This window comes from Balaenoptera acutorostrata, chromosome 14 (assembly GCF_949987535.1).
Source record: "Balaenoptera acutorostrata chromosome 14, mBalAcu1.1, whole genome shotgun sequence".
Taxonomy (NCBI): Eukaryota; Metazoa; Chordata; class Mammalia; order Artiodactyla; family Balaenopteridae; genus Balaenoptera; species Balaenoptera acutorostrata.
The window spans coordinates 51477700-51696614 of record NC_080077.1 but is presented as its reverse complement, the minus strand read 5'-3'; the positions used below and the strand labels follow the sequence as shown (position 1 = coordinate 51696614).

General features: G+C 36.5%; 3 protein-coding genes and 1 non-coding gene across 9 annotated transcripts; 3 read left to right on the top strand and 1 right to left on the bottom strand.

Annotated features, from left to right (window-relative positions):
• Window positions 1–1109: 1109 nt before the first annotated feature.
• Window positions 1110–118025, bottom strand: SESN1 (sestrin 1). Of its 3 annotated transcripts, none has more exons than XM_057527777.1 (10): window positions 117356–118025; window positions 15943–16008; window positions 14912–15112; window positions 14100–14282; window positions 11959–12201; window positions 9433–9580; window positions 6735–6847; window positions 4383–4573; window positions 2972–3116; window positions 1110–2293 (listed from the first exon to the last, which is right to left on the bottom strand). In XM_057527777.1, the coding sequence occupies exons 1-10, from the start codon at window positions 117632–117634 to the stop codon at window positions 2207–2209; spliced, it is 1656 nt and encodes a 551-aa protein (XP_057383760.1). In that variant the 5' UTR covers window positions 117635–118025; the 3' UTR covers window positions 1110–2206. The 3 variants fall into 3 exon arrangements, with proteins under 3 accessions (XP_057383760.1, XP_057383762.1, XP_057383761.1); XM_057527779.1 differs by lacking the exon at window positions 117356–118025 and adding an exon at window positions 22817–23052; XM_057527778.1 differs by lacking the exon at window positions 15943–16008.
• On the top strand, window positions 42845–42960 carry LOC114238996 (U12 minor spliceosomal RNA). The gene has a single exon (XR_003624210.1). It is a non-coding gene; the product is annotated as a U12 minor spliceosomal RNA (small nuclear RNA).
• Window positions 118026–118915: 890 nt separating the features above from the next.
• Window positions 118916–218577, top strand: CEP57L1 (centrosomal protein 57 like 1). 4 transcript variants are annotated; one of them, XR_003624182.2, is made up of 12 exons: window positions 118916–119103; window positions 152791–153011; window positions 154559–154738; window positions 155896–156017; window positions 163456–163572; window positions 164546–164623; window positions 165114–165200; window positions 169752–169829; window positions 169945–170186; window positions 171208–171352; window positions 172267–172385; window positions 173515–173649. XR_003624182.2 is itself a non-coding variant. In XM_007190666.2 (11 exons), exons 2-11 carry the CDS (start codon window positions 152849–152851, stop codon window positions 173731–173733), a joined length of 1431 nt encoding a protein of 476 aa, XP_007190728.2. In that variant the 5' UTR covers window positions 118917–119103; window positions 152791–152848; the 3' UTR covers window positions 173734–173938. The 4 variants fall into 4 exon arrangements, 3 of the variants coding, with proteins under 3 accessions (XP_057384081.1, XP_028024520.2, XP_007190728.2); XM_007190666.2 differs by lacking the exon at window positions 172267–172385 and having other exon boundaries at window positions 118917–119103; window positions 173515–173938; XM_057528098.1 differs by lacking the exons at window positions 171208–171352; window positions 172267–172385; window positions 173515–173649 and adding an exon at window positions 218295–218577.
• On the top strand, window positions 174518–218282 carry LOC102999776 (putative uncharacterized protein C6orf183). Its single transcript, XM_007190665.2, has 8 exons — window positions 174518–175142; window positions 178419–178547; window positions 203536–203699; window positions 206616–206688; window positions 207083–207193; window positions 214994–215188; window positions 216264–216417; window positions 217705–218282. The coding sequence occupies exons 3-8, from the start codon at window positions 203554–203556 to the stop codon at window positions 217917–217919; spliced, it is 894 nt and encodes a 297-aa protein (XP_007190727.2). The 5' UTR covers window positions 174518–175142; window positions 178419–178547; window positions 203536–203553; the 3' UTR covers window positions 217920–218282.
• Window positions 218578–218915: the final 338 nt, after the last annotated feature.

Here is a 218915-nt window from a genome sequence, read left to right as displayed (position 1 = left end):
AAATTGAATCTTGGAAACCTCAACCAGAAATCTATTCATGATTATTTAAGAAAAAAAATTCCTCTTGTGGGGGAGAGTTTTGGTATTCCATAGTGTATTCTATTTTACCATCCCCAATTATTTTGGAAACTATTAGTTTCAAAGATTATAGTGACATTAGAAATCCTATTGTTTAGTTTTGAGAAAACATTGAGTAATAAGAAACACCTGTTAAATGGGAGGTACTGAAACATCAACTTTGTATCACAGGCATGCCTTTATTACTTTAGGTATAAGCACACTTTTTTACTCATTAAAATTTCGAATCGTGATTTGTAAGTAGTTTATAAGCTTCAGTGAAAGAAGATAATGAATTCAGTTTATCTTGTTTTGTGATCATCCTACTACTGATTAGAACCTCTATGAGAAATTTTGTATTTTCAAGAGCAAGTGCAAAGAACAAAGAGCAGCAGCAGAATGAGTAAACATTTAACTAAATCCAGTGCAACTTTACTTGTTGGATTCACCTGTATTGCTATGATGAAAAAACCCAGCAGCAGACAGAAAAGGGCAGAGGCATGACGCAACTTCAGTGGGTAAGACCATTTGTATATTATTGTAAGCTGACTAGAAATGGGCTTATATATTTCTTTAAATATATTGAAGATAATTTTTATCTAAGGTGATAGCCTTATCTTCTCAGTAGGGTGTACAGCTGTGAAGGTAAGTACATCACCTCCATTCAAAACTGTGCCTCCCATCCCATACTATAAATTTATAGGCACTAGATGGAGCTCAATAAATGTTTCGATGAGTAAGAGAGTTATTACGACAGCTTTGATTAAATTTCGAGCTATTTCTAATTGTTTGACAGTGTCATTTTTTGTTCTGTAGTGGCTCCCTAATTAGCCACCTCAGTTCAAAATGGACAAGGCATGGGGCTGTACCAGTTATTTCCAAAATAAAACTTCTTAATATCTTTCAAAGTGACTTCAAGAGTGCCATTTAATAGTCTCTCATCTGATTACAGAATTATTTAAGTGTGATGGCTAATGAAAAAGTCAAAAGAAACAGAATAGTTACCGATTGTGAAGTCATGACTTTTTAAGAGACTGAGACAGCAAAAAAAATTGGAGAAAAATTATTCTTTATTGAAAAATACCAATAATACTGACAGACTTCAAAAGCAATTCACGCCTCCAGAATACCAAGTACTTAATACATTTTTTTCAACCCTGTTTGCATTTCAAACAAACAAAGCTAGCATTTTTGTAAATCAAATTTGATAACCTGACTAAATATATTTTCCAGCTTTATTATTTAAGGAGCTGTACAACCTCTGAAGTGGGGACCATGAGGTGGGCAGGAGCAGAGGGGCAGAATGCACCTGGGACTGCGCAGCAGTCTACAGCAATATTTCTCATAACTTTGGTGCTGGAAACAAAAATACTGTACAAGACAGCTGCCCTCCAGTGTCAGAGAATCTTGGGAAACAGCATATTAAAAGGTAGCCAGCTTTTCTTATAATTTACACACTTTCATTTAAGATTGCTTTTTGAAGAAAATCTTTAAGAATGCCACTGTAATTTAATATCATCCAATAACTCTGAATTAAAAAACTATATGAAAGAAATGAGCTGTTACCATCATAATGGTCTTTGCCGAGCTGTGAGTAATTTTAGATGCAAAAAAAATTAACACATATGCAAGTTTAATTTGAAACCACAAAAATTATGTATGTAGGCTCAGATAGTAGCAGTGTTCACTTTATTACTAATAGCTTAACTGGAACAGCCACTCTATTCATTCCACCAGCAGGAATAGCAGCACCAATATCTAAAATTCTTTATGTATCAGTATAAAAGCTTACATCATTATCAAAGTCCCATTCTTTGCATGCTCCAATTGTTATTTTTTTAACATAAAAGCAACAGGATTTTGAGAGTTACTATTTGCTGTATTAAAAGTTATACAGCATCTTGTACTGTCAAAAAGCAAAATACTGTGAACAGCAGCCCTTCTTCACAGCTCTAAACTTGAAGCTGCCAAGCACTCACTGCTTGTGCCAGCAGTGGCATTTCCACAGTAAAATAGCAGAAACTAAAGGAATCATGGCACAATGGATTTCTGAATTCTTTTATCTACCATTGGTCCTGGGGCTTAGTACCTTCCCCTTGTAGGACTATATATCTGCTGATCGTTCATCTTCTTTAATGGAGAAAAGGCATCAGGTCATATAGCGGGTAATGGCTCTCAGAGCATAAAGGAGTTCTGCTTGCATCCTAGCTTCTATAAGAAGCAGATTAACATGAACCTGAATATAAAACACATTATCATTTAAGATAGGGTTCAATGAGGATATATGTATACATATAACTGATTCACTTTCTTATACAGCAGAAACTAACACAACATTGTAAAGCAATTATACTCCAATAAAGATGCAAAAAAAAAAAGAGAGGGTTATAAGCATTACAATCAGTTTCAGTGCATCTAATAAACACCAGAAATGTTTTCTGTGTGCCACTGAATAACATCAGTTTCTCAAAACAAAAGCTGTCTGAGCTGTTACCATCATAATGGTCTTTGCTGAGCTGTGAGGACCAGCTTTTTTGGATGGATAGATGTTTTGAGCTTATATTTATATTCGATCACATCTCTTCTTGAAGGTTTGTCTCTTCTTGAAGGTTTGTTAGAATAACAACTTCCCCGCCAAATCATCATTCACAAACAAACACCCTCTTCTTTCTCCTAAGCAGTTACAGTGATGCCAGCACTTTGAGGAGAGGCCAGCACACCTGTTCTCCCTGTCTTTATTCTTTTACTTTAAACCATAATGAGGTTCCCCCTTCCAAGGGGTATCTGAGACAGCTGATCTGGAATGTTCTTCTCTGGGTCGGTAGAGGTGATAGAAGGGGTTTGAGACCCATTAGATTAGGTGAAGGAGAATAAGGATCACTGCTAAGTTAGAGTAAACACAATAGGTACTTACCTTCTCAGAGTGCTTGAACTGCCTCCAGAAGCTATCATACATTCTTTTGGTAACCTTTTCAGGAGTGCAAACAACAGTTTTGATATAAACTTTAAAGCTACGATCCAATAGCTGGTTAATTTCACCATAGTCATAGTCATCATATCTGTTAAAAGACAATATGAGAATTACTATATTTTTGATGTATAGTCTGTTTTCTTCTTATGGAAATACAGACATCAATAGTAAATGCTGTATTATTTCCCCCTCTTTGTGTAGGTAGCTGTCCCCCAAAATGACAGCTTTACAATGTTTCATTGGGGGTGGATGAATGAGTATACAGGGGTAAGAAACAGAGAAGTTAGATGAACAAAAAAATTGCCAGTGCCCAAGCAACAGTATATATTTACAATCATGAATAAGCAACCACACTGAGGAACAAATTCTGGAAACAAAGTTTGAGTATTGCTGATATTAAGAAATTAACAAATTAATCAGACAATAATACTTATTGATACTATTACATGATATACAAATTATAATCTATTTGTGTAAATAAATATTTTTTCTTATGTTTCCAGGAGTTCTTGGGGTCAGATGAGAAAAAAGGGGGGAGAGGTGTCTGAGAGGAAAGAATCAGTGTCTACACTTAGGAAAGGCTAAGCCAAGATGGTCGTAGGCACCAATGTCTCCTCTGCCCCACTGGCAGATAGTTCCTAGAACTGAAGTCTCCTATTTGGTTTTTAGTAGAAAAGGAAGAAAGCTCTTGTAAAGCGGGTCCTATATAACCATTCAGGAGTCTAAAGTCATAGCCTGGCTACTGATAAAGTGAAGAAGCAAGAGAAAGTCTGACTTTACAGCTAAAATAATCAGAAAGTACCACAGCATGGTTGTTTGTGTATGTTAGAAGGTGGTTTATGATGGCTGTGTTTCCTATATAGCATAATAAATGGGGCTGAATACCTAACAAACAGGATATGAAAGTTTTGTATTTTGATGAAGTGTATCATGGGAGTAGGTACTCTTTAGAAGGGTACTGTAAGAGTTCTAAGTTCCATGAAGGTAGAAGTATGAGGGTGTCAGGAGATAAAAGATGATACAAAGGGAAAAGATACCATAAATGTTCAGAGACAAACTTTGCCTCTTCCTCTATGCTCTTGGACCAGCTTGCTTGCTCTCCTCTTCCCTGGAGGCATCTGTTATTTACTCTTGTCAGCATTCCTAACTCTCCCTCCTGCTTAGCTAGGCAAGAGAAAACACACCAAGCTGCAAAAAATCAAGTTTTTGAAGCACAAAATGCATAAAAATAAGCTATTGGGGAGGGGATGGTTTTGAGTATGTTAATGTATGTCTGTGCATATGTGTTCCAAACACCTGAATAATTTAGGCTAAAGGAAAATACCTCTTCATAAACATAAGAAAACAGACTGACCTTATTCCAAACATGCAGTGAATATAGTTCCAAATAGCCCGTCTTAGCATTGAGGTATCAACATCTTTGTGCATTGCCATTGTATTATAAGTAAGATTGTAAGCAATGTGAAATTTTTCATCGATCAACTGTCCTACATCTGGATAAAGACGATTTACCAAAGAATAACCATGGTCTTCCCAACAATAGTCCTAAATACAGAGAACAGAACAAATGTGAATAATCAAAATGTGGCCAACTATAGTTCTATGTCTGTCGCTCTTCGGTGCAGTGAAAGTACTGGCAGCTGAAATCCACTGCCTTTCTAGTACATCCCTAGCTCTCAGTTTCACTTGCATTCCAGTTTGATGTTTTCAATTTCTATACTGCAACATGCAAAAGTTACGTTTTGTAACTCAGCGAGTTTAAAAACCAGTGGAATCTCTTCCCCTTACACACAGCTCACCCATATTCAGCTTTCTCTCAGTTTCCCCCGTCAGCCTCCAGAGATGACCCATCTTGGGAGGCCACTCTCCTTTTCTATTGCTGCAGGCATTCAAATGGTCCTCAAACTTTGTAAATTTTTAATTCAAGGTATCCATCATTCATTCTTTTTCCTCCTACCCACCTCTGATTCTCAGCCCTATTAATTGTGTCTCCTAATTAGTTTTCCCAAATTAAAGTCTCCCTGCTTCCTTTCTTTCCATCTCAAGCAAAACTTAATAAGCCCCCACTTCAATGTTACTCCCATATTTATTTTCCTAAAACACCTCTTTGATATTATGCCATCACTATGGTCAAAACCTACAAATCTGATCATCACCTACAAATCTGATCAATTTTAAACTACCTTCCCACTAATCCTCTGCTTGAAGGTCTTAGCAGCCCAGTCAGTTTATGATCCCTTCCCTCAACCTATGCTCAGTTATTACCTAGTCTCCTCTGCTTACAATGCCCATGGTTTTAAACCATTCAAATCTCTCAAATCCTAATCTCCCTCCATAAAATTTTCCAGTCCACATGATCTCAATTGTAATCTATTATATTTCATGACACAACTTCACTATCAAGTAAAATATTCTATAATTCTTTCCTTGTGCCTAATTCTGTCTCCTTAAACAATATGTTAGTTCCTTGAGCAAAGAAAAAAAAAAATCTCATAGTTCTCAAATACTTTCATAATTCTGGTAAAAGAGTTATAATAGCCCCTGCACAATAATTGGGTAAGTTGGGAATATCAACTCATCTGAATTATATATTTACCTATCTAAATTAAATATATAACAGACTGTTTAAGAAAAACATTTACACTACAGTATGTTTCTACTGATGGATTGGAAGCAGTCTTACAAAACTACAGCACAGAATAGATAAATGTTTGCTAATTGATGATTCTCAACTTTTATTCTGGAACTAGAAGATACAGCAATTGTTACCCCTGAGATATACTTGCAAAGCACTTAGCACAGTGCCTCCTGCCAAAGGGAAAACAGAGAAGGAGCCTGGTATCCTGGAGGACGACGAGGTCCCTAAGTTTCCATGGGCTCAGTATATACAGAATTGTACTGGGAAGTTTTACTGTGTATTTCAAAGTTAACGATTATGGAGCTAAACAAACTGGGTCTACCAACAATAATTCTACTCCCTACCCCAGTAACTTTTATTCTAAGAGATGGGTGCTAAGTAATTTTGGAATAAGATTTATTTATGTGAATCCTCTTTAAGGTTTAAATTTGAAAGCTTTAAAAATTCTCATTGCTTCAAATGACATTCAGTTCATATTTTAAAGGGAATTAGGTTATTGTAATCATGGTTTATTTTCTATGGTATCTGTAAGAACTCACCCAAATTAAAAAGAAAACAAAAAATCCGCTTTCCCTGTAAGTCCTAATTTAAGCAAATTTTTCACTCTTTCTCATCCTCTTTCCCTCCACCCACACACACATAATGCCTGAGATGCTGTGAAGACATTTCTCTTGTCACTCAGGCCTGGTGCATATCAGGGCAGAAATCACCTCACTTTAACACTGGGGCTCAGTAAAACAATGCTATAAATGCAAGCTAGGTTCAAACACAACTATTATTTATTGTTTAGTTATAGTAGGAACTTTAACTGGGTTTCTGCATACCATCTCTGGGAACCTAACCACTATTGTAATTTTGCTTTATGGGTGAATGTGTTTTGAATTCTGAGCAACTGATTTATGAACTTTAACAATATAATAAACATACCTAAGGGAATTACGTGTACGTAGAAAAGTTATTTTTCTCTGCATCGCTTTCTGTTCTCAAATCCAGATGGCTCTTTCTTATTTTAAGTCAGACTGAGATATTTCTAATCAAGCATGTACATACAACAAGTTGTCATTTTACCTGGACTCGAAATGTTGGGACGTGCATTCCATGTCTAGAGAAATCCTTATAGCCATAACTAGTATCCTCAAAGTGACGAGATACATCTCTTGCTGGTGTAACTTCTTCATCATCTGAAATAATTTTTTTAAAAAAACCACTGAAAGCCTTTCAAAAACAGGATGCTAGTTAAAATTCATTTTACCTATAACAAGTAAAAACAGGATTACCCTTTCTCTGACACTGAGTAACCAATATCAACTAAAATAAAGTCTTAAAACTATAAGAAATAGCCTACTTACTAGTAAATGGAATATAATAAAAGTAGATTCTCTGTTATTAAAAAAATACTCATGGTTGAATTTTCTATGCTTTTCATTCCTCTCTTTCACGGATCCTCTCTCCCTCTGTGTCCCCACTGTAGTTTATAGATACTAGGTTCTACTGAAAAGTATGTACTCCAAGTATGAACACCCTTTTGAATAATCTTTATGGTGATAACAAATATAAACTTTAAACTTTATGCTCTAAACTTTAGCACTTGGACTATTTTTAACTTTAGCACTTGGAATATTTTTAATATCACACAATATATAAAATGATCTCTTTAACAGCTCGAAGGTCCTAGAAACAATTCTAAAATGATGAATAAAGGGAAGAGGTTCTGTGCGTCATTGTTTTTACAATGTTTCCTGCACTGCTCTAAGCCTTTTCAGATTATCTTCATGTTTAGGAGTCGATGAGATTATAGTTTCAAGTAAATAAAATCAAAGACTTCTCCTCAAGCTAACATCCAACCTCCATTTATACAAATTTGATTTTTTCTTTGCTATTAAGAAACTTGCTTTTAACATATACTCTTTGTCCCACTCTATTATTGTCAAAATACACTGACACACTTTATTAACTTTTTTCCTTTAAATTATCTGGTTTACATATTAAATCCTATAGCCTACATTTGATAAAGGCCAAACATAAAGGATTTACGTTGTTTTTAGTTATCTAATAAGTAGCTCCTTTTCACAAATCATAGAATTTTAAAGCTGGAAGCAATCTCAGGCCTTTATGAATGCAATTTCCTCATTTTAAAGAAGAGGGGGCTTCCCTGGTGGCGCAGTGGTTGAGAATCTGCCTGCTAATGCAGGGGACACAGGTTCGAGCCCTGGTCTGGGAAGATCCCACATGCCGCAGAGCAACTAGGCCCATGAGCCACACCGCTGAGCCTGCGCGTCTGGAGCCTGTGCTCCGCAACAAGAGAGGCCACGATAGTGAGAGGCCCGCGCACCGCGATGAAGAGTGGCCCCCGCTCACCGCAACTAGAGAAAGCCCTCGCACAGAAACGAAGACCCAACACAGCCAAAAATAAATAAATAAGTTAAAAAAAAAAAAGATAGGAAAAAAAAAAGAAGAGGAAGAAAAGCACCCAATGTTAAATGACTTCACAAAGTTTATTAGCAGTGATTGTAGTATTAGAACCCAAATCGAATGTCCTCGCTCTTAGTCTAGTGCTGTTTTCACTATAACTTCCTTTTCTAGAAGTAGGACTACCTATGCAATAACCTTTCTAAAAGGAAAGACATATTTGGATTAAACTTAAAAGCTTTTGCACAGCAAAGATAACCCACAGAATGGGAGAAAATATTTGCAAACGAAGCAACTGACAAAGAATCTCCAAAATATACAAACAGCTCATGCAGCTCAGTATCAAAAAAACAACCCAATCCAAAAATGGGCAGAAGATCTAAATAGATTTCTCCAAAGAAGGCATACAGATGGCCAAAAAGCACATGAAAAGATGCTGAACATCACTAATTATTAGAGAAATGCAAATCAAAACTACAATGAGATAGCACCTCTCACTGGTCAGAATGGCCATCATCAAAAAATCTCAAACAGTAAATGCTACAGCTGTTGCTGGGAATGTAAATTGGTTCAGCCACTATGGAGAAGAGTATGGAGGTTCCTTAAAAAACTAAAAATAGAGTTACCATCTGATCCAGCAATCCTACTCCTGGGCATATATATGGAGAAAACCATAATTTGAAAATACATGCACCCCAATGTTCATTACAGCAGTATTTACAATAGCCAAGATATGGAAGCAACCTAAATGTCCATCAATAGAGGAGTGGATAAAGAAGATGTGGTACATATATACAGTGGAATGTTACTCAGCCATAAAATGGAACAAAATAATGTCATTTGCCACAACATGAATGGACCTGGAGATTATCATGTTAAGTGAAGTTAAGTCAGACAGAGAAAGACAAATATCATATGTAACCGCCTACATGTAGACTCTAAAAAAAGTGGTACAAATGAACTTATTTACAAAACAGAAATAGAGTCACAGATGTAGAAAACAAATCTATGGTTACTGGGGGGAAAAGGGGGGAGGGATAAACTGGGAGATTGGAATTGACATATACACACTACTATATACAAAACAGATAACTAATAAGGACCTACTGTATGGCACAGGGAACTCTACTCAATACTCTGTCATGATCTATATGAGAAAAGAATCTGAAAAAAAAGTGGATATATGTATATGTATAACAGATTCACTTTGCTGTACACTTGAAACATACAACATTGTAAATCAACTATATTCCAATAAAAAAGGATACTTTTATTTAAATTCTCTTAAATTAAAAAATTGGGCTTTTATTTTTGGACACAATAGACATTTTATTGACTATGTAATCGTTGATTTTACCTGAAGAGAAGACAAACATGCTCTCTCTTTTTTCTATTTCAAAACGTGAAGCCATCTCTTCCTGACTTGCCTCTTCTTCATCTCGACATTCCTGTAACTGCTTCATCTTTTCCATGAGGGCTTCGACCTCAAAGAAGGAATCACTTACCTGAAAAGAAAGTGCAATTAAGGTTACATATGTCAGACACGGAATGAAATTTTTGAATTTTATTAAGTCTGTTTCATAAGAATTTGCATCTTAATACAATATAAGAAAAGTAGATCTTCTTATAACTTTAATGCACATGAATGAATCAAAAACAATTATTTTGGCCTATTATATATACAGATATTTAAATTTTAAAATATAAGAGAAAAATGATTTTAAGAACACATTCTAATGTTTTACCTTTTATTACTAAAATTAGTAATATCATTACTATCAATGCTAAATTTTAAAAATTAAAATTTAACACTAGTCAATTTAAAACAACTGAATATTTAAGAGTTAAACTTTTATTTGCTCAGTTAAATAAGGTACACAAAGTATAAGTGGTTTTGCATCAACTGTGTACACTGGGCATGTTGTCAATAGACAGGCATATCTCAGGTATATTGTGGGTTCAGTTCCACACCACTGCAACAAAGTGAGTCATGAATTTTTTGGTTTTCCAGTGCATATAAAAAGTTATGTTTAGGGACTTCCCTGGTGGCACAGTGGTTAAGAATCTGCCTGCCAATGCAGGGGACACGGGTTCGAGCCCTGGTCTGGGAAGATCCCACAAGCTGTGGAGCAACTAAGCCCGTGCGCCACAACAACTGAGCCTCTGCTCTAGAGCCCACGAGCCACAACTGCTGAGCCAGCATGCCACAACTACTGAAGCCCGCGCGCCTAGAACCCATGCTCCGCAACAAGAGAAGCCACCTCAACGAGAAGCCCACGCACTGCAACCAAGAGTAGCCCCCGCTCGCTGCAACTAGAGAAAGCCCACGAGCAGCAACGAAGACCCAATGCAGCCAAAAGTACACTATACTGTACTGTACATTATACTGTATACTGTACTGTACTATACTGTCCGCTATACTGTTTATAGTGTAGTCTATTAAGTGTGCAATAGCATTATGTCTAAAAAAAACAAGGTACATACCTTAATTTAAAAATATTTATTGCTAAAAAATGCTCAACACCTGGGAACAGGGAGCTTATCTACTAGGAAAGTTTTTAAAAATTCGATTATTTCACTATTATCTCATTTAATAGAGCGATAACTAGGAACAGTACTTTTTCTTTAGCCTTGTACTAAATCAAAGGTGGGGAAGGACAACAATCCAACTCTAAGCATCCTAGCAACTCATGTACTCTCCCTTAGACCATCTCATAACCTTTAAGCTTTGATAAATAATCAGTGGCCATATGCAGGCCTCTAACAACAATCCAGATAGCTCAACAGAGGGTGGAACTGATGGTCTTGGGCCTTGCCAGCACAGCACAGTGATCAACCTTGGGAACATGATTTTCCCTCCTGTGCTAATCTCACCATATGTAAATGCTACCTCTTATTTAGTACCTGATAAATGCCAAGCACTGTACTAGGCCTTTTACCTCTTTACAGACATTTCATTTAAACTTTACAATAACCTTGTGTTTGACCTGTATTTAGAAATGAAAGAATGGAGGCTCAGAGAGGTTAGATAACTCGCCCACGGTCAAATATATGTTAACAGTCAAATACACGTTAAAGTCAAATATATAAATTCAACCTGTCCAAATCTGTTTAAAAGTAATAATACAACTGAGAAAATCTGTGCAAAGTATTCAGAAGGCTGTAATGTTGTTTCTGTGATTTCAATTTGGAAATATAAACCCTTTGCTCTTTCACTACAGCTAAAGAATGCAGAGGGAATTTTGACTCATTATATATAGAATTAAAATTTGCTTATAGAAAATTCAACTCATTCTGATCTGTTTCAAAGGAATAACATAACTGAGAAAATATAAAAGCCAGAGAAGAGAAGGAATAGAGGTAAAAGCATTTTAATAAATTTATATTCACTTTTACATATATTTGTGAGAAGTTAAAACATGAAGAAGTATTTTAAAAGGAGAAATTCCAGATCAAGGCTGATTAAATCTTCTAAAAAATAATTAAGAAGACAGCCTGTTTCTTCTGTGCAAAACGATGTGATCAGCATCAGGAAGTTTCTACCACCAGGTTCCACTGTTCTCAGTCTCCCCTCATCTCACTCAGTAGCCGTTCAATACCAGATGGCTCTGATGGGGCACATTGTTGGTGGCTTCTGATCCTAAAAGTATTCAAATGTAACCTCCTAGAGGGTCTTATAATTTTGTATGTCCCTTAGCATCAGACTAGTGCTGAGCATTTGGAGGCAGTCAATAAATACTTGCTGAATGAACAGGTATGGGGGCCTAATATCTTTTTGGACTTAACAGGGTAGATTTTCTTAAAAGCCAAATGAAAAAATAATATAACAGCAATTACTGTGATTACTCTTATGATGATCCTATAATAAATAATAGATACTTACCGAAACATTTCCTGCTGAGTTGACCTGCATCTCATCCACACTGTGATTGCCATTTGTAATGTCACAGATGCAGTAGTTACTGACAGAAGGAGGTCTGAATGTGTGGCCACCATCACAATGAATTTCTGGACTGATTCCACAGCCAAATGTGAACGAGGCAAGAGAATGATAGTGTGTAAGTAGAACTACTGCATGTACCAGTTCTGCAAGGGACCAGCTGTGCTCTTCAGCTTTTAGAAGTCCCTTGGGGGAAAAAAACGAGAACATATTTTTATACTGGGGTATGGTATTGATGAAAGAATACAGTTCATCTTGGTATTTAACCTATTGAAAACAGGATTAGTTACTATATAAAACTTAGGATAAAATTACAATTTGAGGCATGTAGAACCCAGAATTCACTAATTTAATTTTTATAAATATGTATTCACAAATAGAGCTTAACATAATCTGATAACGACACATTTGTTATTATTTTGACTTTCTGAAATCCTGATTTAAAAATGTAGAATACATTTTGTTTAAAAGCAGTTGCCATATTTCAGATGATGAATTATGAATGCATTAACCATGTTGTTAGTGCAGTCTCAAACCAAATGTAATGAATTTGTGTTTAAAGTAGAAGCTACTGTGTAAAATACGCCTGTTTTTCTTTATTATCAGGCCTCCTCAAGGAATTTTTAAAAAGTGGTTTGAACAACTTGACTCTGAATATTCTTAAATCATCAAATTATATTTATTTTAAAAATTATGCTCAAGGTAAAGCCTACAGTTCTTCAAAGTCTTACAAATCTGTGTCCACTCTGCTTCATTATCTATTTTATAATATTGTGTAATTTTATATTACTAGACAATATAACAGACATTGCATTAATCATATTCAAATTTTGTATCTCCTTGATAATAAGATGCTTCAATTACATAAAAGAATCTAAAATATTCTAGGGAATTCCCTGGAGGTTCAGTGGTTAGGTCTCTGCACTTCCACTGCAGGGGGCATGGGTTCCATCCCTGGTCAGGAAACTTAAGATCCCACAAGCCTTGAGGCATGGCCAATAAATAAATAAATAAATATTCTAAAAAGAGAGAAAGACAACACCAAAAATATATTGTATTTTTAAGAATTTCTACTGCATGGTAGATTCTTTTAGAGAATGTCCATCTACTTTTATTCTATTATCTTTATTAATAAATAGAACCAGACGAAACTAGTTTAAAATGGTATTTTACAAAGATAACAAAACAAGATGCCACTTTACATCTATCAGAATGGCTAAAATCCAGAACACCGATAACAACAAATGCTGACAAGGATGTGGAGCAACAGGAATGCTCATCCATTGCTCATGGGAACACAAACTGGTATAGCCACTTTGGATGACAGTTTCTTACAAAGCTAAACACAAGCTTATCATACGATCCAGCAGTCACACTCCTAGTTATTTACCCAACTGAGTTGAAAACTTATGTCCACCAAAAAGCCTGCATGTGAATGTTTGTAGAAGCTTTATTCATAATTGCCAAAAACTGGAAGTAACCAAGATGTCCTTCAATAGATGAATGGATAAACTGTGGTACATCCATACATGTATTTTTCAGCAATAAAAGATGAGCTATAAAGCCATGAAAAGCCATGGAGAAACCTTAAATGTATATTGACAAATAAGCTAGTCTGAAAGGGCTATATACTGTGTGATTCCAACTATATGACAGTCTGGAAAAGGTAAAACCATAAAGACTGTAAAAAAGAGCAGCAGTTTCAGGGGGAAGGGGAGAGAGATGAATAGGGGGTGCATAGGAGATTTTGAGAGAAGTGAAACTATTCTGTATGATACCATAATTGGTGGATAACACGACATTATGCAGTTGTCAAAACCCATAGAACTGTACAACACAAAGAGTGAATCCCAATGTAAATTAGACATTATTAATTCATCAGTTACAGCAAATGTACTATACTAATACTAGATGTTAGTAATAGAGAAACTATGTGTGTGGGGGGGGCGGGGTGGATGGTTGACAGGAGTAGAATATGGGAACTCTACTTTCTGTGCCATTTTTCTGTAAACCTAAAACTGCTCTAAAAATTAGTCTAATTTTTTTTTTTTTTTAATGACACCCTAGATATATTCTCTACTTACCTCAATATGTTCTTTGGTAATAAGCCAAGGTCTATGGGCTAACACTTTGTTAAGTTCTCCTAAATTCTGTAGTTTTTGAGGAGCATTCTCTAAACCATTAAGCCACTTGGGGTCTCCACCAACATGAAGGAAATCATTTACATGGAGATTCACTAAGTAGGAGCACTGATGTCTTGCTGCAGCCTTAAGAGAAAACAAAAAGATTATTCTAATTACTCATATTAAAATCTTGAACAACTACAAATCTTTTTCTTTACAATAAGCAAAACAGCTAATTAAGTTTTTGATTAGTAAGTTTTCAAATTTTCCATATACTACAGAAATGAAGTTTTCATATAAACATTTAAAAATTCATACACTATAGAAAGCACCTCAAAAATATCCCAAGAACAAATAAAATATCTGATCAAAATATCTGAACTTTAGAAAAATTTTATACTTACTGTCAGAACCTCAGATTAAGAAGAAACTTCAATTAAGGTGCCAACCATAAAACAATGGAATATTATTTATAAATTGAACGTGAGTACCACCACTTATGTCAATCTGAACTATCAGTGAAATAATCTTGTGTTCTACTTTATTCTCGTATTTAATAGAAAATGGTTCTCAACAGAGTGTAAATACATATTTCTTTTTCTGTTATATTTGACAGCATACTTATTTAGAAAGAGGAAAAATAGATACTATCTAACAGGAATCCAATTAGAAGTTAGAATATAAGGATTTATTCCTGTGTTTGAAGCATTAACTATCTCTTAAAAAGATTAATAAAGCAGGCAGAAAGAATTTTTCACTGAATGTTTACAAACCATTATTCCAATGTAGTGCCGATAATGTAGGGGTAATGGCCCATCCATTTGCAGTAGGTAGTGTTGAGTTTTTAAGAAACTTTCTAAATATTGTGGGTGAAAAACCATCACTAAGGTAATATTATCCAAACGACCCAAAGCAGCAAAAGAATCTGCAAATAAAGTATGCATCTGTGCGTCTTCACTCCCCACTTGAAGAATCTGTATGAAAGAGAGGAAAACCATGGTTTCAGAAATTGTAAGTCAGTGTAAAAGAAAGAAAATACGCAGGGGGAGGGGAAAAAAAAGGAATATGCATGCACTGCACTCTTAAGTGTCACCTAGAAGCAGATTAAATTTGGCTTAAGAAAGAGAGGTTATAATTCTACAAATTTAACTCAACTGGTTGCAAGATAGCAGAATAAAGAGTCACATATCATGTAGCAGGGGAAAAACAACAAAGGCCAAACATTAAAGGCCATCTAGATAGGCTGCTTGCAGACTTGACCAGAATCCAGACATCCAGATCTAAATCCAGAATCCAGATTTAGATTATCAAATTTGCGGAGCTTGCAAACAGACACTAATGCCTTTCCTTTTAACAACACCTACTCTCCCTGAATTTACAGAGAACCAAAAGTAACTAACAGTAAACAATCCCTGTGAAAACAAAGTATAGGAGCATTTACATATTTAGAATTAAAGATCCAATCTAGCATTGATACCAGCCTGTGGAGTTGGCCAAGACCAAGTAACTCGGCTTATGGGCACACCTAAACAACATCTAAATATAAGCAGGTGGCATATCATTGGTCAAAAACAAGTCTTGCCTTTGCTTGATTAAATATGGGTGTTAGAAAAGCATCATGAAATACTAGAAATCAACATGACTATAACAGCTTTTTAATCCCACATATTCATTGCCAAAACATGATGATTAACTTGTGTAAAGCATATTGTTGACCAACAGTTGTTCAGATGCGAAGATGTGGGTCATGAAAGCTTTTCCTTAGAAGCATACAGTTCACTATGTACTTTCACAAACAACATACCTCCTTTTCTGGGATGAATCTGCTTGGTCCGTGTCCTAGTGGTCGAGGAATTCTAATTCCAAGTTCCTAGAAAAGAAAACTACACCATCTCAGGCCTCCAGCAGTAAACAACATGAACTGAGGCCACAGGAATGGGAGAGAAAAACAGCCAGTTGAACAGAGACTGGCTTGTTCTGTTGTTTTTTTTTCATGGCCATATATATATACCAGATCCTCTGTTTGCATTACATAGCTGACAACAGTTTATAATACAACTCTGACTAAAAACAATAAAACCTGTTTCACTAAAACCAGAGTTTTGCATAAAGTACTTGGCAGAAAGTCTAGAACAGAAAGTTCAGCACATAGCAGCCAACCCTGTGGATTGTCAGTGATACAAAATAAGACCAATGTGCTTGTACATCCAAAACCCAACCAACCAAAATATCAATCCCTGTGCATCTTGTCAGGAAATGAAAAAGCCATAACCTCTACCTAGATGTCTTAAACTGAAGTATAATTATTACTACATCTATAATAACACTTCACAAGAACAGAAATACTATGAAAAATAAAAAAGCTATTTAAATCCACAAAAGAGAAAGTAGTGCAGGGCATTTCTCTGTGGTTGAGTAAAACAATTTTAGAGAAATTAATTTTGTTTGTGAGTTTTCCTTAAATTTTTAACTTATAGGATCTCATCAACTTTGCTTATATTTTAGAGGAGCTCAACTAATTAAAAAATAAATGGTTTTCTGCCTTTTGACATAGTGAACCTAGAATTCTATACTTTATGTGACAGTGTAGTGTGGTTAACAAAAACTGACAATCTACTGTTAGGCTTCCATCTTTTCCCTCAATACAGTGTGCTAATAGAAACAAAACCAAAATGTAATTCAGACTTTTTTTTTTCTTTTTGAGGCTCATGTCCTATCACTCTAGTCTCTAAACAAAAAACCCCCTCCTTCTTTAACAACTAAATATTAACCCTTGCTTATATAATTACATACAAATATTATTTCTACCCTCTCTCTACTGCTTCCAAAAGTCCTTCATGATATAAACCAGATGCTTTCCTTTTAAAGGAAAAAAAGGGGGGAGGGGGCAGTCAGAGAAGAACATGTGGCAGCAATTCAAGAAATCTGGTCCAAGTGAATGAAAACCTTTTGAGCAGAATGGATTTTTAAAAATTAAGCAGTCAGGACAAAATTGAAGAGAATCTTAATTAGGAGAACTCAAGATTCAGATTCAAAGTAGGCTGGATTTGCCAACTAAATCTAAAATTTTATATATGTTTCAAATAATCTTGTATTGGAGGTCAGTGATTTCTTACTCAGATAATTCCACACTTATACTGAAGATAGTAATGTCTAATAACCATGCCCCTCATTAGAGGAGGCACTAAATTCACTGGCCCGGCCGTGTATGTGTCTCAATTTTAATATCCTATAATAAATGCAAGGAAAAAACCCACATTCCTGCTATTCAACACATCATCTTGGCACAAATGCAGCCATTTATATAAAATGATGACTCTACTAGCCTTTCTAACTGATTTAATTACATACATTTCTAACAAAATATACTGGGCAAGACTTTAAGGCTAAAAATCAATACTTACCCCTTCTCAGTTCTTTACTATCTTATTTAAACAAAATGCATTTTAGCAAACACCCCATTTCAGGGGTTTATTATTCATTTTCTACCTAAGAGACACTATTCTTGTGACTTTAGTATACAAAAGGTGGCATTTCAAAGGAGGAGAAATGGATTATTCAACAAATGATTTTGGTACAACTGGAGAGCCACTCAGAAAAAAGTGAAATTGGCGGCTTAAATCATACTTTACTCCACAATAAATCAGATATAAGTGTAAAAAACAAAAATAAAAAACATTACAGTATTAGAAGAAAATACCTGTGGACTTAGGTCTAAGAATGCCACAAAACCAGGAAATCATAAAATATAAGATTGATAAATTTGATGACATAAAAATAAAGACTTTCACATGGGAAAAATAAACACATAAAGTCAAAAGCAAACAGAAAACTTGGAAATATATTAGCAACTCATATAGCAAAGGGCTAAATTTTTTTAATACATAAAGACAAATCACTAAGAAAACCCCCAACAACCTCACAGAAAAATGAACAAAGGACATGGACAGTTCAAAGAAAATGAAATATAAATGGCTGAAAAAATGATCAACCCTCACAATCAAACAACTGCCATTTAAGTACACTGAGATACAATTTTTCACCTAAAATACTGCTTAAGATCAAAAAGTTTGATGATAGGCTGTGTTGAAGAGGGGGTGGAGAAATAGCCATTCATTGCTTATACTTTTCTGATGGGAGTGTTTTGAAGTGTGAGGAAAAAATATCAAGAAACATATAAGGAGTATAAATTACTACAACTTCTAGGAGGGCAATTTGAAATACTGATCAAAATTTTAAAGTTACATACCCTAATCAATAATTCCATTGTAAACATTACCCTATACTCACATTTCTTAAATGTCATGTGTAAAAGTATAATCACTGCAATATTGTTTCTAGTAGTACAAGATATAAAGCAACCTAAGTGCTCATCAATAGACGACTGTTTCAATCAAGTTTAGTATGACCATAGACTAGCATAGCATGAAGTCCTCACAAAGAATGAAGCAGTTCTATATATATACATTGTATATATATTGTATACATTGTATTGTATACAGTGTATAATACATATATATTATGTTACTATTTGTAAGGAAAGGGAAAAAAAATTACCAATTCCATTTCTAGGACTTTATCCTACAAATACATTAGCAGCATGTGGATTGTGTATGTGTGTGTGTTTATTTTTTTAAAAATAAGACCAGATTCCTAGCACAAGGGCCTCAAAACAAAGAGGTTGAAGTATATTGTTTTGGTTTTATTTCTATACCAAATAGATAGTTTATATATCAAACTGTTACAAAACAATAGCTTTACAATTCCAAGAAAGTGACTATCAATGTTTCAGAAATGGAATATTTTCCTAGGCATGCCAAAGGTCTTTCCCAATGGTCCTTTCTAATTCTCAAGTCTTTGAAAGTCCATCCCTGTAGCCAAATTTAGTGGCCATACTGGTATCACTGTCTCCCCTCTTCCTTGCCTTCAAAGGTCAAACCTTTCTTTCCCAGTTCCTTTAGAATAGATTCTTTTATGTATTTTATGAAAAATCATGTGTTTTAAAACAGGATGTTAAGAAAAAGCAAACATTCTTAGGAATGGATTATAAACCTATTATGCTAAGAACCTCTTACTGTTAAGATCACATTCATTCCTTGGTGAGGTACCAGTCTAACAAAGCAGGGGACAGAATAGAAAAACTGAAGAAAGGAAAGGAATGGAAAGGAGTATCTGATATTTAAGACTCCAATTTCATTATTTTACTTATGGCTAGTTCTAGGTAAAATAGAATTTTATGAACTCTGAAATTGCATCCCAATTTATCCTAATCCAGATACTGTCAGGAAGCAGGTCATTGATTCCATCTAGCCTCCCACTGCACACAAACTGAGCTCTAACTTCTGGGAAAAGGAAACAGGTGACAATTATCTTGAAAACAGCCAGGAAGTCTGGTTCTAGAGTTGGTGTCTTTAATTAATTACTCTCAAAAGAGCCTCTTTAAGAGCTTTTGAGAGACTTCCCTGGTGGCGCAGTGGTTAAGAATCTGCCTCCCAATGCAGGGGACACGGGTTCGAGCCCTGGTCTGGGACGATCCCCGCAGAGCAACTAAGCCCATGCGCCACAAGTACTCAGCCTGCACTCTACAGCCTGCAAGCCACAACTACTGAGCCCGCGTGCTGCAACTACTGAAGCCCGCGCACCTAGAGCCCGTGCTCTGCAATGAGAAGCCACCACAATGAGAAGCCCACGCACCGCAACCAAGAGTAGCCCCTGCTCTCCGCAACCAGAGAAAGCCCGTGCACAGCAACGAAGACCCAACGCAGCCAAAAGTAAATAAATAAGTAAATAAATTTTTTTAAAAAGAGCTTTTGATACTTAAAGGTCCTTTTAGATAGCATTATTATTATACAATAGTATTCTTGGTTTCTAAAGGGTTAAAAGTTTCAATTTTCTGGAAAACTCACTTTTGAAACACTTCTTTTCCTAGTCACATGACAAATTAGTTGCTACCCTATTTTCTTGCAAGTATTGATTAAAAAGAAAAAAAAAAGGCACTGCAGGTCTTCAATGGTGTGATCGTAAGCCAAACTAAGTGCATTTCATAACGTCCTAAGGGTTCCTTCAATTGTGCCTTCATATGTACCTGTAAGAAACTGAATTACAGACTTTGAACAAATTTTGGCCAATCTAGATTCAAGGAGGCAGAACTTGCCAACGGCAAATGGCCTTGTTGTGAAGCAGATGTAAATGCTAACCACAACACAAACCTCACAGGCTCTTGGTGAAGGTGTGGCTGGGAAATCTAACATGGGAACTAACAGTCTTCTCCTCTCAACAATCCTCCTAATCAGCATCTTTGAAGACATAGCAACAGCCTCTGCCATCACAACACTGCTGCAGATCTCTGACGTGATATCTGTTTCCTCTCCAGTGTGTACTAACACACTAATTTTCACAGTATGAAAATTCTCAGCAAATGCTGACAGTACCACAGAATGACTAATGTATGCAATGTATCACTGTATGAATCTGTGTTTATGAATTTACTGTTCTAATCAGATTTTTCAAATTTGTCAGATACACTTATGAATCCATAAGAATACCTTTAACCAAAAAAATGAACAGTTTGCCACAAGTGCGAAATGAGAGCGTTTGTTGGCTTACAGCGTCTATCCACTTGCAAAACTAGTTGAAAAGTAAAAATAATCAGATCACTTGAATCATTTTATTTTTTCTCACTGCACTTGGTACATTATTAAACTGTCTAGATGTCTTAATACTGATAATCACAATAATATTAATTCTGATTTTTAAAAAAATTACATAAGTTCTTTTTGAAACACATTTCAACAAGGCAAAAATATGCTGTGTAAAAAGTAAAAGTTCCCATCCCACTCTTCCTTGTTTATGAGAATCATTGCCTATAGCTGAGTGCTAGCCTTTTGACATTTGAAATTTTTATATAGAAATGAAGAAATCTAGAAGCATTATAAAGAAGACTTCCTATTATAACAACATGTACTAGTGCTTCTTGTAAAATTGTCATTAACTCTTTTATAGGGAATTTAGAAATACTCAGAGTTCAGGTACCTCTTTTTCCAGTGTCTGGTCTTCTATGAAATACATTATAGAAAAATAAAAACTCACTGACTTCAAAGTACAGGCTTTATAAGGCTGACTTAGGCCATATGTGTGCCCTATACTTTAGTCAGGAGTTCCATTCCTGGAAAGGGTTTAATTTAAAGGCACCGTGGAAGCTTGCTATTTGATAGAGTTGTGTTATTAATTCTTTTGTAAAGTGAATAGTTTTCCTATAAAGCACTACTTCCTAATTTATCTTCCCACATGTTGGAGGTTTTAAAAATGAAATACAACTATACAAAGGTTCCTGGTGTCCCGAACACAATCCCATAGGCTCTGTAATCAATGTGCAAGCTATTGATATAATGTATCTCTATCTTCCAGTTGACATGGCTATATTTAGAAATTCTAGATCTGGGCAAAAACCAGGATTCTGCACACAAATACCACCAGAAATAACAGATTCAAGCACAATGATTGAGGCTCACTTCTGAAAATGAGAACAGATCTGTTACGGCCCGCAAACAGAAACTGTAAATTCTATTTCAACACTTTCACACTCTTTTCTATGGTAAAGTTTCAAAGCAACAGTTATGAGACTTTTTTTAGGTTGTTGTATTATCTGGAAACAAGGAGCACATTATGTATCCATGAATGCTAAAATCTAGAAAAAGCATTTGGTGTTCTACAACCTTCACGAGAAAGTGTCTTCATTTAAGTTTATATGAATATATGTAGTATATCATAGTGTAGACTCCATTTACAAAATATATATATACATATAAATACTGAGTCATTTTAGTGGGCAATACAGTAGAGAAATTACCTCGTATTTACATTTCTTTAAGTCAATACTTAAAACATTCTGATTTCAATTTTAATTACGATTTCTCTACTTTCTCCCTTGCCACCTTTTGAATTAAAGCCTTTTAAAGTTTCAAATTTGAGTTAAAGGTATATTAGTAACTCTCAGATGGTGCCCTATTTGCAGCCACTTAGGAAAAATACAAAATGTTACAATTAAATAGCTCTTTCTGAAGGCCAATTCAGACACAAAAAGGGATAGTTTAATAAACAAGAGTAAACGCTGTGCATAACGTCATTGAGCTGGCAGAACATACTTATTCTAGGCAACATCATCTTTTAACTGACCGAAATATATTTGTTTCTTTTTCTTTCTTTTTTAAAGTAGGAGGCGAAGAGAGTGAGGGTCCCCGAATAATGTGTTTTGACAAGACGCTGAGGGGGAAAAAAATCCACAGGCTGTTCTACCGTGAGACTAGAGTTTGTTAGGTTTCTTCTGGCTTGTGGAGACTTGTACAGAAGACAACGTTATTTACGTTTCGGAGACTTCCATTTAAATGACCGAGGCAGCTGTCCCTCCCAGCCGCAGCATTTTCTGCCCGGGGACGACTCGCGGTGGCAAACGCCCCCCCCCCCACTGGCCGCCCCTTCACCTGAGGGGCGCGGGCCAGCCTGCGACGCCCCGCCGGGCAGGGCGGCCGTCCGGGCGGTAGCTCCAGGGGCGCCCTCCCCGGGGAGCGTTCTCCGAAGCTGTTAGGGTGCGAGGGCGGGGAAGCGACGCGACCTCCGTGCAGCCCAAGCAGTTGGCCGGGTGCCCGCCCGCCCACTCGCCCGGTCCCTTGCCCTGGTACCTCGTCCTGGCCGCGGCTCCCGCCACACTGCTTGCAGCCCAACAGCTCCGAGACGGCCAGCGAGGCCGTATACGCCTCGTTCGCGGCTGTGGCCAGGCGCATATCGGCGCGGGGACAGCTGCAGACGCGCAGGGGAGCCGCGGCGGCGCGGAGGAGGCGAGAGCTGGACGGGCTGCCAGTCTGCCTCTGAGCTATAGCGCCTCAGTCGACGCTGACGGCTGAGGCAGTGCGGGGCGGGATGGGGCAAACAAACAAGACATGCGGCCCCGCCCCCGCCGTCACTCCGCCGAGTCGGCAGCCGAGCGCGCCAATGGGGGCCCGCAGCGCCGCGGCACCCCGCCCCCTTGGCGCTGAGGAGCGGGCGCTGGCGGGGAGCGGGTGCTGGCGGGGGGGCGGGCTACGCGGCCGGGCGAGAAACAACCTCTAGGGAACGAACTCCCGCGAGGAGCTAATCCTCGGGTCGGAATGGGCTCGGTCCGCCGGGAGGTGTGCGTGCACTGCGGCTGGAAGATGCAGCGCAAGCCGGTGGGTTTCAGTTGAAAGGCAAATTGTCCCTGTCCCAGTATTGGCAGCCGAAAGCTTGCCCTCCCTCCACCCGCTCGGGTCCACTTACCTAGAGCCAAACAGCAACCCACCTCTAGGCTGACCCCGACACCACCAGGAGGAATAAAATTCGCTTCACATTTTATGAACTTTTGAAATTTCCCTTTCTTTTCAATAATGCCCAAACAGCGCTGACTGGGCCGCAGAATGCAGAAACAAGTAGGGGACCATGACCCATATTCAATGTAAAATTATTTTGGGTAAGCTATGTATAAACTATAAATATCACTCTCCTACACAGATAAGCCTTGGTAGCAGATCTCTAAATTTTTTTCTTGCCAAGTATATTCGAAAGCTTTAAAATTTGTTTCCTCATAAGCGCCCTAGGTTCTAAAGAAAGAATCTCTCTCTGAAACCTGATGAGGAACGTGAGAAAACAGGTCATAAAGGAACACAAATAACTGACATTGTTGGATCTGGAACACAAATCTCTCAAGTCCTGTGTCAACACTATTTCCTTACAGGGCTCCATTAACTTCTTTTTAAAAAATTAACTCCTAAATTAGGTCTCTTTTTTTGCATGTTTGCCCCGTATTTTCAAAGGCTTACATGCTCAGGTTAAAAAAAAAAAAAAAGTTGGAACATTCTGATAGAAGGAAACAAGCAGAGTTTAAGTCAATAAATACTGACAGACACAGAACCAGGGCTCATAAATGAAAATAAGTTTCAGTCTTAGGAGTGAGGTTACAATGTCTCAGAGAAAACTGAGTTACTCTTTGAGCTCTTAAACTGTCACATTTTAAAAGTAGCAGGTTAAAAATGGTTACTTTTTATTTATCTTCTCCAGATAAATAAAATGATGTTATATGTTCTCATACACTGCTTTTATAAATTGCTAAAGCACCCAAAATATTTTTACTGGTCAAGAAAAGCAATTTGAGGTTAATATTGACATAGAAGAAAAGGTTACAGAGACGTCCAAGCTCTCTTCCTCTGAGCACAGCCACAAAAACAGTCTAATCTGATGCCCACTCAGCCACAAACACACAGGCAAAAATAAACCCAGTAAACCATCCAATTTGCAGCAATATGACATACCCTCCAAGATAAACTGGTTGTAGATGAATAACGTGGAAACATAAATGGACTTGATGTAGGGGTTGTGAGCTATAGAGTTACTTAATGAGGGAAGTATGTGAAAAATAATGACTGGCTCTAGAAGAGTTGAGCTGTGATTTTATTTTCTGGAAGGAATAAAATAGTGGGGGTTAGCTGTCTAGTAGGGCATAACCTTGTCTGTAACATTAAAATTATATCATTTACAAAATGGAGAATGTTTACCTTTCTATTTTCTAATGAGAGGCAAGGGAAAAGCATGCATTTAGCTAATGCAAAAATGGTTTAAATGCAAATTAGAACTGCAAACTGTGTATACACATGTGTATATATACATATATGTGTATATATGTGTGTGTATGTATACATATATATGTTCATGTTTGATACTTTGTGCTTAATATTTATTGAAGAAACATATGTTGAAAATGAATAGGAAGCTCCAATTAGGATCTCTTTCTTTCTTTCTTTCTCTTCCTTCCTTCCTTCCTTTCCTTCTTTCTTTCTTTCTTTTCTCTCTCTCCCTCCCTCCCTCCTTCTTCTTTGAAAGTTTCAGTTTATTTATTTTGATGCTGCCTTACATAAAAAGAAAAATAATTTTAATAATTTCTAATTCAGTCCTTACTGAGACCCTTTCAAGCCATTAAATGTCAAGGTTCCTTTATGGTTTCTATAAAGACTGACTTAAGGTCTTCAAAGAGTACTGATTTTTGCTCTTTTTGATAGAGCAGTAACTGTGAATTAGTCACTCTCTTCTCTAACATAAAAAGGCTGCCTCCAAATAAATCTATTAACCAAGAATTCCAACAATTGTATTGACCTGCAAATATCACTGTGTAGATCTCACTTCTGGAAATGCTTTGTTCCAAATCATTTAATAAAAAGTTTGTATTTTCCAAAGATTTCACTACTTGAGTAGGCCAGATGTCCTGAAGGTGCTTCTCCTAATGAACCCCAGTGCTAAGCATGTAGTAAACCTCCTGAGCACCGATTAGTAATTGGGAAGGACTACGTTTTTTGATATTTACCACAGGCTATCATTATAGGCCAGCAGCTATTTACAAAATCTGCTATTTAAACATTTCCTTTCAACATTTTTTTCTTCGATGAAGAATCCTGACATCTAATCCAAGAAGTAAGAGTAAATCTGAAATATTTCCTTTCCTCTAAAAATGTTTTGGGAATTCCCTGGTGGTCTAGTGGTCAGGACTCCGAGCTTTCACTGCCAAGGGTGTGGGTTCAATATCTGGTCGGGGAACTAAGCTCCCACAAGCCATGAGGCACAGCCAAATAAATAAATATAAAAATAAAAATGTTTTGGTAAACCTACTCAAACTGTATCAAAGTGAGGTTTTTGCATTTGTCATTAGCAGGAATGGTCTCAACTCTTAATTTTCTCAAGAACAAGATGTTACACCCATGTAAAAGAGTGGTGTCAAATGACTTGATCTGAGCAGAGAACTTATGTGGCATTAGAGAGTCCAGACTTGGTGTGGTGGTTCAAGATAGGCTTCCAGAAGGAAGAGATATCTGAGCTAGGGGCTTAGAGGATTAGTAGAGAGGCCTTGGCAAGAAAATCGGGGGAGTGTTTGGGAGAGTAAAGACAAAGAGTTCTAAGCAAAGAAACCAGCATGTGCAAAAGCCCACAGGCAGGGGAGAGACTGAGAGTGGTAGTCTGTTAGGAAGGAAGTTCACTGGGGTCTAGAGCACAGGGTATGGAGAGTAATGGATGAAGTTTAGGTAAAACATAAACAGTAAGGAGGGACCTTGTTTAAGATTCATTAAGGACAATAAATTTCATTCTTAAGAGTAATGTGGAGTTACTAAAAGTTTTAAAGAGTAGAATGACATCAAATTTGCATTTCAGCTAAGGTTTAGGCAAAACTAGAGGCAGGAAGATGAGCTAGGAAGGCTGTTGAGGCAATTCTGTCAAGGCAAGAGGGTGATGTGAAGAACAATGGAAATGAAACAAAGTGTAGGGATGAAGGTGGATTTGTCTCTCCAACATGATAATAAGTTTCTTGAGAAAGGAAATGATGCCTCATACTTTTGTTTTTGAAATTTAGGAGATAAATCTCAACTTACATGCTCTCCTGACCAAGTGGCTTCCCTAAATCCATTAGACTTTAAAAAATACAGTCACCTAATGAAAAAGAATATGTATATTTTAATAGAAAGAATACTAATCAGGCCAAAACATATAATCACACTTTCATGGACCACATATTAAACCTTGAATTTTCTCATTAACTAAAGGAATTAAAGTACTATAGATTTGTAGATCTATTCTTTAGAAATTATATTTAATAACTGGTTAGATACACATAGCCATGATTTTAGCCATTAAACCAAAGAACTCCTTTAAGAGGGGGAGTGGGATTTGTTAGATTTATGGGGTTTAAGCATTCTTGAAAAAAATGCCATATTGTCATTTAAAACATTTTTACTTGGAATGAATGCTGGTTTTTAAGATTACTTCTGCTTACTAATTTTGTCAAGATTTTTCTCCTCTAGCTTATTATCTTCCTGTTTTTTTATATATAGCTTGCCTGCTAAGCACTTTTTTCCTTTCAACATCATGTTTTGGGTATGTTGAGATCCTACTAGTACTGAACGTTAATTTTATATTCTCTTATTTGGCCTCTACTTTTTTCACTTCTTCAATTTAATTTTTAGAATTATATTACTTATAAAGAAGCAAGAATGTTGACAAATCTTTGCTATCTTTTGCTCCTTTAGGGTTTCTTCTTTTAGAAATGCACAGTTTTAAATTTCTACATAGGGTTTTAGAAACATAGACCATCGCTCATATCTGTAAACAAGTAGTATTCCAAATAGTATCAGTGGTTTTAAATTAGAAAATCACTTTCCCTCAAAGAATAAGCATGTTAAATCATGGTCAGGTTTTCCAGGCTAATGGTAAGACCAACATATCAGACACTAAGAACTTTACACTTACAAGGCAGATACAATTATTTCTATTTTACAAATTTGTAAAACAGAAACTCATAAAATATTGGTAACTTGTCCAAGGTTGTAAAAGTAGTCAAATGCAGACTGAGATTAGAACCTAGGTCTGAATCCAAAGCAGCAGAAGCTGGGCTGCTTCTTTTAATGAATATTTTAAAAATGTCAATAATGGTATGTTAGCTTAAGTTCTTGATTCTGATGGCAAGAAAAGAGGGCAGGAAGAAAGAAAAATTTATCTCCCTTGCTCATACTTAGGGTGAGATCTGGTTTTAAAAAACAGAAAAGAAAAAAGAAATCATGGAATGAGTGGTCTTGGTCTTTGAGAGCTTCTCTCCTCTATTTCTCTACCCCTGTCATTCCTCTCAGTGTCTCCCCAGACCTTTGGTAACTTCATGCTACCCAAAGCTCCCGCAATAAAGTTTACCCAACTTCCTACCTGCTCCTCACATTACCCCTATTCTTCTTAGAATAACTGGTAGGTATTAGGAAGAAAACAGGCTTCTTATACTAACTCACACTTATTATATGAGGGACTGACATCTCATACTAATTTATTTATTTATTTATTTAGTCTGTCTCAATAGAATGTAAGCTCCATAAAATCAGAATGTTTGTCTTTTTTGTTCACTGCTGTATTTCTGATATCTTAGTGCCCAGCACACAGTAGACCCTCAATAAGAATGTACTGAATGAGTGAACTCCACAGAGATGTTTCCATTAAAAAAAAAAAAAAGAAGCTTAACTCAACTGAAAACTTAATAATGAATTTCAAGTTCAATATTCATACAATAAAAGATTTGGGCCATCTAGACAAACACTTTTGGAGGCTTTGGGGTCACTGTTTAGGCAGGCAGGCAGGCTCTGCTTGGGAATCAGCTTGTCCTTTCCAGCTCTGCCAAGCAAATTCTGTTTTTCATAGTCTCTTCCCATCTTCTCCTTTGGAACCCCAGATATTCCCAAGCTCCTTTGATTTTTCTGTTCCTGTTTTCCTGCACTACCAAGATAGTGGCTACGTAGGTTTGGGCAATGGTACATATGGCTCACTTGTTAAGTCAGGCAGGTACTTACAAGTCAGACACTGCCTGTATACATACCATAGTTTGACAAATTCATGAACATTCTGTAACCAAGTCTGGCTTTAAACATCCTGAGGCTTCTCTAAAGTGAAGTGACCGTAAAGTAAGTGTTGAGATATCAAAGTTAAGTGGGAGAATTCATTCATTACAACTTTTAGAGGCTAATTACTTTTCAGCATTGTTGTTGAAGTAAATAAGAAGGAATGGATTTAATCTGGAATAGGATGAGGTTCAAGAAAAAGATGAGTGTAGTGGGAAACTGAGAGTTAGGTCTTTATCCCATATGTTCTTGGGAGTTACTGAAGGTTTTAAAGAAGGACAAAAAGGAAATACCAACTCAAAAAAAAAAAAACCAAAAAGGTAATGGAAGATACTTAACGTAGGACATGGTCAAGTAGAAAATATTTCTCAGGCTGTGCATATATACTGTATTGTATTTAAAATAGTTTTTGAACATAGGCAGAACACTCTATGACATAAATCACAGCAAGATCCTTTTTGACCCACCTCCTAGAGTAATGGAAATAAAAACAAAAATAAACAAATGGGACCTAATGAAACTTAAAACTTTTGCACAGCAAAGGAAACCATAAACAAGACCGAGAGACAACCCTCAGAATGGGAGAAAGTATTTGCAAATGAAGCAACTGACAAAGGATTAATCTCCAAAATATACAAGAAGCTCATGCAGCTCAATATCAAAAAAACAAACAACCCAATCCAAAAATGAGTAGAAGACCTAAATAGACATTTCTCCAAAGAAGATATACAGATTGCCAACAAACACATGAAAGGATGCTCAACATCACTAATCATTAGAGAAATGCAAATCAAAACCACAATGAGGTATCACCTCACACCAGTCAGAATGGGCATCATCAAAAAATCTACAAACAATAAATGCTGGAGAGGGTATGGAGAAAAGGGAACCCTCTTGCACTGTTGGTGGGAATGTAAAATGATACAGCCACTATGGAGAACAGTATGGAGATTCCTTAAGAAACTAAAAATAGAACTACCATATGACCCAGCAATCCCACTACTGGGCATATACCCTGAGAAAATCATAATTCAAAAAGAGTCATGTACCACAATGTTCACTGCAGCACTATTTACAATACCCAGGACATGGAAGCAACCTAAATGTCCATCGACAGATGAATAGATAAAGAAGATGCAGCACATATATAGAATGGAACATTACTCAACCATAAAAAGAAATGAAATTGAGTTATTTGTAGTGAGGTGGATGGACCTAGAGTCTGTCATACAAAGTGAAGTAAGTCAGAAAAACAAATACCATATGCTAACACATATATATGGAATCTAAAAAAAATAAAATAAAGATGTTAAAATAAAATGGTTCTGATGAACCTAGTGGCAGGACAGGAATAAAGATGCAGACGTAGAGAGTGGACTTGAGGACACGGGGGTGGGGGGAGAGGGGAAGCTGGGACAAAGTGAGAGAGTAGCATTGACATATGTACACTACCAAATGTAAAATATATAGCTAGTGGGAAGCAGCCGCATAGCACAGGAAGATCAGCTCAGTGCTTTGTGACCACCTAGAGGGGTGGGATAGGGAGGATGGGAGAGAGGCTCAAGAGGGAGGGGATATGGGGATATATGTATACATATAGCTGATTCACTTTGTTACACAGCAGAAACTAACACAACAATGTAAAGCAGTTATACTCCAATAAAGATGTAAAAAAAAAAAATAGTTTTTGAGGAGCTGGATTTCATCTGTACCTAAAAACATACGTGAAAATGCTTTTTAAATTCTCAAAATGCTTCTGTTTGTGGGCACAAGGCAATAACTGGTTTTAATATGTAACCTATAATTTTAAGTCCAAGGAATATATTGGTCTGGCATAATATAAAAAATTATCTTCTCAAAATAGATTAAAATCAAACCTAATATCTTCAACTTATCCTGAGCCCACAGACTTTATGGAACTGAATTCTCAAGTGTTTACTTCCTTTATAAAACTGAATTTACCCATAGTTAAAATGTTTAGGCTAAATGCATATTAGTAAGTCATTTGCTTAATCACTTCTGAATTTTGAATGTTTTATTCATACTAGAGATAATCTTAATTCAAAGAAACAAAATCCTAATGACAATATTCTAAAATCTTTTAATCAAGTTATTTTTTGTTTATAACAGCTATCCTGACCTCCCTATCCATGCCCCTCGCCATGATTAGTACTACCAAGCTGTGAATAGAGTTCAACAATATGTGCTTTTCTAACAGCTCAAAGAACCCCCCACTCAGTTCCTTTGTGATAATCTTTAGTTGTAGGTCCTTTAATCCTTTAAACCACCTTCTTTCTTTGCCTCCTTCTGAGATCTCTTGTTTTTCAAGAGGGTATTAAGTTGTAGATCCTTAACCTCGTCACAAAGTACAAGGCCACATCTACAAACTACTTGCATATTACTAAGCATTTTAGAAATTAAATGCCATTCACTGGATTTTCTCATCTGTTCTTCTGCCCTCCAAAATCCTCACTGCACCTCTGTGGGCCATTTTCCCCTTTGCCCAAAGGATGTGGGTACATTCAGGGCACGGTAGTTCAACAAATATATTTATTTTCACTTACCACTACTATCTCTCTATTTAGCTAAGAATACTCAAAAAAAGAATGCAACTTTAAAAATTATGTTTTTTTTTACATGAGGTTAAGTTTGAACAGAATTCAAGATCATTTCACTTGTAGTAATAGAAAATCTGATTTTCCTAATTTTTGGCAAATAATTGAGAAACACTAAAATAGGATTTTATTCAGATATTACAAGTTGGAGAAGGTAGTATTCTTTTTTAACTTGTTATATCTCTAATTTAAAAAGTATGTTTTTAAATATCTGTTAACTTTATAACAGATAAAGCTGATTGGATAAAGTGAGTTTAGATATGAAGCCAAAGGGGTTTATAAGACCCTGCCCAAAGTGAAAAAAAAAAAAAAGTATGTTTTGGCATAGGTTTATGTATGGATGTCAGTGCTATTATTTTACCAATTAACAGAAATCTTAATAATACGTAAACACTTCAGTCATTCATTATTTATAAATATTTACTGAATGCCAATTATATGCACTTAATTTCTTAAATCCTATGAACAAGGAGAAACATCTTAATTTGAGATTGGACATCTATTTTATTTAGACTTAAATCTCTCACATAAGTCATACAGATTGGCAAATAGCTTGGGATTCTGTCAGGGATCATTAAATAGGGAGTCATCTACTTTAACGTCCAACTCTGAGAAAAAAACCAAAACAACAAACAAATAAGAAAACAAAAACAAAACCCCAGAAGGTATGGCAATCTCTTAACAACCCTTCTAGTTTTAGTCCCCTCAAATTTAAAATGAAGGGCAAATGAACTTCATGGTCTCTCATACTTTACTTCAGCTCTAAAGTTCTATTCTGTTATTATAATTCCTGATTTTATCAAGAATTAATATGCTTTACGCTAACCAGAACCTGGCTTCCTCCTACACCAGGCTTCTTTGTACATTACCAGTGATTTCAGAATTGTATTTCTTACAAGTACTTTAGAGATATTATGAAATATTATATTTGAGCTTTCTTTTTCAAGGTAACCTACAAACATCTATAAACAGTAAATGCATTGGAAACCACCAAAATAATAATTTGGATACTGGAGTAAATAAAGCTTCTTCCATCATCTCTGTGAGTATATGTTTGAACATTCTTGTAAATTTGTCAGTGGCAAGGAAGGGTATAGTTTGTGTGTTCTGGCCTTCTAAAAAACTCATGCCTGCCTGCATCTGCTTGAGTAAAACTATAGTAGTGAGTGGGCTGCTACAGCATGTAGGTACTTTGCTGTGTCAATCCAGATTTCTCTGATATTATGAATACAAGAAAATACAGAAATACTGTAACTATAATCCATAACCCCTTTATTTCAAATTTGTTTAAAACATAACATAACCTCATTGTTCTCACTAATTGGCTTGATAAATAATTTAACTTTACTTATTTGAACTTTAAAGAGATCACTTATTAATAAAACACCAGTTTTAGATATTGTATATAAATCAGAATTCTGGTAATACTGTTTCACTAAAGACTATGTGGACAAAAAAAAAAAAAAATCAGTAACACATCTGAATATCACTGTTTTATATACATGCCACATCTCCTGATCTGTACACTAGAACTCCCAGTAGGTTTGGAGAATCAATGCTAGTCTGTAGCTCCCTATGTTGTTCATCCAAGGCTTGAGTCAGGCTTTAAGGCTCAGAGAATGTTCCCAGGATTTCTGCTGGTTCTAAAAGAGTGCCGGGGAAATCTAGTTCAAAGTCTTATTCCCATCAATGCCAAATAGAGCCTTAAAGAAAAGGCTCTTGGAATCACAACAGTTCAATTATGGTTTACTGAATTACAAACCAAACTTGGCTTCCAGTAGAACTTTTATTTAGGCTGTCCCGGATTTGGTCTATAACTGAAAGGACTGTCAATCCTTCTAGCCTTTCTCCAGAAAACATGAATAAAGTCAGTCCCATCCTTCAGTGACATACATGCCAATATGATCAATAATAGCTTTTATCCTAAAACACAAAAAGTTGACCTAATAAATTCTTCAGTGATGCACTTTGGAATTGTTATTAACAATAAGGATATCCAAATAATCTTTTGTGTTTGTAATAGGCAGGTCTTTAAATAATGTATTTGCTCTTTACAATTAGAACGTGCTTTAAATGTCAGAAAATTCAACTTTCAAGTATTCAACCAGATTAAAAAAAGAACCACCGTACTCTAATTTGTGCATTACAAATGTACAATTAAAATCTTAAAACCTTAAAATACTGCACACTAAATTTACAAATTGATGGGTTAAAAAAAATCTAAACTTCAAAAGATAGCAGAAAAAAGTATGTGGATCGGAGAAAGAGCAAAGCAGAGTCAAAAGCAGCGCAGGATACAGTTCAAATAGGTCACATTCAACTTTTGACTTTCCCAAAGAACAAAAAAACAAGCTTAGCAACAGTTTTCAGCCAATCAGAAAGCAGACAAACAGGTAAGGACTCAACCGATCCAGATACCAATGAAGTCCAACCTTCAGTGTTTTTTTTGTTGTTGTTGTTTTTTGCTTTTTTTAAAAAAATTATATAGTGTCAGAGCAGAACACAAGTTATAAAACAGGATAGACTGTCCTGGGTTAAAGAAAGATAAAATCTCTTCACCAACCCTTAACAAAATATATCAGATTTTAGTAATGTAGTGATAATTTTGTTTACATCCTTATTGTGCCAGATCCTGTATAAAGTTATCTTTAAAATATTTGTGTATTTGTAATAATATATAGAATTTTGTGGGAAATTTTCTTTCTTGTCTGTGCATAGAGGATAAGGGTAGGAAGATGTATAAGATTCTTTTCTTCTTAAATTCCTTAATACTCAATTTCTAAAATTCACGGGGGATTGGTGGGGGGGACCCAATAAGAAAATGCTACAGTGCAAATCCAAAAATGTAAATATGATTAAAAACAACCACATACAAATACAGCCTTCAAAACAATCAAGCAAACAACAAATTGTACAGTGCCATTCTATGTAATTTTTCCTCCTTATTTCTATCACTCAATACATATTCTTGAGAGAAGAAAGTTTTCTGAGGATTTAGAAGGGATTTTCAAAGAGTTACAGATTTCATCATTGTAATGTTTAGTGCAAACCTCAGTATTTGCTCAAATTGACAGTGTTACTTGCAATAGAGACACAAAAACACTGTGAAACAATAGTTAATAATTTTCTTCATTCTGCTTTTGGCTTGCCAAATTTATAAAGTATTCTAAAGCAGTTTCTAATATTTTCTGTAAAAATCTTCAAGAACCACCTTTTGTTTTTTTCTTCAAGTACTGCTTAAATCATTTGCTAGTTTTAGTTCCCTAAAAAAAAAATTACTTTAAGTAGATCAGCTTGACTTGCCATATCATCAATTATGTACTGAACTTACCATGCACTAAAAAACATAAGAGATTTGCTACTGATACTGTAGGGTGCTGTCAAAAATGTATACATGTATACTTCCTCTCAATATTTCATTGTATTCTATACATCCCTAGGAAGGTAGGGGGAAATTAAACAAATATTTGGAGACTAACTCTAGGTTTTATTTATTGGCGATATCCTTACTTCATCCTTTTCCTCTGTCCTCAAATGTCACAGATAACTAAGCTATGCTGTATCAAGAAAAAAAAGTATTTTCAATACATCATTTGGGAAAGAGACACTCTACATCAAGCTCGTATTTTCCTCGGGCTCTGAAGCCTTAATAATTTAAAACAGTATCCATCCAAATATTAATGAAAGTTTCATCAATTACTTAACACTTATATATCTATACACCAAGGATTGGTTGTATACGTTTCTGTTAAATTCATAAACCTCTATATGTATGGATATATTGGGCCTATTTATTCAATATTCATTCAACCAATATTAATTAGGCATCTACTATCAGCCAGGCATTTTTTTTCTTCCCAGTCTACCTTCTTTAAAAATAATATCCATACCTTCTTCCTTTCTCCAACTTCTTATAATTTCCTTATAAGATCCACCTACTGTAGTCTTTTCGCTCCTAAAGGGACACTTGGACTGAGAAATGCCTTAAACTGCAAAGGCAAAAAGGTACAAAGGGCTTGGAAAGCAGGATTCTGTGTTATGCAAAACATCTGATTGTTATTGTAGCACTTAGGTAACTGACTGCCGGTTGATGGAGAGCTTCAAAACCAGTAACTCAGATTTTTAGTCTAAGATTTGATTTGATTTTTAGACTAAGATTTGAAGTAGATAGATGCTACAATTCATGGTTGCAGATTTAGTAATATTAACAGCATAGCTAACACATATTTTAGTTAGTATGTGCCAGGTACTGTTCTAAATGCTTTACATGTTTTAACTCTTAACCCTTATAATAACCCTATAGGTAGATGCTATCTTCATTTCAGAAATGGGAAACTGTGAGACAGAGAGGTTAAATACCTAAGGTCACATAGCAAGGGGCTTGAGCAAAGGTTAGAACTTAAGCCTGTCTGACTCCAAAGGCATGTTCTTTCTACTATACCATGATGTTGTCTGATAGTTTCCTTTCCACTGTTAATATTTCAGTGATTGTATGTCCATTAGGAAAGTGGCCAAGGGACCATGAACTTTTCTCTTCATCTCTCCCTATCTTCCCCTGTACTATTTTCCCTAAATCTCTTTTGTATAATTGACTGTTCACCCCACCCTCTGTGACCACCCAAGTCATTAGAACATCATCCCTTTCTGGGAAATCGAGACTGACTCCCCACTGAGCCTACTGCCAGAATAAGAATGCTCCATAACATCTAGAAAACATTATAACATTTTATGTAAAAGGGCAAAATGAAAACATAAATGAAGACAAATTGGCACACAATGATTAAAGTCACTTTAATAGACTTAAAACATAAGAAAATATGGTAATTTTTCTTAGTGGTTAAATACTGTATTGCCTACTCAAAAAAAAAAAAAAATAGAATTCAGAGTGATTTGGTAGGATTAAATCTAATGATTATCTACACACACACCCCTTAAAAATGTTTTCTTCCACATTTGAAAATCAGTAATTTTGGACAAAATAGGTGATTATTATAGACTATTTATATAGTAATATCTCATTATACCTGAATTGACTCGTTTGACAATCTCAAGAAAAGAATCTAAAACAAGTAAGAAAAAAAAAAAGTAAAATAGATGGCACAGAGTATATATACCAAAGAATATGTACTGTACTCAGAGGAAAACCTTTGGTTTACCTCTCTTAGACACAATTTACTTTTATTTTGTATAAAATTACAAAAAGCTTGTTTATTTAGTTTCTAAGTCCACAGTAATTTAGAAGGAAGTAGGGACTACTACTGTTTAAACTGACAGAGAAAGAATGATAGTCAACCATTTGATCACAAGGGAAGAGTCAGAAAAATTCTAAAAAGCAGAAATAAGAACTTGGACAGTACAGTAGTAGGCCATTTACTAAAAGTGTACGTTTTTTTTTAAGATTTTTTTTTTTATGTGGACCATTTTTAAAGTCTTTATTGGGTTTGTTACAATATTGCTTCTGTTTTATGTTTTGGTTTCTTGGCCGTGAGGCATGTGGGATTTTAGCTCCCAAATCAGGGATCAAACCTGCACCCCCTGCATTGGAAGGTGTAGTCTTAATCACTGGACCGCCAGGGAAGTCCCCTAAAAGTGTACTTTGATGTAAGCCTTAAGGAGCTCTGACAGCACCACTCTCTGACAGATTAGGGTAATAGCTAACCTCCATAATAAAGATTCTTACTCATGTTGTAAAAAACACCTACAAATATTTCTATAAGAAATATAATTTAAAAGGTATGGCGAAACTGGCAAAGTAACAGCAATCCTCATAAGTCAAAAATGACCAATAGGAGGAATCCAAGGAGGTAGGGATTACTGATGCTGGTGGCTATGAATCCCCAGTAACCTAGAGCAGCAGCATAGGGAACAGATGACAAAGCCTAGGACTTGGGAAACTGGGGGGTGCCAAACCCCAAAAGGCTAAACTATCATTGAAAGCATTAACTAGGAAAAACACCCCATCTACAAAAGGAGGTAAAAAATTTGCCTGTTTCAACTTTTGTTCTTGGTAGAAGGGGTAAAACCTCCTCTGAAAATTTATAAGCACAAAGTGGCTCACATATGAGGAGCTGGGGCCTTAAATCCCTTTACCTACCAGGTCTTAAAAGAAACAATCAAAAAAACAAGGCAAGGATTCAGTTAAAGTGGTTTGGTTATGTCCCCCAGGCTCCAGTCAGAAATATAGATTATCTCTGAAGGAGATAAAATTCTGATGAATATGAGCTTACAATAATAAGACATACCTTGAAAAAAAGCACCATTAGTGAGGTCTGAAGAAACAATAATCACCTAAGACCTGCAAGACTTCAGGTGTTAGAATTATAGATGCAGAATACCAGTTTAATATGTTTCTTAAATTTTTAAAGGAAATTGAAAGTATGGATGAGGAACAAGAAACCATCAAAAAATAACCAGATTTAAAAATGAATCGAATACAGACTTTATAATAATTGAAACAAAATTCAATGGATAAACACTGTATTCAGCATAGATGAGGAGAAAATTATTAATAAACTAGAAAGTAAATCTGAAGAAACAATCCAGAATGTAGCACATAATACAAAGAGATGGAAAATATGAAAGAAGAAATAAAAAACATGGAGGATCGAATAGAAGGTCTAATATATATCTAATTGGAGTTCTCGAAGGAGAAAGGCAATATTCTAAGAGATGATGGTTGAGAATTTTCCAGAACTGATTAAAGACATCAATCCTCATTTCCAGGAAGCACAATGAATCCCATACAGAATAACTGAAAGGAAATATATACCTTGACATAGAGTAAAACTGAAAAATTCCAAGACAAAGGGAAGATCTTAAAGGTTATCTAAGAGAAAAGTCAGATTACCTACAAAGGAAAAACTAAACTGACAGTCTAATTTTTAACAATGGAAGCCAGAAGATCGGGGAATAATATCTTTGAAGCACTGAGAGAAAATGGCCTTTCTTGAATTATACTAATATATGAAACTATCTTTTAAGAAAGTGAATGCAAGAAACACATTTTAAGAGAGAAAAAATAAGAGTCTACACAAATATATCCTCACTGAAGTAGCTTCAGTTCAGGAAGAAGCAAAATGATCCCAGTAAGGAAGTGGAAAAAATGCTACATGTCAACAAAGAAAAGGTTCTTTGTACTTAAGATTTTCAATTCATGTGTAAAATTCTCACCTAAGTAGGATAGTACATTCCCTAAGGATCTTAGATAGGTTTGTATTGAATATATGTTTCCATTTTATTTGCTTAGAGTGGAATGGCCAGCTCATATAAAAAGCATAGGTTTAACTTTCTAAGGAACTGCCAAACTGTTTTCCATAGTGGTTGAACCATTTTTACATTACTGCCAGCAGTGTATGAGAGTTCCAGTGGCTTTACATCTTCACCAACTCTTAGCATAGTCAGTATTTTTCATTTCAGTCAATCTAATGGAAGTAGTGCAGCGGTTCTTAACTGAGGGTGATTTTGCCCTGTTAGAGGACATTTGACAATGTCTGGATACATTTTTGGTTTTCACAACTGGTAGGTAGGTCAGTTGCCACTGACACGTACCTGGTATGCTAGGGATTCTGCCAAACATCCTAAAACACACAGGGCAGCCCCTCACAACAAAGAAATACTTGGTCCAAAATGTCAAGTGCTGAAATTGAGAAGCCCTTGTGTAGTAATAATGCATTGTGGTTTTAATTTGCATATCTTGGATAACTATCGATATTAAACATTTTTTTAATGTGCTTATTGGTCATTTATATATCTTCATTCATGAAGTGACAGTTCAAATCTTTTGTTAATTTTTTTTTTAATTGGGCTGGTTGCCTTCTTGCTACTGAGTTGAAAGTGTTCTTTATTCTGAATACAAGACTTTGTCTGATATATGTGTTGCAAATATTTTCTTCTAGTCTATGTCTTGTTTTGATGATTTTCTGCTACATTAACTCCATACAGCAAAAAATAAAGTCATCTTTCTTCCAGAGACGAGAGCAGGTGGATATTGAAGACAGGGTTAAATAACAGTTTTTCTTTTGGTATCCTTGGCTCATAAAAAAGCACTTCTTAAAAAGCAATATTAGTTGATGCCACATGGAAAACTGGGCAGCACATACCATAGAGACAAAGAGAATCTAATACTTAAAAATGATTCCCCCAATCCTAGGACCTGGCACAGAACAAAGACTGGGCCATGTAAGTAGTGTGTTGAACAAAGAGATACTTTTAAAAAGTCCCCAAACTACAGTTATTTGTATCAGAAAATAATAACACCACCCAAAACATGCCAAAAAATCTGCAGAAGAAGAAATGAAAAAATGGTACTGGAATCACACAGTGGTGCCTATTGGTGACGTGAGAGAAGGTATCTTTGAACTGGGTTTGAAGATTACCTTGAAAAATGTACATTAACTGTCTCATGTACATTTAGAGTCTAAACTGTTCACTTGATAATCGTCTAAAATTCTTACAGTTTCAAGACTACTCTGAAATAGAGATTTAGTGTATGAAAATGATGATTTTTAGGATACTTTCTATCCTCTGCTTAAGAAAATTATTTATTATAGAACATTTGCAATAATGTAAGCAGTAAATGGGGAACCAAAGTAGCAAAAATGGTCCTGAGTTCTATAAGGAATTTCAGAGAGCTACTATTTCTAAAGATTATATAGAGCTCCGTGTCCTAGATTTTTTCCCTAGCTGTTGATGACTAAAGACACCATTAGGAACAATGGAAACCATGGTTTAAAACACAGTAATTGTACCGAAAAGGTGGTCTCCAGACTAAATGCACTTGATTCATGGCAATTTTACTTCTCAGAACAATTCTTATGAGTAGCAGGGATGATTTTGCTTTATTAAATATTTTTCTTGAGTGTGAATTATTGCCTAAAATGCCATGAATACTGAATTTTAAATGTTGCCATTTTTTCTACCACTTCCCCTCCCCCGTAAACACTCCTTTTTCCCAATAACAAGCAGATTTGTCTACTCTCTGCTTTTCTTAGTAAGGAAAGAAATGTTCATTATTTTCCTATATAAATTTGCATTCAATTAAAGTCTATTTTCCTGAGCTTCTTCAACCCCCTCAGTAAAGTTCTTAGATACAGTCAAAGACTGACAGATAATGTAAGTTCTTAGATAGTAAGGTAACCAACAACAGTATGTTGGGTCCCTTCTTTCCCCCTAGTACAAGTGGTAGGTAATAATTAATAAAATGGCCTTTTAACTTGGCCATAGCTTTCCCTGACACTTGGGATTAGAGGCATGTGTCGGCTTCCTCTGATTCCCCATTCTTTGGTCCTGCAATAGCATAAACAAGATCCCTAGCCCTCGAACTCTCAGAATCTGAGCTTTAAAACCTGACAAGTCACTGACAGGACCCCCTGATCTGAGAATCTGGTCTAAGGAGAGGTATAAAAATAAAAAATAAGAAGAATGGGTTCTGGAGAAGCAGGGATATCAGAAAAACTACTTAGGACTATGAATGCCCACAAAGGCCTGAGCAGTGCTCTATGTCCAGAGTATTCATGTAAAGGTGTAGATGCTAAGTAATTGTTTCCTATGCATGCAGAGTATGCTAGGAGAAAAAGACAGTGGGAGATTTCTTCAGTGTATCAATAAATTAGGCAACTGGACTTTTTCATGTCTCAAAATACTATTTTCTCGGCTGCCTAAAATGATTTCATCCATAAGTTTGAGGACAGGGCAGAAACAGATGAAACAGAGGAAGAATAAAAATGGCCAGGACCTGGATTAGAGAGAAATATGTCACAAAGGAAAAATAACTGTCTGAAATTCTCAAGATCCTAAGGTCTTGGAAGGAACCATAAAATCTCACATTATATAATGAATATAACTCTATGTAACTGTGGAACAAAATGAAAATGTATATAGAGTTTTACAGTCCACAAATTTCCCATGGAGTGACTGCCATTTCTCACAACCACCTTGTGAGATGGATCTCATTATTCCTGTACTAAGAAGAAACTGGCCAACCTTTAAGTGGCAGAGGTAGAGTCAGATGCAGGTCTGTCTGACTTCAGGTCCAATGTCCTTTCCTTTCCCCTACTCAACAGTTTAAAATGCAGCTTCCGAGCCCGCCCTCAGGGAGCTTACAATCCAGTTGATGATAAAAGACTCAGAAACAATGAGGACAACACTAGGCAATGTGTAATTCTGTGTTAAATTACATGCTACAAACTGAAAATATGCAGCAATGGAGAGTCAGTAAAGGCTTGAAAGATGGGTAGAGGGGAATGGCACAGGGGAGAGAACAAGCTTGATGAACTCTAGAGACTGAAAGGAAATTGTCTTGTCCCTGGCAAGGGATATGAGTTAGTAAGCAGTGGGAAATAAGTTAGGGTCAGTTTTAGGGAGCCTACAAAGCCAGCGAAAGAGGAGACTAGAGAAAGAAAAAGGCAATAATGGAGCCCTAAAAGCTTTCTGAGTAGTGATATAAAGTGGTGAAAGTGGTGACTTTCACAAGTGTACAAGATGAGCCCAGGCAAAGGAAACCTGAGTACATCTAAGGAAGAGGTAGTGAGACTAACTATTCCCCTCCTCTTCAGCCTCACGACTTTATCTAACTTCACAGTCTACCCACAGGGATCATTCCTGGACTTGTGCACACGCTCTTCCCTCTGACCACAATTCTGTTCCCTCTAATCCAGGCCCACTTCTCACTGTCAGTCTGAAGTTAAAAGTCATTGCCTTGGAGAAGCCTTCCCTGTCCTCCACGCCCACTGAGCACAGTAAATATCTCCCTTATATACTTCCCTGTTAAAGCACTTATCTCTCTGCACTGTAATTCCTAGTGGGCTAGCCAGTCTCTCTTATTAAACTGAAAGCTCCAAAGGTAAGAAATGACCCATCTTGTCCCGCACTGAATCCCTTGGTACATAATGGGTGAATCAGAGGAAGTAAGGAGGGGTATAAGATCAGGAAACAGATTTAGGGCTACTTTCCCTAAGATTATATGAACAGGTAAGAAGACAGATACATGTATAGCCATGCTTAAATAAGGAAGAATGTAATGTGGAAGATAGCCTCAATGTCAGTGAAAGAGATATTCCAAGCCTTCTTTCCTTCTATCTATCCAAAACCCCTTAATGAAGGAGAGGGTTGGATCAGGGTCATGACAAAGGTAGGAAGAAGATATACTTTTTATAACCACTGCTTGAGGATAATAGGCTGTAATTTTTTTAAACCACATTTTGGCCTTAAAGGGAGCGAAGAATTTAAGAACTTTCATTTAACAACTCTCTACAGGGAACACAATGCTTTGCAAGAACCCACACAGGATATTTCAGAGCACACTAAGACGAAAGAAACATAATTCCAGCCCTAAGAAGCTTTATAATCCAATAAAGAACCACACACAGTGGAATTATGTTAAAGGTATAAGCAGTGCTATGGCTTCAGATGAGGGGAAGAAGTCAAGAGATCATAAAAAACGTGTCAAGCAGGGAAATGAGGTGACTGAGCTTTGATTTTAGAAGATCAGGAGAAACTTCTAGGATGGTCTGAGTTGTGGGGAGAAGCTAAGGGGAGGTAGACTTTAAGACAGTGTAATGGTCTAGTTAAGGGGTAACTGGATGTATGCCAGAGTGATGAGAGTAGAAATAGAATGCAAGAGACATATTCTGTAAAGTCAAGAAGGCAGAATCTTAAAAATTGATTACGAATGCCTTAAACTTATGAGTAAGGAAAATAATGAGTTGAGGTGATACCTGAATCCTCACTGCTAATGTGAGACGAATTTTTGAGTGGGTAAAGGTTGCTCCTAAGGTGACCTCCCCGCCAAAAAAATTGATTATGAATTAGAAGAAAATTTATTTCCCAAGAAGCCTTTTGCTTCTTTCCACTTTGTACCTCAACAAATACTGTATAAGGCAAAGGTGGTGTTGTCAAAGATGGTTTTGATGAGATGCTTATGGATAAGATAGTGAGGTTGCTTTTATTTGTGACTGTTCACTTACAGACAGATGCCTCCAGCTGTTTTTATTCCATAATGTCCCTCTGAAATTATCTTTAGAGCTTAAAGTAGTATGATTAAGTGAAAAGAATCAGTACTCAAAATGAGAAGATCTTTTTCTATGTAGATACAAGGTAACAATCAGATAGATTATACCATTAAACATTTATAAAGAAGAAGCAGTAAAGTATAATGACTAGAAGCATTGGCATTAGAGTCCAACAACCCTGGGTTCCAAGGAAAAATTAAATCTCTTTTAGCCTTGATGTCCTCACCTGTATAATGCGAATGATAATATAGTGACCTTAGAAGGCCAGAGGATTACATGAAATCACACACAGTGACTGGAATAATAAGTGGTCAGTAACTATTAGCTCTGAGAGCTACACAGTAAGAGCTACAATACATCAAACCAGCAGTCCTGTCTTATTTAAAACATAAATTAAATAACTCTTTAGCACAGCATTTGTGAAATACTCAAATTTTACTCATCCTTTTGGTGTTTGGGGCTTGAACAATGTGCATTTAAGATTAAAATTATTAGGTATCAATGTACTTTTTAAAATTTAGTATTTGTAATGCTGTTTCTTCTAATTACAATGTTTACTAAGTATCTGCAAATAATTTAATATCAAGCACAACCTAGCCTTAACGATTTTACACATTAAAAGAGAATCTATATTTTAAAAACAATACTGTGTTTTCTATAATAATTCTTTGTATACCTTTTATTATTGATATTTTTCCAAGAAAATCCATTGGTCAATGTGGTAGAGATGGCTAGTTGTCCCTAGTGCCGATTCTCTGCTTCTTCTATGGTTAATAAAACCCCAAATCTTTAGTTGGGTATATTGCCACTCAGAGAAAAGACAAATTATCCAGCTCTCCTTGCATCTAGGTGTGACCAAGTTGGTAAACTTTGGCCAATGTGATTATAAAGGGTAATGGAGTGTGCATAATAAATGTCACTAAAGTGAGGAAGCATATGCTTATTCTCCTAGTAAATTTTTCCTCTGTCTGGAATGTGGATGTGATTCTGGAGCTGCAGTGGCCATCCTGGATATCTGTCTTAGAGATGAAGCCACATCTTGAGGCTGCTGGAAAAACACAGAAGGGATTTGGGCACCTGATGATTACATGGAGCTTCTGAATCAGTCCTGGACTGCCTTCATTTACATGAGAAAGAAAGAAACTGTCCTGTGTAAGAATTATTATTTTTTTTTTAAGAATTCTTATATTGCATTTTCTGAACTGGCAGCCTAATGTAATCCAATCCTAAAAAATACAGACAAAAAGAAAGCCAAAATTTAAGCTCACTTGTTTTCTTAGTAAGTTTGTTCTCAACTTATACATGCCTGGTCTTTTTATGTCCCCTTTCTTCTTATTCCTACTGTAAACTCCTGGACGCCTGCAGACATTACCTTTGATTCATTTCTATGGTGTTAAGGGAGGGAGGGAGAGGGGGTGAGTTCATTCAGCTGCTCCACCACTACCACAGTTATATTCCTAACCTATTCTTTAGTCTACCCCCACCCACTCTAGAGTCTATTTTGCTCTTCATCCTAGAATTTCAACTCCATAAAAGAACTGTCCTCAAAAACACCATTTATTTGTTCATTACCCACTCAACATATTTTGAGTGCCTACTGTATTCTGTTAGTTGATGAATAAAACAGACCCTGACTTCAGACAGCTAAGTCAGGCAATATTTTAAAATGCAGATTGAACTGTGTTCTATTATTTATGTACTACAACTCTATGGTCCCAAATTTTACTAAAGGATCAAAGTGAAAGTAAGTGAACGTAAAAGATTGGGAAAAAACAGATATATGGAGAGGGAGCAGGAAATAAGGAGGTGTGGAGGAGGACTCTCAGGGACAAAGGCAAGATGTAACCGTATAGCAAAGGAAGAAGGAGGGAGAAGGGAAAGGAACACACATTCAATAAATTTTACTGGGCTTCATACATCCTTAAAACCTCTTTCATGTGTTAGTGATTAATAGGGACAAGCTTATTGTTAAACTTCTGGAACCCTTAGAGCATAGCAACCACCCTCATTATTATATCTGCTGTTTGCATTGCTAGAAGCAAAGACCTTCACAAACCCTCAGAAAGCTCCCCACTATTCCTTCCCAATCCCAGTGCCTATTTAGAACTTCTACCCCTTCTCACCTCTAACTGGAACCTTCTTCTACCAGTGTCGCCTGAGGGAAGAGGTGATTCAGTAGAATGGGGAGGGAGTGTTGTTGAAATCCCCAATCAAAATTTAGGTTTAATTTTCTCATACAAACACTGCTAAAATAGAATATAAACATCATTTGTGCTTTACTGTTTGGCAATAGAGCAGTAAAAATTGGCTTTATGGGTTGTCTTTAGGATTTGCCAGAGTGAGAAAATAAGTTCTAAGTTTTAAATAATTAATACGAATTTTAACTTCGGAGTGTCGTCCCACTGTGAAACATAGAAAACCTGAAAATCATTCTTTGCCTAAAATATAAAGATGGTACTATTGCTGGACACACGGCTCCAGAAGAATGAAAAAACAAAAACAAAACACCCAAACAACTCAGCTACTGATGTCGGGATTTTGGTGCTTTTTGTTGTTGTTGTTTTTATCTTAGGTGAGGGAACATGTATTTATTAAATACTACTAAACCAGTCTGTGACATTTAGTTCTTAATACTCTACAATACGACATTATGAAAAAATTTTTTCTTAGATTGTGGTTTTAACACTTCACAAGTAGTTTCTTTTCCTGTTAACTTTTCAGACAACTCTGCTTAAGCTTGAGCTAAATACCTGGAGGAAGTGCTACCACAATTTTAGCTTTCTTGTTTCCAGTTGAGCAGTATTATTCTCAGTATTTCTCCATTAGGAAAGTATCATATGTTTACTTTCTAGCCTAATAAAATTGCTTTAACCTAATAAAAATTTTTGTAGTATATAAAAATTAATATGAAATAATTATGGTAAAATAAACAGTTATAAATCTGAAACAGAGAAAAACAGGAACACTGTCCCACCAGTACTAGCAAAAAGGCTTATAGGATGCTTAAAAACTTTCTTTGGCTTTTGTTTAGCACCTGAGTCAGGAAACTCAGGGTCCCTTGTCTTTTTCTACAGGGTCCCTGTCCATAACATGCAGCCAAAACATAACACTTGTTATATTCCTGATACAGCATAAAAAAGCAAGAAAACATTCTAAGTAGTAAAGACAGTCTTTTCCTCCCCCATGGACCATAAGTCTAGAAAAACAAGTTACCTCATTTATGAACCATGCTATTTAAGACTCTGTGATGCAACAATATTGCACTACTATTTTCTATAAAAATGTATTCTTCCAATTAAAATCTTAGCTCAAATGTTGGCCAGCAAAGTCCTAAAAATCTAGTTTTTTTCCCTCTTATTCTATCAAATTGGATTTAGGGAACAGAAAAAAGTATGTTTTTATTTCACACAGTAAACATCATTAGGCCCTAGAAACTATAAATCTCTACTAATTGGTATCTTTGCATAGCAGTAGTTATGGCAACCTTAATTCATGGGGATGACTTTGAAGTACTGCAAGATATTAAAATCCCCTCTGATTAAACAACGCAATTATATATTCAGCATCTAGTCCACATCTGATATAATAATCACAGATTTCAGAGCTAAAATAATTATAAAATAAACTGAGTGAAGCTAGAATTGCAATTTGGAGAGTGTCTAAATACAAATACTTTCATTCTATAAATGAAAAAATTGAGAACCAGAGGTGAAATACAGTTTTAATGTTGATGTATTTATCATATTATAGTTTTGAGAAACTTGGAAATCTGTGTGTAAAATCAGGGCTGGTCTTAGGATTTGATAGAGTAAATGGCTGCTTACTTGGTGTAATTTTAGAAGTGCTATTACCAAAAAAAAAACACATAAAAATGTGTCACCCAAATTTTCCCTCAGAAATGGAAATAGTAAAATGATACCTAGTTGTCTTTCTTTTACATATTTAGTTGAGGTTTAATAATGCCTATAATTCTATAAGCAGATTAATTCCATTATTTTCTGTTAAAATGCAAATATAAAACTCATATAAAAGAAAAAACTCACACTATATAATGGATTCAAACCTTACATAGGCATGTAAGGTGAAAATCATGTAGATAAAATTATCCTTGAAAATCTCTTTTGAAGGTACCAGACTGAAGACAGATAGTCCACTTCTTAATAAGTCCAAAGCAGACATTTTGTCCCTCAGTATTAGAGCTGATGACTGTTTATTTGGTTCAACACCAGTTGGAGTCATTGGCTTGTGTTCAGGAGGCTTGTATAAAAAAGCCTTGTGTAAAAAAAAAAAAAAGTCTTTTAACACTTGAAATACGCTCAGAATGGTGAGACGCTCACTCTATGAGAAGTGAGCAGGAACTCAGACCAATGGAGAACATAGCAGATTTCTGTTTCTTATTTTACACTCACTCAGGGGCATATGCTCATTGAGTGTAATGTTAGGCAGAATTGCCTATGATATTTATATTAAAAATACATTCTGCCTCACACTGAAAATTCTTTTGATGAACAAGAATAGTTACATTTGCATAAGTTAAATGTATGAGTGATGTAATTCCACTGTAGGGGTCAGTTCTTTCCTTAAGACCAGGTTTTGATGGCCTATTAGGGCAGTAGAGAAAAGAACAGGTTCTGTGTCTGTGAACAAGGAAAGATCCCATGGAGGGTGGGGAAAGACCATGGTCAAAGATAAATTTTGCCTACTGCACAAATTTGTTTAGAGTATAGATACGCATATGCTGCATAAAACCTTTAAGTTGAAATACCCTACTAACCATAATATCCCACATTCTCAAACATGACAGATAACTGAGAATTTACTATAATTTCCCTTCACCTGTGCAAATAGTAACTATTAGTGTGAAAGTATCATCTTTATATTTTACTGTTTTCAGTTCAAGATGAGGCCCAATTTTAAAAAGTTAACTTGGAGGGGAGAACATCAAATTCGTAAAACACAGTGTTGTCTTGTGGCTTTTCTACTAAGTACTGCCAGCAAGTGCCGGCTTCTTTATCTAGCTAAGCACTGCTAAAGTGTCTAAAGTGGGAGGGGTCATAGTCCTATCACTAGTAGTAAAAATCCTAAGTTACTAAATTATATAGAGACAATTTACATGTACAGAGTCTAAACTCGTTGATCCAAATAGCAAAATGAAGTTGACAGAAATGGGAACAAGTATTTTCATGAATTTACAAACTAAGTTTCTATTAAGAGTTCTTTTGGCTACAAATTCAGTTTTTCAAGAAATTTGTTGATAGTCCTCTTTCTCCTAACTAGAGTATTGTTCATGTAAAAAATACATTAGTCAAGTGAATTATTGTGGCCTCAAATCTGAAAAGGAAACAGGGATGGGAGGGGGGAGAAAGCACATTGAGGGGGGTTATTTCGTGGCCACACACTGCACCATGGCTGTGGCTGGAATTTCACAAATGTGTATGTACCACCAGCCCAGTGGAGTTCTTTGGGAGAATACAGATGGCTGAGCTCACTTAGGAACCATGATTGGGAAAACAGCTAACTGGAAATACATGGCCAATTGATACGAGGTGTTATCTTTAGCATGAAAACCCCAGTTATGGGAAGAGAGATTATTATTTGAATTGCTAGTCTTCAGCTATAGCACTAATGAAAACTATTTAAGGAACAACAACAACAACAACAGCAACTCCCCCTTTCACAAAAGAAATAATTTAAGTTGGCAGGTCTCTTATTTATATGATATCAACTTTTTATTATATTTAAATATACTTCTTTAATTGATGAGGCACAAAAGTATCAAACTGAAGGTTTTTTGGGGTGGTGATGGGAACTGAGAAAGGACAAAAGGGTTGAGTTTAATTAATGTTCAGACTTCTGATTTCTCTGTCAACTTAGTTGTTAAATGTGGGAAAGTTATTACGAATTTATCATTTTGGTAGTGCTACGCTATTCTTCATGTAAACATTTGTCCAAGGACTCTTGAGGCAACTCCAGAAAATTACATCAGGTGTTTTGCTACAATGATTAAATTAAAACAAGAGTCCTTGGTATCACTTCCTTGATTTTATTTTAGCTTCTTAAAAACAAGTGAAATGTTAACCATCTATATGACAAACTAGTTTTTTTTAAACAACATATTCTCAGTTTGCAGAGTATTCATCATTTTAAATTGAAACATAAAAATAGCAGACAACATTTCACCATTTCTTCTCTCCAAGGACAACCCAGCATTTACCTGTACAAGTACTTGTGCCACTAACAAGTAACTAATGAGCCAAAGGAGGGATTTTGAGGGCAATGAAGAAGTGGTAGAAGTTTCTATAACATAAGGAATCAAGGTTCAATCACAAAAATTCCTCATGTCATGGGAAAACAACAGGGCCCATGATTAATATGTGAATAATATAGAATATTTTAATGATGTAGCACTGATTAGTTCAGAATTGATTGCTTAACTAAGAATCCTGGGATCTCTTCTCTCTTAAACCATGTCATAATCCTTGAACTATTTAAAAATTTCATAACAAAATATTCCAACACAGCATTGAGAAATTATCTTTTAAATGACAGCAGTAAAAAAAACAAAAGGCAGTAGACCTGGTGTATAAATTAATCAAATTAAAACAATCTAGCAGATAATTTTCTAAGCTTCTAATATCCTTATGCAAACCATTTAGGACACTGATGATGAATGTATGAATGTTTAGATAGGTAAATACATAAATATTTCTAGTTTTGGCTTAAGTACCACTGAAAAATGAGAAGATTTCTGCTGCATAAGATATATTTTATTAAACGTACATTTATAGTAGATAGTACTTCTACCACAAATTATATAATTGCAAGTATGTGAACTCAATATGCCTGTGTCTTCCTACTATAAAAAATTGAAACAATATAAACACTATAAATTAAGACCTATTTGGAAAGAATTTTTTCTAACAATGTTTTATTTTAAAAAACCTAACAATGTTTTAGATCAATTATTATAGATGAGAAATATAAAAGCCTGGTCTCTGTAGCCAAAGGACCAGGAAAAGGAGAGCCTAGTAAGACAGAACATTTTTCAGCAATAACCACTCTACTTCAGGAAACCACCACCACCAGCACCACCACCACCACAATAACAAAACTGTGGCCCTATTCTCACCCATGCCAGCAAAGGCTAAGTGGGGAGACTAGACTCCCACCCTTGCCCAGATGTAACAAGGTACCCTAAACTCCCTGCCAGGGTAGTGCCAGAGAAGGCCCAGTAGAGCTGGGATGTTTATCCCCACTGGGCAATAGTGCTTCTCACACCCCATGACTGGCAATGTTAGTGACAGAGACCATGTGGAGAGCCTGGACATCCACTCACGCCAGAATAAGCATTCCTCCTTCCCTGTTAGGGTGGTGTCAGAGGAGGCCTAGGGGAGAGTCAGGACTTTCAACATAGCCCTGTAGTAATGGGGCCACTTCCAACTTGTGGTGTCATGGGAGCAGTAACAAGGCACTCCCACTCCTTGCAATCAGGAAGGTGCCTTTGGAGACCTGATGGAGGGCTGGAACATGCACCCCTTCCCAGAAATAACATAGAATTCCCCTCATCCCTCTGCTTGAGTGTTGACGGAGGCCAAATGGGGAACCTGGATTTCTATCTCCACCTTGCAGGGAAGGCAGTGCTTGTTCCTCTCCCTACTGGAGAAGTTTTAGATAAAACCAACTAAAACAGAATACTAAAATAAGATCCAGAATTTCATTACATAATACCCCAAATGTACAGGTTTTAATTGAATATTATTTGTCATACCAAGGACCATGAAGATCTTAAATGGAATAAAAAAAGACAATCAATAAATGTCAATACTAGATGAAAAAGTCATTAGAATTGTTTTAAAGAAGCCATCCTAAAAAGTCTTCAACAGCAATTTAAAACACTTGAAACAAATTAAATATATAAAGTCTCAGCTGAGAAACAGAAGTTATGAAGAAAAGCCATGAAATGGAAATTTAGGGCTGAAAAATATAATAACTGAAATACAAAACTCAATGGATCAACTCAACAGCAAAATGGAGTGGACAGAGGAATCAGTGAACTAGAAGACAGAACAATGAAATTACACAATCCACACAACAGAGAGAAAATAGACTGACAAAAATACAGCCTCAGAGGCCTGTGGATCTATAACAAAAATCTAACATTTGTGTTATTGGAATCTCAGAAGGAAAGAGCAAAGACAGCAGGACTGAAAAGGCAATTGAAGAAATAATGGCTAAAAACTTCCCAAATTTGGCAAAAGATATAACCCTACAAATTAAGGAAGCTGAGTGAACTCCAAACAGAATGAAACCAACATTAAGACACATCACAGTCACTTCTGAAAAATAAAGACAAAGAAAAGCAGCAAGAGAGAAATGACACTTTACCTACAGGGAAAAACAATTTGAAGGACAACAGATCTCTCATCAGAAACCATAGAGACAAGAAGGAAGTTGCACAACATTTTTCAAGTGCGGAAAGAAAAAACTGTCAACCCAGAATTCTATATCCAGTGAAAGTATCCATCAAGAATGAAGGGGGAAACCAAGATATTCTCAGATAAAAGGAAACAAATGATAACACCAGTACACTGTAATAAGTTATGTATATAAAATGTCATATGTAGAGCAAACACTAAAAGATCTGTACTAAGAGATACACTCAAAAAAAAAAAAACAACCTATAGATAAATCAAAATAGAATTCTAAAAAAATTCAACAAACCCAAACAAAGGCAGCAAAAAGGAAATAAAAATGAACAACAAAGGGAACAAACAGAAAACAGAAAATAAAATGGCAGGTGTAAGCGCTAACATATAACATGGATACAAACCCATACATAACATAATTATATTAAATGTAAATGGTCTAATATTCCAATGAAAAGACAGAGATCAGCAGAGTGGATTTAGAAACATGACCCAACTGTATGCTGTCTACAAGACACTCACTTGAATTATAACAACATAGGCAGGTTGAAAGTAGGATAGAAAAAGATGTATCATGCAAACATCAATCAAAATACAGCAAGAAGTTCTGTGGCTGGATGGTGGTGATAGCCAACAATGTGAAGGTACTTAATGTTACTGAACTGTACACCTGAAAATGTTTAAGATGGCAAATTTTATATGTATTTTACATTCCCCCCCCCACAAAACAGGAATGTCTATATTAACATAAGGTAGAGTAGACTTCAGAGCAAAGAAAATCACCAGAGACAGAGACATTATATCACAATAAAAGGATCGATCCAACAAGAAGATATAGTAATCAAATGTGCATGCGCTAAAGAGACATGCAAAATATTATATATGAAGCAAAACGTGATAGAACTAGAAGGAAAAATAGGCAAATCCACATTATAGTTGGAGATCAACATCTCTCTCTCAACAAATGATAGAACTAGAGAGAAAATCAGCAAAGATGTAGAAGAAACTCAACAATGCCATCAAACAACAGAATCTATATTTGTAGAACATTCCACCCAACAGTAGAATACACATTCTTTTCATATGTCCAGGACTACAAACCAAAATTGATCATATTATGGCTATAAAACAAACCTCCACAAATTTAAAAGAACTGAAATAAAAGGGTGTCCTCTGATCACAATAAAATCAAACTAGAAATAAATAACATAAAGATAACAGGAAAATGGAAGCTTGTAAACTAAACAAACACACTTAGAAATAATTCATAGGTAAAAGAGAACATATCAAGGGATTTTTAAATAGATTGAACTGAAAGAAATAGAAAATACAACATACCAAAATTTGTGAGACACAGCTAAAGCAGTAGTGTGAGGAAAATTTATAACACTGCACACATACATAAGGAAAGAGGAAATTTTCAAATAGATAATTTAAGTTCCTACCTCAAGAACCTGGAGAAAGAAGATCAGTATAAACTGAGAAGCAAGCAGAAGAAAAGGAGCAAGAGGGGAAAATATGGAGACAGTACAAAGATCAATGGTTGCCAGAGATTTGGAAGAAGAGGGCAAAATTGGATAGGTGAAACACATGAATTTTTTTAGGTGATAAAATTATTCTGTATGATATTCCATGTTAGATATATGACATTATGCATTTGTGAAAACCCAAAGAACTTATGGAGCAAAAAGTAAAACAATGAACACAAATTTTTAAAAATCGTCTAGAGGGTTGGGGCGTTGGGTCCCAGGAAGGAATGCAGACTATGACAAGAGAATCTAACTTAAATTACAAATGTATGAAACAACCTCACTAAAGTGGGTAAAGGAAAAATTTGCTGATCTTAGTAACTTCGAAAATGAGTAGAGTCTATAAAACTAAAGCAAAAGGAATTGTATGTAAGCACTGCACTGTCGTTGCTGAAGTTGTTTTCCACATGGGTATGGGTCAACAATTCTATACGGCTATACATATATACTAAAATTGAATGATTAAGTAAATGGATTGTGGATGATGTGAGCCAGATTTCCCACTGGAGGGGAATTTACAGATAAGGGGAGAAATCTAGAATGATCCATGTGGTAATGGATTAGAGTTAGAAATATCACTACAAACTCATGTTTAGCTTAATATAGAGATGGTTATATACAGACATATTTACAGATGCATATACACAGGTTAGTATACACATATATATTTCCTTACTCTGTCTGCTAAGAGGGCCTAAAAGCAATTAATGACACCCTAGTAGCAACAGGCACACCTTGCTGATGTCTCTCTGGTCATTTTGACAGTCTAAAGCTCATTCTTAAGTAGATTCTATAGGAAGTGATCACAGGAAATAGATTCTCTGAGCTGGTACATTTTGAAAAGTTTGTTTACACTTGAAAGTTAGAAAATCCTTGTCTCATACTTTCTTTCCTGGAGTATATAAAATATGCTGCTCTATTTTCTTTTGGTATTGCTATTGAAAAGTCTAATGATAATCTAATTTTCCCCTTATAAGTTAATATCACTATGCTTTGGTAATAATGGCCATTCTGGGTTAATATTCTTAGGCACACAGTGTATTATTTCAATATATAGTTTCTTTCTTTTTAATTTCAGGAAAGTTTTCTTGAATTGTAATTTTTAGTATTCATTTTGTTCCCTTCCTCTGATTTCTTTTTCAGTGGCTTTTATTATCTATATGTTGGCTCTTCTCTGTCTATCCTTAATATCTGTCACCTCTCAAAAATCCTTTAAAATTTTTTCCTCATCTCTTTCCTATTTTTAAAGTTTCCTTCCTTATTTTTCACCTTCTATTTCTCTTATGGTATTATTTACTTGGGCTTACGTTCCTTCCAGTTTAATGCATTTCTTGAAATGATTTTTTCTTTACTTCTAATTTTTTGCAGAGTTACATTACCTCACTTCTGAGTTTTTCTAATTCTTATTTTTGTTGTTCTTTCATTTATTAATTGTTTTCCTTTTGTTTTAAATAGTAGGTTACAATATTTGACTAATCTTTCAAGCATGCTTTCATTGTCTGTAGAGATACTATTCAGCTCCTTATTCTCTATTATAACTTTGTATATTGTTCATTTTTATGTGAAATAAGCTTTCTTGAAATTTTTGAATGAGACAGGACAGATTTTCTAACTTCACAGAATTCCCTTTTCTGTTGTTTTTGAGTAGTTTTCAAAACTGTGACAGCTTGCATTCTGCAATTTTTGGGGGCTCCATTCTCCTCTCCCACAGACTTTCTTTTCTTTTCATCTCTGTTGTCCCTATTCTGCACAATTTTTATTCTACTGTTTCTCAATATGGGACCTTGTCTTAGAAAGAAGTCACAGAAAGGTTGGTTTTAAGAGTTCATAAAAGCTGTACTGCTCCAGTCTCCTTAGTTTTTCTTACAGTGGATCTCGCACTCACCTACTTTTGGAATGAGCAAAATTCCTCCCAATTTCAGCTACTGTTTGCAAATTGGCCTGCCATATTTTCCATATCTGTTGGCTATTTCAGGGTTTTCCTCTTCTCGGGTCTATCAGACACTGCCCCTTGGCTGCCTTCTACCTCCAGCCCAGGCATTTTCACCATACAGGTCTTGTCTTACTTTACTTCTTCCACAATTGACAATGTTGACCAATCCTTTTCTGAAATCTCCCCTCCCTTGTTTTTGGGATAATACCCTCTTTCAGGTTCCATCCTCTATTTCTGGCCACTCAATATCAATCTCTTAATGATTCTTCTTCCACTGCTGATTTCTTATAAATAGGTGTTCTCCAATGTTCCATCCATCCTCAACCCTCTTCTTACTGTATATTTTGTCTCTGGGTGATCTCACTCTTGGCATAATTTCAACAATGAACACTGATCAAGGCTGTAATTACATCTCACCTTTTCTCCTAAATTTGAGGCCCATTTATCCAGCTACCTAATATATTTCACCTTGATATCCTACAGCCATCTCAAATCCAACACATTAAAAGCCAAACTCATCACCTTCTCCCAACCCATCCCACTGCACTACCTACCATCTCTTATATTCTATCCTCTGTCTCCAAAATGGGCCTCACCATACATCCAGTTTCCGATGCAGAAACCTGCAAGTCCTTGCATAGGCTGCTCTGACTCCTTTACTAATCTCTTGCAAAGTTCTGAATATTACACATCCTAAAAACTGTCAAATCTATCCCCTTACCCTCAACCCCAACCCCATCAATTTGGTTACTGTCCATTTCTTTTCTTAATTACAGCAACAGCCTCGTCTCTGTCTCATTGTTTGTGCCACCTTCCAGCCTATTCTCCATACTGGAAAAGTCTTTCTAAATTGCAGGTCTGATGATGTTATAATCCTTCATAGGTTTCCCTTTAACTTTCAGAATGAAATCCAGATTCTTCACATGGCATACAATTCCCTTCTGAATCTCTCCAATCATACTGAGTTCAGCTTACTGAGTTCGACTCAAACATGATAACTCTCATGACTCTGTGCTTTTGCACATGCTAATCTCTCTGACTACAGCACCTTATCTCCTACCTCTTCAACCGGGTGCTCCTCAGTCAGGCTTCAGGAGCCAGTTGAGGCTATGATCTTCTACAGAGCCTTCCCTGACCATTCCCTATCTGTGTCCCCTCATTTTCAATCATCCAAAACCTCCTCTACTACCCCACATACTTCTGGAGTCAAGCACATGTTCACACCACAATAAAACCTCAGGCTTTGCCCCTTTTAGTCATTTTCCTGGATAAGTTGACCTTCCTTCAGAGCACTTGCCACTATTTATTGCAACTGCCTTTCACCTGTTCATCTCCCCCATGTGTCTGTGAACTCCCTGAGAGTGAAGCCTTTGCCTTCTCTGTTTCCCTAGTGCACAGAGTAAATACTCAATAAATGTTAAATAAACAATGTAACATGAGGCATGATGTAGAAGAACTCTAAATGAAAATGAGAATTTGATTTTGAGTCTGTATGGATTGAAGAAAGTGTGACCCATCCTTTGCTCTAAAAGAAAAAACAGTGCCTCAACATTCAATAATTCACCCACTGTGGAACATAAGTAAAAAATGTTATATTTACAAGATTTTAAAAATCTGAGGCAATACTTAAGCTCTCAAAATTCACTGAGACCACGACAAGAAGAATGTCCTTCATAAATGGGCCCCCCTAAATCTTTTGTCTTCCAAGATCACAGAGGCTTAAATAAACATTCAGCTGCCCCTAAATGGCCCTGCTTATAGGTAGTGTAGGAGTTTACCACAGATATTCCTCCACTTACTTTGCCTATTCGACTTTAGATCTGCACCATCAATATTGCTCCAGTGGATTTAGTCAACAAAGCAGTGGAACTACTTCTAAAGGACAGCTGTTAAAATGTAGTGACTATCAAAGAAATAAGGCTACATGCTCTGAAAAGGCAGCTACCTTTTCTAGCCTTTCCCTTTAACACCACGTTTATAAGATCAGATAGGAAGGGTCTCTCAAAATTTTCCACAGAGGCATTTCTAATCTTTGAGGGGAGAGAACTCCTTCCACAGTGGATAAACTGGTGAACAGCCCAAGAGTAGCTGGCCCAAAGCCAGACAATTATTTATACCAAACTTTGTATCTTAATCCCTAATATAGCCATGCTTATTTTTAACCTAAAATAATGTTTTAAATTACTTACCAGTTAAATTACCTATCTCTTACTAAGACCTGTCCCCCCTGTAAACTCCACTCCATTTTAATAAATTCCAGGGAGATATGTTGCATTTATTCTAGGTGGGAAAGATGATATGCAGATTTCACTACAAGCTGCAACAGAAATATCATACTGGAGAGGATGGTACAGCTGACATAGGACTGGAAGTGGCACAATTCCAAGCACATGTTAGATGAGAGCACTTCATCTGGGAGAAACTTAAAGTAATAATTTAAATGTTCATGAGGCAAGATATGTTCCAATTTAAAACACTAAGCAATAGTCCCATCAGTGAAAAGGAAATCAACTTCTAAGTGTACCAAAAGGGCTGTAGGGCAAACAAGAGGAAAATTTGCATCTGTTGAGGTACAAATAGGAGTAGTCCATAAGAGGGGAATTAATTATTATTAATGGCAAACCCTGTAAATACAAAATAAAGCCAAAATCACTGGTCACATAATTCAAAATTTACATGCAATAAAGGCAAGGCAATGGGCTCAAGTCATGACCTGTCAAATATTTACTCCACTGACATACAACCACATATCCCAGGCTGTAATAATATTCCAATTTGTGAAGTTGAGAACTATAAAAAGTGAGGGGTGAGTAGTTAAAACATTTTAACTGTTTACTTCTTTCTCTCCTCCACTAAACAAGAAGTCTCTTGAGGACAGGGGCTGGGACATAGTATTTCTATCCCGTTTGCTTAGCACCCTTCTTTGCACAGAGCTGGCTTTCAACAAACATCTGTAGAATGCATGAATGAATGAATACGTGAATAATAGCCATAACCTATGCAAAACTTGGAAAACATCTTGGCACATCAGAGCAGAAAAAGACGGTATCAAAAAAGGAGGAGGGAATTCCCTGGTGGCGCAGTGGTTAAGAATCTGCCTGCCAAAGAGGGGGACACGGGTTCGAACCCTGGTCCGGGAAGATCCCACATGCCACGGAGCAACTAAGCCCATGCACCACAACTACTGAGCCTGTGCTCTAGAGTCTGTGAGCCACAACTAGTGAGCCTGCACGTCTAGAGCCTGTGCTCCACAAGAAGAGAAACCTGCACACCACAACAAAGAGTGGCCCCCACTCACTGCAGCTAGAGAAAGCCTGCACGCAGCAACGAAGACCCAACGCAGCCAAAAATAAATAAATAAATTTATTTAAAAAAATAAAGAACCCCCTCTTTTTTTAAAAAAAGAAAAGGGAGTGGATATTTATGATTTATATTAATATGTTACATACTAATATTTATTAATATATAATATTTGAAGTCAATTACATATTATATTAACACATATTTTAATAATGTAGAACTGAAAGGAAGTTAACTTACATAAGAACTTTTAAATTTTTTTCAAGAAGAAAATTGCATCATAACAATTAAATGTCTAAACAAACATAAAGGGGAGAAAATCTCAAGATGGCGGAGTAGAAGGAAGTGAGCTCACTCCTTCTTATGAAAACACCAAAATCACAACTAACTGCTGAACAACCACTGACAAAAAAATTGCTGGAACCTACCAAAAATGATACCCTACATCCAAAGACAAAGAAGAAGCCACAATGAGACAGCAGGAGTGGCACAATCACGACAAAATCAAATCCCATACATGCTGGGTGGTTGACCCACAAACTGGAAAATAATTATACCACAGAAGTTCTCCCACAGGAGTGAAAGTCCTGAGCCCCATGTCAGACTTCCCAGCCTGGGGGTCTGGCAAGGGGGAGGAGCCCCCAGAGAATCCAGCTTTGAAGGCCAGTGCAGTTTGATCACAAAAATTCCACAGGACTGGGGCAAACAGAAACTCCACTTTTGGAAGGTGCACACAGGTCCTGTGTGCACCAGGACCAGGGTAAAAGGCAATTACCTCATAAGAGACTGGGCCAGACCTACCTGCTAGTATTGGAGGGTCTCTTGCAGAGGCGGGGGGAGGCTGTGGCTCACTGCAGGGACAAAGACACTGGCAGCTGCAGTTCTGGGGAATACTCATTGATGTGAGACCTCCTGGAGGCCGCCATTTTCTCCCCAAGACCTAGCCCCACCCAACAGCATGTAGGCTCCACTGCTGGGATGCCTTGGGTGAAACAACCCACAGGGTGGGAACACAGCCCCACCTATCAGCAGACAGACTGCTTAAAGTCTTCCTGAGCACTGCCCTGCCCACCAGAGGGACAAGACCCAGCTCAACCCACCAGTGGGCAGGAACCAGTCCCTCCCACCAGAAAGCCTTCACAAACCTCTTAGACAGCCTCATCCATGAGAGGGCAGACAGCAGAAGCAAGAAGAACTACAATCCTGCAGCCTGCGGAACAGAAACCACAACCACAGATTGTTAGAAAAAAAGAGATGGTAGAGGAATATGTCCCAGATGAAGAAACAAGATAAAACCCCAGAGAACAACTAAGTGAAGTGGAAATAGGCAATCTACTGGAAAAAGAATTCACAGTAATAATAGTGAAGATGATCCAAGATCTCGGAAAAAGAATGGAGACACAGATCGAGAAGACACAAGAAATGTTTAACAAAGACCTAGAAGAACTAAAGAACAGACAAACAGAGATGAAAAGCCTATTCCATGCAAATAGAAATCAAAAGAAAGCTGGGGTAGCAATACTTGTATCAGACAAAATAGACTTTAAAATACTGTTTTGAGACAACGAAGGACACTACATAGTGATCAAGGGATCAATCCAAGAAGAAGATATAACAATTGTAAATATATATGAACCCAACATAGGAGCACCTCAATATATAAGGCAATAACAGCCGTAAAAGGGGAAATGGACAGTAACACAATAATAGTGGGGGGCTTAAACACCCCACTTACATCAATGGAAAGATCGTCCAGACAGAAAATCAGTAAACACAAAGCTTAAATGACACATTATACCAGATGGACTTAACTGATATTTATACTGCATTCCATCAGAAAGCAGCAGAATACACATTCTTTTCAAGTGCACATGGAACATTCTCCAGGATAGATCACATACTGGGCCACAAAGCAAGCCTCGGTCAATTTAAGAAAATTGAAATCATATCAAGCAGACTTTCCTGGTGGCACAGTGGTTAAGAATACGCCTGCCAATGCAGGGGACATGGGTTCAAGCCCTGGCCTGGGAAGATCCCACATGCCGCGGAGCAACTAAGCCTGTGCGCCGTAACTACTGAGCCTGTGCTCTAGAGCCCACGAGCCACAACTAATGAAGCCTGTGTGCCTAGAGCCCATGTTCCGCAACAAGAGAAGCCACCACAATGAGAAGCCTGCACAGCACAATGAAGAGTAGCCGCTGCTCGCCACAACTAGAGAAAGCCTGCACACAGCAACAAAGACCCAATGCAGCCAAAAGTTTAAAAATTAATTAATTTAAAAAAATCATATCAAGCATTTTTCCAACGATAACACTATGATATTAGAAATCAACTACAAGAAAAAAACTGTAAAAAACACAAACATGTGGAGGCTAAACAATACGCTACTAAACAACCAATGGATCACTGAAGAAATCAAAGAGGAAATAAAAAAAATACCTAGAGACAAATGAAAATGAAAACATGATGATCCAAAACCTATGGGATGCAGCAAAAGCAGGTCTAAGAGGGAAATTTATAGCAATACAATCTTACCTCAGGAAACAAGAAAAATCACAAATAAACAACCTAACCTCACACCTAAAACAGCTATAGAAAGAAAAAACAAAACCCAAAATTAATAGAAGGAAAGAAATCATAAAGATTACAGCAGAAATAAATAAATAGAAACAAACAAACAAACAATAGAAAAGATCAATGAAACTAAAAACTGGTTCTTTGAAAAGACAGATAAAATTGATAAGCCTTTAGCCAGACTCATCAAGAGAAAAAGGGAGAGAACTCAAATCAATCAAATTAGAAATGGAAAAAGGAGAAGTTACAATGGACACCACAGAAATGCAAAGGATCATAAGAAACTACTACAAGCAACTATATGCCAATAAAATGGACAACCTGGAAGAAATGGACAAATTCTTAGAAAGGTACAATCTCCCAAGACTGAACCAGGAAGAAATAGAAAATATGAAAAGACCAATCACAAGTGATGAAATTGAAACTGTGATTTAAAAACTCCCAACAAACAAAAGTGCAGGACCAGATGGCTTCACTGGCGAATTCTATCAAATATTTAGAGAAGAGTTAACACCTATCCTTCTGAAACTATTCCAAAAAATTGCAGAGAAAGGAATACTCCCAAACTCATTCTATGAGGCCACCATCACCCTGATACCAAAACCAGACAAAGATACCACAAAAAAGGAAAATTACAGGCCAATATCACTGATGAACACATACACAAAAATCCTCAACAAAATATTAGCAATCCAAATCCAACAATACATTAAAAGGATCATACACCATGATCATGTGGGATTTATCCCAGGAATGCAAGGATTTTTCAATATCTGCAAATCAATTAGTATGATACAGCACATCAACAAACTGAAGAATAAAAACCATATGATCATCTCAATAAATGCAGAAAAAGCTTTTGACAAAATTCAATGATAAAAACTCTCCAGAAAGTCAGCATAGAGGGAACATACCTCAACATAATAAAGACCATATATAACAAACCTGCAACTAACATCATACTCAACGGTCCAAAGCTGAAAGCATTTCCTGTAAGATCAGGAACAAGGCAAGGATGTCTACTCTCACCACTTTTATTCAGCATACTTTTGGAAGTCCTAGCCATGGCAATCAGAGAAGAAAAAGAAATAAAAGGAATCTACATTGGAAAAGAAGAAATAAAACTGTCACTATTTACATATGACAGGCTACTATACATAGAAAATCCTAAATATGCTACCAGAAAACTACTAGAGCTCATCAATGAATTTGGTAAAGTTGCAGGATACAAAATTAATACACAGAAATCTGCTGCATTTCTATACACTAACAACAAAAGATCAGAAAGAGAAATTAAAGAAACAACCCCATTTACCATAGCATCAAAAAGGATAAAATACCTAGGAATAAACCTACCTAAGGATACAAAAGACCTGTACTCCAAAAACTATAAGATGCTGATGAAAGAAATCGAAGATGACACAAACAGATGGGAAGACAAACCATGCTCCTGGACTCGAAGAATCAATATTATCAAAATGACTATACTACCCAAGGCAATCTACAGATTCAGTGCAATCCCTATCAAATTATCAATGGCATTTTTTCACAGAACTAGAACAAAAAAAATCTCAAAATTTGTATGGAGACACAAAAAACCCTGAATAGCCAAAGCAATCTTGAGAAAAAAAAAAAAAAACCAACAAAACGGAGCTGGAGGAACCAGGCTCCCTGCCTTCAGACTATACTACAAAGCTACAGTCATCAAAACTGTACACGGTATTGGCACAAAAACAGACACATACCTCAATGGAACAGGATAGAAAGCCCAGAAATAAACCCACACACCTATGGCAATTAATCTACGACAAAAGGGGCAAGACTATACAATGGAGGAAAGACAGTCTCTTCAATAAATAGTGCTGGGAAAACTGGACAGCTACACGTAAAAGAATGAAATTAGAACACTCCCTAACACCACACACAAAAATAAACTCAAAATGGATTAAAGACCTAAATGTAAGACTGGATACTATAAAATTCTTAGAGGAAAACATAGGCAGAACACTCTCTGACATAAAACACAGCAATATCCTTTTCAATCCATCTCCTAGGGTAATGGAAATAAAAACTAAAATAAACAAATAGGAAGCAATTAAGCTTAAAAACTTTTGCACAGCAAAGGAAAGTATAAACAAAATGAAAAGACAACCTGCAGAATGGGAGAAAATATTTGCAAACGATGCAACTGACAAGGGATCAGACTCCAAAATTTACAAACAGCTCATGCAGCTCAATATGAAAAAAACAAACAACCCAATCAAAAAATGGGCAGAAGACCTAAATGGATATTTCTCCAAAGAAGACATACAGATGGCCAAGAGGCACATGAAAAGACGCTCAACATCGCTAATTATTAGAGAAATGCAAATCAAAACTACAATGAGGTATCACCTCACACCAGTCCAAATGGCCATCATCAAAAAATCTACAAACAATACATGCTGGAGAGGGTGTGGAGGAATGGGAACCCTCCTACACTGTTGGTAGGAATGTAAATTGGTTCAGCCACTATGGAGAACACTATGGAGGTTCCTTAAAAAACTAAAAATAGGGCTTCCCTGGTGGCGCAGTGGTTGAGAATCTGCCTGCTAATGCAGGGGACACGGGTTCGAGCCCTGGTCTGGGAAGATCCCACATGCCACGGAGCAGCTGGGCCCGTGAGCCACAACTACTGAGCCTGCGCGTCTGGAGCCTGTGCCCCGCAACGGGAGGGGCCGCGATAGTGAAAGGCCCGCGCACCGCGATGAAGAGCGGTCCCCGCACCGCGATGAAGAGTGGCCCCCACTTGCCGCAACTAGAGAAAGCCCTCGCACGAACCGAAGACCCAACACAGCCAAAAATAAATAAATAAATAAATAAAGTAGCTATACAATTATTAAAAAAAAAAAAAAAAAAAAAACTAAAAATAGAGCTACCATATGACCCAGCAATCCCACTCCTGGGCATATATCCAGAGAAAAACATGGTTAAAAAGGACACATGCACCCCTATGTTGATTGCAGTGCTGTTTACAATAGCCAAGACATGGAAGCCACCTAAATGTCCATCAACAGATGAATGGATAAAGAAGATGTGGTATGTATATACAACAGAATATTGCTCAGCCATTAAAAAGAATGAAATAATGCCATTTGTAGCAACATGGATGGACCTGGAGATTATCACACTTCATTAAGTGAAGTCAGACAGAGAAAGACAAGTATCATATGATATCAATTATATGGGAAATCTAAAAAAGAAAATGATACCAATGAACTTATTTACAAAACAGAAACAGACTCACAGAGTTAGAGAATGAACGTATGGTTACCATGGGGAAAGGACGGGGCGGGGACAGATTGGGACTTTGGGAGTGACATGTACACATTGTTACATTTAAAATAGATAACCAACAAGGACCTACATCTGGCCCAGGGAACACTGCTCAATATTCTGTAATAACCTCAATAGAAAAGAATTTGAAAAAGAATAGATACATGTATATGTATAAGTGAATCACTTTGCTGTACACCTGAAACACAACATTGTTAATCAACTATACTCCAATTAAAAAAAAACAAACAAACAAACCTGTGAATACTCACAGAACAGTACATAAATAAAACTACATGTCTGACTTTGGTTTGAAACCAAGGTAACAGCTTTAGAAGAAATTTTAAAATGATGATTCATAAATAAAAGTGTTGTAAAACACAACAAATAAAAACAAGAATAAAGGAAAGGTAGTAAGTATAGGAACAACTGATTTTTAGAACTCTGGGACTTCCCTGGTGGCACAGAGGTTAAGAATCCGCCTGCAAAGGCAGGGGACACGGGTTCGAGCCCTGGTCTGGGAAGATCCCACATTCCGCGGAGCAACTAAGCCCGTGCGCCACAACTACTGAAGCTCGCGTGCCTAGAGCCTGTGCTCCGCAACAAGAGAAGCCACCGCAATGAGAAGCCCGCACACCGCAACGAAGAGTAGCACCCCCTCACCGCAGCTAGAGAAAGCCCGTGCACAGCAACAAAGACTCAACGCAGCCAAAAATAAAATAAATAAATAAACTAAATAAATAAATAAAATAAAACTCTGTATATATGAAGTAAAAATATTGGCCAATTCAGTGATAAAGCCTAACTGGTTATCAGGCATCTGACTTAACTACTCTTTCAATTTTCAGCAGGTTTTGTGGCATGTCACAACCTTGTTCTAATCACATGATAGAGATAGCCAGTGGAAAGAAGAAACTTTGAATCTAAACGTGTCCAAATAGAGTAATAACTGACCCAACTGGGAGCCGCTCTAGGACTGACCAACTGTGCTATTAGCTGAGGTAGTGTCTGTCTGCAACAGCACCTTAGGTAGCAGTGAATATATCCCCAGCCTAGAAAAGACACATGAATTTTTTTTTTTAATCATTTAAAAAAAAGTCATTTTCATTTCAATTATAATGAGTCACAGATTTACCATCTTGCTAACAAATAGAGACAGTATGGCAAGTCTTTAAATATTAAAAAGCAGATTTAAATTGCAAGAGGAATACAGTTCGTTGGAATGGTCTAAAATATTGAGGAAATTCACTTCCTAAGAGAAGCAGACAAATACCAAAGCAGTCTCCAACTTTCAAATAACCAGTCTTTACAAGTGGGCAAGCAGCAGTAGTTCCCTCCCGTCTCCAAATCACAACTTAACACAACCCTTAACCAAGGTTTCTAAGCCTAAGGGCAAATGCTCTGTTTTCCAGTTTGGCCATAAGAAGAGCAACTTTCCAAGAGAGCTCTCTTTTTTTAAATATTTATTTATTTATTTTTGGCCACGTTGGGTCTTAGTTGCGGCACGTGGGATCTTTCGTTGCAGCATGTGGGCTTCTCTCTAGTTGTGGTGTGAGGGTTTAGCTGCCATGTGGCATGTGGGATCTTAGTTCCCCGCCCAGGGATCGATCTGCGTCCCCTGCATTGGAAGGCGGATTCTTAACCACTGGACCACCCGGGAAGTACCCAAGAGAGCTATATTCTTTTAGTAAGCATGTGAAATTAATAAAATACTGGTGTCAACAAATAATCACTCACCACTAGCCTCCCTTCTTTTCCAAACCCTGCTTCCAGTCTCTGGATCCCAGTCTGGTAAGGAAAGGCAAGAAGCAAAAACACAGCTTCTACTGCCTAGATAGGGGAGATATAGTCCTCAAAACATACATTTCCATAGGAATAATATTATAAGTGGTAGTTTGTTATGGTAAAAATTGTTCAATTACTATAACTTTTCAAGTAAGAATGGGCTGAACACTTTACTTGTGTGAGCTGATCCTTGAAGCTAACCACCAAGTATTAATACTACCTATACAAAGAAATATAAGTTGAGTCCTAAACAACTGATTTATAAACTAACTCCTGTTAAGAAACAGAGGAACTCATTTCAGAGATTAGTTTCACAATGGTTTAAAATTCTTTTGGATCAGTAGCTTTAAAATTGGTTTTATGAAATTGTAGGGTTTCATGCAGTTTCAAAGAGAACCAAAATATTTTATTACAAAGATTTACTAGTTTTTTACTTACTGAACACTTGAACTGAGTCAGACTATAATGGTGCTACTTTAGTGATAATACAACAAATCAGCTATTTTTAACATTAAGAGAGTTAGATAAACTGCAACACTCTATATTAATGAGTAACACTATGTGAATTGACTCTTTGAAAGAGAAAATGTAACCCTTTAAGGAATGTTTAAATTGGGTCACTCTTATCACCTTTACACTGGACTACTATTATGTCAAAGATAGGATTCCAAGGTATGAAAAACATTAGAAGGGTTGAAGAATTGCGAAGAGTTTAGAAATTGCATTTACTGGTTTTCTTTTTTTCTGTAACTGAATACAGGACGAAAATGATAAATCACTAATGAGACATCAATAGTTTTTAGGAAAGATGTGAAAAAGGAGTTTCAAACCAAAGCCACACAGGAAGCTGCAATATATCAGAATGGAAATTCCACAAAGACAAGGATTTTTGCTTATTCTATTATAGCCTCATCTCCTTGGCTTAGAACAGTGCTTGGCACTTAGCACCTGCTCAATAAATACTTGTTGAATAAATGAGTGAATGAAAAGTATTCCTCTATACATTTCAGAAATATTTAAGAAAGTTTTAAAGATAACTCTTGTTAATGTAAAACTAAGTTTTGCTGTAAGAAAGTAGAAAATCATCTGTATCTATAAATATAAATGTGAAATGATTAAAATTGATCACAATTCTACCACTCAGAGAAAGCTGCTGCTAACATACTGATTAAATTTACTTTCAATTCTTTTTCTTATGTATATTTTTAGAGTTGAGATCAAACATTACTTAAACTAGTCTATCTAGCCTTCATTGTACATTTACATTTTTAGTGTAAGCCTTTTCCAATGTTGAAAACAAGGGTCTTCTTTAATAATACTTTTTAAATGTTATATTCAAACATTTAAAAAGACTTGAAAACATCTTTTAGTGACAAATAAGTTTTATGCAAAGTACTGGTACTAGCTTATTCTCTAGTCATTGGTATTGATTTTGTGATTTATAGGCTTAAAGGCAAGAGTATCCTACAGGAAACATTACCATCAAGTATGCTGTTTTGAGAGGAGACAGGATATACCTCTAGTTCATTCATTTGTTCATCTACTCAACAAATATTTATTATTGGCTTACTATGGGCTAAGAATACAGTGAGCAAAACTAGAGTTACTGCTCCCATAGGGCTTATAAACTAGAGCTTATAATCTCTGCAGCTAGTCAAGGGAGACAGACTAATTGACCAATCAACAAATGAATTTAAATCACAATGGTGGTAAACTATGCTAGGAATAAGAGGTATGTAGTCATATGTCTCTACCTAATAGTGAAGGAGTTGGCCTAGACTGTTTGGTAATGTGTGTGTATGTATCAGGAATTGGGAGTAGGAGGTGTGTTGGGAATAATTTTATCTACATTTATTGAGTACTTCATTCAATGTTAATCAGTCCCTGGACTGGGTACTTTACATGGCTTATTCTCATTTTCTCATTTAATAATCATAGTACCTTATCCATCAATAATTTCCCATTTTACAGATAAAGAAATTGAGTCTCAGAGAGAAGTCAAATAACTTAACTTAAGATTATATAGGTAGTAAAGAATGAGCTGGGAGGGGAACCCGGACAATAAGGCAGCAGAGAGAGCCTGGAGTCATATGGGACATCCCACTTCCCAGCATAATTAACATTTATGTTGACATATAAAGGATTAGTAGGTGTTAATAAAGCATGAAGGGAGGGAGAACAGGGAAGAATATTCCATGCAGACTGAAAGGCATGAGAAAGGCTCTGAGATAGCAGGGACCTCAGTGAATCAAAGAGGGAACAACAATAACAAAGCCAGTGAACTAAGCAGGAACACAGGGTATGAGGGGAAACACAGAGATGAGCTGGAAGAATAGGCAGGACCCAGGCAGTAAAAGCCCTCATAGGCCACATTAAGGATGTTGGCTTCAATCCTAAATGCTATGAAAAGGCACAAGACACTTTTACTCCTTTTATTTGAAATTCAAAAACTTAAGGGTAAGAAAATTCACAAAGGCTGGATTTAATGAAGCAAGGAATAGAAGGACAAATATCTGCTCAGTTTTGAAAATATTTTCTGGGACCTATCATATCTGTATCAGTAAGTCTGAATACTTGAGGAACCAAAGTAGGCTTTTAAATACCTTTTAAAATAAACTCAAATGTAGATAAGTTCAAAAGAGGTTTGTATTTTTCCTTCTGGGTCTGATGTACAACTACAGAAGAGGATTATATAAAGAGAGAGGACTAGAAAATGGTCTGGGCTAGGTCGTAACAGGTGTGGGTCAATCAGCTGATATTTAATACAGAGGCATGTGGAGGCCCCAGGTCTGAACTAGAAGCAGGGAATGTTGACATAGACTTCAGACTTAATAGTAGTCAAGAAATGATGGTATCCGAGTTATGAAAATGGAAACAAACATACCATTGAGAATAAGCTGGAAAAACCTGGGCTTCATCAGGCTGTGGGAGGTAAGAGTAAAGGGAAAGATTATAGTAAAAGGTATTTCCAAGATACAGTCTTAAAACATCCTCCCTATATGCCAACAATCTTAATATAACAAGACTGTATGTCATGTAGAAACTATGTTATTTTCAATTAATTTGACCCTTGGATAATAAATCTTTTGTAATCTCCATTAACATGTAGATTAGTTGCTATATTCATTTATGCAGTCCTTTGGATCCCACAGGTTCAGAATGCTTTGACTGCATCTTCTCAATTTTTATTATGACAATAATAATCAATTTCATCTAGAATATACTTTCTGAAGCAACCGAAGTCTATGATCAATTATCTATATAGTATAGTTACATTTTACCCAATTTTTTTCAATTTTCAGTTTCCTGAAATTATTTTCATTGAAATAAATTCTTTGCCCATAAATTTTACAGTGAAGATTTGATTCATCCAACAGATTTTTACCCATATCAAATTTTATCATCCATATAAAATTTGATCAGTTATAGGATCTATCATTGTGAGTTGTCTTTTGTGACCATTATTTTTACCAAGTCTTATTCTCTCAAGTATGATGAGAAAATTTGATTTGCTTTTCTTTTATTGATAAACTTACTTTGTACAGTTTTAGTCCTTTTCATCTTTATTTTGGGATTATTTCTTATCCCAATTTTCCCCTTGTCAACCTTTCCATTTTTAATGTTACCAGCAAGATGTTTTTTTCTTAGGTTTTTTTTTTTTTTTTGGGGGGGGGGGGCAGGGGGCAATGTCTGGCTAAAATTCTCTGAACAGAGTTCTAAGTTACTGTCAATTTAATTTTCTGTTGATTATTCATATCAATGATGAACCACAAATTCACCTAAATAAAGACTAACTCTGGGAGTTTTGCTTATGAAATAAAATTTAAATGTCATAGATCTTAAGAATATAAAAGAATAATTTGACTAACAAAAACAGGAGGTAAGGGGAAGGGAGAAACAATAAGTTCATTAATTTTCTCAGTTTAATAGAAGAGAGTACAGTCTAAAGTTCAAACATGATTTTAAAATATTTTTATATCTGATTTTTATGAGCCTTTAAAAAAACAGTTAAAGCATTCCATTAGAGATCAATTGTGAAGAAATATTATTTTTGTTCTAAGTGAAATTACTGAAAAGATGAAAAATTATGTTACATAAATTTACATGTGGTGTATCCTGACTTATATGAGGATTATCATTTTTTAAAACTGCCAATATAGTAGGCAAGAAAATAATCACTTCAAAAATGTCTTCTATTATTATGAATTTGAACCTTTTTTGCACATTTGTTGGCAGTTTTTTAATTTTTCTATTTTTGTCTTTTGCTTTTTCTTATTGATTTTAAGAGCTTTTAATACACTAAGAATATTAACTTTTTTCATACATGATGCAACTTTTGTTTCCAATTTCTGGTTTATATTTTAATTTTATGGGATTTTTGATGTATCTAATTTTTATGCAATCAAAACTATCTTCTGTTAAATGTTTCTTCCCTTGCTTTAAAAGACCTTTCCTAACTTGGGGTTGAATAAAATATCAGTTACATTTGTTCGTGTGAGATAGGTTCAAACTCCACTACTTTCCCCAAGAAGTTGAACAGTTGTTCCAGCACAGTTATGGAAACAAGCCCCCTCTCCCAGTGGGATATATTTTCAGTGTTCTAGGTACCGATCCTCACCTCTACCTGCCAGTGGCTATGTGGTGTCCCTTCCTCTTCAGTCTATTTTCTGCAGAGAGAAACCGCTCCCTTTCTGGTCTCTGGGTAAAACAGCATAGGATAACTCTGGTCCTAACCTCCCTTTAATTTATGTTTGGCATCCAACTTCCTCCACCTTCCGCTCCAGTCCTTCTTGGGTCCCGAGGTTAAGTTCAGATTCTACTCCCATGTTTTCAAGTTGTAGGGCATTTTTCAGATATGTAATTTGGTATTAACTGCTGAAAGAATATATAAAAATCAAATATGGTTATTTCAATCAACAATATGGTTCCCCCAAATTTAGTAATCAATAGAAAGGAAAAGCTCACCAAGCGAAACAGTGCTTGGCAGAGATTATTTCAAATTTTCCAAAAATTTTATAAGTTACTAATCTAATTGCATATGCTATATGATAAGCCCTCAATAAATGTTTGTTGTAGGGAAACATTTATCTTTTTAGATGTCTGAAAATATAGACGTTGGGAATAGTTTCAAATTTCAGAATTTTTACTGTCAGAATATTTTGTTCAGACAAATACAGAAGAACACAAAGGAGAAAATAACTTAAAATTTCCTCAAAATAAACTTTCTTATGATTCATAATTAAGTAAACTTCTGATATTTTCTGGTAGCTAGACACCAGTAAGAGCCTTATTTCTGTAACAGTTAGAGGAGTCACTATATTAAAAAGAAATTCTTGAAGTTCTGTAGCTATGTATGTATGGTGATGGATGTTAACTAGATGTATTATGGTGATCATTTTGCAATATATGCAAATTTCCAATCATTACATTGTATACCTGAAACTAACATAATGTAGCATGTTAATTATACCTCAATAAAAAGTTTTTAAAAAATGTTCAGGGCTCCACTTATTCACACTTTTATTGATTAAATCTCCTAGAAAGCTAACTGTTAATTCTAAGAATAGGCAATACAAGCAAATTAAAAGTAGTTGTAGTCTTTAAATGCCCTGGTAGTGGCAGACAACGGACATTAGGCCAGCCCAAATTCCATTTCTCACCTGCTTCTCCCCTGGCTGCCTCTACAACAGAGGCTCTAAGAACTAAACACTTGATTTCCCAGCCTTCCTTGAGAGGTGATGTTACACAGTTCTGGCCAGTGAGACACAAACAGATGTCTGTTAGCACTGCCTCTATCTTTTTTTTCTTTCTCTTTTTAAAATTTTATTTATTTTTTTATACAGCAGGTTCTTATTAGTTATCTATTTTATTTTATTTTATTTTATTTTATTTTTTTTTTTTTTTAAAGGATTTTCTTATTTATTTATTTATTTATTTATTTATTTTTGGCTGTGTTGGGTCTTCGGTTCGTGCGAGGGCTTTCTCCAGTTGCGGCAAGCGGGGGCCACTCTTCATCGCGGTGCGGGGACCACTCTTCATCGCGGTGCGCGGGCCTTTCTCTATCGCGGCCCCTCCCGTCACGGGGCACAGGCTCCAGACGCGCAGGCTCAGCAATTGTGGCTCACGGGCCCAGCTGCTCCGCGGCATGTGGGATCTTCCCAGACCAGGGCTCGAACCCGTGTCCCCTGCATTAGCAGGCAGACTCTCAACCACTGCGCCACCAGGGAAGCCCTATTTTATTGATATTAGTGTATATATGTCAATCCCAATCTCCCCATTCATCCCACCACCAACCACCCCCTCACCCCGGCCACTTTCCCCCCTTGGTGACCATAAATTTGTTCTCTGTATCTGTGTCTCTATTTCTGCCCTGCAAACTGGTTCATCTGTACCATTTTTCTAGGTTCCACATATATGCATTAATATACTTGTTTTTCTCTTTCTGACTTACATCACTCTGTATGATAGTCTCTAGATCCATCCATGTCTCTAGAAATGACCCAATTTCTTTCCTTTTTATGGCTGAGTAATATTCCATTTATATATGTACCACACCTTCTTTATCTATTCGTCTGTCAATGGGCATTTAGGTTGCTTCCATGACCTGGCTATTGTAAATAGTGCTGCAATAAACACTGGGGTGCATGTGTCTTTTTGAATTATGGTTTTCTCTGGGTATATGCCCAGTAGTGGGATTGCTGGGTCATATGGTAATTCTATTTTTAGTTTTTTAAGGCACCTCCATACTGTTCGCCATAGTGGCTGTATCAATTTACATTCCCACCAACAGTGCAAGAGGGTTCCCTTTTCTCCACACCCTCTCCAGCATTTGTTGTTTGTAGATTTTCTGATGATGCCCATTCTAACTGGTGTGAGGTGATACCTCATTGTAGTTTTCATTTGCATTTCTCTAATAATTAGTGATGTTGAGCAGCTTTTCATGTGCCTCTTGGCCATCTGTATGTCTTCTTAGGAGAAATGTCTATTTAGGTCTTCTGCCCATTTTTTAATTGGGTTGTTTGTTTTTTTAATATTGAGCTGCATGAGCTGTTTATATATTTTGGATATTAATCCTTTGTCTGTAGATTCATTTGCAAATATTTTCTCCCATTCTGAGGGTTGTCTTTTTGTCTTTTTTGTAATTTCCTTTGCTGTGCAAAAGCTTTTAAGTTTCATTAGGTTCCATCTGTTTATTTTTGTTTTTATTTCTATTACTCTAGGAGGTGGATCAAAAAAGATCTTGCTGTGATTTATGTCAAAGAGTGTTCTTCCTATGTTTTCCTCTAAGAGTTTTATAGTGTCCAGTCTTATATTTAGGTCTCTAATCCATTTTGAGTTTATTTTTGTGTATGATGTTAGGGAGTGTTCTAATTTGATTCTTTTACATGTAGCTGTCCAGTTTTCCCAGCACCACTTATTGAAGAGACTGTCTTTTCTCCATTGTATATCCTTGCCTCCTTTGTCATAGATTAGGTGACCACAGGTGATTGGGTTTATCTCTGGGCTTTCTATCCTGTTCCACTGATTAATATTTCTGTTTTTGTGCCAGTACCATATTGTCTTGATTACTGTAGCTTTGTAGTATAGTCTGAAGTCAGGGAGTCTGATTCCTCCAGCTCCGTTTTTTTACCTCAAGACTGCTTTGGCTACTCAGGGTCTTTTGTGTCTCCATACAAATTAAAATTTTTTTTTGTTCTAGTTCTGTAAAACATGCCATTGGTAGTTTGATAGGGATTGCACTGAATCTGTAGATTGCTTTGGGTAGTATAGTCATTTTCACACTATTGATTCTTCCAATCCAAGAACATGGTGTATCTCTCCATCTGTTTGTATCATCTTTGATTTCTTTCATCAGTGTCTTATAGTTTTCTGAGTACAGGTCTTTTGTCTCCCTAGGTAGGTTTATTCCTAGGTATTTTATTCTTTTTGTTGCAATGGTAAATGGGAGTGTTTCCTTAATTTCTCGTTCTGATCTTTCGTTCTTAGTGTATAGGAATGCAAAAGATTTCTGTGCATTAATTGTGTATCCTGCTACTTTACCAAATTCATTGATTAGCTCTAGTAGTTTTCTGGTGGAATCTTTAGGAGTCTCTATGTATAGTATCATTTCATCTGCAAACAGTGACAGTTTTACTTCTTCATTTCCAATTTATATTCCTTTTATTTCTTTTTCTTCTCTGATTGTCATGGCTAGGACTTCCAAAACTATGTTGAATGATAGTGGCAAGAGTGGACATCCTTGTCTTGTTCCTGGTCTTAGGGCAAATGGTTTCAGTTTTTCACCACTGAGAATGATTTTTGCTGTGGGTTTGTTGTATATGCCTTTATTATGCTGAGGTAGGTCCCTTCTGTGCCCACTTTCTGGAGAGTTTTTATCATAAATGGGTGTTGAATTTTGTCAAAAGCTTTTTCTGTATCTATTGAGATGATCACATGGCTTTTATTCATCAATTTGTTAATATGGTGTATCACACTGATTGATTTGCGTATATTGAAGAATCCTTACATCCCTGGGATAAATCCCACTTGATCATGGTGTATGATTCTTTTAATGTGTTGTTGGATAATGTTTGCTAGTATTTTGTTGAGGATTTTTGCATCTATATTCATGAGTGATATTGGTCTGTAATTTTCTTTTTTTGTAGTGTCTTTGTCTGGTTTTGGTATCAGGGTGATGGTGGCCTCATAGAATGAGTTTGGGAGTGTTCCTTCCTCTGCAATTTGTTGGAAAGAGTTTGAGAAGGATGGGTATTAGCTCTTCTCTAAATGTTTGATAGAATTCACCCGTGAAGCCATCTGGTCCTGGGCTTTTGTTTGTTGGAAGATTTTTAATCAGTTTCAATTTCATTACTTGTGATTGGTCTGTTCATATTTTCTATTTCTTCCTGCTTCAGTCTTGGAAGCTTATATCTTTCTAAGAATTTGTCCATTTCTTCCAGGTTGTCTATTTTTTTGGCACAGAGTTGCTTTTAGTAGTCTCTTATGATGCTTTGTATTTCTGCGGTGTCTGTTGTAAACTCTCCTTTTTCATTTATAATTTTATTGATTTGAGTCCACTCCCTCAGTCTAGCAAAAGGTTTACCAATTTTGTTTACCTTCTCAAAGAATCAGCTTTTAGTTTTATTGATCTTTGCTATTGTTTTCTTTGTTTCTATTTCATTTATTTCTGCTCTGATCTTTATGATTTCTTTCCTTCTACTAACTTTGGGTTTTGTTTGTTCTTCTTCCTCTAGTTCCTTTAGGTGTAAGGTTAGATTGTTTATTTGAGATTTTTCTTGTTTCTTGAGGTAGGCTTGTATTGCTATAAACTTCCCTCTTAGAACTGCTCTCGCTGCATCCCATAGGTTTTGAATCATCGTGTTTTCATTGTAATTTGTCTCTAGGTATGATTTCCTCTTTGATTTCTTCAGTGATCTCTTGGTTATTTAGTAACATATTGTTTAGCCTCCATGTGTTGTGTTTTTTAACATTTTTTTCCCTGTAATCGATTTCTAATCTCATAGCGTTGTGGTCGGAAAAGATGCTTGATATGATTTCAATTTTCTTAAATTTACCAAGGCTTGATTTGTGACCCAAGATGTGATCAATCCTGGAGAATGTTACATGTGCAGTTGAGAAGAAAGAGTAATCTGCTGTTTTTGGATGGAATGTCCTATAAATATCTAATAATCTATCTGGTCTATTGTGTCATTTAAAGCTTGTGTTTCCTTATTAATTTTCTGTCTGGATGATCTGTCCATTGGTGTAAGCGAGGTGTTAAAGTCTCCCATATTATTGTGTTACTGTCGATTTCCTCTTTTATAGCTGTTAGCAGTTGCCTTATGTATTGAGGTGCTCCTATGTTGGGTGCATATATATTTATAATTGTTATATCTTCTTCTCAGATTGATCCCTTGACCATTATGTAGTGTCCTTCCTTGTCTCTTGTAACATTCCTTATTTTAAAGTCTATTTTATCTGATATGAGTATTGCTACTCCAGTTTTCTTTTGATTTCCATTTGCATGGAATATCACAGCAGTCTGTATGTGTCCCTAGGTCTGAAGTGGGTCTCTTGTAGACAACATATATATGGGTCTTGTTTTTGTATCCATTCAGCGAGCCTGTGTCTTTTGGTTGGAGCATTTAATCCATTCATGTTTAAGGTAATTATCAATATGTACGTTCCTATTACCATTTTCTTAATTGTTATGGCTTTGTTTTTGTAGGTCCTTTTCTTCTCTTGTGTTTCCTCCCACTTAGAGAAGTTCCTTTAGCATTTGTTGTAGAGCTGGTTTGGTGGTGCTGAATTCTCTTAGTTTTTGCTTGTCTGTAAAGCTTCTGATTTCTCCGTCGAATCTGAATGAGATCCTTGCTGGGTAGAGTAACCTTGGTTTTAGGTTCTTCCCATTCATCACTTTGAATATATCGTGCCACTCCCTTCTGGCTTGTAGAGTTTCTGCTGAGAAATCAGCTGTTAACCTTACGGGAGTTCCTTTGTACGTTATTTGTCGTTTTTCCCTTGTTGCTTTCAATAATTTTTCTTTGTCTTTAATTTTTGTCAATTTGATTACTATGTGTCTTGGCGTGTTTCTCCTTAGGTTTATCCTGCCTGGGACTCTCTGTGCTTCCTGGACTTGGGTGGCTATTTCCTTTCCCATGTTAGGTAAGTTTTTGACTATAAACTCTTCAAATATTTTCTTGGGTCCTTTCTCTCTCTCTTCTCCTTCTGGGGCCCCTGTAATGCGAATGTTGTTGTGTTTAATGTTGTCCCAGAGGTCTCTTAGGCTGTCTTCATTTCTTTTCATTCTTTTTTCTTTATTCTGTTCCGTGGCAGTGAATTCCACCATTCTGTCTTCCAGGTCACTTATCCGTTCTTCTGCCTCAGTTATTCTGCTATTGATTCCTTCTAGTGTAGTTTTCATTTCAGTTATTGTATTGTTCATCTCTGTTTGTTTGTTCTTTAATTCCTCTAGGTGTTTGTTTTTTAATTCTTCTAGGTCTTTGTTAAACATTTCTTGCACCTTCTCGATCTTTGCCTCCATTCTTTTTCCGACGTCCTGGATCACCTTCACTATCATTATTCTGAATTCTTTTTCTGGAAGGTTGCCTATCTCCACCTCATTTAGTTGTTTTTCTGGGGTTTTATCTTGTTCTTTCATCTGGTACAAAGTCCTCTGCCTTTTCATTTTGTCTTTCTGTGAATGTGGTTTTCCTTCCACGGCCTGCAGAATTATAGTTCTTCTTGCTTCTGCCTCTTTTCTTTCTTATTGACAGGAACATATTTGTGATGTGTAATAGGCAGCCTCCAAGATGGCCCCAGTGATCCCAGCTTCCAGTTATTCACACCTTTGTGTAGTTCCCTCCCATTCCGTATCAGGGTGTGTGACCAACAGAATATGGCAGAAGTGATGATACCCCATTTCCAAGATGAGGTTATAAAAGACTACTCCCCTTCCCTTTTGGACCATTTGCCCTGGGGGGAGCCCACTGCCATGTCAAAAGCAGCCCTATGGAGAGGTCCATGTGGTAAGGAATTGAAGCCTCCTGCCAATAGGCATGTGAGTTAGGTTGGAAGCATATCTCCAGCTCAGCCAAGCCTTAGTTGGACTATAGTCCCAGCTGTTATCTTGACTGCAACCTCATGAGAGGCCCTGAGCCAGAACCTCCCAGCTAAACCACTCTCAATTCTCAACCCTCACAAACTGTATGAGATAAAAAAATGTTCATTGTTTTAAGATACGTTTTGGGGTAATTTGTTATGTGACAATAGATAAAAAATACAGTGATGCCTGAAAGTATGATAGTCATTTGGTGACCCTGAGGGTGAGAACCACATTCTAAGGATGGTAGAGGGTCATTATTAATATAGTTAAGTATCAGCATCAGCTCTGAACTACTTCAATTAAGATTTCTTATGGAGGAAGACCTCCATCTGTGTAAGCCACATGGTAAAGTTTTCTGTTATCTGCAGCCAAACACATTCCTAAGTGACACACTCAACAGTTCCCAAAACCCAATTACAGTTTTCAAAGAGAGGTTCCTTTTATTCAAAGTTCTGACTCTGCTCAGAAGTTCATACTTCTCCTATCTTCTGTAACCCAGGTGTTCATTCCCTCATCCAGAAAAAATACCCAGGCTGAACTGCAGGTACTCCTAGTATCTAAAGGCAATGGTTAGAATTATCCTCTTCATTTAGGAAGCAATTACAATTCTTTAAGTAGCATGCCTACTAATCTTAAAATAAATCCCCTTTGATGTATCCTTTTTAAAGATCCATTCAGCTACACCCCAAAACACAGAGAATTCAGGAATAGATTCTAAACAGCTGGATTATACAATCCATAGGAAAACCGGTTTCTCTTAGGATGCTCTGCTTTATCACATGGATTCTAGGAACACGTTTCAGCCAAAGAGCAGGGACTGGCTATCTCTACCCTGAATGAAGTACAGAAAACATGAGGCTTAAGCAAAAAAAAAACTCTTCTAAAACCTCCACGTTCCCCCTTCTAAATGTCTCTCTCTAGATGCCAAAAGATGCCAAAACTGTAACACGTAACAGAAGGAAAGTTTCACTTGGCACAGAAGTAAAAGTAACTTAGATCCAGTGACCTTGCTTTGTTTTTTCTTTCCAAGTGTACAATTGCTCAGAGATAGAGGCAACACAGCCCCAGAAGAGGAAGAAAAATTACAGGAAATCCTGATCCACACTTATCCAAAAGTATCAAACAATCTAGGCAACTGGTATTCACTCATATGATACTTTTTAAGTTGTCAGCAATTCTTGGCAAATATAAGAATAGAAAATAACTTCAGCAACTCTGAACTCTAAAAGGCTTAGCATTTTCATGGGTCTCTTGCCCTTAAAAAAGGTGAGGCAGGGGAAGGACCTAAGAAAGGAAATTTAGCCAGAAAAGAAACCTTCTGTACTAAGAAATAACATGATCCAAGATACCAGGAATACTATATTTGAGGAAACACCATATTTAATATAGAGTTTTCCAAAATTTATGCAACTTCACATATATAAATTTGTAGATAATAACTTCTAAATATTTAACCAACCCAAGGAAGCCATTTCTTAAAATTTAATTTTAAGAAAATTTCATTTTGGACAGAGGATTAACCAAGATAGCGGAGTAGAAGGACGTGCTCTCACTCCCTCTTGCGACAGCACCAGAATCACAACTGGCTGCTGGACAATCATTAACAGGATGACCCTGGACTTCACCAAGGAGGATACCCCACGTCCAAGGACAGAGGAGAAGCCACAGTGAGATGGTAGGAGGGGCGCAATCAGAGTAAAATCAAATCCCGTAACTGCTGGGTGGGTGACTCACAGACTGGCGAACACTTATACCACAGAAGTCCACCCACTGGAGTGAAGGTTCTGAGCCCCACCTCAGGCTTCCCAACCTGGGGGTCCGGCAACGGGAGGAGGAATTCCTAGAGAATCAGACTTTGAAGCCTAGTGGGAATAGATTGCAGGACTTTGACAGGACTGGGGGAAACAGAGACCCCACTCTTGGAGGACACACACAAAGTAATGTGTGCATCGGGACCCAGGGGAAGGAGCAGTGACCCTGGGGGAGACTGAACCAGACCTACCTGCTGGTGTTGGGGGGTCTCCTGCAGAGGCGGGTGGTGGCTCTGTTTCACCGTGGGGATAAGGACACTGGCAGCAGAGGTTCTGGGAAGTTCTCCTTGGCGTGAGCCCTCCCAGAGTCTGCCATTAACCCCACCAAAGAGCACGGGTAGGCTCCAGTGTTGGGTTGCCTCAGGCAAAACAACCAACAGGGAGGGAACCCAGCCCCACCCATCAACAATCAAGTGGATTACGGTTTTACTGAGCTCTGACCGCCACAGCAACAGGGAGGGAACCCAGCCCCACCCATCAACAGTCAAGTGGATTAAGGTTTTACTGAGCTCTGACCACCACAGCAACAGTCAGCTCTACCCACCACCAGATCCTCCCATCGAGCCTCTTAGATAGCCTTAACCACCAGAGGGCAGACAGCAGAAGCAAGAAAAACTACAATCCTGCAGCCTGTGGACCAAAAACCACAGTTACAGAAAGATAGAGAAGATGAAAAGGCAGAGGGCTATGTACCAGATGAAGGAACAAGAAAAAAACCCAGAAAAACAACTAAATGAAGTGGACATAGGCAACCTTCCAGAAAAAGAATTCAGAATAATGATAGTGAAGATGATCCAGGACCTCGGAATAAGAATGGAGGCAAAGATTGAGAAGATGCAAGAAATGATTAACAAAGACCTAGAAGAATTAAAGAACAAACAAACAGAGATGACCAATACAATAACTGAAATGAAAACTACACTAGAAGGAATCAATAGCAGAATAACTGAGGCAGAAGAACGGATAAGTGACCTGGAAGACAGAATGGTGGAATTCACTGCTGCGGAACAGACTAAAGAAAAAAGAATGAAAAGAAATGAAGACAGCCTAAGAGACCTCTGGGACAACATTAAACGCAACAACATTCGCATTATAGGGGTCCCAGAAGGAGAAGAGAGAGAGAAAGGACCAGAGAAAAGATTATAGTCGAAAACTTCCCTAACATGGGAAAGGAAATAGCCACCCAAGTCCAGGAAGCGCAGAGAGTCCCATACAGAATAAACCCAAGGAGAAACACGTCGAGACACATAGTAATCAAAATGGCAAAAATTAAAGACAAAGAAAAATTACTGAAAGCAGCAAGGGAAAAACGACAAATAACATACAAGGGAACTCCCATAAGGTTAACAGCTGATTTCTCAGCAGAAACTCTGCAAGCCAGAAGGGAGTGGCATGATATACTTAAAGTGATGAAAGGGAAGAACCTACAACCAAGATTACTCTACCCGGCAAGGATCTCATTTAGATTTGATGGAGAAATCAAAAGCTTTACAGACAAGCAAAAGCTAAGAGAATTCAGCACCACCAAACCAGCTCTACAACAAATGCTAAAGGAACTTCTCTAAGTGGGAAACACAAGAGAAGAAAAGGACCTACAAAAACAAACCCAAAACAATTAAGAAAATGGTCATAGGAACATACATATCGATAATTACCTTAAACGTGAATGGATTAAATGCCCCAACCAAAAGACATAGACTGGCTGAATGGATACAAAAACAAGACCCATATATATGCTGTCTACAAGAGACCCACTTTAGACCTAGGGACACATACAGACTGAAAGTGAGGGGATGGAAAAAGATATTCCATGCAAATGGAAATCAAAAGAAAGCTGAAGTAGCTATACTCATATCAGATAAAATAGACTTTAAAATAAAGAATGTTACAAGAGACAAGGAAGGACACTACATAATGATCCAGGGATCAATCCAAGAAGAAGATATAACAATTATAAATATATATGCACCCAACATAGGAGCACCTCAATACATAAGGCAAATGCTAACAGCTATAAAAGAGGAAATCGACAGTAACACAATAATAGTGGGGGACTTTAACACCTCACTTACACCAATGGACAGATCATCCAAAATGAAAATAAATAAGGAAACAGAAGCTTTAAATGACACAATAGACCAGATAGATTTAATTGATATATATAGGACATTCCATCCAAAAACAGCAGATTACACGTTCTTCTCAAGTGCGCACGGAACATTCTCCAGGATAGATCACATCTTGGGTCACAAAAAAAGCCTCAGTAAATTTAAGAAAATTGAAATCATATCAAGCATCTTTTCCGACCACAACGCTATGAGATTAGAAATCGATTACAGGGAAAAAAATGTTAAAAAACACAACACATGGAGGCTAAACAATATGTTACTAAATAACCAAGAGATCACTGAAGAAATCAAAGAGGAAATCAAAAAAGACCTAGAGACAAATGACAATGAAAACACGACGACCCAAAACCTATGGGATGCAGCAAAAGCAGTTCTAAGAGGGAAGTTTATAGCTATACAAGCCTACCTCAAGAAACAAGAAAAATCTCAAGTAAACAATCTAACCTTACACCTAAAGCAACTAGAGAAAGAAGAACAAACAAAACCCAAAGTTAGCAGAAGGAAAGAAATCATAAAGATCAGAGCAGAAATAAATGAAATAGAAACAAAGAAAACAATAGCAAAGATCAATAAAACTAAAAGTTGGTTCTTTGAGAAGATAAACAAAATTGATAAGCCATTAGTCAGACTCATCAAGAAAAAGAGGGAGAGGACTCAAATCAATAAAATCAGAAATGAAAAAGGAGAAGTTACAACAGACACTGCAGAAATACAAAGCATCCTAAGAGACTACTACAAGCAACTTTATGCCAATAAAATGGACAACCTGGAAGAAATGGACAAATTCTTAGAAAGGTATAACCTTCCAAGACTGAACCAGGAAGAAACAGAAAATATGAACAGACCAATCACAAGTAATGAAATTGAAACTGTGATTAAAAATCTTCCAACAAACAAAAGCCCAGGACCAGATGGCTTCACGGGTGAATTCTATCAAACATTTAGAGACGAGCTAACACCCATCCTTCTCAAACTCTTCCAAAAAATTGCAGAGAAAGGAATACTCCCAAACTCATTCTATGAGGCCACCATCACCCTGATACCAAAACCAGACAAAGACACTACAAAAAAAGAAAATTACAGACCAATATCACTCATGAATATAGATGCAAAAATCCTCAACAAAATACTAGCAAACAGAATCCAACAACACATTGAAAGGATCATACACCACGATCAAGTGGGACTTATCCCAGGGATGCAAGGATTCTTCAATATACGCAAATCAATCAATGTGATACACCATATTAACAAATTGAAGAATAAAAACCATATGATCATCTCAATAGATGCAGAAAAAGCTTTTGACAAAATTCAACACCCATTTATGATAAAAACTCTCCAGAAAGTGGGCATAGAGGGAACCTACCTCAACATAATAAAGGCCATATATGACAAACCCACAGCAAACATCATTCTCAATGGTGAAAAACTGAAAGCATTTCCTCTAAGATCAGGAACGAGACAAGGATGTCCACTCTCACCACTATTATTCAACATAGTTCTGGAAGTCCTAGCCACGGCAATCAGAGAAGAAAAAGAAATAAAAGGAATACAAATTGGAAAAGAAGAAGTAAAACTGTCACTGTTTGCGGATGACATGATACTATACATAGAGAATCCTAAAACTGCCACCAGAAAACTGCTAGAGCTAATTAATGAGTATGGTAAAGTTGCAGGATACAAAATTAATGCACAGAAATCTCTTGCATTCCTATACACTAATGATGAAAAATCTGAAAGAGAAATTATGGAAACACTCCCATTTACCATTGCAACAAAAAGAATAAAATACCTAGGAATAAACCTACCTAGGGAGACAAAAGACCTGTATGCAGAAAACTATAAGACACTGATGAAAGAAATTAAAGATGATACCAACAGATGGAGAGATATACCATGTTCTTGGATTGGAAGAATCAACATTGTGAAAATGAGTATACTACCCAAAGCAATCTACAGATTCAATGCAATCCCTATCAAATTACCAATGGCATTTTTTACGGAGCTAGAACAAATCATCTTAAAATTTGTATGGAGACACAAAAGACCCCGAATAGCCAAAGCAGTCTTGAGGGAAAAAAATGGAGCTGGAGGAATCAGACTCCCTGACTTCAGACTATACTACAAAGCTACAGTAATCAAGACAATATGGTACTGGCACAAAAACAGAAACATAGATCAATGGAACAAGATAGAAAGCCCAGAGGTAAACCCACGCACCTATGGTCAACTAATCTATGACAAAGGAGGCAAAGATATACAATGGAGAAAAGACAGTCTCTTCAATAAGTGGTGCTGGGAAAACTGGACAGCTACATGTAAAAGAATGAAATTAGAATACTTCCTAACACCATACACAAAAATAAACTCAAAATGGATTAGAGACCTAAATATAAGACTGGACACTATAAAACTCTTAGAGGAAAACATAGGAAGAACACTCTTTGACATAAATCACAGCAAGATCTTTTTTGATCCACCTCCTAGAGTAATGGAAATAAAAACAAAAATAAACAAGTGGGACCTAATGAAACTTAAAAGCTTTTGCACAGCAAAGGAAACCATAAAGAAGACGAAAAGACAACCCTCAGAATGGGAGAAAATATTTGCAAATGAATCAACGGACAAAGGATTAATGTCCAAAATATATAAACAGCTCATTCAGCTCAATATTAAAGAAACAAACACCCCAATCCAAAAATGGGCAGAAGACCTAAATAGACATTTCTCCAAAGAAGACATACAGACGGCCACGAAGCACATGAAAAGATGCTCAACATCACTAATTATTAGAGAAATGCAAATCAAAACTACAATGAGGTATCACCTCACTCCTGTTAGAATGGGCATCATCAGAAAATCTACAAACAACAAATGCTGGAGAGGGTGTGGAGAAAAGGGAAACCTCTTGCACTGTTGGTGGGAATGTAAATTGATACAGCTACTATGGAGAACAATATGGAGGTGCCTTAAAAAACTAAAAATAGAATTACCATATGACCCAGCAATCCCACTACTGGGCATATACCCAGAGAAAACCGTAATTCAAAAAGACACATGCACCCGAATGTTCATTGCAGCACTATTTACAATAGCCAGGTCATGGAAGCAACCTAAATGCCCATCAACAGACGAATGGATAAAGAAGTTGTGGTACATATATACAATGGAATATTACTCAGCCATAAAAAGGAACGAAATTGAGTCATTTGTTGAGACGTGGATGGATCTAGAGACTGTCATACAGAGTGAAGTAAGTCAGAAAGAGAAAAACAAATATCGTATATTAATGCATGTATGTGGAACCTAGAAAAATGGTACAGATGAGCCAGTTTGCAGGGCAGAAATTGAGACACAGATGTAGAGAATGGACATATGGACACCAAGGGGGGAAAACTGCGGTGGGGTGGGGATGGTGGTGTGCTGAATTGGGCGATTGGGATTGACATGTATACACTGATGTGTATAAAATTGATGCCTAATAAGAATCTGCAGTATAAAAAAACAAACAAAACAACTAATACTAAACTTTCATTGGGTTATTTGTATGGAAATATGTTAATATAAATGTTTCAGACATTACATGAAATTTCTAAAAATCTTATATGTTCTGGTATAATGTTATAAGTAATAATCCTAGTTATTACTTTAAAATGTATATCTCAGAAATAACTAATTTTCTTATCAACTGCATTATTATGAACTTTCATCAAATCTTTAACCGTGGTCATTTTTAAGTCTTTTGTCATTTACAGACAGTTCTGGGTGTACTCTGATGATTTTGCAAATATGTTCCTATAAAAGGGTTTCACCTTCAAGAAATTCATGGAAAAGACTCTGACAAGTACAGGTTTCTGGTAACTGTACTGCTGAACTGAATGAATAAGCATTTTCAGAACTCTAATGAAAAACTGATGAACTCATAAAAGTGCTAACAAAAGATCAAGATAAAAAAAAATTAATTACATGGGACTGAGTGAACTGATGAGGATGAGTATAATTTTTGTGACTTTCTGTCTGAATTAAAAAAAAAAAAATCCCACAAGGACTCAGAGGCAAAGAATATACAAATCAATTTTCACTGCAAAGTAAAGGAGTTGTTACAGTGGAGGATTACTGGACTGAATGTCAATATTATGACATAGTATGAGTGTGTTTCATGTTTGGTAATTGCAATCATTGTTGCTTTTGTTGTGGTCATCCATGTACAATGCTTGGTGTCAGTCTATTTATCTCTTGTAAAAATAAAATACAGTGTGTGTGTGTGAAAAAAAAAAAAAAAAAAGAATGACAGTGTAGCTATAGCTCATCATAAGCAGTGGGAACGCGGTGAATGAGTCCAAAAGACCAGTTTGCCAGTTCTAAAACGTCATATAAGTGAAACTTAGAGTGTATATGTATACTCTATATATTTGTATAAGGCTTCTTTAACTTGTATTTCATCCATGCTGTTGCATGTATCTGCAGGTGTTTGTTGCTGATGGACATTTGGGTTGTTTCCAGGTTTTGGTCATTATGAATAGAGCTGCTGCGAACATTCTTGTATAAGAGTTGTGAGGGCTTCCCTGGTGGCGCAGTGGTTGAGAATCTGCCTGCTAATGCAGGGGACACGGGTTCGAGCCCTGGTCTGGGAAGATCCCACATGCCACGGAGCAGCTGGGCCCGTGAGCCACAATTGCTGAGCCTGCGCGTCTGGAGCCTGTGCCCCGCGACGGGAGGGGCCGCGATAGAGAAAGGCCCGCGCACCGCGATGAAGAGTGGCCCCCGCTTGCCGCAACTGGAGAAAGCCCTCGCACGAACCGAAGACCCAACACAGCCAAAAATAAATAAATAAATAAATAAAATCAAGTAAAAACTTTAAAAAAAAAAAAGTTGTGAGATTTTTAGTCCACTGTTTTTCCCACCTCACTGCAGTGCAGAGGCAAGAATATGCTCTGTGTTGCACAGAAGTTTAAATAAACAAGCAAAGAACAGTTCAATACCAAAAAAAAAAAAAAAAAAGAAAATTTCATTTTAACTTTGAGATGTAAAAAACATTCCAGGATCTTTGAAGCCAGCTGAAGTATACTCCTAGATTCTAATAGGATTAGTCAAGTAAAGTAGGCACAAAATGGTGTTTCATAGTTGCTATTCCAATGATCAGTAGATCTGCCTATAATGTTCATTCAATTGCATATGTTCAGAACTAATACAACATGAACTGATTCCTTGATTTTAAAACATGGTCATTTCTACAACAGCTACATGTTAAAAAGCAGAACAGGCTGGCAAAATTTGAAATACTAGTTCCCATTCCACAAAGACCCACACAGCACTCCTTATATTATACTTAGAGAAGCTATCCTATTTATGCATAATTTTGCTTTTGATCTGTAGAATCTAGGATTAAATTCAGTTCTAATTTTCATTCTCACCTATGCTGCCCCCACCAACCCTGCCAATAATTGATAATGATAAATTATTATAAAAAATTCCTTATGATAATTTTCCTGAGACTTTTCTTCAATTTGACTTTTCTTCCATTCACAGGAAGACAGGTCTAGACCATAACAATGAAAGTGAACTCCACCAGAGGCAAGACAATATGAGTAAGCTTGGGGCTTCCCCTTTGCTACACCATGGTACTCTTTGACCTACTTTGGTTTTCTACAAGTCACCCCTTTAGTTCTGAGCCTGAAAGCACCAAAGCTAGGCTCTGTTAAGCATCGTGCATTAATAAATGATAACAACACACATACACATTTATATTAAGGAGTAAATATCACCTAATCTGTGAAAAAAGACACCACTAAATAAAACATTAACAAAGGACAATTTTTTGAGGTTAGTTCCCCCCTCCCCCCGAATACATTCTAAAACACTTAAAAGGAGACTTTTAAGGGAAGTATTATAAGAAATGTTGTAATAGCGTTTTCATACTAACACTTCATGTGTGCATTGCTGATCCATAGTCTTTTGTTAAAAGAGCCTGTTTATAAAACTTCACAATTTCTTAGTTCCTGGACCAGGGATTGAACCCGGGCCCTTGGCAGTGAAAGTTTGGAGTCCTAACCACTAGACTGCCAGGGAATTCTCAAAACTTCACAATTTCTAATTGGAGTGAGAGAGGTCTGACCTACCAAGTCTTTCTTCCTATGGGAGAAGATGCATTCTGCTTTTTCCATGGATTAGTTCAGTACTGTGGAGTTTTAGAAAGATTTTAGAAAAGTGTCATGTGAAAATAAACAGCAATGACAGTGAACTAATCTCTTTTAAAGGGAAAATCCCTGAAAGGCAAAGACAATTCCCTCCTTCATTTACCTTTTTAGGTCAGAAAAAGTAGGCCATTAATGACTATAATTAGTACAGTATCTGTCAGATACTCCATTCTACTTTAACTACATACAATAGAATACTTTAATCCTGTTTAAATTATGATTAAATGAGATCAGTACTAACTGTGTCATGGAGCCATTTAGTAAGTCTCAGAAAATTTGTTACTGGAAGGTAGCAATTTTTCCCCCAAGACAAGTGACCAAGATAATCAGGAATAATCACATGTTTTTCCTTCCCTCTTCATTAAATTTATGCCAGGCACTTTTCAATGTCTCAAGAGGGAAAGCATACACTATTCTTTCTAACTTCCCCTCCCAATCTTTCCATCAGGATAGGCTGACTTCAAATCAAATAAATTTAAATGGTTAATTCAATAAATGTGCATGAGCCTTGATTTAATTTGTGATTAAAACTGTTACAATAACAGAAAGTTAACATTTTCTCTGAAAACACATTCGACTCAAATATCTTGTAAATATTATTCACAACTCAGATGTATATCTGATTTTAAAATGTGCATAATATAAAATAAAAGCAACAATAAATTTTTTCTAATTTAAAGTTCACTTAGGAAAAAAGAACAATGAGCTAACTAACACAGAGACTTGTGAACCACATCTGATGCCACAGATTAAACCTAAATAATTGAAAGGCATGTTATATAAGGAAAGAAACAGCCTTGAACAAAAAACTGTTTTTTCCAATAAATTTAAAGTGTTAGAACTTTTTATTTATGTATAACATAAAAATGAAAAATTCTAAGATTCTGAACATTTTCAATTATAAATATAAATGTATTAATTATTTTAAACAAAAATTAAATGGACATATCAGAATTTATTTCCCCTAAATATCTTGGGCTATGTAGTAAACTTGATTTTACCTTCCTCTTTTAAATGAATTAATCTAACAAATATTTATTTAGCTTTTACTGTGTGCCTACCAAGTGACAGAAATAAATGATGAGAAAAACCTGGCAGGGCCTCTACCTACATGAAGCCTCACTCTAGTGGAGGACACACATTAACCCAAGAATGATCTAAATGTAATAAAGTATGTGCCCTGAGGAATAATGAGAGAGAATGGATTTAGTAAGGGAAGTCTGAGAACGCTTAGCCGAGGAAGTTGCAACTGAGTGAGATCTGAAAGATGACTAAAAGGAGTTTATTAGGGCAAAAAAGAGAGAGGAGAAGCTCTGTCAAGGGAGAGGGAAAGGCACATATAAAGGCTTTCTAGTAAGAGTAAGCAGTCAGAGCATAGTGCACTTGAAAAAGGAACTGCAGACAGCCTGTGAGCCTGGGCCATGAAGAGCAAGGAAGAGCACACTGCAAGATAAGGCTGCAGAGGTCAGCAACTGCCCGACCATAGACAGCCTTATAGGGAGGGTGACTATTCACCCTGGTTTACTCCTGTTGACCTGTCATGATCCATCTTCTCATGATGTCCCAGTTTCGATGATAAATTATGTGAGGCCATATATAGAATTTTGCCCTTGACCAAAACACCATCAGAAATCATTATAAGAATTTTAAAGTTGTGTGTGTGTGAGACAGACATAGAAAAATAGCAGTATTATAACATGAATTTAAACATGAAGGTAAATATACAATTGCTAGAGATCCCTTCACCTGCAAAGTCTGAAATGCACTTCACAGTTGGTCTCAGGGAGAACAAGACAACTGAAATGGTACCAAATCAATGAGCAATAAAACCGTTCCACAGAGAGAAACAGCTCTTGGGTGCTTGGTCACTGCTCTGTTTGAGTCCCAGTTCCCAGTTGCCCTACAGAGGTTGAGGGGGCTTCTGGCCTGAAGAGGGGGTCAGGTACATGTCTGTCAGTCAGCTGGGTGGGGGGTGTCATAGATCCATATCTATATATTTTGTCAGGATAGGCCCAGGAGCAACAGTTTAAAGACAAACAAGTTGGGGGAGCAGGGGAGAGAATGCAGAAAAGAGAAAGCCCTGTGTGGGGAAAGGCCAGCAGGCTGCAGGAAGTAGACCAATGATTTGCCCCAAATTCCCCATGGGCCTTACCCAGTGGGCAGTTCAATGACAATGATGGATGGGAGGGGATGAAGAGGATGTGGAAATGTTCATGAAGGAGATGAGAACAATCAAGAGAAAGTTTAGGGAACTGCTACTGAGGAACTGCCTATGCATCCTCACTATCGTGACATTTGCCTAACCTTTGAATGCTGAGGTCTCTGAGATTAATACTGTGACCACTGCTGTTTTCCCTTTGCACTTTTCTGGTGTACCTTTGCTGATTTAACCTTTTGATGATACCTTTATCAGGTGAGTCTTGTGTTACATCTTCTAATCTGATTATCTTTTCACCAGTCTATAAATTCCTCAGCAGGGGAGCTTTATACATTTGCGTAGAAAGATGTTCATTGTATATTGTGAAGTTTGTAAAGCATTTTATGGAGGGGGGAAAAAAGAAACTTTCACAAGTCATCTGGTATCTAAAAATACCTGAAAATAGCTATACTTTTAAAGAGGAAAAAAACCTTGAAAAATTTAGGCTTTCTTCTATTTTACCCTAACTTTCAGCCTTTTACTTTACTCATATCAACGTTAAATAGGTGAAATAAAATTGAGCCATGTGCATAATTTTGGATCCAAAGAATTAACTGAAATTCACGACATGGAAATTAACAATGAATGGTCAATCATGATGAAATAGTCTTAGGATCTTAGTGAACTAATATTTAGCCTTGTCACTAAACTGGCTTGATATTTGCCAACCTTTAGCATTCCTCCCCCACCCCCTTTTTTCCTATAGACTATGAACATTCCAAATAATCAAACAGCTATACCCTTATGTTCTTGAATTATATGCTTAGAGTCAATAAACCTAAAGGTGACTGAGGCACTATATCAGGCTATAATGGGAGGTAGTATACTTGACCCCAAAGCCTCATGGATTCAGCTATGTAGATAATACTCTGCCCCATGATGTACTAATTGATGTCAAAATAGAAAGTGATTTAAGGACAGTATGTAGTACTTGAGAACAAAAGGCAAGATCTGAAAGCCACAAGTTATCATGAATCACCAAATCAAAACATGGGTCATAATCAGCTGGTTTTTTAACGAGCTTAGAGAATATCAACTATTAGAAAGAGAGAAAGAGAGAAAGAGAAAGGAAAGAAAAGGAAAAGCAAAGCAAAGCAAAGAGAAAACCACAGCGAGTACATCAAGTGTAAACAAATCTACATCACTGAAAATATAATGTTGTCAAAATCTGTGTGTTCATAAACTAATAACACTCAATGTTCTCTACTTATGTAAGAGGCAAAACAACAACAAACAGGCCTCTCTTTTATACTTTCTACACCTAACTATCAGTCTGCAAACCTTCAGATCACTAAATACACTGTGACAATTTAAAAAGTTACCAATAATAGTACTGTGTGCTCTTATCATTTTTTCATTAACTGTAATATATAGGTTACCTTTCACATAGAAATTGTGTTATCTGAATAAGACACATGAAATATTAATAATAATTAGGGGTAGTTATTTACCCTAATATTTACCCCAATCACTTCTCCTGCTATCGGACCAACTTCCTGAGCTGCCAAACTTGAAATTTTGCACTTATTTTTAATATCTCTCCCCCCTCAGTCCCCAAATTTAATGGAGTATTAACCCTTTTAAATTCCCTTTTCCTATTCTCTCTCATTTTCACATCTATTACATTAACTTTCATAAGCTTTTATTTTCCCTAACGATATAGGCATATTTGAGAATCATTATTATTATCAGTGCTCTTACAGGTTTATTAAAAAATATAGGTTTCCCCTAATGCTGTTATTTATTATGTTGCCTCTCAGCTTTTTAAGAATAAATGTTGTTATTTAGTTTCTCCTTTTCCTATTTCCATTAACTCATTCAATTTTCATAGACCTGTTTCTTTTTTTTTATTTTTATTTTTATTATTATTATTTTTTTGACCTGTTTCTTTTTATTATTCAATTTTAAAATAAACAGTAATCTATTATGCTTTAAGTAACTAAAATATAAACTCAGTTTTTAAAATCATTTAATTGACCCTCTCACACATTCCCTTCTATATGATCATGAGACAAGGGGAGGAAATTCTGAAGCAGAGTTGTTCTTTCTAAAGTAGCTTCGACGGTAGTATAGATGACTAGAGGATTTTAAAAAAAGAAAAAAAGAAAAAAAAAAGATTATTGGGCTTAACAGGGACAAGGCTACAAGCCAAAAAATAAAATACATATGTACTCAGGTGTAGAAAAGGTTCTGAATCACACATTTGTCTTTCAGACATTTGTGGACAGAGTGATAGTAATATTCTCAGTGTCACAAAATACTGTCCATTTATCAAAGACAGAAAAATAACAAAACTTAAAAATATATTTTCTTTAAAATATAGTAATACCTTTTTCCTATTATAATACAAAATACTATCTATAATTACAGTCTAAAGCCAAGACATTGAAGGTTTTTTACAAAGAACTCCTTTTAGTCTAATGTAGGGTAAGAGCCTAAAGAAGCTAAGAATGAGATTGTCCCCTCAAAATCTGAAAGAGATATCTTTTAAATGGATAAAAGAATTACCAATATATACAGAGTAGAAGGTAAACTTATGAAACTAAGATAATACTCTAGAAATTCTGGTATTGCATGCAAATTAATTCTCTCTAATACTCATGTTGACAGGTAATACTTTGTTAGATACCATATCTTGATTTTTGGCTTAATAATATATCAGTAGGCTAATAATAAGAAGACACAAACCTACAATCTCTATTCATATCTCTTTCTCCCTAGATCCTTTGCTGTAGCTTCCTAATGAAGGGAAAAGCAAGCACAAGCCTGTTCAGGAAGCATAGATCAGTTACTACAGGTTTTTGTTGTTGTTGTTTGGGGTTTTTTTGTTTGTTTTTGTTTTGAGGAGAGGGTAGAGGTTTACTATTTCTCTTTCTCCCCTGTAGTGAGGATAAGAGAGTCATGTGAAACCCTCTGGGATAGGATGAAAAAGAAAATAGGTAGGACTCATATGTGGGTCTATTCTATTTCCCTTAGGAAAATTAGACCAATTTGGTAACTAAGATCTGGACATGTATCAGAGCACTGAGATTATCCGATGGCATTTAAACTTAATAAAAAATTAAGCCAAAGAAGTGAACTAGATAGTCTTCTATTTTCAGGAAAGTGTGACATGAAGAAAATGATTTTATCCTGGAGGGGACTCTGAAACAGCCACTAATGAAAACAATGATGGCAAAGTGCTTAAATAACCCAGCAGCAGAGTGGAAACCCAAGAAATTTAACAAATAGTTATCTATTTTTAGGAAAAAAAAAAAAAAGCTAAGGGGATTTCTAGGAAGATGATGGAATAAATGCTCATTCCTAGAAAATCTATCACAGAACAACCGAACTATCAGAATCATTGAAAAGCAGACCCAAAACCTAACAAGATAAAATTAAGAATATCATACAACTCAAATTGGTTAACTTAAGTCTAAGGAACAAGTATTAAAAACTACCCAAGGGGAAGAAAGGTTGCAAGGGGTCCAAGCCACCTAAAATGGTGAAGGTTCTTAAACCACTTAAATATCCAATAGATATAAATGAACCCTATTTTAAAGGATAAAAGAATAATGACTGCCCTCAGAAGGAACACATTACAGTAGTGAAAGACAGTGTTAAAAGTTTTAGAGAGTCCATGCAGAGAAAAATTGATTTGTTTGGGTCAAGAGTCAATGAAGACCTGCAGTACAGCAAACATAAACCACATATGAAGTAGTAAAGAGATACCAGAACACAAAACAAACATTCAGATCTGGGAAACAAAACAAAACAAACATAAAAAGCTATTATCATCTCATTACCTCCTTGGATGTGGTTATTCTGGTGCAATATTAACAAAATCAATTGTTCCCTTAGATAGGTTCATTTAAAATATATTCTATTTAAACCTTCATTCTAATACCATTTAATTTAGTTGCTTTTCTGATGAATAAAAGATCATATAACCGCAAGAGCCTGCAGTCTGGATGTCCCACTGTCCTGCAGCCCTTATTATTCAACAAAATAACTTGAATCTCAATGTCTTCCCAGCCATACAACTTCCCCTCCCCATCCACAGAGATTTAGTTTATCTGGGCACAAAGCAATTGTGTCACCTTCACTGTGGACTCCTCCACAATGTAACACACTTCCTTGAGCTCTCATGGCACTCCCCCTGCACAGTGCCCACTCTACCATCAACCTCCAAAACATCACTAATATGCAGTCACTGAGTGTAAAAGTCTTGTATGGACTGAGAAAATCTCCTAAAACTGGTTGCTAAATATGATCGTTCTCCAAATGCAAAGAAAATAAGAATGAATGTAAACACTTCAAAGGGACCCATTTCATTGGCAGACCCTCATTCCAATAGCTATATGCCAATCTTATCCTCCCTCTCCCCAGACTTTTCTCTTTCATCTCTCTTCCCTTGTTTCTGAATCCTCGAATCTTGAAAAAGAACTCTCCCCCCATCACAACTGCTCTCATCTTGACTATTCACCCAATTTATTTTTGCTGCTACCTTCTACCAGATCAGTCCAAAGTACTACTCTTTTCACAGCCCCAATCCACCCATCAAGATGTCTTCCTAAACAGCATGAAATAGATATAGTATGTCATGTATTCTCTATTTACCTCTCCAAATTGTCTCTCTGACCTATTCTACCTTGTTTTGTGCTTCAAAATGCTCACCTCTATGGACTGTATCACTGGGGTTCCCTTGCCATCTGGCTTATAATTACACTCTTCCAATAGGAGGGACTAACAGATTGAAAGGCAGGGGAAGAAGGTCAGGGTATTTATTCCTCCACTTACCTCCCTGCCAGGCTGAGGGCTAGCAGTGAGTATATTCCTCTACTGAAGGCCACAGTTCCTGTAAGGCTGGCAGCCTTCTCCTATAGCTGTAAAAGTCATCATGTTCCAGTAACTTCTCTGAAACCTTGTCTCTTGAAGTTTATAGCTGTTACTAGTCCAACATGCTTATCATCTTGTTGGTTTCCCTTAACTCTGCCCACACTTTCATTAAATTCTCTTCAGGCACCCCATCTGAGTGCGCCATCCATTTCCTGCCAGAATCCTGGCTGATTCAGCAGGGAGGGAAAGAAACTAATTAAAAATTATATTGGCATCCTTAGAGAGATTACAGAGAATAAAATACTCATAATACAAGAATTGGTTGTTCTGAGAAAGGAACAATCAGAGAATAAGAAAGAGTTCTTGAAAACTGAAAACATGACTGCTGAATAAACACATCAATAGAAGCACTGAATAACAGAACCAGGCCGAAGAGCAAATGTGTAATTTGGAGGACAAACTTCAGGGAACTCTCCAAAGTGCAGAATAAAAAGGACAAAAAAGAAAAGAAAAGAAAAGAAAAGAAAGGACATATGGGAAAAGGTTAAGATGGAGCTCCAATACTTATCTAACAGTTGGTCAAAAAGGACAGATATAACAGAGGTAATGGAGGAAAAGAAATAATATAAGAATAATTTGAGATTCAAATCTTTATATTGAAAGGCCCCAAGTGCAATGGATTATTAATAAAAGGTAGGTAGAGACACACACTCTAACATATACTAACAACATTTCAAAACTCTAAGGATGAATAGAAACATCTTAAGCTCCCAGAATGTCCTTGTTCTTAGGAGATATATGATAAAATATTTAGGGGTGAAGTGTTTGTAACTTTCAAGAAGTTCAGCAAAAGGAGAGAAAAAAATTAGAGAACGCCATTGTGGCAAAATGTTAACATGTGAATCTAGGTGAAGAGTATGTGGTATTTACTGTATTATTCTTTGAAGTGTTCAAGAGATTAAAAAAAAAAAAAGTTGGAGAAAAAAGAAAAGGCTCCCAGAGAGAGGTAAAATAAAACAAACAAAAAAAGGTTTCATTAAAAAAGAATGAGACTCAGACCGGCATAAGACTTCTCATTATAAACACTAGATGCTAAAAAATGATGGAACAATGTCTTCACAGTTCTGAGAAAATGATTTTAATCTAGAATTCTAATGAACTATAATAAAACCTGAGGGCAAAGTAAAAACACAAATATTCAAGGGCCAGAAGGCTTACCCCCCACACAATGTTTAAGAAAAGAATAATAATACTGAGTTTATGCAATCTAAGCAAAATAGCAGTGAAATACCTAAATGGAAAACTAGTTGAAACTGTATCTTCATTACTATCATGCTAGTCCAAACATTATATCAATTATTGCTGAAACACTGCAATAGCTTTTTTTTTTTTTTTTTTAAAGTTTTACTTGATTTTATTTATTTATTTATTTATTTTTGGCTGTGTTGGGTCTTCGGTTCATGCGAGGGCTTTCTCCAGTTGCGGCAAGCGGGGGCCACTCTTCATCGCGGTGCGGGGACCGCTCTTCATTGCGGTGCGCGGGCCTCTCTCTATCGCGGCCCCTCCCGTCGCGGGGCACAGGCTCCAGACGCGCAGGCTCAGCAATTGTGGCTCACGGGCCCAGCTGCTCCGTGGCATGTGGGATCTTCCCAGACCAGGGCTCGAACCCGTGTCCCCTGCATTAGCAGGCAGATTCTCAACCACTGCGCCACCAGGGAAGCCCCTGCAATAGCTTTTTAATTGGTTTTCATGCTCCCCTTGTTGTACCCATCCTATCCTTTCCCACACAGAAGCCCATGTAATTTTATTATAGTTTAATATTCTATTTTATTTATTTTTTAATGTAGGTAATACATTCACATTGAAAAATACATTCACATGATTTGAAAATAAAAGGTAAAAAAAGGCATTGCATTTCTAAGACCCAGACAATGGGGTCCCTGCACTTTAGAGGGCCTGTTTTAGGCCTCTTTCAGGTGCACCCCTCAAATAGGGGAAGAGTACACAGAGCCAAGGACATATTCATCCAGACCATGCTCTAGGTACTTGAACCCTGGGACTCTCTGCCCAGATGGGCTAAGCCCTCTTCCAGGGCTCATGGTTGTCCATCTTTGGCTGAACACAGGGCCCATCAGGACACCTCTAGGCCCAAGGAGTGGGCAAGTGGTAGCTGTATGTGGGTGTACAGAGAGTCCTGATGTGAGGGCAGGTGTCCAGCCTTCATGGTATAAGTCTGAGAGTGGGGTTGGGGTAGGAGGACAGGGTGGACAGGCCACATGCTGGCCATATCAGAGTGAATCTGGATAACAGTATACTGCAAAAAGCATCAGTCCCATCTTTGTCCCCAGCTAAATGGTTTCCCTTCCCAAAGACAACCACTGTTTCTGACCCAAGAGTGATCATTTTAAATAACAAATCTGATAATGTAATCTCCACCCTAAAATTTAGTGGTTCTCCATTACTGTTGGGATAAAATCCAAAATCCTTAAAATGGCCAACATGGTGCTTCTCAAACTATAATGTGCATTAGAGTCACTTGGGGATTCAAGTCTGGTTCAGTAGGACTGGGGTGAGGCCTGAGATTCTGCATTTCTAACAACTTCCTAGGTGACACAGATGCTGCTGGTCTGTACGCCACAGTAGAGAGGGCCTAATGAGACTAATATTCCTTTTGAAGCTATAATTTCAGCTATCCCAGTTAGGGAAAGAGACTTTCGTCCTGGTATACCTACCTCATTTTGAAGCTGCAGCTGATACAGGCAGATGGGAACATGGACAGAAATGGCCAATTAGTAATAGTAGCTAATGTTTATTCATTCATTCAACAAATATTTATTGGACATCTGTTTGTATGTGCTACCACTGGCTTAGGGAGCCTGGCAGTGAACAAGAAAAAGTCTCCATCTTCATGGAGCTTACAACCTAGTAGGGCAGATAGAATCAACAAGTAAGTAAGTTAGTAACAATGTTAGGTAGTGTTTGGGGCTAAGAAGAAAAATAAATCAAGATAAGGAGCTAGAAGGTAAGAAGACTTGTTATTTTAGACAACTGAGTCATATACACAGATTTAATGTTTTTTGCCGTACTAAGTACTAAGGTAGGCACTATGCTGAGTACCTTAAAGAGATAAAGGTGCTATTATCTCACTGATATGAGGCGTATTGTCTTATTTTGTGGGTAATAAAACTGAAGTTTAGAGATGTTAAGTACCTTGTCCAAGGTTAAACAACTAGGAGAACCAGGATATGGATCCTGACAGTATGGCTATTTCCAACTTCTATATTAATGAACTTTTGTTGAGGAAAAACACAACCCCCAAATCTCAGTGGCTTGCAAGTATGTATTTCTTGCTTCTGTCATACAAGGGCTGGAGCTCTGCTGTGCTCAGCTGAGCTCCCCGCATCTTAATATTCTTGAAACAAGACTTAAACTTCTAACCTCTAAACTGAGGTGTTGGCCTGCCAGTTTATTACAAACATCAAGTACCAATACCACCAGATATACCACAAGAGGATCACTAGACCAAGAGGGAAAAGCTAACATTAAATCAACAAAATTTTCCCTCTGTTGGTTTAAAACTCCCAAATTTCAATCACTTCAACTTTTTTCTAAAGTTTAAGAAAAGTAAGTTTAATATGCAGTAGCTCAGTTTTAGCAGTGGTTCTTAATCTTTTGGGGTTATAATCTCTTTGAAAATCTGATAAAACTTGGGCTCTCTCTCAAGAAATAACGCTCATCAATCTACACAATTTTGCATTCAATCTAAGGGGCAAACAGGTCCCTAGAAAAGCCAAAATCCTCAATTTGAGAACAGTTAAATTGTAGCATCTGCCAAAATAAATCTCTTCTCTGAAAACTTCCTTCCACTCCCTGGTGAACAACAGTGATTCTCTTTTACTAATTATTTCATTTAACTAAAAGATACCTAACTCTGATTATTAGCAATCAAAAACATAGTTTTGTAATCTAAGACAGCTCTGCAGCAAAAAAGAACAGGGGCCAAGCTAGCTATTAAGAACTAACTATTTCAGCTTCCCTGAAGGCAAGTTTTACTTATCAATTATCTGTGTATGAATTAGTCATCAATATTTTTATTCTATGGTGGCTGGTTTTCCGTCTATACTCAGTGGCTTACAAGTATGTTGTTGAATACAACTCTGGTCCTTCAGAAATACAAATATAATTGTAAATTATCCTAAGTCATATAAAACCTTTTTTTAGAGGAAGATAAATTTGCCCACTCCTCCCCCAGATCATGAAACTTTCATAGTGTATTATTGACCTTACTCTATTTTCTTTATAAACACAGTACTACTAAAATGTAAAACCAAACAGTGGAGCAAGCAGGACAAGTTGTTAACTTTTGATACTTGATGCCCCATGTTTCATTATACCAACAACTGAACCACAACCTGATTAAGCTCTCATCAATACAACATACCCAAATTATTACGTGGCAATACAAACAGTTTAAAGTAAATAGAGCTATAAGGATGCTTAAATATACACTGAAACAAGGCCAGCCTGTGTCTGTGACTTGATCACCATTATCTTGAAATAGAGCTAATACTATGATAGTTGTCCACAGAATCATTTTCAAAAAGGGATTTTATTTAGTCAGTGTTTTTTCAATAAAAAATGGCAATAATATGTGAATTGAACAGATCTAGGGACAATATAAACAAACAGGTAAATTTATATTATTTGCTTTCAGCAGAAGCAATAATAAAATATTCTTTCATTTTGAGAGGCAGTATAGTGTTGAGATGAATAGAACAAACTTCAGAGGTGAACTTCAGGTGAACAGGGGCAAGTTAGATAACCTCTCTGTGCCTCAGCTTCTTCTTATGAAATGGATGAGTTAATGGATGACTCCAAGTACAGAACTTAGAATGGCATCTGAAGAAAAAGTCCAAGCACTAGAATGTAAGCTGTATGAGGGTAGTGATTTTTACCTCTTTTGGCCACTGATGTATGTAGTGCCTAGAACAGTGCCTAAAGATAGCAGGTGCTCAATAAATATTTGTGGAATGAGTGACTGATATCACTATTATCAACATGGTGATTTCTGGATAGATGTAAAAAACCGAACCATTTAAGCTCAGCTACTTAAATTTGGAAACTTTCCTTTTCTTCCCATACGTCCTCCCTCTAAAACAAAAGGGAAACATAAGCATTCTTAAGTTGTACATCCAACTCTTCTAAGGCCCACAGCACCAAAATATGAGCGATAAACCAGATTTCAGTTGAGCAAGAGTGCCATCTAGTGCTCATAAAAGCTACAACAAGCTGAGAATTCGGAGTAGATTTTCATAGTGTGAAGACAAAAAAACCCTACAAATGCAAAATTCGTTAGGAAAAAATCTGCTCTATCAACAGCTAAAGTCTTTGAAAGAAAAGTATTTCTACAGAAAATTAAAGAATTAAAGCTTTTAAAGTTAGTATATACCATATTAGAAGAAACATTTTAGAGAGTATGCTCAAGATCTACTTACCATAAAGGTCATCCTGCTATGAATAAAGTGGTGCATTGAGCTTATTTTCTTTGCAATGGCATGTGTTTTCTGGTCTTATTAGAAGAAACAGAAGTATCCATTACAAAAATTTTGGAAAAATATAGAAAAGTATAAACCACAGCCCAGAGGTAACCACTGTTAGCATTTGGAGTACATATATATATTTATCCTTGATTTAAAATATACATGGGGAAAATATTTTAATTTTCATCAAATATTTGGCCAAGATATTAAAAATGAAATATGAGAAAATGATAAATGACCTTTTTAAACTAAAATTAAGAGCTTTCCCTACAATCAAAAAAACCCTAGGGGCTTCCCTGGTGGCGCAGTGGTTGAGAATGTGCCTGCCAATGCAGGGGACACGGGTTCGAGCCCTGGTCTGGGAAGATCCCACATGCCGCGAAGCAACTGGGCCCGTGAGCCACAATTACTGAGCCTGCGCATCTGGAGCCTGTGCTCCGCAACGGGAGAGGCCGCGGTAGTGAGAGGCCCGCGCACCGCGATGAAGAGTGGCCCCCGCTTGCCACAACTAGAGAAAGCCCTTGCACAGAAACAAAGACCCAACACAGCCATAAATAAATAAAAATTAAAAAAAAAAAACCCCTAGCCTCAACATTGTATTCAGTGGGGTAAAATTTTTTTTTAATTGCTATCAGTTATGTAATCATTTTGGCCTGGTTTTGCAATAGCCAAAATTTATAAGGACTGGGCTTATAAAATGAAAAAAGATAAATTATTTCATCTGTTCTCTTTTAGATATCACTAAATTGATAGTATACCAATTTGAATTTGGGAGATTTGAATTAAAAATTTGGGTTTGCAATAATGTTTAATCTTGTTATTCAATTTGAGAATGCTCATAAAAGTTTTTGGCTTTATTTTTAATTCCTCTTCCCCTCAAATCACTGACACAGCCGAGATTTGATTCACAGCTCATTACATAATCATTAAATGATGAAAAGAAAGCTGTCTGCCACTTCCTACCTTTTGGACAAATGCTGTTTTTACATTTAGTACAACGAATGGGAAGCAGGGAATTTCCTAGGATCACACAGGAATAATAGGGTCAGAAGAGTCATGGGGGAAGATGGAGGGAAAAAAGACCAAAGAAGCTTCTGCCATTTATTTTGGCAGAAGCTGCTAGAGGGAGGTGGGCGGGCCTCTCCAACTGACCCTTGGTGGCCTCCAATCAGTGACGCAGCAGGGCCCTGGGGAGGGCAACTACTGGCCAGGCTGGGGTGAGGCTCCTTTATCTGGAGACTGGTTGCAAGGCTGGGAAGGGGGGCAGAGCCTGGGCTCATACTGTCATTTGCTGGACTGCACTCTCTTCCAGACATTAATTAGGTTCCTGGGCATATAACCTAAATCACAACTCTCTTCATAGTAGGCAGGGAGGCCCATTCTTCCCAGCACCTAGTTTCAGGACATAAGCTGTTGGGGTAGGCTGCTTTAAAATGGCTCCCAAGGATCCCTGCCCTATCTTCTGGTACTCACTCTCATTGTGTTATATTCTTCTAATGAACAGACTAAGGCAGAACTGATGGCATGTCTCATCCAACATTTGGTTATAAAAGACTGACTTCTGTCATGCTAGCATTCTTTTGCTGGTATCTTGTCTCTGTCTCTTCTCAGGTGCTCTCTCTGAAGAAGCAAGTGGAGAGGCTCACATGGCAAGAAACAGCAAGAGCTGCCAGTCAACTACCAGAAAGGAACTGAAGTTCTCAATCCAACAGCTCTCAAGGAACTGAATCCTTCCAACAACCGTGTGAACTTCAAAACACATTCTTCCCCACTTGAGCCTTCAGATGAGACCACAGCCCTGGATGACACATTAACTGCAGGCTCGTGGGAGACCCTGAAGCAGAGGTCCTAGCTAAACTACAGCCAGATTCCTGACCCACAGAAATTGTGAGATAATAAATGTGTATTGCTTTAAGCCACCAAATTTGTTATGAAGCAACAGATAACTAATTCAGTTGTTAAACAAAGAAAAGCTGCTTGAGCCCACTTGAGAGGCCATACCCTGAGAATCTCTGTCACTGGCTTTTGGCAGCCTCCCCAGTCACCACCAAGGCCTGGACCCTTCTTGTACCCCTGGCACAGCTGGGCACTTCTTTTGTGAGTTTACAGGTTAGGTTCTCCTCAGTTCACCTGCATGGTCTCTCTCTCCCACCCAAGGGCTTTTGTACCTTCAACATCTGAAATAAATAATAAAACATCTGAGCAAACTTCCTAGCTCCATGCTTCAGCGACCAGACCAATTTGGAATCTAAGTGCATGTGTGGTTTCTAAGATAAGCCACCCATCCTGACTATGTATTATTAGTTTTATTGCTTTTTGGAGTTTACTATTTACCAACTGGTATGAAAATACTTTAGTATTTTAACAAGTATTGCTGTGCCAGTGCATAATGACTGAACATCAACCCTAGTTTATGCTGTAAAGTTAATTCATCAGACAATATTCAAGATCTTAGTTCTATTTCCTTTTAATGAGTTTTTAAATACAATTTATGTAATTTTTGCAACTTCTTTTAGCCAGCTTAATCTTTAAATTATGATGGTATTACCACATGGAAACTGCAAAGCTAGAGTTGTTTTATTTATAATGCCCAACAGTATAGTGAGAAGGAGCTCTGACAAAAGTCACAGTTACATGTTCATACATGCACTGACAGACAGCAAAAGGAAAAAAAGGGGGGAGGCCACAAAAAAGGAAACAAAAATGAGGCCAAAACTTAGTCTGCAGGAAAGAACAACAGAGCATTAGTTACAGCCAGTAATAAGAGGTTTGGTTTGGGCATGTTGGGGATAGAAGCAGTGTGTACTTATATAAACAAACAGATAAGCTAAGAAGAAAAGTTAATTATTACATTAAAAGTTATTTGCTCCACTAAGCTATCTTTATTACCCAACCCATTCTGATCTTTCCTCGCTCTGAATTATTGTAACACTCTATATGTCGTTTAATTTTTCCACATTGATTTTAAGTCATCTTCCAATATAAAAATAATATGTGCTCACGAACAAAACCAAAAAGACTATAGGAAAACAGATTGGTGCTTAAGGACGTAGAGTCAGACATGCTTCCTAACTCTCAGTATTCACTACTTGAGTTAAGCTGCTTAATCTTTGTTTCCTCATCTATAAAATGTAAAACTCACGTCACAGAATGGTTGTAGGTATAAAACTAGATATTGCAGTAAAATGGGCCTTCAAAGGAAGTGCACAGGTAGTTTGTAAAAATTCTTCCAAAATGTGAATGTAAATGTCAAATATAAAAAGGCAAAATATAGCAAGAATTGAGTTTTGCAGATCTGGTCTGACACAGGTAGTGTCACCAGCAGTTGCACCACCTTTAGGAGCACTGAGGACCAAGGAAAGCAGTACCCAAGCAGGCTGGCAAGTGCTTCTTCTCAACGAGAGAGCCTAGCTTTTGAGACGTTCATGTTTCCTTTGCTAAATAAATTAGAAACTTAATCTAATTTCAGAGTGAGTGGGTGTATTCATATTTGTATATTTGTTTTGTTTTGGGAAGATAGCTTCCTCAAAACCTGTAACCCACGTGAAATCTTGCAATGTTATATGTCAAATGCTTATAACAAAGCCTGGCATATGGTGAGCACTCAATAAAATTAAGTATTTATTAATGATTATTATTATGAAAAGAAAAATTTAAATCTCCAATAATCCCACCTTTAAAAGAGAACCAGGGTTTTGGTACTATTTTGGTACAAGCAGGTTTCCTGACATTTTCCCCTCTCTATAAAAAATATATATATTTGGCCTACTATTTTAAAAGTTGCTTTTCCACTTAAATATATAATTTTTTTCTTTTCTTATACATTTTAAAACAACTTTCAATAATTATGTAATAGTCCTTTATACAGATGCACCATAACTTAATTAACTAATAATTTCGTTATTGGATATTTAGATTACCAACTTATATATAATAATATAAACACATTTATATCATAAATAACACTACAGAGATTATCATCATACATAAATCTTTTTTCAGATGAGTTCTTAGATGTGGAATTACTATGTACATACACTCCCACTAACAGTTGCACTATTGTCAACGTACTACCACAAAATTTAACATTTTTAGTGAAAGTCTTGATTTGTTCTTAATTGCTTTTCTCTAAATCATCGCAAAACTCTTAACGGTAGTGGTTGTTTTCAACTTCTTTTTATATTTCTCACAGTGCCATAACAGTGTTAGGCACAAAGAAAGATTTTAAATGAATTCTTACTTTAAAAAAGTATTCCCATTCCAGCCTTAGATAGAGAGGGAGGTCAGCTAGAGGTATAGTGGGGTTCAGGAAAGAAAACAATAACCCTGTTATTATTTTAAGAAAGGAAAAAGAACTATAATTTAGTTTCATTCCAACCAATAAAAAGCATTTAACACAAATATGTAGTACTAAAATGACAGAATATTTATCTCAAGGTTTGACTCTTCACATTTTACTACAAAATTACTTCCAAGTTCAAAGAAGGAGCCATTGAAGACCAGTATAAATTGGAATTAGACACCTCTTAATCAGAACAATTACCACTAAGGATTTATTTATAATAATAAAATGCACTAAAGGGAACAAAAAATAATAATAAAATAAAATGAAGATTAAAATACTCATTGCTTGGTGGAAGAGCCAAACACAACTCTAGCTTGGAGTGAAATTTTTGTTTAGAAATTTACTTTTATATTTATACGTTAAAATGAAAAAAGAAAGAAAAGGGCTTGCCAGACACCCATACCCCAATACTTAGTACAGGCCCAATCATGCAAGATTTGTTTAAATCTTCAGCATCTAAATAAGATGAATTAAACTTTTAATGCAGTATTTAGGGAAAAAAAGCAAATGTAATCATTTGTTAGTAGTTTGTTAGTAGTTGTCACTAATGAAAGAAGTATAATATTTAGATTTTCCATCTTCTTTGACAAGGTTTATTTCCATAATTATTATTTTCATCATGCTACACTAGATTTTTAGTGTACATGTCATAGATACCAAACCTGACCTAACAAATGGTATGCAAAAGTATACAAAATGGCACTTACTATTATGAGTTTGAAAATATTTTGTGCTTAACAGTATAGTTATAATGGGGTTTACAATTAGAAAATATCAGTGAAATATTTTAAAATCTAATTTATAACATATAGGCAACAAAGTTGACAATGTCTAAACAATTATGTTAGTTTAACACAGTTCAAATTGGGTAATTTCTTAAAATTGTTTTATAACTTTAGTTCGTAATTTAAGAAACCAAGATTAAAATGTTCCAATTTGGTCAGATAAATGTTGAACTATGGAAAGGACAAGAAAAAAATACCTTTTACACTATTTAAACATAATCCTTTATGATCCTATGATAATTTTCCAAATAACTAAATAAAAGAATCCAAAGACTTTAAAGTATGCACGGGAAACATACAAATGGAAAAATGATTTCTATAAGAGCTCAAAGTAATGATATAATCTGGGCTTGACTTCTTAAAAAGACAATAGAAGCCCCTTTTCTTTTTAGCTGTAAACAACTTGCTGTATGACATGTAACGCAATACAATATTTTGGGAAATTTCAAACATTTATAATCCACGAGAAAAATACTCAACACTCCTACACTATTTTTTTTAAGCCCACAATAGTGCAGTCTTTCAGCTACAAAGCCAGAAGCCAGTTATAAAACCAGTACTTTTCCGCTAGAGTTACTTGTGGGGCGGGGAAGGGGATGTTCAGCACTGCAAACGTTAGGGTCTAAAATAAGATCATTGCAAGGAGTTACTACAGCACTCACACTGCCAGCACTGTCATGGCAACAATGAACTAGCTAGGAGAATGCTCTTTTAACATTCAAAGCTAATCTTGAGTCTATTACTCATGGAAATATACCAAATTTTCTTTTAGGCAGTTCACTAAAGAAATCATCTTACTTGGTAATCTCTTAATGTAAAGATAAGCCTTTTATATATCATATTTCCAAGATCACAGACTAGCACCTTCTTGCAATCAGCTGAAATTTATAATGACAACATAATGAAAATTATATGCCACAGTGAAACACAAAGATTCAATAGAGTTCAAATGCAATTTCAAGATGGGTCAGGGTTTAAATAAGAATTTGATATGCAATTTAATAACACCTGAGAATGTGGTTTCTCCTAGAAACCAAAGTTTTACATTTCATCCTGAAGGAAAAATAATTTGGAAAAGAAAGTAATATATATTTTCATAAATAGGGAAGATATTAAATTTTTATTCAGATAATGCAGTATAATGATGAAAAGCATGGACTCTGGAGTCTCACAGCCTGGGTTTGAAACCTGGCTCCTTTTCTTACTGAGCTATGATACCTTGGGCAAGTTATTTAACCTATCTGAGCCTTGATTTTTTTTCCTGATGCATAAAATGGGGATAATAATACCTACTCTTACAGTGTTGTGGTGAAGATTAAATGAAAAGGGTTAAGAATATATGAAAAGGGTTAAGAACTAGGTTTCGCATACAGAATGCCTATTCTTATTACATTCAAAAATACACGTTCTACGAAACTAGAAAGATTAAGAGACTGCTGAAAATGACTTAAGATAACTTTGTCCCAGTGTGTGGCAGATTATAAGCGGGGCAGGCATGGGAGCTCAGGAGGAGCCCCAAAGACACCTGCCATGCCCAATGAAGCAAATTCAAGAAATCAAACATGATACAAAATCTCTTCAAGCCCTGTTACTTCTGGGGTATCTTCTGGGCAATGTAATCTTTGCTTAGTTACTTTGTTCTTAAAATCATATCGAGCAGTCTAGGCCAGGCCAGTTACCTGGCCAGAGTGAAAGGACTGTTTGGGGGACTTTCTGCTTAATATGTCAAGCTCCCACTGGGGGAAGCAGTGTAGGAACATTGATAGTGCAGCTTTAATCTCCTCAGTAGACCGTCAAGGCAAGCAGTCTCTGTAGCAAATTTGCCTGAAGTATCAGACATGAATTGACTAGGCACAGAGGATTCAGTTGCTTACTGACAGCACTGGCATATAAGTCATCATTTGCTTTTCTACATTTTATACCCCTGAAGATACATTGGAAAGTCAGATGTTCCTAAGTGGAATAACAGACGAGCATTGTATCAGGGGAGGAATCCGGTTCGCAGAGTGCTAAAACAACGTTTATAAAACCCTTATTTTGGTTCCTAGAGGTGCTATTTCCTCTAGGATGCTATTCCCTAGGGCCAAGGGACCTAGAAAGGAGGTGAAAACTTTCCCAGCTGCCCAGAGACTTGGGGTACCCTAAAGAGCATATGGTGCCAGAGGGCTCAACTTCCCATCTCCTCTCCCCCAATTGCACTGTGAGGGCAGAACAGAATACTAATAGTTAATATTCACTGAGTGCTAACTGAGTTACAGTAAACATTGCACATGTTACCTCATTTAATCCTCACAACTCTGTGAGGGAACTGAGGCTTAAGCGGGTTATATAACTTGCCCAAGGTCACAAAGCTTGGCAGAGTAGGACTTAGAGCCAGGTCTGACTGACTCTAAAGCCTATGGTTTGAGCATTCTCCTTTATTGCTGTCCAGGTATTAAAGCACAGGCCTTGGCAATGGACCTCTCCATGTACACTTGACCCCTGGATGACACATGCAACTGCCTGCCTGCAACCCCTCCCTACTGGTGCCACGCTGACATAACTAGAATGGTGCTGAACTCCAAGGAGGGGATGGATGCTACAGATCTGCCATCACCCACGAGGCAAAATTCTGGGTAAGTCCACCACTTACCCTGAGGCAGTGGTTGGTTAGAAGCATCCTTTGGTAAAGTTGGACATAGCATTAATATGCTAATATATTAAAATTTACTGTACAAAAGGCAATTAGGGGTGTAAATACATGTGGATACAAAGGGTGGGATATATGAAAGTCAATTATAAATCAATACATAAAAATCCTAAACTCTAAACAGAAAAATCCTAAAGTAATGCCAGTTTGGAGTTTGACTCATTAGCTAAGAGACCTAGATCAAGTTCATCATCAGCTTCTTTATTATCACCAATATTCATCACTATCATCACCAATATTTACTGAGCACTTACTGTGTATCAGGCCCACTTCTACATACTTTACTGTTCACTTAATTCTCAAAACTACCCTGTGAGAGTGGTATTATTATTATCCTCATATTACAGCAAGTAAACAGTCTCAAGAAGTTTATTCATAATTAAATTTGTACAGTATATCAAAGTTTACAAAATGCTTTACCAATATGATCTCCTTTAATTTTTATAATCACATCACAAGGCAGATATTAAAATTATGTCAATTCACAGATGAGGAAACAGACTACAGAGGTTAATTTATTCATGGCTGGTAAAGAAAATCCAAGATCTTTAAACCCTTCTGAAGTAATATCTCTAGTCAATGTGAGACTGTGTATATTTAAAATAGATGGTTAGAAAGAAAAAAAAAATCAAGGAAAAGCAAAAGCTTCTTTTGTTTTTAAAGTAGAATAATGATTAAAATTAAGAGAAGCTTACAGCCTTTCCTTTGATATGTCAAAAGATAGATAAGCACAGCGCTTGGCATATAGTAGGTACACAGTAAATACCTCATGAATGAAATGAGAAGAAATATTCACTGCGTCCAGTGGTAAAATCTATACTGCCTTAATAAAATTTCAATTATTTCTTATGCTCAGAATCTCTGTCATCAAGAAAACTGAATAAATATAGATTAATATTTTATAATTTAAGACTGCCAATGTATACATGACTTGTTACATGAAAAAATAGACACACCTTAATTTGGTGAGGTGTAATCACTATCAGTGACTTTGAGAGATCTTATTTTGTGAGAAAACCCGTCTCCCTATCATTTAAATCACTTTTTACTTTTGAAAGGCTTCTCTAAATATGTCCTTCAGTACCACTGATCATATCACTCTACCACTATTTTGCAAGGCTTGGCCTTTATCACATGATCGGAAGAATTTCTTACTGTGTTCAGGCTATGAATAGCATTTGAAAAATTACTCAGTTATAATTATAGACAGCTAACACCTGCCAACTTGCTAGAAAATGAAATCATGTCAAGTTTAAAGACGACTGTGCAATGCTTGTCAAACAGTGAAGTGTCAAAACAGCAAATGCCCATTTTTAGTGGGGTAAACTAAGATTCTAATTAGACTTTACATAGAATTGACAAATTATCCTAGCTATTTAAGAAAGCATATGTATATGTATGTATGTGTATATTTTATATACATATATAAAATATATATGTATATATTATATATATATAAAATCTTGTCAATTTAAACAATTTTTAAGTTAAAACATTAATACTATTCATTTAATGAATATGTATATATGAAAGTTGATTTGGGTAATATAACTAACAAAACTCACATCATAAATTTTATTTTCCTTTAGTATGGTTTAAAAGCTTAGGAAGTTGTTTGAAGGTAACTTTATAATATAAGTAATATTTTAGAAATTTATGAAGACCTTTCCCTTTTAAAATTAAAAATAGAGTAAGATTTAAAGAAGGCATAAAACTAAAAGTATCTCATTTTTCTAAGGTAATTCCATATTTCATTGCAATCTTATTAGATTTTTCTATAAGGAATTATGGAAAAGAGATAAGAACATGAGAAGACATAATTCTTGTGTTGCCAAATTTCACGAGTCTTTTTCATGTAAACTGAAACATGTCACAAATGATGACAGTCTACTAGCAGTATACAGGCTTTCAACAATAAAAATGCCTATTGCGAAAATCCAATAAATGGTCCTAACAGCTATCCTACAAGAACTCCCTAAGTATTTCCAGTGAAAAAGCATTCTTTTAAAAAACAAGCATCTTTTTTTTTTTGAGCAATATTTTTTTTAACATCTTTATTGGAGTATAATATCTTTACAGTGTTGTGTTAGTTTCTGCTGTATAACAAAGTGAATCAGCTATATGTATACATATATCCCCATATCTCCTCCCTCTTGCATCTCCCTCCCACCCTCCCTATCCCACCCCTCTAGGTGGTCACTAAGCACTGAGCTGATCTCCCTGTGCTATGCGGCTGCTTCCCACTAGCTATCTGTTTTACATTTGGTAGTGTATATATGTCCATGCCACTCTCTCACTCTGTCCAGCTTACCCTTCCCCCTCCCTGTGTCCTCAAGTCCTTCTCTATGTCTGCGTCTTTATTCCTGTCCTGCCCCTAGGTTCTTCAGAACCATTTTTTTTTAAATTCCATATATGTGTTTAGCATACGGTATTTGTTTTTCTCTTTCTGACTTACTTCATTCTGTATGACAGACTCTAGGTCCATCCACCTCACTACAAATAACTCAATTTTGTAAAAAACAAGCATCTTTTGAAAGACTTTTTTTCTATACACAAATGTCATGGTAAATGTATCTTTACTGACATTAGTTTAACTTGGTGTAGTAACCAACAGGAAAAAAAGCAAAGCATAAAATAATGTTCCCATAGTGTGACTTAAACTTCCAGTCTGCCCGTTGCCCCTAGTAATACCATCATCAAATATTCTGAAGAACCCTCAGATGCCCCTGAGTTTACTGTGCCAGCGTAACTGAAGTAGTAGGTCATATCATCAAGGTCAATTAAGGTCTTTCTCTCTTAATGTAATAAATGTGATCTACAAAAGCTGGGTCAAAGTAAATCCTATTTTCTATTGACTTCAATTAAAAAGTAAATATTTTATCATGGTGTGAAAAAAATAGACTGATTTGAGAAACTGTGACAAAGAAGAGATTATAATTGGTGGCGAGGCTTGCTTGGTGCTGATATACATCCAGCATAACTTTCATCCTTTTATGCAATTTAAGTACTACCTTCCCTCCACCAGCATCTCCCCTGTCCTTCCACAAATTCTAAAATTTCCCCATGCCTCTGGTTCCTCCAGTACATGCTAATTTGCTACTCATAAACACTGTCTGTTTTTAGATATGAAATTATTTATGATTAAGACATAACACCAAATAGGGCCCTGTTGTTTCAAAGTTCTAAGTGATTAATAATCCTTCATCAAACCGAAGATTCTACAGCTACCTTCTGTCACATCAAAGTTTCAACAAATCCTTAAGTTGGCTGTTTATTATCTACTCAATTGGTTAAAAGATATCCTGCAAATTTCTAATGGCTTACAAAAGGAAAATAAATATAACCCTAAAACAAAGAGAACAGCACATCTATTTTCAAATTCTTTTACTCCAAGAATGATCTGTGTAGCACTTTAAGGGCACACAGTATTAAAAACAAGAAAATAATTCTAATTAAGCTAAACTATTGTTTCAGGGAGTCCTCCTGACATAAACAACCCATGACCTTAAATTGAAATCTAATAGGCAAGTGTTTAACATCCCATTTCCCTACAAAACACTACATCCCATTTATAAACAAAAATAATACTAGAAAAATATTTTAAAAATTGATCATTCTGGTTTTTTATTTGTTTGTTTCCATGCTAGAGACCATTTGGGGCACTGTAACAGGAATAAAACATTTGAAATCTGAAAACTTAAAAAAAAAAGAGTATCTGTGTTAGTTTCAATCTTTCTTAAAAGTCAGAACAAAGGAAGAGGACACTGAGGGTAGATAGTGTAGATATGATTCATCCTGTAAGCCAGTGAGTAAAAAGAACATAGGCTCTCTACTTTGTTTTCAAACCATTTAGAAAAAAAAAAAAGTTAAAGATTTGCCTTCAATTTCTCTACATTCTTCTTCCAAAGAAGCCCTGACAACCTGAGGGTAAATAGTATTCTCCTCTGAGCTCAAAAGCAAAGAAAGAAAGTGGTCAAAGATAGGAATAAGAGGAAGCACTGAGGAGAGAAGCAAGCCAGGAGGCTTTCTGAGGGAAAGGGACTGAGTTCTCAGTGTATCAATAAAATAAGGAAGGCCAAAAAACAGTGGATATGGAAGAGAGAAGCTCAGTGTAAACACTGAAGGAGGACTTTCATATTTGCTGTGATACCTAAGAGTCAGCAGTGAATGTTTGAGATGGACTATCTTAAATTTTTGTCTTTGACTAGACATGGCAGTAAAATAGAAATAAAAACAAAACAATCATCTTAAAAGGCCAAATCTGCTTCTAGAATGTTCCGAATCTGTTATATTTTATAGCATCATTATAAATTAGTTACATTTCCAACCTAATAGAATCTAAATTATAACTAGACTAAAGCAATATATTATCTAGTTAGATATGAGTTTCATTGGCAGCCTCTGACTAAACCTGTCTTCTGTCCCTCTTCTTCCTCACCAACAGAAATCTTTGTTCACATGATGGGGGCTCTCCTGGCTCTTAGGGGCTGAATGTGGATTAATCCAAACGAAAAATAGAAATGCCCAATTTCCTTGCCAGTTACTGGCTTAGTAAAGGGCATGTGACACTGGTCAACAGAAACTGAGAAGAAGTCTGCTGGAGGGTTTCTGGGGAAAGCTTTTCTTCCCTGATAGAGGCATGGGAAAAAACGCTTTTCCTCTTAGCTGCAAATGGTCAATGACTGCACATGGTGCCTGGAGAACAAAAAGATAAAAGGCAAAAAGGTAACGTAGTTCAGCTAATGAATCAATCTTTCAGGCTTGAAATGGCCTAACCTCCAGACTCATTATGCGAACAATAGGAGGTTTACTAACCTCTTATTGTTAAACCTACAAACTATATATTACCCAATGGATACCAACTAGATACTCCAACTGCAACTCTACAACTATAAATGTACACCATACCCAACAACTAAAGTTTCATTTCTCCCTGGGGGGTAACAATCACTTCACTAAATGAAAAGTCTCCTCCATCCCACTTAAGATAAATACTTCCTTACTTGGTCTAAGTTTTCTACCTTAAGCCAAGTTACTTTCAGATAGTGTTAATTGCTGACAGGCATATAAGAAAATTTGTTTTCCTTTGTCATGGTATAGAAATGAAAAGGATCAAATGACTACTCTTAGAAACATACTTGGCTATTTTGGATACTCCTCATAATGTTTCGATGAATATACACATACTCAACATTTTCCCCCTTAATTACATGTATCATAAAGACAACAGTCACCAGTGGACTATAATAGTATATTGGGCCACTCCATTCATTTGCTTAGGGAATCAAGCATATCCAAAAGGTATTATGGGTGTAAACAAACAAACAAACAGCACAACTAAAACCTCCTATGAGAACAGAAGACCTTCCTCTAAAACAGGGAACAAATCTAATTGATCTTCCAGTCCTAACTATAGTGCCTGGCACAGAATAGTTCTCAAAAATGTGTTGAACAGAGTTAAGTATGCTGACTTGAAATCAATAAATTGCGAACAGGAATACAAACAGAGAATGCTATCTCTCAATGTGCCAATTTTTTACATGTTTAGCCATTCTGAGTTGAATCCATCCTACCACCACCCTACCATCTCTCCCTGACCATACTCCTCTGAGCTGACCTATAGCAATTAAGGGCCCCTTCAGGAACAGCTGCAAGAATTGCAAATGCAGTTCAGCTTTTGCTGCTTACTAGTGAATAACAGAAGGCATTACGGAGCACTACATTATTTTGTTTCCCTTGTGAGGCTGGTGCTCGAGTGTGAGAAGTGAGGCTGCAGCGTTAAGTGGACGCCAGATGATGCTGGACATTAAGTAACATACTTAAGTTTAGATTCTATCCTAAAGGATTTTAGGGAGGAGAGAAACATGGTCAGCTTCTTATTTTAGATAAATAGCTCTGCAATTATGTGGAGGATAGATATAAAGGTGGTTGAGAAAAGTGAGAGATAACAATGTCAGGAGTAGAACAGTGGTGGCAGGGGCAGAAATCCTTTTAAGAGCTATTTCTAATCAGATTTATCATAGGCAACTTAATCTCAACATGTCTAAAACAGAACTCATCATTCCCCTAAAGTGACCCTCTACCACTCTTTTGTCTCCTGAAATGACTTAACTATTCACCAAGGAGTTCAAGCTAGAAACTTTAGAGCCATCCTTGATTTTATTTTCCTCATCTCCCATATCCAATTAAATATATACCCCATGGTTTCTAACTCCTAGCTATCTCCCAAATCTATTCACGTTTTTCCACTTTGCCCACTACATCTTACTCCACCATTTTTGCTTTGGACTAGTGAACAACCTCCTAACTGTTGCACATTCACTCTCGACCCCTGAAATCCATTCTTCAAATTGCTTCCAAAGTGATGCTTCTAATACACCATGTATCATGTCACCATCTTGCTCAACACCCCTCAGTGGCTTCCCATTGTTCCTAGGATAAAGTCTACAACTCCTAACATGGCCCACAAGATCCTCTGTTCTCTGGATCCTGCCTAGAAACAGAATTCCTAACTTTATGGGTGTTTCTTATGTGCTAGGCACTGTGCTATGCTTTGTAAGCATTATTTCATTTTATTCTCATTGTGAGGCAGGAACTATTAGCATCATCCTCATTCTGCAGGTGAGAAAACTGAGTCAAGGAGAGATTATGTAATTTACCTAAGGCTGTAGAGTTCAGGTCTGACTCCAGAGCATGTACTTAAACTTTCACACTCTTCTCAAACTGTATGCTCCAACCACACTGCCTTACTTTCCACTCCTAAATTCACCTGCTCTCTCTTACCATGAGGCCTTCACACACACTATTCCCTATATATGGAATGTCCCCCTCACAAATCTCATTTTTGCCTGGATAATATCTATTCATTTCTGCTTAAATGCCATCTCTTCAGGGAAGTCTTCCTTTACTATCTAAAATTATATTGTTTATTTGTTTATGGTCTGTCTCCCTTCAGTAGAATGTCAAAATTGTTACCACTGATTCTCAGTTCTTAGAATGGCATTCAGCAGGGGTTCAAGTAACATTTGTTGAATGAAGGCATGAATGAATGATGTAGGGATGAAAACTCCCTAATCTAGTAACTTCATCTATTCAGACTAAGAAACAGTATTTATTTAGTAGCTTCCCGGTCCCAGTCAATACTCTTGAGAACTTGCAGCCCTCCTGGGGGAGACAGACACATAAACATGTGATTATAGCCCAATATAAGTAAAGTGCCTGTTAGAATTGTAGCTGGAATAATGTGCAATAGATGCAGAGATGAGAAAGAAGGCACAAATTGATGGGAAACCTTCACAGTAGAGATTCTTGAATCCTTTTGCAGGATGAATGAGTCTTGAAATACATATCACATAGTCCATGTATTTCTTTTATGAAAGGGGAGAGCAGCATCCATTACATATGGGGCACTTTACATCGCATTTATAATACTTTATATTATTTATTATAGTAATACACCTCTGTATTATTATTCCCATTTTATAGATGTGGAAATCCAAGCTTAAGAGAGGTCAAGTAAGTTAACTCGTTCAAGGGTATGCAGTATATTAATAAAGGAGGAGAACCTGAGCCCAGGTCTGACACCAGTACCACTTTACTTACCATTATGTTAGTCCTTTGACCCTGTACTCCCCAGAGCCTAATTACTTCTGTTTTCAATCTAACTCTTAACAAAATTGGTTATCTGGTTTCCCATTCTAATATAAAAAAAAGTACTAAAATAAAAGATTCAGGAAGAGACTGAAGTGAAGTATACAAACAGTAAGGGAAGGAACAGAAAGACTATAAAAATTGAACACACAAATTCGAACAAAATGGATCATACAGTCCTATATATACATTCCACCCTCAGCTGTACAACAGTATGTACTTGATGTGCATAATGATGACCCCATTATGAAAAAAACGGTTGTTGTAGTCACTACACTAAGAGATAGAGAAATAACTTTTGATGCTTAAAGAGGTAAACTTCAAGTACTAGGATAATTCCTCTCTAGTAACTCTGGATAAATATAAATTGTAACTATTGTTTCCACAGTGTTTGTGAGAAGAAATATCCCGAGATCTTAGAGTCTTCATTTTATACACATTATTATTTTTCTGTTGCTTTAAACTGAATTCAAACCAGAATAGAAAAACTGTTCATCTTAGCTTACATATATACCCAAGTAAATTATAAATTTAAAAAACTTCTCATACTATGACTTTGAACACATGTGGATTGAGTAATTTAGACTGATAAGCCTAAAGACCATTTCTGACAATTCTTAATATCTAAACATCTTTCCCTTAAAAAAAAACTTTCTAATAAATCTTCTAATAAAACAACATAAATTGAATATGTACAAACAGGAGGAAAACTATAACATCCTTTATCCTTTGCACTCACAACTTAAATAGGTATGCATGTAAAAAAGAAAAGAATCAAACAACTTAGGCAAACACAGAGAAAGCTAGTTAAGTAACTGACCATAACAGTCTACCATTCACTCAACCTGGATCCAATTTTTCAATCTGCAGATGTCAGCTCCTTTATAACATGGGCTTTTATTATTTTATATAATTCTTTCAGAAAAAAAAGGTTGCATTTAGGGAACAGATTCTCGGTTTTTTTGCTTTGTTTTTAAGAACAAGAGGAAATTGTTTCACCAGTTATCTCGAACAAGCTGACCAGGAAACATTTAATATCTTTATCAATTTAGAGGGTTTTAAACGTGAAACTTTCCACAGAGAACACTGTTTGTAGCAATGTGAAAAGCATACTGGCTACACTTCCCAACAACACATAAAAATGAATATAAGGAAAAGTAAGTATTTATTTGTAATTAACTGTAATTTTCACATATTTTGCCCAGGAGGAATGCATTTCTTTTTAAATTTTTTTTTATACAGCAGGTTTTTATTAGTTATCTATTTTATACATATTAGTGTATATATGTCAATCCCAATCTCCCAATGGAGGAATGATGCATTTCTGCTAAAACTCTCTAGAAAGACAATACTTGTTTAGTTGTATTTGAAAATTACTTTTACTTTAGTTCACCTTGTCCAATTTTAACCCCAAATTCAATGTTTTACAAAACAGTCTAAATTTAAGATGTTGAGTGGTTCAAATTATAACAACCTATTTGAAGCAAATACAAAGTGAATATCTGCAAGTAAAACTTCACATTACTAGATAAACAGTTGTACTTAAAATGCTATTTCTTACCTGGACGCTCTTCAGAATAAACTCACTTTTCTCTCTTACATCTTTAAAGGGACACCTCTTAGAAAGCATAAGCAGATGAGCAAGAAGCTTATTCAACCCATCCAAAGAAACAGCATTTGAAAGGCCGTCTGCTGGACGATAAGGTGTCTCTTTCACCAAACGAAGACACTCGGTTTTTCTCACAATGATCTGCCTAATGTTTTCCAGTGCTGTCTCTCTAGTAGTTGAATCTCTACTGCACAGTCCATCCCATCTCACTTCATTCTCTCCTTCAGCCATGACAATTGGAGTTTTTTCTTTGCTGTCTTCAGTTACCTTTCAGCATGTCCCCCAAAGCACTTTGCATTTTTAAAAACGAGAAATGTAAGAATAAAATCAGAGAACTCGAATCGTCATGAAAACATACGTCTGGGTGACATTTGGAGCCAGAAGTGTCTTCGATCTACAAGATAGAGCTCGCCCTCTCCTTCTGCCCGGAGGGGCAGTCTTCTGGTCAGAGACTGGCAAAAAAAGTTGGAAAGTTGAAACCTTACAGCGCTGGCTTTGCTGGACAGGCAGTGTCGGGAAAGTGTTCTCCTCCGTCTCTCGGGGTCAGCGGATATCCTCACGTTGTGGAGCTGTCAAACCCGTACTCTGCCCAAAAAGGCTGGTAACAGCTGAACGCTCACCAGCCATTCGGTGTTTTTTGTCTGTGCAGCAACGGTGTTCTCTGGAGCGTTCCCACCCCGCCCCTCCTCCGGCACCAGTCCCCGCCTTCCGCAGCTCCTCCCTCACGGCCGGGCGCTGGCTGGGAAGGCTTGCAGAGCCCTGGCTTGCTGGCCCGGGCGGCCAGACACCCTGGCGCTCCCGGGGGGGCGGCAGCCTCGTGCAGCCGCTGTCTCGGTGGCGGCGTTGGGGGAAAGCGTCTCCGGCCTGCCGGTTCCGGACTCCCCGGGCAGACGCCGCTTCTTTTCCAATCCTTGCGTCCTCGCCCACCGCCCGCCAGGCCAGACAGGCACAGGGCGGCCCCGCAATCCCCGAGCGCGGGGCTGGGCCGCGAAGCTGGTGGAGCGGCTGGGCCCGCGGCGCAGAACCCGCCCCTTCGCCCAGCCCCATCGGTGGGGCTCGGCCCAGAGGGCGGGAGCGGGGAGGGAAGATGGGGTCCTCATCCCCAGCCCCTCCCCTTTCTCCGCCCGGCACAAACGAGGAGCCGCCCCTGCCCCTGCGCCCTGTTCCCCGCCCAAGCAGACGCGACCCGCGGAGGCAAAGCCATTGGAAAAAACCCCGCCCTCCCACAGGCTACCTCCAGACCCCAAGTCCGCGCGCGGCCGCCAACCGCTACCGGCCGTTACGCTTGCGTGACGGCGGGCAGCGCGCATGCGCCTTAAAAGGCAGTTAATCTGCGCCGGGGGGCGTTTTCTGTGCTCTGAGGTTTGGATTCTTTGGCCTGAACAAGGGGAAAGGAAAATAAGGGACAGCTGAAGTACACAAGCACGGCAGAGAGTGTAGCACAGACGTACACCTGGAAGTTCTTGAATCTAAATTTAAGGTCAGCCTAAAAATAGAAACGGTCTCTTTATTACGCCAAACCCAGGTTTAAGAAGGCAGAGCGTACTCGCATTGACTTCTGGGAAGTATAGTTTTGGTGCCCCCGGCGCGTTCTGTTTGCGACAGAAACTACAGCCCCCGTGAGCCACTGCGGCGTTGCCTGTGGCGGCCTGCGAGCCAACGGTTAGCGTTGACGGAGATTGACTGAGAGCGTCGGTTTGGTGAGCACTGTGGGCTTGGTTTCCACTTTTCCTTTGACAGGATTTTTCCTTCCTTCATTTCCTCTGGGATTTTAGAAACCAAGCCATCTAGGGCTGTATGCTTAGTCCAGGGACTTCTGTTAGTAATCTACGTGGGAAGGACTAGTCCGGGTGCCCAATCCCGAGGGCGCGTTGAGGCGAGAATTTGGGAATGGTTGCTATCGTGAGGGTCGGAGGGTGCAGCATAAGGCCAGGCAAGGAGCATGCTGTGGAAACGGGTGCTCCGCGCTGCTGCCTCTGCTTCCGCTCTCTCGAGTGGGCTCGCGCGGGATGGATTAGGTACCCCTGTGCAATTGCACCTTTGTTTGCCATTGCACAGGGGTGTGGTTTATTTGCTCAGTCAAATGTCACCCCAAGCCAGGCTTTCAAAGAGAGTTGTCAAATCCATTTTGTATGAGACTAAAGGAGAAAGAATCCCCGGTATTCCTAAATATGAATTTTTGCAGGCTTTAAGGATACCATATGAAAAAAGACATATAAAAATCTCCAAAATTTAGTATTTTTTAAAGATTAAATCATTTGTTTACAAATTACTGTTTGATTTTAAAAAGTCATTCCTCTTGAGGAAAGTCGACGTTTGAAGTGTTGTCAATGGACTGAAAACCAAATTAGATTTTAATCCTTCACGTTGCAGAATAGATGTGTTTCTTAAAACTTAGCCTTGTTAGGTACTAAGTATACAACAGTGGAAAAGACTTATCTAGTTAAACTAATGGTTAAACATACTACACAGTACACACATTAAACATACAGTACTATATCATTGGGATGGCTAGAAAGAAGATCACTTAACCCAGTCTTGGGAAGTCAGGGAATTCTTCATCTCAGGGAAAGAGGGCCAAAAGAACAGTATATGGTGAGGCCCTGAGTGAGAGAGAGAAGATAATTTCAGGAAACTGCAATAAGCCAAAATCATACATATTTTGAGAGGGATCGCTTTTTGTGTATTGATGTACTTTGAAGCAGCAAAGAGAAAGGTACTGTGAATTTTCCAGATAGTTTCTGAAAGTCATCTATCCTTGAACAGATTTATAGTTCCGATGAATTGGTTTAATTTGGAAAGCCTTTGACATTCTAATGTTACTGGTTTAAATCAGAATTTTAAAAAAATGAGAACTTCTTATGAGTATGATTTCAAAAACCAAAAAAGCCATTCCTTTTTTTTTCTTTTTGAGGGGCTCATCCTCCTTTGTCCAGCCCACAAAGGGTAGGGTAGTTTCTTAAGTCCGAGTCTCCTTTTTGCTGTGTAATTGAATATGATCTCATTCATAGCCATGGTTTTGCCACCACTTATGACTCTTAAATGTATAGCTCCATCCAGCTTCACCTTTCAGCTTTCTTATATACATCTCCTTGATATTTCTTGGATATTTCAAAAGTACCTCAAACTCAACATGCCTAAAACCAAATGCATGGTTATCACCTGTGAATCTGATTGTTTTCCAGTGTTCCCTACTTCACTTTAGGGCACTACCATCCACTTACGATGAAAATTTGAAACCTAAGCATTATTATTTTTTTTTAAAAATACATTTATTGTTTTTGGCTGCGTTGGGTCTTCGTCGCTGCACGTGGGCTTTCTCTAGTTGCAGTGAGCGGGGGGCTACTCTTTGTCGAGATGCGCGGGCTTCTCATTGCAGTGGCTTCTCTTGTTGCGGAGCACGGGCTCTAAGGCACGCGGGCTTCAGTAGTTGTGGCTCTCAGGCTCTAGAGCGCAGGCTCAGTAGTTGTGGTGCACGGGTTTAGTTGCTCTGCGGCATGTGGGATCTTCCCGGACCAGGGCTCGAACCCGTGTCTTTCTTAATGTCCTTCATACCGCTGTATCCAAATTATTATTAAGCCTTATCAATTTTATCTCCCAAATATCCCTCAAATCCATCCTTTTCCGTGCATTTACATAAGCACAGTCTTTTCTAAACTGCCATAATCTCTTGCCAAGACCATTGCAATAGTGATTATTCACTCTGGCCTTTCTCCATTAGTTCTCCACACAGTAGCCAGAATAACTGTTTCAAAATTCAGATTTCTCTTAAAACCATTTAGTGATGTCCTGCCTTAATCTTAAAGGCAAAATTTCTTTTTAAAGCCTAATGTCATTTGGTCCCTTTCCACCTTTCCAGCCTCACTTAGTGTACCAGTCTCCACCTATCTGTGCTTCAGCCATACAGATCTTTCTTCAGTCACTGGTTCTCATATTCCTTTTTATCCATTTGTTCACTCAACAAATATCTGTTGAGTGCCTACTATATAACAGGACATTGAGGTTATACTACTGAGCACAATGTACAAAAGTCCCTACTCTCATAATCTTACATTCTACTAAGGAGAGATAGACAATAAATATGTGACATGTATAGTAAATGAAGACAAATGCAGTGGAGAAAAATAAGAACCAACTCAGAAGGGGGATGGAGAGTGCCAGGTTTTGGGGGGCAAGGTTCACTTTTAAATAAGGTGGTCAGAGAAGACCTAATCAAGAAGGGGACATTTGAGGGGATCTGAAGTAGGAGGAGGAGTAAGTCATGCAGATGCCTGGAGGAAGAACGTTTCTGTGAAGAGAACAGCCAGTGCAAAGGCCTGTTAATTTGTCAAATTAAACATTTGACAAATAGCAGTGTGGCAGGAGAGGAGAATAACATGAGGTCACAGAGGATGGAGGTCATGTAGGTGATTGAAAGAACTTTGACTTTTTTGATTGAGATAGGAAGCCATTGGAAGGTTTTGAGCAGATGGGTTGCATGATCTGACTTTTTAAATTGATTGCTTCTTTTAAATTGGGTTGATCATGGACCATGGAGAAGCAAGCGTAGAAGCAGAGACACTAAATAGGAAGGTAAGGTAATAGTCAAGGTGAAAGATGGTAGTGGTAGTGGGCCAGGGTGATAGCAGTGGAGGCAGTGGGAAGAGGCCAGAGTCTGGGTATATTACGAAAGTATAGCCAACAGGTTTGCTGACAGATTGGATATGAGGTGTGAGAGTAAAAGAGTCAAAGATGATTACAAGTTTTTAGCTTGAGCAACTAGGAGGGAATTACCATTCAGTGTCATGAGAAAGTCTCCAGATTTCTGTGTTGGGGTAGCAGGGTAAATCAGGAGTTTAGTTTGGCCGTGTTACGTTTGAGATGCCTCTAAGACATTACAGTAGAGGTGTGGAGCAGGCAGTTCGATGAATGAGTCCAGAGATGAGGGTAAAGATCTGCCTATAGATAAAATTTTAAGTTTCACAGTAGTGTTTTGATAGTAGATAAACACTGAGAATAGCTGGTATCACAAAAAGAGGCACTCCATGGAGTTTGGGTCGATTTGGATTTATCTGCAACTATGCAGGATTCGCCAGTGAACCGAGAGAAAAACCTAGAGTGTGGCGTCCTAGAAGCCAAGTGAAAGTGGTTGAGGAGGAAGGAATGCTAAGTTATGTTAAATGCCACTCTAGGTCAAGTGAGATGAGGATAGCTGATCACTGCATACAGTAACGTGGAGTTCATTAAGAATCTTGAGAGCAGTTTCAGTGCGGTAAAGGGTAGAAAAGCCAGAAGGGTGTTTTATTTGAGAGAATAGGAGAAGAGCTAGAGACAGTGAGTATGGTACTGTTTTCTTTATCCAGACTGTTCTAGCCTAGTCTTTGACTCCTGTTCCTGTAGATCTTAGCTGAAATATCACTTTCTGAGAGAAGTTTACCTGATCTGATTAAATGCCCCTATTGCATACTCTTATTGTGCTGTATACTTTACTTGCTAATAAGTTACAAATGTAGTTTTACGATTGTCGGTGTGATAATTTGACTTAAGTGTATCTGCTTCTAAAGCTTAAGCAGGCCAGAGCAGCAGCTGTGCCAATTTTTGCACATCATCTCCAGCTCCGAGTACAGTGTCTGACAGTTAGAATGAACTTAATAAATATTTGATGAAAGAATGAATGGAAGAAAAATGTAATGTCAATTTTCAAAGGTGTTGCATATTTACCTGTTGTTTACAAAAACACAAGATAATGGATGGAGGAGGGTATTTTATAATGAAAACATTTTAGAAAATTAGTCTTAAAAGAGAACAAAACTGGGACTTCCCTGGTGGTCCAGTGAGTAAGACTGCGCTCCCAATGCGGGTGGCCCGGGTTTGATCCCTTGTCGGAGAACTAGATCCCACATGCATGCCGCAACTAAGAGTCCTCATGCCGCAACTAAAAGATTCCCCCATGCTGCAACTAAAGATCCCGCATGCCACAACTAAAGCTCCCGCATGCCACAACGAAGATCCTGTGTGCCTCAACTAAGACTCGGCACAGCCTAAATAAATAAACAATTTTTTTTAAAAAAAAGACAGCAAAACTTTTATTGCTAGTGAGTTGTAGTGCTCACCCTCATGAAATTGGATTTGCTGATATCTTTACCATGTTCCTGCATGTCTCATCCTGTTATAAGATAGTTGCGTATATTTACGTAGAGTATAAAGTAGAGGATATCCTCTACTTTATACTCTACGTAAATATACGCGACTATCCTCTACATTCATTTATGCTTTAAATGAATAGTGCTCTAGTCAAGGAAAAAGCTGACTGGCTGGTCTCCAACAAGAGGGCTTCACTATGAAAGTCATTGATGAATTAACTGTAAGAAAAAGAGGGCTGCTAAGTCTTGTGCACTTACAAACACAATCTTGCTACGTGCACCAGAGTTTGTGAGACACACACACACACACACACACTTGACTGATGAATTTATCAGGATGCCAGTTTATTGATATACTTTGAGATATTTGTCAAGTTGATAGCATACTGATTCTCTGACTAAGGGGTTTTCTGTGTAGGAAGATTATATGAGAAATCACCAGGTTGCTTAGGAGCTTGGAATCACAACAAAAGAAATTAAATGTATGTTGTGGTCACTTAATAACATTAAGCTCTGAGAACCTCTACAGTAGAGCTTAAATTGCCTCCAGTTTTTGCCCCTCTGAGTTACTTTTTCTATTCCTGACAGCTCTTCTTTTTGATGAAAACATTCTGTCTTTAAATATGTTAAAACATTTATATTGTAGCCTAGTCTCTGGTGTTAGAGCCATTCTGTCTCTATAAGCTAACTTTGCATATATCTGCTCTGGTCCATTATGTACTGATTTATAGTTTAGCCTTCTGAAGGTAATATTATTTCTAAATTTTTGTAGGCCCCACATATCATAGGGGTGTACATTGATGTTAAGCTCAACAATGAGGTCTGAGCTAGAGATGTATTATAACTATCAGCCTATTAGAGTATTTTGTTTTATTTTGCTTTTAACTTACCATGTTTATGTGCTTACTGCGGTTCAGGCAGTCTGTTAAATGCTTTGCACTTATATTATTTGGCCCTTACATAGCTAAAAAAAAAAAAAAAAATGCTAGAGTTGATCCAAAGCTTACTCTTAACCATTATGTTAGTGTTATACTATAACCATGGGAGCAAATACAGTTGGCTATGGTGAGGATGCAGAATAAGAGCCACGGTAGTCTGAAACTGACCAGAGAAGGAAGGGAATAACCAGGAAATGGGCAACCAGGGTTGAAAATTTCAAGAAGGAATGACTAGTCAATATGCAGAATGCTACCAACATGTCTAGAAGGCTAAAGTTACTGAATGGTTTGACAGTAAATAGTCTCTGTTACCCTATAATATATGCATCTGGTGTATATTCCCATATTAATATTGAATTACTATGCTGTATTGAGATAAAGATTGATTGACTTGGGTTGGCCTAGGGTAAAACCATGCTGCTCCTTGAAGATAGGAGAGTCTCTCCTAAAGGGCTGGCATTTCTCTTGTTCACCTCTACGAAAAATGTAGGTTCCAGATCAGGAAACGACAACTTGAATAAAAGGATTTAAGTAAGTGGGGATAGGTAACTCTGGATCCTTCTGGGTTCTCTTTCTTAGGTTTAGTCTTTAAGGAGGGGATATGGTAAGCATGGATTCTTGGGTGGTGGGTGCTAAAATAGTGCTCACCAGTTGAGGGTAGATCAGGAACTATGATAGAACAGGGCCTAAAAGCCTCAGAGAGAAAATCCTAACTTTTTTTTTATTTTTTATTTTTTATTTTTATTTTTTTAGATTGATTGATTGATTGATTGATTGATTGGGTCTTCGTTTCTGTGCGAGGGCCCTCCCCAGATGCGGCAAGCGGGGGCCACTCCTCATCGCGGTGCGCGGGCCTCCCACCGTCGCGGCCTCTCCCGTTGCGGAGCACAGGCTCCAGACGCGCAGGCTCAGTAGCCGCGGCTCACGGGCCCAGCCGCTCCGCGGCACGCGGGATCCCCCCAGACCAGGGCCCGAACCCGTGCCCCCTGCACTGGCAGGCAGACCCCCAACCACTGCGCCACCAGGGAAGCCCCCCTAACTTTTAAGATTCACTGCCTGGTTACTTTTTTGGTGTCTGTTCTTTCTTCTCTTTTATTATCTTCTGGCTTTGGTAAATTCTTATTTAAATATTATAATTTTATCTTTGCTGTATCAAGATATATAAGGGAAAGAGTCATAATCATAGATCTAACAAGGCTCTAGCATTATAAGGGGAGCAACACCCTTCTCCCAGTGAGGCCAGTGAGGAGGGACAGCGATAATGAGATCTCCAAGGGGAAAGTGAATATTAAGGACAAGAACTGGAGCTTGTAGATTTAACTCATAAGTTCCTCTTCTGCATGTAGAGATTCTTCTTCCACTGTCAACCTCAGAGGATCTGAGTTTTATTTATTAAAGAAGGCAGTGCCATTTTCCTATCAGAAAATGACCTTTTCCAGTGCACTTACAGGGGAATGGAGGAATTATATTTGCATTCATTTGTCCAGTATTTATTGAAAACCTAATATGCACAAGCTCTATGATTGGCACTAATTATACAGCAGCATAATTAAGAAGCTGCCGTTAGGAACTGCCCTTAAGCATACAATCTGCATGGAATATAGACTATTCTTTGAAGAAGTTTGGCTGAACAGGGAGGGATAGAGATAGGGTAGTAGCTGAAGGACTGTGTAAGTGATGATGAGAGAAGGGTGATGTTTAGCAGGCCGACTCAATGGGATTTAGTGACTGGATCATGGAGATAAAAAAAGGAAATGCCTGGGGGACTACTATCCAGATGGTAAAGAGTAACTCCTTCCATTAATCAGAGTAGGGAATATATTAGGAAGACCAGTCTTGGATGGAAAGATACTGAGTCCAGGTTTGCACATGTTAATCATCTTGTTTGAGGGACTTATGAGTCATTCAGGTGAACAATGACCAGTACTGCTTATGAACACCTTCTGTACTTGAAACCCTAACTGTACTTTGTGAGATGTAGCTATAGATTCAAATAGTGAGAAGAGCATGGACCTTGGAGTCACAGTATCTTGGGTTTGAATCCCAACTTTACTTCTTACTGGCAGTGTGAATTTGGCCAGTTGTTTAACCTCACTAACTTTGAATGTGGGAGATGAAATAGCCTTAGTTTTCTTACCTGTAAAGGGAGGATAGTACCTGCCTTCCCAGGGCTGTTGTGAAGATTTAATGAGATAATGTAAAGTTTTAGATTAGCAATTGGCACTCAAGAAACAGTATCATAAATCACAGCAAGATCCTTTTTGACCCACCTCCTAGAGAAATGGAAATAAAAACAAAAAAAACAAATGGGAGCTAATAAAACTTAAAAGCTTTTGCACAGCAAAGGAAACCATAAACAAGATGAAAGACAACCTTCAGAGTGGGAGAAAATATTTGCAAATGAAGCAACTGACAAAGGATTAATCTCCAAAATATACAAGCAGCTCATGCAGCTCAATATCAAAAAAACAAACAACCCAATCCAAAAATGGGCAGAAGACCTAAATAGACATTTTTCCAAAGATATACAGTTTGCCAACAAACACATGAAAGGATGCTCAACATCGCTAATCATTAGAGAAATGCAAATCAAAACTATAATGAGGTATCAACTCACACCAGTCAGAATGGCCATCATCAAAAAATCTACAAACAATAAATGCTGAAGAGGGTGTGGAGAAAAGGGAACCCTCTTGCACTGTTGGTGGGAATGTAAATTGATACAGCTACTATGGAGAACAGTATGGCGGTTCCTTAAAAACCTGAAAATAGAACTACCATATGACCCAGCAATCCCACTACTGGGCATATACCCTGAGAAAACCATAATTCAAAAAGAGTCATGTACCACAATGTTCATTGCAGCTCTATTTACAATAGCCAGGACATGGAAGCAACCTAAGTGTCCATCGACAGATGAATGGATAAAGAAGATGTGGCACATATATACAATGGAATATTACTCAGCCATAAAAAGAAACGAAATTGAGTTATTTGTAGTGAGGTGGATGAACCTAGATAGAATCTGTCGTACAAAGTGAAGTAAGTCAGAAAGAGAAAAACAAATACTGTACGTTAATACATATATATGGAATCTAAAAAACAAAATGGTTCTGAAGTACCTAGGGGGCAGGACAGGAATAAAGATGCACACGTAGAGAATGGACTTGAGGACACAGGGAGGGGGAAGGGTAAGCTGGGATGAAGTGAGAGAGTGGCATGGACATATATACACTACCAAATGTAAAATAGGTAGCTAGTGGGAAGCAGCTGCATAGCACAGGGAGATCAGCTCCGGTGCTTTGTGACCACCTAGAGGGGTGGGAGAGGGAGGGTGGGAGGGAGATGCAAGAGGGAAAGGATATGGGGATATAAGTATACATATAGCTGATTCACTTTGTTATACAGCAGAAACTAACACAACAATGTAAAGCAATTATACTCCAATAAAGATGTAATAAAAAATAAAACTGAAAGAGACAGTATCATCAAAATGATCTTTATGTAAAATAATACTTGTTCTTCAACTTGATTGATATTAATGAAATATTTATAAAGTGCTTTGTGGTTGAACTGAAAAGTGTTATTTTGTATAATGCTACTATTGTTGGCATTCTCTAAGATTTTATAATGAGATCCTTGAGTTATATTTCATTTTTCCCAAATTTACAACTTAGCTTTAATAATATTTTGCATTTTAAGCTTCTTAATTGGGGAAAGTTGCCATAAATAAAAATATAGCAATTATGATTTTTTTTCATAAAACAGAAAAATGAGAGATTACTATATTTCTGAGCAAGGACTCCATGTCCAGCTTTGTTATAGAAATTTTTAAAAACACCATATTTCATCTGTAACATATCTATATGATATAAAAAATGTAAAGAATGTATATTTCAAGAAAATATAATTACCAATCACATAAAATTTTATCTAATGTGATGCAGTTTTATACTGTTTAATTCAGAGCTCTTAATTTTATAATGTCTACCTTATTTTTCCAGCAGCAAATAAAGTAAATAGATATTATGGAATTTAGAAGAACTTCTCCAGGTCGGTAAAACTGAGTGGTTCTTTTTTTTATTGTTGAGTTGTAGGAGTTCTTTGTATATCTTGGACACAAGTTCTTTATCAGATATGTTTTTTGCAAATACTTTCTCCTAGTCTGTGGCTTGTCTTTTCATTCTCTTGCCAGTGTCTTTTGCAAAGCAGAAGTTTTAAATTTTAATAGAGACAAACTTGTCAGTTTTTCTTTCATGGGTTGTGCTTTTGGTATCCTAAAAGTCATTGCCAAACTCAAGGTCACCTAGATTTTCTTCTATGTTATCTTCTAGAAGTTTTATAGTTTTGTGTTTTATGTTACAGGTTTATGATCCGTTTTGAGTTAGGGTCTTTTTGGTGAAAGGTATAAGATCTGTACCTAGATTCATTTATATGTTTATTAAGAAAGTTTCTCCTGGATCTGAAATTATTAATTACTTTGATCAATAATATTAAAAGGTGACAGAAACTTTAAAAAAACAAATAATATACTGAATATTCACAACTATATAAGTTTTGTTCTTCAAAACTGTTCCTTGAGCGAGAGGCTTGAAATCAGCCCAAAGATGGGACCAGGGAGAGCTTTATCTGAAACACATCAGGAGACTGGACTAACAGCTCCATTTTAGTGCTGCTCTACTGTTATCTATCGTTAACATGTGCAGTTGGCTGAGTGCTGTGTGTGCAAATTGTTTGGGGAGACTTCCTACAATTAGGAATATTTTACTTCAATTAAAACACCCTGTTATTTGTTCACATTGCCATTTCTTTGCTATTTTGCCTAGTCATACAGGCTTGCAAAAATCCACCTGTGGTTTCTCTCCAATAGTTTCACTCTTTTATACTGTGAAACACTGAAGCCATCTGAACCTTAAATATCTCCCTATATTTTGACTGACTTCAATTTTGTTTTTAAAGGAAATTTTCCTAATTATGAATAGGTTTGTAACCTATTTAGTAACATGAATAGGTTTGCCTTGAAATACTTGGTTTTTCTTACTTTGGCTTTTTGGAAAATAGTTTATCAACCAATTGTTTATTATATGTGTACCTTGGTGTTTATGTGTTGCCCAGATGAATCATAAAGGCTTTTAAATGTTGAATCTTTAGATTTTATTTTTAAGGTGTCTGTAACAAAATTGATTTGAATTATGTTCTTTTCAGCCTTAAAACACCTACTTTCTGAAACACTGTCATACATACTGTTCTCAGAAAAGAATTCTTTTTCTTTTTTGTGTGTTATTTTGCTTCTATCTTTCAAGAATAAATGAATGAACCACTTAAATCAGATTTACTCTTTTAATATTTTCTCCAGTTCCTCTGTCTTTGATGTTACCAGATTTACTATAATATGCTTTGAATGTCTAAATCTCCAGTATTTCTGGCATACTTTAATAGATTAAACAATTTATTGTTTTTTAAAAACATCTATATTCATTTTGCCCTTATTTAAATATTTGTGAGCCGACTCACTATATGTATATGTGTGTGTGTATATATATGTACATACACAATTTATGACATGTACATATATATGTGTGTATATATATATATACACACACACACATATATATACACACAATTTATGACAAATTTTATAGACCAATCTCACTGCTGGCTTCATTCTTTTTTTTCCTACTCTTGTTTTCCTTATCCACATATTTTATGTGAATATATACATATATAGAGGTAAGGTATTAAAATTTTGTGTCATTGTGTCATTTAAAAACTTTAAATATTTCAAACAAAAAGAAAAATAAGAATAATATAATAAAACCCTTTTACCTACTTCTTGGAATGGATAAATTGTTAACATTTTGCTTCATTTGCTTGCTTGCTTCATTTATTTAATTATAAAATCTAATATTTTTATTGAAGTATAGTTGATATACAATGTTATGTAAGTTACAGGTGTACAATATAATGATTCACAATTTTTAAAGGTTAAACTCCATTGATAACTATTATAAAATATTGGCTATATTCCCCATGTTGTACAATATATCCTTCTAGCTTTTTTTTTTTTTTTTTTTTTTTTGGGCTGCGTTGGGTCTTCGTTGCTGCGCACGGGCTTTCTCTAGTTGCAGCGAGCGGGGGCTACTCTTCGTTGCGGTGTGCGGGCTTCTTATTGTGGTGGCTTCTCTTGTAGCAGAGCATGGGCTCTAGGCATGCGGGCTTCAGTAGTTGTGGCACGTAGGCTCAGCAGTGTGGCTTGCAGGCTCAGTAGTTGTGGCGCATGGGCTTAGTTGCTCTGTGGCATGTGGGATCTTCCTGGACCAGGGCTCGAACCCGTGTCCCCTGCATTGGCAGGTGGATTCTTAACCACTCCACCACCAGGGAAGTCCCTTTCTAGCTTATTTTATACATAATAGCTTGTACCTCTTAATCCTCTATCCCTATATTGCCCCTCCCCCTTCCCTCTCCCCACTGGTGACCACTAGTTTGTTCTCTATATCTGTGAGTCTGTTTCTTTTTTCTTATATTCACTAGTTTGTTGTATTTTTTAGATTTCACATATAAGTGATATCATACAGTATATGTTTTTCTCTTGGGGTACATGTATCTTTTTGGATTAGTGTTTTTGTTTTTGTTTTCAGATATATACCCAGGAGTGGCATTGCTGGGTCATATGGTAGTTCTGTTTTTAGTTTTTTGAGACACGTCCATACCATTTTCCATAGTGGTTACACCAATTTACATTCCTATGAACAGTGTACAAGGGTTCCCTTTTCTCCACATCCTCACCAACACTTGTTTTTTGTGTTCTTTTTGATGATAGCCATTCTGACAGGTGTGAGGTGATATCTCATTGTGGTTTTGATTTGCATTTCCCTGATGATTAGTGATGCTGAGCATCTTCCTCTTTGGAAAAATGTCTGTTCATTTCTTCTGCCCATTTTTTAGTGGGGTTGTTTGTTTGATGTTGAGCTGTATGAGCTATTTATATATGTTGGATGTTAACCCCTTATTGGTCATATCATTTGCAAATATTTTCTCCCTTTCAGTAGGTTGTCTTTTTGTTTAGTCAGTGGTTTCCTTTGCTATGCAAAAGCTTTTAAGTTTAATTAGGTCCCAATGTTTATTTTTTGCTTTTATTTCCTTTGCTTTAGGAGACAGATCAGAAAAAAAAATATTGCTGCGATTTATGTCAAAGAGTGTTCTGCCTCTGTGTTCCTCTAGCAGTTTTATGGTTTCCAGTCTTACATTTAGGTCTTTAAACCATTTTGAGTTTATTTTTGTATATGGTGTTATAGAATGTTCTAATTTAATTCTTTTATTATGGAAGGAAAAATTACGTGTGTGGTGGAAGTGCACTTGGCAATGTAATATATTGTCTTTGTGTTGAAAAAAATTTTACAAAACAGACATCTTACGATATATCATTGTATAACTTGCTTTTTTCACTCAATGATATATTTTCAAAGCTTATCCGTGTAGCTAAGTGTAGATTTAGTTTTTGAATTTTAGCTGCTCTATGGTGTTTCATTGTATGAATATGACAATTTACTCATTTCCCTGTTACTATATATTTAGATTATTTTTTCATTTTTTTCTATTGCAAGCAAGGCTACAATGAACATCACTATACATATCTCCAAATTAACATGTGCCGTTTTCTCTAGGGTTCATTCATAAGTACTAAGAAGTGGAATTGCTGAGTTATAGAGTATATACAGCATCAGAACTTTCAAATTGTCTTCCAGAATTTTACATCAGTTTACCCTCCCACCAGCAGTTCGTGAAAATTTTCATCTCCCCACATCCTTGTTATATATTGACAGGTTTTCTTGCCAATCTAATGGGTATGAAATAATTTTTCATTGTTGTTTTAACTTGTGTTTTCCTGGTTACATTTCCTGAAGTTGAGTACCTTTTTGGCTTTTAGCTATTCATATTTTCTCATCTATTAACCACCGTTAATATCTTTTGTCCCTTTGTTAATTGAGCTGTTTGTTTTTTTCTTAATGATTTGTAGAATAGGAGTTGTTTCTGTAATTCAGATACTAATCTTTTATCTGTTATATATGTTCCTTTTCAAAAAAACTTTGTCAGTGGTGTCTTTTGTTGCATAGAAGTTTTAATTTTAGTACAGTTTTTAATCCCTTTTCCTTTTCCTTGTTGTAAATTGTCTTGTTTGTTACAAAATCTTTCTTATCCAAAGTCTGAAACATATTCTATATTTTCTTCTAAAACAGTTCTGGTTTGTTGTTTACATGTAGGTGTTCAGTCCAGCTAGAATTTATTTTTGTCTTTGGCATGGAGTGGAGATATATGTTTATTTTTTACAATATGGGTAGTATGTTATCTCAGCACAAATTGTGACTGGTTAATCCTTTCCCCATGAAAATGCCCTCTTTTTCATAATACCAAATTCCTATATGTACCAGAGTCAGGTTCTGGACTCTTTTCTTTTTTTTTTTTTTTTTTTAAACTTATTTGACTTTTATACATTTTGGGGGGGAATTATTTATTTATTTATTTATGGCTGTGTTGGGTCTTCGTTTCTGTGCGAGGGCTTTCTCTAGTTGCGGCAAGTGTGGGCCACTCTTCATCGCGGTGCGCGGGCCTCTCACTATCGCGGCCTCTCTTGTTGCGGAGCACAGGCTCCAGACACGCAGGCTCAGTAGTTGTGGCTCACGGGCCTAGTTGCTCCGCGGCATGTGGGATCTTCCCAGACCAGGGCTCGAACCCGCGTCCCCTGCACTGGCAGGCAGACTCTCAACCACTGCGCCACCAGGGAAGCCCCCTGGACTCTTTTCTGTTCATCAGTCTGTTTGTCTCTCCTTATGCCACTGCTTTGATTACTAAAACTCTGTAGTAAGTTTAAGGACTTACAAATTTTTATTTGGCATTATCCCTATGTTTCTCAACTCAAGATTTATGGCAAAAGCTTAAGTAACATTTCAACATGTTTGTAAATTTGCTTCCCTTTTATTAGAATTTTAGAAATGGATGAAAACTTCAAGATTACTTAAGTCAACCCTTTTATTTTATATAGAGAGAAAGTTGTAGAGAAGTTAAGCTACTAATTAGGATGAGGTCACAGAACTAGTTAGAACTCGATATTATTGCCACCATACCAGCAAATCCAAATGTAATGCCTCATCAGTAAGTAGCAGTGCTTTGGAGGAGTCTCTGACCCCAGGTATTTAATGTTCCTCACTTTTCTCATTTTGTTTGAACCTAATTGTATTTCCTTATATTCTTCTGTTCAAAAAAGAATAGATAATGGCTGTGAGACTTCTCTTGTGATATGTTCTTTTTTTTTAGACTTTATTCATTTAGAACATATAAGAGACAAATTCTGTTTCTTGCTCTAAAATAATTTTATGCCAGTTGTTTGAATTCTGTTACTCAATTTTACTGTCTCTTCTATGAACCCTACTTATTTCATGAGTTGTGTTAATGAGAAAAATTATAGTATCTACCAAATAATTTGGTTATATCATGATTCTGTCAGGTACTTTTGAAGGTACACTACAATTTTGGGGTACCATTTAGTCAGATATACCAGAGTAGTTATTTACTGAATCAAGTGAATTTAAATGCATGAACACTGCAATCTTTAACCCTTTTTTTATAGGATAGTCTCTTTACTCCTCTTCCTTTACTCTCCTCCACTGGAAATATGAATTTCAATGTATGCAATACGGATGCTTTAGATAATTTTCTCTTTATTTCTGTTACCAGTTGTTATTTTGTTATCAGTTACTTATCTCATGATATTTTGATAACTGTCTTCCGTGTAGAGCTGCTTTGAAGATTCTGTATATAGACATTACCTGAAGTCTGTTCTGTGGAATGCTGATTTCTCAGGAGGACCCCCAAAAAAGTTTTCTGTTGCAAATAAGTTTGGGAGATGCATGCTCTATCTCTGTTTTGAAAAATTCAAAATGATAGTAGAACGTTAAATATACTGATAAAATTTGCTGGTGAAGAAGTTGGTTAATGTTGTTTTACTAATTTCCCCAAATTCGTTTAATTTTATTTGCCTGGAAATCTATTTAATTTATGGAGTAACTCCAATTAATATCCTATAAAACTAGTATTCTGTAGGACACATTTTGATAAATACTGTATAAACCATAGTGAGTTGTAGATCTATAATCTTTAAATATTTAGAATAATAAGTATATTTCCTTCTTTTTATTTCTTAAGTCACATTATCTTTATAATTTTTCTTCCTTTACAGCGTGGCTCATCCCCTGTCACCCAATCATTCCCGTCCCCCAAGCCAAATGTTTTTATTCATTTAGCTGATCTTTATTGAGCCCCTAGAGAGCACATGCTAAAAATACAGAGATGAATAAGGTGACATTCTGGCCTTGAAGACCTAACACACTGATTTAATAGAGCAGGGGAGCCACCTATAGGGGATAGCCCCTCACATCTTTGTGCAGCTGTAGAGATCCATGATCAGCACTTCGCATTTACTCATTTTGTAGCATGAGAAAAATGTTCTCAATGTATGGTTTTATGAAGACTTTATTCATTGAATTTAAGATACCAGAGATTGTAAGGCACAGCATTACTTTATGTACCACAGTGAAAGAAAAAAATGTTGCCAAATATAATTTAAAGTTGAATCCGGATTTCAGAGAAGTAGAATGTATGCATTACATATACTAATAAATGTTTGTTAACTCTTAGCCTTAGATGTGTTTCTTTTTATGTATTTCTACATTAATTGAATCAAGTGCAGCAAATGCTTATTGAATGACTATCATTTAATAAGGCCAGTGGATAATAGAATAATGAATAAGATATGGTCTCTGCTCTTAAGGAACTACAGAGGAAGGCAGATGTGTCCAGACCTTGCTAAAATAAAACTAAGTTTCTTAAAGCAATTTAATTAAATCACACAAACTATAATTAACAAATAAGTTAAAGCTAATGCTAAATTGACAGTTGATGGCTTTGTAAAAGTTAAAAATATTATAGATTGGAGAAATAGTCTCAGGACATGGTGAGAATTGTGAACTTTAGGACTTCGTCTCAGTCTAAGCAAAGCTCCAGTAATGTCTTAATTTAAAATAGCTCCAGGTGATCAGCTCGGTGCTTTGTGACCAGCTAGAAGGGTGGGATAGGGAGAGTGGGAGGGAGACGAAAGAGGGAGGAGATATGGGGATATATGTATATGTATAACTGATTCACTTTGTTATAAAGCAGAAACTAACCATTGTAAAGCAATTATACTCCAATAAAAATGTTAAAAAATAAAATAAAATAAAAAATAAAATAGCCCCAGGCAATTTGACAGTATGTATCAGAAGCATCAAAACTGTCTTTAACTTAATACTATATCCTGTATCCTAATAAAAAAAATTCATAATTTACATAAATATTTATCTACTGCCACTAAAAAAAACCTATACTTTAAAAGAATATTTAATGATACAAGAAAATGTTTATCATATATTGTTAAGTAGAAAGGCAATTTACATAAACATTGTATGATACAATCCTAACTTTGGTTAAAATAATAAAGGATTGACTTAATAGATAACAAAGTATTAATAATACCTTAACAATCTTAGATTGCTAGAGTTTATAGTGATTGTTATTTTCTTCTGTCATTTCCAAATTTTGTAGAATGAGCATGTATTACTTTTGTAATCGGGGAAAAAAACAGTATATATATTGTTTTCAGTTTTTTGTCAAACCTCTTTCCAAATACTCTCACCATAATCTCTCAGCTAGCACAGTAAAATATTATGGATTTATATATAATGTAAGTATAAGAAGTTGTTAGCAGTATTCATATATGTAAGAATAATATTATTAATGATTGAACTTATCAGTGCAAATGCCTTTGGCCGTGCCTTTTGGTTTTGCTGTGCTACCACCCTTGTATACCTTTCAGTGAAATGTAGTTTGCGGCCAATAGGAAGTTTTTAGTTCGAGGACGAAAGGAGGCTGTATCTCTCTTAGCTAAGGCTCATCTGAGCTGGACTGGCAAACTTGGCTGGTTACCATGATGAAAGCAGCATTGGAGGGTCAACCCCACTTTTTGTGGGACACCAGATTAGTACTAGTTTAGAGCAAGTTCAAAGGCCCACATTGGTTAGGCATTGCATTTATTTCCCCTCAGACTATGCCCTCTTCCTCTTTCTACCTCCATGTCTAGCACAAAGTCTGGCACATGTTAGGCACTCAGCAAATAGTATTGGAATTGAAGTGGAATGAAAACTGAAAATTATGCAGATTCCTAACATTAGCTTTACTGAAAAGTCATCTCAATCTTAAATGAAGTGAGTTATGCCAACACAGTTACAGGTGTAGTTTCTATTTGGATGCAAGAGAAGTTCTTAGGAACAATAAAGATATCTCATGTTTAGCCATCATAATAGGGTCTTCTCTATGCCTCTTGTAGTTTGGCTGCTAGTGATACATTGGGAGGCCCTCAACACTTTCAGCATTTGGCACAGTTAGCTAGAAGTAAAGGATGCACATTGGAAACTAATGAAGAATTGGAAGATATAAGAGGAAGGTCATACAAATTTTCATAGGTGCATTTTAAGTAAAATGTATTTTGATTATCTTAACTAAGCTTCTACCTCAGCTAGGCAGGAAAATCCGGTTTTGTCCTTTTCCCCTCTGTGCTATTCAATAACATATGCTATTTCTCATGTTAAGATCTTAACAGCTGTGCCAACAAGTCCGGTTTGAAAAAAAGTAAGGGCTTAATGGTGTCTCTTTACAGATCAGCCTGTCAACAACTCTGTCCATCAATAGATTACTTCAGCCCTTTAGAACAGTTGTTCACTTCAGACATACATGTCAAAAGTTGGTGTGGTTAAGATACTGCAGCTTGCTAATAGGAATAAGAATTGGAATTATGAATATGGAGCTCTGGATGCTAAGGAAACAAACCTAGGTGTGTTGCTTTTTGAAAGAATAACTCAGGCACTACTGTTAGTGACTAGAACCCTCTTTTGTCTGAATGGCATAGGCATCATCCTTTTACCTCATATTGAGATGACTTGTCACTAGGATTTATCTTAGAACTCTGCGTGGCTTTTAGGCCTTTAATTCATTTCAGTTTAGCAAGCATTTATTAAGTATTGAATTAGGTGCTAAAGTTATAAAGATGAATGAGACTTGATCCCTGTCCTCAAGGCTTTCAGTTTAATGGGGAGGACATGAACAGATTATTTCAGTATAATATATTAAGCATATAGGTATGCAAAGGGAAAGCTTCATGGACAGATTAACTGATAAATTGTGTGTTGCATAATGGGTAAGAATATTCTAGGAAGAGAATACAATATGAACACTAGAAATGTGTTCACTCAGTATAGGCAGGCAGGAGAAAAGAACTAGATTGATAGAGAACGGGTCATCGAGGCCCTGAGAACATGCTTGATCTTTATCCTGAAGGCAGTGAGGAGTCACTGAAGAGTTTTAAGCATTGAAGTGACATGGCTGGATTGTAATTTTAGGTAGATCACTCTAGAGGCAGAGAAGAGTATAGTTTTAATAGGACACGATCAGTGTCAGGGAAATCACTTTAGAAGGCCATTGTAGTAGTCCAGGCAAAAAATGATGAGGGCCTAGGCTAAGGCACCTAGGTAGTGGTGGTAAGGATGAGACAGTATAGGTGATTCAAGAAGTGTTTTAGGTGTTGAAATCCTCAGGACTTGAGGGTTGAGGAGTAGGGGGATGATACCATTAAGTGAGATTAAAAATCTAAGAAGAAAAAGAGTTTTTAGGGGAATGATGATATATTAAGTTTCAGATATGAGTTTGAGGTGCCTCTGGGAATCTGAGTGGATGTGAACTTTTAAAATTCAGGGAAATGGTGGTCAGTACTTGATAAGAAATAAATTATCATTTTGAGTAGATAAAAAGCAAATATATTAGGGCAACCCCCAAAGTAATATCGTCGCTTGAGGAGGGCTGGGTGTAAAGAAGGCTTTAGGTATAAAAATTGGGTTTGTACAGCAGCAATGTAAAGTTACTATAAGTAAGTTAAATACTGTGGGGAATGGAGCATTCCACTTTGTGAAAAGTCATCTTATATACCATTTATGGACTACTGTTTGGAAACTTCATAGTATGGCATGATATTAGAACAGTACTGGATATAGTTTAGGTTTTGATAGTTCAAAAGGGATTTTTGGATTTTGTGGTTTCTCAGTATCATTGTGGACATCAATGATTATACTAACAAAATTTTGGACGTGATATTCAACGTATAAAGATTTTTAGATATCAATAAGATTTACCGAGTGCTAACTGTGAGTCAAGCTCTATTCTAAGAACTTTGTATTGATTCATCACATATAATTCTCTGAAATAGGTATATAGACTTATTATTCCCATTTTATAGGTAGGGGAAAACCATGGAAAGTTTAAGAAACTTGCCTTAGATCACACAGGATTCACCCCCAAGGAGTCTTGCTGCAGAGCCCACCTCTTAGCCACTATGCTATACTGCCTTATCAAACAGTACAGGTTACAAGTATCTTTGCTCATTAGGGAGAATGGAAATGCATTATATAAACAGAAGTCCCTATAAAGGTAAAATATCTAGAAATGTAAAGCGGTAAGAACTTCAGAAATAGTTTAATGTCAAGAGTGTGTGTGTGTGTGTGTGTGTGTGTGGAGAGGGAGAGAGAGGAGTTACATTGCTAATTAGCAGGAATGAAAACCTGACAAGTCAGAAAAATTTGGGAAACAGAAATACAGGAAGTTGAATTATTACAGGGAGGGAAGGGAAGAATTTATGTCAGAGATTAATATATATATAAAGGCTAAGTTGTAAGGAAACTGAAACTCCGAGAAAAGAATGATAAAGAGTTTATCACTTCTACTTCTACCACTGTATATTTACATAATACTTTATATTTTCCAAAGCTAAGAGAAAGGAAGTAACAACTAAGATTACATGCTATGTAAGTGTCAGAAACAGGAAAGAACCCAGGTCTTACAACTCAATCCAGAGCTCTTTCCATTACATCATATTCCTTAGTAGAACCATGCAGATTCAGTCCTCAGATCCATAGAAATGGAGGGGGAAATGCCTCAGAAAAGAATTAGTTATCATCACTAATCCAAGAGAGTAGCAACAGCAACAGGGATGCAATGGTAAGGAATGAACCAGTAATGCTATAATCGAAGAGATTGCCAAGCTTCTAGAATCTGATAAATCTTTCCTGTTGATTGATGTATATGACAGGAAAGTCACCAAAAGAAAAGTACTTAGGTATATGAATAATTGTTTTTCTTTCTATTCTTAAGAATCTGCTGTTGGTGGTTATCCTCAGAGAGGGGAAAGCAGTAGATGTGGTTGGGAGTCAACGGTCTAGGAGTAGAAAAGTTATTACTTTTTATTTTGTGCTTCTCTGTGCTGTTTAAGTTTTGTTACCTGTGGGTATACTACTTTTTTAAAAAACATGTTAATAGGAGTTTCTGTATAATGGGATTATGGGCCACTTAAAAAAATTGTTTCATTAAATATTACATAGTACATAAACTGTGCTAACAAACTTTATCCCAAGAGTTACCAAGTAGGTTGACATTGACATTCAGAGTGAATTTTCCACAGATCCACGTAGAAACAATATTTTTTTTAAAAAACTTTTCTGTTTTTAAAAATTCTTATTTATTTTTTGGCTGTGTTGGGTCTTCATTGCTGCACGTGGACTTTCTCTAGTTGCTGCACACGGGGGCTACTCTTCGCCCCCCGTGCGCGGGCTTCTCATTGCAGTGGCTTCTCTTGCTGCGGAGCACGGGCTCTAGGCGCACAGGCTTCAGTAGTTGCAGCACGTGGGCTCAGTAGTTCCAGCATGTGGGCCCTAGAGTGCGTGGGCTTCAGTAGTTGTGGCGCACGGGCTTAGTTGCTCCGCAGCATGCGGGATTTTCCCGGACCAGGGATCAAACCCGTGTCCCCTGCATTGGCAGGCGGATTCTTAACCATTGTGCCACCAGGGAAGTCCCGAAACAATATTTTTTTTAACATGGTTGGAACAGCAGTGACACTATAAAACCGTTATTCTCTTGTTTCTATGGGAAAGTTAATATTAAATTGTAGGTAGGGATGTGGGAAACTTCACTTTCTGCAGTCTTAGAAAAATCCCTATACTCATGTATATACATATATGTATACATTTGCTCCTGGGATAGGAAATAGCTTTCCTGGGTGAAAGAGGTACTGTGGCAGGGAGTGGCAAGAGTGAGATTCAAATTTGAATTCTTTTATCAATTGCTCTAGACAGATTGTGCTGTGAGAGGGATTTTGAGGACCTTCATCTACTAAAAGTAGGGAGAAGCCAGCAGTTTGGCTGTATAACTAGTTTATTTGTAAGTCACACATTTGAATTAGGGAACTCCTCACAGTGATCAATTGGTGCTTACTTTCACTCTAAAGCCATTTTAGTCCTTTAACCACCTGTTTGGATGATATGCTTGCTATTCAATGAAATTGCAGTTTTCTAAGTTCCCAGAGCAATTATGGTGTGTAATTTGTGCAGTGTTTTATACTACCCTTGGAAAAGATGGAAAGTGCATGTCTGAACAAAGGAATATACTCCTTTACTGGAAAATTATAAAAGTGCTAAAGGAATTTTTTTTCATGGCAGCATTGTTAGGAAGGGATCAATTTTTCTTAAAAAGGGCCAGGGTATTCTGGATATAATGAAAATATTAAGATAGTATGTATGTGACCTGTGAGAGAAAGAAAGAACACCAAGTGTTGGACTGGGACTGTAAATCATCATCTTTGGCAGGAGCAAAGTTTGCTCTTCCTCCTGTTGTGTCTGGACTGTTACCAGGGCCTGTGGTGAATTTTGCAATCTAGTTCTAAAAGTTGCAGTGAACGCTGAAGCATTTACATGGGCTCTGGGGTACAACTTGTCTGATCTCACTTGTTGGTTGTTGTGTTTGTTTGATTTATATTTTTTTTTATGGATGAGATTTTTTATATTTAGAGGAATAATTGAAAATGTTTAATGTGATGGGAAGGAAAAGGATTTTTATAATTTTAAATAATCTTTGTTTTGTAGTTCTTACTTTTAAAAACAAATCAACACCTATATGAAATTATGTATGAAGTACCTTTGAGAGCCAGAAATTAGCCACTCCACCCCAAAGTTTCTGGGCATTCAGAATAGCTTGGTATACATTCCATTTACTGCATTTTAGTGATTCTAAGACATTTTTTTCACATTTAAAAACACTTCTAAAATAGGGATACATCTTGTAATCATTATTGGCCTGGATTGAAATCAGATTACTTCAGAAAGGACTTGCATTTGCCTCTAGCAGTCATTTGCACTACTACCTGAGACCATTTTAAATTAAATTCTCTGTTTGAGATTTATATTTTTTTTTGTTTTGTTTTTTATTTTTACCCCACTGGTAGTGTGAATTCAGACTGTAAAGCTGTGTAAGAATTGTCTTTTGGATAAAATTCCCTCTACCTGGTGCCCAGTACTTGAAAGGTAGAGGCATTCAAGTTTTCTTGCTGTCTCTTTCTGCTTTGTGGGTTTAGTTTCCATTTATTCTACACAGTATTTGTGGCCCTTCTGTTGTTCCAGCTTTACATGAGAGGTCTCCTATTTTTCTCTTCTTGTGGTATGTGAAAGAATAGTACATCTTACAATAGGTGGTGACTTCCATTTGATAAAAGATCCATCAGATGCTTGCTTAGGCCCTTACTATACTTCTTCAGAGCTTGTTTACTCGCACTGTAGGCACAGTTCTAATAAACTCAGTGTCATTGTTACACATTTCTTTGCTCATTCCTCATCAGTGATCTTCAAACTTTTTTGCATAAGAATCAATTGGGGAGTGAAAATTATATATTTCTGTGCCTTACACTCAGAGATTCTGTTTCCGTGGACCTGGGTGATGCCCAGGAATCTTCACTTTTATTAAATATCCTCAAGGTATTCATACCTAAGTGATTGAAGAACCATACTTAGAGAAAAACTGCATACTCTTATAGCTAAGTGAATATTCATGACTTTAGCTGCCATCTATATATACTGATGATTTTCAAATCCTTATCTTTAGTCTAAACCATTCTTCTTGGATGCCAGATTCATCTATACAGCGACGTGTCTCTATTAAAGGCAGAATACACTCTGATCTGGGGTACATGGGCTCAAGTCCCAGCTCAGCCACTTATAACTCTGTGACCTTTGGCAGAGTTACTTAACTTCTCAGTTGCCTCATGTAAATGAAATTAATATAAATACCTCATAGCGTTGCCTAGACGATTCTGTGGATCAATACATGTAAATTTCTTTGACAGTGCCTGGCACTAAGCTCAATATAAGTGGTAGCTGTTTTTATGTTGTTATTGTCCCACAAGTACGTCAAGCATGTCTAAAATGAACCTTTTTTTAATCACCTCGACACCCCTCAAAATCTGTTTTCTGCTTTGACTAGAGCTATATTTAATTTTGCCCTATCGTTAATTTTCCTCATCCCAGTCATACATTCTATGAATTCAGTATCCTAATTATCTCTAATTTGTCCCCTTCTTTTCATCCCCACTTCTGTTACTTTGGTTCGGATCTTTATTGCCTCACATAGCATTCTGGAATAGTCTTCCATCTGGACTTCTAGCCTCTGCTTGTTTTTCTCCATTCTAACTCACAGAAATCTTTATCAAAGGCAATGTGATACTGCTACTCCTCTGCTGGGTGGCTCTTATTGCCTGCGGGATAAAATCCAAACACCTGTGCCTGGCTTACAAGCCTCCTCAGATTGGTTTCTGCCTCCTCTTCTGCAACACTCAGGCACATTTGCAATCTTCCAGCTTTGTACATTTCTTGTAGTAGCTTGCCCAAAACACCACATCCTCTCTAGCTCTCATAACTTTGCATAAATCAGCAATATAGCATGGTGGTTAAAAGTGTGAGCTTTAGAGCCAAACTGCCTGAGTCAAAAGTGTGAGATTTAGAGCCGAACTTTGAGCCAAGTTCTGACTTTGCCACTTTAGGTTTGTTGGGCAAAACACAGTTTTTCTGTGCCATAGTTTACTCATCTTTAAAATTGGAATAATTGTGCATTATAGAGTTGTTATGTGGATTTTAGTAAGTTAATTCACATAATAAGCATTCAATAAATGTGAGGTATCCCTATTTTTATTATTACCATGCTATTTCTTTTGCTTGTACACTTGATCTTCTTCTCTACCCATTCTCTCACTTTCTTTTGCCTATCAAATCCTACTCATTCATCCTTTGTTTTTCAGTTTAAGAACTAGCTTCTCCAGGAAGCCATCTCTGAAACCCCCAGACTTGTTTAGATGCCCGTCCTCTGGGTTCCCATAGCACCCTTTTTAGTATAATTAAGCTATGAAGATTTTAAGGGCTGCCAAGGACTATGTTTTTCATCTTTGAGTGGCTAATGAATGAAGTGTGATTGTTTTATTGTTTCTTACTTGTTTTAGGTTGGGAAAGCAATTAGAAAGGGGAGGGATATTCTACTAGAGTCAAGTAGACAGTTCATAAGCAGGCAGGAAGGGAAGAGATAGCAAGAGGTGAAAAGACAGAAAACAAAATCTGTAACAGTCTGGAACTTTCCAGTGAAAGGGCAAACAATCCAACAAATATCAGTGTGGTTCTCTAAGTATCATTGTGCATAATTAAAATGCTACTGTGATATCCTTAAGGTTAAATTGTGTTGAGTATACTCTGCCTAAAACGAAGAAAAGTAGGTTAAGCATTTTAGAAATATTTCTTTTAAAACTAGTTGAAATAAATTTTGGCAATTGAATAGGTAAGCTTTAGTTATTTATCATTGTCCAACAGCTCATTCCCCCTTGGGCTGCCTGACTAATCAGTACTCCCGTAATTAATTCTGATTATTGTGTGTGCTCTATCTGTGGGAGAAAAAAAAAAAAGTAAAGGCCAAGGAGGATTTGCAGCAACTAATCTGAGTATTGTTAACATTAAAATTCATTATTTGTTGACTCAATTTCTAAATTCTTTCTACATGTAGTAAGTTTGCCATCAACCATTCTAAAGGGTGTTGAGCCAAAACAGACTGCCAGATATTTCTCCAGCAAAAATGGGTTTATTTGGGATCAGCAGAAAATTACAATTTGGAGTCTGCAACTGTGGTGAGCCCTGTGCAAATCCCTGCAGGGCAAGGGAAGGCGAACTCTTTTATAGAGGGGAAAAGGAAGTTGGGAGAGCTATAGTAAACAAAGAGTCTATGGCTTTTCATTGGCTGAATCCTTGCCAGGAAAGAAGAGTATTTCTTCTACCTGCTGGACTCAGCTATGTCGCAGGGCATGAGGGCTCCCCCTTCTGATCTCTCTACTCTATTTAATTGAGGTTTCTGTTTATTAATTTTTTACAAGAGAAATGGTTAGAAACAGAGTATACACTGTATGCAGAAGTATATACCAAGGTATAATATGTGATTTTTTAAAACTTAGAATAGTATTTATAGAATTGTTGGGTTTAACTATGACAAACATTAGTGTAAGAAGGTAGGGAAAAGTTGTTGACCTATCAAATTAGTTTCAGGGGATTCATTTTACAAGTATTTTTTGGATTAGGCCCTGAGGATACAATGCCCGTTTGCAGAGCAAAGCAGTTTAGATTGTAGGAGCTTGCAGAAGAAATAAACATACTTGTCCTCCCTGAGTTTATGTTGATATAAGAGGCATAAGACCTTTAAAAATGAAAAGATGTAAGTGCTTCTGCAAATATCAGTATAAGCCATTGATACTCTACATCTTCACCATTTTCTACCTCTGTAGAAATCTAATTAAAAGGAAACTTTTAGTAAATTTTTGTTTCTTATTATAAAACTAATATGTATTTATTGTAGAGAATGTATAAGGTAGAAATAAGAAATAAGGTAGAAATAAGAAAATCAAAATCTATTGTCCATCTAGTAACATTTAATATATTTACAATTATTATTTATTGTATATAATATATTATAATAAATATTATTTATTATTATTTAATACATTTATAGTCTTTTATCTATGCTTATCTTTGTCCTTTTTAAAAGTTGAGCTATAATTATATAATTGTATATCCTTTATTCACTTTATATTGAATCAGGAACACTTTCTCTGAACTGAATATTCAAGATAAAGTACAGGTAAAGATGATGGAGAGTCTAATCATTTAAATAATCTCAGACTTTTTTTTTTTTTTAACACCAGTGGGAGGGATGTGACTTTTTTTTTTTTTTTTAATTTATTTATTTATGGCTGTGTTGGGTCTTCGTTTCTGTGCGAGGGCTTTCTCCAGTTGCGGCAAGCGGGGGCCACTCTTCATCGCGGTGCGCAGGCCTCTCACTATCGCGGCCTCTCTTGTTGCGGAGTACGGGCTCCAGACGCGCAGGCTCAGTAATTGTGGCTCACGGGCCTAGTCGCTCCGCGGCATGTGGGATCTTCCCAGACCAGGGCTCGAACGCGTGTCCCCTGCATTGGCAGGCAGATTCTCAACCACTGCGCCACCAGGGAAGCCCCAATCTCAGACATTTTTAAGTTTTAAACTTATTTATATTCAAGTTCAGTAAGGAAAAATTTAACTTTCTGATTATTAGATAAAATGTTCGTAAGTCTAGTTATCTTAAATCCACAAATTGATATGTTTGCTTGGAAATCAGGTAGCTCTTATAGCGTAGCATTGAGAATTAACTGTACACGTAACAATTAGATGCTGTATTATAATTTATAAAAGATTTGTAAACGATTGTACAAAGATTGTACTCTCTAAAAAACAAGGTATTTTACTCATGTAATCATATTTCTTCTATTCAGACTCATTTAGGATAATGAGATTGAAGAATGGTCAATAAAATTTTAATAATTATGAAATAAGCAAACTAATTTTATTGGGTATACTGCTAGCTAACTCACCCCCTGTGTTTTTTTCTCCATTTTCATTGTCTCTTGTTTGTCTTTTTTCAACAGTGAGATTGCAAACTATTTTGACTGCAGAAGCCATGCCCTGTGTGTTTATTTCTACAGGGCCTAGCATATTAGATGTAGATACTAAACAATTACTTGTTGTTCTTACTTTGACTTTGTCTGTGGGCACCTCAAATTCAACTATATCTAAAACAGAGTTCGTGGTTTTCCATCAGACTTGTATCTCCTTTTATATTATTTCTTATTTCTGTTAATGCCACCACCATCTCTTCACTTGACCAAGTGAAATTTTGGAGCGTGGTTTTGATTCTTTCCTCTCCCCCATTTCACATATCTAGTTGGTTCCTAAGTCTTTTTGATTGTATCTTCTAAGAATCTTTCATGTTGATCTCATTTACTACAGTCTTAGTTCAGGCCTTATATTTTTTCTCATCTTAATTACTTCAGTAACCTCTTAAATTGTCTCCCTGCCTGTAATTTCTTCTCCCTCCAATCTACCTCAGGGCCATCTGAATAAACTTCTCAGAATACAAACCTGATCATGTTATTCCTCTTTATATCCTTTATTAGTTCCCTATTGCCTGATCCTATAAAATGTGAACTACTTGTGTGATATACAAAATACTTTGTGGTTTGGCCCTCATATACTTTTTTAGCCATCTCTTATTGCCAACATTTACTCACTATGCTCCAGCCAAATTCACTAGGATCTGTCATGTCCCTCAATGATTATACTTTTATTTATTTATTTATTTATTTATTTATTTATTTATTTATTTATTTATGGCTGTGTCGGGTCTTCGTTTCTGTGCGAGGGCTTTCTCTAGTTGCGGCAAGCGGGGGCCACTCTTCATCGCGGTGCGCGGGCCGCTCACTATCGCGGCCTCTCTTGTTGCGGAGCACCAGCTCCAGACGCGCAGGCTCAGTAATTGTGGCTCACGGGCCCAGTTGCTCCGCGGCATGTGGGATCTTCCCAGACCAGGGCTTGAACCCGTGTCCCCTGCATTGGCAGGCAGATTCTCAACCACTGCGCCACCAGGGAAGCCCAATGATTATACTTCTATCTCCTAATTATGTATTTCCAAATTTTGTGTTCCTGTTAAGCCTTTTATTGTTTGCTTGTTTTGATCTCTGCCTTTCATATCTTTCCTCAGTGTCTGGTAAGCCTTTGTTAAACAACTTATATTTAAGAGTGGAGCACTAAAAAACTGATTGGAAATTCCAAATCCATCCAATCCATTCATTTTATTGTCTTTAGTATCTTTGTTAACTTGGGCTAGTCATATTCCCTTGATAAGGATCTTTCCGTCTCCACTTGGATATGTAGACTGCCAGTATTCTGTGTACTGAATCTTCCTCCTTTCAGTCTGGTTCCCCACCCTCACCTGTGCTGAGTGTCTCCCAATCCAGAGATACTCTAAAAGTCCCTCTTCATTAAAAGCAACGACAACAACAACAACTACTCATCTTCTTCCCAGATGAGGGGATAAAGCAGTCTTTTGGTTGTATGGAGAAGCAAAGGAGGTTTGGGCATATAATTTAATTCTAAATTAAACTTTCATCCTATTCTCTAGGTTTCAGCCCTATCTTAACAACTTACAAATTTACTTACAGAGGTGTAGCTAATTCATGAGCCATTTTGAAGGTTCTATAGGGTAAACTTAAAAGTCACTTTTATTAGTTGAGTTAGGAATCTGCCTTTTTGCATTAGCTAAGTCTGTTATTACTTGTACATCTGTTTTCCATTTTCCAAAGTTATGTTGTTGTCATCTTTTCTGATTTCTTTGTCCTTTCAGGTTTATATCTTTTTTAAAAAGTTTTAATATTATTTTAGTGGGTGTTGAAGAGGAAGCAAAAGTCAGTGTATATGTTCGCTCTCCCATATTTACCTAAACTACTCTTTCAAAACTGTTCATAATTCCAAATTATTTCTGGCTTTACTTATCTCTCTGTCAATCAGAGTTAGGTAATCCCTCTTCTGTGCTCCCATAACACTCTGTGTATGCTTTTGTTATGGAACTTATCCTGTTGAATCATATCTTGTTTTTAACTTGTCTCCCCTGCCACACATTGTTGTACAACCAATCTCCAGAACTTTTTCATCTGGCGAAACTGAAACTCTACAACTCCCCATTTACTCCTCCCCTCAACTACCATTCTGCTTTCTGTTTCTATGAGTTTGACTACTCTAGATACCTCATATAAGTAGAATCATACAGTATTTGTCTTTCTGTGACTGGTTTATTTCACTTAGCATAGTGTCTTCAATGTTCATCCATGTTTTAGCGTGTGTCAGAATTTCCTTCTCTTTTTAAGGCCAAATAGTATTACATTGTATGTAAATACATTTTGTTTATCTGTTCATTCATTGATGGACGTTTGGGTTGTTTCCACCTTTTGGCTATTGTAAATAATGCCATTATGAATATGGGTGTACAAATATCTATTTGAGACCATGCTTTCAATTTTCTTTTGGATATATATATACCTAGACGTGTCATCATTTTTTATGACGTTGACATTTTCTAAGAAAACAGTCCCCCCTTTATAAGAAATAGAATGTTTTCCATTTGCGGCTTCTGTGATGTACTGAGATTCAGGTTACTCGTTCCTGGCCAGAATGCTGCATAAGTGATTGCAAATATTATCTTCTGCTTTTCTTTTGTCTTTCAAATTTGTTCATAATTTCTGTATGTTGTAGTATGAATTTTCATGTAGTCTTTGTATCTTTTCCTTTATTTTCCTCCTGCCTTTAAACACAAAATATCTTGCCCCCTTCTAAGATTATTTTAACTATTCACTGTTTTTTTAAAATAATTTTTAAAGTTTAAAAAAAAATTTTAACTCTGTAATGTATTTGAAGTTTTGTACTGATGTGTGCTATTATGGAAAGGTTTAACTGGATTTTTTTCCCTAGTTTTTCTAACATCATTCATTGAATGAACAACAAATGAATCATTTGTTGAATCCCATGGAAGTATTTATGTGAAGTTCTTAGATTTACTAATTTCTATTGACCAGTCAGTTTTTATATCACTATCTTAACACTTTAGTTATTATATGTTGTAAATAATAGGTTATAATATCTATTAGAGCATCTGTAAGGCAAATTCCTTAACCACAAGTTATTCTACTCAATTGTAAGAGTACTTTTAAAAGTAATATACATTAAGGATAAAATAAAGTTAGTCCAACCTTTACTGTGTTTGCTCTTTAGATAAGTTAATCTAGATGCATACACAAAGAAAAAACAGATAAAAGAAACAGAGCTGTTGATCTTTCTTCAGTCTCTCCAAGGAAAAAATCTAAAGTTGAAAGAATTACCAGTATGGGAAACAGAGAGTCCTCCATTTCAAGAACCCATTGTAGTATCTCTGACTGCTTCCTAAATGCTGTCTCCCTACTAGTCCTATGAGATTACACGAAGATGATGCCACCAGCAGGAATAGACATTGGTTGTTTAAAGGGACCATTTTGGAACAATTACTTCCCTCAAGAACAAGTGAAAATGCTTTGCAGTTAAGTATTTGTGTCTAGCACATTCTTTAGGGGGGATAGTTTCTTTATGCAGTGGCACCTTAGTTGCAGCCAATTAAGGTGTCTTAATTTTATACACCATAGAGGCAATGGATAATTTCCCTGATTGTTTACAAGCTGTCAGGAATGGTTCCAGGCATAACTTGAGTTTTCCTAAGCTTTACCAGGCTATTGATACAATCGAGGCCCACATTTTACAGCCTTTTGCCTCTACTTGTGGGACAGAATACTCCAACAAGGATTTCGGAGGTCTTTTCAATAACCTACAGCTAGACCTCATACCAAACATTCACATTCCTTGGAGGATGGGGCTTAGGCAGCTCTCTGTATTTTCAGAAAATTTTCTCTAGAAATTTCTCTCATACATGCCATGAATATGTCCCTTCCAGCTGCTCTCTCACTCTCTTGCTGTCTCTCTCTGGCTGAACAGTACTACCAATGCAACAGAACTCTTAAAGTGCCAAAACTGTGTTAGTGATCTCTGGCAACTTCCCCCTTCATTGGAATATAACATCTTACACAAAGCAGGGCAGCTAGTGCTTCAATCTTTTATAGAGATCTTGGTGAAATAGTTCTCACTTTTTACTTACAGTCCTCTCTCTTCCCTACAGCCATGTATGAGTAGATGGGACTAGGTCAGAGATGAATTAGAATGACCACCACCATACTCTACTCAGAATCACTCCTCCTCTCCTCCACCAATTAAGGCTTTGATTTTGGATCAGGGTTTATGTACATCTGTCATATTCCTTCAGAGTTTTTCTCCTAGGATGCCTCAGTTCTTTATGTAAATAAGCTTTGAGTAGTTTTTAAGCACTTGTTTATAATACAGGGCTAGATTGTAAGGGTTAAGCTGGAACCCCTATTACAGTGAGAACCCCATGGCTTGTTTTCTCTCATTTCTTTACTGTTTCCTTTCTTTTCTTCATATACCAGTAGGTTATTACTCTGCTTATGCCCTCTTTCAGATGTGTTTACACATTTAATTTAAATAAACTTTGGTCTAATTTTTAACTTATTGGTATCTTCTGAGTAGTCATTTCATATACACTAAAACCCTTGAATTTTTTTTAATTGGTGCAAAAATTCACTTTGTAAAATAATACTATATTTGGGACAGAGGAAGCAGACAGTCCTCCCAAGGACTTCAGTGTATAGTGACTAATAGCAAAATTTCATTCTTTTCATTATTGGAGAGACTCAGCAGGAGCTGAAAACTGAATCAGATATCTTGAGTAACTCCAAAGTTCTTTGGATAGTCTCAACCACATACCTCTCTCTGAAGATGTACAACCATGTTCAGAACATCTGTACTTTGGGGCCCTACCTTTACTTTAGTGTGAGCCAACTGTAACTAACTTTGCTCTCTTATTTTTTGAGGGAACAGCAACTTAGATAGATGCAGTCTCCCATGGGGAGCAGACAGTGTCTAAGCAGCAAAAACCCAGAGGGGCAGAGACATGGTTAGTAAATGGTAGCTGGTGCTAATAACAAAAGCAAAAATGATTACCTCCTAAGATCAAAGAGCATCAAGTATTCTAGCAAAGCTTCCTAGGCTCTATAACCTCTAATTTAGACTGATGAGAATGTCCTGGAAGACAACACATTATGACAGTGCCTAAAGTAGAAAATCCTACTGAGTGAAGTATGTTCCCTGCCATCCCAGGAAATACAGTCATGGAAGTATCTTCCTTTGCCCTGTGAATTGGGAAGGTAGTGAAATCACTGAAATTTTACAATTCTCAAAAATTAAAGTAGGCTAATTATAATTCTACAAAGGAATTCTAAATTTACATTTTAAATTTTATTTATTTATTTATTTATTTTTGGCTGTGTTGGGTCTTCGTTTCTATGCGAGGGCTCTCTCTAGTTGCGGCAAGCAGGGGCCACTCTTCATCGCGGTGCGCGGGCCTCTCACTATCGCGGCCTTTCTTGTTGCGGAGCACAGGCTCCAGATGCGCAGGCTCAGTGATTGTGGCTCACGGGCCCAGTTGCTCTGCGGCATGTGGGATCTTGCCAGACCAGGGCTCGAACCCATGTCCCCTGCATTGGAAGGCAGACTCTCAACCACTGCGCCACCAGGGAAGCCCTAAATTTACATTTTAAAGCAAGCTTTTGTTCTAAAAATTGTGCTGGTAAATTTGTGTATAAACAATTTTCTGTTTCTTTCAGTGTGGTTATGAGTTAATTTATTTAACATTGACTGTAATCTATTAAGTAGAATACATTTCTAAAATATTTAAATTACAGAAAGGAAAATAAAATGATATGGGAAAATTTAAAAATTATCTGCTAAGATGGTTAAAAGGGCTCTCCAACAAACATACAAAAAAAAGCCCAGAATGACAAGGTAAAGCTATTTTAGATTTTCAGATTTGGAACCCTTCTAAACTACATGATTAGAATGCTAGTGCATTAAGTGGAGTTGTGTCTAATTCAAGGGTTAGACTCAGAAATTGATATATCCAAAATTACCCTTGAAAATCCCTTAGGAAGCCAGTACATTGGAGTCTTAGAGAATCATGTTATATGGGTGGCTTGTGTTTCAAAGCTGTGTTGTCTTTTAGAATATATACTTTTTTCTCTGAACCCTAGAGTCAAACTCTTTTAGAGGGGTGCTCAGATGATAAACTTACAATCAACTGAGAAACCAGCAAATTCACACCACGCATGTAATGCTCACTCCAGAGCATATACTCATTGAAAGTCAGGCAGAATTGTCTATACTGTTTATAGAGTAAATAGTCATTTTTCTTTCTTTTACTGCTGAATTTATTATAGTTGAATTTGTGATAATTAACTTCGTAAAGACACAATTCCACAGTATATGATTATGTATTTATGTTAAAGTTTCATCTGAATTTTTGTCTAATGTTTTTGTCATTCACATAGGAAAGAATGATGCTATACTGTGCCATTCCTTTATTGGCACAGTACAGAAGTACAGATAATGGATTCTGAATTAATGCACAGTATAGTAGGAAGCTATCTTAAACCTCCAGAAAGAGTGTTTGTTCCATCAGTCACCCAGAGTGATGAATCATCTCAGACTCACTATTCTGTGAACTTAGAAGTTACCTCTTCTAAAATGCTTCATAGTCCAAATAGCCAAGGTAATGCTAATAAAACATCTTATTTAACATTAGGGGAATGGTACGAAGTATGTTATACAAAACTTTTCATTTTTATGTAGAAAATAAGATGATTGTGTATTTAACTAATCTTAGTAAAACTGCTAATTTTGACTCTGTTTCTTAAAGTTTCTATAAACTTAAGTTACTTAACATTTTTTAATTTTGGCTTCTTCAGCTATAAGATGAAAATTAATATAACCAGCTAGGCACATATTGCAGGCTTATCATTAAAATGTCATTAGAAAATAGGAAAATACTCTTTGAAGAATAAAAGGTCAGATTTGGAGAATCCTTCTAATAAACAAGATGATTAGAATACTACTGAATTAAGTAGAATTGTCTTATTCAAGGATTAAATTCAGAAATTTCATATATCTGAAATTACCCTTGAAAATTCCTCATGAATCCAGTACATTGGAGTAACTACAAAATACAAGTATTACAACTTTTAAAATATAAGCTTAGGAGGATCTTAAAATTGAATTAGGAAAACATTTATGACTCCAGGCATATCTACACCATTACAAATTGCTTTGTAAGATGATGATAGTCACGTTTTTTAATCTTTTATAATAATGGTTGCCATTATAAATAGACTGGCTTTGTGGAGCAAAGCAACTGAAGAAATAGTAATCCAAATCAAAAAATAATCTCTAGCAAACATCTTTCTAATTGGATATAAACTATATGAAAGTTAACCTATAACATTTATTTATAGTCCATTCATCTCTAGTTTTTTATAATTTAAAGTTGTAACTGAGAAGAAAATGTAAGATAATATTTGAAAATTTTATAACTCCGAGCTTATCTGAATCATGAAGATATTAATATAGCTGAAAAGAAATCACAGTAGTACATGTGTAGCACTTATAATCTTTCAAGCCTGACATCAGTTAAACCACTAGGTTGTAATTTTTTCTTAATGGAAGAAACTATGTTCTATCTCATATGTCCTAATTATTAACATTGTATCTTGGACAAAGAAACAATAAATGTTTGTGGTTTGACTGAAACTGAATACACGAAGAACTGAGAAAAACTTTTAACTTTAAACCTAAGTTTCCTTGTTAATTAGTGGACACTATATTTTAATTTTCTTTATCCATGCTCAGACTCTTATGTCTCCCAACCTTCCTCCCTTTCTCTCCTCTCTCTCTCTCTCTCTCTGTCTCTCTCCCTCCATATACATATATACACACACACACATATATACATATACATATATATATCTTTTTGCCTTAATTTGAATATATTTATTGTATTAAATTAAGTGATTATTAGCTTTCTCATATCTCAAATTTAGGAAAGTACTAAATACAATCATAAATATATTGTTTTTGTAAGATATGTTAGAGAGAATTTGTCCCTCTTTAGAGTTTTGTCATTTTTCTTTTTTATGAGGAATATAAATTACTTATTTTTTTTGGCTCACTAACAAAAACATACTGCTCACTTTTATATGCTACTATGATTGTAAGTGTTCAAAAATTCTCACTTAAAATATCAAGCAAATTTTTCTTCAACAGCTCTTATTTTAGCCTTAAAAACTCTTCAGGAAAAGATTCATCGTTTAGAGTTAGAGAGAACACAAGCTGAAGATAACCTGAACATTCTTTCCAGAGAAGCGGCACAGTATAAAAAGGCCTTGGAAGATGAAACAAAGGAGAGAAATCTGGCACACGAGGAACTGATAAAGCAGAAAAAAGGTAAGAACATTCAATAGTTCTCAGAAACAAGTGGTTACCAAAGTTTACAACTTGAAAATAATAAGCCCAGTCTAAGAAGATTTACTCAAATATCTTTATTCTTATATGCATTCCAACGTTGAGGGCTTGTTCTCAGACATTTTGGTATTTGCACTAAATGGATATAATTTTGAACTTTTCTCTATTATATCTGTTATCCCAGTTCATAAATTTTTGAGATTAAAAGAAAAATTAGACAAGTCGTGTTCAGGAATTATAATATTTTCAGAATACCAACAAAATCCAATATGTTATTAGCCCATAATATAATTGAAATACTTCATATTTTCACTCGTTTTTTTTTTTAAATTAGAAAATATAAAGCAATACTAGTAATTAAACAACATAAAACAGTAAAAATAAATTTTAAAAATTATATTTAACTTAAAAGATTAATTGGAAGAAATGGACAGGTAGGTGGAGGTTTCTGTGGAAATTATGAAAAGGACTTCTGGACATCTGTTTTAGAGATTTAGAACATAAGTTCTTTATATAATTTCACTTCAAAATTATGGCTTTTTTTTCCTTGTAACACTACATCACCCTCATAAACAAGGTTCAAATTTGTGTTTCAACTTATAAATAGAATGAAGAAATGGGGAGGGGAAAAATATCCCAAGGTAATTGGACAAAAGTAGAAGAAAGAGCTGAGGGAAGTAACGAATTAAAGAATTAGAATGAGGTTGCTTATTATAAATAGAATTAACTGTGCAGTTAGTAGTCGAGAACAGAGGAAAATGGGAATGGTAGAATGCATATACCTGAGTTTCCTGAAAAAGAAGAAATGTTAGGAAAGAGACTTTAGGTCCTCTATTTTCCAGATGGTGTTATTTCCCAGGAAGAACCAGGATTTTTGTTATCCCACAGGTCACTGACATCCTTCCTTTTCAGAAGTATGCCCTCTAGGTGTTTATGAGGAGACAATGTTAAATTGGTTATATATAATTAATGAGATATACACGAAATGTATGTTCATAACTTTGGGAGAGTCAATATTTAGAACTAAAGAAGTCTTGAACTTTTAGCTGTTGATTGAATTCATAGAATACATTTCTTGTTATAACTCTCTGATCTATGTGATAACTAACTGACTCATTATTACTTTTTCTTTTTCACAGATATAAGTATGCAGTTAAGCTCAGCCCAGTCTCACTGTACCCTTCTAGAGAAACAACTAGAATATACAAAGAGGATGGTTCTCAACGTAGAGCGAGAGAAGAATATGATCCTGGAACAACAGGTGACCATATTTTCTATAGTAATATAATATAATATGTTTTTAAAGAATATTTAATGTCATGAGAAGATTGTCATATTAGAAATCTTAAATAGAATATAAAGCTGTATATAGGAAATTTCCAGTTACAGTGATACATACTAGGTCATTTGGACCAAACTTTTTGTAGAGGAAAACACAAAAAACTGGACAGAAAATTAAAAAGAAAGGGAGGGAAGGAGGAAGAAAGGAAGAAAAGAAAGGCATTGTACACAAAGGCATTGTAGAGTTAACAAGGTGATGAAAAATCTCCAATTCAAAAATCTGTGTGCAGACTTAAATCCAAAGAAGTTGACCTCTAGAGAGGTTAGTTTCAGGTCCCTTCCTTCTTAGGGCATTTCTGATTCCAGAAGAGTCAGTTGAGAGGCTAAATAATGCTTTTGAAAGCCATGTTTATGGGGCTAAGGAAATTAGAGTCCAGGGCCTGCCAAGAGTAGGAACTCTGGTATATCTTCTGTGCTCTGAATGCTTTGTAATGGTGAACAAGAAGAAAAACAACCCAGATTACAGCTCTGCTCTAGGTTATCAGAGTAATCCAGAAAATCTTAGTCCCGAAGTTGGATTAAAGTGATCCTGGATGGCTAATGTTCCCAGGGACCTCAAATTATTTCTATAAACATCTCTTCTACATAGTGAGAAACTTTCAGTCAAAGATAACCAGGCAGAAGGAGATAAAGCACTATGAAAAGAAATAGCATACATAACAGACTATATAAACACTCTCATAAGTTATCTCCAGCTAGGTACTGGCTCTAGAAGAGAGAGACTTTAAAATAATTATGCTTGCTAAAATCAAGGAGACAGAAGATAGGAATAAAATTTTCAGTAGAGCATTAGAAACCATGAAATGGCAGAGCAGATTTGAGAAAGAACCAAATAAAAATTGTAGAACTAAGAAATACAATAAGTGAAATTTAGAACTTAATGGTGGATCTAGTAGCAGATTAGAAGAGATAATTAGTGAACTAGAAGCTGAAACTGTCCAGATCAATGAAGAGACAAAACGATAGTAAATTTAGAAAAGAGAGTAAGAGGCAGAAGTTAGAGTGAGGTCAAATTTATGTGTGATTGGAGTTTCAAAAGGAAAAGAGAAAGAATAGGACAGAAACAATATTTGTAGAGATAATGGCTGGGAATTTTTAAAAATTGATTTAAATAAAATCAGACCACAGATTCAAGAAGATAAAACCAAAGTAGGAAATATAAAAAGAAATAAAAGAAATAATAAGACAAGAATAAAATCCTAAAAGCTGCTGGGGGGAAAAAAAGGGTTCGTTCAAAAGGACAACAATTAAAGTAACGGTGGACTTCTCAACTGAAAATACTGAATCTGGAAGAAAATGGATATAATTAAGGCAGTAAAAGAAAATAACTACCTATCTAGAGTCCAGTGCCTGGGGGAAACATCCTTCAGAAATAAAGGTGAAGTGAAGACATTTTAAGACTAACAAAATCTGAGATAGTTTGTTACTAGGAGATACATTCTAAGGAAACACTGAAGGACATTATTCAGACAGAAGGAAAGGTGTCTTAAATGGAAGGTCAGAGATGCAGGAAGGAATGAAGAACAACGAAGATGATAAATATATGGGTAAATCTAAGTGAATATTGTATAAAACAGCAATAATAACGTTTTATTTATGTGTTTAAATATATATAAAGGATTAAAATTAATGAGAACAGAAGCTCATAAACTAGGAACTGGTAAACATAGTTTAAGTGTTCTAAGATCTTTGCTTTATGTTGGAAATGGGTAAAGTACCAGTCAATACTGGATTTTAATGGGCAAGAATTTAATAGGTTTTTCAAGGAACTGGAAAAGTGATTCTAAAATTTATATGAAAAGGAAAGGTACAAGAGTAGCCAAGCTATTCTGAAGAAGAATAAGGTGAGGTCTTACTATATTACATATTGATGCTATCAAAATTAACATGATATTTGTATGGATAGACACCAGAATAAAGGAATAGGATATAGTCAGACACACTTATGTGGAAACTCAATATAAAACAAGGATGCCACTGCAGAACATTGGAGAAAAGTCAGATTTCAGTAAACAGTTTTGGGAAAATTGGTTATCTGTGTGAGAAAAAAAAAAAAGAAAGAAATTGATCCCTACCTCACACCACACACAAAAATCAATTCCAGATGGATTAAAGACTTAAATGTAAACTTCGAAATTTTCAGGAGCAAATACAGAACAATATCCTTATGACCTTGGAGTTAAGGGAGATTTTTTAGGCAAGATACAAAAAGTAACAAAGCAGTAGAAAAATGGGCAAAGTTATGAAGAGGCATTTTGCAGGATAAAAGGAATCACAAATGGTCATACATTTATAGAAAACGTGATCAGTCTCATTAGTAACCAGGGAAATGCCAATTAAAAAAACAAGATATCTATCTATTCACCTATTCACATTTTATCTTATAAAATAACCTAGAAATTCCTATCCTAGCTAAATATTGTAGATCAGTGACTTTTAACCATTTTTTAATGTTTTTATTGAAGTATAATTTACTTCTAGTGAAATGCACAGGTCTTAAATGTACAGTTCAGTGATTATTGATAAATGAATATGCTCATGTAATCCATAGTCCTACCAAATAACAGAATATTTTTTTAATAAATTCATTTATTTATTTATTTTTGGCTGCGTTGGGTCTTCATTGCTGTGTGCGGGCATTCTCTAGTTGCGGCAAGCGGGGGCCACTTTTCATTGCAGTGTGCGGGCTTCTCATTGTGGTGGCCTCTCCCGTTAATGGAGCATGGGCTCCAGGCACGCAGGCTTCAGTAGTTGTGGCATGTGGGCTTAGTTGTGGCTCACGGGCTCTAGAGTGCAGGCTCAGTAGTTGTGGCGCATGGGCCCAGTTGCTCCATGGCATGTGAGATCTTCCTGGACCAGGGCTTGAACCTGTGTCGCCTGCATTGGCAGGCAGATTCCCAACCACTGTGCCACCAGGGAAGTCCAACAGAACATTTTTATCACCCCAGAAATTTTCTTATACTCTGCCAAGTTATTCCCTGCTCTCTCCCCACCTCCCAACAACACAACTACTATTCTGATTTGTTTTACTTCAGATTAAGTTTGCCTGTCCTAGAACTTCATATAAATTGGATCATAGAAAATGTTCTTTCTTGTGTCTGGTTCTTTGGTTTAACATAAAGTTTTTTAGATTAATCCATGTTGCTGTATGTATCAGTAGTTCATTCCTTTTATTGCTGTATAGAATTTCATTATATAGATATACCACAAGTTGGTTATCCATTTTTCTGTTGATGGACATTTGGCTTGTTTGGAGATATTATGAATAAAGTTTGGAGATATTATGAATAAAGCTGCTATGGACAGTTTGGAGATATTATGAATAAAGCTGCTATGGACATTCTTGTACAAATTATTTTGTGACCATATGTTTTAATTTCTCTTGGATAAATATCTAGTAGTAGAATTGCTGAACCACAGGGTAGGTGTATGTTTATAAGAAACTGTGAAACTGTTTTCCAAAATATTTTCTTCTAAAAGCTTTTTGTTTTCATTTTTTTCCTGTGATCCATCTGGAATTAATTTTTGTATGGTGAGAGAAAATATTCAAGGTTATATTTTTTCCACGTGGATGCCCAGTTGTTCCAGCACCATTTGTTAAAAGATTTCTTTTCTCCCGTTGAATTCATTGGGCACCTTTGTCAACAATAAATTGACAAAGATAGATAAAGTCTGTTTCTGGGACTCTGTATTATTTTTTGGTCTATTCTTACACTAATATCATGTAGCTTTATTTATTTATTTATTTTTTTAATTTTTATTTATTTATTTATTTATTTTTATGGCTGTGTTGCGTCTTTGTTTCTGTGCGAGGGCTTTCTCCAGTTGTGGCAAGCGGGGGCCACTCTTCATTGCGGTGCACGGGCCTCTCACTATTACAGCCTCTCTTGTTGCGGAGCACAGGCTCCAGACGCGCAGGCTCAGTACTTGTGGCTCACGGGCCTAGCTGCTCCGCGGCATGTGGGATCCTCCCAGACCAGGGCTCGAACCCGCGTCCCCTGCATTAGCAGGCAGACTCTCAACCACTGCGCCACCAGGGAAGCCCTCATGTAGCTTTATAATAAGTCTTGAAATCAAGTAGTGTGAATCTTCCAGCTTTGTTCTTTTTGTGGTTATTATAGATCCTTTGCACTTCTATATAAATTTTATAACCAGTGTAAAATTTTCTAAAAAATAAGTCTGCTGAGATTTTGATTGGGATCTTGTTAAATCTATAGATCATTTGGGGAAAAATTGATAACTCAAAAATATTGAATCTTCTGATCCATGAACATGGTATATTTCTCTATTATTTCAGTCTTCTTTACTTTCCTCTTCACAGTGGTTTGTAGTTTTTATGAGAGGTCTTGCACATCTTTTGTTAAATTTATCTCTAAGAACTTTGTATTCTTAATGCTATTATGAGCAATATTGGACTTTTTTTCATTTTTCTATTACTAGCATATAAAAATATAATTGATTTTTATGTGACTTTGTATCCTGCAGCCTTGATAAATTTATTCTAGTAGTTTTCATATTTTCAAAGGATTTTCTTTATACACAATCATGTCATCTGTGAATAAAGACAGCTTTATTTCTCCTTTTCCAATTTTTATGGCTTTTATTTCTTTTTCACACTTTATTGCTCTGGCTATTACAGCTAATATAGTGTTAATTAGGAGTAGTAAGGACTGACATCTTTGTTTTGTTTCTGATCTTTGGGAGAAAGATGCCAGTCTTTCACTAGGATATTACCTCTAGGTTTTTCATAGTTGTCCCTTATCAAGGTGTGGAAATTACTTTCTATTCTTAGTTTGCTAAAAGCTTTTATTGTGAATGGGTATCAAATTTTGTGAATTGCTTTTTCTACATCTAGTGAAAGGGTCATATGATTTTTCTCATTTATTCTGTTAACATGGTAAGTTACACTGTTTGATTTTCAAATGTTAACCAACATTGCATTCCTGGTATAGACCCCAATCAGTCTTAAAACAGTATTCTTTTTTTACATTGCTTGATACAGTTTGCTAATATTTTGCTTAACTATTTTTGTGACTTTGTCCATGAGGGATCTTGGTTTGTAATTTTCTTATAATGTCTGGTTTTGGTGTTACGGTTTTGTTGGCCTCATAAAATTAGTTGGGAAGATTCCTTCTTCTGTTTTCTGGAAGACCTTGTATAAGAGTAATATTATTTCCCCCTTAAATGTTTGATAGAATTCAAATTTGATAGATGCTATCTGGGACTGGAGTTTTCTTTAAATGTAAAGTGTTTTTGAATAATGTATTCAATTTATTTATAACAGAGATTGGACTACTCAGATTTTCGTTTCTTCTTGTGTCTTTAGAGAAGTCCCTCTTTCATTCCTGATATTACTAAGTTGTATTTTTGCTCTTTTTAAAATTATCGCTCTACCTATCTGTTTATCAACTTTATTGATTTTTTCAAAAAAAACTTTTAAAAAAAGTTTTGTGTTCTATTTCATTGATTTCCACTTCATTTTTATTATTTCCTTCCTTCTATTTATGTAGGGTTTAATTGGCTATTTTTTCCCTACCTTTAGAAACTTAGATTATTGATTTTAAAACTTTTATTATTTCTTTTTAAATGTTATATCTTGTGATTAAAGCTATCAAGTTCCCTGTAAACATTGCTTTACCTGTATCCCACAGATTTTTATATTGTATATTTTCATTATCTTTCAGCTAAAAATATTTTTTAAGTTCTCTAGTGGTTTCTTCTTATATTCTATTGACTTCTCTTCTTGTACTTTTTCCCTTCTCCTTCTCCTTTTTAGCACCTGCTCTACAGGTTAAAATATGTATTCTTAACTTACCACAGTCTGCCATGAATTAGTATTAAAACATTTCACATGTAATATTAGATCCTTACCACAGTATGCTTCCACTTATCTCCCTTTGTGCTACAGTTTTCATACATTTTATTTCTACATATGTTATATAACTCACAATACATTGTTTTTGTTTCTGCTTTAAATGATCAATTTTCCTTTAAAGAAAATTAAGAAACAAGGAGATATTTATCCACATTTTTACCATTTCCAGTGCTTTTTATTTCTTTATGTAGAATCAGTTTTTCATCTAGTGTCATTTCCTTTAGTCTGAAGTACTTCTTTTAAAAGTATGCTGGGAATTCTCTTAGCATGTATTTGTCTGGAAAAGGCTTTCTTTCACCATCATTGGTGAAGGATAGTTTCACTGGATATAGAATTCTAGCTGATGCTTTTTTTCTTTTAGCACATTAAAGCTGTTCTCTCATTTGTCCTCTGGATTTCATAGTTTCTAATGAGAATTGTCATCTTCATTCCTCTGTGCATAATGTGTTATTTCTCAGGCTGGTTTTTGTTCCTATTATCACTGGTTTTCAACCATTTGATAATGTGCCCAAATGGGGTTTTCTTTGTATTTATTCTGCTTGGGTTATTTTTTGTTTGTTTGTTTTAGATTCTTGAATATGTCAGTTAATATTTTTCATCAAAATTGGAACATTTTTAGTCATTATCCTTCAAATAATTATCCTTGTCTGACTTCTCTCTCCTCTCATTCTGTAACTCCAATTGAATGTTAGACCACAGGTCACCAAGACTCTGTTTATTGGTTGTTTCAGTTTTTTGTTTTTTAGTAGACTGTTTTTTTTTAAATTAATTATTTATTTATTTTTGCATGTGTTGGGTCTTGGTTTCTGTGCGAGGGCTTTCTCTAGTTGTGGCAAGTGGGGGCCACTCTTCATCGCGGTGCGCAGGCCTCTCACTATCGCGGCCTCTCTTGTTGCGGAGCACAGGCTCCAGACGCGCAGGCTCAGTAGTTGTGGCTCACGGGCCTAGTTGCTCTGCGGCATGTGGGATCTTCCCAGACCAGGGCTCGAACCCGTGTCCCCTGCATTGGCAGGCAGATTCTCAACCACTGCGCCACCAGGGAAGCCCTAGTAGACTATTTTTTTAGAGCAGTTTTAAGTTAATAAAAGATCGTTCTCTGTATGTTTTATTCCTCTGATAGTTACTTTTCTATGTTATAGTTAGAGAGGGGGTAAATCAGTGACTGGTTTGGTCACCTTGTGAATAACACCTTTATTTATTTAATACATGTTTCACTGATGACGTTTTCCATAGTAGAAATACTATATAAAGATACATAGAAGATTTTGTTCCATTGATCTAATATCTTTTTTTACACATTACATTTGTTTTTTAAAAGTATTTTATTTTCTTGTTTTTTGCTCATAAGCACCTAAAGTATGTATATGTATGTGTATGTTTCTTATGACAGATTTATATTGTGCTTTGAATTCTCAGAAATTGTATTACTCTTGAGCCATTGGCATCACTTGCCAAACTTAGGTTTTGTTTTTTTCCTTTCCAGGCCCAGCTTCAAAGGGAAAAAGAACAGGATCATATGAAGCTGCAAGCAAAACTTGAAAAGCTTGATGTCTTAGAAAAAGAATGTTTTAAACTTACAACAACTCAGAAAACTGCTGAGGTAAGCTTCTACTTGTTTCTTTGAAGTGGTGATGCCAGGAATAAATCTTTAGTATTAAGCATAATTACACTGTATGTGAATATGCAGTAAAATTAGATTTGTAAAACTTCATTAACAACTTTTAGTAATCCAGATATGAATTCCTGCCTATAGAGATGAAAAGTTAATGTATTCTATCACAGCATGAATGAGCTTGCCTTTTGATGTGAAATTGTAGTTTTGGTTTCTTCTGCAATGGCAAAATATTTTCATTTGTTAAGTAATTTACCTAAAGGATATTGAAAAGATTGCCTTTCACCACTTACAATTAAGTTAAGCCTATTCTAGATCCTGTCCTGAAATGCCCTCTCCTTCTCCACCCAAATCCTATCCATTTCATAGGACTTTCTCCCAGTCCTGCTTCCTCTGTGAAGCCTTCCTTGAGTTTTCCAACACTCAGGAAGCTCACCCTTTGAAATAGTACTGTCTTCCTATTCTAAACTACACCATGGATATAAGGTGAAATACTTATGTGTATAAGGTTATACAGTATATACATGGTCTGTGTCAAATCATATCATTTCATGTATATTACTGTTGTTTCCCTAAGTACAGCATAAATAGACATTTGTTGTAATTTGTCTATATTTTGAATGAAACATTGAGACCCAAGACTATAATTGTTTGACCTTCTAGACCTTTAAAACCTCCCAAATTTTCATTATTATGATTTTGTTGATGAAAGTTAAAAGAGCCTATGCATATACATTCTTTGCTTTTCCTTTGTTCTTCTTGTATATAATAGCAGGTAAAGAAGCATAAGAAGAAAGCCAAGAAAAACTTAGCATCTTTTGCCATTCCTTTTTCTTACTTTCTGCTTTAATTTACCAAACTATTAAGAATCAATGCCCTAAGGACTCTATTTGGAAAAGGAATATAAGATATTTGGCTCTAGTTTTTGTATAATAATCCCAGATTTTTTATTCTTTTGCAGGGCAAGATTAAACATTTAGAGGAAAAACTAAAGGAAGAAGAACATCAGCGTAAGCTCTTTCAAGACAAAGCTTCTCAGGTAAATAGAGCACTATGTCATCTATCACATTAAAATCATGTACGTTTTATTGTACTTTATTAACTGAAGCCTGTATTCTAGATTCTAATTTCTGCTTCCTAGCTTGTTATTTTTTGTCTCGTTTTGCTATAATACTGAAGTTCTCAGTAAGTCAGCCAGTATATTCATATACTTGGATGTATTGCCAAGAGATCTTTTGGTCTTTTGAAATTCTGACAAACATATATATATTCTCAGTTGAAAGAATTCCTGCTATAGATTGTTTTCAGTTTGAGATATAGAAAATAATTCATTCTCTTAAAACCAAAATGATTGTAATTACCAGTAGACCTGGTAACTTTTACACACAAAAAATAGCATTTGGCGTTTTCTTTTCTTCCTCAAAAAACATTTTGTCTTTATAAATTGAGATCTGATCCCTCATTATAATATTTTTGAAGAAGAAACTTGTTAAAAATCAATTTAATACATTTTTTTTTCAATATTGTAGCTTCAAACTGGACTTGAAATCAGTAGAATTTTGATGTCTTCAGTATCAAATCCAAAGTGCTCCAAGGAAAAGAAGAAATCTTCAAAGGTATGCAAACACTTTATTCTTATCTTGCTAATACTTATTTCTTGCTAATACTTATTTCTTCACCCTTTTAATATTTATACCTATCCATTTCCAAAAAAAATTTGAAGAGATTTATAATACAAGACAATGCTCTGAAATGGGCATAAAAACATGAGTCAAGTAATGATGGTTTGGGGTGTGAGGACAGAAAATTCCATAAAACCTAGGTTAAAGAAAGTAACAGCAGTTGAGTGCAAAACCTAGCTCTGAGTTTGCTTAACAGCCACAGCAAAAAGGAGCATATAATGGGCAGTATATCTATCTTTGTGAAATAACAATAAGCCTTCCAGTTTTTCTAGAACAACAAACATTTTCCTAGTACTTAAACTGTTAGAGAAATGTATTTTGGATACTTTATGAAAGAGGCAGTAAACAACACAATAGATACTGACAAACACAATAGATCCTGGAAGCAGTTTTATATAATATAATATATGCACAATAAAAAGACAAAGATATAGTATTAAATTTTATTGTATTATAAATTATAGTATTATAATTATAGTTATTTCTCTAGGTAAATTATTTATTTTTTTCTGTGCTCATAGCCTTTGGATTTGCCTAAAAATAAAGATTGGGGAATGAGTACTTTATAGATTTACCAATAATATTTTGTTTAGATGAGTTGATATTTTGGGTTTATTATATTAAACTTTCTTATTTATAATGGTAAGAAAGAAAATGTTAATCCCTTTTAATCTTATGATTCTGAAATTATAGTTTTGATGACCATCATTACTGTTTACTCAATATGCATGTAGTGTTTGTGTGTGCTCTTTGCTGTGGGAACCAAGCATGCTATTTGCAAGTTCTGGCCACTGCCATAGGCTCACCCTATGGATATAATAATGGAGGAAACGTTATACTTAACTTTAGCTAGTCATTTATTCCATAAATAAGGGTTACTATTCAATAGTTCGGCTGCATTTTTCACAGATTTTTTTCTTTCAAAGAATTTGCAAACTAAGGTAATGAAAAACATTTTCCCAATGCAATTTATGTTGATTTTTTAGCTTATTTCCTTCCTCAAGTATGTTTTATGTTTTGTCTCTACAGTAAGATTAGAAACTGCAAAGCCAAATAGAAAATCACTATAAGTAATTTACAAGTGGAAAAATTATTGACTTATTTTTATATTTGTGTTTTATGGCACCCTTTGATGAGTTAGTGGAAAACAATTTTTAATAAGGTACAGGGAGAAACAAGGTAAAAGAAATGAAGGAAAGAAAAGGTAGCTGTTGGAAGAAAAGAAAAAGTAATTAACAGCAAAATCACTTTAAAAAAGTAGTTAGTTCAAGTCCCAAGTTCATAGGATCTGCCTGTAATAATGCCTCCCTTTAAAGATGGCAGGGACACTTAGTTGCTTGCTGAAGGTAGGATCGGATTTTGAGACCTCTATGAGAGTCCTGCTTGTCTCACTGACACTTACTCCATATCCTGGATGTAGTTCATTCAACTCATACATCTTGATTTACATAGACTAGTACCTTTAGGTAGTAAAAAGATAAATAACACAGGAATTTACAGAGAAGCAGATAAATATACAAATATAAGACAGAGTATAATAAAAACTTAATGGAGGTATAAACAAAGTATTGTGGTACTGTACAGATAAAGAATATGTGAAGGGGTCATGCAAGAAGCAGCATTAAAGGCAGCCTTGGAAAATTAGTAAGTATTGATAGAGATGAGGAGAAGTGTATTACAGTCTGAGAGTATAGTTGGTTTTTCCACGAAACCATAAATAATTGTCCAGTACTGGGTGTGAGATGGTGTCATATGAGACTGAAATTGAAAATATAGCTTGAGGTGAGATTATGACTGATCTTCAATGCCATGTTAAGAATTTGAACTTTTATTCTATAAATCATTGGGAACCCTTGAAGGCTTGTAGGGAAATGATTAGAGCTATACTTCTAGATGGTAACCGACAACAGTATAAGGTGAGCTTGGAAGTAAAGAATCAGGCTGTTTGAATGTGGTAAGCAAGATGATGGAAGCCTTTCCTGTGACGTTTTCATTATTCTTTTAAAAGGTTAGATTGTAATCAATCAGAGATCTTATTCAATATAGTAACTAAAAGAATTAAATTTCTTTTACTCTTAATTATAACTGCTTGAAATAGCCTTAAACCAGACCATTGTTTTCCATTACTTGAAATTACCATTCCTAAGGTACAGAGCTTGAATGATTGTCCAGGGTCACCGAGCAACTCTGAGTGAATAAGAACTGACTCACAAACTTGTGATTTCTCTACCTCTAAGCCATTTTATTTCTTTAATTTTCAGAAAAAAAAATTGAATGTTTATAATAGTTAAGATATCTAAATTTTCATTTAGAGTTGGGAATATTTTGTTTTCATTATGGAATATGCTCAGTTTATTGATTATTCTCTTGCTGAAGTGTTAACTAGAGTGACCAATTCACCCCAGTTTGCCTGTGACTTTCCTGGTTTTAGTACTGAAAATCCTGTATCATGGGCAAATTGAGACAATTGGTCACCCTAGTTCAATCCTTCCTACAAAAATAGTGAAATCATTTACTTTTAAGAATGTAGTTTAGCAGTGTCTTTTTAAAAATGTTTCATGAAGGAGTATGTATAACAAAAAATGTCTACTCGAAGGATAATAATGAAATTAGCACTTGGTATACTCACCACCCAGCTTAAGAAATAGAACATTACCAGCACTGTTAAGCCCCAGCATATATCTCTTCTAAATTGTATTCCCTCCGTCCAAGGATTAACCACAATTCTGATTTTGCTTTTATCATTCTCTGGCTTTTTTTAAAAAAATTACTTTGCCAAATAAGTATTCCTGAGAAATACATTTTTTAGGTTTATGCTTTGAACTTTATGTAAATGGACTTACTCTGTTTGTGTTCTTCAGCAGCTTTCTTTTTCCTCTCAGCATTAAGTTTATGAGATTCTTCCAATTGATACATATACCTATGGTTCACTACTTTTTATTGCTAAAAATATTTTTTTCCTTTCTCCTTTCAGTGATCATTTGGTTTGTTTCTCGCTTTTTGTTATTATAAAAAACACTGTTAAGAACTTTCTTGTACATACCTCTTGGTGTATGTGTTCAGGAGTTTCTCTAAGATGCTGGGCCATAAGTGTTATGCACCTTAGCTTTATGAGATAATGTCCAAAGTGATTGGACCAGTTTATGTTCCAATCAGCAGTTACCATTGTTCCATATCCTAACCATAAGTGTCTATTTTTGTTTTTCACTTTTTATTTTGAAAAATTATATATTCACAGGAGATAACAAAAAAATATAAAGGGAGGTCCCATGTATCTTCAACCAGTTTTCCCCAATGGTAACATCTTTCATAAATATAGTATAAAGTCCAGGAAATTGAAATTGGTACAATACACAGAGCTTATGGAGATTTCAACAGTTTTTTATTCACTTAGTTGTGTGTGTATATGTATGTGTGTGTGTGTGAGTATATGTAGTTTTATATAGTTTTATCACATGTAGATTCGTGTAATCATCACCACAGTGAAGATACAGAACTATTCCACCTCTATAAGGTTTCTTCATGCCATCCCTTTATAGTTACACATCATCCTGCTCCCTAACCCTTAGCAATTTCTAATCTGTTTACCATCTCTATAATTTTATTTCATGAATGCTATATAAATGTAATCATACAGTATGTAACTTTTTTTTTAATTTTATTTATTTTTGGCTGCGTTGGGTCTTCGTTGCTGCACGCGGGCTTTTCTCTAGTTGCGGCGAGTGGGGACTACTCTTCATTGTGGTGTGCGGGCTTATTGCTGTGGCTTCTCTTGTTGAGGAACATGGGCTCTAGGCACACGGGCTTCAGTAGTTGTGGCACACGGACTCAGTAGTTGTGGCGCACGGGCTTAGTTGCTCTGCGGCATATGGGATCTTCCGGGACCAGGGCTCAAACCCACATCCCCTGCATTGGCAGGTGGATTCTTAACCACTGCGCCACCACAGAAGCACAGTATGTAACCTTTTGAGAGGCTTTTTTTGCTCAGCCAATTCCCTTGCAATCCACCCAAGTATTAATACATTTTTTAAAGTTTCTGTGTAGTATTCCATGTTATGGATGTGCCACGGTTTAACCATTTACCTATTGAAGGATATTTGGATTGTTTTCAGTTTTAGGCTATCACAAAACAGTTATAAACATTTGTATACGGGTTTTTGTGTGAACATAAGTTTTCATTTTTCTGGGATAAATGTCTAAAAGTGCAATTGCTGAATCATATGATAACTACATGTTTAGTTTTATAAGAAACTTCCAAACTGTCTTCCAAAGTGGCTGCATTATTTTGTGCATATGAGTAATCTGGTTTCTCCACATCCTTGCCAGCATTTGGTGGTGTCACTTTTTTTTTTTTTTTGGCTGTTCTAATAGGTGTATAGTGATATTTCATTGTAACTTGCATTTTCCTAATGGCTAATAATGTTGCATTTGATAAATGTCTTTTTAAATATTTTTTTGTTTACTTTTTCCCTTGTCAATATTTAGAAAACTAAATGTTTAAAGAGAGGACCACCTCAGCAAATTTATTCAAAGTTTGGATCACTGCCTATTGTGGCTGAGAAGGTGAGAGGGGAAAAATGAGGATACTTGTTCAGATAAACTCAGGCTTTGTTGTAAGTGCTATTTAAATGCCATCAGTTATTTAAAATCATTCTCAGCTATCTCTTTTCCCCCAAAGTCTGCCAGTGCAGGCCATTCCAGGAATGCAAGTACACAAAACCTGCAGACAATGCAACATTACAGGCCACATATCCTTCAGAAACTGGCTGAAGTTTCTGAACCTAGATGTCTCTACAAGCCTTCTAGAACAACTTCTCAATGTGAAGCTGTACCTTCTGACTCAGAAAAGTCCATTTCCATTTGTAACAATTTGTCTGAACTTTTGATGGCAATGCAAGATGAGCTGGACCAAATGACTATGTAAGTATTTATCAGAAGAAGTAGCAAGATATTTAGGTATTTTTTTTTCTTCTCAGTCTTTCAAACAATGACAGTTATAAATTCTTAAAAGTCTTACTTAGCCATTTGGATTTATTTTGATCTGCAGATTTGTTGTCATTGATTTTTCATTATATTTGTTGTATTTAAATTGCATTTTAATTATCTATGTGTAATTACTACTGTTTCTAATTTAAAGTGTTTCTGTACTCCCAAGATCTGAACTGATAGACAAATATTTCTGTCATTCTAACAAATGGGGTCTGGTGACCTTAAATTATAACTCACAAATGCTTTTATAAGAAAGATTCTCCTTTTGTTTTTTATAATCTTTTTAGTTAAATGAATGATTTCATTAGACAAATAGGAAAGCAATTTCTTGTTTTAGATTCTGGCTGGTCTGCATTACAAGTTTGAAGCATCCATAGTAAACAAGATTCTGTATGGGATATATATTTTAAGCTTCAAGTTTAAATATATATTCAACAAAAATTCCAGAAAATATGTGATTTGGGTGGCCAGCTAGTTGGACTAAGACCTCTGTAGAAGATATAACTAGTTCTTTTGGCAGTGTTTCTTTGAGTAGGCTATCACCAAATCTAGGGATTTCTCAGGCAAATACTTCTATAGCTGGAATTCTTCCACAGATTCTACATTAAGAATTCCAAACTTGGAATGAAAAAGAGTCCCTTAATGCCTCTAGCTAAGGACATCAGAATATTTTACTACATTTAACTGTGAACACCAAGAATTCAGACCTTTTTTTTAAGATTCTTTAAGATCCTAAGTCTAAGATATTTCTAAATATATCTAATCTCAAATCATAAGAGCCTGTTTATAATTACCATAGATTTAATTTTATAACCCTACAGAAAGAGACTGTCTTTGAAGGTTAGTATTTAGCTCTGATTAAAATTTATGATTGAACAGAATATTGTCTAATTGTGACAAAGACATATACTATAAACTGTAATAGTGCTTGATATTTGCTTTTCTTTCATAGGGAGTACCAAGACCTGCTGAATCAAATGAAAGAAACTGAAAGCCAGTCAGTCTGTGAAAACATAGAATGTGAACTAGAACATTTAGTCAAGAAAATGGAAATTAAAGGAGAACAAATTTCAAAACTAATGAAGCATCAAGACAGTGTAAGAAGGCTTTAGTAAAAGATTTTAATGAAAAGATAATGTATCTGGATTCAGTGTTATATCTGTGTATGACCTTCCAAATTTGAGGCCTGTATGTATGGCTTAGAGAAAAGATGATAGATTGGAGTCCCTTAGGCTTATTATAGAGTCATCTGTCCATTGAAATAACATGGCCTCCTACGTAACTCTCCAAGATAATACAAAGAAAAGGAAACAAGGGAGTTTAGTTATGGGAAATTCCCTGGTGGTCCAGTGGTTAGGGCTCGGCCCTTTCATTTCTGGGGCCCAGGTTCAATCCCTGGTTGAGGAACTAAGATCCTGCAAGCCTAATGGTGTGGCCAAAAAAAAAAAAGAAAAGTAAGTTTAGTTATGTATTCAAAAATAACTTTGGGAAAATTAAGAGGTAGGCTAGATTTGCTTTACAGCTCTCCCAGTTATCCTTTTAGCATTCTTTCCCCTTATCCATCTCTTCCCTAATGCCTTAATGAAACCCCTTATGTCAACAGGTGTCTAATGCATATATAAACCTGGCTTCTGAAGCAGTACCCCAACTCTAAAACTGCTATTTCTAGTTTCCCAGAACAAGCTATGCTGTGGTCTATTCCCTGGGGACCTGTGCTCAGCTAGCTCTAGAGGGGTGATGAGGGGGACTCTATCCTTGTGTGTAAATTCTTAACAGCTAAGAATGGCATAACAGTTTTAATATTTTAATGAAAAAATCATGGAATATTATATTTTATCCCAAGACAATGACTCCATTCTTACTACGATTATGCTACTGGAACAGAAAGCAGAGGGAATCTTTCCAGGAACCCTCAGGTCATATCATGTAGCTATCTGCCTATGGAATAATCAGCATTCATATAAGTTGGTGATATATTAACCTCACAATTAAGCCTTCCCCACTTTTATAGGAAAGTAATAAAGAATGCAGAATTTTACTGCCTTTACTCTTCTATGGCCAATAAAGAAAGAAAGAAGGAAATGAAATTTTGAAGCAAACATTTTCACTTTACTGGCTTTTAAGTCTATAGTAAGTAAATTTTTTGTATGATTGTGTTAGGGTGAAGATTATATAACTTGTATACTTTCTTAGAATCACACAGGAGAAACTTGAAAGGAATAGAAGAATAGTCATATTTTTTTAATTTAGGAAGTGTGTACATAAATAATATTTTGAAAAATATTATTTATATTCCATAATAACTATAGCAGTATAAATTTTCAAGCATTTTTAGACAAATAGAACACCAGATACTTAGCCAATGTCTAGACCAGCTCTACAAATTAGGCTGTGCTTAAGTGAAATAGATTAAGTAATGGAGGGAATTCCCTGGCGGTCCAGTGGTTAGGATTCTGCGCTTCCACTGCAGGGGGCACAGGTTGGATCCATGATTAGGGAGCTAAGCCGTGTGGCCTGGCCAAAATAAATAATTTAATTTAATAAATAAATAATAAAAATGTTTAAAAAGATTGAGTAATGGACTGGACTTGGAAGAAATGGGTTTTGACTAGTTTATAAGTTTTGTTTTGTTTAATTCTGTCTACCCAATCATTACTAGATACTCCTCAATGAGATAAAGTTATTCCTTTGCCTTTTTTTTTTTTAAACTGGCATTCAGTAGTACTTTAAATTCATGAATACTTTAAATTAAAAAATAATAATAAATATATATATATATAAGCTCTATAAACTTGATGTTCACTCCTAGCACCAAATCTTCACTTTGTTGTTAATGTCACCTGAAAGGTCCTTCTCTCACCTCCCTGTTCTCCAGATTTTTCCCATTTCATATCTTACATAAACATTCCTTCCTCTCAGCTTCTCCAGCCCACATTGATCTTGTCCTACTTTAACCTTTTCACATATACACTTTTTGTCCTACTCAAAGTTATTGTGGCTTGAATTATTCTCTAGTTGTCACATATATGCTTTTATTTCACTAATAAGAGCAGTAAACTCCTTGAAAGCAAAGATTGTTTTATTCATTATATTTCTGTCTAACTAGCACAGTGTTAGGCATGTAATAGGTATTCAATAAATAAAGACTTACCGAACTTTTTAATTTCACATAATCTTTAAACCATCAATCCAATCCATCTACTGTAAGGTATATTTTAAGTATATTTTTGACTAAAATGTTAGAATTTTTTCTCTCCAGGTCCGCAAACTGCAGCAAAAAGTTCAGAATTCGAAGATGGGTGAAGCTTCAACTATTCAGAAAGAAGATAGCAACTGTAAAGGATCAAAGAACATAAAAAATAGCCCCAGAAAATGTTTGCTAACTAACTCTCCTCAAAAGAACAGCAACTTACGTCCAATACGAGTCCATAATCTTCAAATGAAATTGAGAAGAGATGATATCATGTGGGAACAGTAACACAATAGCAAAACTGTCACCTTAAATGAACTTTGTCAGTGAGATCTTGAACTATCTAAAGTGGTTTTAATTTAATATACCTTTATGAAATTTTGAATTATGTTTCTAGCCTCTATAAAGTATCAAATTGTAGTATTTTAAAATTAATGCCTAATGACCTCCTAAGAGCCCCAAATAATAAATGATTGCTTTCTTGTTTTTCTTATTGACTGAAGTGCCTAATCTCACCATGTGTTAGAAACATTGTTCACTTTGCAGATACCTTAAGCTAAGTTTAAAAAATTATACTAGACTGATGATATTTAAAATTGAGTTAAATTTGAGATACAAATGCCATAACACTTTTTCATTTAGTAGGCTTGGAACCTTAAGAACCAATATAAAATTAACAGAGTATGGAAAGGTCTTTTTACTTTCCTGGTGCTTCCTCCCTATCTTGTTTTAGAGCTGGGAAATGTTTTTCTTTTTTGGGAAGAGGCCTTTAGCCCAAGTTTTTATGTGACAATTACAAATAGGAACCCATAGTTACTTAATTTTTAGATGACAGTAACTCAGCTGTGGAAGCCTTTCTCTGCTATTCCCATTCTGTTTTACAAATCTAGCTTTGGTGTTTTTGATCTTACTCCTTTATAACTATATTTTTGATATTTTGATTAGTGGTGCCATAAGAGATTTCTTTGTACATACATGCTTTATAATAAATTTGCATTTGTTGACCTATCTTTCCAGAAGCCTATGGAAACTAGTACAACTCTTCTGAACTTATTTGGTTTCTCATCAGAATCCTTTGGGGCAACTAGAGAACTGGAGTCATCAACTGAAGTAGAACTAGAAGACTGACAGAAAAGGCATAACAGAAGTGAGGAACTCAGAAGATAGGGTAGCAGTTTAAGAGATGGTGATTCCAAAGGGACAGATTGGGAGGTACATCTTTATCTACAGCTGGGGGGATGTTCAAGCTATAGGTGTGAAAGAACAAAAAGATCAACATCTTGGGGAGCTAGGAAAAGCAATTTTTTAAAAGACAGTCTTTATATCCTCCTAGGAAATCCCAAAAAGTGTGTGTAGGAGAAAGAAGGTAATGGTGGACCCTCTGTTGGGGGAGGAGGAAAACTGTGATTCAGTCTCATCGAGAGAAGAGGTGCTGTTAGAAGACCTTTCCATACCTTAAGTGGGGAGATGACTGAAAATTGGCACATTTATACTTGGAATTGTCCTTGAAAGCAACTAATGGCTGAGATAAAAGTTTCTCTCCCTCTGGTTCAAATAGTACATTTGTCCTTCACCCACTTTCACTCCCTCTCCCTTTACAGCACCTTCAGCCCCAGAGATGTTCCACAGACTGCTTCGTCTAAACTCAGTTTCATCACCTTACCTATTTTTCAACTTTGCCTTTTCTCCTCAAGAATGTGAGTGCTCGGTGCTTTGTGTCCACCTAGAGGGGTGGGATAGGGAGGGTGGGAGGGAGACGCAAGAGGGAGGAGATATGGGGATATATGTATACATATAGCTGATTCACTTTGTTATACAGCAGAAACTAACACACCATTGTAAAGCAATTATACTCCAATATAAATGTTATTTAAAAAAAAACAAAACTAAACTAAAACTCCAACAGAAGGTGAAACTAATTAACCAGAAATGAATCAAATAGAAAACTTGAGAATGAGAAAGCAGTGGTAGAGTTGTTCTAGTTAGCGTAAGTTTTGTTTTAATAATAATAACCACCATCATCTAAAATAAAATTTTTGTAAACTGTGGTTGTAGAACAGAGGCTAAAATTGACATTTCTTCAGGTTATTTCCATCATTATCTCAGAGTTTCATCTTGTTTCACGGTCTTCCTTTTTTTCCTTATTTTCCTAACCATTGTCCTTTCCTTTGAAATCCATGTGCCGAGATAATCTATCCAAGATCATATTTGCTTAGTTCCTTCAAAGACCCTTTCCTCTCTCTGGTATTAGTCATTCAATTTCCTGATTTTACCCTTAATTTTGATTCATGAACTTCACCTTTTCAGCAATCTTGGCTACATACTAACTGAATCGTGGCTGTCTTCTATGATACTGTTTTCTACTGAAATCTTGAGTCTTTACATAGGGAGACGTACATTTTCTAAGTGTTAACTTCTGATTTCCTTCATCTGTTTAAAGAATAACATTAGAACATTGAATAAACTACTTTGAATGCTTGCTTAATATATTCGTCATTTTATATATAAAAACATAAATGATAATTACTAAGACAGCCTTATACAATTAATTTGAAATTACTTACACATTTTTTAAAAATCTAACGTTGGATTAAGGTTTTGCATGTGTTCAAGTTTGGAAAGACTTGAACTTAACTCCATTAGATGATGTCTCCTTTTGTGACTCCAATTCCACTATTCTATATACATTCTGTAAGAATTTCCTCTCTTTTTTCTAGAGGTCTGTTCATCCAGGTCTCCTCTTCACTGCTTTAAAAAAAAAAAAAAAAAACTGATAAAAAATGGCAGATATGCACACTTGCTGCTGTTGACACTTTGCTCTGTATCTCATTCTAATTTCCTGCCACCAACTCCCAAACTGATATATATCTTGGCAATTCCCTGTGACAATCTGTTCACAGTACCATCTACTGTTTTAAAGATAAAGTCATTACTGTTACATCCTGAATAACAGCAACAAATGACCTTTACACACTTACTAAAACAATGACTTTATGATTACTGATACATTTTTCAATCAGGACTACAGCAAACAACCCTGATGCACATTATAAAAATAGTAAAATTAATTCAAAGGTTTGAAGATTTTTCCATTTCCCCTTCTTCCCTTCCTATTCCAGAGATACTTCAGCTTTACTGCTAGACTGCCTGCTTTTTTAATGTCATCAAATAAGGCAAAGAGCAGACACATGCACATTGTTGTTTAATATACCACCTGAATCAGGAATACAGTAGTCCAGAATATTTTGAAACATATTTCAGGGCTTTTTCCAGCCAATCACCTCACCCAAACAATAATCCTTTCCTCCCATTTCTGAGTGCCTGGGAGCAGTTGCCTTTTCAGATTTGGAGGGGACTTGGGTAGCATAAGATAAATTAGATTCTTAGTTTGGTATATTTGGCTTCTTCTTCCCGCTTGTCAGTATTCCACTTAAGCTGTTTCATATTGTGCACCTTTCTTCCCTTCTCACCAAAGGGCTGACCTCAGGAGACAGAAAAGAGCAGGCTTTGTTGTAGCTAATTAGAGAGGGTAGATACCTGGGACACTGGCTGGCTACCAGCATCACAGTAACTCTTGAAGATCTTTGCATTTAACAAACATTTGCCAAACATTTTATTATGTGCAGGGCTCTGTACTAAGTTCACTGTATTTTTGTTGTTGTAGGTTATTTTTGTTTGTTTTTCGTTTGTTTTTTCCTTCTTGAGAATATGTCTAACAGCTTGAGGTCTTTACATTAGTAAGTCATATAACTTTAATGAATCATAATCATAAATCCTAGAAAACTATGTACTAGGCCAGTTTAAGCCTGATATTTGATATTTAATATGGGAGCTAATTTCTTTGTTTCCTTTCTTACAAGATTACACGTATATATATAATATATAAATATATACTTATATATTATATATATATTTACAGTACACACACACACACACACACACACACACTCTCTATATCTGCTTACAGTGCTCATTCTCAATGTGTTGACCTTCAGTCTTAATTTACAAAGCAAACTCATCTCAAATCATCAATAATAAAATGTGCTCGTGTTCAGTAATAATGTGTAAATTTCAGTTTTTTCTTTTTCTATATAACAAGAAAATAAAATTCAATTATGCTTTTAAAAAAAAAAAAAAAGAATGTGAGTGCTGTAGCTTATACTTAGCAAAAAACTCACCAGGACTATTAATGCAGCCCTATCTTTCTGTGCCTTTGTTTTCTATGCGCTTAGGACAATGGCCGAATAGATTTATCAGTAGTGAAGTCATTACTTGTGGAAATGTATTACTAAAACAAATTACCATAAGAAATTAAATTCATTTAAGGAACACTTGAATATTTCAATTAAGAATTGAGATATTTCTTGCAAAATCAGTGTAGTATAGTAGAAAAAACATAGATTTCAGAATTAGGAGACTTAGGTTCATGTTGTGATTCTGCCACTTAGTAGTTTGGACGATCAAATAACTTTTTGGAGCCTCCATTTCTTACTTGTAAAAGTGGGATTATATTACTACCTACCTCATAGGGTTGTTGTGAGATTAAATGAAATAACATGTCAAAGCACCCAGCAGAAGTGTTGGCACTGAATAAAAACTCAATAAATGTTAGATCTGAGTAGCCAAAAAAAAGAAAAAATTGTCGTAGAACCTAAGTTTGCATGGGTTAAAGCCTGAAAGCAAGAGCCAAAAGGTACTCCTCAAAAAAGTGAGAATATTCTAATTTACTTTTTTTTTTTTCTTTTTCTATGTGCCTGGGAGGAAATTGCTTTGGCTTGTTTCCTGGCTCAGGATTCTAGTGGGGGGTGGGTAAAGAATATAGTCCTACTATGGTGCAGAAATACATAATCACACACAGCAACTTGGTTTGGAGTTTGTGTTGTTGGGGTGACATTTATTAGGAAAGACAATAAAGAATGGTCTCTCATTGCTCGATCACAATTACTGAACTCAAAATGTGTCTCTGCTCACAGACTGCTGCTTGCCTTTGACTCCTCAGGGGGTGGAGCAAATGATTTCCTTCCTGGATGGGGCAGTCTATGGTCAGTGTACAAGAGTTGCTATAGCAACCCCACAGCTGTGCTCTGCCAAGCAGAAACTCGGTAGGATATCAAAGATTTTGTTCACTTAAGTAATAAACAGGTTTGTTTGTCTTTTATTTAATCAGAAATTGAAAAAAATGAAATTGGAACTTTTTAGCCAAGACAGGTCTCAACTTTGACGAAACTGTGAAACTAGAAAGTTTGAGTGTCTGAAGCAGGAGGTATTGTGACTATTCTAATCCTGGAAATAGGAGCTAGAATCTTGAATTAACTATACTTGTGTGGGTCATTGGCAACATGGCCATTTTTATCAGGTTGTAGCTAAAGGTAGGAGGGTTGGAGGGAAATGCTCAGTTTTTAGCAGTATAAGATTGAAGAAGGAGATACTTAATACAGTGGGCTAACTGGCTAGGATGGTGTGCTTGAAAATTATTTCTGAGCTTTTTGTATAGCCTTCTTACTTCAAAAATAAAATTTTAACTATAAAATAGCATTCTTAACCCATGATAAAACATCAAAAGTTAAATTAAAATTTGACTTGTGAGACATCAAACTCGGGGGAAAAGGTGGGTTGGTCACGCGCAATGGAAAGAGTGCTCACTGTGGCCAAAAATGCACCAGCTGCCATTGTTGGTGTAGAGTAAATAGTGAAACTCCTAATGGGGTTTCCTGGAACTCTATTCAGCTGTAACTAAAGCTGTACCTACGGAGAACATTTAATTGTATGTGAAGTTTAGATAAGTATAAGCCGACTCCCAGATGTACAACAAGACAAGCCTATCTAAGGCATAAGAGCATCTGTGAGATTTAAAAAATTCTTTATGGGTGCCATGGCACCTTTTAATTAAAGTAAAATGAGGATAAATAAAAATAATTGACTGTCACTGATGTGAAAATAAATTCACTTCTTGGTAATTAAATAGACCTTGCCAATGCCTCAGCCTTTTTCTTCATAACCTATATACTTATTTTCATGTAACTTTCCTCCTTTTAATTCCTTTTTATTTTTTATTTATGTATTTTGTTACGTAAAGAGAATTAGACATAACAAAATTGTAAAGTTAAAGTTTTAAAATATTGTCTAGGCCAGAGTTTGTTTTGAGTATAGCTGTAAATGGTTTACTTAAAGAATCAGGTGGACTTTTTTCCTGGTGGGTTTTTTGGGAGTGTTCTCCTTATGGGTACAGTGTCATGCATTCTCATTTGGTGCAAGAGCCTACTAGATACCATAGGCAATCATTAGAATTATAATAGTACACCCCCACTGAAGAAATGTATTTTTATTATATATGCATGGTCCATTGTATCCTATGTGTTTAACAGTTTTGACAGAAAATATTAGAGAAGCAAATTGATCTCTTGTTACTTTGTGCTCTGAGGTGAGTTTTTTTGACAATATAAGACTTGTAAATGACCAGTTCAACAGTCTGTAATGTTGGGAGACTGGATCCAGGAGGTGGAATGTTGGGCATTATGAATTTTCTGTCAAAGGAAGATAAAAAGTTCTGTGAATGGTATAATCAGCTTTCTAGAATAATCTTTTAAAATAAAGATGAAGTTATCCACCATACTTTCTGCACAGATTTTGCTTGTCTAACTTCCCCTCATTCTTCAGGTCTCAACTAACTGCTGCCTCTAAGAAGCCCTCTTTAAGCCTCCTCTTCACACCCCTACCTGCTCCGAATTCTGGCTTAGCTGCCTTTTCTGGGTATTTTTCCTATCTTTGCACTTTGCACATTTTCTTGTTATCATTTGTTTGTTTGTCTTCCCATAGACTGAAAGCTCCCTGAGGGCAAGATTCTTTCTTGCTCACCGCTGTAACCCAGCACCTAGCATAATACCTGCCCCGTGTTAAGTAGCCTCTCAATAAATATTTAATAATTACATTTCATGAAAATACATTAACCTTATTATGTGGTCTCATCCGGAGTGAGCATATTGGGTCAGGTACTGCTGTTTCAGGCACCGGTTCAGCTATTCTGCTGTTTCATCTTTTAAGGGTATGTGACCATATTTTACATAACCACTAGTTAAGAATACTTCAGTATTTTATTATTTGTTTCTTTACGGGCACAGACAACAGGCACTCAGAATGATGCTTTCTTTGATATTATGATGCTAAGAGGAAGAGGTTTGAGAACCAAGGTAGTTCTTTACTTGTATATTGGTGTGTTTGACTTGTTCATTCAGCAAGTATTTATTGATCTCTAATAATCAAGGATTTGTTGATCTCAAGATACTGTGCTAGTTGCTACGGGAGTTTCAAAGACATTATACATGGATTCTGTCTTCAAGTTGCTTATAGTCTGATAGGGGAGATAAGACTTATACATAAACATACATGGAAAAGAACAATAGGTGACACAGAGGTATAATGACCAGCACAGAATAGATGCTCTAAAAATATTTGTCTACCAAACCTTTGTTTTCAACCATTGATAGATAAAGTTGGCCTGTTTGTATTTCTTCATTCACTATCTTTATATATATGGCAGAATTGGTCTCGGATTCTTAATTTTCTATAGGCTTGTTGATTGAAGATACCAGTTCACCTAGTAATCTCAAACAAGTACTGCCACATAACAAGCATCAAATTCAAAGACATGAGTAGAAAGAATGGGTATGAAACACGGAAGTAAATGGGAAGGGAGTGGAGAGTGAGGGGGGCAAAAGTCAAGCAATAATGATTTAGACTGCAACAGAAAAATAATATAGAGACAAGTTATATTCCAGAGGCCAATTATTGACTTGCACAGAATTATGCAAATTATTGCCAGTCACTTTCCTTATGAATTTAAGCCATTCAGTTTCCTCATACTTCATCTTCCTTATCACTTAGGCCAAGTCAATATTTTTCAAACTGTAGATCATATCCTATTAATGGATTGTGAAATCAGTTTAGTGGGTCACTACCAACATTTTGAAAATAATGTAGAATAGCATTGAAACCATCAGAGTGCATCACACATAGAGAAGGTAGTGGTGTTTTATGAAACTTTGTGAGTACCGAATTATAATTTAAAATGTAGTCCTAAATGTTATTTGGAAAAGAAAAAGCCAGCTCTTAATAAATGTTCAAAGGGAATGAATTTGAAAGATGTTGTAGAGGAAAGTGAGATAGCCAGTTTAAAATAGGAATACTCCTGAGGACTTCCCTGGTGGTCCAGTGGGTAAGACTCTGTGCTCCCAGTGCAGGGGGCCCAGTTCAATCCCTGGTCGGGGAACTAGATCCCACACGCATACCGCAACTAAGAGCCCACATGCCGCAACTAAACATGCCACAAGGAAGATCCCGCATGTGGCAACTAAGACCCGGTGCAGCCTAAATAAACAAACAAACAAATATATAAGTATAAAATAAAATAAATAAAATAAAACAGGAATACTCCCAAATCCCCTGCTATGGCTTGTGGCAGACTACTGTTTACCCCAGAAATACCATTTCAAATTTGTTTTGTATGTTCTACAGATAGAAGTCCCACTTTAAATGTAACGGTATTTACATTTGCTTTTCTATAGAATACTCTTTTCAAAACACTAGCCAACCTACATTAGAGGAGTGTTGTTTTTCTAATGTGGATACAAATAAATATATTCAACATGAATTCCTTCACAAATGGCCCTGTTATTCCTCACCCATTGTTTCTATCTAGACAGTGCCTCTGTGTGGAATCTAACCAAGCTTGGGTCTCATGGATAGGAAAGAAATTTTTTCTGTATTGTGCTTGAGACAATTTTAAAATGCATAAAGAAATGAGATTTGTGGGAGAAAAACTGTGTGCATGTCTTGAATCTGAAATGAGCAAAAATTTATCCCTTGACAAACCCTATTTGTCTGAGCATCAGCAGTCAACAACACTAAAAAAACTTTAAAACCTGATGTACCACCAACATGACACTCTTTAAAAACATGTCATTTTACTGAGCTGATAAAATATCTTTAAATGAGTGAATGGGAGTATATAAATATCAGCTCCGGGCTATGGTCAGAACATAGGAAGAAGTGCCATAAGGAAGTGAACATTAGAATGATGTTCACTGTAATAGGATTCTAGTCACTTGTGAAAGTTTATTCACCACTACAAATTATTAAAGGTGCTTAAATCATTAAATAGATTTTAGTCTTTATGAAAAGAGGATTGTAAAGTGAGCCAGACCTTCTAGTTGTAGTTAAAATAATGTACTTTTGACCTAATTTTGTTTAATCTGATTAAGTAAATTTTAGGATAAGTTCTGAAAAACCTTGGAAGATATTCTTTGGTTAGTTTTCCTTAAAGTTAAGTGTACATTGACTTGTAGGGTATTTCTCAGAAAAATCTATTACTGAACTAGTACAGAATGTGAATCATTTCTTGCCTGAAATATAAGATTGCTGTTTACAGGGCAGTTGTCCAGAATCTTCTTGCTGAATTGGAAAGTATTTCACTTTTCATCACTGTAGGTTCTTTTAACTTCACAAATGTGTTATTCAAAACATAAACCCTATTGGTACACAGGAAACCCATTTAAAATTAAATTTTAAAACACTCTTGAGAATACCATGGAACGTTTTTGGTTTTATTTTATAATTTCTAGCAAAAGAAAAAGTACCTTTAATACTTTAAAAATATATTTTCAGAGATAGCTAAACCCCAAATATGTAATACATGTGAAAGAACAGCACTATTAATATCTTAAATATTGAATGTTGGAGCACAAGATTAAAAAATTACCTTCATTTTCCCCAAAATAAGCTAAGCCACAAATTTAAAGCTGGGAAATTCAGTACCAGAATTAAAAGAAATTATTTCTAGGTTAAGAAGTTCTATGTTTTACTTTAATCTCAAAAGGAACTGGTCTTTTAAAAACTTATTCTATGATTTTATGTATATAACTCTTTGGTTTGATAAACTTGGAAGAATTTATGTCAGTATTACATACTATGCTTCTGTCTTGTGGTGTGATTTAAATATTGAGCACCTAAGCTAGATTTTCAGAGAGGGTCCTTTTCGCTTTTGTTCTTTTACAGTATAGCTCTCAAGTAGAGTGAGGGCTGCGCCTTTGGTATTTAGGTAGAATGTTTTCCTGTGATTTCTAATTCTCAGAGCCACTTCTGAGCATTTCTACGGATATTCCGCAGAAAGTGGAGTTTGAGTCTCTTAATCAATCTACTAAAGTACTATTGATACAAACTACCACTGGCTGAAATAAAACATAAACCACTCAGAGACTAAAGCATTCAGAAAAGAAAAGGAGTTTATATGCAAACAAGATTTGTAAGGGAGTCCAAGCTATAGAAGGATAGCTTTCACAAATTAAAGATATGACAAGTATTTAAAAGAAAAAAATAACTTACAAAAATACCAAGGTCACCAAGTTTACAGTTACTCCCTTCAAGGTGGAAAACAGCAGTTTTCTCACATAATTGTCATATCCAAAAAAGTCATCACATATCTTCAGACATCAGCATTGCCAAAATCAGGGATAACTGTTGTTTTTATCAGAGAATAACTTACAGGAAAGACTCAAGGTTTCATTTACTGGGGAAACAAGAACCAGGCCGATTGACTGTTTTTGATGATATTACTTTATCTCAGGGTTGCAAAGTGTGTTTTCAGGGGTCCCCAAGGTCACCGTTGGGGTCAGTGATTCACTAAAGAATACATAGAACTCAGAAAAGCTATTATACTCACGGTCATGGCTTATTACAGCAAAAAGACACAAATTTAAATCAGCAACTCAGAAATGGATATAAGGCAAAGTCCAGGAAACACCAGGCATGAGCTACTACTTGTCCTCTTCCAGTGAAGTCATTCAGACAGCACTTAATTCTAGCAATGATGTGTGATATGCTTGGAGTATTGCCAACCAAGGAAGCTCCTCTGAGCTTTGGTGTCCAGGTTTTTTAATTGTGGGCTGGTCACATAGCATGGCTGACTGCACATGTGACTGACCTTCAGTCTCCATCCCCTCTAGAAGTTAAGCTGATACTAAATGGCTGAAAGCCCCCACCATAAATCACATTGTTAGCATAGATTATCTGGCAGGGCATAAGACTCCCAGCTAAACTAAAAACGTTTTTATCAGGCAGAATATTCCAAGGGCTTAGAGGTTATCTCCCAGGAATTGAGCAAGTGTGAAATCTTTCTTCGGAATGTGAAAGGTTTACACAGCCTAGACAGACTATGTTAATCCTTTACTACACAGTGTTGTTTTATTTCGTTTTCTGATTTTGGAATATGATGTGCATTGCTTACTCTGGTTAAGGTGTCAATCTTGCCTTCAAATTTCCTCCTAAGGCATGGCTTTGGTGACATAACTTTGTTTAGTGTTTTTCTGATTCAATATCATTACTTTGATGTTTTGTTTTTATTATGTAAATTGATGAAAGGTCACACTTACATATACAAAAACCTTCTTGTAATTTGGTTAATAAAAAATAGAGTCACATGATACTAAAATTTAGGAGTTAACTTTGTCTGAAGGCTTTGTAAAGTTCATATGGTTGTCATTACTTTTATATGTGAAATATTGCTCTTATCAGCTCATATACCAAGACCAGGAACCAAGAACCATCCAGTTCACCTCAAGCAAGTTGCTTGGACCTTGTTTAATTATGAGATTTGAGACATGGCCATGGTTACAAAAGCAATTTTTAAGTAACTGCCTTGCAGAGAGGAGAATATTTTTATGGAACCTAATGTAAAATAGCGTCATGGCCATGAAAAGTAAGGAACTAAGTAAAGGTATTTTGTGTAATTTTAACCAATTTTACTATTTTGGAGTAGTTTTTTATGTCATTTTCTCCAGAATCATAATTTTTATGTTTCTCTAATAATGTATTACTTATAAGCTATATTGAGAATTTTCATAGAATTTTTTTTTCTGAATTCCAAAGGCTCTGTTGGAACATGATGCCATTTAAAGAGTGTTTTTCATTCCAGTTTATACAAGTGTGGCCAATAGAGAGTTTGAAATAAAGAAGAAAGGAATTTTTCTTATATGTCCATTAGATATAGAACATTAATCATAATTAACTAATTTACTCCTGGGTGAATAATTCTTGTTTTTCTGATTTTGGGTGAAGCAATCTATTTCACAAAGTCATCTGCTTCTGGATTTAAAGAATCCTAGAAATCCTGACTCTATCTTTGGTAGTCTGACAGGTATTTGTTTGTCATGCTGACATCAGCTTATACTGAAAAGTCTGCTTCCATGAGTCTACTCCCTGTAGAGTCAACAGTTATGAGTATGATAAAAGTCTTTACTGAGGCTTTCACTATTTTCATGTTTCTGCCAGAAGACTCAATTTCTGGTCTGTGTAGCTCATAATAGGGACTTAAGACTAGGCAAATGTAAGGAAAAAGCAGAAACTATCTATGGATGACAAGACTCAGTGGCTCATGTTAATTTGTAATAGCCAACAATGATAGAATAGTGAAGAGTGAAATCCTTTTTTTCTGAAATAACACATAATCACTTTATGAGGATTTAGTTAATAATTACCTTGAGAGAGAAACTATATTATGGACAGAGTAGGCATTAAGTAGTCTCCGTGTTCTTTTAATTTATCCCATAAAACATCTTGGGATTGTCAACTGGAAACAAAATATTTCTTTTAAAAAATTAATTTTTAAAAATAGGTTTTGTGCCAATTTTTGTAGATGGACATGACTATATTTCTGTCCAACCTGAAAGTTACACAATTACTAAAGTATCTTTATTTTATATTAATGCATTTTACTCAAAGGCAATTAAGTTAAACTCCTCTTACTGATTTGCAAGTTCTTTTCATATTGAGGACTTGATAAGCAGGATGACTTTTACAGTAGTTTTGAGCTAAGAAATAATCTGGAGTATATCGAACATATCATTTTTAACACTCCTTTTATAGGATAAATGAGCAAACCTTTGTGGCTGTCTGGCAGCTGTTTAGGAAACCCCAAAGACAACTTTGGTATAAAAGACATAGTAAAAAGTTGTTTATTCTGAATTTGGGGGCTGAATTTGGGAAATGCAATATCAAAAAATGTTATCAGAGGAGAAAAGATATGAGTAAGTATTAAAGAATAACAGTTACAGGCAATATTTAAAATAAACTAAGCATCAAGTAATGATACTTATTAGGGAACTTTTTCAAAGGTGAGGAACTTTCGTTTAAACGAACAGTTCAAAGGTATGGCAAAAGCACAAAATGTTAGGCTCTGAAGAGTATTTTGGTAATACAAGAAACCTCTGCTATTTGGGCACTAAATACTTTTTAACTGCTTTTTGTTCCAAGTAGACATATACTCAAAGATTAATTTGTCAATTTAGCAGAAAAGAAAATCCAAATTCTAGTTCTACTCTTTTGGATGCCCTCCATATTTTATAGAGCAGGATTCACAAGTCTTTCCTTCATCTTATAAATAAATTCATTTACATCTAGCTAACATTCTGGCACAACCAGACAATTTTACTTTAAGACAAAGTCAATTTCCTTTTCCCATGATATTAAAATAAAAATTCATCATTTTGCATATACACCTCTTTACAGACACATAAATATTCCTTTACATTTCTTAAAAAGGAATATACCAACATATCTCAGTTTCTCATATATATCTTTTCAACCTATTAATTAATGATCACTTACAGTGTATAAAAGCAAAGCCAGGGGTATGTTAAAACTATGTTTGTTGATCCAGTATTTATTTCATTCTCCACAAATGACTTGCTTAGATATTGTAATTTGTATCCAAGGATTATTAATTAAATGATTAACTCAATTTAATATTAGTTTAGGAATTAGAGGGAATTCCTTGGCAGTCCAGTAGTTAGGACTCAGCCATTTCACTGCCAAGTGTTCGGGTTTGAACCCTGGTTGGGGAACTAAGATCCCACAAGCCAAGAGGTGCAGCCAAAAAAAAAAAAAAGTTTAGAAATTAGAAAAATTTCTATAAAGTTTAATTAATTAGGTTTTTTTGGGTTTGTGGAAACAAACCCAAGCCTTTCATGAGTTATACTAGTATGCTAACATTTTAATTCACATTGTGATAAGATCAGGAAAGAGACATATAGTTGTTTTAAGACAGCATTATTAAGCTAGTTGAATTTGTTCAAGGATTCACCTAGATTAGAAATACAAACTTTTGAACTTCGTATTTTCTATTTCTATTTTTTATACTTAATTTTTAAGAGCTCTTCAAATTAAGTTTAAAAGTACTAAAGTTTATTAATATTTCTCTCTCCTCTGTCAATTTACATTGCATTACTTGTTTTGTCAACCTGTAAACAAGGCAATTAATTTAACTCATAGCTAAAAGTTTTTTTTTTCCTTCTGCATATAGGCTTCATTAAGAGAAATATTTTTTTAAGAATCAACAGACTTAAAGCAATGAAAGTTGGATGTTTTCTTCCCTTTCTAAAAATTCTTGAGTTCTCTATTTTAAATTTATAAAAGTGTTTCGTAGTCTCTGTAAGCCAATCAAAAAAGGAATGCAATTAAATTTAAGAGACTTATCATCTAATTTTTCTTTAGAGCAGGGTTTCTCAACCTTGGCACTACTGACATTTTAAGGAGATAATTTATTGCTTGGGAGGGCTCTCCTGTGCGTTGCAGGATAGTTAGCATCCCTGACCTCTATCCACTAGGCGTCAATAGCAACCCCATACACAAACACAATTGTGACACCTAATAATGTATCCAGATATGGCCAAATGTCCCCAGAGCAGAAAAGGATCAAAATTACTCCCAGTTGAGGACCACCGCTCCATAAATAGGCAAAGGTGCTCAGAAAATATATGCCCTCACTTAACAGATAAACATATTAATCTTATGGGAAAGCTATGAAAAGAGCTCTGGAGAGTTTATAGCTGGACTTCTCTCTGTTTGTGTGTATGCTATTTTTGTAGTACTGTTCAATCAGATCGTGGGTTGAGCTGGGGGCACAACTTTAGGTTTATTAACACCCTGTTTTTGGACACCAAGCTGTTCCTCACATCTTTACTTGACTCACTTGTGTATTTATGCTTTCTTATTTTCTTTTGAGAGGAGAGAGGGTAAAAGGTATGCACCCAGAGCCTTTTAGATTTCTTGAAGTGGTCATGAATTTCTAGGCAAGCCAGTAGCAATCATTCTTATTCAATCACAAATTCAGGCTCGTTTGTAGAATGGTTATACAAACCAAACAAAACCTTTAAAGTCTCTCTCTACCCTTTGCTCTAAAACCATGTGAAAACAATTTCTAATTTTATCCATTGTGTATATTCTCTTTGATGGTAAATCTGGTATTGGAATTAGATATCCCTATATAGTGAGTTCAAATGACAACTTTTCTGACCTGTTAATCTCAAATAGCATCCTGAGGAAGAGAGAAATTTAGCTTCAGAGAGAAAGTTATAATTGTAAACAGACTATTGTTAAAAGCTGTGCCTTCCTTTTGCAAAGAGGAAAAGAGTCTTTTTAGAAAATATACAAAAAGAACCAACAATCTTAGTTTTATAACATTAGCCACAGATGGATCAAATGTAATCAAAGTACAAAAAATTTATTGGCTGATGGTAGCAGCTCCAGATCTCCAGTGGCTGCTCTCCATTCCTGTGGGCACAAAAATATTTTTTTCTTAATTAATTTAAACTCAGAGTGTCACACACATGAAAAACAGCACAGAGGATATCATCAATGGTTAGGCAACAATAAAATAAATCAGTAATGTAGGGAATGATAAGAACAACTTCCCAACTTACTACTGAAACTGGTTATCAGATTGACTAAATCAATGTCTCAAGACCCAGAAGCAAAGGGAAGATGTATCTCAGATGACAAAAGATAACAAAATCCTCAAGACAAATATAAAATACAATCAGATATTCTGTCATAAAGACCTCATAAGGATCAGACAGTAAGAACATTAAAATCTATATTATCAACATTGCTGCCACCAAATGAGAAATTAGTGGTTGTGTACAAATTAGAACCAGCATGAAAACGAGACTTAACCAGGAAACAACCAAACAAACATAAAGAGTCAGAAAAAGAAATAGAATCAACTAGATTAAAATCCTGTTGCCAAAAAGAACAAAGCTGAAGGCATAACCCTTCCAGACTTCAGGCAATACTACAAAGCTACAATGTGGTATTGGCACAAAAACAGACATATAGATCAATGGAACAGAATAGAGAGCCCAGAAATAAACCCACACACTTACGGTCAATTAATCATCAACAAAGGAGGCAAGAATATACAGTGGAGAAAGAGTCTTCAAATGGTGTTGGAAAAGCGGATAGCCATATATAAGTCAATGAAGTTAGAATAGTCCCACACACCATACACAAAAATAAACTCAGAATGGCTTAAAGACTTAGGTATAAGACATGACATTATAAAATTCCTGGAAGAGAATATAGGCAAAACATTCTCTGACATAAATTGTACCAATGTTTTCCTTTTTTTTTTTCCTAAATTTTTCAAAAAATTTATTTATTTTATTTATTTTTGGCTGTGTTGGGTCTTTGTTGCTGCATGCGGGCTTTCTCTAGTTGCAGCAAGCCCAGGCTACTCTTCGTTGAGGTGCACAGGCTTCTCATTGCAGTGCCTTCTCTTGTTGTGGAGCACAGGCTCTAGGCACGCAGGCTTCAGTAGTTATGGCACGTGGGTTCAGTAATTGTGGCTTGCGGGCTCTAGAGCGCAGATTCAGTAGTTGTGGCGCACGGGCTTTGTTGCTCCGCAGCATGTGGGATTTTCCTGGACCAAGGCTCGAACCCATGTCCCCTGCATTGGCAAGTGGATTCTTAACCACTGCGCCACCAGGGAAGCCCTCTTTTTATTTATTTATTTATTTATTTTATTTATTTTCGCTGTGTTGGGTTTTAGTTGCGGCACACGGGACTTTTTGCGGCACGCGGGCTTCTCTCTAGTTGTGGCATGCGGGTTTTCTCTCTCTAGTTGTGGTGCGTGGGCTCCAGCACACGTGGGCTCTCTAGTTGAGGCGCGTGAGCTCAGTAGTTGTGGTGTGCGGGATGTGAGATCTTAGTTCCCTGACTAAGGATTGAACCCGCATCCCTGCATTATAAGGCAGATTCTTTACCACTGGACAACCACAGGAGTCCCTGGACCAATGTTTCCTTAGATCAGTCTCCCAAGCAAAAGAAATAAAAGCAAAAATAAGCAAATGGGACATAATCAAACTGATAAGCTTTTACACTTCAAAGGAAACCATAAATAAAACGAAAAGACCACCTGTGGACTGGGAGAAAATATTTGCAAATGAAGCCACTGACATGGGCTCAATTTCCAAAATAAACAAATGGTTCATACAACTCAATATCAAAAAAAAAGCAACCCAATCAAAAAAGGGGCAGAAGACCTAAAGAGACATTTCTGCAAAGAAATACAGATGGCCAACAGGCACACAAAAAGATGCTCACCTCACTAATTACTAGAGAAATCCAAATCAAAACTGCAATGAAGTATCACCTCACACCAGTCAGAGTGGCCACCATCAAAATGTCTATAAATAATGAATGCTGGATAGGGTATGGAAAATAGGGAACCCTCCTACACTGCTGGTGGGAATGTAAATTGGGGCAGCCACTATGGAGAACTGTATGGAGTGTTCTTTAAAAACTAAAAATAGAGTTACTGTATGTTCCAGCAATCCTACTCCTGGGCATATATCCAGAAAAGATGAAAACTCTAATTCAAAAAGATACATGCACCCCAATGTTCATAGCACTATTTATAATAGCCAAGACAAGGAAGCAACCTAAACGTCCATTGACAGAGGAATGCATAAAGAAGTTGTGGTATATATATATACAATATTACTCAGCCATAAAAAAGAATGAAATAATGCCATTTGCAGCAACATGGATGAACCTAGAGATTATCATACTAAGTGGAGTAAGACAGAGAAGGACAAATATGATATCACTTATATGTGGAATCTAAAATATGACACAAATTAGCCTATTTACTAAACAGAAAGAAACAGACATAGAAAGCAAACTTACAGTTACTAAAGGGGAAGGGGGGAGGATAAATTAGGAGTATAAGATTAACAGATACACACTACCATATATAAAATAGATAAACAACAAAGATTTACTGTATAGCAAAGGGAACTAATATATTCAGTATCTTGCAATAACCTATAATGGAAAAGAATTGAAAATATATATATGTATATGTATAACTGAATCACTGTGCTGCACACCTGAAAGTAACACAATATAGTAAATCAACTATAATTAAAAACAACAACAACAGAAACTATTGCCACAGGAGATTCACCCTAAGACTAGAAAAAGATACACCTCAGAGAGCTCTTGAGTTGCTCCTCATGGACAATGCAGTTTACTTGGCTCTGGCTGGTGAATACACCTCTGGTAGATAAATACAAAAAATCTTGGTGGAATCTCTAGAATTGTCAAAAGAATAGTCAGACACAAAGCATTTAGAAAAGTTTACTTCCAAGAAAAGTTTGCAAGAAACTCCAAGTTTTAAAAAGAATTGGTTCATCAAATAAAAAAATACAAAAAATGGGGGGGAAACCCCACAAAATTACCAACATTACCAAGTTTGTAGTTATGCAGTCCATGGTAGAAAAGACAGAAATTTTCTCACACAGTTGTCGTAGCCACAAAGGTTATCACAGATCTTCAACTATCAACATTGCAAAAACTTGGTGATAAAGTTGCTTTTATTAGGCAGTCAGTACTTAAAAACAAAACCTAAGGATTCTTTTGTTTTGGGAAAGTGAACTAGGCACAGTGACCCTGTTTTTGGTTGCTTATTTTATTTCTTTCAGGGTACAAGTTGTTTTATTTTCTTATTATGATGTACACACTTACTGATAATGGCAGCAAAGCATTGTGTCAGTTTTGCTTCCACACATGCTTCCTTTGGTCCTTGGTAGTTACAAATCCTTCCATGAACAAATACTGAGGTAGTTTATTATTACTTAAGGTAAAAGACATAACAGTACAGAGGGGAAAGTCAAAGTTTGAGGGAAGGTGCTTTGGATATGAGGGATATTTTGTCTTTTTTCTTGAAAGAAATTGTCATATCTTTGTGGACAAAATAATGGAAACTTAGAATGTATAGGGTTAATATACAAATGACTAAGACAAATCATAAGAATTTGATCTTGCCTGACAAAAAATCCTGGAGAAGTATAACAAAATTAAATCTGCCAGGGTATTCCAGTGAGAAGGTAAATTGTATGCAAAAGCTGACCTTGTCATACCTCAAAGAAAAATGCATGCAGAATTATATACTTCAAGAATTTATATAATACTAAGAGGATTGAGGTCCATTTAATCCATATCCGTTAGATGACCTCTTCCAAACAGCCAGGCACCTTGGTTTTTCCTAGAGATCTATTAGAGCAGTTTTTCTCAAAATGCAGATTATGATCCATTAGTGGATCCTAACATTGATTACTAGTGGGTTGTGACTAAAAGTTTGTTTTTAATGAAATAGAGTAGAAAATATGAGAATACATTTATGTAGTACTCTCAAGTAAGTATTGAGACTTCTACTTCAGGTAAGATTTAGTAGAAAAGCCACGCTCCCACTAAAATGATAAATTACAAAGTCATATGTTTAAAGTCATTGGAAAGTTATAGACACAATGAAGACTAGAAGAATTAAAATTCCAGAAAGGGAAGAACCCTCCTAGGTCACTTGACAATCCCTGGCTATTTTATTCCTTAGAACATTTACCAATTCTGGTCACAGTGACTCTGTTTTTGGCATGAGGACTCTACTGGGACAAAGAAAAGCCAGGGGAGTTTTTGAAGGCCATGGATGCAGGCATGAGAGATTTGAATTTAAATTCTGAAAAATACCACTGGACATTTGCTGAATGCTAGAGTATAAAAGAAACTGGAGAACCGACCAAGAAAGGCAGAATAAGATCTGCAGTCTCATGGTGAAGAGATAAATTCCTGCTAGAGAAAGAGACTGCATCAAACAGTCCCTCAAGTTTTTGCCAGATATTGAACTTGATGGGATGGGAGGCTAAGCTCAAAACTTTTGAAGGACAGAATTTCAGGGATGAGAAGAAAGGGAAAAGCCCAGCTGTCAGTCAAAAGTCTCAGAAGGCCATACCCAAGAAGGAAGCTGGATTGCAAAGTCATAGTGAAATCTGTCCACAGTGCTTAGGAGACAAACTCCCACCAGAGACAGGAAGTCAGCAAGAAATGCTTGATGAGTTTTCCTCTCAAGACATTTGCCAGATTTTAAAGCTAAATGAGGCGAGAGGCTAATGAGCTAAATTAAAACCTCCAAAGGGCAGACTGAATCTCCCATAGTGTTTCAGGGCTGAAAGGAAAGAGACCTTCCAAGCTATTGATCAAAAGTCCAGGTGAGCCACACCTGAGGAAAAATGACAAACAAGAGGTAGACTGAGTCTAACTAAACCCAGAATCCAGCCCCAATCTAGTTCAGTTCCTGATGGAATTAAGGTGATCAACCCTTCAAATTATGCATCTAACAGAGGAAAGGGAGAACCTTTATGAGGGAAAATAACATCATTACAAGTCCCATTTGTTCATTTTATACCCCAAATATGGCATATAATAAATTATAAGGCTTGAAAAGTGGCAGGAAAATGTGAGTGATAAGAGAAAAAGCAGATAATAAAAGCAAACCCATAGATGATCCAGATATTGGAACTAGCAGGCTGGGACTTTAAAATAATTGTTTATATATATATATATATGTGTGTGTGTGTGTGTGTGTGTGTGTGTGCAGGGGAGCAAAGGAAAAGATGGACAAAATGGATAAAATGATGGATAATTTTGACAGAACTGGAATCTATAAAAATAATTAAATATACATTATAGATTTAAAAAATACAACAGCTAAAATTGAGAATTCATTGTGCAGTTTTAGCAATAGCTTAGACTGAGCAAAAAGAGTTAGTGAACTTGAGGTCAGATAAGTTGATAGTACCCAAAACTGAAGCACAGAGACAAAAAGAATGGAAAGAATAAAACTTAGTATAAGAGACATGTGGAATACAGTGAAGCAATCAAATATATATTTAATTAGAGTCATAGAAGGACGAGATTTAGAGAATGGGGCAGAAGCAATATAGGCAGAGATAATAGTCAAGAAATTTCAAAAATTGATGATAGACATCATTCCAAACATTAAAGAAGCTCAGTGAGCCTCAATACACAACAAGAATATATACAAAGGAAACCATAATTAAGTATATCATAGTTGAACTGCTGACAAAGATAAAATCTTAAAAGCAGCAAGAGGAAACAGGCACTTTACTTTTTCAAAAAGCAACAGTAGGGCAGATGACTATTTTACTGAAATTACGGAAGCCAGGAGATATTTAAAGTGCTAAAAGAAAAAAAAAGCTCTCAATTTTATGTACAATTAAAATACCTTTAGAGATCATAGTAGAAATAAAGATTTATTCAGACAAATGAAAGCTGAGAGAATCCATCAGGAGCAGACCCACACTATGAAAAATATGAAAGGAAGTTCTTCAGGCTAAAGGAAAATGAGCTCAAATGGAAGCACAGATCTTCAGGAAAGAAGAGCAGCAGGAAAGATAAATATATGGGTAAAAAAATTTTAATTGACTTTCAAAGTAGCAAAAGTAAAAATATTGTGGAGTTCATATTTAGAAGTAAAATAAACAGTTGCATGAATTGTAGGAAGGAGTTATGTGGACTTAAATCATTGTAAGATTTTTATTTGGATAGTAAAAGACTAAAAAAAAAATTGCTAGCTTTAGAGTGGAAGACACCATGAAAACAAAAATTACTAGCTTAAGGTAGGCTGTAATAAGTCAAGAATATATATTGGAATCTAGAGGAGTAACTATCAAAGTGTGGCCTTTTGACTTAGCAGCATAAGCATCATCTGGGAATTTGTTAGAAGTGAAAATTTCCAGGTCTCCCCCAGACCTACTAAATCAGAAACTTTGGAGGTGAGGCCCAGAAATCTATGTTTGAAGAAGTCCTTTAGGTGATTCTGATGCACACTAAAATTTGAGAACTATAGGTAACTACCAAAAGAAAACGGGTATAATTAAAAACCTAATAGAAGAGACAAAACAGAATAATAAAAATACTTGATTAATCCAGAGTAATGACGGAAGGGAAGATTAAAGGAACAAAAAATAGGCAGGACGAATAGAAAAATAAATAAAATGAATAAAATACATAGTAAAATACATAGTAAGATTGTGCACTTAAACCCATCTGTAACAGTAATCACATTAAATGTAAATGAACTCAATGCTCCAATTAAAAGACAAAGATTTTCAGACTGGACTGAAGAGACAAAAAGACACAGATAGTTTTAAAGGATTAAAAAGATATACCATGTAAATACTAACCCCCAAAACAAAAAAACAAAACAAAAAAATCTTCTGTGACTATATTACTAATTTGTAAGTTTGACTTGAAGAAATATTACTAGAGATGAAGAGGGACATGTCATAATGATAAGTTTCAATTCAATGAAAAAAAATTTACAATCCTATTTGTATACAGCCATTATAGCTTCAAATATATAAAACTAAAATGTCAGAACTAAATGAAGAAATAGACAAATCCATAATTATTATCAAAGATTTTAATATACCTGTCTCAATTTCTCATAAAAATCAGACCAATAAATCAGATATAAAAGATTAAGAACAAATGTGATCTAATTAACCTAATAGAACACTATTCCCAACAATAGCAAATATATATTCTTTTCAAGAGTATTTGGAACATTTACCAAAATAGATCATATGTTGGGCCATAAAGCAAGTTTAAAATATTTTTAAAAATTGAAGTCATGCAGGGTACGTTCTCAGAACACAGTGCAATCACACTAGAAATTAATAACAGAAATATAGAACCACTTCTAAACAACTTATAGGTCAAAGAAGAAATCACAATGGAAACTAGAAAGCATTTAAATGATAAATAATGAAAACACATCAAAATGGTAATGCAGCTAAAATAATGCTTAGAAGGAAGTTTATAGCTTTAAATGCATATCTTAGAAGACAGGTAAAAAATTAATGATCTAAACTTCCATCTCAAGTGCTAGAAAAAGAAGAGCAAATTAAATTTAAGATAGTAAAATAAATGGTATAATAAATGACTTAATAAATAATAAATATGTAAATAATAAATTATAAATAAATAATTCAAAGGTATAGCTCAATTTGTATAATAAATTATATAAATAAATATCAATAATAGATGAATAATAAATGAGCAGAAATCAATGAAAGAGAAGGCAGACATAGAGTAGACACAATAAAACTAAATATGGGTCATTTGAAAAGTTTAATAAAATTATTAAATCCCTAATAAGACTGATAAAGATAAAATAGCAAGTACAGAAATTATCAGTATCAGGAATGTAAAAGAAGACAGCAGTATACATCCCATAGACATTAAAAAGATAAAGGGCTGAGCAAACGTATGGACACCAAGGGGGAAAAGTGGCGGGGGGGTGGTGGTGGTGGGATGCATTGGGAGATTGGGATTGACATGTATACACTAATATGTATAAAATAGATAACTAATAAGAACCTGCTGTATAAAAAATAAAATTAAATTTAAAAAAAAAAGAGATAAAGGGCTTCAAATACTCCCTAACACCATACACAAAACTAAACTCAAAATGGATTAAAGACCTAAATGTAACACCAGACACTATAAAACTCTTAGAGGAAAACACAGGCAGAATACTCTATGACATAAATCACAGCAAGATCCTTTTTGACCCACCTCCTAGAGAAATGGAAATAAAAACAAAAATAAACAAATGGGACGTAACGAAACTAAAAAGCTTTTGCACAGCAAAGGAAACCATAAACAAGACGAAAAGACAACCCTCAGAATGGGAGAAAATATTTGCAAATGAAGCAACTGACAAAGGATTAATCTCTAAAACTTACAAGCAGCTCATGCAGCTCAATATCAAAAAAACAAACAACCCAATCCAAAAACGGGCAGAAGACCTAAATAGACATTTCTCCAAAGAAGATAGATTGCCAACAAACACATGAAAGGATGCTCAACATCACTAATTATTAGAGAAATGCAAATCAAAACTATAATGAGGTATCACCTCACACTGGTCAGAATGGCCATCATCAAAAAATCTACAAACAATAAATGCTGAAGAGGGTGTGGAGAAAAGGGAACCTTCTTGCCCTGTTGGTGGGAATGTAAATTGATACAGCCACTATGGAGAACAGTATGGAGGTTCCTTAAAAAACTAAAAATAGAACTACCATATGCCTCAGCAATCCCACTAGTGGGCATATACCCTGAGAAAACCATAATTCACAAATAGTCATGTACCACAATGTTCATTGCAGCACTATTTACAATAGCCAGGACATGGAAGCAACCTAAGTGTCCATCGACAGATGAATGGATAAAGAAGATGTGGCACATATATACAATGGGATATTACTCAGCCATAAAAAGAAACAAAACTGAGTTATTTGTAGTGAGGTTGATGGACCTAGAGACTGTCATACAGAGTGAAGTAAGTCAGAAAGAGAAAAACAAATACCTTATGCTAACACATATATATGGAATCTAAAAAAAAAAAAAAAAGTGGTTCTGAAGAACCTGGGGGCAGGACAGGAATAAAGACACAGACGTAGAGAATGGACTTGAGGACATGGGGAGGGGGAAGGGTAAACTGGGACGAAGTGAGAGAGTGGTAGTGTATATATGGACATATATACACTACCAAATGTAAAATAGATAGCTAGGGGGAAGCAGCCACATAGCACAGGGAGATCAGCTCAGTGCTTTGTGTCCACCTAGAGGGGTGGGATGGGGGTGTGGGACGGAGACGCAAGAGGGAAGAGATATGGGGATATATGTATAGCTGATTCACTTTGTTATACAGCAGAAACTAACACACCATTGTAAAGCAATTATACTCCAATAAAGATGTTAAAAAAAAAAGGTAAAGGGCTTCAAAGGGCAACATCAAGAAAGTGAGACGATGACCCACAGAATGGGAGAAAATATCTGCAAATCACATATCTGATAAAGAACATGTATCTTGGGCTTCCCTGGTGGCACAGTGGTTGAGAATCTGCCTGCCAATGCAGGGGACATGGGTTCGAGCCCTGGTCTGGGAAGATCCCACATGCCGCGGAGCGGCTGGGCCCGTGAGCCACAATTACTGAGCTTGCGCGTCTGGAGCCTGTGCTCCGCAACAAGAGAGGCCGCGATAGTGAGAGGCCCGCTCACTGTGATGAAGACTGGCCCCTGCTTGCCACAACTAGAGAGGGCCCTCACACAGAAACGAAGACCCAACACAGCCATAAATAAATAAATAAATAAATAAATAAATAAAATTTTAAAAAACAGAATAGAAGGGAACACTTCCTAACTCATTGGATAAGACCAATATTAAAAAAAAAAAAAAGAACATGTATCTAGAATATGTGAAGAACACTTACAACTCATCAATAAAGAACCAAAAAACTCAATTTAAAAATGGACAAAGAATCTGAATAGACATTTCTCCAAAGAAGATATACCAATGACCAATACGTACATGAAAAGATACTCAACATCATTAGCCATTAAGGAAATGCAAGTCAAAACCACAGTGAGATACAACTTCACATCCACTGGAATGGCTAAAATAAAAAAGAAAGATGGCAAGTGTTGACAAGGATGTAGAGAAATTAAAACCCTCCTACAATGCTGATGGGATTATAAAATGGTGCCCCTGCTTTGGAAAAGAGTCTGGCGAAAACTTTGACTTGGATATTTATAGCAACATTATTTATAATAGCCAAAAACTGGAAACAACCCAAATTTCCACCAACTGATGAACCAGTAAACAAAAGTGGTATTATAACCATATAATGGAATAATATACAGCCATAAAAAAGGACTGGTATACTGATACATGCTAAAATGTGGATGAACTTTGAAAACATTATGGGAAATAAAAGAAGCCAGTCACAAAAGACCATGTATTATATGATTCCATTTATATAAAGTTTCCAGAATGGGCAAATCTATAGAGATAGAAAGTAAGTTAGTGGTTGCCTACTGCTGGGGGGTGGGGTGGCTTAGAGAAAAATGGGGAGTGACTGCTAATGGATATGGGGTTTCTTTTTTGGGTGATGAAAATGTTCTAAAATGAATTGTGGTGATAGTTGCACCACTGTGAATACACTAAAAATCATTGAATTGTTCACTTTAAGCAGGTTAATTGTATGGTGTATTAATTATATCTCAACATAGCTGTTAAAAATGTAATATAAAAGGGTATTATGAATAACCTTACACCAAAAAAAATCAACTTAGATGAGATGCTCTTTTAAAAAATGTATTAAAATGCATTTAAAAAAGAAACAAAAATGTGAATAATCATAATCTGTTAAAAATTTTGGATCTGTAATTTAAAACCCTCCCATAAAGAAAATTTCAGGCTGAGATGTTTCACAGATGAATTATTCCAAATATTTAAGGAAGAAATAATACCAACCTTAAACTTTCTTGGAATATAGAGGAGAAAGGAACAGTAAGAGGGTAGTATAATCTTGATACCAAAACCTGACATGAACATTTTAAGAAAATGACAGGCCAATTGTTCTCATGAACATAAATGCAAAAATCCTAAACAACATAGTAGCAAAATGAGTCCATTTTTCTTTAAAAAAAAAAAAGGATAACAGATCATTGCCAAGTGGGATTTATTCCAAGAAAGCAGTTTTGTATTAACAACAGAAAATCTGTGAAATTCACCACATTAAAAAAATAAATGAGGAAAATCACATGGCTACCTCAATAGATGCTGAAAAAGCAACTGACACAATTCAATACCCATTCAAGAAAAACAAAACAAAGCTCTCGGTAAACTAGAAGTAGATGCAGGTTATCCAATTCAGAACATCAAATATATGTCTTGTGTGTCCCCTCACCCAACTAAAGGTCATGTTCTGTAGCCACACTGAAGAGAAAACACTAATGTGTTTGTCTGAAAAATGCCTAGGGGATGGTGGAACTGACTTGGAAGGAAACAGGGTCCTTGAATGTCCAAGAGGAACAGACAGTTTACACACATTTACCAAACACATTACATTAGACACATTTAAACAATTTTTTTCTTTAAGCCACTGATGACTGTGTCTTTTTGTTAAAACAGTTAGTCTTACTCCTACTGATCCAGAAGATGGTATATAATGTGTAACAGGAGAAATTTCATTTGTACACAGGAAGAACATGTTGATGATCAAAGATGACCAAGCATCAAAAATGGTTTACCCAGGGAAGTTATGGAGTACCTTGCAGATCTTTGTGAAGAAGATTGAATTGCCCCATGGTGATACAGGGCCAGTTTGCTTACAGTTTAAATTCTATTCTAGCATTTGCTAGAATAAAAATCATTGTTTTATTTTGGTACCCATGACATTACCAAATTTTAGGGGTTTTAAAAATGTTCAGAACTGTGCTAATTTATGTGTTTTGATAGATGGGCTTTATCCATTTACATTTATTATAGTTACTGATATATTTGAACTTATTTCTACCATACTTCTTTTTGTTTCCTTTTTTCTCTTTTCCTGCCTTCTATTGGATTTAAAAGGCCCATTTCCTATCCCTCACCCCTGCTTGTTTGGGAAGCTCTGTGTTGCATTTCCATTCTTTTGGTAGTCACTTTGAAGTTTTTGACATGCATTATACATTTCCCTGTAAGACTCTAAAGTTTTTCATTATTTCTCTTCTAAACATTCCTGCTTTAACCCCATTGAAGCCCACTTTACCTATTAAACACCCTCAAACCCTACCCAAGCTAATCTTACCATCTTTTCCTTAGAGCTTAGATTGTACCACTTTTTAAACCCACTTTAAAAAAAGGGGGGGGTTTGGTTTGTTTGTTTATAGTCGATAGTTAATTAAATGTATTTGTTTTTTAAAAGACACTATTGAAACAATTCTTGAGAATCTCTTTTCTGAGACGTTAAATGAGGGCCCAGTGCCTGTCTCACGCAGAGTAGGTACTCAATAAATGGAACCCATCTTTCCCCCTCCCAAAATAAACTGTTGTGGACCTAGAACCTGTCATACAGAGTGAAGTAAGTCAGAAAGAGAAAAACAAATACCGTATGCTAACACATATATATATGGAATCTAAAAAAAAAAAAAAAAAAAAAATGGTCATGAAGAACCTAGGGGCAAGATGGGAATAAAGACGCAGACCTACTAGAGAATGGACTTGAGGACACAGGGAGGGGGAAGGGTAAGCTGGGACAAAGTGAGAGAGTGGTAGTGTATATATGGACATATATACACTACCAAATGTAAAATAGATAGCTAGTGGGAAGCAGTCTCATAGCACAGGGAGACCAGCTCAGTGCATTGTGACCAGCTAGATGGGTGGGATAGGGAGGGTGGGAGGGAGGGAGACGTAAGAGGGAAGAGATATGGGGATATATGTATATGTATAACTGATTCACTTTGTTATAAAGCAGAAACTAACACACCATTGTAAAGCAATTATACTCCAATAAAAACGTTAAAAATAAATAAATAAACAGTTGTTTGTCTCTTTAACATTAGCCATGAGGGCTCAGCAGGCATGGATTCCTCTGGGTTGGATGCATTTCATGGACAGTTGGCAAAGACCAACCTCTCCTTATGTTAATTTTGTGAATACTGTACTTGACTGTGTAACAAGCTAAATGATGCAGGATTAAATGTTCTCATTTCTGAGCTGTGAAGTGTTGAAAGTGATCAGGAAATAAGGGCAGAAAATCCATCCTCTGGGAGAAAAATGTCAGTCTGTGTTGCTGCCCCTCTTGGCTGCTGGTTGGAATGCAGCTGTTAAGGCAGCTGTTTAACTGTTTGCCCAACTTGAAAGGACACTGCCAAGTGGCAAATATTTTTCATAACAACATTTTACTTTTGCTGAGAACAACAACAGTGCATTTTATTGAGCTCCAGCAGCGTGCCAAACATGACAGATTTATAACTCTGCAGGTTCACAACCTAGACTGAACACAATGCTCATTTCCATTTTTAATATTTATAAAAAGAATGAATAGGCTCCCAAAGGTAGCCTCTACACAAAACATCTCTACATCTTTCCTATTTGTTGAAAAGGCAGCAGAGTAACTTAAGAAAATGAAATACCTCTGAAAATGAAAATCTTAGAAATGTCAAAGGAAAAAAGGAAAGTTTAAATATTTTACCCCTTCTTGTGACTTTACCCCTTCTTGTCCAGGACAGATGAGGGCAGCAGTAGCACAAGAAACACATCATCTACTGAATCTCCTGCAATTCGTGGGTCTCATTCTGGGTCATGAAGTTAATCTATGTCGTTCATTGAAATATTGACACTAAGTACTTAGCAAACAATTGTGTTGAATCTGACAGGCTGTGAACTGGGGTGGCAGTGGGGGTAGGAGGTGGTTATCAACTATTTTATTTCATTGTAAAAGCTATATGACAAATATCAGCATTCAGAATTAAGAAAACACATTCAAATGCGTAAGCGTGATTTTCTTCCAAACCCAAAAGTACATGGATCATGATTGTGCAACATAGACCTGCACCCTCAGTCTGTTACCCCTGGTCAGAAGCTCATACCTTCAAAAAGGCTTATGGAGATTTACTTCAGGCAAGCAGAGGGATCCTGTGCACATCTATTGTTTGTTCCAGCTGAAGTGATATTAGAAAGCAGTAACCACCACTCATAACATTTAGTGTGTAATCACCTTCACAGCCTTTATGAAGACTACAGAAGTCAGGCAGGGTGGATGCAAACTCATTTAATAAACCCTCACAGTCAAAGCTGGAACAGAGATGTTTCTAAAGGTGAGCTGGGCTGAACAAAGATGGTCAATGGATATTCTAACCTATGTTATGTTTTCTCTACTATTTACCAAATGGTAATTAACTCATAAATGACAGCAGTCTGGTCCAGCTGTTTCTCCACATTACAAAAGGATACATTTCGACAAAACTGACATGATTTCTTGGACAATGATAGACAAAGTCCCATGCACTGGTTAATGGTCACTGAGAAAGTCGGCCACAAATTTTGTTCTCTCTTTTTTTCAGGGATCAGAAAATTAGTAAATGCAAACCATGGATGAAAGTTACAAGATTGTTTCCACAGAAAGGATCCAGGTGTTGGAAAAAGAACTGGCTGTGCAATTGACAGAACTGAAGTCTGAGGTAGAAAAACACGGGACTCTTCAGGGGTCAACTCATCGAGCTTACAGGTAAATAATGGCCGTGTGAAGGCATGGTCTTCAGGGGCTTTAACCCCTACTCTCATCCCATAGTCTCCATCAGAACCCCCTCTCCTTTTTACTTGGACGATTGGCATCATCTCAAGCTCAGACTTAACCGCTGCCCCTAAGGTTTTCCTATATTCTAGAATTGTCAAGGCATTTAGAGGCATTGTGCTACCAAAGAAAAAGGAAAAGTGCTCTTACATCTCACAAATATCATTGTCTTAAAGTTCCAGAAGCTACTATACAAATCATAGTCAATGAAATCTCATTTTCTCCAATGATATTTTAACTGAATTTGACCTTGATTTTGATGAGAAATTTCAAAACAAAAATAATATGAGGTGTTTGATAATGAATTCTGCAAAATGATGTTCTGTTAGGAGCTATTCTATAGGTAAATGCTGCCAACAATAGCAATCAAATTCTTTTAGCCAGATCAGCCCTCATGGGCCCAGGACATTCAAACTCCTCTGTTTCTGCTACTGCCACAATTGATCAAAAGGAGCAGTTATAAGGACCCTTTTAGGTTGAGTAGCTGAGTAAACACAATGTGGATGGGGAAGGTTGGAGAGGGAAGGTCTGGAGAAGAAGCAGGAAGTAGGTACATTAGTACCTCCTTCCAAAGATGATTCTGAAGAACCAGTATTTAGTGTATTTTATAATTTGGTATTTAAAGCCCTGAGGTATATGAAGCAGATCAAGGATTGTGTGATGAAGTGGAAAGGGAATGGAACCATGCAAGTCGTAATTTCTCCCAGCTTTTGTTCCTTTATTTGAAAGGTTAAAAATCTGTACCTTGCCTACCTTATAAAGGTCAGTTGAGATCATGCACGCTAAAGCACTTTGAAAACTATAAAACACCATGCAAAGGTCAAGTGTTGATATTGTTAAAACTTAAATGTCAGAGTGTCAGGCAAGGGGCTGCCCACTGTGCATTGTGGTAAGAAAGGTTCCCTGAAGTCCCTTTTAGGACAGAGTGATGGGGAATCTCTGGATACCTGTATTTCTCCACTCCCCGAAACCACCAAACACTGGACCTGAAGAGTCTAAATATTAATCTAGCAAACATTTATTGATCATCTTCTGTTTGCCAGGTGTTGTGCTTGGTTCTGGAGTCCATGGAAAATATCCACTCCTGATAATAACTTTAGAATTCTCATTTCCTACTAGACTACAAAATCTATTGAGAACTGGAGGATAACTGTGCCTTAGTCATCTTTCCTTCTTCCCTCCCTCCCTCCCTCCCTTCCTTCTTTCCTTCCTAGCTTCCTTCCTTCTTTCCCATTCTTTCCCTCATCTTGCCCCCATAAGCCCAGGTCTTTGTGGTTGTTAAGTGCTTCATAGATGCTTGCCGAATGCATAGATGAATGAATGTACGTTGATGTATGTTGATGAACAAATGAGTGAATCTCTTTTTTTGGGTTGATGTACATACCATGTTCACCTATCTCTTTTAGGTCATTCACAGACACTTTGAGGTTAACTGAGAGGAGAGGCATGGTCTGAGCAAGAGTGGGTCAGAGAACTAAACCCAGAACCCCACCCAATCTCCCAGCATGCCAAAGAATTAGAAGACCAAAGGGCAGGGAAGGGATGGGTTTCTTCTGTTTCTCTGACTGCCTTTAGTAGCTGGTCCCCTTTCTAGGTGGTTACTGGTTCTCCACCTCCATGAGGCTGCAGCCAGAATTCAGGTACCCAGTAATCACAGAAGTTATACCTTTGATTTATTAATGCTTTTACCCTTTCAGAGCTTGTGTCTTTTTTCCATCAAAACCAAGACATGAGGAGATAAGGGAAGGCATTATTCCAACTGCAGTTGTGAATTCAACACAAATGGATCAATAGGTTGCTTAGCCTCACGTGGCTGAGGGACCTCCTGACTGTCAGCCTGGTGTTGGTTTCACAGGACCACTGCCTCCAGTGGGGTGAACTGCTGGCAAGTCTATTTTCATCTTCCCTTAAAACTTATCCATGGGGACTGATAACAGTCATATGAACATTAACCATACTTTACTGACTACAATCCCCCTCAGATCTCAAGGTGGTTTCTCACATGTGTTCCAGAACTATCTCCTGTGGCTCCCTTGCCAGTGTTCCCAAAGTCCCATCTTAAGGAAGTAACATCTGCTCCATGGTTGCAATGTTCCCAAAGCTGCCAAGCCTTGGGGTATATCTTACACCCAGTGGGGAGAGCGCTCCTCTTCCTGACCCAGGATCCAACCTCTTATCAGGCCCCAGCCAGTGCTGCTTGTACCTCCTCATGTCAGAGCCTTTGGTGCAAACAACTTCCTCATGATTGGGCTTGGACAGCAGTCAATGAGGGTGCTTAAGCAGGCACTTCTGCTATGCTTTTCCTAGGGATATATAATTTTTCTGAAGCAGAAAGTTTGGTTAAAGTAATTTCCAAAGTATTTCATGTTTGATATTTAAGGGTCATTTTCACCCTCTAGATAATTGAGCAAGAGCACAAAAATAAAAACATTTTGTTTAAATTATTAGATAATGATTTTATGTGTCAGCTACGGTAAGATAGAGGTCAGATAAGCACAGTAGTTGTTAGAACTGTGGTTACTGAAGGAAATGTGGGTGGGGGAAAGAAACACCCTTACTATTGTCAGAAATAAAGAGGTAAATCAGGGGTAGTGGAAAGACTATGTTTGTATGAGAAGGAGAGAAAAACCGGCCCAGGGAAAGGTTTAACTGGCATGAGGTGTACACAAGAGAGATTCTGACTAAGACAGAAGCCTGTGGCCTTTACATGCCCCCAACATTCCAGTATAATACGATATACTTATTTAGAAATGAGCAGTTGTGGAGTTACAGATTAATCAGGGCCTATCTTTAATCTGATTTATTATAGCTTCTATAATTACAGCTTCTATTGCATAAAACTTTCCGCAGCTCTGTTCGAATGCCAAAGGACATTTCTTACTTTAGAAGAGAAAGGGAACTGGCTCTAAAGAAAACTTTACAGGTGAGTAGAACAGTGAGCTATTTCAACACAACAATAAATTAGAATTTGCTAACTTGTTGGAAACTGTTAGCAGGGAAAGCTTATTTTTGCAAACAAACAGCTGATCTTATTGACAGTGGTTACAAAGACAAAACAGCCCAATATTCAGCTCACTGCTGGATCAGAGCAGGCCAATACTTCTTTGGAGATACCTGATTTTTGTAGTGTTTTAAACTTTACAGTTCCTTGATTTGTGGTGTTAAAATTCATTATTTGGAAACAGGTGTAACAGCATAATGTGTTGTATAAAAACTATCAGAAATTATATGCCATTTTCTGTCATAGACACTGATAGATTTCCTTCTTTCCTTTTGTTTGCTTGCTCCGTTCCCCACACCCCCAACCCCGGGTTCAGGTGGCTGAGTCAAAACCCCTTGTTATTCAAGCAGATGTCATGCAGAGGGAGCTAGAGAGCTGCCTAAGGAGAGAGTACACTCCTGAAAATTTACCTTTGCTTCTGTTGCAGGTAAGAGTCATTTTGCAATTTGAAAAGTAGATCTGGAATTTGGTAGAAATGTATGAACAAAGCTGGCTTTCTGGTATGTCCTCTGGCCAGGGTAGGATTTTCTCTATATGTGTGGTTTGCAGAACCTGGTTAATATAAATGCTCTTCTTTGTTAGAGACCCACGCCATTTAAGTTCAGCTCAGTTACAGTCACTAAACAATTACTAAGTTTCTGCTAGTTACTCCCTGTGCTGGTATTATGAAGCAATACAACATTGACTAAGATAGTTGCAAACCTCAAAAACTGTTGGCTGACCTAGGGAAGATTCTGGAAATCTCTCTTAAGAAAATAACTCACAACCTGGGGGGAAAGATTTTCCATAAAGATTATTATTGCAGCATTATAATAAAAGTGAAAAAAAACTAGAAGTGCCTAAAATTAATCCATTTACACTTAAGGTAGTTATCAGTATGTATGTTCCTATTACCATCTTCTTAATTGTTTTGGGTTTGTTATTGTTGGTCTTTTCCTTCTCTTGTGTTTCCTGACTAGAGAGGTTCCTTTAGCATTTGTTGTAAAGCTGGTTTGGTGGTGCTGAATTCTCTTAGCTTTTGCTTGTCTGTAAAGGTTTTAATTTCTCTGTCAGATCTGAATGAGATCCTTGCTAGGTAGAGTAATCTTGGTTGTAGGTTTTTCCCTTTCATCACTTTTAATGTGTCCTGCCACTCCCTTCTGGCTTACAGAGTTTCTGCTGAAAGATCAGCTGTTAACCTTATGGGGATTCCTTTGTACGATATTTGTTGCTTTTCCCTTGCTGCTTTTAATATTTTTTCTTTGTATTTAATTTTTGATAGTTTGATTAATGTGTCTTGGCATGTTTCTCCTTGGATTTATCCTGTATGGGACTCTCTGCGCTTCCTGGACTTGATTGGCTGTTTCCTTTCCCATATTAGGGAAGTTTTCAACTATAATCTCTTCAAATATTTTCTCAGTCCCTTTGTTTTTCTCTTCTTCTTCTGGGACCCCTATAATTCGAATGTTGGTGCATTTAATGTTGTCCCAGAGGTCTCTGAGACTGTCCTCAATTGTTTTCATTCTTTTTTCTTTATTCTGCTCTGCAGTAGTTATTTCCACTATTTTATCTTCCAGGTCACTTATCCGTTCTTCTGCCTCAGTTATTCTGCTATTGATTCTTTCTAGAGAATTTTTAATTTCATTTATTGTGTTGTCCATCATTGTTTGTTTGCTCTTTAGTTCTTCTAGGCCCTTCTTAAACGGTTCTTGTATTTTCTCCATTCTATTTCCAAGATTTTGGATCATCTTTACTATCATAACTCTGATTTATTTTTCAGGTAGACTGCCTATTTCCTCTTCATTTGTTTGGTCTGGTGGGTTCTTATCTTGCTCCTTCATCTGCTGCATATTTCTCTGTCTTCTCATTTTGTTTAACTTACTGTGTTGGGGGTCTCCTTTTCGCAGGCTGCAGGTTCGTAGTTCCTGTTGTTTTTGGTGTCTGCCCCCAATGGGTACGGTTGGTTCAGTGCTTTGTGTAGGCTTCCTGGTGGAGGGGACTGGTGCCTGTGTTCTGGTGGATGAGGCTGGATCTTGTCTTTCTGGTGGATAGGACCGCATCCGGTGGTGTGTTTTGGGGTGTCTGTGAACTTATTATGATTTTTGGCAGCCTCTCTGCTAATGAGTGGGGTTGTGTTCCTGTCTTGCTAGTTGTTTGGCATAGGGTGTCCAGCACTGTAGCTTGCTTGTTGTTGAGTGGAGCTGGGTCTTAGCGTTGAGATGGAGATCTCTGGGAGAGCTTTCGCTGATTGATATTACGTGGGGCTAGGAGGTCTCTGGTGGACCAATGTCCTGCACTCGGCTCTCCCACCTCAGAGGCTCAGTCCTGACACCTGGCCAGAGCACCAAGAACCTGTCAGCCACTTGGCTCAGAAGAAAAGGGAGAAAAAAAAAAGACAGAAAGAAAAAATAAAATTAAATAGTTATTAAAATTAAAAATTAAAAAATTATTAAAAATAAAATATAAAAAAGTAATAAAAAAAGAAAGAAGAGAGCCACCAAACCAAAAAACAAATCCACCAATGATAACAAGTGCTAAAAACTATACCAAAAAAAAAAAAAACCAGACAGACAGAACCCTAGGACAAATGGTGAAAGCAAAGCTATACAGACAAAATCACACAAAGAAGCATACACATACACACTCACAAAAAGAGAAAAAGGAAAAAAATATACATATACTAAAAAAAAGAGAGCAACCAAATCAATAAACAAATCTACCAGTGATAATAAACTCTAAATACTAAACTAAAATAAACATAAAACCAGAAACAAATTAGATGCAGAAAGCAAACCCCAAGTCTAAAGTTGCTCCCAAAGTCCACTGCCTCAATTTTGGGATGATTCGTTGTCTATTCAGGTATTCCACAGATGCAGCGTACATCAAGTTGATTGTGGAGATTTAATCCTCTGCTCCTGAGGCTGCTGGGAGAGATTTCCCTTTCTCTTGTTTGTCCGCACAGCTCCTGGGGTTCATCTTTGGATTGGCCCTGCCTCTGCATGTAGGTCACCTGAGGGCGTCTGTTCTTTGCTCAGACAGGACGGGGTTAAAGTAGCAGCTGATTAGGGGGCTCTGGCTCACTCAGGCCGGGGGAGGAGGGAGGGGTATGGAATGCAGGGCGAGCCTGAGGTGGCAGAGGCCAGCGTCACATCACGTTGCAACAGCCTGAGGCACGCCGTGTGTTCTCCGGGGGAAGTTGTCCCTGGATCACGGGACCCTGGCCATGGTGGGATGCACAGGCTCCTGGGAGGGGAGGTGTGGAGAGTGACCTGTGCTTGCACACAGGCTTCTTGGTGGCTGCAGCAGCAGCCTTAGCATCTTCATGCCCGTCTCTGGTGTCTGCTCTGATAGCCACGGCTCACGCCTGTCTCTGGAGCTCGCTTAGGCGGTGCTCTGAATTCCCTCTCCTTGTGCACCCCGAGACAATGGTCTCTTGCCTCTTAGGCAGTTCCAGACCTTTTCCCAGACTCCCTCCCGGCTAGCTGTGGCGCACTAGACCCCTTCAGGCTGTGTTCACGCAGCCAACTCCAGTCGTCTCCCTGGGATCCGACCGAAGCCTGAGCCTCAGCTCCCAGCCCCCGCCCACCCCAGCGGGTGAGCAGACAAGCCTCTCGGGCTGGTGAGTGCTGGTCGGCACCGATCCTCTATGCGGGAATCTCTCCGCTTTGCCCTCTGCACCCCTGTTGCTGCACTCTCCTCTGTGGCTCTGAAGCTTCCCCCCCCGCCGCCCACTCCCCCATCTCCACCAGTGAAGGGGCTTCCTAGTGTGTGGAAACTTTTCCTCCTTCACAGCTCCCTCCCAGAAGTGCAGTTCCCTATTCTTTTGCCTCTGTTTTTTCTTTCTTCTTTTGCCCTACCCAGGTACGTGGGGATTTTCTTGCCTTTTGGGAAGTCTGAGGTCTTCTGCCAGCATTCTGTAGGTGTTCTGTAGGAGTTGTTCCACATGTAGATGTATTTTTGATGTATTTGTGGGGAGGAAGGTGATCTCCACGTCTTACTCCTCTGCCATCTTGAAGGTCCCTCCTCCAAATATATTTTCTATCTTTATCCCTCCGTCTGGGACTCCAGTGATATATATGTTAAATTACTTCATATTGTTCCATAAGTCATTGAGGCTCTGTTAAATTTTTTTCTGTCTTTTTTTCCCCCAGTGCTTCCTTTTGTATAGTTTCTATTGCTATATCTTCAAGTTTACTAATCATTTCTTCTACACTGTCTAATCTGCTGTTAATCCCATCCAATGAATTTTTTATTTCATATATTATAGCTTTCATTTCTAGAAGTTCTATTTCATTATTTTTCTTATATAAATTTATTTATTTATTTATTTATTTTGGCTGCGTTGGGTCTTTGTTGCTGCACGCAGGCTTTCTCTAGTTGTGGCGAGCGGGGGCTACTCTTTGTTGCAGTGCATGGGCTTCTCACTGCAGTGGCTTCTTTTGTTGTGGAGCACAGGCTCTAGGTGTGCAGGCTTCAGTTGTTGTGGCACTCAGGCTCAGTAGTTGTGGCTTGCAGGCTCTAGAGTGCAGGCTCAGTAGTTGTGGCACACGGGCTTAGTTGCTCCGTGGCATGTGAGATCTTCCCAGGCCAGGGCTTGAACCCATGTCCCCTGCATTGGCAGGTGGATTCTTAACCACTGTGCTACCAGGGAAGTCCCTATTTCATTATTTTTAATAGTTTTCGTTTCTCTTATGTTCACATTTTCCTTTCAATTCTTGAACATACTGAGCATATTAATAAAATCCCTTTTAAAGTCCTTGTTTGCTAATTTCCTCACTGGTGCCATTTCTGGGTCTGTTTCTCTTCATTAATTTTTCTCCTGCTTGTGGGTCATATTTTCCTGCTTCTTTGCATGTCTAGTAATTTTTTTGGACACTGGGCATTGCAGTTTTACATTACTGAATGCTGATTTTGTTTTGTATTCCTTTAAAGATGTTGGACTTTATTCTTGCAGGCAATTAAGTTTTAGATCAGCTTCACACTTACAAGGCTTGGTTTTTAAGCTTTGTTAGAGCAGGTTTAGAGTTACCTTTACTCTAGAGATAGTTTATTTTTCTTACTAAATTGTCACCCCTCTCATGTCTCTGCTGAATACCCCAGGTATTCAGTGAGGACTCTTCACCCTGTCTGATTGAAACTTGAACATCTCCTAGTCCTGTTTGAACTCTGAGAAATGTTCAGTTTACAGTTCCCTAGTTAGTTATTCTTTGCACAGCCTCATGGAGTTTTGCCCTCTGTATTCAGGGCTTAATAGTCAGCAAAAAACTCAAAGGGATCTCTATGCAGATTTCTGGAGCCCTTTTTCTGCATAACTTTCTCTTCTCCAGTACTCTGCCCTGCAAACTCCAGCTGACTCAGCTTCGCAAACTTGATTTCGGAGAGACCATCTGCTCTGCTTTCCTACTCTATGGTTCAAAAACTGCCTTCTTCAGGCAGAAAACCAGGGCTCATTTCATTTTTTTCCTTTCTCTCAAGGGCAAGAGTCCTGCATTGTCTGTTATCCCATGTCAGAAAACAGTTGCCTTGTATAATTTGTCCTATTTTCTAGTTGTTTATGATGGAAGGGTAAGTCTGGCCCTATTTATTCCATCATAGCCACTGTTATTTTTATCAGAAATAAAATATTTTAAAAGAGTTGGCTTATCTGACTACCTTTAAGTATAAGTAAAATTCTTGGTCTAAGGTTAGAAGCTGTAATCTCACTTGTAATGTGCTTTGTATTTTAGACTCATAAACCTCAGTTTAAAAAAAAATTTTAAGCTTAGCTTTAGATAATTTTATAGGCTTTTATGTCACTGCTAAAATTGTTCACCAACTGATAAATGAAACTACAATCTGTTGGAATGGCAAAATGCCTACTTGCTTCATTTAAATTTGAATGGTGAACCAGGTTTGGTTTTTTTTGTTTTGTTTTATTTTTATTGGTTCCCCCCTCCCTCCCCACCCTCTTTAATTGGAGAGCTCTTCTCTCCAAATCAATTTTTTTCTTTAATAAATTAATTTTATTTATTTATTTATTTTTGGCTGTGTTGGGTCTTCGTTGCTGCGCGTGGGCTTTCTCTAGTTGCGGAGAGCGGGGGCTACTCTTCGTTGCGGCGCGCCGGCTTGTCATTGCAGTGGCTTCTCTCGTTGTGGAGCACAGGCTCTAGGCACGCGGGCTTCAGTAGTTGTGGCATGCAGGCTCAGTAGTTGTGGCTCACGGGCTCCAGAGCACAGGCTCAGTAGTTGTGCCACACGGGCTTAGTTGCTCTGCGGCATGTGGGATCCTCCCGGACCAGGGATCGAACCTGTGTCCCCTGCACTGGCAGGCAGACCCTCAACCACTGCGCCACCAGGGAAGACCCTCCAAATCAATTTTGAGACAGGTTTCTCAATTTTATTATCTTCATATAGAAAATACATCTTTCCAAAACAATCAGACTTATTTTCCCATTATTTGTGTTCTTAAGATTTAATCCAGTCTTCCTGTTATAATTGTATTCTGAGTGTTCATTTTTTCTTTCCACCTTGGTAAGAATCTTAACCAAACAGCCTTTATTTTTTTTTTTAAATAACAATATGTACTCCACCCACCTTGCAACATCTTTGAGTTATATATATTTATTTATAAAGTAATATAAATATGTTTTAAGTAGTAAATGTATACATGTAATTAGTAAATGTATAAGAATATATATGTATATATAGATATGTAGAAAATACTCTGTAAACCATGAAGCCCTATAAAAATTTGGGGTGCCATTATTTCCTCTTATTATGTATGCATTTGATTCACCTGTTTATGTATCTTACTATGCATCTATTCAGGGCAGAGTCTGGGTTGTAAATTGTTGAAGTACAAGATTCATGACTTTTGACAACCTGGGGGAGACTCCAGATAGTAAACTAAGCAAGTGCTTAAAAAATGGCCTTTTTGAGACTTCCAGTTCCACAAACATGAAGTAATCTCACTCCTCCAGGTTGTTCCTAAAAAATCCTGGACAAAGCACAGAAAACAAACATAGGAGTATTTTGAAAGGTAGAAAGAAGTTGGGCTGCTTTCCTAAGGCATCTTAGGACTTGAGAAATGACATGGTGGTTAAGTGTTAATTTTTCTTGTTGTTGTTAAAGTATTATACAGAGAGAATTACCCAGCTGGCCCAGAGTAAATATTTACACATGCTTAGGTGGAAGAGATTTTGCCATCACAGTAAGATCATGGAGCAACTGTATCCTTTTTATAAGGTAGGAGGCCCATGAACAGAACCTATGGGCTATTATTAAGTATAGTCATCATGCTTGTACATTATATCTCTAGACTTATTCATCCTACATAACTGTAAATTTGTACCCTTTGGCCAACATCTCCCCTTTTCCCCCAGCCCCCCAGCCCCTGGCTACCACTGTTCTATTCTCTGCTTTTATGAGTTCGACTTTTTTTTTTTTTCAGCTTCCACATACAAGGGATACCATACAGTATTTGTCTTTTTCTCTGGCTTATTCCACTTAGCATAATGTCTTCCATATTTATTCATGTTGTTACAAATATTAGGATTCCTCTCTTCCTCATGGCTGAATAATACTCCATTATATGTGTATGTACCACATCTTCTTTATCCGTTCATCCATCAACAGACTCAGGTTTTTATATCTTGGCTATTGTGAATAATGCTGCAATTGAACATGGGAATACAGATATCTCTTCAAGATACTGATTTTGTTTTCTTTGGATGTATACCCAGAAGTGGAATTGCTGGATCATAAGGTAGTTCTGTTTTTAATTTTTTGAGGAATTTCCATACTGTTTTCATAATAGATGTACCAGTTTACATTCCCACAGTGTATCTTGTCAATTTCTTTTCAAGTGGTAGCTAAAGATGGGAAGGGAACTAGTGTATGCCTTTACTTGCCAGTTCTGCCTGTGGCAGAAGATAATGGTACCTATTTTTAAGAATGAGATTTGAAGGAAGCTTTATATTATAGAAAATGCATTTTTCTTCATAGGCTATAGGTAAAAATCTAAGAAGTCAACTCCAGTTACAAAATATCCTTGTGCACTGACTCTGTGCTGGGTCACTCTCCTTCAAAGTCCTAAGAATGTGACTGACCGCTGTCCTTGTCAGTCAAATTCAAAATATGGAAGAATTTTGATATTCCAAAAGCCTCTTATTTGGTTCCCAAACAGTATTACACTGTACTGGGAAGCAAATGACACAAGAAATAAGGCTTGTAAATAACCAAGTTCTGTCTTTGCATCTCTCTTAAACAGAAACAAGTTGCCTACATTATGCAGGAGTACAATGATGCCCTTCAGAGAGCTGATAGATTGTCTGTTGCACGAGAAAACTTCCTTATGGGAAAAAACAATCCTCCTAACTTAGTGGCACAGGAAGACCTGACTGTTTACACAAATTGGTTATTGTGTCACCTACACTCACTCATGACTATCCACCACTACCTGCAGGTACGTGAAACAGTTATATGATGATGCAGTGCCTTCCCAGGATGGGCAGCACATTGTTTTCTCACACCTCTCACTTAGTTTTGGATTGTCAGTTTCTGTGTTCCATCTGCCTTACAAATGACAGGAAAATAATGGGTCACTAGCTTTTTTCTTTGAGACCTTTGAAACTTTTTTCTTTTGGAACCTTGCTCTAATGAAATTACTCCATTTAGCTTTCTCAAAGATGTTTCTGTTAAACTATTTCATATTCACGCTATAAGTTCTTGTTTTCATCCTCTTGTTCTGGATTTATGCTCTCTAATGTAGATCCACTTTTTTATTCAGCAACATCTAGTGAGGGTCTAATTTATGCCAGGTACATATCCTGGGCCATGTAGGGAATATGTAATCTTTGCTGAAAAGTAAGTGGGTCACAGGATGGTAGGAAAAAGGGCAAATAAATAGTCAACTTAAATACAGTGTGGTAAGTATAATCACAGAGTAAAGAGAGTCACAGAGGAGAGGCCCTAACACAAGATAGAGGCATCAGAAAGGAGTGACGTGACCACATGTTTGTTTTAGAAAGATTACTGTTTTGCCACCTAATCTTTTCTTACTCCTCTATACCTCATCTCACTGATACAACCAACCACGAAACCTGGCCATCATCCTGACATCATCCCTTCCCCAGTCAGTCACTATGTGGTCTACCTCTGAATCATCTCTTCCCTGTCACATGGTATAGTAATGATAGTAATGATCTGCTCATAAGTCCTGGGTTCCCCACTAAACTCTGAACTCTTTGAATTTGGTCCATATCTTATTTACCTTTGTATCTCTAGCACCTCACACGACGCCTTGTCCATTATGGGTGGTTGATCAATGTAGACCTGCCTAGAGGTTAAGGCCACTTAGAGGTGGTGATATCACCAGGTCCCCCAGCTCTAGATTTACCTTTAATGATTGAGCAAGTTACTGAGGCCCACCACCATCTCCTTCCTCCTCTACAAAGCCAAGGGCTGCTCCTGAAACAAAGTCGGGAAGCTTCTGTGAGAACTGAGTTGATGTGTGATCTCTTGGTTGTCCCCTTCTGTAGGCCCTCCAGTATTTGCCCATCTCCAAAGTGCTGAGTGTAGCTGTTGACGAAGTCCCCAAGGTTGGTCAGGAAAATGAAACGGTCCCTGTCAATGACATTGACCCTGACATCCAGGGTTCTGCATCTCCAGGCTCTATGAATACCAGCGTTTCAGGTAAGAAGTCTTCTTTCCCCTTGGGAAATGTGGAAAAAAGAAGATTGTGATTTTGCACATGTGCTGTTTTGTCACCTGATCTTGTTTGAAATTTCTCTATATACCAAAAAGTTATATCTTTTTTTTTTTTAATTTGGCCACGCCACTCAGCCTGTGGGATCTTAGTTCCCCAACCACGGATGGAACCTGGGCCTCAGCAGTGAAAGCACCGAGTCCTAACCAGTGGACCACCAGGGAATTCCCCAAAATTGTATCTTCTTAATTAACAAGTGTTAATTTAATATTTTCTGATGGAAGAAAATAACAAACACTTCCCTTAGAAATTATCATCTCCATCCTGGGGACTTCTGGCCATCCAGTGGCTAAGACTCCACACTTCCAATGCAGGGGGTGCGTGTTCGATCCCTGGTCAGGGAACTAAGATCCCATATACCATGTGGGGCTGCCAAAAAAAAAGAAAAGAAATTATTATCTCCATCTTTATAACTAGACAATTAAAAAAGAGGAAAAAAGCAATGAACTTGAAGTTGGGAGTACTGAGCTCTAGGCCTATTCTGTTGTGGCCTCACTGTGAGCCTGCATGTTTAGGTCATTTCATCTCCTTGGGCCTCAATTTACTCATCTCCATAATAAACCTTTCAGATGAAGTGATCTCTGAGGTTCTTTTCATTTTTAATTTTACATGATTTTTAAAGACTTTGCTTATCTGAATCAATTTAATAGTCTTCTTGCCCTTACCTTGTATTACAGATGACTTAGAAACCTGATCAGGTTTTTACTCTGAGTGATGAATTTACCAGGTGCACCTGGAGAGGCAGCCAACCCAGCTGTGGGGAATCAGAGAAAGCATCTCAAGGGGGAAGTCCAACCTGGGTGCTTAGAGATGAGTAGGAGTGAGCCAGGCAAAAGGAGGTGAAGGTTCTCAGCTTCTCCTAATTTGTTTGTTAGCTTATAAATCATATTCTTTGTTTACCCCAAAGGACTATAGGTAGTTCTGTTCCCACTAAGTCATTCCCCAAAGGATATGTTGGGTTTCTCCTGCAGGCTGTGAGAAGGGAGAGTCCCAGCTACCTCCCCCAGAAAGCCAGCACCAAGAGTTTGTCAGATAGGCCTGGCTGAGTGTGGGACAGTCTACAAGTTGTGGAAGAGAAGGTTGGGCATGGAGCAGAATGGTCTTCCCCATCAGCAGAAGAGGCCCTGACTCCAGTTATCTCAAAGGACTCTCCTTTTTCTCTCCCTGACTGGTGTTCATTGGTGTTAATGCTCTTGATTTTGGATTTTTTTCAGGGCCAACAAGAACAGAAGCTGCTTTCTTTCTGCCTCAACACACAACAGAAACAGAAGAACTGAAACCTCAGCTGAGGCTCCTGCTCTCCCATTTCTGTATCCCATATGACATTGAAGAACTAAGGGATGCTTCTAAGGAGATAGAACATTTTTCCTTGGTACTTTATGGATTCTTTCTTAATACAAATATAGGTGTTCATAAAAGAAAATACTAGTATTTGCCACAAAGTTGAATATTCATACTGCCACAATTGTTTCTAGAGTGATAAAATGTAATAAGTGAGATTTAGACTAGCAGTTGAACTTTCTCTCTGTAAGAGTTATGAGACCCTTGAATATCCAGCCCAGAGAGATTGTAGGATTATTTTTCAGTGGAACTTAAAGAAAATGGTAGGTTAATAATAATAAGTTTTCAACCAGAGTTTCAACAATAAAGATATTTTTCTAGCTCTGGTTGTATAATATTTGTAAATATATATATTTTCTAGGTAAAAATAGTAAGTTGATTAATCCAAAAAGTCAAAGATCAAATCTGTATGTTTGGGGCTTCCCTGGTGGCGCAGTGGTTGAGAATCTGCCTGCTAATGCAGGGGACACGGGTTCGAGCCCTGGTCTGGGAGGATCCCACATGCCGCGGAGCGGCTGGGCCCGTGAGCCACAACTACTGAGCCTGCGCGTCTGGAGCCTGTGCCCCGCAACGGGAGGGGCCGCGACAGTGAAAGGCCCGCGCATCGCGATGAAGAGCGGTCCCCGCACCGCGATGAAGAGTGGCCCCCACTTGCCGTAACCAGAGAAAGCCCTCGCACGAACCGAAGACCCAACACAGCCAAAAATAAATAAATAAATAAATAAAGTAGCTATAAAATTAAAAAAAAAAAAAAAAATCTGTATGTTTTTGAACACTCTTTGTGTAAGAAGGAGCCACTGTTTCCTCTATCACTATTTGCTGTGACCTTGCAGTTTTGCATCCATGTGTATTTGTTCCAGCATTATTTTCCTAGGATTATTTTTATTAGTATGTAACACAGACTCTTTAAGCTCACTGGAACCAGTGGTATTACATGTCCTCTGGTTTCTTTGAAGGTGATGATGTTTAGCTTTTGTCTTTCTTTTCATATCAGCAGCAGCACTGTCTTCAGCAGAGAGTGCTCCTATGGGAATATCCTCACCCTCATTATCAGCAAGTATTATGATAGACAAAAACCAGAATC

What these genes read in the sequence shown, in the direction of transcription:
- SESN1 (XM_057527777.1), bottom strand. Translation starts at nt 117,634, where the DNA reads ATGGCTGAAGGAGAGAATGAAGTGAGATGGGATGGACTGTGCAGTAGA. An exon ending in CATGTTTGTCTTCTCTTCAG is followed by an intron (nt 6,848 to 9,432) that starts GTAAAATCAACG and finishes AAATTATTTCAG; the next exon opens with ATGATGAAGAAGTTACACCA. An exon ending in AGTTCAAGCACTCTGAGAAG is followed by an intron (nt 2,294 to 2,971) that starts GTAAGTACCTAT and finishes TTTTATATTCAG; the next exon opens with GTTCATGTTAATCTGCTTCT.
- LOC102999776 (XM_007190665.2), top strand. Translation starts at nt 203,554, where the DNA reads ATGCAAACCATGGATGAAAGTTACAAGATTGTTTCCACAGAAAGGATC. An exon ending in TACCTTTGCTTCTGTTGCAG is followed by an intron (nt 207,194 to 214,993) that starts GTAAGAGTCATT and finishes TCTCTTAAACAG; the next exon opens with AAACAAGTTGCCTACATTAT. An exon ending in TATGAATACCAGCGTTTCAG is followed by an intron (nt 216,418 to 217,704) that starts GTAAGAAGTCTT and finishes GATTTTTTTCAG; the next exon opens with GGCCAACAAGAACAGAAGCT.
- CEP57L1 (XM_007190666.2), top strand. Translation starts at nt 152,849, where the DNA reads ATGGATTCTGAATTAATGCACAGTATAGTAGGAAGCTATCTTAAACCT. An exon ending in ACTGATAAAGCAGAAAAAAG is followed by an intron (nt 154,739 to 155,895) that starts GTAAGAACATTC and finishes TCTTTTTCACAG; the next exon opens with ATATAAGTATGCAGTTAAGC. An exon ending in TGCCTATTGTGGCTGAGAAG is followed by an intron (nt 169,830 to 169,944) that starts GTGAGAGGGGAA and finishes TTTCCCCCAAAG; the next exon opens with TCTGCCAGTGCAGGCCATTC.